At 40.7% G+C, this 288,358-nt stretch overlaps 4 protein-coding genes, 2 long non-coding RNA genes and 1 pseudogene across 7 annotated transcripts; 4 read left to right on the top strand and 3 right to left on the bottom strand.

Moving 5' to 3' along the window:
• The first annotated feature begins 59,019 nt into the window (after positions 1–59,019).
• RAB9B (RAB9B, member RAS oncogene family) lies at positions 59,020–69,335 on the top strand. Its single transcript, XM_055120861.1, has 3 exons — positions 59,020–59,304; positions 59,794–59,884; positions 65,328–69,335. Exon 3 carries the CDS (start codon positions 65,370–65,372, stop codon positions 65,973–65,975), a length of 606 nt encoding a protein of 201 aa, XP_054976836.1. The 5' UTR covers positions 59,020–59,304; positions 59,794–59,884; positions 65,328–65,369; the 3' UTR covers positions 65,976–69,335.
• Positions 69,336–115,180: 45,845 nt separating this feature from the next.
• Positions 115,181–132,535, bottom strand: PLP1 (proteolipid protein 1). Of its 2 annotated transcripts, none has more exons than XM_004606323.2 (7): positions 132,382–132,535; positions 123,335–123,521; positions 121,954–122,215; positions 120,708–120,876; positions 119,973–120,046; positions 119,135–119,200; positions 115,181–117,323 (listed from the first exon to the last, which is right to left on the bottom strand). In XM_004606323.2, exons 1-7 carry the CDS (start codon positions 132,383–132,385, stop codon positions 117,252–117,254), a joined length of 834 nt encoding a protein of 277 aa, XP_004606380.1. In that variant the 5' UTR covers positions 132,386–132,535; the 3' UTR covers positions 115,181–117,251. The 2 variants fall into 2 exon arrangements, with proteins under 2 accessions (XP_004606380.1, XP_054976833.1); XM_055120858.1 differs by having other exon boundaries at positions 122,059–122,215; positions 132,382–132,516.
• Positions 132,536–140,527: 7,992 nt separating this feature from the next.
• On the bottom strand, positions 140,528–218,324 carry LOC129399701 (uncharacterized). Its single transcript, XR_008627280.1, has 6 exons — positions 218,202–218,324; positions 216,939–217,060; positions 172,211–172,322; positions 154,577–154,699; positions 153,722–153,816; positions 140,528–140,635 (listed from the first exon to the last, which is right to left on the bottom strand). It is a non-coding gene; the product is annotated as an uncharacterized LOC129399701 (long non-coding RNA).
• LOC129400293 (U2 spliceosomal RNA) lies at positions 155,894–156,031 on the top strand (annotated as a pseudogene).
• On the top strand, positions 207,451–230,789 carry LOC101543886 (glycine receptor subunit alpha-4). The gene is made up of 9 exons (XM_004606324.2): positions 207,451–207,846; positions 211,604–211,734; positions 212,202–212,269; positions 212,838–213,061; positions 213,194–213,276; positions 214,930–215,070; positions 218,192–218,406; positions 225,203–225,352; positions 229,115–230,789. The coding sequence occupies exons 1-9, from the start codon at positions 207,557–207,559 to the stop codon at positions 229,403–229,405; spliced, it is 1,593 nt and encodes a 530-aa protein (XP_004606381.2). The 5' UTR covers positions 207,451–207,556; the 3' UTR covers positions 229,406–230,789.
• Positions 225,797–246,161, bottom strand: LOC129399702 (uncharacterized). The gene is made up of 5 exons (XR_008627281.1): positions 246,076–246,161; positions 241,815–241,868; positions 230,847–231,023; positions 227,531–227,731; positions 225,797–225,924 (listed from the first exon to the last, which is right to left on the bottom strand). It is a non-coding gene; the product is annotated as an uncharacterized LOC129399702 (long non-coding RNA).
• Positions 246,162–249,573: 3,412 nt separating this feature from the next.
• MORF4L2 (mortality factor 4 like 2) lies at positions 249,574–258,282 on the top strand. The gene is made up of 4 exons (XM_004606325.2): positions 249,574–249,699; positions 251,080–251,166; positions 256,125–256,224; positions 256,737–258,282. The coding sequence occupies exon 4, from the start codon at positions 256,761–256,763 to the stop codon at positions 257,628–257,630; it is 870 nt and encodes a 289-aa protein (XP_004606382.1). The 5' UTR covers positions 249,574–249,699; positions 251,080–251,166; positions 256,125–256,224; positions 256,737–256,760; the 3' UTR covers positions 257,631–258,282.
• The last annotated feature ends 30,076 nt before the right edge of the window (positions 258,283–288,358 follow it).

Below are 288,358 nucleotides of genomic sequence, written 5' to 3'. Positions count from 1 at the left end.
GATTCTCAAAAAACTAGAGGTTGAGCTCCCATTTGACCCAGCAATACCACTGCTGGGAATATATCCCAGAAAAGCCAAAAAGTATAGTCGAAATGACATCTGTACTTATATGTTCATCGCAACACTGTTTACAATAGCCAGAATCTGGAAAAAACCCGAGTGCCCTAGAACAGATGACTGGTTGAAGAAACTCTGGTACATCTATACAATGGAATACTATGCAGCTGTTAGAAAGAATGAGGTCATGAAGTTTGCATATAAGTGGATCAGCATGGAAAGTATTATGCTAAGTGAAATGAGCCAGAAAGAGAGAGACAGACATAGGAAGATTGCACTCATCTGTGGACTATAGAATAACAGACTATAAGACTAACACCCACTGAAATAATAGTAGAAATAAGGACCAGGAGGTTGTCTCCATGGCTTGGAGGCTGGTCTCTCATTATGGGCAACTCAGAGAAGGGAACACCAAGTAAAATGTGATTGGAGGTCATGTGGGGGAAAGATGATGCGGGCCCAATATAGGCTAGAGACTGAACACAATGGCCACTCAACACCTTTATTGCAAACCACAACACCTAATCAGAAAGAGAGAACAAAAGGGAATACCCTGCCATAGTGGCAGTGTGGGGTGGGGGGAGACGGGACTGGGAAGGGGGGAGAGGGATGTTGGGTTTACTTTTGGTGGAGAATGGGCACTGGTGAAGGGATGGGTTATCAAACTTTGTAGGGGAGAAACATGAGCACAAAAATGTATAAATCTGTAACTGTACCCTCACGTTGACTCACTAATTAAAAATAAACTATTAAATTAAAAAAAAGAATAACAATCACTTATGTAAAAGTCTGGCTTTGGCCAATGATAATGACTGATTATCAGTTCACTATTATAAGAAATATACAAAAAAGGAAATGTTCTCATACTACGAATATGATCTATCTACACATTAATCTAATTTTCCTTCTCCTCAGTCCCTTGGCAATGAATGATTTTGATAGGCTTTCCCCCTTTACCAGAAAGTCAGACAGTTAAAATAGGACAGCTTGTAGTCTTTGATATCAGATTCTGTCATTCACCAATATGCATCTAGGGTTTCTTTATATTTCTTATAACTTGGTATCTCATTTTAATAAAAATGTCTGGTATATTGATAAAAAAATGTGCCTTTTGTTTTTGACACATCTACATTATTCTGTGTATTACCTTTTTCTATGTATTTTCTGGGTATTTTTGAAGGTTTTCTTTATTTTGTTTTGGTTTTTGATTGGGGTATACCTTGCAGTGCTCAATGCTTACTCCTTGTTTTGTGCTCAGGGATCACTTTTGGGGGTTCTTGTGGGACCATATGAGTTGCTGGAGGTCAAACTAAGGTTGGCCACATGCATGGCAAACACCTTATCCCCTAGACTATGTCTCAGGCCATGTGTTTGCTCTTCTTTCTCTTATTCTCCTTCACTAGTCTTTAAAAACTATCTTTGCTATAGTATATGAGTTCTATTTTTATTTCCTTATTTGTTTATTTCAAATTTTGTTTTGGGATTACCACATGGCTTAGATCTAAGACTCTGATCTTATAGCCTATTTTAAACAAGTTGCTCTTCTAAGAGTCACCATTATTACTCTCATCTTCCTCTACATAATATGTTTTGATGACTTGATGCTACTAAGTGGGTTTTCATTTCATTTAATAAAAGTTCCTTTAATATTTCTTATAAGGACAGTTTAGTAAAAATAACTTAATAAAACTAAAGAAGAGAACTGTTTGTCTCTCATTTAAATCTGACTGATAAGTTGGCTGGTTAGAGTATTTTTTATTAGTGAGTCATCATGAACGTACAGTAACAGATTTACACATTTTCATACTTGTGTTTCCCTCATACAATGTTCGAGCACTTCCTCCTCCACCAGTGTCCATTCTCCACCACCAGTGAACCCGGTATCCCTCCCACCTCCCAATCCTATCCCCCCTCTCCCCGCCCCCCCACCTTTGTGGCAGGGCATTCCCTTTTGTTCTCTCTCTCTCTCTCTCTCCTTCTGGGTGTTGTGGTCCGCAGTAGGGGTATTGAGTGGCCATTGTGTTAAATCTATAGTCTACTTTCAGCACGCATCTCCCCTCCCGAGCGAGTCTTCCAACCAGTCTTCCAACCAGAGCTTACTTTATGTTCCCTTCTCTATCTTAACTGCCCAGCAAGTGAAGCCAGCTTCCAAGCCATGGAGCCAACCTCCTGGTACTTATTTCTACTATTCTTGGATATTAGTCTCTAATCTGTTATTTTATATTCCACAGATAAGCGCAATCTTTCTATGTCTGTCTCTCTCTTTCTGACTCATTTTGCTTAGCATGATACTTTCCATGTAGATCCACTTACATGCAAAATTCATTACTTCATCTTTTCTAACAGCTGCATAGTATTCCATTGTGTAGATGTACCAAAGTTTCTTTAACCAGTCATCTGTTCTCAGGCATTCGGGTTTTTTTCCAGATTCTGGCTATTGTAAACAGTGCTGCGATGAACATATAAGTGCAAATGTCATTTTGACTATACTATTTGCTTCTCCGGGATATATTCCCAGAAATGGTATTGCTGGGTCGAATGGGAGCTCAATTTCTAATTTTTTGAAAAGCATCCACATTGTTTTCCAGAAGGGCTGAACAAGTTGGCATTACCACCAACAGTGTAGAAGGGTCCCTTTCTCCCCACATCCACTCCAACGGCTGGTGCTTTTCTTTTTTTGAATGTGTGCCATTCTCTATGGTGTGAGGTGGTATCTCATAGTTGTTTTGATCTGAAACTCCCTGGTGATTAGTGATGAAGAGCAGTTTTTCATGTGCCTTTTGGCTATTTGTATTTCTTCCTTGAGAAAGTTTCTGTTCATATTTCACCCCATTTTCTGATGGGGTTGGATGTTTTCTTCTTGTAGAGTTCAATCAGTGCTTTATATACCCTTGATATCAACCCCTTATCGGATGGGTATTGGGTGAATATCCTTTCCCATTCTGCAGATTGTCTTTGTATCCTGGTCACTGTATCTTTTGTGATGCAGAAGCTTCTTAGTTTAATATAGTTTCCATTTGGTTGATCAGTTGCGTGACATCTTTGAAGATACCGTTGGCTTCAATATTGTGGAGGATTTTGCTGAATTTGTCTTCAATGTACCTTATGGATTGTGTTCTGATGTTGAGGTCTTTAATCCATTTAGATCTGACTTTTGTGCTTGGTGTCAGGTCGAGATCTAAGCCCATTCTTTTCAATGTGGTTGTCCAGTTGTGCCAGCACCATTTGTTAAAGAAGCTTTCCTTGCTCCACTTCACATTTCTTGCTCCCATATCAAATATTAGATGGTCATGCATTTGGGGTTTTGTGTAGGGAGATTTCACCCTGTTCCATTGGTCTATGGCTCCTGCCTTCGTTCCAGTACCATGCTGTTTTAATTGTTACCTCTTTGCAGTAAAGTTTAAGGTTGGGGAGGGTGATGCCTCCCATCATTTTTTTCCCAATAATTGTTTTAGCTATCCGTGGGCGTTTGTTGTTCCATATGAATTTCAGGATAGCTTGATCCGTTTCTTTGAATAATTTCACGGAATATTTATAGGGATCGCATTGAATCTGTATAGTGTTTTGGGGAATATTGCCATTTTGACAATGTTGATACTCCCTATCCATGAGCAGGGGATATGATTCCATTTCCTCATGTCCTCTTTTATTTCATGGAGTAGCGATTTATAGTTTTCTTTGTAGAGGTCCTTTACTTCCTTGGTTAAGCTGATTCCAAGGTACTTGATATTCTGTGGCATGGTTGTGAATGGGATTGCTTTTTTCATGTCCCTTTCCTTTGACTCATTGTTTGCATATAGGAAAGCCATGGATTTTTGGGTATTGCTTTTATAGCCTGCGACTTTAATGTACAAGCCTATTGTTTCTAAGAGTTTCTTAGTAGAGCTTTTAGGCTTCTCTAGATATATTATCATATGGTCTGTGAATAGCGAGAGTTGATTTCTTCCTTTCCTATCTGGATGCTCTTAATGTCTTTTTCTTGCCTAACAGCTATTGCAAGTACTTCCAGTACTATGATGAATAGAAGTGGTGAGAGTGGGCATCCTTGTCTTGTCCCTGATCTTAGAGGAAAGGCCCTTAGTTTTTCCCAGTTGAGGATAATGCTTGCCGTGGGTTTATGGTAGATGGCTTTGACTATCTTGAGGAAAGTTTTTCCAAAACCCATTTTGGTGAGAGTTTTCATCAAGAATGGATGTTGGATCTTGTCAAATGCTTTCTCTGCATATGATCATATGGTTTTTATCTTTATTTTTGTTGATATGATGGATTATGTTGATTGATTTCCGAATGTTAAACCATCCTTGCATCCCTGGGATGAATCCCACTTAGTCATGGTGTATGATCTTTTTGATGAGTTGTTGGATTCTATTTGCTAATATTTTGTTGAGGATCTTTGCATCGGTGTTCATCAGGGATTTTGGTCTGTAATTTTCTTTGTTAGTGGTGTCTTTGTTTGCTTTTGGTATTAGGGAGATGTGTGCCTCATAGAAACTGTTTGGGAGAGTTCCTGTTTTCTCAATTTCCTGGAACACCTTGAGGAGAGCTGGCAGCAGGGCCTCTTTAAATGTTTGGAAGAATTCGCCAGTGAATACATCTGGACGTGGGCTTTTGTTTTTGGAGAGTTTGATTACAGTTTCAATTTCCTTGATATTAATGGGTCTATTAAACTATTCCAGGTCTTCTTGGTTCAGTCTTGGGACATTGTAGGAATCAAGGAATTCATACGTTTCTTTTAGGTTCTCTTGTTTTGTGGCGTATAGACCTTCAAAGTAGTCTCTGATGATCTTTTCAATCTCATTAATTTTTGTTATGATGTCCCCCTTTTTATTTCTGATTCGGTTTATTAGGGTTCTCTCTCTCTTTTTTGTGAGTCTTGCTAGCGGTTTATCAATCTTATTTATTTTCTCAAAGAACCAGATCTTTGTTTCATTGATCTTTCGGATTGTTTTTTTGGTTTCCATGTCATTAATTTCTGCTCTAATTTTATTATTTCTTTCCTTTGGTCTGGTTTGGGTTCCTTTTCTGGTCCTTTTCTAAGGCCTTGAGTCGTGAAGTCAAGCTATCTATATGGGCCCTTTCTTCCTTCCTGTGGAATGCTTGGAGAGCTATAAATTTTCCCTTTAACATGGCTTTAGCTGCGTTCCATATGTTTTGGTAGCTTGTGTCTTCATTCTCATTTGTTTCTAAGTACCTTTTGATTTTTTCCTTGCTTTCCTTCCTGACCCACTCATTGTTCAACATTGAGTTGTTTAATTTCCAGGTGTTTGATTTGATTCTCCATGTCTGTGTATGGTTAGCTTCTATCTTCAGCGCATCGTGGTCTGAAAAGATGATTGATATAATTTCCATTTTTCCAATTCTATTGAGATATGTTCTGGGGCCCAGTACATGTTCTATTTTGGAAAATGTTCCATGTGCACTGGAAAAGAATGTGTATTCTTTCTTTTTGGGGTGTAAAGTCCTGTATAGGTCTATTAGGCCTCCCTCTTCAATTTCTTCTTTCAGAGTCAGTGTTTCCTTGCTGAGTTTTGTTCTTGTCGATCTATCCAGAGGTGATAAGGCAGTATTAAAGTCTCCGACTACTATTGTGCTGTTAGTGATGTCCTCCTTAAAGTCTGTTAGGAGTTGTTTTAAATATTTAGCCGATCATTCATTAGGTACATATACGTTTAAGTGTGTGATTTCCTCCTGTTGTACATATCCCTTGAAAAATAGAAAATGACCTTTGCTATCCTTTCTAATCTTTTTCAACCTGAAATCTATGTTGTTGGATACTAGGATGGCCACTCCAGCTTTTTTAAGGGAGTTGTTTGCTTGCAGGATTGTTTTCCATCCTTTGACTTTGAGTCTGTGTTTACTTTGATTGTTCAGGTATGTTTCTTGCAGGCAGCAGAAAGTTGGGTTTAATTTCCGGATCCATTTTGCCACTCTGTGTCTCTTGATCGGTGCATTTAGGCCATTGACATTGAGAGATATTATTGTCATGGGGTTTTGTGTCATCTTTCTGTGGGGTTTATTATTCTTATGGGGTTCCTCCTTGTCTTACAATAGCCCCTTTAGACCTTCTTTTAAGTTTGGTTTTGAATCTATGAAGTTCCTGAGCTGTTGTTTATCCGAGAAATAGTGTATGGTTCGTTCGAGTTTGAGTGAGAGTTTAGCCGGATAAAGTATTCTTGGTGAGGCGTTCATTTCATTGAGTATTTTCACTATGTCCCACTATTGTCTTCAGGCTCGGAGGGTTTCCTCTGACAGGTCTGCTGTAAATCTGAGGGGTGCTCCTTTGTATGTGATTTCCTTCTTTGACCTTGCTGCTTGCAGAATTGTGTCTCTATCCACAACATCTGTCATTCTGACTATAATATGCCTTGGAGTCTTTTTATTCACGTCTCTTTTTGCTGGTATTCTTCAGACTCTTTGGATCTGGATGCCTGCCTTTTCCAACTCTGGGAATTTCTTAGCAATGATGTCTTTGACTGTGTTTTTTTCACTGGGTTTTTTTCCTGTGCTTCTGGTACTCCAATGATTCTTATGTTATTCCTCTTGAAGTCATCCCCCAGGACTCTGATTCGCTCTTTAGCCATTTTGAGGTCTTTCGCCATTATTTGTTGTTGTCTATAAGCTTTCTGCAGCTCATCTTCAAGGTCACAGATTCTGTCTTCGGCCGTAGTCGTTCTACTGTTGAGGGCATCTACTGAGATTTTTAATTCATCTACCGATTCCTTTATTTGTGTGACTTCTGTTCATAGCTTTGAAATTTCTGCTCTCATTTCTTCCTGCATTTTTTGGTAGACTGTTCCAGTGCTTCATTCATATCCTCCCTTAATTTATTGGATGTCTGTTCCATGGTTGCTTGGAGTATGTCGACTCTCCTCAAGATTTCCTCTCTGAATTCTTTATCTGAGAGGTCGTAGATGTGAGTAGCCCCTGTTGAGGTTTCTAGAATCCTTTCTTCTCCCTCTCTTCGTGGAGGGGATTTTCGCTGCTTCTTCATATTGTTATGAAAGTATAGAGTTGGATCTTTGTAGTTGTCTATTCCTATTCCCTCTTGCTGTGGGAGGGGAGAGGCTCTGGTTGTGCTATTGTTGATGGTAGCCTTGTTCTTATTCTAGAGTTCTTCCTTATACTCAGGCGCCTTCCTGATTGATGTGGGGCTTCTAATGAAAGTTTAAGGCTATGTTCTCTTTACGAAGGTTTTGCCAAGTTTCTCTTATTCTGGTTAGAGTATTTTTAATTGGAGGCCCTTTCCTTTCAGCATTTTGAATTTATTATTCCATTGTTTCCCAAAGCAAATGTTCCATTTATATTCACATCCTTAGTGTTTTAGGGTTCTCATTTCTCCATAACATTGCCAGCACTATTATTTAAAAAATTTGAATCACAGTGAGATATAGATTTACAGGGATGTTCATGATTGAGTTTTAGTCACATAATGTTCCAACACCTATTCCTTCACCAGTGTACATTTCCCACTACCGAAGTCCCTATTTTCCCTCCTGCTGCCACCTGCCTTTGTGGCAGGTACTTTTCTTCTCTCTCTCTCTCTCTCTTTATCTCTCTTTCCTTTTGGTGCCAGCACTATTATTCTTTCTTTTATTTAACCATCCTGTGGGAAATGAAATTGTACCTTATTGAGCTTTTGATTTGCATTGTCCTGATGAATCATGAGGTTGAATACCTTTTTGTATGTTTATTATCCATTTATATAGCTTCATTAAAGAAATATCTATTCAGAGTCAGAAAGAGAGAGACAGACATAGAAAGATTGCACTCATCTATGGTATATAGAATAACAGAGTGGGAGACTAACACCCAAGAACTGTAGAAATAAGTACCAGGAGGTTGACTCCATGGCTTCGAGGCTGGCCTCACGTTCCGGGGAAAGGTCAACTCAGAGAAGCGATCACCAACTACATTGTAGTCGAAGGCCATGTGGGGGAAGGGAGTTGCGGGCTGAATGAGGGCTAGAGACTGAGCACAGCGGCCACTCAACACCTTTATTGCAAACCACAACAGCTAATTAGAGAGAGAAAACAGAAGGGAATGCCTTGCCACAGTGGCAGGGTGGGGTGGGGGGGAGATGGGATTGGGGAGGGTGGGAGGGACACTGGGTTTACGGGTGGTGGAGAATGGGCACTGGTGAAGGGATGGGTTCCCAAACTTTGTATGAGGGAAGTATAAGCACAAAAGTGTATAAATCTGTAACTGTACCCTCACGGTGATTCTCTAATTAAAAATAAATAAATTAAAAAAAATTAAAAAAAAGAAATATCTATTCAGATTACTTGATTTTTAAAATATTGATTAAATGACTTGATTTTGGTCATTTTATTGGGTGAGACAAAATATTGATAAGCCATTCATCTGAAAAAATACATAAAGCACTAAAAATTCAACAAGAATAAATAATTCCATCAAGAGTTGAGGGGAATATCTTAATAGATATTTCTACAAAGCATACTACAGATGCACAATAAGCACATAAAAAATCTCATTATCTTGGGGCTGGAGCAATAGCACAGCGGGTAGGGAATTTGCCTTGCACGCAGCTGACCCGGGTTCGATTCCCAGCATCCCATATGGCCCCTTGAGCATGGCCAGGGGTAATTTCTGAGTGCAGAGCCAGGAGTGACTCCTTAGCATCGCTGGGTGTGACCCAAAAAGCAAAAAAAAATCTCATTGTCTTCAGGAAAATGCAAACAATCAAAATGACAATAAAATATCACTTTACACCAGCGAGCATGACAATATCAAAAATAGTGAAAGCAATAAGTGTTGGAAGGAATATGGAGAAAAAAAGAACATTTATTGCTGATGAGGTAGTAAAACAGTATGGAGATGTAATATAATTAAAAATAAAACTTACATATGTCTCACTGATCCCCATCATTGGCATCTAAGCCAAGAACAGAAAAACATTCATTTGGAAAGACATACAGCACTGTAGCACTGTCGTCCCGTTGTTCTTCGATTTGCTCAAGTAGACACCCGTAATGTCTCCATTGTGAGACTTGTTGTTACTGGTTTTGACATATCAAATACGCCACAGGTAGCTTGCCAGGCTTTGCCTTGCGGGTGGAATACTCTTAGTAGCTTGCTGAGCTCTCCGAGAGGGACGGAGGAATCGAACCCGGGTTGCCCATGTACAAGGCAAACACCTTACCCACTATGCTATCGCTCCAGCCCTGGAAAGACATATACAAACCTACATTCATTGCAGCACTATTTACAATATTCAAGATATGCAAATAGCCCAAGTGCCCAAACACCAATGAACAGATAAAGAAGTTGTGGTACATATGAACAATGGACATCAGCTATAAGGAAAAAGAAATCTCAGCTTTAGCTGCAACATAGATGGGATTGGAGGAGATCAATGTTAAGTAAGTTTTTTTTAAAAAAATGATAATGTCATACCGTATAATCTTATTCATAGGTAGATTGAAAAAAGAAAAGTCCAGGAAATACAAAATATCTAATTTAGGATGTTGAACAGATAGTGGGCAGGGTGGGAGCTGGGAGAATAAGGCACTTTCCTTGCATGGCTGACCTGGGTTTCATATCTGGCTCCCCATATGATCCCCCAAGTCCCACCAGGAGTGATCTCTGAGCACAAAGCTCACAAAGCCTGGAGCAAACCCAGAACCCCACTGGAGTGGCCCAAAACCAAAAAAGTGTAATTCAGTGTTTTTACTATATTCACTGAATTGTACTACCACCATTACTATCTAATTTAAGACAGTTTTTACAACTTCAAAATAAAAGTCCATACTGTCATTCCTGATACCTTTTCCTTGCAGTTCTGGCAACAATTAGTTTACTTTTTGTGGTATATATGCCTCGGGCTGGAGAGATAGCACAGCGGGTAGGGCATTTGCCTTGCACGTGGCCAACCCAGGTTATATTCCTTCGTCCCCTCAGAGTGCCTGGCAAGCTAGGGAGACTATCCCGCCGACACGGCAGAGCCTGGCAAACTACCCCTGGCGTATTTGATATGCCAAAAACAGTAACAAGAAGTCTCACAATGGAGACGTTACTGGTACCCCCTCGAGAAAATCGAAGAATAATGGGATGACAGTGCTACAGTGCTACAGTGGTATATATGCCTTACAGATTTTTACTGCACATAGTGGGCTACTTCTCACTGCTGGCACTAAATCCCTTTATTACTTCAATAAAAGGGTAATTCAACTGAAATTTTTTTTTTGCTTTTTGGGTCACACCCGGCAATGCACAGGGGTTACCTCCTAGCTTTGCACTCAGGAATTACTCCTGGCAGTGCTCAGGGAACCATATGGGATGCTGGGAATCCAACCCGGGTCTGCCACGTGCAAGGCAAACGCCCTACCCGCTGTGCTATTACTCCATCCTCTCAACCGAAGTTTAATAATGTAAACTACAATCATGTAACCTACCCTGACCCAAAAGGGGGAAAAATCTTTCCTGAAGTAAATTTGTGCAAAGAGCAAGTGTTTGTTACTTGGAGAAGAAATGAAAATTGTATGTTTTTTTGCTGCCACCTGCTGTTGTAAATCCAGATAACAATTTAAAAGAAAGTACTTAGTACTGGCCCTTGGGGATTTGCTCTTCTTTCCTTCCTAGGTTAAGGTCTTTGCTGCAATTTCATATTTGTTGGAATTGGAGGTACTGGTGCAATACTTTATGTCACCCTTATGGCATCTTTCAATCCATATGTCAAGTGGGACAGAACGAATAGCCAAGATCAAGGGAAAAACTGGGTCCAAATGATCTATACAAGTTCTAGTCCATGAATATAGATTGCAGCAAATTGAAGAAAGAAATTCTATACTTCAAAATAATATGTGTCACTGTAAAGCTGCTTAAAATTCCAGACACAATTCCCAAAATTTTCCACTTTTCTAAGGAAAAATTTCCCCCTCCCTAAATACGTGAAATCATGTTGAAGCATGAATCTGGGATTCATATAATAAACAAACAAAAAACAAACAAATTTGGAAAAACACTTGGTAGAACTAGAAGTTAGTTGCCAGCATAAGCAAAAATATACTTGAGCAGGAACTATATGAACTGCTAGAAACAGTGCATAAAAGGTAGGAGGCACTCTATTATTAATGTTGTTAAAGACTAAGTATTGAATTAAAATGTTCAACTTTTAATTTTTCTTACAGTAATCAGTTACATGAACTGATATTACTTTATAATTGCACTTCACCCTAGATTTCATCAAATCCAAATTATTTATCTCAATTGTTAAAATTCTATCTGCAACAGCTAATTCAAAACCTAATTCAGCTTATCCCTAAATTTGCAGCCTCAGCGGTGATATAGCTCAGGTGATTACTGACTACATCTAAATGATGGGCTGTCATACTTTATTCTCCCACCAAATTAACTTTCTCATTCTTCGAACACTGTTGTTTATGTCTAGTTTCTGAAACAATAGTATCATTTTTTTTCTATTAGAATAACACAGTGAGTAGGGTGTTTGCCTTGCACGTGGATGACCCAGGATGGATTCCTCCTTCCCTCTCGGAGAGCCCAGCAAGCTACAGAGAGTATCCCATCTGCATGGCAGAGCCTGGCAAGCTACCCATGGCGTACTCGATATGCCAAAAACAGTAACAAGTCTCACAATGGAGACGTTACTGGTCCCTGCTCGAGCAAATCGATGAACAACGGGACGACAGTGCTACAGTGCTATAGTGCAGAATTAGTTTTTTTTTTTAATATTTTATTTTATTGAATCACCGTGACATATTTACAAGCTTTCGTGTTTGGGTTACAATCTCACAATGATCAAACACCCATCTCTCCATGAGTGCACATTCCCCACCACCAATATCCCGAGTATACCCCCCCTTTTCCCACCCTCCCCCTGCCTCCATGGCAGACAATACTCCCCATAATCTCTCTCTCCTTTTGGGCATTATGGCTTGCAACACAGACACGGAGAGGTCATCATGTTTGGTCCATTATCTACTTTCAGCATGCATCTCCCATGCCAACTGGTTCCTCCAGCCATCATTTTCTTAGTGATTCCTTCTTTATTCCATCTGCCTTCTCCCCTCCACTTATGAAGCAGGCTTCTAGCTATGGGGCAATCCTCCTGGCCCTTGTCCCTGGTAGGTGAATTAGAATTAGTTTCACTGGGGTTTGAGCGATAGCACAATGGGTCAGGTGTTTGCTTTGCATTCAGATGACCTAGGTTCGATCTCCAGCATACTATATGGTTCCCTGAGTACTGCAGGGAGTTACTGAATGCAAAGCCAGGAGTAACCCTTGAGCATCGCTGGGTATGGCCCAAAATGCAAAAAAAGAAGAAATAGTTTCACTTATTTATAATCCACATGCTATACAATTCACTGATTAAAAATGTATAATTCAGTGGTGTTTACATATCTAAAAAGTTATCTACAATTCCTACTATGTAGTTTTAGACCGTTTTATTATCTACAAAAGAAATTTAGTGCCAATTAGCAGTTTTATTTCGAGCTGCCAACCCCAGTCCTAGACAACCACTAATATACCTTCTGACTTTATAAACTTTCTTATTGTGGACATTTTAATAAATGGAATAATGTATTAAAAATTTGGCAGTAGTTTTTTCACCTCTGAGGAACTAGTGTCAAAAGAGAATATTTGTCCAATAAGATATTTGTATTTTTCCAAGATAATGAGGAAATCTAGATATTTATATGAGAACTCCTCCAATTTTTAACTGACACAATTTTTAATGTAAGTGCCATGCAGAATTCAGAGCAAACAAAAAGGTTTATAAGACCTGGCATTGTAACTTCTTTATCTCTTGTTAGAGTTCCAAAGTCTGTTTCTAGTAGTAGGTCAAGATAAGTGTAATTTTTAAAATTAAAGTTCAAGTGATATTAGTGGTGGCCTAGCATTTTCAGGCTCTCTGAATGCTCTTGGAAGATGAAAATCAAGACTTAGCTTAATCCCCATTTATGATTATGTTATGCTGGATGGAACAAATGCTCAGTTAAAACAGGATTAATGAACAGACTTACGCTTTGGCCCTGCCACTGAGTGTGGTCTTGGATGAACAATTTCTCTGCACTTCTTCAACTGTAACTATAAGTTATGAGCATCAGTTTTGTGAAAGTGATTATTTTCAGTTTTTCTATTTTTAACTGAATCACCATGAATTCTAAAATTCCAAAGACATTTATGATTGAGTTTCAGGCATACATTGTTTTGACACCAGTTCCTTCAGCAGTATCCACTACCCTCCACCAAAGCTCCCAGTTTTCCTAGTCTATCTTTGGGGCAGCATACTCTCCCCCTCCTCCATTGTCCTCTTGTTCCCTTCTCTAACTTACCTCCCCCCACCCCCGCCCCTGCTCCCTGCTAGCTGCTTTCCGCTGAAGACCAAGTCTCCTGCTCTTTGTTTGAAAACTATTTTTATACCAAAAAAAAGTTGTAAAAAGCTGGATAAAGGAATGCTTGAATTCTTGAGCAAGAAGTTCCTGAGCACAAACTGGGTTAGCCACAACAAATGTTTTCAGATTTAAGCAAAACCGTTGCCACACAATAAAAAGAACCCGACGACATGGGTATGGTGAAGGACACCACTGTGCTTTTAAAGGAGAATATAATGTAATCAGCACACGCTGATTTTCAATGATGAGCACCTGAAGCTCCGATGATGTTTTATTTTAATAAAATAAAGAGCCCTAATGAAAATTAAGCTCAGAACATCTTGACACAGACTGAAAATATGGAATGTGTCAGCTTGAACACCAATTAGAGAAAATTGGATAAGACTAAATCAACAGCTTTAGCCTCATTTACTATTCAAACCCTCTACCTAATTAACACTTAATGTTTTCAGTTTTTAAATGACAAAACTGTGGTGATTATGAGGGGAAAGCATTTAGGTGGAAATATTTGGGAGTTGCAATATTTTCCCCCAAATCACCTCACTATAACATCATCTCTAAGTAGAGACTTGTTCCCAGACCCCATCTCTTGTAATTTGATTCACCAGGTGACAGAAAATAGAATATATTTTATGTTTATATCACAAGTCTTCCAAGTGATTCAGATCATCAAAAAGTTCTGGGGAAATTCTAGAGAAAACTTATTTCATTACAGTTCCAGACCATTTCTAGTGAAAAAAAATTGAAGAAGTCACAAACTCTTAGAGCTTCCTCACTGATATAAAGAAATAAAATCCAAGCCATAGTACAGCAAGCAAGGCTCTTGCTTTGCACTTGGCCAAACTGGATTCAGTTGCTAATACCAAAAATTGTCCTCTCAGCACTGTCAGGGGTGATCTCTGAGTACAGAGCCAGCAGGAGTAATCTCTGAACACTGCCAGGTGTGGTCCCAAAGCAAACAAGAAAGTAGAATGCACATATTAAACTATTATTAACAGTATTGTAAATCACAACATCTCAAACAAGATGGGGGAGAAATCATGACTTTTAAACCACAGACATAGTAATTATTCTATAATAAAACAATTTTAAGAAGAAGAATTGCTATATATAGCTTAATTAATAATATTTAAGGTCATTTTTATGATCCAAAAATGCTCTGTTCATAAAGCATATACATTTGAATAAAACACTTGCATATGTGTTTTCCCATCCCTTTTATTCCTACAATTTCAGAATCCTTTGATCTCTAAAAATAAATATTTTGATAAGTTTTCACAATCTTAAAGGGCTCTATTTAGACTTTTTCAGGTACTACTACAAATTCAGTCTTAGATGCAAAATGACAAAATTGAAGATTATGACATTATTCATATAATATTAAACCTACGTCTTATTACTGAATGACGGGGCAAGAAGTACATTGTTAATTACATCAAATTATTTTTATTTTAATAGAGGACATGAGGAATTGGAAACATATACCCTGCTTATGGATAGGGAGAATCAACATTGTCAAAATGGCAATACTCCCCAAAGCATTATATAGATCCAATGCAATCCCTATAAAAAATACCCATGAAATTCTTCAAAGAAATGGATCAAGCAATCCTTAAATTCATATGGGACAACAAACGCCCACGGATAGCTAAAACAATACTTGGGAAAAAGATGATGGGATACATCACCCTCCCCAACCTTAAACTTTACTACAAAGTGGTAACAATTAAAACAGCATGGTACTGGAACAAAGGCAGAGCCACAGACCAGTGGAACCGGGTGGAATGTCCCTACACACAACCTCAAATATATGATAATTTAATCATTGATAAGGGAGCAAGAGATGTGAAGTGGAGCAAGGAAAGCCTCTTTAACAAATGGTGCTGGCATAACTGGACAACCACATGCAAAAGAATGGGCTTAGACCTTGACCTGACAACATGCACAAAAATCAGATCAAAATGGATTAAAGACCTCAACATCAGACAACAATCCATAAGGTATATCGAAGTCAAGGTCGGCAAAACCCTCCACTATATTGAAGCTACAAGTATCTTCAAAGATGACACACAACTGATCAACCAAGAGGAAATAGAGATAAACAAATGGGACTATATTAAACTAAGAAGTTTCTGAACCACAAAAGATACAGTGACCAGGATACAAAGAAAATTTTCAGAATGGGAAAGGATATTCACCCAATACCCATCTGATAAGGGGTTGATATCAAGGGTATATAAAGCACTGGTTGAACTCTACAAAAAGAAAACATCCAAACCCATCAGAAAATGGGGCGAGGAAATGAACAGAAACTTTTCTAAGGAAGAGATACGAATGGCCAAAAGGCACATGAAAAAATGCTCTGCATCACTAATCATCAGGGAGATGCAGATCAAAACAACTGTGAGATACCACCTCACACCGCAGAGAATGGCACACATCCAAAAGAACAAAAGCAACCGCTGTTGGAGAGGATGTGGGTAGAAAGGGACCCTTCTACACTGCTGGTGGGAATGCCGACTGGTTCAGCCCTTTTGGAAAACAATATGGACACTTTCCAAAAAATTAGAAATTGAGCTTCCATTTGATCCAGCAATACCACTTCTGAGAATATATCCCCGAGCAACAAAAAAAGTATAGTCGAAATGACATCTGCACTTATATGTTCATCACAGCACTGTTTACAATAGCCAGAATCTGGAAAAAACCTAAGTGCCCAAGAACAGATGACTGGTTAAAGAAACTTTGGTACATCTATGCAATGGAATACTTTGCAGCTGTTAGAAAAGATGAAGTCATGAACTTTGCATATAAGTGGATAAACATGGAAAGTATCATGCTAAGTGAAATGAGCCAGAAAGAGAGGGACAGACATAGAAAGATTGCACTCATCTATGGAATATAAAATAACAGAGTAGGAAACTAACACCCAAGAATAGTAGTATATCATACAAGGTGGTTGACTCCATGGCTTGGAAGCCGGCCTCACATGCTGGGGGAAAGGCAGCCCGGATAGAGGAGGGAATACCAAGTAAAATGTGGTTGGAGGACCCACTTGGGAAGGGAGATGCGTGCTGAAAGTAGACTAGAGACTGAACACTATGGCCACTCAATATCCCTATTGCAAACCACAACACCCAAAAGGAGAGAAAGAACAAAATGTAATACCCTACCACAGAGGCAGGGTTGGGGGGGGACGGGATTGGAGGGTGGGAGGGATAATGAGTTCATTGGTGGTGGAGAATGGACTCTGGTGGAGGGATGGGTTCTCGAACATTGTATGAGGGAAACACAAGCACAAAGATGGGTAAATTTTTAACTATTCTCATGGTGACTCACTAATTAAAAAAATAAATTAATTAAAAATAAATAAATTATTTATGTTTTTAATGTTACATCATGTGCAAGATTTTGTGGTCCTAGAATTATCAATATGTTAAAATAAATTTAAAGAATGTTCAAATCCTGTTTTGACATTTCTATCATTATTTACTTTTAATATATTAAGACACTCAGATACAACAGTGGTGGCTTTGAAATTTTTTATTTCTAAGAGTTCCTTTCTCTAATTATATACTGATACCATTCTATTATCTAAGGTTAACTATTCAGGCAGGCTCTTACCTTAATACTCCTAGTTCCTCTAGAACCTTTCTCCATTTATTGCAATGTTTTCTTCTCTTGAATATTACCTACATATTTCTCCCCCAGTGTTTTTTTTCACCAGTCTTATTTTTTGCTTTTTGGATCACACCTGGTGATGGACAGGGGTTACTCCTGGCTTTGAACTCAGTAATTACTTCTGGCGGTGCACAGTGGACCATATGGGATGCTGGGAATCCAACCCGTGTGCAAGGCAAACGCCCTACCCGCTGTGCTATTGCTCCAGCCCCTTCCCCAGTCTTTTTATTTTATTTTTTATTTTTTTATTTTTTTGCTTTTTGGGTCACAGCCGGCGATGCACAGGGGTTACTCCTGGCTCATGCACTCAGGAATTACTCCTGGCGGTGCTCAGGGGACCATATGGGATGCTGGGAATCGAACCCGGGTCGGCCGCGTGCAAGGCAAATGCCCTGCCCGCTGTGCTATTGCTCCAGCCCCTTCCCCAGTCTTTTTAAAGCATCATTTTTCTCCTCCATTTCCCAAGGTCTCAATCATAACCTAAAAGGTCATAAACTGAAGAGCTCAAAGGGACCAGGCAGCAAATATAAATTGCTTGCTTCTCTTTTGGGATTTATATTTGAATATCCTGCCGTCATTTAACATGTCTAAAAAGAAACTCATTGACTTTCCTATAAGAGGATATCCACTTTATTTTCTTTGCTGATGACATGATAATTCTGATCTATTAATATGTAATGAGTAAAGAGTTCTGACAGAATTGAGTTAGACTTTTTAAATAACTTGATGGTTGTAGTACTACATAGATCTACTTAGAATCCATTAGTAGGCAGTAAATAGCAAACAAATCAACATGGATATGGAGCAGAACATGACTAGGTATGATTTAAAGTACATTATATAAAGCTTTAAAAGTTACCACCAAGCTAAGGAAGGTTCAAATATGTTTAGTTTATTCATACCTTCAAGAAAATCACTAAGGAAATAGTTGATATTTTCTATGAACTGTGCTCTTTATTTGTTATATGTTTTAGTTTAATATTTTTTATTAGTGAATCACCATAAGGGTACAGTTACAGATTTACACATTTTCGTGCTTGTGTTTCTGTCATACAATGTTCGAGATCCCATCCCAACACCAGTATCCATTCTCCACCACCAATGAACCCAGTATCCCTCCCACCCCCAAGTCCCACCCCCCCACCCCACCCTGCCTCTGTAGCAGGGCATTCCCTTTTGTTCTCTCTCTCCTTTTGGGTGTTATGGTTTGAAATAGGGGATATTGAGTGGCTATTGTGTTCAATCTATAGTCTACTTTCAGCAATCATCTCCCTTCCCAAGTGGGTCCTCCAACCACATTTTACTTGGTATTCCCTTCTCTATCTGAGCTAACTTTCCCCCCAGCATGTGAGGTCGGCTTCCAAGCCATGGAGCAAACCTCCTGGTATTTATTTCTAATATTCTTGGATGTTATCTCCTATTTTTTGGGTTTTTTTTCTTTTTTGAGTCACACCCGGCAATGCTCAGGGGTTACTCCTGGCTCTGCACTCAGGAATTAGTCCTGGCGGTGTTCAGGGTACCATATGGGAAGCTGGATGTTGAACCCGGGTCAGCCGCATGCAAGGCAAATGCCCTACCCGCTGTGCTATCACTCCAGCTCTGGGTGTTAATCTCCTATTCTGTTATTTTATATTCCACAGATGAGTGCAACCTTTCTATGTCTGCCTCTCTCTTTCTGACTCATTTCACTTAGCATGATACTTTCTATGTTGATCCACTTATATGCAAAGTTCTTGACATCATCTTTTCCAACAGCTGAACTGTGCTCTTTAGATACATCATAATTTCATCAGTTTTGAGCTGCTGGATGGCTAGCTCCCAGAGAAGAACTCTTGAGTGATTCTTATCCTTTTTGGGGTCATGAATCTCTTTAAGAATCTGGTTAAATTTATAGTTTGCCCTGAAATATAACCTATTTGCATACTACCAAATAATTGTATACAATTTCAAAGATACTAAGAACCACCTGCTGCTATTCACAACCCCCCAGGCTAATAACCTCTGCCTTATATTTCCTTAGCTATATTGAGATATTCCAAGTCTCTCTAGGGATAAGTCAAGGAAAGAATATTCTTTGCTCAGCACATTGAATTTCCTCTTAGAGCTTTCTGTGTATTGGATATTCTCTCTTCCAATGGATTCCATTAGGTTATATTGACAAAATCTGTGAAAGAAAAAATCCTTCATGCTTGGACTTTTAGTGTTTGTGTTCAGCAAGTATATTTGTTTGGTGATTATTGTATTTAAGATATAAGGGTAAAAAGAGATATAAGGGTAGGAAAGAAAGAATCAGCAATAAAAAAGACAAATAAAAATGAAACTTTGTTGCTTGAATGGAATGCTGACATTAAACAAAGAAAATGGCTTAATAAAAATTATAGCTGTAAATATTAACGAAGATACTATCATGAAGCTGATACAGAGAGTTACAAGAAGTGTAAATTAAGGAAATTATTTCTGCTTAAACACAGTAATAAAAGACCTACAGAGAAAAAATATTCCATGCGGAAGTCTAAGGAATTTGTGTTGGGAAAAATTATTTTCTTTTCTTTCATTTATTTATTTAATTGAATCACCGTGAGATATTTTAAAAACTTTCATTTCTGTGTTATAATCACACAATGATCAAACACCCATCCCTCCACAGTGCACATTCCCCACCACCAATATCCCCAGTATAACCCCCTTTCCCACCCTCCCCCTGCCTCCATGACAGACAATATTCCCCATACTCTATCTAATTTTGGGCATTATAGTTTGTAATAAAGATGGGAAAATTAAAAAAAATATTGAATCACTGTGAGAACAGTTACCAAGCTTTCGGGTTTGGGACTGCACTCATTTGTGGAGTATAAAATAACATCACATGAGGCTGACACCCAAGGACAGTAGATACAAGGGCCAGGGGGATTGCCCCACAGCTGGAAGACTGCTTCATGAGCCGAGGGGAGAAGGCAGATGGAATAGAGGAAGGATCACTAAGAAAATAATGGTTGGAGGAATCAGTCGTTGTGGGAGATGCATGCTGAAAGTAGATAATGAACCGAACATGATGACCTCTCAGTGTCTGTGTTTCAAGCTATAATGCCCAAAAGTAGAGAGAGTACAGGGAATATTGATCGCTATAGAGACAAGGGGAGAGTGAGAAAGGGGGGTATACCCGGGAGATTGGTGGTGGGGAATGTGTACTGGTGGAGGGAAGGGTGTTTGATCATTGTGAGATTGTAACCCAAAGACGAAAGCTTGTAACTATCTCATGGTGATTCAATAAAATTTTAAAAATTTAAAAAAAATAAGCTTTTGGGTTTAAGTCTCAGTCATACAATGATCAAACACCCATCCTTTCATCAGTACACATGTTCCACCACCAAGAACCCCAGTATACTCCCCATCCCACCCTCCACCCTGTCTGTGTGGCAGATGATTTTCATTTTACTCTCTCTTTACTTTTATTGCATTCAATGTTTCAACAGAAAACCTGTAGGATAACATAGCCTCAGGTAGTTTAGGTTTATTGGGTTACTCCCATCACAGTGCTCCCATTCCTCTGTGTTTATTTGTAGCTTCTTTCTTAGTGTTCTGTTGACTTGTAAATATTGTTATTCTCTTCTCCTTGAGTCCTTTGCATAGTTTATTCAGAGCCATGTCCTTTTGTATGGACACAGGAAGACCTTGCAAATGCTTTTGTAACCTGGGAGTCATTTGACTCTACATGATATTTTCCTCCTGGGCATCTGTTCTCTCCACCTAAGCCTCAGCTGCCCTTACTTCCTAGCACCCCCCAAAACAGGGTCCCGACGAGGGATGGGACGAACCCACCGCAAGCGGTGAGTTGTGTGCTACCTTGGCATCGAGATGGGCCTGGCCAAAGTGCCTAATGCTTAACTATACGTTAAGAGCTTGATCATGGACAAATGCTGTCTTGATCCAAGCAGTAATAACTGGATTTGGACCTGCTAGGGATAGGAATGATTGATCTAGCCTGAGGGCTGTAGTCTGAGTCTGTGGCAAGATGTTGCCAGGAGTCCTGCCTTGCAAACCTCAATGTATCTCTTGCTATGTCCATACAAAAATAAGTAGTATTAAGATGTGAATAAGTTCTTGGACTAGGAAAAGGAGAAAAACCTTAAGAGGTATTTTGCGAACGGGATTTTTTTTTAATATCTCTTTCTTCTCTTTCATTATTTGTACATAAGAAAGCCATGGACTTTTGGGTGTCAATTTTTTAGCCTGCCATTTACTATATCGACTTATTGTTTCTAGGAGCTTTTCTGTAGAGTCTTTTTCTTTAAATTTTTATTTTATCACCATGTGGAAAGTTACAAAGTTTTCAGGTTTATGTCTCAGTTATACAATATTCAAAGACCATCCCTTCACCAGTGCCCATATTCCACCACTAAAATCCCCAGTATACCCTCCGCCCCCGCCCCCCACCCCCAACTGTATAACTGATGAATTTCACTTCATTTTCTCTTTACCTTGATTACGTTCCATATTTCAACACAAAACTCATTATTGTTGTGGGAGTTTCCCCCGCAAAAAGACAGCCCTACTAAGGAAGCATTTGATAATTAGTTTCCCATTAAAAGATTGTATGTTTTCAGTTTTTAGAAAAGGTCGCGCAGCCACGTTAGCGGCTGCGTGGTTCGGATGTGTCCCAGTCCCGCATCCCGGAGCCGTGTTAGTTGCTGCTCAGTGTCGCCAGGGCTCCATCTGGAGAAGGTGTGGTGGTTGCACCTCCTCCGTCCGGATCCCCAGTGTTGCTGGCCCCGATTCGGGTCCGGAGCATTCTCTGGCCGCATTGCTCACCAGAATGCCTGGCTGTTTCTCTCTCTGAAGAGTCTTTAGGGTTTTTCAAGTATAGTATCATATCTTCTGCAAATAGTGATAACTTGATCTCTTCTTTTCCTATCTGTATGCCCTTGATATCTTTTTCTTGTCTAACTGCTATGGCCAGGACTTCCAGTACTATATTGAACAAGAGTGGCGAAAGCGGGCAACCTTGCCTTGTGCCTGATCTTAGAGGGAAGGCTTTCAGTTTTTCCCCATTGAGAATGATACTTGCTGTGGGCTTTTGGTAGATGGCTTTGACTATATTGAGGAAAGTTCCTTCGATGCCCATTCTGCTGAGAGTTTTCATCATAAACGGGTGCTGAATCTTGTCAAATGCTTTCTCTGCACCTGTTGATAGGATCATATGGTTTTTATTATTTCTTTTATTAATATGACGAATTATATTGATTGACTTGCGAATGTTAAACCATCCTTGCATCCCTGGGATTAATCCTACTTTGTCATGGTGTATGATCTTTTTGATGAGTCGTTGGATTCTATTTGCTAATATTTTGTTGAGTATCTTTGCGTCTGTGTTCATCAGGGATATTGGTATGTAATACTCTTTCTTTGTGGTATCTTTGAGCCCACAGAATAGGAAAGAATATTTACCCAATACCCATCTGATAAGGGATTAATATCCAGGAAATAAAAGATACTTGTAGAATTGCATAAGAAAAAACATCCAACCCCATCAAAAAATGGGGAGAAGAAATGAACAGAAGTTTCCTCAAAAAAAGAAATACAAATGGCCGAAAGGCACATGAAAAAGTGCTCCACATCCCTAGTCATCATGGAGATACAAATCAAAACAACAATGAGATACCATCTCACACCACAGAGACTGGCACACATTCAAAAGAACAAAAGCAACCAGTGCTGGCGTGGATGTGGGGAAAAAGGGACGCTTCTTCATTATTGGTGGGAATGCCAACTGGTCCAGCCTTTCTGGAAAACAATATGGATAGTCCTTCAAAAACTAGAAATTGAGCTTCCATATGACCCCGCAATACCACTTCTAGGAATATATCCCAAGGATGCAAAAGAGCACAGTAGAAATGACATCTGTACCATTATGTTCATTGCAGCACTGTTCACAATAGCCAAAATCTGGAAACAACCTAAGTGCCCTAAAACAGATGACTGGTTAAAGAAACTTTGGAACATCTGCACAATGGAATACTATGCAGCTGTCAGGAGAGATGAAGTCATGAAATTTGCTTATAAATAGATAGACATGGAGAGTATCATGCTAAATGAAATGAGTCAGAAAGAGAGGGACAGACATAGAGGGACTGCACTCATTTGTGGAGTGTAGGGTAGCATCACATGAGGCTGACACCCAAGGACAGTAGATACGAGGGCCAGGGGGATTGCCCATAGCTGGAAGACTGCTTCATGAGTGGAGGGGAGAAGGCAGATGGAATAGAGAAGGGATCACTAAGAAAATGATGGCTGGAGGAACCAGTTAGAATGGGAGATGCATGCTGAAAGTAGATAATGGACCAAACATGATGACCTCTCAGTGTCTGTGTTGTAAGCTATAATACCCAAAAGTAGAGAGAGAGTATGGAGAATATTGTCTGCCATGGAGGCAGGGGGAGGATGGGAAAGGGGGGTATACTCGGGATATTGGTGGTGGGGAATGTGCACTGGTGAAGGGATAGGTGTTTGATCCTTGTGAGATTGTAACCCAAACATGAAAGCTTGTAACTATCTCACGGTGATTCAATAAAATTTAAATTTTTTAAAAAAATAATAAAATAATAATTTTTTAAAAAGAGGTATTTTGCCTGCTGGCAGTCAGGAGAGGCTTTAGAATGCCTGGCCCTCAGGAAGGGCTTTCTTATGTTGATTTTGCTACCTGGCTGTGTGTAGCCTAGGGGCAAGGGGGGAGAGAGAAAAAGAGGAGAGAGAGAGAGATGAGAAGGATAAGGTAGATCCAGAGAGGATGGGGCTAGGACTTCGGGAGATGAGAAAGATGGAAGATGGAATAAATGGCAACTGATCAATCAATCAGCTTGGCCCTCATATCCTCCTCTGTCTGCCCCATGGCCCGGTGTTGGGGCTGGACTGAGCTATCAGGGCGAGCCCATGTAAACTGTACTGTACTACGGACAGGAACATAGGGACCCATGAAAATGGGCGAGATTTCTCGTGGGTCCTGACTGGTTTGGATGAAGCTGAACATTTTCCCCCTTCAAGCTGCCTTCAGAAAAATAATTTCAGTATACTGAAAAGAGCAGTTTTCCTTCTCTCACAGAAGCCTGGCTGGTCTTTGACATGCAGATGGTGTTAGCCAGGCCTGCCCTTTGATATTGTAAATTGTAGGCTCTGGCCCAGCCTAGTCTTTGGGATGTAGATTTCAGGTACAGGGCCCAGCTTTGTCTTTGGGATGTAAATCCAAGTGCTTTTAGCCCAAGGAAGGTTTCAGTTTTGGTTTTGCATCTTCTTTCTGGAGGCCTAGATTACTGGCCTGCGGATACAAGGAAATAATGTTGCCTCAATGTTCTTCCTGTAACATCTTTTGATGCCTTTGGTGACGTCACTGTATTGCGCCCTTTAGGGGTACCATGATCAATAAAAGTAGGTCCAGGAGGCCCTCTGCCTTTGCTAAGAGCCAGAGAGAGCCTTAGTCCTCCAATCAATGCATTTCTTATCTCAGCGCCTCTGACCCAGGAACGTTCACGCAACAGCCCGGGCCGCTGCGGGGAGGGGGGCGGCCAACGGGAAGAGTCGCCCGGGCTCTTGCCCGGGTCGCCCCTTGGCAGATTAGTTTTTTACTTTCATCAGTGCACATGTTCCACCACAAAGAACCCCAGTATACTCCCCATCACACCCCTCACCCTGCCTGTGTGGCAGATGATTTTTCACTTTCCTCTCTCTTTACTTTGATTGCATTCAATGTTTCAACAGAAAACCCACTATTATTATTTGGAATTTCCCCCCAACAATTAGACCTGCCAAAAAGACATCATTTGATAAATTGTTTTCTATTGCTGATAATGAAGAGTATATGATGTTTTGGATTTCTGGTATTTTAGTAATTAAGTCCAGAGGGATTTCTGCCAGAAGCTGCTGCATTCCGAAATTGGTTTGTGTGCTTGTGGGATCATAGCTGTTCAGAATCAGAGGAGCTGTTAATGGACGGCCTCTTGGGGTCTTGTCTGGGTGGGGAGCAGCACCGGTTCCCCACCAGCAACCCATCCCGAGAATTCCCACATGCCCTGTCACTGCAAACTTGTACCTCCGTCCAGTAGGCTCTGAAAGATGGCAGTCACCATGCTGCCACCGTGGGAAAGGCCAAGGGACAAGGGGAAAATTCTTAATGGAAGGAAGAGCATAAACAATATACTTTGAATAGAAAATATCTTGCCTTATTTAAGTAAGTGAAAAATAACAGTATGTGTATGTCTGGAAGCAAATACATGAAGGGAAGACTGGCAAAAGAATAAGGTGGGAAAATAGGAAGAAAGAGGACCTATCAAGAAGGATATTTGAGGGGACTGGAGCAATAGCACAGTGAGTAGGGCATTTGCCTTGCACGCAGCCGACCCGGGTTGGATTCCCACCATCCCATATGGTCCCCTGTGCACTGCAAGGGGTGATTCCTGAGTGCAGAGCCAGGAGTAACCCCTGTGCATTACCAGGTGTAACCCAAAAAAAGCAAAAAAAAAAGAAGGATATTTGAACCCTCCATGACATTGACACTAAAGGCATCTTTAAGGATGAAACACCACTGATCTAGCAAGTTGAAACAAACATAAACAAATGGGACTACATTAAACTAAGATGTTTCTGCACCTCAAAAGATAGTGGCAAAAATGCAGAGATATTCAACTGAATGGGAAAAAATATTTACTAAATACCCATCAGATAAGGGGTTAATATCCAGGATATACAAGAACTAGTAGAACTGTACAAGAAAAAACCTCCAACTCCATAAAAAATGGGGAGAAAAAATGAAAAGAAACTTCCTCAAAAATACAAATAGACAAACGGCACATGAAAACTGCTCTACATAAGTAATCATCATGGAGATGCGAATCAAAACAATATTTGAGATACCATCTTAGACCACAGAGACTGGCACACATCAGAAAAATAACAAGGGCAGCCAGTGTTGGTGTGGATGTGGGGAGAAAGAGACTCGATTGTTGGTGGGAATGCCAACTGGTCCAGCCTTTTTGGAAAACTATATGGGCATTCCTTCAAAAATTATAAACTGAGCTTCCATATCACCCAGCGATACTGCTTCTGGGAATATATCCCGGGGTGCAAAAATGCACAGTAAAAATGACATATGCACCTGTATGTTCATTGCAGACTGTTCACAATAGCCAGACTCTGGAAACAACCCGAGTGCCTGAGAACAGACAACTGGTTAAAGAAACTTTGGCACATCTAAATAATGGAATACTATGCAGCTGTTAGGAAAGATGAAGTCGTGAGATTTGCTTATAAGTGGGTGGACATGGAGAGTATCTTGATGGTTGGAGGGATCGCTCAGTATGGGACACATGTGCTGAAAGTAGAAAAAGGATCAAACATGATGGCTCCTCAGTATCTGTGTTGCAAACTGTAATGCCCAAAATTAGAGAGAGATTAAAAAGGAAACTGTTTGCCATAGGGACATGGGATGGGGCCAGGGGGTGTGTGGTGGGAAGGATACTAGTGACATTGGTGGTGGAAAATGTACACTGGTGTAGGGATGGGTGTTTGATCATTGTAAGACTGAAATTCACTCATGAAAGCTTTGTAACTGTATCTCACGGTGATTCCATAAAAAACATTTCTCCTCTGAAGACCCTAGGTATCTCCTAATCACAAGTCACATCATTTCTTCCTTTAAGCAGACCAGGAAGAAATCATGGCTCCTTGTGACCTGTGTATATCAAACTAGTTCTTCTCAGACTTTAATGCAAATCACAATCAACTGCAAACCATGCCAATATATCAATTTCTGGACCTCATACCCAGATTTAAGTAGATCTAGAGTGGGAGCAGAGAGTTTGCACTTCAGTGTTTTCAGGTGAGGCAGATGCTGACACATTGAGGAATTATGCTTTGCAAACCACTGGCCAAGATTATATTTATAATTTTAAAATTATGAATTGTTAGTTCTAGCAACATAGTTCCAGACTCCTCTTGTTTTGTTTTGTATTCCCGTATTATTTCTCTAAAAGTTGTTTTATGTATTTTTCCACATCCTTATTGAGATACTGTGATTTATTCTACTGTTAATGATAGTTTTATGCACATGCTACTTCAATGCTACACCCCCCATGGAGTGCTCTTTTTCTTCCACCAAAGTCCCAAAGGTCCTACCATACAAATCCTCCCCTTCTCTACTTTGGAGTAGAATTAGGGAATGAGTGTGGAAAGGGTAAAGTTTATTTGCTTGAAATATATTACACGTTGAGTACCACAATCCACACCAATGTCATGTAATAAACAAGTTAAAAGCAGGTATGTGATATTTTCTAGGGTTAAATTCTGTTTGTTATCTGATACCCTATAAGTGAACAAGAAGTGTCCATAATTCCAAATGCTACAAATAACTATAAAATACGAATGCCTTTGAAGGCCACTGATTATACCATATAATATTGAAGCTTCTTTTTTTTTAAAAAAAGACATTGAGTTTTTCCATTAATGGATTCACCTGCAGTGCAGTGATTCATCTGAAGTACCATCAAGGTGTTTGCCAATAATCAGTGGTATTATATTAAATTTGACTTTTACTTTCAAAAATACTCATGTGGTATTTCTCATTATCTAGTCCTTGAAATACTTCAAAGCAATACATCATGATGTGAACTTTCCCTACAAAAGATAGTATGTAGTTAGATCTATTTCAAGACCTGATAATTTTCATAATTTTTTTTGCCCTTTAGTGAAAGTCATCAGAAAACAACTCTTCTTCCCTGATTTTTCTTTTGTTCATGAGGTTGTATAAGTTTTTCAGGGACAATGACTTTTTAAAAAATAAAAATAGTTTCTGAAATATTAATGTAATATATAAATTGTATGATTAATGCTTTTAAAAACGAACTTATATAATAATCTCATAATTATGTGAAGCAGTAACTTCTGCTCGCTATGTTCAAATTAAAATATGATGACTAACTAATGTTAGAAATATGCTTTTCATTTTTCAAAGTGATTCATGAACATTAGCTCATTTAGTTATTTCCAGAAACATAACTATGATGAGAGGATAGGTGATATTGCCATCTTGTTATAGATGAAGATATTGTGACAAATTTGTTAAATAATTTAGCAGGGGTAACATTGATCCTAGAAGAATCAGTCAGTACCAAGACACAGACATGCTAATAACTGGTCGCATGAGTACCCCATGATGTCAACTGTCCCTACTGAGTAGTGATAGAAACACATTATACACATAACTACTCTAGCTGTATATGAACATATACGTGTGTATATGTGTGCACACATGAATTATTCAGTATAACTTTCAATTTGCATCTTAATGCACTGTAAATTTTTGTTGATCTAGTATGAAGTATCTACACAGTTTTTTCTACTATAGAAATGAAATATGTGAGTTTATATTATTGTATGTAGTGATATTGTAAATTGAAGATATTTCCCTTGATGGGAGAATGAAAAGTTAGTTTTTCCCAGAAAATGTCAAATTTTACAAATAATTTACATATAAATCAAAGTATTGTTCTCTATTCAGAGTACAATACTTTGATTGATTAAACTGTTGTTGTTTAAGATAACAGTTGTGAGAAATCATCTCATAAATGCCCATAAATGCAAGCTCTAAGGTCTGAGTAGTATTCTGAGTAAAGCAAGCTTAGAACAAGATCACAAGAGCTCCAAAGATTCAGCCATGCAGGAAATATCCCGATAGGGGAAATTTAGATTTAGGCAGATATATGTTATTCTAGGGAGAGTTCAGCCTAAGGAAAAAAACACCTGCTAGGAAAAGCTCAGACTTAAGCAGGAAACATGCTGTTAAGGAGAGTTCAGGTCTAAGCATGAAACATCTTTGTAGGGAGAATAGAGGATAAGACTGACTTATGTTGGAGTCCCCACACACACAGCCTGACAGGGAGAGTCCTGCCAAGAAGAGTTAAAAATAAAAACAACCCAAAACCATAATATCAAGGTTATCGTTTCTTTATCCTGTGTTTCGCATGCCCACAGCTGTGCTAACAGTTTATCCTTTGTTCTATGTACTAGCATATTACAAATGGTGTTTGTGATGGAAAGGAGGGGGGAAATGGAGGTGTACTAATAAAATAACCAAGGAGCTCTTTGTTCGTGGGTGTTGAGTTTAACTTGCTGCTTGGACAAACAGTTTCCGTCTTATTCTCTGCAACTGACTCTACTGGACAGAGCCAAAGGTTCACCAGAGTTCAAAAAAATTTATTGTGATGATTTCCCACAGACTCACAATTTCACTTTGTTCTAATATCATGGATGTTGTTAATATCTCATAACAACATGTTATGAGATATTAACAACATCTCTTTATGTTATTTTTAAATTTATTTTTATTAAGGTAACACTGCTTTACAAGAATGCAAATCAAATAGTTGTATGTTCTAGAATCATAAGTTTACAATACCATGCCCATCACTGAAGTACCAATATTGCCTTCAGAACAATCCATTGGATCTTTTTCAGCTACCCACCTTTGGTAGTCTCAGTGCTTTGTTTATAGTCTAAGGGTTTCCTTTTACTGAACGTTATCTCTTCTAGCATATGAGTTAAATAATCTGGTATTCTTTCTTTTGCATCTGCTTATTTTTTCTGCATGATCACATACACTCCCACCCATGTTATTTCAAAAGTCTAGACTTCATATTTCCTTATAACTGAATAATATTCGATTGTATATGCATATACCCTACATATCTCCATTCCATTCATCTGCTGTTTAACATTTGGGGTTGTTTCTAGGTTCTGATTATTCCTTGTCCATAAGAATATATTCTTTCAAGTATCCTTTCAAATTAATATTTTTATTCTTTTGATAGATACCTAGGGTTATAATTACTGGGTCACATGGGAGTTATATATATTTTTGAGACAGCTCCATACTGTTTTCCATAGAGGTTGGACCAAATTTTATTGCTATGTTTAGGGGCCAGAGAGATAATATTGCTAGTAAAGCACTTCTCTTGCATGCAGCCTACATTGATTTGATCCCTGGAACAACATGAGGTTTCCTGGGCACTGGAAGGCATGAACTCTGAGCACAGAGGCAGGAGCAAGCCCTGAGTACCATCAGGTGTGGCAACTCCAAAATACAGTGCTATATTTATATTTTTAAAACATATTTTAGGATTTAACTTTTCAGAGTGGGCATGGTTGAGGTGCTCAGGGCTTATTCCTGGCTCTGTGCTTAGGGATCCAGGGGACCATATGGAGTACTAGAGATATAACCAAGATTGGCTGCATTCAAAGTAAACCCATTAATAACTGTACTGTCTCCCTGTTTTATTCTTTAAAACAGTTTTAGGCTTATTTAGAAACTGAAAGGATACAACAAAAGTGTGCATGACTTCCCCCATTATCAGCATCTCTCAGTGTATTATCAGTTTTTTGTTTGTATTGAGGTACAGAGTTTTACAATACTGCTAATCACACTTTTCATGTATACATCATTATAACAGGACACCCATCACCAGAGAGCCTACTTCTCTCCACCAGTATCACAATACCCATTTTTTTTGGTTTATTTTTTTATTAGTGAATCACAGTAAGGGTACAGTTACAGATTTACACATTTCCGTGCTTGTGTCTCCATCATACAATGTTCGAGAACCCATCCCTCCACCAGTGCCCATTCTCCACCACCGATGATCCCGGTATACCCCCATCCCTCAATCCCATCCACCCTCACACAGCTTCTGTGGCAGGGCATTCTGTTTTGTTCTCTCTCTCCTTTTGTTTGTTGAGGTTTGCAATAGGGGCATTGAGTGGCCATCGTGTTCAACCTATAGTCTACTTTCAGCACGCATCTCCCTTCCCAAGCGGGTCCTCCAACCACATTTTACTTGGTGTTCCCTTCTCTATCTGAGCTGCCCTTTTGCCCAGGATGTGAAGCCAGCTTCCAAGCCATGGAGCAAACCTCCTGGTACTTATTTCTACTATTCTTGGGTGTTAGTCCCCAATTCTATTATTTCATATTCGACAGATGAGCGTAATCTTTCTATGTCTGTTTCTATTTCTGACTCATTTCACTTAGCATAATACTTTCCATGTTGATTCACTTATACGCAAAGTTCATGACTTCATCTTTTCTAACAGCAGCATAGTATTCCATTGTATAGGTGTACCAAAGTTTCTTTAGCCAGTCATCTGTTCTTGGGCACTCGGGTTTTTTCCAGTTTCTGGCTATTGTAAACAGTGCTGCGATAAACAGGTACATGCAGATGTCATTTCGACCATACTTTTTTGTTTCTCTGGGATATATTCTCAGAAATGGTATTGCTGGATCAAATGGGAGCTCAGTTTCTAATTTTTAGAGAAGCATCCATATTGTTTACCAAAAGGCCTGAACAGGTCGCCATTCCCACCAGTAGTGTATAAGGGTCACTTTCTCCCCACATCCATGCCAACAGCGGTTGCTTTTGTGTTTTGGATGTGTGCCAGTCTCTGTGGTGTGAGGTGGTGTCTCATAGTTGTATTGATCTGCATCTTTTTGATGATTAGTGATGAAGAGCATTTTTTCATGTAACTTTTGGCCATTCATATTTCTTCCTTGAGAAAGTTTCTGTTCATTTCTTCGCCCCATTTTCTGATGGGGTTGGATGTTTTCTTCTTGTAGAGTTCAACCAGTGCCTTATATACCCTTGATATCAACCCCTTATTAGATGGGTATTGGGTGAATATCCTTTCCCATTCTGTAGATTGTCTTTGTATTCTAGTCACTGTATCTTTTGTGGTGCAGAAGCTTCTTAGTTTAATATAGTCCCATTTCTTTATCTCTGTTTCCATTCGGTTGATCAGTTGCGTGTCTTCTCTGAAGATACCTTTAGCTTCAATATCGTGGAGGGTTTTACCGACCTTGTCTTCAATGTACCTTATGGATTCTGGTCTGATGTTGAGGTCTTTAATCCATTTTTATCTGAGTTTTGTGCTTGTTGTCAGGTCAAGGTCTAAGCCCAGTCTTTTGCATGTGGTTGTCCAGTTATGCCAGTGTTGGATATCATTGGTTTGTCCTGCTCCCCTTGCCACTAGGAGCTTAGGTTTATCAGTCACACCCATCAAAGTGCTCCTGAGTCACTCCCATTCCTTTGTTTATCTGTAACCATTTCACCAGTATATCTGCTCTTCCCTTAATCTGACTGTTAATTGGTAAGGTCAGAACTTCCTAGGACACTGAATATTATAACATTGCCTTTCTCTCCTCTTTATGCCTTTTGAATAATTTACTTTAAAGCTATGTCTTTTTTGTATAGACACAAGAAGACAATATTATGTTTTTGTAACTTGGGACTTAATTGGCCTCAAATATTATTCCCTCCCGGGCATCTGCTTTCTCCACTTAAGCCTCAGCTGCCCTCAGTTCCTAGCACCCCAAAGTAGTGTCCCCGACGTGGGATGGGAAGGATCCAGGGCAAGCGGTGAGTTATGTGCTACCCTGGCATCGAGATGGGCCTGGCCAAATTGCCTAATTCTTAACTATAAGTTAAGAGCCTGATCATAGACAAATGCTGTCATGATCCAATAGTAATTATGAGACTAGGACCCTGCCAGGGATAGGAAAGACTGATCTGTCCTGAGCACTGTAGTCTGAGATTGAGATGGCCCCAGGAGAGCAATTCTATAAGCTTTAATGCATCTCTTATTGTGTCCATACAAAATGATTAATATTATGAATTCTTATATGTTTGCTGGCTGAGGAGAAGAGAAACACATTCATGGGACTCTGCCCTTGGGTGGATCCTCCTGCTGAAAGAGAATTAAGTCCTAGGAGAAGCATCCCCTGAGGGAAAAGAACCTTACCCTATTGCTAACCACACCTATATGTATGCCCCAACCCCCTCAATGCTGTGGAGATTTAACTAGGCTGTAAGAGTGGGTTGGGGGCCAGATCCACAGGGGCCAGATCCATCGGGGGCCAGATCCACGGGGGCCAGATCCACAGATCGAGAGAGAGAGAATGAAGTAGGATGGGGGAGAAAGAAGCGGGAGGAGAGTTCCAGAGGAGAGTGTATAGAGGGAAGATTGGAATAAACTGCGGTGAGACCAACCATCTTGGCTCCGTTCCGTTCCTTCACCTGCCTCGTCGTCCGCGCACCCTTTCTTTTTATTTTTATTTTTACACATGCCAGCACCATTTGTTAAGGAGGCTTTCCTTGCTCCACTTCACATTTACAAGGCCCATCCCAATTTCCTTTCCCACCATGTAAGCTCAGTTCTATACGTAAAATCTTCTGTTACAATTTAACTTTCATAATTAATGAATCTGTATTGACATATCATAATAACACAGTTTGTAGTTTACTTTAGATGTCACTCTTAGTATTATATATTCTATGGGCTTAAATAAAAACATAAAGGCATGTATCTATCACTACATCATTTCAAGTATTTTTGCTGCTTCTCTAAACTATGGAAACCATAATTTTTAAAATTTTCTCCATAGATTTGCATTTTTAAAGAATGTCAAATATTGGAATCAGATAAAATGAAGCCTTTTCAAATCAGTTTCTTTTGCTTATAATATGCATTTAAAATCTTGCATGTTTTTTCATGAACTTAAAACTAATTTATTTCTAACACTGAATAATTTCCATTGCTTTAATATATCATACCTTAAGTAAGCTTATTTTGGAGGTTTTTATATTAGTCAACTTAAGTTTTAAAACATAAATAGGCTTACCACATTCAACAGAGAAGAGGCCAGGCAGTCTGGTGAGCAACGCAGCTGGAGAAATGCTCCGGACTCGAAACCGGGCCAGCAACACAAGGGATCCAGATGGAGGAGGTACAGCTGGTACACCTTCTCCAGATGGAGCCCTGGCGACACTGAGCAGCAACTAACACGGCTCCAGGTTGTGGGACTGGAACACATCCGAACCGCGCAGCTGCTAACGTGGCCGCACGACCTTTTCTAAAAACTGAAAACATATAATCTTTTAATGGAAAACCAGTTATCAAATGCTTCCTTAGTAGGGCTGTCTTTCTTGGGGGGAAACTCCCACAACAATAGTGAGTTTTGTTTTGCAATATGGAACATAATCAAGGTAAAGAGAAAATGAAGTGAAATTCATCAGTTATACAATTGAGGGGGCGGGGGCGGGGGGTATACTGGGGATTTTGGTGGTGGAATATAGGCACTGGTGAAGGGATGGTGTTTGAATATTGTATAACTGAGACATAAACCTGAAAACTTTGTAACTTTCCACATGGTGATAAAATAAATATTAAAAAAAGATTAAACTGCAAAAAAACAATAAAATAAAATTAAAAATAATACATAATAGTCATGCTAACCCTCAAATGATGACTTACCCATTCTTTGCAGTATTGCTATTATGTGTAACAGATACAACACAATAGATCAGTAATGGTCTCAAAAGTGACATATTGCAAATTTTTAGATACTGAAAAGTGTTAGAAAATTCTTATTTTTCAAAAGAGTAATTCTTTTTTTTTTTAATTTATTTATTTTTAATTAGAGAATCACCGTGAGGGTACAGTTACAGATTTATACACTTTTGTGCTTATACTTCCCTCATACAAAGTTTGGGAACCCATCCCTTCACCAGTGCCCATTCTCCACCACCCGTAAACCCAGCGTCCCTCCCACCCTCCCCAATCCCATCTCCCCCCCACCCCACCCTGCCACTGTGGCAAGGCATTCCCTTCTGTTTTCTCTCTCTAATTAGCTGTTGTGGTTTGCAATAAAGGTGTTGAGTGGCCGCTGTGCTCAGTCCAAAAGAGTAATTCTTGATAACTTATTGAGGAATGACTTCTAAAAATGCTGAGCACTGTATTTGGTTTGGAATTCTCCTGTTAACCTGAATTCTTGCTGAACAGCAGCCTATTTTTAGAAACTGCTTAACCAGCACCAAATAAGAAACATGTAATAACATTTTTTACTTTTCTAAAATTAAAAATACTTCTGTATCTCATCCCGCTCTGAAATTACCTTCCCTCTTTGAAGTTAGAGCTAGTACTAAAGGTGGTGGGAATTAGAGGTTGCAGCTTTCTCCATTTTAAAGAAGCTATAGTCCTGAAATGTATACGGTGTAATAAGCCAGTTACTGGTGGCATCTGGAGCCACATGGCTGGGCTCAGACAGAGTGGTTTGTAGGCCCAGAACTCTGAGGGTTGGGAATCCAGGTAGGCCATGCCAATAGCAGCCAACATTCAAGAACTTGCTTAATCTCCCCCTATCCACGTACAGACTCATTGGATGTGGTGTCCTGATTCGTGGCTGCTAATGCGGCAGCGAGTTACTCGCCCCCTCCATATCCATATCCCCATATCCCATAAGAACCATAAATTATCTTCCTAGGTGGAACTTTCACTAGGACAGCCCGATCACCAAAAGCACATTAGGCCAATAATTCTTTAGCCCCAGTTCAATTAATATTCAACAAAAGCACAATAGTAGCAGTGTGCATGAAAGTCTAAACCGCACATATCACAATGCTAAAGCAATGCAGAAGTCCACCAAACTTAGTGAAAAATCTACCCCAGAAGACCCAACCAGTGATGAAGTGCTAGACAACCTCTCAAACAAGGAATTTAGAGGGTTGTTTAGGATGTATTATATACTATATTAAGTATATTAAATATATTAAATTTAATATATTATATATATTAAATGCTGAGGATGTTTAGGGAGCTAAAAGAAACAATGTAATGCCCCGCCGATATGATACAAGAGGATTTGAGAGCAGAAATGTGAAAAATGCAAACAAAATTACAAACAGAAATGACAGATCTGAAAAACCTAGTAGGTGAAGTGAAAAACTCAGTGGAAAGCCTCAGCAGCAGAGTAACAGCTGCTGAGAACAGAATCAACAAGCTCCAAGATGAAGTGCAGAGAATCTCTAACAACAGCAGAAAATATAAAAGAGTTTCAAAATGACCAACAGATGTCAAGAGAAAATCAAGATGAAACCAAGAGGAATAGCATAAGAATCATTGGAATCCCAGAGGGACAGGAAGAAAACCCTGACGAAGAAGAAACTGTCAAAGATATCATTGCTAAGACATACCCAGACCTGAAGAGCACAAGTGACCAGATTCAGGAGGCCCAAAGAGTACCAGCTAGAAGAAATCCAATATATATATATATATATATATATATATATATATATATATATATTCCAAGACATATCCAAGATCAAAGCAAGATCAAAGAAAGAAATTGCCTATAAAAGAGCGTCCTTAAGATTTACAGCCGAGGGGCTAGAGTGATAGCACAGAAAGTAGGGTGTTTGCCTTGCACTTGGTCAACCCAGATTTGATTCCCAGCATCCCATGAGCATGGCCAGGAGTAATTGCTGAGTGTATGAGCCAGGAGTAACCCCTGTGCATCGCCAGATGTGACCCAAAAACCAAAAAAAAAAATAATTTACAGACAATTTATCTGATGAAACCCTCAGGACCTGAAGACAGTGGTGCGACATAGTGAAACAAAACTCAATGAAATAAACACCTCACCAAAATCAAAATTACATTACCCTGCTAGACTTTCATTCATATCAGAAGTAACAGCACACAGTTTCACAGGCAAACACCAACTCAGGAACTTCATAGACTCAAAACCATGGTTACAAGAACAACTAAATGGGCTACTTTAAGACAAAACAAGCCCCTCAAATGCACCAAATGTTGACAGAAAGGTGGAACAAATATCCAGAACAATAATCTCTCTCAGCTGAAAGCACCAATTAAGACACAGAGTGGCAAAATGGATCAAAAAATTGAACCCAACATTCTGCTGCCTGCAAGAAATATATCTGAACAGTCAGAGCAAACACAGATTCAAAGTCAAAGGCTGGAAAACAATTATACAGGCAAACAACTCCCTCAAAAAAGCAGGGGTGGCCATTCTGGTATCAGACCACATTGATTTCTGACTGAAGAAGTCACAAGAGACAGTGAAGGTCATTTTGTATTGATGAAGGGATCTGTACATAAGGAAGAACTTACACTCCTACATGTATAAGCACCTAATGAGGGACAAGCAAAATACTTAAAACAACTACTCATAGACTTGAAGAAAGACATTGATAGCAACACAATACCAGTGGGAGATTTCAACACCGCTTTATCACTTCTCGATAGATCAACCAGACACAAACTTAGCAAGGGCATACTTTATCACAGGGAAGAACTGAAAGACAGGGTTTTAATAGATATATGCAGGACCTTTCCCCTCAAAAAGCTGAATACACATTCTTCTCAAGTGTGCACAGGACATTCTCCAAGATAGACCACATGCTGTGCCACAGAACATACCTCCATAAGATTAAGAAGATAGAGTTTGTATAAATGATCTTCTCAGGCCATGATGCGCTGAAAATATAAGTGAATCACACACACAAACAGAAAATCAATTAAAACACCTGGAAATTAAACAGCTCTCTATTGAACAACAAGTGACTTTGAAAGAAAATCAAGAGGAAATCAAAAGATTCTTGGAAATAAATGAAAATAAAGAAACGAGTTACCAGAACTTCTGAGACACCACGAAAGCTGTGTTAAGAGGAAAGTTTATAGCTCTACAAGTATTACTCAGGAAGGAAAAGCGAACCCATATACGTAACCTAACCTCACAGTTTAAGAGCCTGGAGAATGGCCAAAAAAATGAGCCCAACCCAGGCAGGAGGAAGGAAATAATAAAACTTAGAGCAGAAATTAACGAGATGGAAGCCCAAAGGCCAATGATACCAAGAGCTTGTTCTTTGAGAAAATAAGCAAGATCGATAAACCTCTAGCAAGACTCACACAGAAAGATAGAGAAAAAACCCTAATAAACTGAATCAGAAATGAAAAGGGGACATCACAACAGAAATTACAGAAATTTAAAGGACTCTCAGAGATTTCTTTGAGAATCTTTATTCCACGAAACAAGAAAACCTCGAGGAAATGGATAAATATTTGGATTCCTATAGCCTCCTGAGGCTGAACCAAGAAGACCTAGAGTACCTGAACAGACCTATCATCATCAAGGAAATTGAAACGGTAACAAAAACTCTCCCCAAAACAAAAGCTCTGGCTGAGATGGATTTACTAGTGAATTTTTCCAAATATTTAAAGAGGTTTTACTCCCAATATTTTTTAAGCTTTTGCAGGAAATGGAAGAATCAGGAACACTTACAGTTTCTAGGAAGCAAATATCACTCTGTACCAAAAGCAGAAAGAGATACCACAAAGAAAGAGAATTACAGGCTGATATCTTTGATGAACACAGACACAAAAATCCTCAACAAAATTCTAGCAAATAGAGTCCAACGACTCATCAAAAAGATAATACACCATGACCAAGTAGGGGGCTGAAGTGATAGCACAGCAATAGGGCATTAACCTTTCATGCGGCCGCCCCGTGTTCGATTCCTTCGCCCCCCCTCGGAGAGCCCGGCAATCTACCGAGAGTATTGCGCCCTCACAGTAGAGCCTGGCAGGCTACCCATGGAGTATTGGATATGCCAAAAACAGTAACAATAAGTCTCACAATAACAGACATTACTGTTGCCCGCTCGAACAAATTGAGCAACAGGATGACAGTGACAGTGACAGTGACCAAGTAGGATTCATCCCGGGGATGCAAGGATGATTTAACATTTACAAGTCAATCAATATAAACATCATATCCATAAAAGAAAAGATAAAACCATAAGATCATATCAATAGATGCAGAGAAAGCATTTGACAAGGTCCAGCACCCATTTATGATGAAAACTCTCAGAAAAATGGGGAATTGAAGAAACTTTCCTCAATATAGTCAAAGCCTTCTGCCACAAACCCATAGCAAGCATCATTCTCAATGGGGAGAAACCAAAAGCCTTCCCTCTAAGATCAGGGACAAAACAACTTTGCCCACATTCATCACTCTTATTCAATATAGTATTGGAAGTTTTGGCCATAGCATTTAGGCAAATAAAAGGTATCAAAGGCATACATGTAGGAAAGGAAGAGGTCAAGCTATCATTATTTGTGGAAGATATGATACTATATTTAGAAAATCCTAAAGACTCTGCAAAAAAATTCCTAGAAACAATAGGTTTGTATAGTAAAGTGGCAGGCTAAAAAATCAACACCCAAAAGTCCATGGTTTTCCTATATACAAATAATGAAAGAGAAGAAAAAGATACTAAAAAACAATACTTCACAATAGTACCTCGGAACATCAGCTACCTCGGAATCAGCTTAACTAAAGAGCTAAAGGACCTACACGAGGAAAATTACAAAACACTACTTCAAAAATAAAAAAGAGGACACTAGGAAATAGAGACACATCCCCTGCTAATGGATAGAGAGGATTAACATGATCAAAGTGGCAATACTCCTCAAAGCACTATACAGATTTAGTGCGGTCCCTATCAGGATACCCATGATATTTTTCAAATAAATAGACAAAGCACTCCTGAAATTAATATGGAACAATAAATCCCCAAGAATAGCTAAAGCAATCCTTGGGGAAAAGAAGATGGGTGGCATCACCTTTCCCAACTTTGAACTGCATTACAAAGCAGTAGTAATTAAAGCAGCATGGTATTGGACTAGAAACACACCCACAGACCAATGGAACAGAGTTGAATATTCTGTTACATACTCTCAAATATATGATCACTTAATCTTTAATAAAGGATCAAGAAATGTGAAGTGGAACAAGGAAAGCCTCTTCTACATGTGATGCTGGGAAAACTGGACAGCTACCTGTAAAATATGAACTCTGACCTCTAAACGCTGGGCACAAAAATTAGATCAAAGTGGATTAAAGACCTCAATTTCAGACCTGAATCCATAAGGTACATGGAGAAAAATATAGGCAGAACTCTCCATGATATTGAAGCTAAAAGCATCTTTAAGGATGAAATACCACTGACAAAGCAAGTGGAAACAAACATAAACAAATGGGACTACATTAAACTAAGAAGCTTCTGCACCTCAAAAATAAAACTGACCACAATAGAGACCCCACAGAATGGGAAAGAATAGTTACCCAGTGCCCGTTAGATAAGAGGCTAATACCCATGATGTACAAGACATTAGTAGAATTGTACAAGAAAAATTTCCCCAACCCCATAAAAAATGGGGAGAAGAAATGAACAGAAGTTTTCTCAAAAAGAAATACAAATGGCCAAAAGGCACATAAAAATGCTCTAAATTGGTAATTATCAGGGAGATGCAAATCAAAACATCAATCAGATATCATCTCACACCACAGAGACTGTGTAATCACAAAAAAAGAAAATGATCCTGGGGATCTGCTGCTGCTGGACATGTGTGTTCGGTAGCCCTGAGCCGCCTCCCCACCTCCCCAGGGCTCCCCAGCAGAGACACAGAGAGACGGGGAGATGGGGAGGCTGGGTTCCACAGTCAGATGGTGAAAATGACCCATTTAATGCAGAGTTGCTAGCATACTTATAGAACATCTGAAGGGGGTTCGAGGTAAGGACCGGTGTGATTGGTCATTTACATAGACAAACATTTGGCAGAGTAAATTCTTTTAGGGAGATCAACTCAAGGAGACATTCTGTGTCCCAGGACAACTACATTGCTCTTATGTTTCCCTCTAATTGTATAAGTTATCGATACCAGCAATTGTTTGGATAAACACAGTAAGAGACAAAGATCCCAACACTTAGTTCTCTGGGCTGAGAGCAAACTAGGCTTTTACTGTAAATCCCAGACTAAGTCCTCAGATCAGTTCAGCTAGTCCTTCCCCAGGGGGGTCCTATCTCTAAGGTTGTAACAGTTTGCATGAAAACCATGCATTTATTCTTTCTAGAATGTCTCATTTTGCCGCCGGGTAGTTTTGCCACTCACCCCAGGTCCATCCCAGTCCCACGGACCTCCCCTTTGGGATGTTAGGAACTACAGAAACTGAAGCCTGAGTCAAGTAGTTATGACCAAGTGATTATGCCCAGGAGCAGATATATTTCAGAGTCAATGAACTCCCAAATATTTGGAGCATAACATTAATGGTCTTTCTGTGTTTAATCAAAGAACATTGCTCTATGGTAACGTATAAAAAGGCTATAAAGGAAACAGAAAAGCAAGTACAAGTATACAGCACTTCAAATACAAAGCAGTATCAATACAAGTTCAGAATTACCAGAAAGTTTTGTTTTACAAGCAATCGAGTTTAACATGGGGAACTGTGACAATGAGAGGTAAAATACAAGGGAAAGATTACAGATAAACTGTAAAAACTAACTTTTACAGATAAACTTTTAGCTTGCTAGCAAGGGTAATTTAAATTCCTCTAGAAGGAGGAAAAGAGACAATACACTGATAGAGCCTAAAGCACTTGGGGTTAATATCCAACACAAAGGGAAGGTTGAAGATAGACTTTGGCTAAATTAAGGATGTTAGCAAGGGCATGGTAAACTTCTCTAGGAGGAGGAAAAGGGCAATTCACTGATAAAGACTAAAGCACTTAGGGTTGATATCCAACAAGAGACTGCAAGCATTCAAAAGAACAAAAGCAACAAGTATTGGCATGGATGTGGGGAGAAAGGGACACTCTTTCACTGTTGGTGGAAATGCCAACTGGTCTAGCCTTTCTGGAAAACAATATGGGAATTCCTTCAAAAACTAGAAATTAAGATTCCATATGACCCAGCAATGCCACTTCTGGGAATATATCCTGAGGTTGCAAAAATGCACAGTAGAAATGACAACTGCACCTGTATGTTCACTGCAGCACTGTTCAGAATAGCCCGAATCTGGAAAAAACGTGAGTGCCCGAGAACAGATGACTGGTTAAAGAAGCTTTGGTACATCTACACAATGGAATACTATGCAACTGTTAGGAAAGATGAAGTCATGAAATGTGGTTATAAGTGGTTGGTCATGGAACCTATTATGCTAAGTGAAATGAGTCAGAAAGGGGTGGGGAAAGACATAGAATGACTGCATTCATTTGTAGAATATAAAATAACATAATATGAGACTGACTCCCAAGGACAGTAGAAACAAGGGCCAGAAATATTGCTCCATTACTGGAATCCTGTCTCATGAGCTGGTGGAGAAGACAGCTGGGATATAGAAGGGGCAAACACTAAGTCAATTATGGTTGGAGGGATCACTCAGGATGGGAGATGTGTGCTGAAAGTACATAAAGGACCAAATGTGATAGCTTCTCAGTATCTATATTGCAAACCATAATGCCCAAAAGTTGAGAGAGAGTATAGGGAAATTGTCTGTCATGGAGGCAGGGGGAGAGTTGGAAAGGGAGAGTAAACTGGGGACATTGATGGTGTAGAATGTGCACTGGTGGAGGGGTGGGTGTTCGATCATTGTATGACTGAAACTCAAACATGAAAGCTTTGTGACTGCATCTCACAGAGATCCAATAAAAATGTTTGGCTTTTCTCCCCAATAAATAAATAAATACACCAGTTACTTCAATACCAAAAGCTGAATTCTGCAGTCACTTTGAGGACCAGAAGCTCTCACTCTTAAACAAAGAAATACTTCTAGTTTTTTTTTTCTGTTAACTTTTTTTTTTTAATTTATTTATTTTTAATTAGAGAATCACCGTGAGGGTACAGTTACAGATTTATACACTTTTGTGCTTATACTTCCCTCATACAAAGTTTGGAACCCATCCCTTCACCAGTGCCCATTCTCCACCACCCGTAAACCCAGTGTCCCTCCCACCCTCCCCAATCCCATCTCCCCCCCACCCCACCCTGCCACTGTGGCAAGGCATTCCCTTCTGTTTTCTCTCTCTAATTAGCTGTTGTGGTTTGCAATAAAGGTGTTGAGTGGCCGCTGTGCTCAGTCTCTAGCCCTCATTCAGCCCGCAGCTCCCTTCCCCCACATGGCCTTCGACTACAATGTAGTTGGTGATCGTTTCTCTGAGTTGCCCTTTCCCCGGAACGTGAGGCCAGCCTCGAAGCCATGGAGTCAACCTCCTGGTACTTATTTCTACAGTTCTTGGGTGTTAGTCTCCCACTCTGTTATTCTATATACCATAGATGAGTGCAATCTTTCTATGTCTGTCTCTCTCTTTCTGACTCATTTCACTCAGCATGAAACTTTTCATGCCCATCCACTTGACAACAAAATTCTTGACCTCCTTTTTTCTAACAGCTGCATAGTATTCCATTGTATAGATGTACCAAAGTTTCCTCAACCAGTCATCCGTTCTGGGGCATTCGGGTTTTTTCCAGATTCTGGCTATTGTAAACAGTGCTGCGATGAACATACATGTGCAGATGTTGTTTCGATTGGAAATACTTCTAGTTTTGAACACAGCTCATTTTTTGAACACAGATTATTCCAGCCAATTCTCAGCGACCTTATTTCCACATAATGAGAAAAATTAAGTGTTCTTCTTATGAGTTCATTTTAATTGGTTCATTTCACACTCTACAACATTTGCCACATCTAAAATTCTGGCTGAATCTTTCCCATATGGGAGATGACTTTGGAATAAGCAAAAGATAGCTCCAGGGATTTTTAAAAAGCTTTAAGAGCCTTGTTATTTCTGTCAGCAGGTGGCTAGGGTCCATCAGATCCTTAAGAGGGAATGGGATTCACTCTGGACCATTCTCCCACCACTATTCATAGTTTAGAGATGACAAACCTTCAACCATTGAAGCTGTTCTGACTGTGTTAGTCTTGTTATTGGGTTGCACTGATAGGACACATACTCACCTAGAGCTCATCCCTTCTAACAAAAACATGTGAGTACTGTGAGGACATGACTAAGTCCAAACTATCTGGGTTTAATTCCCAACTACATCTCTTACTAACTACGCTACTTAGGATTAGGTATTTCTCTCTGTGCTTTATCTACAAAAAGCAATAATAATAGTGCATGTCGCTACAGACACCCTTTCAAATAATCTCGTTCAATTAAGAGTTAATATTTGTAAAATCCCTCAAACAGTTCCAGAAACAGAATAAATTCAAAATAAATGTCATTCTTAAGTATCTACTATTTCCCAGGTGCTGAGACATACTCTTTCTGTCAGGGAGTGTTCCAAATTCTCCTGAGGCCTCCAAGACCAGGAGAAGACAAAAATTTAAGACAGCTCAGCTTTCCTCATGGGACCCAACCTAAAATAACTTAACTTAGAGATTTGTCCATCAAGTAGTCAGAGTGAAGAGTGAGAGGTTGGAGGAAACAGGGGGTCATTTGGGGAGGGATAGGTTTACAGGGTTGTGAGATTAGAGGTGAGAATACTGTATGCTGTACAGTGAGAACACCGTACTGTAGACAACTTTGTAAATCATGGAGTTTAAATAAAAATATTGTTTTTTGAGCAGGAGCCTGAGTCAGCTATATGACTTGGGGTTCCAGCGAGTGCTTGCAGCCATGGATCCAGACTGTGAACTAAGCTTTTGCCCCACGCCGGCTAACGGAGGAAATATCCTTCTTCCTTGGTTTCTCTTCCCTCCGGGAGGAGGAGGTGTGGTGTCCGCCATTTTATGGGACTTTTAAGCAGGTATGAACTTGGTGGCTCGGAAAAAAAAATGTGCTTTGAACTTGAAACAGCGGGACACCTGGGCAGTCTCGGGCCGGGCCGGTGCCGGCTCCAGGTCCGCGGAGATTCGACCAGGGTGGCCATGCCTTTGCACAGTCACTTGGCTGCTGAACGAGCAGGAGCCAGAGCCAGCTATATGACTTGGGTTCCAGTGAGTGCTTGCAGCCATGGATCCAGACTGTGAACTAAGCTTTTGCCCCATGCTGCTCCAGGAAGGGAAATGATTCAATTTCCAGCTTAAATCTCCCTGGACTTAATTACTAAAATACAGAAATCCTAAACCTCTTTATATCTCTTCATTCTCATCAGTGGAAAACTAATTATCAAATATTTCCCTGTCAATAGGGCCGTATTCTTGGGGGATAAATTCCAACAAGAATAGTGAGTTCTGTGTTGAAACTCCAACAACAATAGTGAGTTTTGTGTTGAAATATGGAATGTAATCAAGGTAAAGAGAAAAGGAAGTGAAATTTATCAGTTAAGCAGGGGAGGGTGGTTGGGGGGTGGGGGGTGGGATGTATACTGTTTTTTTTTGGTGGTGGAATATGGGCACTGGTGAAAGGACGGGTGTTTGAGCATTGTATAACTGAGACATAAGCCTGAGAACTTTGTAACTTTCCACATGGTGATTCAATAAAAAAATAATAAAATAAAATAAAATAAAATTTAAAAAATATATTGTTTTTGCTTTTTGGGTCACACCCAGCGATGCTCAGGGTTTACTCCTGGCTTTGCACTCAGAAATCACTCCTGGTGGTGCTCAGGGGACCATATGGGATGCTGGGAATCAAACTCGGGTCGGTCACGTGCAAGGCAAATGCCCTACCCGCTGTGCTATCGCTCCAGCCCCTAAATAAAAATAATTTTAACTCCACATATGAGTGCGATCTTTCTATGTCTGTCTCTTTCTTTCTGACTCATTTCACTCAACATGATACCAAAAGTAGACTATAGACCGAACATGATGGCCACTCAATACTTCAGTTGCTAACTACAACACCCAACAGGAGAGAGAACAAAAGGGAATGCTCTGCCACAGAGGCAGGGTGGGGTGGTGGGGGTTAGGGTGCGGTTGTGGGAGGAATACTGGAAACATTGGTGGGGGAGAATGGGCACTGATGGAGGGATGTAAACCAAATGCAAACATGAAAGTTCATGGGGCTGGAGAGATAGCACAGCGGGTAGGGCGTTTGCCTTGCACGCGGCCGACCCGGGTTCAAATCCCAGCATCCCATATGGTCCCCTGAGCACAGCCAGGGGTAATTCCTGAGTGCAGAGCCAGGAGTAACCCCTGTGCATCGCCAGGTGTGACCCAAAAAGCCAAAAAAAAAACATGAAAGTTCATAAGTTTGTAACTGTACCTCATGGTGATTCATTAATAAAAAAAGAGAAAAAATAATTTTAACTCAGGTTTACAGAGATCAATCAGAAACAACTCATGGACCTGGATCAAAACTAGCATAATATGAGTGAGAATATGACTTTGTCATTCTTGTCTTGTTTGTATTGGGAGGCCTATGTTTTGAAAGATGGCAGGAGGAGGTCACGAGAAATATTTCAATATCTGGAGAAGATTTGGCAGGTGAAAAATATTTTGTATCATCAAGGAGTTATTGAGGTTCTGTTCTTCCACACCCATCTCAATTCTTATTTCTGCTTGAGAGTGTCTGATGGTTATAGAGGAAACTAGCCCAATATATGTGTGAGTAAGTGGATATATGATACAGGAAAAGCTTGGTGGTTTCCAGGATACCAGGTAATGTCAGCATGTCTGGACCCTTAGCTGTAAGAGTTTGGAATTTTTCATGGAGTCAGGATTCATACCAACTTTAGGGAGTTGCCTGAGAAACAGAAAATATTTGTCCTGCTAAGAACTTTAGCCTTGGCTTGCAAAATGCTGCTAGATACTCCAGACAACAGATTCCTGTCACATATGTATTTGCATAGTAAGTTTCTCTTCGTGGTTTCATCAAATACATCTGAGTCCACCTCACCTGATTCTTGCTAATCCCCTTATGCTCCATTCCCTCTCAACTACCCATCTTTTCCCAGTGTGTGTCCAGGAAGAGAGGGAATCTGTCCCTAGGAAGTCTTTCATTTTGGACATTGTGGTTTGCAATACAGGTACTGAAAGGTAATCACATATACCCTTTTATCTACTTTCAGCACTCAGTTCTTGTCCATACTGATCATTTCCAACTATTATTGTCTTAGTGGTCCCTTCTCTATCCTATGTGTCCTCTCCAGTTGTGGCAAACTTCCTAGAATGGACCAGTCATCCTGCCCCTTGTTTCTAGTCTTTATTTTAAAAGAGTTATTTTATTCCCAACCACCGAAGTTTTTATATTGCATTTTAAAGAGTTGTCACTTTGATTAAATAATTAGGTGTCATCTCTTTGAACATCAATTTATTTTTGATATGTCAACAGAAGACAGGATCCTAGCAAGAAATGCAAACAAAAACAGCTATGAGTAACATCTCACACCAGATAAAAAGTCATATATCAAAAATACAAAATAACAAGTGTTGGAGGGAATGTGGTTAAAAAGGAATCTTCATCCAACTGTTGGTAGGAATGTTGTCTTATTCCGCCTCATGGAAATCAGTTTGAAGATTTCTCAAAGAAGTAACACACATATAATTTGTGTATTTCTCAGAGATTCTACATTTTAACATATATCCCCTAAATACAAAATACTTTATTTAAAAAGATAAATGTGTATTTAAGCTCACATTAGCACCTACTACAATAGCCAGGACATGGAAGAACAACAGCAGATGAATGCATAAAATTATTATATATATTCTTGAAATGTTTATATATACCAAATCACTTTATCCATGCCATCTTTATATACAAAGGAATATTGCACTGATCTAAAAAAAGATAAAATCATTCAATTCACTGCAGTATAGATGAAACTGAAGGATATAATGCTGAGAAAAGTAAACCAGAGGAAGAATAAATGCTGGATTATTTCACTCATATGCAGAATATAGTGAGAAAAGCAAAGGAAAAGACAGTATTGAACGATGACAACCCTTTTACCTCGAATTAAAATACTGATTACTAAGTGCTGGAGGAGATCATGACTGGACTAGCAGTGACATAGGAACAGTGGTGGAGGGTTGTGAATAGTTTTATGATGGTGGGTGCAGTAACTATACATCAATAACATATACTTTTGCACTAACATGGCTATAGCTATAATAAAATATATTTTTATAAAGAGATTCCAGGGTCAATAAAGTGGATAAAGTAGCCCAGTCAGACCCCCGTTGGGCTCTCTAACTCCATAAAAAAATCAAATCACAGAAATTATGGCATAATTCTATGTGCAGTCCCACAGAGAAAATGAACAGAAGTAACCAGAAAATAAAACATAGGAGAACTTCCTCACCTCAGTGAGACAAGAAGTTTCGGACATATTAGGAGTTTGATCCAGGGTACAGGGATTGTGGAGGTGTGACTCAGAAGCAGCAGAGACATAGAAAACTGTCAAGAGAAGGAACTGGGAAGGGCATGAAATCCTATTACCCAAACTTCTTCATCTGCAACCTGACAAAATATGATCAGGAGACTTGACCTGAACAAGGTCCTCAGGATGGCAGTTAAAATAGGCACACACTACAGTACAAGGCAGGGAAAGAACCATCTCTAAGCCAAGAGCAGAACATGGAAGCAGACAACCTTTTTCCTCTGGTAAAGATAAAAGTGGGTCCCCTTCCCAAATTGCATCTGACTGGTAGAAAACGTAAGAGCAGAGTTAGCAGAGTTTTCCCTAAAACATTAAGAAACCATGTTTCCATTCATGGTTACCATACTTATGGATTGTGGCATCAAAGTTATAAGATACCAAGAACTTTGAACACAAGAATAAGAAAGGATTGGTCTGGACTACAAATCCTCAGCAGAAGTCTGAAACAACACAAACTCAGCTCCATAAATTATATGTGGAATTGCAAATGTAAACCCTTGATTGATACCCAGGCCTGCACAAAACCAGACCTTCACCTCTAATCCTCACAGTGCACCAGACACAATGAAGCACAAGAGTCCACCTACATTAATAGACAAAGACAAATGCACACAAATTTCCCCAAGAACACAAAAGTTCTCTAAATTCTCAGATGAAATTTCAAAGTGACAGCAATAAGGATGCTCACCCAACTGAATGAAGATAAAACTACAATCAGAAGTTACTGAATTGAAGAGAAAGATAGGTGAAAAATACAACAAAAACATAATAGATGGGCTCAGGAGAATTATAAAAGCTGTGGAACAAAAAGAGTTTTCATGACAATGAGATGCACAAAATCATAAATAAATAACAGAATACTGAAAAATAATTAAGGAAAATGAAGAAAACATCAGGGACCTATGAGACAGTTTCAAGAAAATCAACATCTGAGAAATTCTGAAAGGAGTTATGAAAAGAGAAGAAAGAAAATATGAGAGGGAATTATTTGTTAAATAAACTATACCTGAAAACTTTTCTAGTATAAGGATGAAGTTACATACTCAAAACCAAGACACTCAAAAAAGATACAAACAAAATTAATACAAATGTCACTCCAAGACACTTTGTAATTAAAATGACAATAGACAAAGATAAACATAGAATCCCAAGAGTACCATCATCAGAGATGAAACTTATATATAAGGTTCACAGCAGATCAAATGAACTCTATGGCTTAGAAAGGAATGCCATGACATAGCAATCACAATTAATGAAACAGGTATCCAAAAAAGAATACTCTATCTACAGAGGTTATCATCCAAATTCAAGGGATTGACACAAAGCTTTATGTACAAACAATAGCTAAAATATTCAATGGCCATTATTAATTCAGCTCTACAAAAAGTACTAAATGATCTCCTATTAAAAGCAAAGAATGCAGTATGACTAAAACTATAAAATTGGGGGAAGAGAAAACAAATATGGAATCTTCTACAATGCACTTGCTTTGAACTCAAGTGGGGATAGACTTATAATTTCAAAGCTAAATTATGTGATAATCTCAAGGCAAATATATTTAAAGGATATAACCAATAAGAGGCCATTGGAACCTAGCAACTACATAAAAAAAGTAAATATCAAAGTAGAGGGGAAGAATAAAATTAAGGCTTGAAATGCAAAGACAAAATTCATAATCACCCAGGATCCGTATAAAAGGTGTTAACCTCATTTGTTTTAATAATCTCACTTAATATCAATGGCCAGAAATTACCAATAAAAAAACAAATAGAGACTGGATGGATCAAAAACACTGATCCCAGGGCTGGAGAGATAATACACGGGTTAATGTACTTTCCTTGCATGTGACATATCCCAGCTGAATACCAAGGACTGTGTATAGTCTGTGAACATCTCCAGGTATGACTCCTGAGCACAGAACCAGAAGTATCTTCCTAACAGTAGATATAACTTAAAAAACATAGAAAAATAGAAAACTGATTCTCTTCATTTTTATTTTATTCTGAAAGAAGAAGAAATGTGTTACATTCCATCATAAATAAATTTGTAACTTTATAATTCAAGTGATTCAATTAAAAAAAGGCATAAAAATGGAAAACTGAACCCGACCTTCTGCTGTTTAAAAGAGACACACCTGAACTGTCGTAATAAAAACAAACTCAAAGTAAAAGTCTGGCAAATTATTTTAGCCAAATAGTAGCCTAAAATAATAGCCATACTTAGGTTGAAAAAATAGTTTTTGATTTAAAAAATCACTGTCACTCTCACCCCGTTGCTCATTGATTTGTTCAAGCAAGCAACAGTAATGTCTGTCATTGTGAGACTTATTGTTACTGGTTTTAGCATATCAATGCGCCATGGGTAGCTTGCCAGACTCTGCCGCTTGGGCGCGATACTCTCGGTAGCTTGTTGGGCTCTTCAATAGGGGCAAAGGAATCGAACATGGGTCGGCTGCGTGCAAGGCAAATGCCCTACCGCTGTGCTATCGCTCAAAAAAGTTGAGTATTATATTGATAATCAATGAATCTATATTCATTAATATATATGAGTCAAATGAAGAGACATCAAAACATATACAGCAACCTCTTACATAACTCAGTGAAATTATTAACAACAAACACAATAATAGAACAATATATTTTTATTTCCCCATGAGATTCACAATTACAAAGTTGTTCATGATTGGGTTTCCATCTTACAATGTCGAAAAATAATTTAATATCAAACTCTCACCATTGATCAACCAGAAAAAAGTCAGTAGAAAATATTGGCTTTAAAAGAAGAGATGGAAGAACTGGGCATGGCAGAAAAGTATATGACTCGTCAATCACAAAAATCTGGGCACACCTATATTCTTTCTCAGAGCATATAAGACATTCTCCAGGATAAACAACATGTTGTGACATAAAACACATAAAGATGAAAATTATATTAAGCATCTTTTCACATCAAAATGCTCTGACAGTGGAAATAAATCACAAATGGACATTTGGGAAAAATTCAAGCACTTGGGAACTAAACAGCATACTAATAAACAAATATTAAATCAAGAGGAAATCAAGGAAGAAATAGATTCCTGGAAACAAAGAACAAAGACACAAACTCCTAGGACAAATGAAACACAAAGAAAGATTTTATAAAAAAGTTAATGACAATGCAATATTCATCAGGAAACAAGAATAAGATCAAGTAAATCTCAAAAAAATAGAAAAACATCAAAGGAAACCTAAAATAAATATTTAAAAGGAAAATAATTTAAAAAACCTAGATTGGAGATCAAAGATATAGAAATAAATCCAAAGATCAATGAACTCAAGAGCTCCATTTTTCCAAACAATAGACAAGATTGACAAAATTTTAGTTATACTTAGAAATAAAATGAAAATGATTGATTAGATAGGAAATGAAAGGGAAGACGTTACGACAGATAACACAAATACAAAGATTATACAATAATACCGTGAACACCTTTATGCCATAAAATTGGAGGACTCAGAACAAACAGACCAATCTTTTTTAAAAAAAATTGTATTGAATCACCGTGAAATAGTTACAAGCTTTCATGTTTGGGTTACAATCACACAATGATCAAACACCCATCCCTCCACCAGGGCACATTCCCCACCACCAATATCCCCAGTATACTCTCTCCTTTCCCACACTCCCCCTGCCTCCATGGCAGACAATATTCCCCATACTCTCTCTCTACTTTGGGGCATTATGGCTTGCAACACAGACACTGAGAGGTCATCATGTTTGGTCCATTATCTACTTTCTCCCATCTCCCATGGCACACATCTCCCATCCCTACTGGTTCCTCCAGCCATCATTTTCTTAGTGATCCCTTCTCTGTTACATCTGCCTTCTCCCCTCCACTCATGAAGCAGGCTTTCAGCTATGGGGCAATCCTCCTGACCCTTATATCTACTGTCCTTGGGTGTCAGCCTCATATTATGTTATTCTATACATCACAAATGAGTGCAGTCCTTCTATGTCTGTCCCTATCTTTCTGACTCATTTCACTTAGCATGATACTCTCCATGTCTATCCATTTATAAGCAAATTTCATGACTTCATCTCTCCTAACAGCTGCATAGTATTCCATTGTGTAGATGTACCAAAGTTTCTTTAACCAGTCATCTGTTCTAGGGCACTTGGGTTGTTTCCAGATTTTGGCTATTATACAGTGCTGCAATGAGCAAATAGGTACAGATGTCATTTCTACAGAGCTTTTTTGCATCCTCTGGATATATTCCCAGTAGTTGTATTGCGGGGTCATATGGAACCTCCATTTCTAGTTTTTGAAGGACTGTCCATATTGTTTTCCAGAAAGGCTGGACCAGTCTGCATTCCCAACAAAAGTGAAAGAGCATCCCTTTTCCCCACATCCACACCAGCACTGGTTGCTTTTGTTCTTTTGTATGTGTGCCAGTCTCTGTATCACAGTTATTTTGATTAGGGTTTTCTTTGAGAATGGATGTTGGATATTATTAAAGCCTTTTCTATATGAGTAATATGAATCATATTTGGTTTTCATCTTTTATTTTACTGATGTACTGTATTACATTGATTGATTTGTATATGTTAAACCACGTTTGTATGCTTATCATGAGTAACATTTGATCATGGTGTATGATTTTTTATATGTTGCTGAATTTGGTTCGCTAAAATGTTATGAGGATTTTTGTGTCAATGAACATCAGAGAAATTGGTATAAAATTTCCTTTTCGAGTATTATCTCCATCTGCTTTTGTATAGTACAACATTGATTTCACAGACACTATTAGGATTGATTCATTTTTCTTTATTTTTTGAAGAGCTGAAGAGTAATGATAGTAAATTTTCTTTGAAGCTTTGTTAGAACTTACCAGTGAAATCATCTGATTCAGGGCTTTCGTTCTTGGGGAGTTTCTTAACTACTGTTTTAATGTCCTTGCTTGTGATTAGCCTGTTTTGATTTTCTTTTTCTTTCTCAGTCAGTTTTGGTAGATTGCATCATTCTAAAAATATGTCCATTTCTGGGGCTGGAGCGATAGCACAGAGGGTAGGGCATTTGCCTTGCACGCGGCTGACCTGGGTTCAAATCCCAGCATCCCATATGGTCCCCTGAACACCGCCAGGAGTAATTCCTGAGTGCAGAGCCAGGAGTAGCCTCTGTGCATCGCCGGGTGTGACCCAAAAAGCAAAAATAAATAAACAAAAATATGTCCATTTCATAGGTTCTACAACCAAACAGCATAAAGCTGTTCATAATAAACTCTCATGATATCTTAAATTTCTGAGAGTTGTGTTATAATTTACCCTGTTTCATTTCTGATCTGATTTATTTGGGCATTTTCTCAGTTTTTTCCTCATGAGTCTAACCAAAGGTTTGTCTATCTTGTTTATTCTTTGAAGAACCAGTTTTTGGGTTCATTAACTCTTTGTATTGCTGTCTTAATTTCTATATTATTGATTTCTGCTCCAGTTTTATTATTTCATTCCTTCTGCTAGTTTTCAGATTAATTTGTGGTTCTTCTCCAGATATTTAATGTGCATGCTTAAGTTGTTGATATTTTTCTTCTTTACTAATGTGGGCCTTTAATAGCTATGAATTTTCTCCTTTGTATAACTTTTACTGTACCTCATATACTCTGATAGTTTTTCCTTCAGTTTCATTAATTTCAAGGAATATTTTAGCTTTTATTTGATTTATTCTTTTACTTATTTGTTATTTGCAGCATGATACTCAGCCTCCAGATGTAGGAGTTTTACCATATCTTCTTTTTATGGTTAATTTCTGTCTTGAAATTTCTATCTTTGGTCTGATAGAAAACTTGGTGTGCCCTTCCTTTTTATTAATAAATTTATGAATATTTAAGTTTTTCCCTAGTATGGGATCTCTCCTGGAGTATGTTTTATGTGTCGTAGTGAAGAATATGTATTTGACGTTATAAGGATGGAAGGCACTATGTAAATCAAGTAATCTCAGGTTTTATTAATCGTCATCTAAAACTCTTGTATTCTATCCAATATTCTCTATGGTTTATCTATTTAGTGGCAGAAGCAGAGTGTTGAAATATCTTGCTGCTGCTGTGTTTCCAGCAATATGTTTCTTTAGGTCAGTGAGCAGAAGCTTTGTGAACTTTGTTGATCTTTCACTTGGTACATGGATATTGATAAGAGTTAATACTTCTTGGTCTATTGCCCCTTTTGCCAATAAGTAGTGTCCATCTCTGTCTCTAATTATTTTTATATATTATTTTGTCTGATATAAGCACGGTTCTACTAGCTTTGTTTTTCATCTATCATTGTCTTGTATGATTGTTTTCCATCCTTTTGCTCTGAGCCTGTATTTATCCTGTGAATTTAGGTGTGTTTTCTATAAGCAGAAAATTGATGGATTTTGTTTCCGGATTCATCATCCAACAACTCCATATGTTTTGATGGGAGAATGTACTTCATTAACATTCAGAGAGATTACTGATATAAATGGTTGTGTTGCATTTTTCAGTTCATTGTTTATGGAATTGGTGATTTATTACCATTTTGTAGGTGGCCTTCAGTAATTCTTAAAAGATTTCATTATAGAAAACTTCTCCAGCTCTTATTTGTCTGAGAATGTTATTTTACCCTCAACTCTGAATGACAAGTTTGCAGGATCATGGACTCTGAAAACCATTTATATCTTTCATTAGGAAATTATATTTAGAATCTCAGTCTGCAAATGACAATTATATGAGGCACTCAGATTTTTCAGTGCTTTTAAGGGTTTTCAATAAACAGAACTTGAAAATACATACTTTTGAAAGATTCCTTTAAAAAATTTTATTAAAGCACCGTGGTTTATAAAATTATTCATAGTTGAGTTTTAGACATACATTGTTCCAATCCCACTATCAGTTCAACTTCCCTTCACCAAACACAAGCTCTGAATAAAAAATTAATACAAAAATAATACTTTTAATAAATGCATGATATTCAAAGATTTTTCCTTCAGATTGTGTAAAAACATGCAAAGTAATCTATTTTACAAAATTATCCACAAATTAAGTAATAACAATATTGAGTCATCAGAATTAATATTTTTAATTGAATCAGCATGAGATACACAGTTACAAAGCTGTTCATGGTTGAGTTTTAGTCATACAATGTTTCAATACCCATCACTCCACCAGTGTACATTCCCCACCACCAATATACCCAGTTTTCCTCTTGCCACCATTTCCCCAGCCTGCCTTTATGGCAGGCACTTTCCTTCTCTCTCTCTCTCTCTCTCTCTCTCTCTCTCTCTCTCTCTCTCTCTCTCTCTATCTCTCTATCTATCTCTCTCTCTCTGCATTATGTTTTGCAATGCAATACTGAGGGGTTATCCTCCTGGTTGTTCCTTTACCTATTTTCAGCACGAAGAAAGGTGTTTCTTTCCAGAATGTTTCTTCTGAACAACTATAATCAAACTATTGATGTATTTTTACTGAGTTCCATTTTCCACATATCTACAAATATTTTCTGAATAAAACTGAGATGATCTCTCAAGTAAACTACAAATGTAGAGACAATAGAACAAAATTTTGTAACTCAGTATTTTCTGGAAAATGAGAAATTGACAGTTGCCATATAAATAATCTAGAACAAGATGGCAAAGACATTGCCTCATCCATGGTAGTCATCACTAACTCCTTACTAGTATCTGTATATGCCTTAGATTTCTTCATATCATAACTCCCCAGAGAGCTGCTACAAATCAATCTGAGCTGTCAAGCAAGTTGAAATCTATTGTCATTCATGTTTGAGGCAAATTAATGTCCTTATGTTATCACATTACAACTGTTTACAATTGATTAACATAGCAATTGCCAAACTGGATTCTGAGGTGTACTATTCTTATTAACAAGTGTTCAAACAAAGGGATTTGAGATTACAAAGTTTCAAGGAAATTTGTTTTTTAAAAAGACAATTTCTTGGGCCCGGGGATGGCTCAGGGTAGAGTACCTGCAGTGCATGAATAAAGCTGAACTTGTATTCTTGTCACCAGCCTACATGACAAATTCAAACCCAGCAGCAATGCCCTTGATATTCCCTGAGCTACAAGAAAATTCTGTGATCTCTAGTCCACACAACACTGTGAATGTGAGCACCATAACTAACTTGTTCAAATCCTGAGCATCATAGGAACAACAAATGGAGGGGAAAATGTGGAGGTGGTTACTTCACTGAAAGACTCCAAGAGATTTTTTAAAAAATTTTTTGTTTGAATGAAACAAAATTATTTATATTTTCTTTCTTTTTTAAAAAATTGTATTGAATCACTGTGAGATAGTTACAAGCTTTCATGTTTGGGTTACAATAACACAATGATCAAACACCCATCCCTCCACCAGTGCACATTCCCTATCACTAATATCCCGGGTATTACCCCCCCCTTTTCCACCCTCCCCCTGCCTTCATGGCAGACTATATTCCCCAGACTCTCTCTCTACTTTGGAGCATTATGGCATGCAACACAGACACTGAGAAGTCATCATGTTTAGTTCATTATCTACTTTCAGCACATATCTCCCATCCCGACTGATTCCTCCAGCCATCATCTCTTTAGTGATCGTTCTCTATTACATCTGCCTTCTCCCCTTCACTCATCAAGCAGGCTTCCAGCTATGTGGCAATACTCCTGGCCCTTGTATCTACTGTCCTGACTCCAAGAGCTTTTAATGTTGCCAAAAGCATTGGGGCTCTCCAGGAAAGGCAATAGTATGCATATTTATTGAGTAGTTATACCCCTCTTAAATATGCATACTATATATACCCCTCTTCCCCCTCAATGGTTCACTGTCTCATCGTGGTCGGGGGGGGGGGTGGCAATGGTATTAACTGGCAAAGAGTGAATCAACAGGCGCTGCCCAGAGATGCTGGCAGGTGCGTGTTTGTCAGCGTGAAACATTTTAATGAATATGTACTATTATCATTGTATCACTGTCATCCTGTTGTTCATTGATTTGTTTGAGCGGGTGCCAGTAAAGTCACCATTCATCCTAGCCCTGAGATTTTAGCAGCCTCTCTTTACTCGTCCTTCCCAACGGTGCCACATTGGAGGCTCTTTCAGGGTGAGGGGAATGAGACCAATCACTGTTACTGTTTTTGGCATATAAAATATGCCACTGGGAACTTGCCAGGCTCTGCCATGTGGGCAGGATACTCTCGGTAGCTTGCCAGATTCTCTGACAGTGAAAACTAGACAATAAAAGGTCACGCAGCCGCAAATGCCTATTATATAATGTACTAGTTGTACATTATATACATTATACATTGTATACATTATATAAATATATGTGCATATCTATATAGGATATAATCTATAAGTATATAAAACAGTATGTGTGTTAGAACCACAGCTGAAAAAAATGCAAATCCCAGTGAACACCACAAAGAAATATGTGCAAGCATCAAGGCTAAGAAATGTAATGCCTAGTAAACACTATGACCACAATGTATTTGAGCACCACAACTAGAGAGTACAAATGTGAGCATACGTGCAAGCACCACAACCCGATGTGTGACCCCTGTTGATAATCACAACTAAATTTGCAAGCACCGCAAATATCAATGTGTGTAACTCTTGGTCATCACACCAACAAGGAAGAGAAGAGATAGAAAATTGACTTTCGAGGACTGTGTGCATCTCTTCTTCAGCAGAAGAATGGGATTTTCCCCTATTTTTATTTAGGCATTGTGATTTACAGTACTGCTAATGATAGTTTAATGCATATATCATCCCATCAGCACATGCATATCAGAGTGCCTGCTTTCCTCCACAAGTGTCCCAAGGACCCCTCCCATCTGCTCCATCCCCCTAGGTAATATCTGAGATTATAGGTGGGAGACTTTAATGTTTGTATGGGGGCATCAAACAGGAGCAGAAGAGATTTAATTAGATACATTTATTTTATTTTTAAATGACAATAGTTATTGGTTATACGGTATTTATTCATATTCAACAAATATTTTCTGAGCATGCTCTATGTAACAAACATTAGTCTAGGCTCTGGGGATATAGTGGTGAACCTAAACCGTAAGAGTCCTGTACCTCATAAAGCAATAAAATTTAGTGGATGAGGACAGTAGTTAATCAAATAATCATGCATTCAAATATCTTGTTATAACTGGGTAAGTATTATGAACAAAAGGTACAGAAGACCACAAGTGAATAAACTGGGGGACTTTCTCTGTTCTTTGCATTACTGAGACAGGTTATCTTGAGGAAGTGACAATCTAGGGCTTGAAGGCTCAGTAGTGGATAGAGAGGGAAAGACAGCACATATTCACATGGCGAGTGAAGGGCAATGACACACAGGCACAGTTTCTCAGACCTTGCGGAAGCTTAAGAGATGCATCTGTCTGACCAACAGAATACAAGCTCAGTGACAACCAGCAGCACTATGCTACTCGCTTCCCAGGAGAGAGGCAGAAACTAGATGGACACACCAGGGGCACAGGGGCAACTAATATTCCTTTCTACCCCCGGCAACATTTCCAAACGCTTGCACTGCCGCTCTCTGCGTTTCTCTAGAACGGTAACCAGTAGAGGGTAAAGGGCAGTGTGTCTTCTACGCCAGAGAATCATTCCTTTTAGACTGTCAGGAAAATTTGCCGAGAGCGCCAGCGAGGGCACGTAGGGATGCGTTGTGTTCGTTGATGACCCTGAAATGAAAGAAGAATGTCTTGAACCGTGCCCTGTCCTCTAGGCAGAAGTAGAGAATGTGGAGGTCCGGTCCAGGAATTGGGTGGGACGGGGGCTGGCGGGGGAGGCGCCTCGTGGAAGGACAGTCTTTGTTCGCCCGGCGCTCTGTGCCCCCCTCTGGGAGCGAAGGGGGGGAGGCCCGGGGGGATCGGGCTTGCGCATCGGGCTGAGAAGAAGAGGGAGCAGGCCGGCGAGCGCTGTCCAGAGGGCGGGAGGCGGATACACCGGGTCCCCGACGCCGAGACACGGCCACGAGGAGGCGGCGCGGGCCCGCCCCTCTGCTAGCGGGCGCGGGCCCGAGACGCTGCGCGGCGGCGGGAGCGAGCGGCTGCTGACAGCCCGGGGAGGTCCAGGCGGCACTTGCTGCCCCGTGCGAAAGGAGGCGGCAGCAGGAGCGGCGACCGCGGGGCTGACCACCCAGACAGCGGACCCTGCAGAGCTGCGCTGCCCGCGGTGCTCGCCCGTCTCCCCCCCGCCGGGCAGGGTAAGGTGCTGGTGCGTGGGCAGGAAGGGCTAACGGCCCGCGCCCGGGAGGCCGGGGGAGGGGGCATCCGTGGGAAGGGGGGAACGGGGTGGCGATGACCCTCTGGGCATTGGTATGGGGGGGGGACAGGCCTGGACGCTGGGGGGAGTCGGAGTGGAGGGCGAGGTGACGGCGGAGGGGGCGTTGCTGAGTAATCCCCAGCAGCTGCCAAAGCTCCGTGGGGAGACGCAGGGCTCCGTGGGGAGCGGGTGTGACTCAGTGCGCATGCACCGTAGCCCACCCGGCTCTGAGCGCCCGAGCTGAGGTGACAGGACCTGGGGCTAAGGTAGTCGGTGTTACGCATGCCATCTCACTTTCTTGGTCCCCAAAGCCAGCCGTGCCCCTGTACTAGGGATGCCAGCTTTCCCGATCTCTCCGGGGAGTTTATTTTCTCTAGATTACGTGGCCTGCTTGATGATACACAAACCTTACCTGCCTGTTTGTCTCCAGGAAGCCTGGGAAGAAGTGGGCTGTTGGGCAGTCCCCGCTGGTTATCTAGTGCGCCTTCAGGCTCACAGCGCCAGAACTGTCTTTGTGACAGGTAGGAGGTGAAATTCTATATTAGATCCTTCGAGTTGCAATAGGATTAAATAAATATGGGCATGAGTATGGTGGTAGTGTTTCAGTGGCACGGCAACGGTGACTTTTGGACTCAGAGCATGGGTACAGCAGACAACTTGTTCAGTCTCCAGAATGAATGCAGTGTGTCAAAGGGCTCCCCTTTCTAAGAACCCACACACTCCTCGTGCATCAGGTTGTATCAGAAACAATCTACAGCATCTAAATTAGAGGGACCTGAAAAGTCAATGGTTTCTTACTTGGATTGATTTTCTACAGTTTATAGAAAATCCCACTCAGTTCTTCAGTGGGATTTTCTAAATATTGTGCCAGGGTTCAAAAATGAGTTGAATAACTCCAACAACAAGATGGGCTTTCCCCATAACTTCAGCTATGGTTCCTCCCGGGGCAGATTGTCATCGCTTCTCCTTCCCCTCTTGCTATTTCCCATCCTCTGCCCTGCAGTATATATCTATCAAAAGACGTGGTCCCAAACAGTCAACACTATGAATATTAGCATCCTTCTCTTCATGTTAATGGAGCTAACCTTGCCTATTTGCTTTTTTACACCTACTCCTACTTATTACTCTAAAATGTACTATTTTCAATACTCCTATTTCCTTTTTTGTTGCACTGCCTTCTCCCTCAACTCCAACCCCATCCTGAAACATCTTAAATTAAATACAATAATTGTAGTAAGTCTGTGTGGGTGTGGACATAACAGAGTCAAGATTTTAAGTATGTTGAAGAACAAAGGAAGGGAGGGAGCCTTGGCTATTTGAATTGTTAATTCACTTTGCTTCACAAGACGTGATCATTGTGGGGGTAGGGGAAGTGAATGAACTATCCTTAAAGAATATTTGTTAATCTACTTTAGAGGGTTGAGTAGGAAAGAGTAATTGTACCTTTAGGATATTTGAGCACATTAAGCCAGATCTTTCTATGAACAGACCCAAAATCAGAACAAAAGCATTTAATACAAATCCTGACCTATTGGGCATCCATAAAGGATATATATAAGAGATTTGATTTTCCCATGAAGTGTTTTTAGGGTATTCAAACAATTATTTGGACTACTCAGTGCTACTTTTTAATGGTTTGATATAAATCTGGCATATCCTAGGGAGAGAATCTTTGATTTTATTAATTACTGCACTATTAAAAGTATGTAGTAAAGGATGTCACACTCCTTTCCAAATGATGATGATGATAGTGGTGGTGGTGATGGGGATATCAACATCCACTAAAATAATAAAGGGAGATAATTGTTTTACTCTTGTGTTTTGGGGGAATGAAGCAATTTATATACACATATATATAATTCATGTGGGGGTAAAGGAAGCAAAACTTAAGTATTTTTATTGACTTTCAAGAGGTATAAATTCTGCTATATCCTATCTAGAAAGTGATCCATATAAATCCATAACTTCTGCTTCTTAGTCTTCTTATGAATAATAGTGCTTATGCATCTTCAATAACTGTGGCTCTATTGACCATCAATTAATAAACATTAATCTGTGAACCTAACTCACCAGTTCATTAATAATCAAATATGTATTGATCATTCAAATGGAGGACTCTGGTGCTGCATGCTGAAGGGGCTTCAAAGACATATATATATATATAGTTACAAGGATCTTACTATCCAGCAATTGAAATTTTGGTCATATAGGAAATACATACTTGCAAAAAAGGTTTGTCAACAAAACAAGACAGTATAATGGTATTATTTCAACTTATATCACTGTATCTTAAACTTTATGTCATTTGTAAAATCTTTGAAGGATACAGCCAGTCTTAAACCTGCATGCATTTCCAGCATGTCTACTCCAGAGTGAGCTCAAGTGATGAAGTCCTTCAGTAGGTTAGATGGAGAAAGAAAAGCCATAAGCAATAGATTAGATGCAGAGATGTGGTCCAAATTAGGTCTAATGGCAAAGGAGTAGAAAATGATGTTGCTACAAAAAATCTGAAGGAGTTAATGCACAGATAAGCTTAAACTTTATTCATTTCTACCTGTAGCAAACAAATGGGAATTAAAACAGCAAAGGAAAGTTAAAGGTCATTTCAAAAGGAAATAACACAGATTAGAGACTAAAATGTTTCCTCATGGGTTGTCACCATGGCTTGGAGGCTGTTCTCTCATTCTGGGCAACTCAGAGAAGGGAACACCAAGTAAAATGTGGTTGGAGGTCATGTGGGGGAAAGATGATGCGGGCCGAATATAGACTAGAGACTGAACACAATGGCCACTCAGCACCTTTGTTGCAAACCACAACACCTAATCAGAGAGAGAGTACAAAAGGGAATACCCTGCCATAGTGGCAGTGTGGGGTGGGGGACACGGGACTGGGGAGGGGGGGAGGGATGTTGGGTTTACTGGTGGTGGAGAATGGGCACTGGTGAAGGGATGGGTTATCATACTTTGTAAGGGAGAAACATGAGCACAAAAATGTATAAATCTGTAATTGTACCCTCACGTTGACTCACTAATTAAAAATAAACTATTAATTAAAAAAAACTATTAGAGCCCCATCAATGACAAGGGAAACATATATATGCAAACTTCTTTAGATGACTAATTTGATTTTTGTGTTTACTGCTAATGTATTATTAATCAACAGTTCATTATACTTTCAGATAACCTTAAAACAATAAAATAAAATGTTTCCTCATGGATCCATAGCATAATTCGACTGGAAGATCCCTAAGTGCTCTCCAGTGCTGAGATTCTGTTGTGTATACAGATGCACAGAATGTCACTCTTCTGTATGGAAGGCAAGAAAAAGAAGAATCCATTAGACAATCTCAGTTCCTTTCTGAAAAGGATCAATACTAAGCCAGAGGGCATCCACCAGTGAAAGAAAACAAGTAGAAAAGCAAAAAGAGCAAAAATCTCAAACCAAAATTTCAGTAAACACATAAATCTTTGAAAGCTTCCGAAGTTAATTATCCTTCCCCAAATTCTCTGAGTGATTTCATCTTAGAAGATATTGAAACAGAAAACATAGCCTTCCCATGTTCATAAATTTAATGTATGCCATAATAATGATGATGACATTTATCTTTTAGTTGCTGTCAGCTCAGTGCAATTGTTATAGAAACACATAGCTTTTCCTCTTTTTGTTCATGCTATCAGCATACATATCAGAAATCATGTGTGCACATAACAAAATAGGAAATACATAAGCAACTGCATCATTATCCCAGATAGCTACTAACACTTATTCATTGTTCCTGGAGCTGAATATTTGATTTACATATTTACTCAGTCCTTAAGCCATCATTTTACTTTATCCACATCTGGAAAAGTTGAGTTATTAAGTCATTTAATGATGTGAATTCATGGTACTTAGTTTATTTGGCATAGGACTTTAGTTCTATCAGTAAGGTGCCCACATGTTTACTTTTTCTTACTTTTCTTGAATGCTAAAGTTTTGCTCTGCGGAGGGCAGAAAAATAGTATAGGGGTTAAGACAATTGTGTTGCATGGTTATATGCAGCCAATTCAAGTTCTATTCCTAGCATCCTATATGGTCCCATGAGCACCTCCAGGAGTAACCCCTGAGGATTACTGGGTATTACCCCAAAGCAAAACATAAATTCTGCTCTATAAAATAATCTTACAGACCAAAGTATAAAAGTAAATGTGTTTCATCTCAATTTAAATACATGTTAATTACCTGTGCTACTTCCAAAGAGCAATTTGAAAGCAGGGGCAGGGGTGGGAGGGTAGACAAAAACCAGAACTTGAAACTTTAAAAAATTATTATAGTTTATGTGTATTAGTGTTACAATAATGCTCAAGTTTCTGGTATTAATGTATGAAGTTAATGCATTCTCCCACCCTCAAAATTTCCCAGAACCTCCACTCCATCCCTAAGTCACCTTCAGTCCAACATTCTCCCCCAGTTCCCAGTCATCGCTCATTATTTTTTGATTACCAATTATACTACTGCTAAGGAACCTTCTGTGTGTTGGAGACACTCCATTTATGTTATGTATTACTTCCCAGCAACCCCTTCACTTCTCCCAAATCTATCATTCACAGGTCTGTACATACATTTGAGTATACAAGATTATTATCTGTATCATTGATTTATTTCTCTACATGCCACAGATGAGTGAGATCATCTGTTTTTGTTCTACTGACTGGCTTATTTTGCTCAGCATGATACCTTCCAGTTTGATCCAAGTGGCCACAAACTGCCTGACTTCATTTTGGCCCGATGGCTGCACATTGTCCCACAAAGTCTTTATCCATTCACCTGTTGTTGGGTATTTGAGTTGTTTCTATATCCTAAATATTGTACTAAGAACTGCAATAAAAACAGGTGTGCGTATATCTTTTCAAACAAATGATTTTACATTTTGTATTCTAAGGTGGGATAGCTGGGTCAAATGGTACCTCCATTCTTACTTTTTGAAAACTTTCCATATGGTTTGCCTTATGGACCAGATGACATTCCCATCTCAGTGATTAAGGATTTCATTTATACCACAATTCCAACAATATTTGTGGCTTCCAGTTTATTTTATGTATGACATTCCTACTGCTGCAAATGAATGCCTCATTGTCATTTTGATTTGTATTTCCCTGATACAATATAGTTGTGTAGCAAATATTTGGTTTCTTATTTTATGATGCACTCTAGATAACCCATATATATGTTATGAAGATGACAAAAGAATACTGTATAATTATTAGCACTTTAGATTTAACAGTATGTTTTTGCTGGTGATACGATGGAGTCAGAACCTGAACGAAAAATTAGTAATCTATTTAATATATTCTTTCTGAATGATGCTTATTATAATGTTTCATCATCAGCTTAAGTGCCATTGTTTCATGAGGAAAAACTGTGGGAGATTCTTTACTTGTGATAATATCTGTATCCATGCAAGTATATGGGGCAAATGTGTGATAAAACTTTACCTTTTTCTTTCTCCCCAGTTCTAAGGTTCAATCCAATTCTAGGCCAAAACTCTAATGACAGAATAAAAATTGCAGCTTATCCAGCTTTCTCTCCATAACTCATAAGTCCATGATGAATAAACTTCAATCAAGTTTATACCATTTGCCTCTTGCTTGGAACTATCCAAATCAGAAGCTAGTATGAATGATATTCCTTTTCCAGACTCTCCTAAAATAGGATCAGAACCGAACCTAATTACAGCACCATATGCTATTCTCTTTATCTATGGCATTCAGCCATTTTCCTGATAGTCAAGAGACCTCTGAAAATCAAACCTGTTTTTCCTCTTAGGCAAAAAGTGTTATATTCCTTCTGCGGTAGTATTATCACTTAATGACCACGAATCAGAGAAAGTTACATTAGAATACCTTTTAATTATAACGTTTACTCTGAGGTTCATTTAAGTCTCCGATTTAACTGTTTTCTCTCTGACTTTTCTTTTATTTGCAGGTTCCCTTGGTTATAAACTCCTCCCCTCCTGGTGCTACAACAATGAGTGGGAAATCCCTGCTCTTAAAGGTCATTCTCTTAGGTGATGGTGGAGTTGGGAAAAGCTCACTTATGAATCGCTATGTAACCAATAAATTTGACTCCCAGGCTTTTCACACTATAGGGGTAGAGTTCTTAAACCGAGATCTGGAGGTAGATGGACGTTTTGTAACACTCCAGATCTGGGACACGGCCGGGCAGGAACGTTTCAAGAGCCTTCGGACACCTTTCTACAGGGGAGCAGACTGCTGCCTCTTGACCTTCAGTGTGGATGACCGACAGAGCTTTGAGAACCTTGGTAACTGGCAGAAAGAATTCATCTACTATGCAGATGTGAAAGACCCTGAGAACTTCCCTTTTGTAGTTCTTGGTAACAAGGTAGACAAGGAGGATAGGCAAGTAACTACTGAGGAGGCACAAGCCTGGTGCACGGAGAATGGGGACTACCCTTATCTAGAAACAAGTGCCAAAGATGATACTAATGTGACAGTGGCCTTTGAAGAAGCTGTCAGGCAGGTGCTGGCTGTAGAGGAACAACTGGAGCATTGCATGTTAGGTCACACTATTGATTTGAATAGTGGCTCCAAAGCAGGATCTTCATGCTGTTAAAAATAGAAAGCCTTTGAAAAATGTCTTCCAAATTGGTCAGTAGTATAAGAATAACCATGTCTCTCTAAGAATGTGTGTGCATACATGCACATACACAAAAGAGTAAGAGATAGGTTGAAGTTATGAATCAAATCCTTTCCAGTTGAAGTTGTAGGGTGATTTTTAAAAAAAGCTTTATCGAGTATATTTTGTGTGACTCCTGCTATTTCCTCCTTGTGTGTGTCAGGATGTTTCAGAAAGCTTTAGTCCTGAGTGATTTAAATATTTTTCAAATCACAGTTTAAACTTAGAACCCAGCCGCATGAAGGAGTTAAAGAGTGACAGCTATCCCTTAAAGTGTTTTATTTATCAACTAACAAATGTCCCCATCCACTCTTGCCAAGCAGATTCTGACATTTCTGCCAAAGGAATAAAGACTCTAAGGTGTATCACAGTACATAATAATTTAAACAAAGGTTTCTTTAAAAAAGACATTGTAATTATTAGGAATGCAAAAGTATAATAATGTACAGTACCTTGTTTAATTTCCTATGTATGGTTTGCTCCCTTCCGAGCTTTTCAGAAGCATACCACATTGAATAATGTCTTATTCAAAACATACAGTGATGACACTGGAAGTTGAATTTACTCCTTGTGTTTGATATGACAAGGTACTAATTGATTATGCTTAAATATGCCAACCACTTTTGCACATAAATGGTTGGTTTTGCTGCTTTTACTTCATAAGTCTACTTCTGCTGCATAGGGATATTGCTTCTCTGACAACCTCTTATCAATTTAGCAATGCTGCTTAGCATATGGCTTTGGATACAGTGCTCTTTTCTCATAGTTTTGATGACCCTTTGGTTCACCAGGCTGTGTTCCTAGAGAAGCTTTCATAATAGATCGGGGAATTGTGGGCTTTACTTATACGGTTCTTTAATTCAAATAGTGTAGAAGGAACAGATTTCTTATATGTTGAGGTGTGTGTTCAGATAGTCAAATACTATGCTGAAAGTGACAAGAGAGCAGACATTATAATTATAAGAAATTTATTCTTAGGCCAGATTAGTTGTCCAGCAGTTGAATGGACTGCCTTAATAGTGAACTGCCTTCCAGTTAATATATTCAGGAAGTTGCTGGATGACACCTGTTAAAATACCATAGGAAGAATTTCTGTACTGGATAGATTTTCAGTATAAATCCTACAAATCTATGAACTACAAACTACATCTCAATGTCATTTACAGTTAGACATATCTCAAAACAACAGCCTAAGACTATAGAAAGGACTTTAAAAATTCTCAAACTGTTCTGAGATCAACATTTAATAGCAATTACGGAGCACTCCCATTTGCTTTTGCAATAGGTGTGGGAAAATACTAAACTCTAAGTAATTATTACTTGCCCTGATACAAGAATCCTGAAGATATCATATTAAAATACAAATGCGATTAGCCAGATTTTGACTGCCAGCTATATACTATATTATGGATATGGAGTTTTGTTCCTATTGGTTTATCTGTTTGTCTTGCATAGCTTTTACTCTGTACTTTTAAAACATCTATGATAAAATTGTGACCCAAGGTGGGGAGGGACATTAAAAATGACACCCCTAAAGAGATCTCAGATAGGAAGGGGACAGGAACTTTCACAGGAATACAGCCTAGAAATCTCCATTGTAGCCACTTAATGGAATCAGCCTTATAAATGGGACTTTATGTGCTTTAAGAGCTCTGGGACTTTTGGGCCAAACAAGTGGAGTGCAGTATTTCAACCAGTCATGCTCAATATTTGCAATCTAAATATAGCCTTGACACCATTGACCAACTAACTTTGATGTCAGAAATCAAAGCCAGCCCAGGGACCCCACAGTTCTTAAGCTTTGGTCCCTATGCTGCCAATGCCTATAGCCAGCTGCACTTGGTTTCCAAGTTCTATGATCATTTTGCTACAGTTATGTTAGGGTGAAAATCTATATGTCAAAACTGTTAAATGCTAATTGTTTATAAGTGCATGAGACCTGGGGCCTTCTCTTTCTACTTGCACTCTGCTTATACTAGTTTCTATTTGTAGATCTCAGGCCTTCAAAACACTTTCATCCACTCACAAAAGTATTTGTCTATAGGATGGCATGTGGTCATTTGAGTAAAAAATTAATGATGTGAGTAGCTCATTCATAAACCTCCTGTCCATCCAAGACAAGTGTTAATTTTATTAATTGGTCAACTGAAGCCCCTTATGTGTCATACCAATTTTTTTCTGCCAACTCATAACAGTTTTCTTAATGGAATCACTTAATATTAAGTGACCAAACAATGACTTTTTGGTGAATTATATTCAGTGGGGTGCTGACATAGTTTGCATAAGATTAAAAAACACCAAAAGTTGAAATCTGTGAGTACCAGAAACTATGTATATAGGTTTAGAAATTGACTGTGAAATTGAAAATGTACAGTGCAATATTTTCAGTAGGTGTTTTTTAAATGAACACTTGATGTTTTAAAGAAGATATTTTTAATTGGAACTATGCTGTTTTTCCAGTGGTCCATTAAAGTATTTATTTAGTTTGTTTTTGTGTATTGGACATTCAGCGGACCTCAGATTTTGTTTGTCTTCAGTGGATTAATTTCAGGTTACTTTGTGCCTGCCTCAGCCATCTATATTTTACCCTGAGGTATTCCACAATCCTCTTGTTGCGGGTGCTGCTAAAAACTCAAAATTGTGTATCAGATATTTTATTTGAACTGTAAAAATCATCTGTGTCAAAGTGAATAAAATTGCATTTTGAATAATCAGTACACAATGATTGTGCTTCTATTTTAGGCAAAAATAGTAGTACACCTGACACACTGTACATATCAGTCAAGGCTCTCTTTCATGTAATCCTACATGTTGCCTCTGAATTATTTTGTTCACGTGATATTCCAAGCAGCCACTACCTAGTAATAAAAGGGATACACTTTTACTAATTGGGAGACAGAATCCAAAGATTAAGGTGGGGAGGTTCTTTATCACCAGCTTTTAGTGACCCCAAGTATTAAAGACTAGAACTTGGATCTTGAGTCTCCACTTGATTTTTATTATAATTTGATATAAATGTTAAATCGCGACAAAACACAAATATATTAATTTATGTTATCTTCTTTATTTTACTGTTTTCCGGATCTGAGAAAAACATAAAAATATAGAAAAACAATGGATATTTCTATTAAATATTTTGTTGTCTTGTTTCTCACATATTGGTATTTAAAGATATTTGCATTAGCAATGAATGGCTTGAATATTCATAGTGATGACTTTTAAAAAATGTTCTATTGATTGAGATTCTGTGGTTTACGATGTCATTAATTATGGTTTCTCATGTGCAGGGGGAAAATAGACATTTTTCAACATGGCTATTTCCTCATTTGGGGGTGATCATTTAAGTTATACTTTAGTTAAAGCACCTGATATCATTTTGGTTTGTCTATCATGCAGCTTTTAGGCTACAGAAAGGCAAATACTTATAAACATTTTTATTAAAAACTGCATATATTTATAAAATAATTCTAAACATATATTTTATTTGTCATTGGTTACAAAAACATTAGAATTTCAGTAGTTTTATAAGTCTCTACATACATTATACTACTGAAACCATCACTACCAAAGTTCCAGTGCCATTCCACAAAAAAAATACTTCTCTACCCATTCCTCCCAACCTTTCTCTTTTTCCCTTCAATAAACACAATAGTTTTCACCAAATCTCAGTTAACTTTTTATTATTATTTTGCTAGCTTATTTACCCTAGTTATTAATAGACCACATATGATTGAAAACATCTACTGAAAGTCTCTCATGTCCTTATTTTAACCTACTTACCTCAAATTCCACCCACGTTGTCAAAAAGGACAAGATTTTATATTTTTAATGACACAGTAGTATTACATGCAATGCATGTAACACTTGTTCTTTATTCAGTCATCTGTCAATGGGTATTTAAGCTGATTCAAAGTTTTAGCAATGAGAGGCTGGAGTGATAGTACAGAGGGGAGGGCGTTTGCCTTGCACACGGCTGACCTGGGTTCAATCCACGGCATCCCATATAGTCCCTCAAGCCCATTCAGGAGTAATTCCTGAGTGCAAAACCAGAAGTAACCCCTGAACATCGCTGGGTGTGACCCAAAAAGCTAAAAAAATATCAGAGTCTTAGCTATGGGTGAAGACAGTTAGATAGAAAGGGTTAGATACAGAATTATCTTTTTTTTTTTTTTTTTTGCTTTTTGGATCACACCCGGCGATGCACAGGGGTTACTCCTGGCTCTGCACTCAGGAATTATCCCTGGCGGTTCTCAGGGGACCATATGGGATGCTGGGAATCGAACCCGGGTCGGCCACGTGCAAGGCAAACGCCCTACCCGCTGTGCTATTGCTCCAGCCCCAGAATTATCTTTCATATGTGGGACTTGAAGATACACAATAAGGTAACAACAAAGGTGCAAAGGCAAAATCATGGGAAAACTGATCTACACAATTGAGGTAATGGGTGAGGGAGGAGATTTGGGGTTTGGGGGAAAAGCTAGGGATGGGTTGGAATTATATCCAGGAGAAACCATTAGTAATAGTATTGTGAAAAATATATAAAATATTTTGGGCTGGAGCGATAGCACAGTGGTAGGGCGTTCGCCTTTCACTCGGCCAACCTGTGTTCGATTCTTCCGCCCCTCTGGGAGAGCCCGGCAAGCTACCGAGAGTATCTCGCCCGCACGGCAGAGCCTGGCAAGCTAGCCGTGGCATATTCGATATGCCAAAAACAGTAACAATAAGTCTCACAATGCGAGATGTTACTGGTGCCCGCTCAAGCAAATTGATGAGCAACGGGATGACAGATTGAATGCTATTTGGTCTGATATAAAATATTTTAAAAGCCTCTGCTATTGAATAACAGTGCTATAAGTGTAGCAATGCAATTATTATTTTAGGTTAATGCAAAAACTAATATTTTGAAAGCATAAACCCCGCTTTCTATTTTTGATTTTTTAAAGAGATAAGTATATTTTTTAGCATTTTGTTTTGTTTGGCTTTTTTGGTCACACTTAGCAATGCTCAGGGGCTGCTTCTGAGCTACTCCTGAGGCTCTGCCCTCAGGAATCACTCCTGGCAGTGCTCAAGGGACCATATGGGATGCTGGTGATTGAACCCAGGTCAGCTGTGTGCAAGGCAAACATCCTCCTCAATATACAATTGTTCCAGCCCCTATTTTTGCTATTTTTCCATTTTATATACACCCTAGTGAGAAATATCTTTTGCTTGATGTTTTTTGTTTTGTTGGGGGTCACAACTATGGATGCTCAGGTGTTACTCCTGCTTCTACACTTGGGAATTACTCTTTGCAGTGCTCAGGTGACCACATGGGATGCTGGGAACTGAACTTGGGTCATCCCTGGCAAATGCCCTGTGCCCTGTAGTATCTTTCTGGCCCCTTGATGTCTTTTTAAAATTTTATTTTTATAAAGTTGTTATTAAGTGTAACAATAGCTTGTTACATTTAATATTCCAAGACCAATCCCACCACCATTACACGTACCCATGACCATATTTCAAACTCTGCCCCAAAAACAGGACCTAAATAATTTATTTTGTCTTACTTGTTATAAATAATCCACTAAAAATGATCCAAAAGTGTCCTTAGAGGAAAGTATGTGAAGATTGTTGTATTTAATCCTGGAGCCATTAAGCCCATCTCATATTAGAATGAGATGTCGCATTGCTGCAATTGCGGCAGCAAGCTCCAGTAATTCTAAAATTTTAAATATGGTTATACAGCTGAGGTCAATTTAATTTTTTAAACTGGGTGGTGACTTTGGGGTCCAGAGGCATCTCTGTTGGCCCTTGATGTCTTAACAGTACACATATTTCTTTGATTATTTTGCTTGAATTAATTGATTTTCATAGACACTGTGGGTTTTGTTTTGCTGGGCTTTTTTATTGGACACATCCAAAGGTGCTCAGGAACTACTCCCAGTTGGATGCTCACTGGTTGTTTTTGGCAGTGCCTGGGAAACCAGGGAGTGACAGGGATCCAACCCAGACCTCCTACATGCAAAGAATGTGCTATATATATATATATATATATATTGCTTTTTGGGTCATACCCAGCAATGCACTTCTAGCTCTGCACTCAGGAATTACTCCTGGCAGTGCTCAGGGGACCATATGGGATGCTGGGTATCGAATCTGGGTTGGCTGCTTGCAAGGCAAATGCCCTACCCACTATGCTATCCCCTAATACTGTTTTCTTTAAATAAGTTTTTTATTTTATTATTTTTATTAGTGAATCACCGCAAGAGTACAGTTACAGATTTACATATTTTTGTGCTTGTGTTTCAGTTATACTATGCTCGAGTACCCATCCCTCCACCAGTGCTCAATCTCCACCACCAGTGATGCCAGTATCCCTCCCACCTCCCCACTCCATCCCCCCCACCTCATCTCGACTCTGTGGCAGGGCATTCCCTTTTGTTCTCTCTCTCCTTTGGGGTGTTGTGGTTTGCAATAGAGGTATTGGGTGCCCATCGTGTTCAATCTATAGTCTACTTTTAGCATGCATCTCCTATCCGGAGTGGGTCCTACAGCCACATTTTACTTGGTGTTCCCTTCTCTATTTGAGCTGCCTATTCTCCCAGCATGTGAGGCCGACTTCCAAGCCATGGAGCAAACCTCCTGCTACTTATTTCTACTATTGTTGGGTGTTGTTTGCATCCAATTCTGTTATCCTCTATTCCACAGATGAGTGCAATCTTTCTATGTCTGTCTCTCTCTTTCTGACTCATTTCACTTAGTATGATACTTTCCATGTTGATCCACTTATATGCAAAGTTCATGACTTCATTTTTTCTAACAGCTACATAGTATTCCATTGCATAGATGTACCAAAGGTTCTTTAACCATCATCTGTTCTCGGACACTCGGGTTTTTTCCAGATTTTGGCTATTGTAGGCAGTGCTGCGATGAACATACAAGTGCAGATGTCATTTCGACTACACTTTTTGGCCTCTCCGGGATATATTCCCAGAAGTGGTAATACTGTTTTCTTAAAAGACCCTTTTACACCAGTAAAGAATTACAACTTGCTGAAGGCTCAGATGATGGCTTGCACTGTTTTTACCCTAAAATATTTTTATATTAAAAATCTACCTTTCAAGACATAAGATGTTGAACAGTTTATAAACTACAGTATCATATCATCATATTTTGTTGCTTTGGTTCAACAAAAAATTATGTTCCTCGCTTTATTGCAAAATTTACCTTACTATGATGATCTGGAAATAAACCTAAAATATCTCTGATATATTAGTTATGTAGATATTAGCCTATATAGATTCTAATTTTGTTAAAATTATTTGGCTGTGATTCTCACAGGAAGTAAGGGATGTGGAATAGATAGTTTCCCTTCAATTCTATAATTGAATTTTTAAAACACACTTGGAAGTTGAAGCATTGATTTGAGTAATTTTAGAATGATTGATAGGTGGGCATTTCAACTAGAATTGACTGAAGTAGTTTTAACTGCAATTTTATTTTTACCTCAATCATCCAGATAATCATTTCACTTTTTTCTATACTTTCTATGGACATACAGGATTCATTACAAAATAGTGTCTTCTTTGTATTTGATTTTGCGACACACCATTTGTTAAAATGTTCATACACAATTTTTATTCATACTGGTCTTTTTTCCCCTATGATTTTCTTGAGGTATAACAAATAAAAGGCATGGATTTAAGGTGTTCAACTTGATCATTTGATATCCCTATCTAGTGTGAAATTATCATGACAATAAAAATAATTAACACATCTATCAACTCATCAATAAAGCCATAAGTTTTCATTACCATATCTTTGGGAAGGAAAGAATAAATACATATGCTAAATATATCTTAATAATGAAGGTTTGGGACTTCAGAGATAGTAAAGTAGAGTAGGGCACTTGCCTTGCATGAGGACAACCTGAGTTTAATCCCCAACTCCCCACATGCCCACCCCACAGCCTGCCAGCAATGATCCTGGAGTGCAGATCCAGGAGGAAGCCCTGAGCACCTCTGAACGGACTGAGAGATTACTAAATATCCTCTTACTGATAAAATTTCAAAAATCAGTGAACAAGAATATTGCTAGTTGAGGCAATGATGTTTGTGTAAGATTTTTGAGGCACATGAAGGATTACTTAGTGTTTTCCCAGTGAGAAACTGAATCGTTACAGCTCAAGATGTGGATAAGTGTCACCTGTAGTCAAACAGGAACTGCTGCCGTATTCTGTATGTCTTCATACATTGCTTCATCAAGTCTTCTCCAAGGCAACAAAGAAATTTTTTATTCAGTTGTACTTAAGCGCCTTTTTAAATATGGGTTTTTTGAGTTGAGAATATGTGCGTTTTTAAGAATTGACCAATACCTTTCAAGCGCTGTTAATTATAGGTAGATGAGTCTTATTCTAGAGCTTGTGAATTTTAAACAGACATGCCAGGCTGTGCTTCTTGTATATAATTGACAAAATGAAATTGAGAAATGCTGCCTAATGAAAGGACTAGCTCTTAATACAACATTAACTATATTGATTGGAATTAAAATACCAATCATGCCTTTATTGATGCTTTTGTGAAGAAACAAAGACACGGATCTATCTCTTTTCTCTTTTATTGTTCTTGGCTGCCATGGACAGAGCATCTAAACAGAAACTACCTTAGGAACACCAGGAGCGTGCCCTGTAATATACTGCTCAGTATGGAGTATGCTGATAATGAACAAATGCTAGTAATCTGTAAGTTGCCATCTTCTCTTTGTTCCCAACTGAAGAACAGAAATCTCAGTAAACACTTTAAAAATTTGTCTTTCTTCTTTATAAAATTCATACACATCCATAGTAAAACTAAGAAATAAAAGAGGGCAAGGGAACTAATACAGTGGGAAAGTTACTTGCTTTACAAACAACTGACACAGGTTTGATCCTCGGCACCACATATGTCCCCTGAGCCCCACCAGGAGTGATTCAAAAGCCAAGAGCTAGTCTTGAGCACATCTGGGTAGGTGCCCAAAACCAAATACTTTTTTAAAAAAACAGAAAAGCAAAATAAAGAAGATAAGTTTTCAAAAAAATATAAAATAAAGAAGATAAGTTTTCTTCACTAAGATGTAACTTTCAGTGGCATTTTAATTTATTAATACAATAAAGAAAATTGATACCATTCTGCACATACTGTATAATATTTTCTTTTTTTCTTTTTTTGCCCAATGCTTTTCCTCTTTTTTAAAATTTTTTTAATAGTTTATTTTTAATTAGTGAATCAACGTGAGGGTACAGTTACAGATTTATACATTTTTGTGCTCATGTTTCCCCCATACAGAGTTCGATAACCCATCCCTTCACCAGTGCCCATTCCCCACCACCAGTAAACCCAGGGTCCCATATATGCTGAACTTTTCTCTGGGTAATATATTCTTCTAGGGATTAATATTTTATGTAATATTTTGTTAAAGGACCTTTATAATATACATGACTAAACATTGCTAGACATTTAAATTGTTTAACTCTATCCTTTTATAAAACAAATATCAATGAATATCCATACATGATAATAATCTTAACTTACATTTCTGTTTTCTAAATTAAAAATTTCTAAGTCAAAAAAAGCATGAACAAGTGGATAAAAAAGCTACAGTACATCTACACAATGGGATACTATGCAGCCGTTTAAAATGAAGTCATGAGATTTGCTGATACATGGAGAGTATCATGCTGAGTGAAATGAGTCAGAGGGAGAGGGACAGACATAGAAGGATCACATTCCTTTGCAAGATATAAATAGACAATGCCCAAAGACAATAGAAACCAAGCACAGGAATGCAGATCCTTAGTAAAAGTTAGCCACAATAAGGGGAGGAAGGTTAGGTCAGAAAAGGGACCACTATGACAATGATAATGCGAAGTGATTACTCTGGACAAGTATTAGGTGCTGAAAGGAGGTAATGTGATATGCATGATACTCTTTCAGTAACTGTATGGCAAACCACAGTGCCTAAAATGAATAAAGAAACAAGATAAGTGTCTGCCATAAAGGCAGACTCTGAGGTGGGAGGGAAACTAGGGGCATTGGTGGGTAGAAGTAGATCCTGGTGAAGGGATGGGTGCCGGGACATTGTACTACTAAACTCAATCATTAGCAACTTTGTAAGTATATCTCACAGTGATTCAATAAATTAAAAACAAAACAAAAAGTAAACAGCATGAATAGTTTCGTGGATCTTAATTTTTGTAGCATTTAATAACTCCCTAGGAAGCTAGCCAAATTCATTGACACTTAGAAAATAGGAGGGCTGTTTTTCCTAACACTAAATCATTCACTTAATGTTATATTCTAATTTAGCCACACTTTCCCAAAGTTATGAATAAAACATGATTTCTTGTTCTGGTTTCATATCTTAATTCTTTGAGAGAAATTTTATGTATTTATTGACAATATTTTTGTTACTTTTTTAATGTATCATTACAACATTATGATATTTAGCTTTTTGGGTTGACATTCTTTTTACTTTTAGAAACTGTTTTACACTATAGGTATTATTGTTATTTTTTGTTTGTTTTGGGGCCACGCCCAACGATGCTCAGGACTTACTCTTGGCTTTGTACTCTAGAATCACTCTAGGCCTTTTTTATCCACTGTACTATTTCTCTGACCCTGAGTATTAATATTAATATTTTTAATATATTTTTTACTCACCGTGAGACACGCAGTTACAAAGGTGTTCATGATTGTTTTCAGTCATAAAATGTTCCATTATTTGTCCCATCACTAGTGTGCATTTTTCCCACCACCAATATCCCCAGTTTCCCTCCTGTCCATCTCTCCCAGAAGTCTATATCTGTGAATTTTTTTATCATCTTCATAGTGCTGGTTTTCTATAATCCTCTCCTGTATCTCATTCATTTTAATTTTAAAGATATTTTTAAAATACTGGCAAATTGATTCACTAATAAAATTTTTTTAAAATACTGGCATATTGTTGAAAAGGTCATGTGGTTTTTCCATGTCTTTTAAGGTTTCGGGGGCACATGCTGCAATGCTCAGGGGTAACTCCTGGCTCTGTCTTCTGCAACTATTCCTGGTGAGCTCAGGGAACCATATGGGGTGCCAGGGACCAAACCCAGGTGTGTTGAGTGCAAGGCAAGCACCTTACTCTATACTATCTCTCCGACCCCTGAAAAGGTCATGTTCTAATGAATTTTAAAATTAAGGTGTGTAAAAGAGGGAAATGTCTACTTGATCTGTCCCTTTTTCCTGGCCACATTTGAGATTATTATTTTTGTTTAGAAAGGGTATTAGTCTAAACTTGCATCAACGTAACTTTTTGAATTGGCAGAGAGAAAATAATTTATTTTATATTTAACTTAATCATACAACTTCTTTATCTGTATGATATGAAAGAGCTGGTTTGAATTAGGTTTATTGCTTTCCGTGAACAGATTATTGTTTTGTAGGAATACAGGGCTGAGAACAATTCAGAGTTTGGCCACAAGAGGGCAGTAAAAACTAGCTCATGTTCTGCCATAGTCTAAACTGAGCTGAAGGGATCCTTGAAAAATTATCAGAAAAAATTTTTTTCTTTTGCATACGGGTTTTTTTTGAGGGGGAGGGGTGGAATTGGTGGAGGGAAGTGTATACTGGTGATAAAGATATTGCCGTTGAAATTTTCTATGCCTGAAACACAATCATGGTTACTCTCACTATGTAATCTCATGGTGACTAATTTTTTAAAAGGGAGAGAAAAGAAATCATCTAATTAAGCTACGCTTTCCTTTTTTTAATGCAGAAAAACTGAAATCTGAAAGGGTGAAATGTTAAGGATCACAGAGCTGATTATTTTAAGAGGTGAATTCTAAGCACTTTCCTGTTTAGCATACCTTGATTTTCCACACTGTGAGTTCAATTAATTAAAGCAAGCTAAAAACAGATCCTTTTTTTCTGATTTCAAAATAAATATTTTATTTTTGAAGTAATATTCAAAAAGTAACATTAAGAATTTTACAGTGTACAATTCACTAACCTTTAGTATATTCACAATATTGTAAACATGTATTTTAATCTCCTGAATTCAAGCACCAATCTTACCACTAAATGGGCTTGTAATGCAAGGATAATTATGTGACCTTGCTGAGATTTAGGTTCTTCACCTTGATTATGGAGAAAATATCTTTCCTAGCAGGTTTTTTATGCGGATTAGTATGCACAAGTATCTAGAAATAATCTGAAATAATTAATAACAAGTACTTAGCATTGTGCGTGGCAGAGAGCAGAAGAGAAATAATTTTTCCAAGATATTAATAAACCAATCCCTATATGCTATTATATATTTATTTATTTAACAGTAAGAATAAAAATGGATTTAAGGATTTTTAATTTTTAAATATTTTATACTATATTTTTATACTATAAAGTATGATATATTTTATATTATAAAATAGAACTGCCAAACAATCTACCAATTCAATGTAATTACTCTCAAAATACTAATGGCATTATTTGAAGAAATAAGACAATCTGTCCTAAAATTTATGCGGAATTTCAAAAAGCAAGCATAACTAGACAACTCAAAGCTTTCTGATGTGAAATTTATACAGAGTTACAGGAATCAAACAGTATTATTATAAAAAAAAGACCTAAAGCAAATGGAAAGAGTGCCCAGAAAGAAACCCTTGCAAATATGAGCAAATGATATTTGGCAAGGTAAGTGTTAAGCCTATTTAAAGGGGAAAGAATAGCCTTTTCATCAAAAGATGCTTGGAAAAATGGATTGCCACATGCAGAAGAATTAATATTTTAATTCTTAATATTTTAAAACTTTTAAAAATATATTAATATTTTTAATATGTAAAATATATTAAAATATTTTCTTTTTAATTAATATTTTAAAACTTAATATTTTAATATATTAAGTTTTCCAATCCATGGGATATGTTTCCATTTATGCTTTTCATTTCTTCCATCAATGTAATTTTATAATTTTCATTATATAATTGTTTCACCTTTTTGGTTAAGTTTATTCCTAAGTATTTTATCATTATATTATTTATAAGTGGAATTATTTTTGTAATTTTATTTCAGTTTATTCAGTGTTTAGCAATAAAAATTATTTTGCTATTTGATACATTGATGGATTAATTTAGTGGTTCTAAAAACTTTTTGTATGTAATAATTAGGGTTTTCTAGACACGTCTCCTAATGGATGTCGATTTATTTATTTATTTTGGTTTGGGAGGCCACACCTAGAAGTGCTCAGGATTTGTTCTTGGCTCTGTGCTCAGGGATCATTCCTGGTAAACTTGGGGGACCACATGGGATGCCAGCATGGAACTCAGGTTGTCTGCATGAGTCCTGCCTGCTCTATTATTGTCCTGGCCTCTGATAAGTTTATTTTTTCCTCTAGAATTTGGATACCTTTCATTTATAGTTTCCTTACTTAATTGCTCTGGTTAAAATTTTCACTGGACTGGAGCGATAGCACAGCAGGTAAGGCGTTTGCCTTGCACACAGCCAACCAGGGTTCGATTCTTCCATCCCTCTCTAAGAGCCAGGCAAGCTACCGAGAGTATCCTGTCCACACGACAGAGCCTGGCAAGATACCTGTGGCGTATTCGATATGCCAAAAATAGTAACAACAAGTCTCACAATGGAAACTTTACTGGTGCCCGCTTGAGCAAATCAATGAACAGTGCAGTGCTATTATAAAGTAGAACAAACAATGAGATTCATTACTTTTTCTTTGAATACTCAGTAAGTTAGTTTCTTACAATGTCTATGGTTATCATTAAAATTAATTCTCATAAATGACATCTGCATTTGTATGTTCACTGCAGCACTGTTTACGATAGCCAAAATCTGGAAAAAAAAAACCAGAGTGCCCAAAAACAGATGACTGGTTAAAGAAACTTTGCTACATCTGGGGCTGGAGAGATAGCACAGCGGGTAGGGCGTTTGCCTTGCACGCGGCCGACCCGGGTTCAAATCCCAGCACCCCATATGGTCCCCTGAGCACGGTCAGGGGTAATTCCTGAGTGCAGAGCCAGGAGTAACCCCTGTGCATCGCCAGGTGTGACCCAAAAAGCAAAAAAAAAAAAAAACTTTGCTACATCTACACAGTGGAATACTATGCAGCTGTTAAAAAAGATGAAGTCATGAAATTTTCAAATAAGTGGATCAACATGGAAAGTATCATGTTAAGTGAAATGAGTCAGAAAGAGAGAAACAGACATAGAAAGATTGCACTCATCTGTGGAATATAAAATAACAGAGTGGGAGACTAACACCCAAGAGTTGTAGAGATAAAGATCAGGAGGTCTGCCCCACAGCTTGGAAACTGGCCTCACATGCTGGGGCAAAAGGCAGCTCAGATAGAGAAGGAAACACCAAGTAGAGGATGTCGGGAAGATCCATTTGGGTTGGAAGATGTTAACTAAAAGTAGTCTATAGACCGAAAATGAAGGCCACTCAATACCTCTATTGCAAACTACAATACCCAAAGGGAGAGAGAACAAAAGGGAATGTCCTGCCGCAGGAGCAGAGTGGGGTGGTGGGGGATGGGGTGGGGGTGGTGAGAGGGATACTGAGATCATTGGTGGAGGTGAATGGGAAAGGGTGGAGGGATGGGTAAACGATCACTCTATGAGTGAAATGCAAACACAAAAGTTCATAAATTTGTAACTGTACATCACAGTGATTCTCTAATAAATTTTAAAAAAATTAATTCTCATAATAATGAAATGCCCATTAAGAAAAAAATCTCTGTGGTAGCGAAATCAGTGCTGGTACATTGTATGTCTAAACACTAACTATGAATAATTATACAGCAGGGTGCTTTATTATTTTTTTCTTTTTTATATATTTTAATTTATTTTTAAATTTATTTTTATTTATTTATTTTTGCTTTTTGGGTCACATCCGGCGATGCACAGGGGTTACTCCTGGCTCTTCATTCAGGAATTACTCCTGGTGGTGCTCGAGGCACCATCTGGGATGCTGGGAATCAAAACTGTGTCGGCCGTGAGCAAGGCAACCACCCTACCTGCTATGCTATTACTCCAGCCCCCATCATGGTGCTTTAATAAAATAAAATTTTAAATGAAATTTAAAATAAAATTAAAATAATCTGTAAGAATGTCAGATAAATCAGTTTTAACTTTTATAATTAAAGGAGGATTCTAGAACAAAACAATAAGTAATCATGCAGAGAGACTGTAACAACTCAGCTCAATTCACTATGTACAAACTTTTTCATTAAGACAGAGACCTATGAGAATATAGAGAATAAAACTACATATCAAAAAGTTCTTTTGTCTGAACTGCAGCTAAAAACAAAAGCTAACAACTGGCACATAGTTTTCAATTTCAAGAGAAATTTCCATAACTAGTCAATATTTTTTCTTATTGTATCTTTACAAAAAATAAATGAGAATGTGGGTCCAAGGAACAGGAATTTTTTGAGCATCCCTTCACATCCCTCTTTCTTTGTTCTGTTTATTAGGGACACTGAGACTAAAGTCACTTGAGTGATCTTTAAGCAGATGTTTGTTTTATTTTAGTTTAATTATTTGGGGGCATTTGGGTCGCATCCTGCAGGTGAGTAAGGACTATTCCTGGCTCAGGAATTACCTTTGGCAGTGCTCGTAGTGCTGTATGTGGTGCTAGGACTCGAACCAAGGTCAGCAGTGTGTGAGGCAACATCTTAACCTCCTATCCTATTTCTCTGGGAAGTCGACAAGACTCAACAGCATTTTTAGACAATAATTTTCATTTTTTATATATTATTGAATCACCGTGAGATAGTTACAATCTTTCATGTTTGGGTTACAATCACACAATGATCAAACACCCATCCCTCCACCAGTGCACATTCCCTACCACTAATATCCCGGGTATTACCCCTCCCTTTTCCACCCTCCTCCTGCTTCCATGGCAGACTATTTTCCCCAGACTCTCTCTTTACTTTGGAGCATTATGGCTTGCAACACAGACACTGAGAGGTCATCATGTTTGTTCATCATTTATTTTTGGCATGCATCTCCCATCCCAACTGGTTCCTCCAGCCATCATTTTCTTAGTGATCCCTTCTCTACTCCATCTGCCTTCTCTGCTCTGCTCATGAAGCAGGCTTCCAGCTATGGGGCAAGCCCTCTGGCCCTTATATCTACTGTCCTTGGGTGTCAGCCTCATGTGATGTTACTATGTCTGTCCCTCTCTTTCTGACTCATTTCACTTAGCATGATACTTCTCCATGTCTATCCATTTATAAGCAAATTTCATGACTTCATCTCTCCTAACAGCTACATAGTATTCCATTGTGTAGATGTACCAAATAAACAATATTTTTTCAATAAATTTTGTTCATTTAAGATGCCAAAAATTATCGGGCAGGCATACCTTCTCAGTTGTTCTTGGGGTTAATTTCTTCAGGGGAGCAAAAAGAAATGACTATGTCTAAGAAATTTTTTTCTCAAAAAAACATAAGAGCTGTTTCTATACAATTCTTCCTTCAATTATATAAAGCTTAACACTTCTCTGATTTGAATCTCACCTTTCCACAGTTTGCCTCTCTAGTTTCATTTCTTCTTCATTCCTCTTTCTTTTGCACCGTTCAAACTACATCACTGTCCAGCAGGCTCATCGATTTGCTCGAGCAGGCACCAGTAATGTCTCCATTTTTTTTGAGACTTGTTGTTACTATTTTTGAAATATTTAATATGCCATGGGTAGCTTGCCAGGCTCTGCCGTGCAGCCGAGATACTCTTGGTAGCTTGCAGAGCTCTCCAAGAGGGGTAAATGAATCGAACCTGGGTCTGCCTCATGCAAGGCAAACGCCCTGGCACTGTGCTATTGCTCCAGCCCCTCAAACTACATAAAATGAATAAACTTCAGGGATCTCACCTAAAGCCCGGTGATTACACTTATCATATCGTACTATATAATGTAAGTGTTGCTTGTGTTCTCACCATTACTTCCAGCACCAGCACCACCAATACTGCAACAAAATCATAATTAAATGAAATGAAAGATATATAAACTAGCATTGTGCACCTTAGCCTTGCACAATGTTGTTACAATTCTATCTCAATAAATCTGAGGAAAAATAGAGTAAAAGTCCTGACCTCAGACAGTTACACATTCTGAAAATAAAAGTACTGCGAAGCATTAGATTAATACTTTAAGGCCTGATATTCCAGTGTATTGTTGTGTGGTTTAAAAGCATTCGCTTAATTTCCTTAGCTTTATTATCTAAAAGGAGGGGATTGGAACACCCTGGAGTTAGTTTCCAAATTTGATCTAAAGTAGCATTCATATCACCATGCTTTTCATATCCCATCCTACAATTGTTTTTAATTCTTGATTTTTATTTTTTAAATATCTTTAAAAAAACCCAGAAAACATAGTAAAAGGGACTTCTGCGTCTATTAAACACTTCAGTTATTTGACAAGTTTGCCGAGACTATGTTGTGACATATTCTTTTAAAATACTTTTTATCCCTTCGCCCCTAAGTAACTTACTAAATATTCACAGAAAAATTAATGAATATCATTTTTTGTTCTACTTTATTTTATCAACACATGGTGATATGTGTGCTTTTATGGAGTTTATTAATCACAATAACAAGTTTATAATTAACATCATTTTGTTCAACATCATTTATTATAATGTTGATAAGAATTTAAAATATTAGTCTGATATTTCTGACATTGAACATGACTGAAATATATGCATTATAATGCAATGATATTAAAATTACAAATATATAAGAGAATGTAGATCATACGCGAATTAAAATAGAATGTACATGTTTGGCCCATTATCTACTTTCGGCACACATCTCCCATCCCGACTGATTCCTCCAGCCATCATTTTCTTAGTGATCCCTTCTCTACTCCATCTGCCTTCTCCCCTCCATTCATAAAGCAGGCTTCCAGCTATGGGGCAATCCTCCTGGCCCTTGTATCTATCTATTTTCCTTGGGTGTCAGCCTCATGTGATGTTATTCTATACTCCACAAATGAGTGCAGTCCTTCTATGATGACCTCTCAGAGTCTGTGTTGCAAGCCATAATGCCCAAAAGCAGAGAGAAAGTATGGGGAATATTGTCTTCCATAGAGGCGGGGGAGGGTGGGAAAGGGTGGGGGCGTATACCGGGGATATTGGTGGTGGGGAATGTGTACTCGTGGATGGATGGGTGTTTGATCATTGTGTGATTGTAACCCAAACATAAAGCTTGTAGCTATGTCATGGTGATTCAATAAAATAAAAAAGAGAATGTATAGAAAATTCAGATTTGTATTATAGAATAAACACCTCAATGTTTGGAAGACAGGAGAGGGTCGTGGAGGCAGTACCTGACCATTAATTATAACCATAAATATGCTAGCTAAGCCAAGGTATCTATATTGTATTGTGGAAATTCTTTTTTATTTCATTAAAGATCCATGATGTTCAAGGGTACTGATGATGGGTCTTGAGTGGGTGTGGGTGACTTGTCAGTGCAGCCCAGGTGCCTACATTTTATCAACATTTTTAGCAAACTGATACACATCATCTGAGGGATCAGCACTGAAATCTCTGTATCTCAGTCAGGGCTATTCTAACTACAAAAAGGCAATAAGCAACTAGACACTGAGCCTGACACCATCAAAACTCAAAGGTTTGTAATCACCCTGATCCAAGGACAGGTCCTCCTGTACACATCTTCCTTGTGCTCATGGCTTGACCAGCGCCTGCAGTTCTGTATTCCCAGGAACAACCAGGTTCTCAAGATTCTTTCCTGACCTCTTACTCCATCTTACGGAAGCCCACAAATCCTCCTGTGTGTTTGCTTCTGTTAAACATAGCAGTAATGATACACCATGTGCTTCTCCCCCTTAAAGAGGCAAACTGCATGGGATCCAGACCCTGGATGTTGTCTTGTTGCCAAAGAACTCACAACATACAGGGCAGAGCCAGGCACAACATATGGAGCAGCTAAATATTTCTAATGCATGCATAAATAGACATAGAGAGGCCATCTAAATGGATGGGACGCTTGGGCCAGCATTCAGCATGGCAATTCTCCCTGGAGCCAGTCCTTGCTGACCTGTGGGCAGGGTGACTTGCCTCATGCATGATGGCTTGAAAGGCAGCAAAAGAGGATCTGGGCCCCTTCTTTATAGGTTCTAGTGTCTTGGCAGAACCCTTGGTCATTCCTGAATTGAGAGCAAGACAGGCATTTTTGTGCTAGGAGGCCTGGGAGGGTCGCAGCTGCAGCGGGTGGGCTAGTAAACAGGAGGTTGCAGGGGAGACATGCCCTGAGCTTTCCTGCTTTTTTCCTCCCAGCCACAGGCAGAGACTGGTGGGCAGGAGGCCTCTAATGCCGAGAGCTTTGTTTCCATGGCAACATGTCCAAGGTTCTTGGAAAAATTAGAGAGCAACAAGCGCTTTGTCAGAAATCACATGCTCTGTGTATCCACCGCATCTATTCAGGGGTGACTCAGACAGTCTGCAAAGCCCAGGTGCTTATTGACAGAATGTCATGTTCCCTCTTGAATTAAAAGCCAGGTCTCAGGGAACGGAACACTGGGGCATGTGACAGACCAGAAAGTTTGCTGTGCAACAACAGAGCCATCTCCCAAGAAATCAGGTTCCATGGTGAGGGGCATTCACGGCAGCTTACGGAAAATTTCTGAAGGCTGCATGTTCCTTACTGTGGAGCTGAGTACAGTGCATGTCCCCATCGGTGTCCCTATTTTTGTCCCTGCTCTGTACTTTTGTAACTGTGATTGCTGTGACTGAAGATTGTTCCTACTTGGCTGCAGGGCACAGGTGATGGCATAGGGAATGGCATCTGGGGATGCAGCGTGCCTGGGCACGTGGTGCAGTGCTAGGGAAACAACTCTCAGCCTCGTGCTCACAAGACAGACCCTGCACCACTCAGCCATGCCCAGGACTCTATTCCAGAGGTGAAGACTGAGGCAAAATGAGTTTTCCGTTTCCCTACCTTGGGAGACACAGAAGTAGGCATCCTGGCTCCAGATCTCAGTAGGCTGCCCCATCCATGTTGCCTCCCTGTTCCAGGGAGTCCCACGTGCAGAGGAGCCAGGAGGGGTGTTCAGCGAGCTCATGCAGCTGGCTACTGCTGAGCCGGAACCAGAGAGGAGCTTGAGCTCTCTTCCCCACATTTCAGCCCTGCAGGTACCCAGGCCTGATGACTTCTCACAGCCCAAGGGTCAGCAGAGAGCTCTTCCCAAATCATGGCTGGGTTTCTGTTGACTGCCCAGGTCTGGAAGATTCTAAAGATGTGGAGCCTGTCAGGATCACGACTTGGGTGCTTATCCAAAACTTCTGAGCAGGATGCCAACCACACCCCACTCAGGCACCATGGTCCTCCTTCCCTGATGAGCCTCTGTCAGCCTGCTGTGCCCCTGGGTCTCAGGCACTCCCTCTTATGGTCCCCCTCAGAAGCTTCCAGGTCTGCCATTCTCCCTCTCCCTCCCTTGCTTCACTCTGCCAGCTTGGGGGTGGGGGCGGGGGGGGGGGAAGGGGGATTTGCTGGGGTGATAGGCCACTCCCACCAAGAGCTTTTAATGAGTGGTTCTGTCCTACCCAAGCTGTGGAGATGAATAATTCAGTGAAGGAAGGCCAGGAAATGTTTTCAGATGAGAGTCCCTTGACAGTGGGAGAAACAGAAGTGCTGCATCTTATTATGGAACAATAGGAAGTGGGATGACAGTGGGAGGAGAGGAGGAAGGCTACACAGGAGTCACTAATAGTGTTGGCCTTCAGTAATGAGATTTAAAGGAAACATTACTAGGGATCAGAAATGTCTTTTTTAAGTGTTATATAGTTATAATTAGGATTAATGTACTTAGTGACATGATAGGAAGATTGAGAGGTGGCTATTGCAATTGTTCAAGGTTCAATTCAGAAGAAAAAATATATTCTCCAGGACTAGAGGTAGTTTATGAAAAAGAGTCTAGGATGATACTTTTGTGGTTGACTACTAATCCTAGAGAAACATATGATTCATTATATCACATATGATTTAATAAATGATACATAAAGGGAAATATAAAATTTCTCTGTAAAATGGTGTGATTTAAATTCTCCTTGGAACATCACATAACAAATTTCAACTATAAGCTAGTTTAACCAGCTTGCATCTAGTGACGGTCTATATTCTGTGCATAGTAAAAAGATAAAGCCATAGGGAGGCTTGACTTTAAACTCTTTCTCCTGGTAACTTCACTGTTGTGGAATTTAATGAGTTATTCCACTGCTGTTAATTCATCCTAAAATTATACTAGGCTTCATTAGAGATATATCTCATTTTCTTTCATTTCTCCTTCCATTCCTCTCTTTTACTTCCTTTTCCCTCCTTCAAATAGTTATTTCCAGGTACTAGACTAGAGAGGAATTACTAATTCAGTCCATAAATGTGATAATATCTTACATTTCCCATCTCAACCCCTATGTTGTTGTACTCTTATTCTTTGCAATTCATTGAAGAAGACAACAATAACAAACTCTAACTATGTGTGGATGCATTTAGTCCTGCTTAATTGTATCGTATTAGGGACAATTTGTTTAGATCTTTTTTAAAATACTTCTTTTAATTGATTGATTTATAATAGTATTCTGTGATATTAGTATATTAGTAATTGATTGATTTATAATAGTATTCTGTGTCTTCCCCAGGGCCCCTCGGAGGGGATGGGCTCCAGCTTCCCTCACCACCCCAAGTAGAGCTCCCGGCGGCCAAAGACCACCGGAACCTAGCTGCAGCCATGCTGGAGGCTCCTCTCTACATGTTTGGACAGGCCTCATGCATGAAGGTACTGGCAGAGGAACCCAGGTGTGTGTAATCCCATCAACGGTCAACATCCAGAGACTTAAAAGCAAGCTCTCAGAAGCACGTGGCCTCAAGCAGCCGCGAGATATCTTTAGCCATCTTCTCCCTCTAGGAGAAACTGGCAGTCTTCTGAGAGTTTCCTGCCCCCATGGGACATCCTTGCAAGCTCCCCATGGTGTATTCATATGCAAAATCCAGTAACAAGCTGGATCTCATTCCCCTGAGAGGGGTCCTGAGCATGGCTGTGGCTAGGTTCCAGGGGTCTTAGGCCGCCAGGAGCTCTGCTCGGGACGGGGAGGGAAGCTGGAGCCCATCCCCTCAGAGAGGCCCCAGGGAAGACAGCCAGGCATGTGGGCAAGAGACTCTCTTTGTGATATATATTTATATATATAAACAAACATGTATGTACATATATATCATGACTTCTTGATTTATTCATCTGTAGTTAGTTATTTGGATGGCTCCCGTGTCTTGGCTATTATACTAAGAAATGCAATAAACATAGCTGTGCACATATCATTTCTCACTAATGTTTTTGCATTTTGGGGATAAATACCAAAAAGGGGTATTGTTGAATTGTATGGGAGTTCAATTCCTATTTTATGGAGAGTTCTCCATACTGCTTTTCATAAAGGCTGAACAAAATGACATTTACACCAACAGTGGATGAAAGTTCCTATATCAACACAATCGCACCAACACTGTTTCCAGACTTTTTGATAAGTGCCATCTCATTAGCATGATATAGCTGTTGAGATGCTTCTTATCACAATTTTGGTGTCACTTTTCATTCTTGTCTTTCACATATTTAATATGCAAGTGTTTTATAGCTTTAGCTAAGTCATTAACTAAAATTTTGAACAACTGCACATATATGCTACCCTAACACATGTGATGCTGCTGCACATATGATGCCCAAGCACATGTGTTACCCACATCTCACCTATTGATATTTGTACTTTCATACTTTGATGCTGGCCAGTGTACTGAAGCTGTCTCTGCATGTTTGGAGAAGGCTTCATTCTCTCTTAAGAATGTCGGTAACTTGAGGGACAGACATAGAAGAACTGCACTGCATTCATTTGTGGAGTATAGAATAACATCACTTGAGGCTGACACCCAAGGACAGTAGATTTGTGGAGTATAGAATAACATCACTTGTGGCTGACACCCAAGGACAGTAGATACAAGGGTCAGGATGATTGCCCCTTAGCTGGAAGCCTGCTTCATGAGCAAGGGAAGAAGGCAACTGGAATAGAGAAGGGATCACTAAGAAAATGATGGCTGGAGGAATCAGTCGGAATGGGAGATGTGTGCCGAAAGTAGATAATGGACCAAACATGATGACCTCAGTATCTGTGTTGCAAGCCATGATGCCCAAAAGTAGAGAGAGAGTATGGGGAATATTGTCTGCCATGGAGGCAGGGGGAAGGTGGGAAAGGGGGGTATACCGAGGATATTGGTGGTGGGGAATGTGCACAGATGGAGGGATGGGTGTTTGACCATTGTGTGATTGCAACTCTAACATGAAATCTTGTAACTATCTCACAGTGATTTAATAAATTTTTAAAAATAATTTTAAAAAGAATGTCGGTAACTTTCTCCCTCTCCTTCCTCTGACTTTGTAAATAAAACCTTTTTTTTACTATAAAAAAATTTGAACAGCAAGTTTTCAAGAACAGGGTCCTTTCAATTGATATAAACCAAATAATGACAACCTTTAAAGTACAATGATTCAAGTTACTGCAAACCCACGACCAATAATTGATCATTTCTGTTTGATAATTTCTCTATCTTAAGACTATCATGAAGGCACCTTAATACTATCATGAAGGCACCTGGTTTAATATCTTCCTAAAGTCTGATAAATTCCTTTTATCACTATGATATAAATGAGAAGTGAAGGATATTTAATTATCTCTCCCATACTCACATTTAATAACAGATTCCCAACATCCATCCCCCTAATCCTCCCAAAGTTAACAGAATTAAAAGGAGGGATGATTCAATAATAATCACTGGTGACTTTTACACAGATTTTCAATAACTGATAGAACAACCAGAAAGATTCTATTAGGAAATGCAAAACTTAAAGAGTACTTAAAAACAAACTAAAATGAAACTATACTTAATAGGCACCTAAACAAAGCTTCATCTAAAACCAGCAGAATTTATCCTATCCAAAACACAAGGGATATTCTCTAGGATATATTATTTGCTAAGACATAACACAAGTCATAATAAGTGGTTAAAATTGAAATTTTTCAAAAAATATTTCTTACCCTAGGGGCTGGAGCGATAGCACAGTGGGTAGGACATTTGCCTTGCACGCGGCTGACCCGGGTTCGATTCCCAGCATCCCATATGGTCCCCTGAGCACAGCCAGGGATAATTCCTGAGCACAGAGCCAGGAGTAACCCCTGTGCATAGCCGGGTGTGACCCAAAAAGCAATATATATATATATATATATATATATATATATATATATATATATATATTTCTTAACCTAGTAGGATGAAATTAAAAATCAGCCATGGAAGAAAATTTTTGAAACACCAACATGTGAAAGCACTCACCTGAATAAGCAATAATTATAAAGAAATTATAGTAAGAGTAGAAAATACTTTGGATGAATTAGAATGAAATCACAACATGCATACACTTAGGGATACATTGTAAGCAGTGCTTAAAAGGTAAATTTATAGTTATACACGCCTATTTTTTTTAGAAAATTCAATATCTTAGCTTTAACCTAAGAAAATAGAAAAAAGCACGACTTCTCCAGATGGAATCCCAGTGAACATGAGTCCGGTACGTGGCTACAGGACTATTCCTCCAAAGCACATGGTCGCTTATGCGGCCACACGACCTTTCCTGACATGCAAAATGAGCAATGGAAAATAAATGATCTAGCGTCTGCCCCTGCCCAAAACGAGAGAGATGAGAGAGTGGCGACACGCGCGGCTTCACAGGATGGGAGTGGAACCAGCCTCTCTTCCCGCACTCACAAGACCCCGAGTAGCCGCCCATGAAACGGCTCCTGGCTCAAACGGCCATCATCCCAGAGCGGCTTCTGGCAGAAATGCATCTGGACTGAACACTAAACTATGGCACTGTGCCATCCCGGGTGGGGAAAGGTGTTTGTCCCTTCTGCTTTTTCTCCCCAGAAGAGTGGTGGCTGACACCTTTTCAGAGCCTATTCGACAGCCAGCTATGAAACTGCAGCGATGTGACATGAGGGGCCTCACGGGATGGGGGTGGAACCGGCCCCTCTCCCCACCCTGACGAGGCCCTAAGTTGCCACCCATAAACGGCTCCTAGTTCCTGAATGGCTATGATCCCAGAGGCACACAAACCAATCTCGAAATCCATAGGCTTTTGGCATCTATGCATCTGGACTGAGCAGTAAACTATGGCGCCCAAATGTGAAAGCTTGTATCTATCTCACAGTGATTCAATAAAATTTTTAAAAAATTAAAAAAAAAACTACAGCACCATGCCATGCCAGGTGGGGAAAGGTCCTTGTCCCTTCCGCCAATCTCAGAACCCAGCGGCTTTTGGCAGAAATCCCTCCAGGCTTATTACTAAAATATCAAATATCCAAAATGCTCTTCATATCAACAATAGAAAACAAATTATCTAATGACGCCTTTTTGGCAGGTCTGAATATTGGGAAAAAATCCAAATAATAATGGTGGATTTTTTGTTGAAATATTGAATGTGATCAAAGCGAAGAGAGAGTAAGGTGGAAATCATCTGCCACATAGGTGGGGGGAAGGGTGGCATGGGGATTATTCTGGGGTCCTTGGTGGTGGAGGGTGTGCACTGATGAAGGGATGAGTGTTTGATCATTGTATGACCAAGACTTAGACTGGAAAGCTTTGTAACTGTTTTCACAGTGATTCAATAAAAAATGAATAAATAAAATAATAAATAAAAAAGAAAATAGAAAAAAGCAAACTAAAAACAAAACAGACAAAAAGAATGCAATAGCAGTGGATAGAGTGTAAATATATTAAGTAGTGAATAAAAAACTGTAAAGAGGGCCAGAGAGATAGGCACTTGCTTTGCATGCAGCCTATCCTGGTTAGCTTTCCACCACCACATATCTGTCCCTGAGCATAGAACCAGGAGTAAGCCCCCTTCATAGTTTTTTTTGTGTTTTTAAGCAGTGCAAAATGAAAGATTATTAATTATTATTTTAAATTTATTTTTATTGAGTCACCATGAGACACACAGGTAGAAAGCTGTTCATGATCGATTTTCAATCATACAATGTTCCAACACCCATCCCTCCACCAGTGTCCCTTGTCCCTTTCCCACCAATGACCCCAGTCTCCCTCCTGCCAGCCCCTCCCTCCCCTAGCCTGCCTCTATGGTGGGCCCTTTTCTTCTCTCTCTCTCTCTCTCTCTCTCTCTCTCTCTCTCTCTCTCTCTCTTCCTCCCTTTTTCTCTTTTTTGGGCATTATGGTTTGCGATACAGATACTGACAGGTTATCATGTTTGTGTTTACCTTCATAGATTTTTTTCAACAAAACCTATAAATAGGATCAAACCAAAAGTTATTTATTTGAAAAGATCAACAAAACTAGCTAAATTTTTCTTTTAATCCAGGAAAAAAGAAACAATATATTGTAATAAGAGTAAAAAGATAATTTTGCAGAAACTTTTTGGATTATAGAAGAAATAATAGTTGCACAGCACCAGCTTAGATAAATGGAGCTATTTCTACATAGATACACAATGCTAAAACTGATTCAAGATGAACTAATCTGAATAGTTTTATAACCGAAAAAAAGAGCGAATTATCAATTAGAAGCTGGACAAAGAGATATTCAGGACTAGATGGCTTCCTGAGAAATTCCACCAAACTTGTAAAAAGGGATGAATAGAAGTCTTTCACAAATTATCTCAAAAATGGAAGAGGGGAAATTTCTGAACTTACTCTATGAGACCAATATTATCACCCTTATACCAAAGGCAGATAAAGACATCATAAAAATACAGATCAGCAATTATTAAAATTAAAGAGTGAAACATCTACAAAATACTTATCAACAGAGTCAGCAAATTATAATAAGGAGCGTATACCATGATCAAGCAGGATTTATCCTGGGAAATAAAGACAGCTCAACATACTAAACTCAATAAAATACCCTTTACTTATATAGGCGGGCACCAGTAACATCTCTATCGTGAGACTTCTTGTTACTGTTTTTGGCATATGGAATACACCTTGGGTAGCTTGCCAGGTTCTGCCATATGGGTGGGATACTCTCAGTAGCTTGCCAGGATCTCTGAGAGGGACAGAGGAAACAAACCCGGCTCAGCCGCATGCAAGGCAAATGCCCTGAAAATCAATTTACTTATATAATAAAGGAAAATATATGACCATCTTGATAGATAACAACATAGAACATTCCTTTAGAAGAAAAACAACAAACTGGGAATAGAGGGGAACTTTCTGAAATTTATAAAAGGCATTTATGATTAGAACACTAGAAAATACCATAGATAGTGTAGAAAGACTTAAAAATTAGCCCTGTGATTAGGAATAAAACAATATATTCCCTCTTTCCCCTTATATTTAGTATTGTAATGGAAACTATAACTGGGGTAACTAGGGAAGAAAGACCAAAAGCATCCAAATTTAAAAGGGAGAAGTTAGATTAATTCTATATAGAGATAAAAATTATGTAGTGAAAATGTGAAGAAACGAATTAAAACCTATTATATCTGGTAAACAAAGTCAATAAAGTAAGGAAGGAGGGAAGGAAGGAAGGAAGAAAGGAAGGAAGGAAGGAAAGAAGGAAGAAAGGACAGAAAGAAAGAAAAAGAAAGAAAGAAAGAAAGAAAGAAAGAAAGAAAGAAAGAAAGAAAGAAAGAAAGAAAGAAAGAAAGAAAGAAAGAAAGAAAGAAAGAGAAAGAAAGAGAGAGAGAAAGAAAGAGAAAGAAAGAAAGAAAGAAAGAAAGAAAGAAAGAAAGAAAGAAAGAAAGAAAGAAAGAAAGAAAGAAAGAAAGAAAGAAAGAGAAAGAAAGAGAGAGAGAAAGAAAGAGAAGAAGAAAGAAAGAAAGAAAGAAAGAAAGAAAGAAAGAAAGAAAGAAAGAAAGAAAGAAAGAAAGAAAGAAAGAAAGAAAGAAAGAAAAGAAAGAAAGAGAAAGAGAAAGAGAGAGGGAGAGAGAGAAAGTGAGAGGGAGGGAGGGAGGAAGGAAGGAAGGAAGGAAGGAAGGAAGGAAGGAAGGAAGGAAGGAAGGAAGGAAGGAAGGAAGGAAGGAAGGAAGGAAGGAAGGAAGGAAGGAAGGAAAGAAGAAACCAACCAAGAAATTCCACTTCTAGGCAATATACTACATTAGGGAAGAGATTTCTAAGGTGTGAAACTTTACTCTAGGGAAAGAACAAGCAAGACATTGACCCAAACACCCAGCATCCAATTTTGCATCCTTATACATAAACACTGAAACAGAAGGCACAAAACTATAAGGAATAAACAGGGGTCAGAACTAGAGGTTGTCATCTTGGTAACTTTTCACAACCTTGCTAATAGCAATCCTGTTGAAGACAGTATTGGATTTAACTCTCCATAATAACAGACTCTGAGAGAAAAACCCACAGGAGATATTTACTTTCCCTACCAAATACCTGACCTATCTGTGGATTGAAAGACAATTATCAAGAGTGCTTACTCTTGTCAGGCAAACAGACGCAGTCCCTGCCAATCACATCTAAAGCTAGCAAAATGGCCACTCTCCTGACTGACACCTCAGACTCCTCTTAAATCCACCCCGGAGACAATTCCCCAGCTATCATCCAGGTCTGTGCAAAAACAGCTACCAGGCACTCACTTCTTCAACCCCTAGTTTCTGCCCAAGATCATTCAGACTAACAGGCAGGTGCCACCATGTTCTATTTCTTAAATTGAATCACTATGAATTACATGGTGACAGAGTTATTCTGGATTGAGTTTCAGTCATACAATATTCCAATACCAACCCATTCACCAGTGTCTACTTCCTTCCACCAATGCCCCCAGTTTACCTCCAGCCCCCAGCCTGCCTCTATAGCCCACACATTTTTGCTTTTTCTCTTTTCCTTTTAGGCACTGTATTATACAATACTGTTACTGTAGAGTATCACGCACTTCACTTTGCCTCCTTTCAGAATATAGTCTTCGTCCAGAATGACGACTTCCCTCTGTCATTGTCATAGCTGTCCCTTCCAGGACCAATTCACCCTTTTCCCATAGTGGCAAGCTCCCTATTCTCTTAATCTTGATCCGAAGGCCTGCTTGAACTGGGTACATACATACACCTGGCACTCAATTTCTAACTCCTGATCACCACCTAGGCCCACACAACTATAATGATTAGCTGGTGCCAGGAATTCACAATCACAAATGTCTGGTCACCACCAAGGCCTTCTTATTCTTGGAACTAAAGCTGGGCCAGGCACTTGTGATTACAAATTTCCCCAATTGCTTCCTAAGCACTGCTCTAACTCAGAGCAACAGCCAGAGACAAGCACCAGTGACAATGAATTTCTAGTCACAGTCCCGGCTTGTTCACACAAAGACTCACCAAGCTACCCATATCCTTGTGGAGATTCAAATATAATGGGAACATAGGGGTACTCAAACAGAAGCCACAGAACTGGAGAATTCAGTAGCTGAACTAAAAAAAAATAGGATAGAAGCAAGTGTACAATGACAGAAGCTGAATATCAAATTATTGAACTCAAAAATAAAGTAGTGTAAATCATTCCAAAAGACCCACAAAAGAAGAAAATTGAAAATAATAAATTTTTTTATTTAGTTTTATTTTATGGAGGCTTCACCCAGTTGGGCTCAGGAGATACTCCCAACTTGGGGCTCAAGTGTTCTTCCCAGCAATGCCTGGAAGAGCATGCAATGTTAGGGATAGAATCCAGATATCCCACATGCAAAGCTTGTGCTCCAGTGTATTGCACTATCCCATAGGCCCTTTGTATATAAATATAGATATTGATAACCAATAGCTATATGGTATAGTTTGGATAGTAACTGTTGCATCTTAAGGGTTTCAAAAGACAGAAGAGTTAAAGGTGTAGAATTCTTATTTGAAGAAATAATAGCCAACAATCTCTTCAACCTGACAAAGCAGTTAGATATGCAGATTTGTGGAGCACAAAAAGTTATAAATGAAATAAATGCAGAAAGATGCACAATATGACACATTGTGATTAAAATGGTAAATATTGGAGTGAAAAAGAAAACCCCTAAAGCTGCAAGAGCAAATCAGAGTTATATATATATATGGAAACCCCTCCTTAAGACTACCAGCATATTTCTTAGCAGAAACAATAGTTCAAAAGGAAGTATAGTGTGATGTATACAAAGTGCTAAATGGAAAAGACCTCCAACCAAGAATACCTTACTCATCTAGGTTACCACTAAAATTTGAAAGAAAAATAAAAGCTTTATGACAAATAAAAGTTAATGGAATTCATTACCAGTGTACCAGCTCTCCAAGAAATATTAATAAGGTCTTCAAAAAAAGAAATTCCACTTGGAAGTAGCAAGATATATCAAAAAGCTTAAAATGCACGAGCAGAGAGTAATAAGGACTATTTATTTCCAAGTTTATTGATACTTCCCTTGTCATCTCTATTATTTTAAGACTGGAGAAATTTTAAATTTCAGAGATATCTCTCAGTGCTAAATTTTTTCGCATAGTTTAGGCTGTTTTTAAATTGAATCACTGTGAGATACAGTTATAAAGCTTTCATGATTTTCAGTCATATAATGATCAAACACCCATCCCTCCACCAGTGTACATTTTCCACCACCAATGTACCAGTATCCCTTCTGCCTCCCACACCCCACACCCCTGTCTCTACTGTCCTTGTGTGTCAGTCTCATGTTATTTTATATTCCACAAATGAGTGCAGTCATTCTATGTCTGTCCCTCTCTTTCTGACTCATTTCACTTAGCATGATACAATCCATGATGTCCAATTTTAAGCAAATTTCATGACCTCATCTTTTCTAGGGCTGGAGCTATAGGACAGTGGGCAGGGCATTTGCCTTGCATGCGGCCAACCTGGGTTTGATTCCTCTGTCCCTTTCAGAGCCCAGCAAGCTATAGAGAGTATCTCGCCCGCATGGCAGAGCCTGGAAAGCTACCATAGCGTATTCGATATGCAAAGAACAGCAACAAGTCTCACAATGGAGACGTTACTGGTGCCTGCTAGAGCAAAATCGATGAGCAATGGGATGACAGTGATACAGTGATACAGTGATCTTTCCTAACAGCTGCATAGTATTCCATTGTGTTGATGTACCAAAGTTTCTTTAACCAGTCATCTGTTCTCAGGCACATGGGTTGTTTCCACATTCTGGCTATTGTGAACAGTGCTACAATGAACATACTGCTGCAGACGTCACATATCTACTGCACTTTTTTTCACCACCCGGGATATATTCCCAGAAGTGGTATTGCTGGGTCATATGGAAGCTCAATTTCTAGTTTTTTTAGGAACGCCCATATTGTTTTTCAGAAAGGCTCGACCAGTTGGTGTTGGATAACATTGACTTATCCTTGCTCGTCCCTCAGGGATCTTAAGTTTAGTTACTCCCACAACAGTGCTCCTAAGGCATACCCAATTCCATCAGCACGAATAATCCTATATTACTTTCTTCTTTCCTTTATGTCATTTTTCATGGTTTAGCAATGTCCTTTTTGTTTTTTGTTTTTTTTTGTTTTGTTTCTGGTTTTTTTTTTCTGCCTTTTGGGTCACATCCAACGATGCTCAGGGGTCATTCCTGGCTCTGTACTGAGGAATTACTCCTGGCCATGCTCAGGGGACCATATGGGATTCTGGGAATCGAACCCGGGTTGGCTGCATGCAAGGCAAACGCCCTACCCGCTGTGCTATCACTCCAGCCCCAGCAATGTCCTTTTTGTATATACACAGGAAGACAGTTTATGCTATGCTTTGTAACATGGGAGTTAGTTGACTCTGAAATAATATTTACTCCTGGGCATCTATCACGTTTACTTGACTTAAGCCACAGTTGTCTTTACTTCCTAACACCCGAGGAAGGAGGGTCTCAGCATGGATCCAGGACAAGCTGTAAGTTACTCTTGCATCAGAAATGAACAAGCTAAGTGCCATAGAAGTATAATAAGTGCATGGTCATGGGACAAACTCTGTCATGACCCAAAAGGAAGTAACAATAGAGAAGGGAACACCTAGTAGAGAATGTTGGGAGGACCCACTTGGGTTGAAATCTGCGTGCCAAAAGTAGACTATAGACCGAACATGAAGGCCACTCAATACCTCTATTCCAAACTACAACATCCAACAAGAGAGAGAACAAAAGGGAATGCCGGGTGGGGTGGTGGGTATTGGGGTGAGGGTGGTGGGAGTGATAATGAGAACATTGGTGGAGGAGAATGGGCACTGGTGGAGGGATGTAAATGAAATGCAAACATTTAAGTTAATAAGTTTGTAACTGTACCTCATGGTGATTCACTAATAAAAATTTTAAAAACTAATGACACTGCTGAGGTTAGGAAAGACTAACCTGTCATGAGGACTGTACTCTGGGATATATAGTGAGATGTCCCCAGGTAGAGCTAACCTTTAAGCTTAATATATCTCTTACTGTGTTCATATAAAATTATTAGAAATATCATAAAAAGTAAACTTACTATGATTGTTTAAATGGATTACTAGGTGAGGAAAGGAGAAAGCAGTACACCCTTAGATGGAATCCCACACTTGAGAAGATCCCTTAGTAATCTAGATTACTGAACTCTTTCATGAGATCTTGTCCTTGAGTTGATCTCCTAGAACTTCCCCTGAAGGAGTGGCTTTACATCTATTTGCTTTGCTTTTTCTGGGGGCAGGTGTCAACTCTGCAATGCTCAGAGGTTACTCCTGGTTCTGTACTCAGGAATTACTCCTGGGCTGGGCTCAGGGGGCCATATGGGATGCTGGGGATCGATCCCGGGTTGGCTGCGTGCAAACCAAATGCCCCACCAGCTGTGCTATCACTGTGCTATCACCCCTGTTTGCTTTTATGACAATGTCCATCCCCACCTTCGTGATTTATATATTACTATGACACAAGGGGAGAGAAGAAATATGGCTAGGGAAAAGGGAAGACTACAACTACTACTACGACTATGACAACTCTGGGGAAGAGAAGAGAGATTATTATGCTGCAAGGAACGAGGTCGAACTACGCTGGAGAGAAAGGAGAAATTAGTATGCTGTAAGGGGAGATCGAACTACATTGGGGAAGAGAAAGAAATAAATTGTCTACCAACCAGCTGTGGCCCTGTTTCTCTGTTCCCCGGTCCTTCATCTGTCCATTGCCAAGGACTGGTCAGGGGAATGGTTCCTGGCCATGGAACACTCGAGTCCCATGCACCCATACGTCTTTGAAACTCACAAGTTGGAATTCCCACCAACAATGATAGAGAGCTCCTTTATCCTCACATTTGGTCCATGTTCTAAAATTTGTATTAGATTTTTTAAAAAATATTTTATTTCTGTGCTGAGATTCCACAAATATTCATTTATTATTAGCATATTTTCATGCCATTATTGCCTTTATTTGTAATGAATGTTTTATATTATTTTGCTAAATTTAATATTTGGTGTGCTGGAGCGATAGCACAGGGGTTGGGTGTTCGCCTTTCATGCGGCAGACCCGTGTTCGATTCCTCTGCCCCTCTCGGAGAGCCGGCAAGCTACCGAGAGTATCAAGCTTGCGCGGCAGAGCCTGGCAAGCTACCCGTGCGTATTGGATATGCCAAAAACAGTAACAATAAGTCTCTCAATGAGAGACGTTACTGGTGCCCGCTCGAACTGGTGCCCGCTCGAACAATATTTGGTGGAAATCAGGGTTGGTCTACACTAATTGTTTTTTTTTTCTTTTGAGAAAGCATCATACTGTCCAAATTATTTTGGTGAAAACATTTGGGTTGTGTTCCAGGTATTTTATATATTCCAGTCTGTGTCTCTGTATTCTATTCTATTACTTTGAAAACTGTCACTTTTTGTTTCTTTATTTTCATATTTTAAATCAGTTGGACTCATACTGCAGGGTCTGCTTCTTGGGTAGCAGCTCAAATTTCTGCTGTTATTTATCCTTCATTAGGATTCGTCAACTATCTGTAAATTAGAGGTCAATAAGATATTTGAGAATATTTCAAATATATATGCAATATTCTGTAATTTTACAACCCACCCCTCTTTCTAACGCACTAGTGAAGTACTATCTTTTAATTTTTATTTGTCATAAACTCTCCTGGATTTTGAAGGACAGGACATGTCAAATCTACAATTGGAGTTTTAGCCATTCTCTGTGATGAATGTGTCCTGCCCTCAGGCCAAAAACTGAAAAATGGAAATCCTGGACCCTATCACTTTTCTGAATCTTGACATCTTTCCATAGTCTAACTATATTTCTGTAAACTCAAATAACTTCACTTAGTTGTAGGTTTTCTTTTCACTTAATATTTTGTGCATTTTATAGTTGTCTTGTAATGGTGCTAATATAGTTTGGATTTATTTCACTACAGAAGTGGCACTCTCAATTAAAATACAATTCCCTTAAAATAATATTTAAGGATTATCATAATTTGACTACTCTATCACTCAGATCACATCTTTTAAAAATTTTATTGAATTACTGTGAGGTAGTTACAAGCTTTCATGTTTAGGTTACAATCACACAATGATCAAACACCCATCCCTCCACCAGTGCACATTCCCCACCACCAATATCCCCGGTATACCCCCCGTTTCCCACCCTCCCCCTGCCTCCACAACAGATAATATTCCTCATACTCTCTCTCTTCTTTGGGGCATTATGGCTTGCAACACAGACACTGAAAGGTCATCATGTTTGGTCCATTATCTACTTTCAGCACACTGATCACATCTTGCTCAATTCTCTCATTTGCTCATAACTCAACAACCATATTGGAACTCCATAAACATTCCAAATCAGTTCTTTAGGAGATTGTTGTTAGCTTTTTTCTGCCTATTTGATCCTAACTCTTCATTTATATAGTTGTTTATTTTATCAAATTGTTATTTTATAATTCAAAAATATAAAATGTTGCAGTTTCTGTAGAAAATAATCTGACAGTCCTTCAAAAAGTTTAACATAGAATTACCATATGACTCAAAATTGTACTCGTAGGTGTATACAAATTTTAAGAATTTAAGAATTTTCAAGAGAATTGAAATGTACAGCTTCACAAAACCTTACACAAGAATGTTTATTGCTGTATTAATCACATTACCCCCAAAGTGAAAAAAATTTCAATTAATGAATAATTAGATGTGGCATACTGTTACAATGTCTTATTTGGCAATTATACTATTTAGTAATTGCAAGATGTATTATTAGCAATAAAAATAATAAATTATTTATATATGCTACAACATGGATAAGCCTCAAAAATAAAATTGAAGGAAAAGTAGTTGTAGAAGTCCATATTGTGTGATGCTATTTATATGAACTGCCTGGAATAGACAAATCCATAGAGATAAAAAGTAGATTCATGGATGCCTAAGGCTATGAATCTTAGGGGTGAGAAAATGGGAAGTGACCGCTAATGGATATTGGGTCTCTTTGGGGTATGATATGCTTCAAGATTGATTATAGTGATGGCTGCACCACTATATAAAATTCAAATCCATTGTAGGCCAGAGTGAGAGCTCAATGAACTGAAAGACCCCAGTTCAGTTCCCAACACATCTGGAGGACTCCAGTTCATTCCCTGAATACTAAGGTGAGAATAGGCCCTGAACACCTCCAGGTGTTGCCAAGGGAAAAACTCAAAATACCTAAAATTGATTGAATTAAACTGTGTATTTTAAGTGGGACAATATTTTGCGCATGTTTTGTTTAAAACGTTGTCTCCATTAACATTGTTCAAAAAGTAGGGATGAGAGAGCTGGCACAATAGTCTAGAACACATGGGTTGCATGCAGGAAGCCCAGGTTCCATCTGACATCACAAGATCCCCTGAGCATCACCAGAGCGAGCCCTGAGTATCTAGCCAGAAGTAGACCTGGAGCACTGCTAGTTATGTCTCCTACAGAAGAGGTAATCTGTCAGCACAATGATACCTTGGTGAGCTTATTTCACTTTTAACTGCAAATAAGAATCAAAGAATTTTCTAGTTGTCTCACATTAAAGCAAAGTTTACATTAGGGTTCATTTATACACAGTTACTTCCTGAATTTTAGTCTTCTTTACTCTTGAAATATAACAGAAACTCTGTACATTTCATCAGAAGAGGCATAACTATCCTCAAAAGCCAAATACTCCTTTTTCAGGCAACAATTTGTTTAATGTGAATCACCTGTGGCTAAAAATTGAATTGCTTATACTGTTTTTAGTAAATTTTTTCTTCTCAATTTATTATTATTGTAGTTTAGGTAACATGGCTATAAAATTAACACTTAGGGTTTTGATGTACAAAGTCACTGCATCTTCACCACCACCAAGGTGTCTAAGATCCTCACTACTGTCATTGTGCATATTTTTGTTATCATTCTAAGCAAGAACTCTCTCTTGCCCTGGCTGTCTGTTTTTCCTGCTTCTATGATCCCTGTTCCCATTTTCGTTTTATGCCTCAGGTACCATTATTATATTAAATATAGAGTTTTTAGCAGCTGGTATACCTATAAATGATGGGCTAGTATTTTATGTAGTATGTTTCTGAAGCTGTTTGTTTTTATTAAAGCTTGTTCTGAGTTTTGTGCCTACATAATTTGTACAGTGGCATTTATGCTGAGTGATTGTTCCTCACAGTGGGAACTAGATGTTCCAAGTTTTTGATTAGCCTGTTCTGGGTCTTAGCATTCTGTTCTCACTAATATAATTTTGTCTTCCTCCCAGGACAAACAGGACACGTTTGTTATATAAGATGTTTTTCTTAATTTTTAAAATCCTGCTTCCTATGATAGGAGAGTGGGAGGGCCACAGAGCAATGGTTATAAAAACTCTGGAATGAGACTACCTAGGTTTAAATATTGCTAGGGACCAGATGGGGGTTGTGGAGAATATAGGAAGTTGTAGGTCTAAGAGAAAAGTATCAGTTGTGCAAAATATAAGGGCTTTGGAGATCTACTTTACAACATAGGATCTATGAACAGCAATACTACATTATATACTTAGATTTTTACTTTAAAAGATTTTCCACTCAGATTGGTTACTTTCTACTTTAAACATATATATATGTGTGTGTGTATATATATACATATCCACGTATACATACATTTCCATGTATATATATATACATATATGCACACAAGGATCAACCTTTAACAACATGCTACTAATCTCTTATAGAAGAGCTTAGTGGCTCCTGGGTAAAATACAACAATCTTCACAGACTCCTCTAGGAAACCTTTTTTTGGATCATTTTAGCGTATTTTTCATAACAATACAAAAAATTATTTTGGTTGTTCTTTCGGGGTAGGGTTTAGGGTTCGGGATGGAAACATCCAAAGTATGGTGGTGGGAGGGCATAATGGTGGTGAAATTCATGCTTGAATATTAAATGTAATCAAATATTGTGAACTACTTTATAAAAATAAAATAAAAACAAAAACAAAAGAAAAAATAAAAGTCAATTATTAAAACCTTAAAAATAGATGATATTTTTTAAATTAGTTGCTATTTTTTAATTTTTGGTTTTGGGGCCACACATACAGTGTTGCTTAGGGGTTTTCCTGGATCTTCGCTAAGAAGTATTCCTGGCATATGGGATACCAAAGATCAAACCTTCACTAGTCTCGTGCAAGGTAAGTGCCCTACCTGCTGTCCTATCTCTCCAGACTCTATTTAAAGTTCTTATATAAACAAACCTGGAGGAACAAAGGAAAACTTTGGGAGAAGGTAGCTAAATTTGTTAGTGATAGTGACAACTTCATGATCTACTCGTTCCCAAGTGCATCAAATTATGTAAATATCTGAGTTTCTATATATAAATCATATATCGATGAAGTGACTTTTAAAGTCTTTGTTTCAGTGGTTGGAGAGATAGTACAATAGTTAAGGCATTTGCCTTGCACGTGGGCAACCCTCATTTGATCTCTGCACTAAATATAGTACCCTGAGCCCTGCCAGGAGTGATTCCTGAGCACATAGTTAGGAGTAATCCCTAAGCATTCACAACGGTGTGTGTGCCACTTATCAGCTTATAACTTCATTAAATATATTTAACTTTGGAATTCCTCAGTTTCTTCACTGGGGTTATGGACCACATCATGCCGTGCTCAGGGATTACTCCTGGCTCTGTGTTCAAGGACCACTCCTGCAAGGGATTTGGGGACCATATTGGATGGCAGGGATTGAACACATGGATGGCGAATGTGCAAGGAAAGCACCTACTTGTACTATTTCTCTGACCCCAGGTTTCTTCATTTTTTAAAATCAGAACGTGGATAATAACAGCACTTAACTTTGGATCATTTGGGGACTTGCATGAATTATTATCTGCAAATCACTAACACAGATACATAGAAATTATTTGTTTTTGTTATATTTTTTGTTGCAAATCATACTTCAGGGTACGTTGGTAAAGTGCCTTATACTTCAGATTATAAGAGGGCTATGAATCTGGGCTCAGAAGTGAACAAATCTAGACAGATTCAGGAAAGTTGGCAGTGGCAATGAGATATGTCACCAAGTAACTGGAACAATGTGCCAGCGGAACTGGTAGGAAGAAATACTAAATAGTAAGTTGAGTCATTACGAAGAGGGGACTGAAATAATAAAATGACTAGGATGGGGACATTACTCTGATAAATGGTGTACAGGTGAGTACTCAGGCTGTGAGAATGGGCCCAGGAACACTACAGAGGAGGAGCCATAACTGTCTATGTAGAGTCCACTACAGTAAATGCAGCTCTGTCGACTGGGCTGGGCATTTTAGTACACAGACCTGAGCAGATGCTACTGCTCAGGACCTGAAGTGCCAGGGGCCACGAGAGACACTCCTGTGGAGCTCAGGGAGGGGCCTCCAGAACGATACTTGGCTGTGCTGGGGGAGTGGTTATGCATTGCAGGAATTCTGACTCAGATTCCTGATTGCTGACCTAGCTTCCGGGCCCAGCAATGTTGTTTTAAAGCAACAATCCAAGTGGCCAACTATGGATGAATGGATCAAGAAGTTGTAGCATATGTACATATTGAAATACTGCAACTATGATATTTGCTGCTACATGTATGGAACTAGAGAACACGAGGTTGAGTGAAGTCACTCAGAAGGGAGAATGATAAAAAATACAGAATGATCTCTTTCATACGTGACCTTAAAGACAGAGAGCAAGGTAGCAGCAAAGATCCAAAGGCAACATAATGAAAGAACCAATATACACAATTGAGTTGTGGGGAGTGGGTTTGAGAGGGAGGGATAATTGGGTCCTTAAGGAGAGAGGTAGATACACTGATTATTGGTATGGTGTTGAAATTATGTGCATAAGAAAGCATTGACTAAGATTCTGTATTATTGTAAATCACAGAATCTCAATCCATAATTTTTAATATAGCAATAAGTCTCAGGTATTTTAGAATTGAAAACTACTTTTTTATTCATTTTTTCTTTGATTCTCTAATGTTTCTTTTACTTTGGTTTATGTGATTCCTTTAAACTAAAAGTTATGGCATAGGTCTTTAAAATTGAATGCATCAAACTTCATTTGTATAATTTGTTGATATTCTAAAAATATTAGCAGACACCGGGATGTGCAAAACAGTCCTGGGAATTTGGTCTTCATTTGGCTTTCATGGTAAGAGTAATCTGTAAAAGCTTCCTTTATCTGTGAAAGGAACAGCTTTGTGCATGAAGCCACTTTAATTCAAATTTATAGCTATATCTAGGAGTGTTTTCCAGACAGTATATCTTCTGAGGTGATATACTAAAATAAGCAAAGTGCCTAGAATTCTTACTATGGATGAAATAGCAAATATATTTGTCTTATTAAGAGAAGGTGCTAATTCGTCATACTTAAATCCAGATATTAAATCTATAATAAATTAACTTTAACTTTAGGGGTCACTCCTAGTGATGGTTGGGCACCACATAGTACTAGGAATCAAACTCACGTCTTGCACATGCTAGGCATATGTTCTACAACATGGGACAGTTCCCTTTTTCACACAACTGCATTTAAACATGCTGTTTTAAAGGTTTTTGAATTCCCAAATTTGTAGTTAGAACTGGGCAAAAGCAAATCTAGAACAGTTTGCTTTTTTCTCTTTTAATCCTGACCACCTTGCCAACCTCAACAGAAATGAGAGGGAAAGAAAAAAAAAACTTAACTAAGGAAAAGTTGTTTTGGAATGGCTTCAACAACTCAGAAATGGGTTAAATTACTAAAGTAATCCACAAAAGCTTTCCATACACAACAATACAGTAATCATAATGACAATCTGCCTTACTTAACCACTCAAAGTACAACTGTCTTTTACAAAATCTGCTATCTTCTCTGTAGCCTTAATATAATGAATGACAGCCTCAAAAATATGCCCATAGTAAATAGTCACTATTATGTACTACAGTTATGCAATACACTGTAAAAGAACGTTATTTGTATAAAAATTCCTTAATATAACTCAATGACATCACGAAACAGATTCAATAAAAACAATTCCATAGGGGCCAATATGAAATAATTTGACGACATCGACACCTTGTATTATGGCATAAATCCTGACGTGGTTTTAGCCTATATAGTGAATACAAAACCTTTTGCTCCTCTGCTTAGGGTTGAGTGGTGGGTAGAAAATGGAGTCACCACTACAAGTAGTCACCATGTCAATCTTAACACCGAGGACTGTTAGTATGTGTGGACTTCAAAAACAACCTTAGTATGTTACTGAATATTGATCATAATAAAAGTGATGGGAATATAGAGTTTATTGTACCTTTCTGCCTATATGTATATTTGAAAGTTGATATCAGAAAAAGATGTAAAAGATTGTTTTTGAACTGATAGATTGTAAATGTTTTCTCAGCCAAGTAGCCACTATAGTGATGGAGGCTTGAGATAACTTTTTCTTTCAAAAATATTAAAGTATTTGAAATATTTATGCAAAAAAGACATATATCTAATATTTACCCACAAATAATTAACATACACACATATATATGTATATATATGTGCACTCTGGATTTGGAGAAAGAAAAGGAAAAGGGAGGAAGAGGGTAAAAACAAATACAGCAAATAGCACTTCATTAATAAAATATATGCTGGGGTTCTTGTAACTCTTCTGTAAGGTTGAAATTATACCAAAACATGCTATTTACCTAAAATTAGCTATTTACCTAAAAGTTACCTAAAATTGCAAGATGTCATCTTCTATGTTCTTTATGATACCCCAAAGTACACACATTGATGATCATTTTATATAGAAAACAAAAAAGATGCTGACATAACTATCAAAGGCTATGCACTTGGTAAATTTATCCTCCCACAGACTATCAGGAAAACCCACAGTATTTTCTTTTAAAAACAAAAAAAAAATATATCGTAACTGACACTTAAGCCTGAAAGCTTTGTAACTTTCCACATGGGGATTCAATAATAAATAAATAAAATTTTAAAATAAAAAAACCAGAAAAATATTTTCATGCATAAATGGCATGGAATAATGGCTACCCAGTAGATCTCTACTTTGGGTTCTGTGCACTCTTTGCAACATGATCCAGAGTAGTTACATTAATGTAGAATCTTAAAATAAGATAGAAGCTGTTTTATTACTGATACAAAGACTGGTGATGGAATCCTCAATTTGTCAGGGAAAGATGCCTTTTGGGGTTGGGGGCAGATGGGCCACTCCTGGAAGTACTTAGAACTTACTTTTGGCTCTGTGCTCAGGGATGACTCCTACCGGTGCTTGAAGAGATCATTTATGGTGCCAGGGATCAAACCAAGGTTTGGCCACATGCAAGGAAAGTAGCTCACTCTCTTACTGTCCTCCTGGCCTCAAATGATGCCTTTTTGACAATGAGTAAAAATGTGTTTTTCAAAAGAAATATGCCATAGAGAGCTTCTATAAACATATTTATTTGGATATGTTTTCATCATCTTGTGCGTTTGTTGCTGAGAACTGTCACCCTTTTGATCAGTTGTTTAACAAATGTAAGAAGACTTTTTTGTTTGGGGCCCACATTGGGTGGTACTCAGGGGTTACTCCTGGCTCTGCACTAGGAATCTCTCCTGGTGGTGCTCCGGGGACCATATGGGATGCTGGGGATTGAACTCAGGTCAGCCCTGTGGAAGGCAAAAGCCCTGCACATTGTACTATTGCTCAGCCCCCACAAGAGGACATTTTAAACTTACCTAAAACGTTCTACTATAAGATTGAACTCTCATGAAAATATTTCAGTGTGCAAGAGTCTTTGATGTCAGAAAGAGTGAAAATTTGATTGTCAGATTCCAAAACAAAATTCGCGCAGCTTCAGGTTTGTGACTGGAAAGTCATTAGCAAGATTCATTGAACACAGCTCATCTGATACCATATCTGTTTAGATCTATGAGATTTGTGAGATCTTGTTCTCAACTTTTCAAGCCAATCCAAGTTAGTTTAAACCAAACTTAGTAATAGGATTAGTTATAGTACAGCACTTGCCCTGCACTTGGCCAACCTGGGTTCAATCCCCGGCATCACATATGGTCCACTGAAAACCACCAGGAGTAATCCCTGAGTGAACAACCAGAACTAAGCCCTGAGTACCAGATGATGCAGCCCCAAAACAAGACAAACGGCAAAAAATACCCTGAGTAGTTCAAAATGTTAAACCATGATTTCACATTGTTTTCTCAAAAATATTTGTTTCAAATATGAGATAAATTTATGTATATTGAAATAAGCATTTGTTTTAAAATATTTCATATTTTATTATGCTTACATTTTGTTTTGCATGCCTTATAAGGTAGACTTTAATAAGCAAGCACATGAATATAACAGTACTTTAGGCATAAGTCTATTATACATTAAACACAGAAAACTACTCAATTTAAATGTGTTCATAAACCATCCTGTAGTCCTGTTACAGTGTCTGAGAGCAGGACCTATGTTTCTGCACTTTTAACCAGCTCCCCAAGACATCAGTGCTGCTTGTCCTCAAATTACATTTTGAGCACCAAAGTCACAGGTAGGGACTGTGATTTCCAACAAGTTTTACAGCACAATCAAAACTGTTTGAGAATGACTGGAGAATGAATGGAACATGCTGCCTTCAGGTTATCCTCCATACTTGCTGCTTCTCTCAGTTGAACTTCTGGTAGAAACTGAGCCACAACGACTAAAGTTTTGCTCCCAACAAACACCTAGAGGTAGTTTACCTCTGAAATATCAGCAATCAGTCGAACTGGATTAGTCTTAATATCTTCAACTGAAAACATAGTAGAAACAAACAATAACAACAATTTCCCCTCACCCTACCCCCCAACACACAGTAAATACTCCTCAAACACCTGTCTTTGATAAATACACTTTACTGTGTGTCCTCAAAGATTAACTAGCAGCAGCATATATCACAAGGTATTTGCTCTAGGGAATTATTTATACTATCCACCAACAAGAAGTTGGGAAGATCTATTGAAAGTACCAGATTTGATTTTAGAAAAATGTATGAATAGGGTTTTGTTCTAGAAAAATAATAAGCCATTATTAGTTTTAAAAGACCATACCTTTCTTGTGATAAAGTTGTGGAGAGAGAGAGCGAGAGAGACAGAGAGAGAGAGAGAGAGAGAGAGAGAGAGAGAGAAGGAAAGTGCCTGTCATAGGGACAATAGGGACAGGCTGCTGGGGCAGGTGGCAGGAGGGAAACTGGTGACATTGGTGGTGAGAAATGTGCACTGGTGGAGGCAGGGGTGGTGGATCGTTGTATAACTGAAACCTCACCATGAACAGCTTTGTAACAGTGTATCGGGGCTGGAACAATAGCACAGAGGGTAGGGTGTTAGCCTTGCACGCGGCTGACCTGGGTTCGATTCCCAGCAATCATATGGTCCCCTGAGCACCGTCAGGGGTGATTCCTGAGTGCAGAGTCAGGAGTAACCCCTGTGCATCGCCAGGTGTGACCCAAAAAGAAAAAAACACAGTGTATCTCATGGTGATTCCATTAAAAATAAAAATAATAAAATAATCAGAATATAGAATATTTCTGTTAAGAGTATAATTTTTAATGTAGGCTGACAAAATATTTTAAATCAAATGAGATTATACCATCATACCATTTCATGGAAAAGAACTTTGATAGTGGAAGTCTTATATCTTATTTTAAATCACTCTACATGTTTGTTCATCTCAGAGTCTTTTCAAATGCCTTTCCAAATATCAGTTGACTAGTTTTAATACTGTAACATCAAAATACATTTTTGTGTATTTCTGTGTTTGAAAGATGAGAGCTTCACAGAGTATATGGAATATTAAAGAATATTTTTTAGCTCCAAGATCTGGCTTACTGTCCATGTTGGTGAATAAAAAGATATCAGGATATTTAATATTTTACAAACTCTAGCACATCTATCCTTTCTTTTTTAAAAAAATATTAGTGATTCACCGTGAGGTACAGTTACAAACTTATGAACTTTCCTGTTTACATTTCGTTTACATCCCTCCACCAGTGTCCATTCTCCTCCACCAATGTTCCCACTATCCCTCCCACCACCCCCAACCTAACCCCCACCACTCCACCCTGCTGCCTCTGCGGCAGGGCATTCCCTTTTGATCTCTCTCCTGTTGGATGTTGTAGTTTGCAATAGATGTATTGAGTGGCCATCATGTTTGGTCTATAGTCTACTTTTGGCACACAGCTTTCAACCCAAGTGGGTCCTCCCAACATTCTTTACTAGATGTTCCCTTCTCTATCTCAGCTGCCTTTTCTCCCAGCATGTGAGGCCTTTCTTTAGATGCAAACTTGCGTTCTTACATATTATTATTTTTTGCTTTTTGGGTAACACTCAGAGATGCTCAGGGGTTACTCCTGGCTCTGTGCTCAGGAATTACTCCTGGCAGTGCTTGGGGTACATATGGAATGCCAGGGATTGAACCTGGGTCAGCCACATGCAAGGCAAATGCCCGACCCACTGTACTATCGCTTTGGCCCCTTTTACATATTCTTTTTCACAATTCTTTTCCACAGGATTGCAAGAATTTTTTCAATTTTGTATTTCCTATCTTTTCTCTCACTGGATATTATTTTCATTCTTCCACATTTTCCCAAACTTTTGTCTTAATTGTGCTCTATGAGGACAAAGGTAATCTTTTCATTAGCTTTTATATAATTAGCAAGGGTTGTAACACTGGCATAATGAATTACACAAATATTCGTTGAATATTTAAATAAAATATGGTTTTATTTAATTTGCTTAATTTCATAATCTTGAAAATACTATTACTTTATCTCAATTTCCTTTCCTTTGAAATTAAGGAGGTAATTTAAGGAGTACCAGAGCAAGAATTCATGAACATCAAAATTTGCAGGACAACAAAATTTTGAAGATCTTGGTGGCTGATTTCAAAATAAGTGCACAATCAAGGAAGACTTCCCCAATTTATAGATACTAACTTGAATTCCTTCCGTGCTTATTAATGTAGAAAAGGCCAACTATTGATTTCTTATGTGTAATAATGAATGGCATCCATTTGTTACTTTTTATCAAACTGTTGTGGGTGACTTATGTGAAGTGCAAGGGAATCAGTAGCCTTGAGAAGGGAGTCTACTGCTTCCCTCTCTAAACCTCGGTCACCTGGGAAAGGTTGCTTGGAAAATCTAGGAGCAAGTCTGTGATGATCACCTGCACAGTCCAGACCTCTCGTTTTCACCAGCCTCACGTGGCAGTCATCAAACCACACCTGAGTCCCACTTGTTCTGCTCTGCATGGGAAACTATCACTGACACCCAATTTTGGGGGGAGCTGTGGAACTCAGATCAGAGTGAGAAATTGCTCTTTGCAAGAAAGGTAAGTCAGTATTACATTCTTCCCAGTGTTGCCAGGAACATCACCTTCCCTCACAGAAAAGAAATTCAGGAGAAGATGAATAGTGATGTTAAACAGTTTTTATTTAGAAATATGAGGACGGAAAGAGAGTGTAATGTGTTCAATAGAGTGTGGGTTTTTTCAAAGGAAACATATGAATGTACGTATCTCAGGTGGAGATGCAGGCCAACCCAATGGAGAAGCTCCCTGCCTGTCTTTACAAAGTTGGATTTAGAGGTTTTCTCAGAAACTGCCTCCAGGTGGGATTTTCTATGGGAGATAAGAATCTGTTGTTATGGCACTGTCAAGGCAAAGAGCTGGAAACTTTTGGTGGTCCACCTTCATGTATTTACCACAAGCCTTTGATGCTGCTGGAGCTTATTTCCAGAGGGGGTTCCAGAATTCTCTGGGCTTGTGCTGGCGCCAGCTAAAGTCTTATCAGACCTCAGTTCCGGTGTCTATAAAGTGGGTCTGACCATAATGCTTTTTGGATATTTTTGGGCCATAGACAAAGTAACTTTTTTTCATTCCAACTCGCTTTTATTACTTATGGAGTCGGACTCACGCTCACGGACCTATGGAGAACTCATTGCCAGGTGCTTCCTCCTCCACCCTCATCTGTCTGCCTCCTTCAAAACAATGTCAAAACAGATATATTGTGCTCAAAGGAAGAAAAGTCAAAGAGAGAAGTCCCTCGCATATATTACACTTCCTTGGCTTCTCAGATTTAGCCTGGGAAGAACGAAATGCCATACTGAATAGCCTGTGTTTATGTAAATCCTGATGCATGTGCCCTCTGACTCCCCAGATGATTGAGTGGGTGAAAGCATGCACATGCTTTGTGATAGTGTGTGCATACTGTTACATGTAAGGCAAGAAAGAGTGACAGAGAGAGCAAGTCACAAGTTGTTGAGGCTCTGAATTGAAGTTCTGTTTTTATCAGGGCTCTTAGCAAACCAAAGCCAGGAGAAGTCATGGCCCTTAACCACCACCTCTCCCACATACTGGGAGGGAATTCAGATGCCCACTGCAGTACACTGGCCAAATTGCTTCTTGAGTGTTTCTCCCTGTCTCTGCTCCACTCAGCTCTGAGGCATCTCTTTGCTTTGGTTGGAGCTGAGAGCCTTGAATGCAAAGTCAAATAGAATCACCTTTCTTTTGGGGAAAGGGGCTTGGGGCCACACCGGGCAATGCTCAGAGATTATTCCTGGCTCTGTGCTCAGGGATCACACCTGGCAGGGATTGGGGGACTATATGGAGTGCCTTGCAAATTCCAGCAAACCCACTGTACTCTGTCCCCCAACTCTTTATCACCTTTCTCCCCACACTGCTCCTAAGGTTTAGAAACAAAATGTGATGGATTCTCAATAAAAGTTTGTAGACTGAATTAACAAAATGAGAGGATGTTACTTGAGACAAAGCAGCTTCCATATCCTGCATAACTGCACTTGGTACTGACCCTGAAGATAGGAAAAGCAATAAAAGTGATGCTGTAAGAAAATGTTTCTTGTTTATACTGCTGCATCTTGATCTTTGGCTGATCTAAGCACAAAGAGATCTCTTTCATTTCAGAGAAAGGAGGTTTATGATGTGTGGGAGAGCGAAGAACAATGGCCACAATTGATAGACTGGAGTTGCTCTCAGTTCTTGAGAGCCTGGAAACTCCATCTATAGATAAGTCCCAGAGGACAGAGCCTAATAAGGGCAGAAAGAGAACACAGCTTTCTTGGGAACTGGCTTTCCATTCCTCTGAGGCAAAAATACATTCACTTTATAGCACCCTGAATCAATTCCCCAAAATATGGTGTAGTGTCTTTGTTGGTGGCTAAAAATAAGTTCTTGTTATATCTTTATTCTTTTTTGTCTTAAAGTCATCCAACCAGTCTCACTTGCAGAATATTAATTATGGTGAAACATAAATCATAGATTAAATTAGAAGTAGTTTTGAACAGAGTTCCTTGGTCTGAAGACTGACTTGCTACCCCCAGCTAAAGTCTCCTTTCTCTCTTTTCATGCTTCTTGCCAGCTGCAATTACAGGACAATAAATCTCTAGCAAATTTTAACTCAGCTTCTATAGGCTGGTCTTTAGAGTACTATCCTAGAGTAGCAATTTGTGTTTTGTGTGTTCCCCATCACAGCCCTGAGCTTACTCCTTGTTCTGATGCTCAAGAATTGTTCCTGACAGTGTTTGAGATTGTGTAAAATGCTTGAAATTGAACCAGAATCATCCTTGTACAAGGGAAGCACCTCAGCCATTGCACTTTCTCTCTGGTCTGTGATGGGGATTTTAATGTTTCATATCATGTGGGTTAGTGGACTAGTAATCCAGAGTAGTAGATGTGACTAATTTATTTTATTTTAGCTTTTCTAGATTTTATTGGTGTTTTTATCTTAATTTATTTTTAATTGAATCACAGTGAGATACATAGTTACAAAGTTGTTCATGATTGGGTTTCAGTCATATAATGTTTCAACACCAGCCTTTTCATTAGTGTACATTTCCCACCACCAACGTCTCCAGTTTCCCTCCCGCTACTCCCCTCCCTGCCTCTATGGCAGGCACTTTTCTTCTCTCTCTCTCCCACCCCACCACCCCTTTTGGGCATTATGATTTGACATACAGATACTGAAAGGTTATCATGTACATCCCTTTACCTACTTTCAACACTCAGTTCTTGTCTAGAGTGATGATTTCCAAGTACTATTGACATACTGTTCCCTTCTCTATCCTAACTGCCCTTCACCCCACACTAACACTTGTGGAAACTCCCAACCACTGACTTGTCACAGCAATTTTATATTGCCCTTACCAGATCTCTGACTGTCCACTACCTTTCATCTAGCACCTTCCAATAAAATTAAGAAGAAATATGCTTGTACGTAGCACTAAGGGCTCATATTATTAGAATATCCAAACAATTCCAAGTTCTTAATAAAAATAAAAACAACTTAATTTTAAATCCACGAGGACCATTGCTGTATTGAAGAAACAACCATATTTGATTCTGAATTAACACAACAATCTGAAACCCACTATGTATGAGAAAAGAATCCTTAAAACAGACAATAAATTGATATCAAGACCTGAGTTTTAGTCAAAACTCAAATTTATTGGTTTCCTTGGATGATCTGCTTAGCCTCTATTTATTACCATCTCCGGCTATAAAATAGAAATGATTTATCAGTTTAGTTCAGAGTATTGTTGTAAGAATGACCTGGAAAATCTGAAAAACAAATAAACTCCTTGAACAAAGCATAATAAAAGTACAGTTGAGTTTCAATTGTAGAGTTAGAAAGAAATCACTCGAAGGACACAATGTTTCATTGAGAACATTCTTAATTTTATTTTCTTTAATTTTATAAAATACATTTTGTAAGATAAGTTTCTAAAAGTTTATCCTTATATGTGTTAAAATTGAAATTCTATATCAGAAATGAAGGAAACACTTTCAGTTGATTAACTCTCTCCATGTGTGTATATGTGTGTATGTATGTTTGAGAGTTTTTCAGGGAAGGGTTGGTTATTTGTTATGTTATTAAACCAAAATAAAACATAAGGTGTGGATTATGTCACTTTCCTTGATCTTGATTGGTTTCTTACAGAATGTTTCCATCTCTCTCTAAGCAATTTGGAAGCTTATAATGTATACTGATGTGAAAACAAATATTAAGTGTATTTTTGTAAAAGTCTTGCATCTCCTCAAACACCATCAAAACTATTTTGGTGGGGTGTATGAAACACCTTTTAACAACAAAAGAACCAACTACAGTCATACTCATAAAATCTTTCCTTCAATAAAGACCAACTAATCTTTCATTTTTAACCCAAAGTTAGCAAGCACAGAAAGAGAAACCTGAAACTTATTTGCTATTCAGGCTTCAAATTTTCCCCATCTTATCACTTCTCTTCCTTTTGGCTGAGATAAAACTCTTCCTATCTTTCTTTTTCATGGATGCTTGCCAAATGAATAACTGGCAGCTAGTGAATGTGTTTCTGTAATCTATACCAGGAGAGAAGACCTGTCTGTTAAATTTGACTCTTTAACACATATCATTGTTTAATCAAATCATTTCCACTAGCTAAAATAACCAGCAGGCTGGTTATTCAAATTGAGATTCAAATTGACTAAATCTGTTACTGCAAAGGGCATAAACATTTATAGGTAGTCCAAATAGATCCATGGGACTAGTTAATTTTAAATGTCACTTCTTATGTCCAGTGCCCAGTTTTCACTTGTTAAAGAATCAGTGAAAAATTCTCCAGACCCTTCTGCTTCAACTGTAAACCAATAAGAAATAAACTGAAAAAATGTGAAATATGCCTCAATCTGAAACTAATCAAGATCTTCAAATCACCCACTGTGACCAAATGGATAATACCCCATGAAAAGAGCACCATTGTGAAGACATGACAGAGGCCAAGGTACACAGCTAATTAACAGGGAAAAAAGACACGAGAGTTATCTATCCTTTGTCTACCAGAGGGCAGGCTCACTTTACACCATTAGCCATTAGCAACTGCTGCTCCTTAGGCCAGTCATTTTTCAGATGAGCTAGAGTTTCTCTCTGTGCTCAGCTCCTTGGAAACCACAGGTTGTCATGGTAGCTGTTATCAAGGAGAAGAGAGTGAGAAGACACTGATGAAATCCTGTTTCTTTTCTCCAATGAGGTGTAAGGCCAAGTTCTGCCTTGTGTCTACACAGACACTACACTCCCTTATGCTATGAGTAAAATTCGCTGAGTTAAGACTTAAATTGTTCATTACCATTGGGGTCACTGCTCTCTCTCTCTATGTAAGTGAAAGATCCTTGCTTTGACCCCCTTCTCCCAGCTGCAATAGGTAGACTTGGGAACATACTCTTATTGTTTTGCTGGCATTCTTTTTTCCTTCTAAAGTGGTAATAGGGAGACAGGAGTGTGTTCTCTGTTTTGTATATCAAGGGAAATATATTTGGCCATTCTGGAAGGCAAGGGGTCCAGGCACGTCCTTCTTCTCTACCTGAGCATTTTCCTTTGCTTTGTTTCCATTAACGGAAGTGCCCGTTAAAGAGAAAAAGACACTTCCTTGTCCTCAAGAGATGCTTAAATATTAAATTAGAGCCTCCATTTCTTTGTGCCTTACAGTTGGGGAGTTACCATTTTAAAGCATTTCCCATTTCTAGCAGGAAACAGCTTTGAAGCAAAATGACTAAAAGAGGTACATAAGAGGGGAGGGTCCATGCTGAGACATTAATCACCTCAAGACTCTCCTTTCTTGTTACGATCATTGATCATTGAGTAGGAAGAGGGCCAGTCAGTGGCAAAGGCAAAGAGTTAACATGGGAGACTCAGCATTGTAGGATGTGTGGTTAGAGCCTCACTGTTAGAGAAGGGGAAAAGTCTACAGGAGATCAGAACTTGGTGCCTCTGCCCATGAGTTTAAGGACAGCAAAGTTGTAAGTGGCAGCAATCATAAAGGTGAGCTGTAGAAAGAGAAGAGAGAATATAAATGAGCAGAAAAAGGAATCTTTTTCTTCTCCAATCCTTTTGGGAATGAGAGAAGGTAGAAATCGATCATATTAAATAAGAGAACAACTTTTTCTCTTCAAAAATGCAACAAATCCTAGGCTTTGACCTTATTTTTATTTTTATTTTTTTATATTTTAATGAGGCACCATGATGTACAAAGTTGTTCATAATAGTTTTAGATATACAATGTTCCAGCACTAGTCCCACCCACCACCATCAGTGTGATGTTCCCTCCACAACTATCCTCAGATTCCTTCCTTCCCCTCAACCCAAGCCTGCCTTATTAACTGGCACTTTTTAACGGGAACTTTCTGTAACATTTCCTTCCAATGTTTCAGGCCCAGAAAACCAAATTGATAAGAATTTTCCCAGCACATGTGCTATGCCTGTCTATGACATTTAATCAGTGAAATGAACGTAATAGTGGACTCTATGGCTGGAGCTATAGTACAGTGGGTAGAGCGCTTTCCTTGCACACAGCCAATTTGGTTTCAATCCCTGGTTCCACATATGGTCCCCCAAGCTTTTCCAGCAGTGATTCTTGAGTGCAGAACCAGGAGTAAACCCTGAACACTACCAGATGTGGCCCCCAAAACAAATAAAATAATAATTATACAGACTTTGCATCATATACACAAGTCTGAGTGACCTGAAGTCACAGGATATTTGTTACAGAAACAGTTACACTTTGAAAACAATCCTCCTGTGCTTAATACATCAATTTATTTTACAAGATGAAGAACAACTTTATAAAAACCTCAGCAGTACTGACAAGGAGTTTTAAGAGCTTAATATTGCCCTTTGACTACTTACACAGTGACTCCAAATAAACCACTTTACCATTCAATGTACTGGGTTTTTAATATGAACAATGACCACATTGTTCACCACAATGACACTGGTCTACAACACCATCAACAGTAGTTGTGACAGAGAATCAAATAATAGTAATAATTCTAATAATGATAGGAGGCTTTGAAATCCTTCTAGTATTTTAAGGATAGTAACTAAATCTTTTGGAGAGTGCCCAAGATGGAATCATGTTTACAGTGTATAGAATTTTTAGCTAAAGAAATTTCATATGACTTTATATACATTTTTTGTTTTTGTTTGGTTTGGTGTATATTTTGCACTATCAGGGGTCAAACGCAGGGCCTCACACATGTGAGGCAGGTGTTCCACCACTGAACCACATTCCTGGCCCCATGTTTCGATGTAGGGACTAAATGACTGATCAGACCAGAATATGTTAGAGAATTAACTATAACCTATTACTTAGATGAACTTGCAAATATTACATGCTTCATCGATGCAAAAATATTATCATCCTAGGCCACCTTAAATATCTTACCTATTCTTTTCTCACATAACCTTTTTTTTTTGCTTTTTGGGTCACACTCGGCAATGCACAGGGGTTACTCCTGGATCATGCACTCAGGAATTACTCCTGGTGGTGTGGTGGTGCTCGGGGGACCATATAGGATGCTGGGAATCGAAGCCGGGTCAACTGCATGCAAGGCAAATGCCTTACCCGTTGTGCTATCACTCCAGTCCCTCATATAACCATTCCTGTTCAAAATTTCTGATTTTGTTTTGCCTAGTAAACCCAAGTATAAATGCATAGCTTCTACGCTTTGCTGTTTCTTCCCAGTAGCCTCTATCCAGAATTTCAAGATTATAAATGTCTCTTTCTTCCTTTCAGCATAGCTATACCCAGGCAATCCCAGGATCTTTTATTTTCCAAAATTATCCAAAGACAACTCACCAGGGAAACCAGTGTGGCTGCAGCCCCCACAAATGCAGCAATAAACAGGTGGAAGGTCATTTGGAACTGAAAGAAAATATGAAAAAGGAGAATTGTTTCTTCCTATAGCAATAACATGTTCTGCTGTAGATCATGGTGGTGACTATCTGAATTTGTTCCATGTGTTGATTCTTCCTCTCTAATTAAATTGTTGTTTCTCTGAGTGTAGTCATAACCCTCTTTCAATGTTCACCATCAGGCCCTAAAACACTCATAACAGAATTCTCAGAACATACTATTATTATCCCACATAATATACTGGTTCCTTATAATTATGTCCAGGATCCTCAAATTTTAAGTCACTATTTTACCTCCAAATACATACTTCCTACTCAGAACTTACTTTTATGCCACTACCTCATTTACATGTAATATCTATTCTCAAAAGAGAATTTTACTATTTTCAAATGTATTTTTTAAAAACTTCTCAGTGATTGAAAGTGCTTTGTAAAACTGATAGCTTCTTCTATGTACAACCCTTTTCCTTGGTATTTTAAAACTAAGATAGTAATAATTTTATTTTGGGGAATTAACCATTAAACTTTACTGAAAGCCACAAATTTCTCATTTAAGGAAGGAAGTCTTAGAACTGAAGACCATCTATGTAGCTCTGAGGAAAATAAATATTATATCATCTATGCTCACTGGTTCATAATACTCAGCCAATGTTTTGTAAAAGGTTATTTGTTAACTCACAACCCGGTAAGGAGAAACTGCAACTTTGAAAACAGAAGGCAATAAGTAGGAATTGGCATGGGTCTAACCATTACATTGTAAAGTAACCCCAAATCCCACTCACCTCAGCTGTTTTGCAGATGGACAGAAGGTTGGAGCCACACACTTTGCCAGGGAAAGCATTCCATGGGAGAACACCTAAATAAGATACACAAGTTAACTAGGGCAAGCTTCATGAAGTCGTGTGACTACATGAAGACTCTCCTTCAGAGTCATCTTACATTTTAATCATACTGGCTAAAATGCTGGGACCTAAAAATGACTGGAATCCTCTTTTCTAAATATTTACCCCAAAATATTTATTTGGAGGGGCTGGAGAGATAGCACAGCGGGTAGGGCGTTTGCCTTGCACGCGGCCGACCCGGGTTCAAATCCCAGCATCCCATATGGTCCCCTGAGCATGGCCAGGGGTAATTCCTGAGTGCAGAGCCAGGAGTAACCCCTGTGCATCGCCAGGTGTGACCCAAAAAGCAAAAAAAAAAAAAATATTTATTTGGTACTGAAAATTTGTGAGATCTTAGGCTTGTTATATATGTGCTCCTTCTAGGCTAGGAACAACAAACAACTAGAATAAAGTGAAGCTGTGAGCATCCAAGAAAACTTCCATCACTTCTATTATGTTCCCTTCCAAGAAAAAAAGATCCCTCTATTTTCAATGGATATAGATTAACAAAGTGAGATTCCAGCATTCACAATCCTAGGTTCTTTCCATATTTACTTACCACCCTCCTCTCTCTAAATGAAGAACTGAATATGTTTCTATAGGTTAAGGAAATCAAGGTTCTAATCCCTAACTCACCATACATTCTGGCATCAGCACAGAGATTGCTTATACTGGTAGAGATCTTGCTGGGGGTGGCAATAGATTGGCAGGTGGTCCAGGTGTTGAAGTAAATGTACACAGGCACAGCAGAACAGGCAAACACCAGGAGCCACACAACGGTCAGGGCATAAGTGATGCCCACAAACTAAAACAATTGACATGAGGTGATTAGATATCAGCATTAGCCTGAAGATATTAAAACACAAACTGAGAGATCCTGGAGTGGCATGTATCAGACATGAAACCAGATTCCAGGGATCTCTGTCAAATGAAATTAGTAAATAGGACCCCTTTGCCAAATGTAACTGGCAGTTTCTACTAGAGAACTGGCCCCAAATATGACAGAGGATGGGGAGAGGGAAGGCTGGAGTGAGGAGGATCCCTGGGTTAGAGAGGCTTCAGGAGATTTGGGGGAGGGGCCGATAAGGTGTAAAGAAATCAGAACAGATCTTGAAAGAAAGTAGTGCTATTTCTTGCCTAAAGCTGAGCTTAGAAATTATTCTTTATCACATTAGTTTTGGTCCCTAGTCATTGGAGAAAGCCAATAGGAGATTTAGATTCCAGATCCAAAAACCTTTCTAAGCCAACTGCTGACCACAGAAGACATCACCACACCCACACATTTCAGCCTCCAAAAGATCTTTAATTCTTGAGACTGAGACTGAAAACCAATTTAGGCCTCACTAGAAGCTTGGATAATCCTCAGAAAAAAATGAAGTACTAAATATGCAGATTCATACTTTTCCCCTCAGGGAACTTCAAGAGTGTAGAATTCCAGAATGTTGTGAATTCTGCCTCTGAGTCAATTTTTAAAATTTCTGTGATCCACCCTCTCTCACAGATCGGGTACATTCATCTCAATTCCATGAGTAGCATTTTAGGTTCTCGGGCTGTCAGATCTATTCTTTTAGTGTTATCCGATAGAAGGGATGTAAAGGCATACCACCAGATGGCTTAGAAATAGTCTGATTTACAAAGCATATCACAAAACTCATGCTTTCCATTTTGAGATCTAATTTTCTAGGGAACATTTGAAAGGCGATGGTAAGCCAGCTGAGCACCACGTTCTTCCTGATCTTCTCGTTCAGCTGTAGCCATCACTTCCTCACTCAAAAGCTAGGCCCCTAGAGGAGGACCCAGCCTTGTGTGTGGGTGAGGCCACAACTCACGCCCAATTGTCCCCCACCCCTTGTTATTGCCACAAAATCCTGAGGATGATCACCTTGTCGGGATGTCCTAGCCATTTTCCCAAACAATGACACACCCGCTCCAAAGAATGAGCTTGATGTTGGCCTCTGGAACCCCTCCCCTTCTGGCCCCCTGTTACCGTTGCACTCAGGCCCTTGCCGCAGATGGTGGTCTTGTAGTCGCCAAAGATCTGCCTGACTGCGCCGGTGGTGTAGAAACCCTCAGCCAGCAGGAGGGCCCCATAAAGGAAGAAGAAAGAGGCAGTTCCATAGATGACATACTGGAAGCCATGGATCCTGCATTAACAGAAAAACAAGAGAGACAAGAAAATCTTGTTAGTTGAGAGCCTGGTTCCTTTCCTGCACAAGTGAGGAGGACACTTAGGTGGGCACTAAACAATGTTAGGGCTCCTTCATAGGGACCACTAGACTCCCTCTACTTGGTTGCTCTTCTATATTGAAATAAGGAAGATGTAAATGTGTGGCTGAAAGCACATGCTCTTCCACCTACAGCTAGCTAGCCCTGTGACCTGAATCACTGAGACCTTTTCTCCTGGGTCTGAACCTTAGAATATTCTCCCTCAGAGGAGAAGGGATAATAAAGAGTGAAGCTAGATGCGGAGAAACAGGAGCCTAATCTAATCTAGGAAAAGGGATGGTGGTGCTTAGTAAACACTCAGGCAGACTTTAGAGCAGGGTTTCTCAAACTTTGTCTAACTGTGGCCCCATTTCAAAAGTTTTTCCCTCAATCCTACCAGTTGGCCCTCAATTTACATAATTTTCACTTGTGGTCCCCTTGAAATATCCTGGGGGTCCATACAGAACCATGTGGGTCCTGGTTGAGAAGTGCTGCTCTAGTTGTGTGTCAAACCAAGAGCAGTAGCCCCTCTTGGTCCAATCATTGTGACTCACCTGAGTTCTCTATACAAAAAGCACTTCAGAAAGTCCAATTCATGCTAGCCTTACCTAGCAGAAACTAGAACATGTGGAAGAAAGCAAGATAGATGGGATGGAGGTAAGCAATAATGACAGATATACTTTTAAAAAATTTGGGCTGGAGTAATAGCATAGCGGATAGGGCGTTTGTCTTGCACTCAGCCAACCCGGGTTTGATTCCCAGCATCCCATATGATCCCCCAAGCACCGCCAGGAGAAATTCCTGAGTGCAGAACCAGGAGTAACCCCTGAGCATCGCTGGGTGTGACCCAAAAAAGCAAAAAAAAATGATATTTCCCCTCCTCGCTTATTTAGAACTTTGGATGAGGCATGTGTGGGGTCTGTGTAACAAAGAAAACTCTAGAATCCTCTTAGTATCCACACTAATAACCTGCTAGTTACTTCAGTTCTAATCCATTGTGTCTGCAGGATGAAGATAAGGAAAAAAGAAATGGATCTGTGCAAAGAACAGGTACTTACACATTGATGAGATACTCATACTCCTGGTAGTTTTTGGAGAAATAAGTCTCAATTAGCTTTTCTGTGCCGGTGAGTGCTTCGTGTCCACAGCCACAGAACAGTGCCACCCCAAAGAAACACAATCCAGTGGCCACCAGGGAAGCAAAGGGGGCCCCTACCAGACATCTTGCACAGCATTCTAACAAGCCTGAGGAAAAAGGAGGGGAAGTATTCAGGAATGTATAATAAATTGGTAGCTTTTTCCATTCATATCTCTCCATGCAAGTACAAAGACCAAAAGTAGGGGGGCATAGAGCTTTAAGTTGTTGTAATGTGAGAGTGACACAAAGAAAAATCAAGGATTGGAGTTTGATCCCCCAAACCACCTGGTCCCCTGAACACTGCCAAAAGCAAGCTCAAATGAAGTCGGAAGTGATTCTTGAGCATCACTGAGTGTTACCTAAAGAATAAAAGAAAAACAGGTGCTTTGTTCCATTTTAAAAAATAAATCCTTATCTTTCATTCCCAGAATTCATTTTTAATAATCAGCAATTCAATAGCAAACTAGAGAGATTATGCAATTGATCTCTTCTTCCATGTCATTCTGATTAGTTTTCATCACTCATCAACTATTTATGGAGGTACTCACTATGTACCCATCATTGTGCTAGGTGTTTTGTGGGCTATGAAAACATGACATACATAAGCTTTGCCATATGGTAGTCTTTAATTTATTGAGAACAATGAACTAAGTACAGGAAATATTTTCAATAATTCCAAACAGCCAAATAAGTGAGAAAGAGAGAAAGAACTTAGAGTTCCAGAAAAGTATGAGTGTAGGTCAGAGATTCTGGCATTATTATACAGGGCCCAGAAAAGTATTCTGGTGGGGTAAACTTTGGAAATTGCATGTTCCTGGATATTTCTAGATATTATGTATATTTGTTACACAGAATGCTTGATTCATCTTAGTCTAAATATGTGGGGAACAGTCTAAAGGGAAGGAGGAAACTGGTAGAGGACACAAGATGGCAATTGGAAGATTACTATTATTATTCAAGCTAACAAAAATGCAGGCTTAATGATTTGGGGACACTTTACAAGGCTGATTTGTTCACTTATACTGAAGCTTGGCCAATGTCCCCACCCCAACCACAGTCCTAAATTGAGTTTCTGTCCAAACACAAAGAGACTTTATACAAAGTGAGCAAACATCTTTCTGGTGTGACTAAAACAAGCCAGGGCTTCTGAACACAGGTGTCCGAACATGCTAAAAGTCCCTGATAAGCCCACACCTGGTACCCCAGGACCCATCCCAGTGTTACTGAAAAACGGGAAAGGAATATAATAACTCACAGGCTATGTAAGCAGTTGTATCCCAAGTGTCAGTACCACACTCTAGATCCTCACATGAAGTGAAACTTAATAAATGTCATCTAGATAGATGATTGATTAGGTGGGAAAGGCTCTCTGTAGCCACTTGACCAGATCCCCAAAAAGTGGAAGCAATGAAATTATTAAGCTCCTCAGAAAATATTTCCGTCCCCTCCCTCCTTCTCTCCCTCCCTCCCTTTCCTCCCTCCCTCCTTTTCCTTCCCCCTCCCTCCCCCTCCCTCCTTCCCTCCCCCTCCCTCCCCCTTCCTCCCTTCCTTCTTCCTTCCTTCCTCCCAACCTTCCTTTTTCCCTCCTTCCCTCCCCCTCCCTCCCCCCTCCCTTCCTCCTTCCTTCCTTCCTCCCAACCTTCCTTTCTCCCTCCCTCCCTCCCCCTCCCTCCCTTCCTCCTTCCTTCCTTCCTCCCAAACTTCCTTTCTGCCTTCCTTCCTTCCTTCCTTCCTTCCTTCCTTCCTTCCTTCCTTCCTTCCTTCCTTCCTTCCTTCCTTCCTTCCTTCCTTCCTTCCTTCCTGTCTTGCTATGTGTATGGTTGTGTATGTTTACACTATTTGATTATATTTATATATCATATAGAATATGCATGTATCTATAACTAAACATGCAAACAATCAGCACAAATCTGTTGAGGAACTGCTATTTTGACTAAACATATTGTGAATCCCAGTAGAAAAAAATGAATTGTATTAAAATTTTTATTTGGATTTTTATTCCAAGTTTATTCATTTGTCTACAGCAGGCACCATGGAATAGGGGAGTACTTTGCTGGATCCTCTTAAATCTAGTAGAGGTTCTTTTCATCCCTGAGCTAAACTGTAGATTGAACACGTTAAATTTTATGGCTGAATTGCATCAAAGTGAACATATTTTGAATGGCCAAATTATTTCTATTGTGGAAAAATCAGGTGGCATTTACCTCTGTTTTCAGAGCACAAAATAAATAAGTTATTTTAAATCAGCAACCCCCAAATGGCAGCCCTTCCTTGGTCCTCAGATGCTTTTAATTTTGGTTTTTGGGTGACACCTGACTGTGCTCAGGCCTCACTCCTGCCTTTGAGTTCATGGATCACTCAGGGAATCATATGTGGTGCCAGAGGTCGAAATCGAGTTAGGCTTTTGCAAGGCAAGTGCTCTACCTGCTGTGTCCTATCATTCCAACCAAAAGAATCTTGTATGCCTCTGCAGAAGAGAGGTCCAGAGCCTCAAGACAAATGAAATATATAAAATTTACAACACAAATTTCTTTCGTTATCTGGAAATGGATGTACTGCTGCTTAAAACTGCCGTTGTAACTGTAGATAGTTTACGCAGCATGAAATGTGCAAGAGTACTTGATAAGAGTGTCTTATCAAGGACCAGAGAAATAGTGCAGAGATTAAGGTACTGCCTTCTGTGTGGTTGACAACACACCGTCCCCTGAGCACATGTGGGAGCAACCCCAAGCAAAGATCAGGGAGCGCCCCTGAAACTCCACTGGGTGTGGCCCACCCCCCTTACCACACATACACACATATACACACACACATTGTGCCTCATCAGAGCTGGCCTACGGCGCATGCATATGATAGCATGTGTGCTTTTATGAGTTTATGCCTGTGTGCATGCAGATGTGTACATGTCTGCACGTATACACTAGAAAGAGAAACACAGCAGCTGAAATGCTTGTTCTCAGAAAACATTCCAAAATGTAGGTTCCATCTTTTACAACAGATTAAAATGCTAAATGAATCCCGTGAATCAAAAAATGGAGTTCGGAAATAAACAGTGCTGCCATTTTCTCTGTCTATCCAACTCCTCCCCACTCCCAAACTCTTACTCTTGTTGTAAAAAAGATCTCTGAAGCTTGAGATGGGGGAGGAAAAGGTCAGTGACCCCGCTGTTCCATCTCTCCATATCACAGGGTCAGGGCTTGGACAGAGCCCTCCATAGCTCCCTGGGACAAAGAAGCCTTGTTTTCCCCCTGAGATTTCAGGAGCCTCATTAGTATTCTGCAGGAGTTCACAGGCCTGGGGGTGTGGAGGGGGTCAGACCCATGGAACAATGGAACAACTGTTTGTTTAGTCCAGAGTAAGGAGAGCCATCTATTTTTGCAAGTGACTGTCCTTGGCCAACTCACACACCCCAGTCTTTTCACTCTGAGAGGGGCTAAATGATGGTGCAGGTGTGAACAGAGATGGAGGAACTAGGACTCTTGCTAATCAAACAGAGAATTCCTTTTTCTATTTTATTAGCACTCAAGACAAGAGACAAGAAGGATATAGACAATCTCTAATGTTAAACTACAAATATGGGATAAATATACATAAATCGTAACATTACCGGGCTACAAATAGTTCATCAATATCAATACAAGTATCAGATATCTACCTCTTTACAATAAAAAGTGAGGTGTTTGGGGCTGGAGCAATAGCACAGCGGGTAAGGCATTTGCCTTCCACACAGCCAACCCGGGTTCGATTCCCAGCATCCCATACCTCAGCATCCCTTAGCATTCCCAGCATCCCTGAGCACTGCCAGGAGTAATTCCTGAGTGCAGAGCCAGGAGTAACCCCTGTGCATCGCCAGGTGTGACCCAAAAAGCAAAAAAAAAAAAGTGAGGTGTTTGTTCTGGATGTATTTATGTTAAGCAGAAATGAGTAATTTGTCCGTGCCAAAACACAACAACAATTTTTGGATTGCAACTGGGAAAAACTAAGAACATGCAAGAAAATTGCTCTTCATAAAAGTAGCTGATAAAGCATTTTCAGAAAGGTTTCTTAAGTTCAATTTCATTTTTCACAGCCCAAGAAGTGTTCTTAGAAATGTGCGATGAGTAGCGTAAAGCCACATGCCCTCCATTTTCTTTATCGTTGATCACTTTATGATCAACAGGGTTTTAGTTGATTCAGGAAGCTGTGAAAGATTCTGGAGAAGTTCCTTGGCTCTCCCAAGATATAGTCTCACATTTCCCAACCAACCAAGTATAGGCATAAAATGATAGAATTTGCATAGAATTACTAAATCGCAATATTACCCACAACAACTCAATTGAACTAAATCACCTGGCTATATAATAAAAGGTAAAAGAAAATAATGGCCCTCCCTAGTGTTTTCCATTTATTTTTATTTATTATGTTAAGTTTGTAAATTATTACAATAACAGTAACTTAAACCCTATGTCAAATAAAAGGGTTCAGTCCCTTTTATTAAAAAATAGGTTCAGTTCCTTCTATCCAAGACCTTTCGGTATTGTCATGGAAAACAATCTCATGTTTTTGATTCAAAGATCAAAGCTACCAATAAGATAGTGTTGAAATACATGATCTAGATTTATCTGAAATCTCCTAAAACTAGTGTGATCTATCACTGAAAAAACTTCAAACTGTTCTTACTACTGCTCTTCAGAAGAGTCTAACAAAGATCAACAAGAACACTGCAATGCTTATCCAGATCCTTGTCCATCCAAGGACTATGTTGATACTGATACTTACTGTCTCTTTAAGCAGGAGCCAAGAGCTCCCTAGCCCTCCTTTCCCATGCCCTGAGCATGCCTCAAGGACCAGTTACATGATGAAAATTCACTGAGAATCTGGAAGCTCATCAAAGAGAGAAAAGGAAAGGCTTTCACCATGGAACGGGATGGCAGAAAAAGACCAATTGTGCCTTGTACAATTCCCTGCCTGTCCCTTAAATCCAAATGACAAAAGGAGAGATAGAAGAACCCTATACAATAAAGCTAAATAACAGGCAGGCTCATTGAGTGAAAAAAAATGGCCTCATCTCCCTAAATATCTAATCTGCACTAGTCTTACCCTCCTCCCAGAACCCACCCATTAACCTCACTCCATGAACAGAGGCCTCCTTGATCAGGGCCTACAGCAGTTGACAGGGCCAAGACACTACAGCAGCCGTGACTGGTACTGGGGATGGATGGAGATTGGTGGGTTGGGCTTAGGAGTAAAACAACAGTCATCAGGAGGTGCCAGATACAAAGACATTTGCTTCTAGCCTTACCCTTGTCAGACAAAGATAATCTTGTCTTTTCTACATGAAATCAGCATTTATACCACAATTTAGTGCTGGACGGCACCCTACTACCACTGGAGAGTGGGACTCATCCTACCAGACAGTAATCAGTGGACAGAGTTAAATAATAAGGAATCTAATCCTCTTCTTTAGATAGGTATTATTATTACCTTGACAACGGCAGCTGGACCACATTGCTTACAATATTCCCCACTTCCGCAAAGTGCACGCACAAACTTAGGAGCGTGCACACACACAGAGATGCGTGTGCATGTATGCATGTGTCAATTCCCAAACACTGGGGCAATGGAATAGAATTTGAAGTCTGATTGTTAAACTCTCTATCCCTAACACACTGTTTTTGCCTTGCCCATTTACCAGGGTTTTAGAAAAGTATCTGGTACTAAGCTAAGCTAAGGGATAAGTTTCCATACTTATTCCTTAGGTCAGTTTAGCTTCAAATTTCTCTTTTCTCCTTGTTTGCAATGTAAAATTTATCCCAGAAACAGTGTTCTCTTCCTTGGCATGTTACTGCTTCTTTTCCAAAGCTCTGTTCAATGAGAGTTCTGAGGCCAGTGCAGAGCAGAGAGATCATTCTTGGAATCAACTTTTAATAGCCAGGGAAGAATTAATCAATATTATCATGTTTTTTATATGTAAGTTTGGCACTCCGCAGGGCCTCAGCGTAGGAAAGGAATGGAAAAGTTGTATGGATTTACTTGCTATAGCTGATGTGACTCTTCCTGATCACATCATTGCCCTCAGAGGATTTTATCTAGACCTGGAGGTCTCTGGGCAAGGAGGGAATTTATACTGTTGTTTTTATTATTTCAGGACCAGAAAGTATACCCTGCAGATGACTTTCAAGGCTTAAAGATAATACACAAGAAGGCAACAAGGGAAAAAGATGTTACTTTTGGGGTTCTGCATTAATGGGTTTGTAGACTATGTCCCTCTCTATTCCATCTCCCCTTGGGTCTTGTTTCTATATGAATAGCTTTGAGAAAGTAGTTCCTGCTGTCAGGTTGTTAAACAAAAACCTGCAAAGCTAGGGTCAATGGAGAGTCCTTGAAGCCAAGCAGACCTTTCCATCCATCTTCCTGGTTTGTCAAGAGTTCCTCTGGCTCTACAGTGTTAAGGTAAGTAATAGGCTGGATAAGACTGATCCTGATCATTTTAGTTGGTATCTCTGGGACAAAAAGTGAATGAGCTGACTTGGAACTGATTACTTTCTAGGTCCTGAGATACCTATAGCATTCTTGCCATCGTGGTGACATTCAGTTATTCCTCTTGCATTTTGTAAAAAGAAAAATGGACCCCAACTCTGTCTCCACACCTTTTTTTTGCCTGAGCTAAATCTACTTAGTCTGAGCCAGACAAAACTCTGCACTCCGCAAATAGCCACCTTCGGAGGAAAACATCAGAGTCTGGTTACCAAGGTAACAGCCATTATTCTCAAACAACAGGCTTACAGGAGCCAGTGTTTTGCTGTTCGATAATGTCATTGTGCTTCTGAGCAGAGAATAATCAGTTACTGCTCTTTGGCTCTTTTCTGGCTCCATTGTTATCCCAAAGATTCACTTGGAACATCTCCTCCCAAGTCAAGATAAGGATTAATTAGCTATTATTTCCTACATAATTTTTTGTGCGGATACTACTGAATTCAATGTTTTTCTTCTTTTTCAATCTTTGGTAATTCTATATGATTGAGATAGTTAGTATCCTATTCCTGGAGGTGATTTAGCAAAAGCTGTAGGAGTGTTTAATTATCTATTGTATAAGAGAATCACTATGCTTTGAGAATAGGTTTCAAAAGTTTTTTACAATCCCAGATTTTGTGATGTAGTTTGGATACTACAATTTTAAACAGCAACACACTCCAAAAGTTCAATTTCTTATTAGAAACTGCCTATCATTTGCAAAGCATTTGTGATACTATAAACTGAATAACCGAAAAGGCAATAACTACTCCATCATGTGCACTGGTCCAAATATCACCCACTCCCAGGATCTGGAATCCAGTATCCGACTTCAACTATGCCCTTATCTGTGGCAATCTCCCTTGAAGAAAACTACCCTGGCTCCATAATAAAAAAGCACCCTGTTGTCATCGTTTTTTCTCCTGTGTTTTCCACCAGACTTTTGTCCCCTATAGGAATAGTATTCAGCTTCCTCTGTTTCCTCTCCCCTGTTTTTAAATCACAATATACTAAGACAACTTGCTGTGATTTTAGGTAGGGTACCTGGTGTCACTTAAGGTGTAACTGAGTTACTTCAACCAATAATTCTCACCTGGTCTGACCCAAACACAGAAAGTCAACACACCACTAAAAAAACGTTAGCCTGCCATGCGTTGTTACATAATAATCAGTATTATCATGATTTATAAGTGATATGATATAGAACTTGCCCATTTCCAAAGGACCTGCACATAACTATTACTTGATTCTTACAACCCTAAAAGTACACAAAGCAGTTATTGTTAGTCTCACTTTTCAGACTATGAAGTTAAGATTCACAGTCATAAGTCAAGGGCATGAAGTTCCTAAATCTAGAATTCAAACCTAACTCTGAAGACTAAATCCAGTGCTCTGAATTATCCTACCTGAATACAAATTTCAAATATCTCTCAATGTTTTGGGAGAAAACAACCTAAAGGTTTACACATATTCAGTGTAATTGAAAACCTATGTCCATGGATGTTGTTGGCATATTCTGGATATTATACTTCATGGTTAATGTACAGATCAATTCATTTTCATTTCATATGATGCATTCAAGCCTTATTTTGCTTTAACAAATATGAATGAAGTCTACATGTCTCTGTGAGATCCTGTAAAGGTGAAGATCCTTATGCTTCTACATCCTTTCCTCTGGATACACATCAGCAGAGACTAGAACTTTGTAGTATCTTTCTTTCATCATGGAACCTGGAAAATCCCTGGAACTCAAGTAAGTAAGCAAAAGATCTAAGGTCCTAATAACCTTTTTGCCTTGTATGGTATTTAGAATTTAAGCCATGCCCTCAGGAAGGCAAAGTCTCTAATATCCCCTAGATATGGTTTACACACACATATACACATGTGTTCAAGAGTGCAAAACACAGACATGCAAATACAAAGACAAACACTTGCACAAATCTGTTCCCCAGGCTAAACCCATTAAAGTTTTTTTTCTCATTTTCTAACACTGAAATTGACTCCCTCATTCATGTCCAAATCTATGTCCACCTTGCCCAATTACCCAATTTCCTACTGATGCAAAACATGGTCCAAATGTATCAAACACGCAGTCATTTTTGCAGTACTCTGTCACTTACAGCAGAACCAGGAATGTCAGATGACCTGGCCATTAGTGGGCATGGGAACCAGGAAAAAGCAGAAAGTAGAGAGAAGAAAGCGGGTAGGAGGACACATGGCCGTACGCAACCTGCTGGGCACTCTCACCAAGGTCTGTGGGACTCCATGTGCTGCTGGAATTCTTTGGCAATAAAACGTTATTTTCAGTACACCAGAGAAGGAGTTAATATACTTGACCACTAAAGAATTAAAAAGAAAATAAGTTCCAAATACAACCCTTTATAACATTGGAGACACCAGATCCCAAAGTTGGAAATGCTCTTATAAATTACAGTGCTTGGTAGAATATTCCATGCTTAAGTTTTTGAAACTCACCCATGTCTTTGGGACTCTGATTCCAATTGTAGTCGGCTGGCTAGTCTGCTTTGCGGCTGGCTTGGTTCAGCTGGAAGGATCCTGGTCTCTCCAGTTCCTTTACTTTTTCTCTCTGAGTATCTTTGTCCTCTTCTCCTGTAATGAAAAGGGCTTTCTGATTGACAGCCAATCCCCTTAAAGGGACAGGGCTGCTTTCCTCCTCCTCTCCTTCTTCTCTCCTCCTCTTCTCCTCCCCTTGTCCCCACCTCCTCAGGGATACACCCTTCTCTATGGGCTCCATCTTCTCTTTCTTCTTCAAATGCCAATTGTTTCAATTTGCTCTCTTTCCCCTTTCCCCTTACTCTTGCCTGTGTATAATTTTACTTCGCTATAAAGACATTTGAAAATGTGGCTCCGGGTGGATACAAGAAGAGGTTCTGGAAGCTTCCAATTGAACCTTTGGGTCTACGTGGTGTGCAATGGAATGTGACAGCACAAGTGTCAGAAGTCCTGAAAGTGGAAGCCCTGGTGAGGGAGTCAGGGTCAAAAACCTAGATGCTATCCTCCAGAGTCCTTCCAACTTTGCCTCACCTCCACCCCTCGCTTCTAGCTGCCCTTGACTATGTCTACTTCCCCCACCACATAATTCTTTGACATATAATCACTCCTTCAGTCACCGAGTGCTAGAAGCATAGTAAAGAATAAAACATTATCTTTTAAATCAGTTTCTTCCAAATCCTTCTTGATTTCAATTGAGTAAAGACAAAATGCTGCTGTGGACTCCACAGCTTGTGACCAAGCTGGCAGAGACTATAATTACAATCATGTTCTAGAGAGGACAGTAACTGTGTATGGCCATATCATCCTAAACGCGCCCAATCTCGTCTGCTCTCAGAATCTAAATAGGATAGCAGAGACCCAAGAAGAGACAAAAGCTGTGAAAGTTCAAGGGAAAGGCTAAAGAAAAAGTCAAAGGTAACGATATGTGTTATTTCTATGAAGGGCAATTCAAACTGAGACAAGACTAAAACGTGACTTAAGTACCAGGTAATCAATATCCCTATTCCGAGAATGTAGTTTTTTTTATCAAAGAGCTGAAGTTAGGCTGTGAGATGTAAGGAGTAGGTTGTGGTGAAGGAATAGGAACAAGAGAGGTTGGATAGAAAAGGAAATGAAATATTGTCTGTGCCTCAGTAAAAGAAACACTAAGAAAGAATGGCCAAGTAGTAAAAAATCAAAGGACTTCTCTTATTAATAAGAGCTGCTTTTAAAGAAAGACTGTAGGGGTATTTTAACAGCCAGTGCTGGATGGGATTAGTGTGTTAAGATTTTCTAGATGTGGGTCTTAATCAGAGTCTGTCTGGGTGTCTTGTTAGTGTTCTCAGAAACCTCAGAAACACAACTCTCTCGACCTTGAGGCACGCATTCTCTCAGGGGTGTCCTATATAAAGAAATTAGTTGGCATATAATTTTAAAAGTGCATGCTAAAAGACTCTATGGAGAGACAGTAGGGCACTCCGGACATTTTTCTGTTTTTCACGGGGGGGGGGGGCGGTGGTGGTAAGAAAGGAGAGGAAGTACAGCCTAGAATCTTCCTGTGGGAGAAGAGAGGTATGACTGTGTCTTACAGTTTTCTTTTTTGGGTTGTGACCTTATATAGATTTCTATCTTGATCTTTTCTCTTAGAAAATAGATGAGTCTTATGAAAATGTTTCTTTGGGTCCACCAGGATCTTGAATCATTTAGTGTCTGAGTCCTAGAACATTCGTTATTATACCAGCATTAAAAAGACATAATCACAGTAAATGTCATCTCTTTGGAAGAATGGTATACAGTGCCTTTTAAGAATAGGACTGACTGATGGTAGATAGTTCCAGGATCCCTGACTTCATCTGCTCTGCTCTTCAGTCATAGACCCTGCCTGCTGAGGAAGCTAAGTTGTAGGAATGTGTCAACAATTATCTTCAGGGTCTTTATTGTCAGAATAGAGCTGGAGGAAGAGAGAACCCGGAGCAAGAAGTTACCACCTATGTGCTCCACACTCGGCAGAAGTAACTGAGTGAGATTTTTCAGGATTCTAATTAAAGATAAGAAAGCGATGGTTTTAGCTCAAATAGATGATATAGGATAGGTCTGCACACAGGAGACATCACCAAGTCTCACAAATCTTCACTGGGATTCTCCTCAAGAACTCTTGGAACTGCTAGTCTACTTGGAAGAAAATATGTGCCCCTAACAAATTCTCAGACACAAATATATCAGCCACACCCCCCAATCGCACATTTCTGCCCTTCCTCTTCAATGACTCATTTTGTTCTCTTTCCAAATCTCAATCATTCCTAGTTTGTTTTCTCTGTCTCTGTTTCCCTCTGCATGTCTATCTTTTTTCGCTCTCCACACTCCTTTATGGAGCATGTCCTCCTGTCTTCACCATGTACTTATGACCAGAGTTTCATGCTCATCATTCCCAGTGCCTGAAGGTTCCTAGCTCTTCGGAATCTCGTGTTACACTCTTCCTCAGCACCCATTCACTGCCACAATGCAGAGTGCTCCCCCACAGGACTCCATAGCAGTCGTGCTTTCCAGATCCTCAGGGAATATCTGTATCCACCTTTCCTTAACTATTTCTATGACTGTGCTTTCAAAGGTTCTGCTGAGTAACCTTGGCAAAATTTTCCCCAGAGTTCAGCTGGATCCCCGCAGTGCCCAGAGATTCCTCAAGAGGGCACCACCAGCTTTCTCAGTGGCTGCATACTGCCTGCACAGGGTGCCTGTGGGAACAATGCTGGATTGTGCAAAACTCGTAAACAGTTTGCTTCATGCAATGCTGATGGCACCTCTGAGGACTGGGACCCCAGCTAGCTTTGGTTCTGTAGATTTCTTATAAATAACTCCCAGATGCTTAAATATTACCACCACTCCGTTGTCTGATCCACAGTACCAAATTTTTGAACGGCCACTGGACACAAGATACTGATAGACTGAACTCTGAAACTCAGGCAGTTCCAGTTATTGTCTCCCATAAAATTAGATGATAGTGCTACTGTCCAGTCTGGCTTTTCACTGCTCTGTACCCACATAGAAGATTGTAAAAGAAAAGTAATGAGGCATGGTGCTAGTTAAAGTTTGAGGTCACCTGCCAGTATTTGGACTTCTGGAGTTAAGACAAGTGACTTTCTACAGCTTTCTAACCCTGGAATATAAGACTGACCACTGAAAGCAAGCAACATACTATGACCTATCTACTTGCAGCTCAAACATCCCACACCCATGCCAATTGTTTTGGCCATATCTGCCCCAAGGAACTGAGAGCTGAGGGCCAGAGATTCAAGCAATTTGAGCTATAGTGGAGCAAAGGGGGATGTAGTGGGGGCGTGAAGAAAGTTCTTTCTCTCCTGAAGATTCAAGAAACAGTAAGAGGATAGGAGTGGTAGGAGATGAGTGAGATGGGCACTTGCAAGGAGAATATGCCCATGACTTGGTGATAGAATCAAGGTTAGACTGGCAGCCAAAATAATCAGATGAATAAACTCAGGAAAATGCCTCCTAGGAAGCACCAAATAGCTACAGAGAAATATAGAGAAATCAGCTGTGCACACAATCCAATCCGCCCACATGGACGCTCGGCCAACATTGATGTCTCTCTGTAGAGAGGATCCTGATACAATATCTGAACACAGAAGAAAGATATATATCCTTTTCTGTCTAATGCTCATGTTACTCCTGAGGGTCAATATTATTTTTTCCATTTTCCTGATAGCGTACAAAGAGAACGTTCCTAATGCCACCCAGAAGGCAAGGGGCAGAGCTATCTCTAGAGAATGACTTTCTCAAGTTTCTAATTATTTGGAAACTCATAGGAAGATTATTCCGCTCCAAAAAGAATACTTAACAAGATCCTTTAGCCTGAGTAAGAATAGCCAGGGGGAGACTGCTGAAACAAGGCTTAGGCAGCTGTGGCCTAAATCTGCAGCTCTCTGTCCTTCTCAGACCAAGCAGGACGATCAAGTTGGAAATTCATGGCAGGGCAAGTTGTTGTAATTTATAGATCAGTGGGCTTCAAAACAGTCAAAATGATTAAATGAAACTAAGTACTTCTTATAATTGTTAGGTAGTAGCATGGAAATTCTGTTTTTTAAATGTCTTAAGGGTGGGACGGTGGTGGGACTAGGTGTTTATGGTGCAAAGGGCTGATGAGCAGCTTTGCATGAGTGAGTGCCAGCACCATATGTGGGAGTCCCAACATCCCAGCTCCTGCCAGGAGCACTGCCAGGAACAATCCCTGAGCCCCAAGAACTACTCTGAGTGTAGCCTCTGTGCACCACCATGTGTGACCCCCAAACAAGCAAACAAAAAAACATCTTTATCAGTCTAAGGGCATAACTCCCAGACTAGAGGCCATGTTTTGCAAACATGTATCCTTGGCACATGGTCCCTCAAAACAAGTCTGATTAGTTACAGAGAAAGTTATAAAGTGAAATATTAAAGATGTGTTTTATTTTTCCTTACCTACAAACTTATAGTAACAAAATTAGATGAATTAACATTGGCCAAATGTTGAAACTATTGAAACTGGATGATGTGCAAGTGGACGTTAATTATATTTTTTTCTGTTTTGTAGATGGTTAAACTTGATATGAAAAAGGAGGAGCTATTAATATTAATAGTTAAGCTAACCCTGAGATTGCTGCAGTTGGAAATCTGCCTTATAAGCAGGGGGAGAAGGCAGCAGGGATAGAGAAGGTATCACTAAGTCAATGATAGTTGGCGGGATCGCTCGGGATAGGAGATATGTGCTGAAAGGTCCAAGCATGATAGCCTCTCTGTATCTGTATTGCAAACCATAATGCCCCAAAGCAGGGCGAGAGTAAGAAGGAAACTGTCTGCCATACAGGCAGGGGATAGGGTGGGATGGGGCAGGGGAGAGGGATACTGGGGACATTGGTGATGTAAAATGTGCACTGGTGGAGAGATGGTGTACAATCATTGTGTGACTGAAACTCAAACATGAAAGCTTTGTTAGTGTAGCTCATGGTGATTCAATAAAAAATCTGAGCTGGGAAGAAATTTTCTAAGAGAAGTTTCAGTATTTCTGGGAGAGTGCATAAAACCTGGTAAAAGTAGCTGTTTGAGAGAAAGGACTGATGGGACACGGTGCATGAGGGAGGCATTTCACTCTATGCCCTTTAGTATGATCAGAGGCCTTTCAAATCCTTTGTCCAGAACTGTCTTTGCAGAGACATGATTCTACCCCTTCAAAGATAATAACTAGTCAGATATATAGTACTGGGGTTAAGGCACTGGCCGTTATTCAGAAGAACAAAAGCAACCAGTGCTGGCATGGATGCGCACAAAAAGGGAGGCTATTTCACTGTTGGTGGGAATGTCGAAGGTACAGCCTTTTAGGAAAACAATATGGGTATTCCTTGAAAAACTAGAAATTGAGCTTCCATATGACCCTGCAATACCACTTCTGGGAATATATCCTGAGGGTGCAAAAAAAAGCACAGTAGAAATGACATCTGCACCTGTATGTTCATTGCAGCATTGTTCACAAAAGCCAGAATCTATAAAACAACCCGAGTGCCAGAGAGCAGACATCTGGTTAAAGAAACTTTGGTACATCTACACAATGAAATACTATGTAGCAATTAGGAGAGATGATGTCATGAAATTTGTTTATAAGTCAATGGACATGGAAGGCATCATGCTAAGTGAAATGAGTCAGAAAGAGAGGGACAGACATAGAAGGACTGCACTCATTTGTGGAATATAAAATAACATTAATATGAGACTGACACCCAAGGACAGTAGACATAAGGGCCACGAATATTGCCCCATAGTTGGAAGCATGTCTCGTGAGCTGGGGGAGAAGGCAGCTGGGATAGAGAAGGAATCACTAAGACAATGATGGAGGAATGTTGGGGACGGGCCTAGGCACCCCCTGCCTCTGTCCCTGTAAACAGGGACTGGGTGAGGTGGGGGCCTAGGCACTCCCTACCTTAGTTCCTGTAAACGGGAATGAGTGTAGAGAAACGTGGCATGAGGGCGAGTCATCCCCTGACAGCCGACCTTGACAGGCGACAGGCGGCCGAGGGGCCACCATGCTCTGGTGGCCAGCCTGGAAAGGGGGTCGAAGGGCCACCATGCTCTGGCGACCTGCCTCGAGAGAAAAGTTGAAGGGCCACCATGCTCTGCAGCTGGACTCGAGAGGAGGCTGAAGGGAGGATTGGCTCGCGTCTGCCATGGCCATGCTCAAGGCCACATCTGCTTTCCCATGTTTCTCAAGGCTGAGAGAAGGAACTGAAAAACAAGTAAGACTGGCAAAAATAAAGTTGCCTGCACCGCTTGATTAATAATGTTTATGCCACTTATGTAACCTGCTGATCGTTGCTAAAATAAGACTATACAAACCCGCTTGGATTTCAATAAACTTGCTGTATGTCATATATTGCATGCAGTCCTCCCTAGCCCACTCAACTCTCATTCCCTCTCTCCGGCTGAGGTTCAAGTTGGCTGCTCGGGCCGCGGCAGAGGAATCATTTGGGATGGGAGATGTGTGCTGAAAGATGATAAGGGACCAAATGTGATAACTTCTCAGTATCTGTATTGCAGAAAATAATGCCCAAAAGTAGAGAGAGAGTATGGGGGAAATTGTCTGCCATGGAGGCAGGAGGTGGGTTGGAAAGGAGGGGTATACCAGGGACATTGGTGATGGAGAATGTGCACTGGTGGAGGGATGGGTGTTCGATCATTGTATGACTGAAACTCAAACATGAAAGCTTTGTAACTACATCTCACAGTGATTCAACTAAAAAGGCACTGGCCATTCATGTAGTTCACCAGGGTTCAATTTCTGGAGACCCCAATGGTCTCCTCAGCACCACTAGAAGTGATCCCTGAAAAAGAGGGAGGAATAACACCTGAAAACAGATCAGTGTACTCTAAAAACAAAAAGGGAAAAAGTGGAGAAACGTGTAAACACCATGTGAGTAGGAAGTCCCCAGCTCACTCTCACCACCTGTGTTTGGTGATCTCACGCCACTTCCCCACCACAGATGGCCGATGCCATGGCAGGAGGAAATGAGGGCCACGCTGGTTGGTGATCAGTTGCTGCTTATTCCGTTCTCCCCACACACCTGTTCCAATCTCCCTAAACTCCCCATTCTAGTCTCACACTGTCCCTCATTTCCATTTCCTCCTGTCTCCCTCACTAGTCTCTGCACTCTGACTTGCTGCCTTGGTCTCTCTCTAGTCTCTCACCAACTCTCCCACCTTGGCAGTAGCAACACACCCTGGTCCACATAGCACAATCAACATATGAAAGCACTCCACTCAAGGACGAAATACCACCTAGGGTGTGTTTCTCCTCTCCTTAGTCCAATAATCATTTAATTAACATCTTCATTAACATCTTAACTCTACTTCTTAATATTAGTTCTTTTTATGGACACAGTAAGAGATACATTAAGTTTGTAGGGTGGCCTTCCTGGGGACATCGCTATAGATCTCAGACTATAGTGCTCAGGGAGATTAATCTTTCCTAACATTAGCAGGACCCTAATCTAAGTGTTACTTTTTGGGTGACAGAATTTGTCCATGACCATGTTCTTAACTTATAGTTAAGTATTATGGCACTTTGGCCTGGCCCATTTCAATGCCAGGGTAGCTCACTGCTTGCCCTTGGTCCATCCAGTAGCTTGTTGGGACCCTGCTTTTGGGGTGCTAGGAAGTAAGGGCAACTGAGACTTAAGTCGAGAGAACAGATGCCCAGGAGTGAATATCATTTGGAGTCAATAAACTCCCAAGATACAAAAGCATAGCATTAACTGTCTTCCTGCTTCTATCCAAAGGGGACATTGCTCTGAATTAACTATGTAAAGGACTTAGGGAGAAGAGAAAAGCAATATTTATAAGTTATCAGAGTCTGAGTAGGGCATACAGGTGATTGACCGGTTGGGGAGGCAGAGCACAAAGAACGAGGTTGCAAATAAACACAGAGGAATGGGAGCACTGTGATGGGAGTAACCCAATAAACCTAAGCTCCCTGTGGCAAGGCAGAAAGGACAAACCAATGTTATCCTACAGATGAAGATACTAATAGTAATAACAATAAAGTTTACTGTTCGTTTTGGAGAAGTCAGGTGAAGTGTTTCAGCTCTGGCTGCTTGGATAGGGTGCGGTTAATATCTCAATCAAGAGCCAGGATCCTATGGAGCAAGCTATCTGCCATCTTGGCTAGGGAATCTTCTCTGAGAATCTGCCAGCAGTTGGCCTGGTAAAAAGAGAAGAGGAGCCTCGATATTTCCTGCTGAGAGTTGCAGTCAGGTGAGTACAGACCTGGATGTCGGCACTTAGAGCAAATGTGGCACCCAGGGAGATGGCCTGTTTGAGGTTTGCCCTCCCCCTTCTCCAGAAGGCCCAGGCAGCTGTTCTCCCCATCAGCATGGGCTCCTCCTGCGCCAAAGTAGGATGGGGTAGGCACAGGGCTTTACAGGGACTCCTTTTCTCCAACCATTCCTCCCCCAGCCAGAGGTCCTCAAACCTCTTCAGCCTCCTGCCTCCTGTTAAAAAACAACAACAAAATCAACCACAAAATAAAAAACCCTAGAACTCTGTACCCCTCCACAGAAATTTTCTATCTTTTTTTTGCTTTTTAGGTCATACCTGGCAATGCACAGGGGTTACTCCTGGCTCATGCACTCAGGAATTACTCCTGGCAGTGCTCGGGGGACCATATGGGATGCTGGGAATCGAACCCGGGTCAGCCGCGTGCAAGGCAAATGCCCTACCCACTGTGCTATTGCTCCAGACCCCAGAAATTTACTATCTTTAAGCAAACAAAAAACACTCCCAGTTGTATTTGAGGCTACTGCAGGCCCCATGGATCATTCCAGTTCCCAGCCCCAGGGCCCACTATGGTTAATGCTGCCTTACACACTCCATCATTTCCATTGCTGTAGGATTTTCTCTATGACAGCTGGGAGTGCATGAGAGGCCCTGGGTCCTACAGCTGAGGCTGGGGGCAGATTCCATGAAGCTTCTGCCTTGCCCAGTCCCCAAAGCAGGGACAGGTTGATGCACATACCCCATTCCAGACTGCTCCTTCCTAAGCTTTGGCATTCTGTCACTTGGAGGAAAATTGATTCTTTTATAAAGCACAATTAGTTCCCAAGCCACAAAAACTAAGAAGTAATTTCCCCAGCAGACCCTCCAAAGAGGATTTGCAGGCTCCCTAGGTTATCCTTGAGAATCCGTCAAAATTTCTAAAGCACTGCAATTATTTCCACAGGCTGAATTTAGCAGTTAGGTCTTGGAAGGGTTTCAAGTAGCAGAGTGGCAGCAATGCCCCTTAGCCTCTGCTTCCTAAACACAGTGGAAACTTTCAGAAAGAAGCCATTTCTACTGTGGTGTCCTTTATCCCCTAGTCATTTGGCTGCTCTTGGCCACAGAAAGTTCATTCAACTCTGTCTGTAAGATACCCCCACACTAAGAAGCTGGCCTTAGAGGAGTCATTGATCTTAAACTCTAAGCATAATGAGCGAATATAGTTCCCCATTTTGTCCTCAACTTTCCTCAAAAAGGGAAACAAGGAAGTGGCTAGTGGGTGCTAGAATAAAACTGTCCTAGCAAGATTCGGGGTGTAGAGAATGGTACAGGGGCTCAGCACCTGGCTTGCAAGCATATGGTCATGAGTTCAAGTCCCTGGTGTTCCACATGTACCGAGTGTGGTCCAGACAGCTCTACCATTTAAGCCTAATAGCTTTGATCTGTGAACCCTGATGCCACAAGCAATTTCTTGCCACACCATAGCCAAGTGTATGCAAGCACTGCAAAAAAAAGGAGTGTGAGTCCCATTAAGTACTGCAACAAAAATATGTGCAAGCATTATAATCAGGAAGTACAAATTCTGGCAATCATGTGTGAGCACTTCAGTGGCCCTCAATAAGTACCAAACCTTGTCTGCTTCTGCTAAAATCATGAGCCTCGGAAAGTACATTCAAGCACTGCAATTAGAGCAGTGCAAATATTAATAACCATCAATGCTGAGGGTTATGGGAGAACAGAAATCTGATGTGTGATTTCCCAGTGAGGAGCACAGTCAGGATTGTGTGCCAACCCTAGTCCCCACGACAACATAATAATAATAAAGGTTTTAAAAACTGGATTTGGAGAGAGGGGTTAATCCTGGTTTTCTTGGGAGTAGCCATCCTCTCTCTCTGCTGATAACTAAGCAAGAAGGAAAACATTGATATTGCATCATGAAGGATTTAAGCTAGTTATCAAATGGGCCTCTAAGACGATAATGCCATTCTGTGAGCAGAAGAGCATTTTGATTAAGTACATAGTATCTGGGGTTCTACGATGTAGCTCACTGGTAGAGTGCCTGCCTCCATGTGTAAGATCTTCTGTTCATCCCCCAAATTGTTTAATGCAATCCCTGGTGTTGCTTTTAGGAACCCTAGCACCTTAAGTGCACTGCAACCAGATGTGCAAACTGAAAATATCTCAAAATCAAAAAAGAAAAGGAAGGGGAAGGAAAAATAAAAGAACACAAACTTTTATATCAGGCATACAGGCTAGAATACAAGTTCTACTAAATAGCAGGTCTGTGATTTTGGGCAATCCAACCTCTCCAAGTCTACCTTCTTATTCCTAGAAAAGATACAGCAATAATTACCTCATGTGGTAACTTAGAAGATAATATGAGGTAAAGAACAAAAAATTTATTATAGTGCCTATACTAATAACCACTCCAGAGCTGGAGTGATAGCAGAGCAGGTAGGGTGTTTGCCTTGCACGGAGCCAACCCGGGTTCGATTCCTCCGCCCCTCTTGGAGAGCCCGGCAAGCTACAAAATTATCTAGCCAACACGGCAGAGCCTGGCAGCTACCTGTGGCATATTCAATATGCTAAAAACAGTAACAACAAGTCTCACAATGGAGATGTTACTGGTGTCCACTCGAGCCAATCGATGAGAAATGAATGGGATGACAGTGACAGTGACAGCCTATACTAAGCAAGATTATTAACAATAACAACAACAACAATAATAATAATGTGAGATGAGAGTATTTTTGAACATGCTTAATAATATTTAATGAATATTGGCTGTATCTTTGCATCTCTATACCCAACATCATTCAGATCCAAGATACTTCCATATTTCCCCATATCAGTCCATCCTTAAAATGGAACTGAAGAAATATGTTTAGAACTATTGAGACTCACCTATAAATTTATTGTTTTCCAACATCGCTAACTTCTCTGGATAGTCTGCTCTCTAAGATAATTGTCCCAGTTTCCAAGAACTGGGAACTTCAGTTGGAGCTGTCTCAGGAAAACCAGAACAAGTTGGGGGTTGTGGGATGATTCAGTAGCAAAAACACCTGCCTTAAAAATGTGAGGTCTTCAAAATACAGAAAGAGCCCACAGAATGGGAAAGAATATTTACCCAATACTCATCTGATAAGGGATTAATATCCAGGATATATAAGATACTTGTAGAATTGTATAAGAAAAAAACCTCCAATCCTATCAAAACATGGGGAGAAGAAATGAACAGAAGTTTCGTCAAAAATGAAATACAAATGGCCAAAAGGCACATGAAAAAATGCTCCACATCACTAGTCATCAGGGAGATGCAAATCAAAACAACAATGAGATATTATCTACACCACAGATACTGGCACACATTCAAAAGAACAAAAGCAACCAGTGCTGGCGTGGATGTGGGGAGAAAGGGATGCTCCTTCACTGTTGGTGGGAATGCCAACCGGTCCAGCATTTCTGGAAAACAATATGGACAGTCCTTCAAAAACTAGAAATTGAGCTTCCATATGACCCTGCAATACCACTTCTGGGAATATATCCCGAGGATGCAAAAGAGCACAGTATAAATGACATCTGTACTTATATGTTCACTGAAGCACTGTTCACAATAGCCAAAATCTGGAAACAACCTGATTGCCCTAAAAGAGATGACTGGTTAAAGAAACTTTGGTACATCCACACAATGGAATACTAGGTAGCTGTTAGGAGAGATGAAGTCATGAAATTTGCTTGAAGATGAAGTCATGGATAAACATGGAAAGTATCATGCTAAGTGATATGAGTCATAAAGAGAGGGACAGACATAGAGGGACCCCACTCATTTGTGGAGTGAAGGGTAGCATCACATGAGGTTGAACCCATGGAAGGTAGATACAAGGGCTAGGGGGATTGCCCCATAGCTAGAAGACTGCTTCATGAGCCGAGGGGAGAAGGCAGATGGAATAGAGAAGGGATCACTTAGAAAATGATGGCTAGAGGAACCAGTTGCAATGGGAGATGCATCCCGAAAGTAGATAATGGACCAAACATGATGACCTCAGAGTGTCTGTGTTGCAAACTATAAAGCCCAAAAGTAGAGAGAGAGTATGGGGAATATTGTCTGCGTAGAGGCAGGGGGAGGGTGGGAAAGGGAGGGTATACTCGGGATATTGGTGGTGGGGAATGTGCACTGGTGGAGGGATGGGTGTTTGATCATTGTGAGATTGTAACCCAAACATGAAAGCTTGTAAATATCTCACGGTGATTCAATAAAATTAAAAAAAAATTTTAAAAAGTGAGGTCTTGAATTTGATCCCCAGTGATGCATAGTTCTGGCGGCTCTGCTTTTAGGGACCCCCAGAATGTGGGATCTTTGGGGCATCACAGTCAACATTGTGCTAGCACCATGCAAAGAGATGGCTACTCCCAGCAAACTATGTGACCACCACAACCAAAACTGTATGTAATCCCTGGTCATTGCAACAACAAAGAGAAGAGGTGGTGGGGGTGGGGTGGGATTGGTGATGTGGTGTAGGGTAGAAAGAAATAAGGAAAACCAGGAAAGTTGGTCAAACTACATAAGCCCTGCATTTCATACAATTTTCTTAAGAGCTGCCCCAAAGAACAGGTGGTAGTTTCTCCAGGCTGAAGCCACTTAAGTAAACTTCCCAAAGTCCCCATTTCTCCACTCTCTCTCATACTTTCTGAAGATAAGTAGGTTTCCTAGATAAAATACACGATGCCAAATTAAATATGAATTCCATATAAATGAATACTTATTTAGGATCAAAACGTCCCAAATATTTTATGAGACACAGTTCTACTAAGAACAATTCATTTTTATGAAAGTAAGACTTAAGAGGGTACCCTGTGTTTTATTAGCTGATTCTGGAAACCCTATAAGCAAGGACAGTATTCGGTGGCAAGTTAGGATGGATTCTAGCAAGGGGGTCAGAAGAGCTGCTAGGAAAGACTCAATCAAGAAATCGTGATTCCCTGTAACTGTATCACTGTCATCCCGTTGTTCATTGATGTGCTCAAGCGGGCACAAGCAACATCTCCATTTGTCCTAGCCCTGCGATTTTAGCAGCCTATCTTTACTTGTCCTTACCAAAGGTGCCGCATTGGAGGCTCTTTCAGGGTCAGGGGAATGAGACCCATCATTGTTACTGTTTTTGGCATATCAAATGTCACAGGGAGCTTGCTAGGCTCTACCGTTCGGGTAGGGTATCAATGACCTTGAATATGAGCAATTGAGGATGACTTTATTGAGACATATGTAAGATATAAAGACACAAAGCAATGTTTCAAAGTCAAATGGAAACAAACACCTTAGGCTCTGACTGCAAAACTTAGGTCAGTAAAGCAGGGGTGAAGTGGGTTCAAAGGATGGAGGAGGTAGGAGCTGATATTGGTTTTTTGGTTTTGGGCATAACATACATTTGAAGAAGTGTGAAAATTTCCCCATAAAATATGTATATCTTGTAAACCAAAGTACCTTAATAAAAATAATTAAAATTAGGCGATGGATTGATAGTATAACAGGTAGGACGCTTGACTTGCATCCCATGTGGTTCCCTGAGCACCGCCAGGAGTAATTTCTGAGTGCAAAGCCACAAGTAACCCCTGAGCACACCAGGTGTGGCACCACAAAAAAAAATTAAAATTAAATTACAAAAGGAAAACTTAAGTCAACTTTTTCTATAAGAAAATTTTATTAATTCATCTTATTTTATTACCTGTAAATCATATGGGCTGTCCTTTGCATGTAAGTTCCCCTTTTTGATCTTGCTGCCTTTATGGTCCTGTCTATATGTTTGGATTTTATCATTTTGAGTACAACGTGTCTTGTAGTTTTCCTAGTTGAGTCTTTTTCCCCCACTGGGACCCTTCAGACCTCTTGAATGTCGGTGCCTGCATTCCTCAATTACGGAAATTTATATTATTTTTTTAACCATTGTTACTTCATCACTTTTGCCTTCCTGTTCTTCAGGGATTCTGCTTATTCTTATTGTTCCTTTTGAACTAATTCTATAGTTCTCTGGTATTCTGTCGACTGCCTTTCAGACTATTTTCCACCTTCTGCTATTTCCTAGTGGTTCCTTCCTTCTCATCTTGGAGCTCCTTGATCTTTTACTCAGCTACTGTTATTCTGCTATTCAGAGTTTCTATTGAGATTTTTTAATACCACCTACCACACTCTTCATTTCTGTCCTTTCTGATCATAGCATTTTTTTTCATTTGGACTTATATTTGTTGTGCTTTGCTGACTCCCTGGGCCATTGCTCAAGCTCACTGGACATCCTCATTAAGAGCTGTTGCTATTGTTTCAGTGGTATTGTTTTCACTCATTGAACTAGGTGGACTTCTACATGTTTTCCCCCATTGGTTTTCTAGTACTTGTGCTATGCTAGGGGTGATTCTTCGTGGTTAGCCCCACTGGAGGATACTGAGGGATTAGGCTGGGGATTGCCCTTTTACTTCTCTACCTGTCTTCCCTGAATGACAGGAAGTGTAACTGTGAGCAGCGTGTAATTTCTTTGAGTAGATCTTCAGGAGCTATGGTGTGGGCCCTTAATATGGCATAGTTCATGTGTGGAGGGTGCTAGGACCTAGCCAGAAGAGAGGGGCTGTACTTTTTGAGAGTGATATCTGCCAGAGGTAAACCTCATCTGAGATGGCATATCAGCAAGCATTAGGTCAGAAACTGTCAATATGAGCCAACATTAACTATCTTAATGTTGCCTCTCCTAAATGGAAATAACAAAAGTGTAAAGATGACTTTTATTTCTAAATTATTCTTGTCTTTCCTAAAACAGTTACATCATATGAAAACATAAACTCAAAATATACTTGTCCCCCTACATTCATAGGAAAATTAAAAACAAATGCCAAAACAGATTCAACCTAACTGCCTATCAACAGAAGACTAAGTAAAGATCCTATGATGTATTCATGCAAATGGAGTACTACTCTGCATTTTGAAAGATGAAATCACAATGTTGATGACAGGAAGGATATATCTTGAGGTCATTATGGCAAATGAAAAAGATAAGGAAGTAAAAGACAATTATTGATGGCTTTACTCCTATGTGGAACACAATAACTGAACTAGCAAATGAACTGGCAGTAAGCTACAAAAACTAACCCTTAGACTCAATGAAAACTCTAGTGCTTGCCAGAGAGATGGGGGAAAGGTGTATAGAATGACACAGAGGTCTTCAGAATGATGGGATGTCACTGCAACTTTGGTAGTGTGAGTGGTAACAATTACATATATATAGAGGTGAAAATCTGAAACCCTGAAATTCCATCACTGTATCACTGTCACTATCACTGTCATTCTGCTGCTTGATGATTGCTCAAGTGGGCACCAGTAATATCTCCATTCGTCCCTGTCACATGTTAGTGTAGCCCAATGGCGTCTGCTCGCTCCAGGAACATGAAGAGCACGTTACTGTTACTGTTTTTGGCATATCGAATACATCACGGGTAGCTTTCCAGGCTCTGCCATGTGGGCGGGATATCCTCAGTAGTTTGCCAGGCTCCCTGAGAAGTATGGAAAATGAGTAGGGAGTGTCTTATGATGTGTTGCGCAACCGCATTTGTGGCCATGTGGTCTAGGAATATGTTCACTCATGCGTGAGGCTCAGACCGAGTGGGTGGGAAGCGGCCTGGAGTGTGGTGGCAGTTGGGTTATGGTGGTCGGCTGTTGGAGCTGGGTCCCTTGGGGTGGGGAGGGCTCTCACCCACTCCCCTCTGGGGCGCCCCAAGTGAAAACAGCCTGGTGCAGAGTCCGATGGCATGGTTATGGGGGCCTCATTAAATTCCATAATATTATAAAATAGCCAATTAACTAATGTCATACACAAAATTTAACTCCAAATGTATTAAAGACTTCAATGGGATACCTGAACCTATAAAACATATAGAAGAAAAAGGAGGTGCTTATAACGTTTTGAGAAAAGCAACAGAGGGTGTAGAGGGTACTAATTTAATCACACATGTATAGTCAAAGGCATGTTGATTATTTGAGACTTTTATTAGATGTATCATGTAAAATACAGCTCCTTACCTAAGAGAACATGCAAAAGCTCCTATTACCTTAGTTGTACACTGCTATCATATTCAGTGGATCAGTATTCTGTGCAAACTCTTACTGACCAAAAAAATGTTCTTCATTTTCAGATAGTTTTGGTCTGATCACCTAGGAAATATTGTTTCTCCCCTCACATTAATTGCTATAAATCTCAAAATCCAGTAAGGTTTCTAAATTTATTTGAAGAAGAAACAACTTACACTTAATCACATCTGTTAGAGAATTCTTCACATCCTACAGAAACTTTCAAAGGAACTTTTGCTTGGTCTGCAAAAATGTTTAACTTGACTCCAAAAAATATGTTTTTATAGAAGGACACAAAGCAGGCCATTGTTCTCAATACCATCTGTCCCCTCTTATGGTACTGTTTCATGGGTGGACATCAGTTATCACACTAATTCTTACTACTCAGAATTATTTTTAGAGACCAAGAAATTTAAAAATACCATTCCCCTAGGGACGTTTTCCTAAAAATAATTTTTAAATTACCTCCAAAACTACCTACTATTTCAAAATTTAGTGATAAGCAAGCTACAATGAAGAACTCCCAGAGGAGATAACTGACTGCCTTTTCATATATACTCTTCAACCTGATACCCATCTTAAAAATGAAACCGTTGGCAAAGACAATAAAAAATGACTTTCTGGCTCTATAAAAATGTCATGGACAGGGGCTGGAGTGATTGCACAGTGGGTAGGGCGTTTGCCTTGCATGTGGCCGACCCGGGTTCAAATCCCAGCCAGGAGTAACCCCTGTGCATCGCTGGGTGTGACCCAAAAAGCCAAAAAAAAATGTCACGGACAACATAATCTATAGTCCTAATGCCCCAAAACCTAGTCCAAATTTGGTAGCCAGGGCAGTTATTAACAATCATGTTATTCCTGACTCCTTTATAACTAGTCAAGAATTTTTTGCTATAGCAAATTCTTTTTGGTATGCCTGTTCACTATGAGGCAAGTAAAATACATGGGGAAAAGTCACTTGTTTCCTGGACTAAATTTTTTTCTGACAATTACATATGGCTGATAATCCTATCTAGAATTTCAAATACTACTGCACATCATTGTCACATCAAAGGACTCTACTACTAAACTTGGAACATGATGAGCAGAACAGACTACAGACTCAAATCTCAAAACAAAATTCTGCATTATAAAACTCCTGGCATTAGTGAAAGACTAGATATTATTGAGCAAGATACTGACACTTTATTTGATCTGTTCTTGCCTATAATGGAAGAATTAAGAAGGAAATAATCAGAGCCTGACACTGAGGATCTGCCTAGTATTATCATGAGTAGTCTCACAGAGAATCAAATTCGAATTCTGTGGCCATGAATATTTAAGACAAAAAGTTATCAAATCATACCCCAAAGTCCATGACGTTCCTATATACATATATACAAAAGAAAGAGATAATAGAAAAACAATCCTGTTCACAATCGTGCCTCAGAAAATCAAGTACCTTGGAATAAGCTTAACTAAAAAGGTGAAGAACCTATACAAAGAAAACTACAAAACTATACTTCAAGCAATAAAAGAGGACACAGAAAATGGAGACACATCCCCCACTCATGGATCAGGAGGATTAACATTGACAAAATGACAATAATGCCCAAAGTATTATACAGATTCAATGCAATTCCTATAAGGATATACATGACATTGTTCAAAGAAATAGATTAAACACTCTCATTTATTGAAGGTGGGAATTCCAAGTGGTCCAGACTTTTTGGAAAACAATGAGCATCCTAAAAAAACCTAGAAATTGAGCTTCCATATGACCTAGCAATACCACTATGGGAATATACCCTGGGGGCCCAGAAACAGACAGCAGAAATGCAACCTGTACTTCAATGTTCATTGCAGCACTATTCACAATAGCCAGAATATGGAAGCAACCCAAGTGCCCGAGAACAGATAACTGGTTAAAGAAACTCTGGCAAATCTACACAATGGAATACTATGCAGCTATTAGGAAAAATAAAGTCATGAAATTGCTTATAAGTGACTGGATATGAAGAGTTAACATGCTGAGTGAAATGATTCAGAAAGAGAAGAACAGATATAGAATTATTGGACTCATATGTGGGATACAAAAAGCCTAGTATGAGACTAATACCCAAGGACAGTAGAAACAAGGGCCAGGAGGATTGGTCCACAGTTTGAAGCCTGCCTCAAATGCTGGATGGAGAAGGCAGTTGGGATAGAGAAGGGACCACTATGACAATGATGATTGGAAATGATAAATCTGGAGAAGAACTGTGCACTGAAAATAGATAAAGGAACAAACAATAACCTCTCAGAACCTGTATTGCAAACCATAATGCAAAAAAAGGAAAGAGAGAGAGAAAGAGAGTGAGGGAAAAAGATGAAAAGTGCCTGCCAGAGAGGCAGTATGATGGTGGTGGGGGTGGCAGGAGGGAAACTGAAGACACTGGTGGTGGAAAATGTACACTAGTAAAGGGGACAGGTGTTGGAACATTATATAACTGAAACCAAATCATGGACAGTTTTTTAATTCTATCTCAGTTATTCAATACATAATAATAATTATAAATTTATAAGATCTGTGTAATAAGTTCAGAATGCAGACCAAATAAGAACATTTTTGGACTGGAGCAATAGGACAGCGGGTAGGGCATTTGCCTTGTATGCGGCCAACCCGGGTTTGAATCCTCCATCTGGCAAGCTACCGAGAGTATCCTGACTGCACGGCAGAGCCTGGCAAGCTACCCATGGCATATTCGATATGCCAAAAACAGTAACAACAGTCTCACAGTAACAACATCCCGCTCGAGCAAATCAATGAACAATGGTATGACAGTGCTACAGTGCTACCCAATGTGGATGAGTTCCATCCACTTAGGAGCTCCATCTTTTCCCTTCCAAATGATGCTGGAATAATCTAGAGGGAGCTATAAGAACCTCAAATGCAGCTAAGAGGGCATTTTGTGTTTGTTTGAAGGTAGATTTCCTGGGGACCACTGACAAATATTTTTTTTCTGAAAGGGAGTCAGAGGCCAAATAAGCTTGGGAATCTCAGGATTCTAAGTTATGTTAATGACCAAAATTTCACCTTTTCTTGCTAATATAAGTGGCTGCAGCTTCTTAAATCATCTTTTTCTTTGGTATAATTTCACCTTTTTGGTTAAGGTTTATTTTGATATCCAATTATAGAATTAATCCCACTTCCTGACAACTTCCAAACTAGAGTAAAGCTCAATTTCCTTAAACCCTTCCCCAAATTACTAAGACAAGCCCAAATCCTGAGCACCCCAGATTCTTCATGGTGTGCAACATTATCAGACTTTTATTCCATGAGGAGCAACTTGTTGCATCATTGCCATTTTGGAAATAATGAAACTGAGACACTGAGAACTTAAATAACTTTCCAAAGACTATCAAGCAAGTTAGCACAGAAACCTACATAAGTACAAAAAACTTACTCTTTGTAGTATCACTTGCTTATTTGTCTATTTCACCTCACCAGGCACCCCAGGCAGTGGGGCTATCAGGATCTCCTGTGTGCATATGGCAACCAAGATTAAACTCATGGTCTAATGCTTTTCCTAGACAATTATTTTGTTGTTTTGAATCCACACCTGGTGGTGCTCAGGGCTTACACCAGGCTCTGTGCTCAAGAATCACTTCTGGCATTAGTCAGAGGCCCATAGCTGGTACCAGGGACCAAACCTGAGTCAGCCACATGCAGGACAAGTTCTTGATGCACTTGAAAGAAAGATATCTTTCCAGAATCCTAGATATTTTAAAAGTCACTGAGACATATTCCTGGTCCCCAACTGTTAGAGTTCTTAAAGGGAGATTCCATTAGGTACCAGCAATTCTGTCTCCTTTTTTTTTGTTTTGGGGCCACACCTGGTGATGCTCAGGGCTTACTCCTGGCTCCAAGCCCAGGGATCACTCCTGGGGTACCATAGAGCATGCCAGGGATCAAACCTGAATTAGCTGTGTGCAAAGCAAATGACCTACCTACTGTATTGTCTCTCTGGCCACAGATTTCTGAAAATTCTTATAAGAAAAACTCTATTTTCCAACAGGTTGCATCTTAAGTTTTAGTTAGGCCCTCTATGCTTATCCTCTGTCACTTCTGAGTTATCATTAATAATGCAGATCGTTGTTGATCTCAATAAAGTATGTGTATCTCTGTGTGTTTGTGTCTGTTATGGATATGTAGGTTGTGATATGTCTCCTCACTTTTCCTAGGGTATGCCTGTGGGCAGAGTCTCCTGCCCCTGCGCCTGGCTGTCTTCACCAGGGCCCCTCAGAGGGAGATGGGTTCAGTTTCTCTCCCCGCCCCGAGCAGAGCCCCAGCAGCCGAAGACCTCCAGAACTCAGCCACAGCCATGCTCACGGCCACTCTCCACATGCTCGGATAAGACTCATACATAAAGGAACTGGCAGAGGAACCCAGTTGTGCAGGACCCGAGGCTGAGATCTCCAAGACTGCTCAGATCAGGACTGGGCCTCCTCCACCCAGATCCTACATTTTCCAGTAGCTAGGCAGCCACAACCACAAACTGCCCTGGTGCTATGTAATCCCATCAATTGCCAAGATCCAGACACTATAAAACAAAGCTCCCAGAAGTGCGTGGCCACACTCGTGGCTGTGTGATCTCTTATTGTCTAGTTCCCCCTCTCGGAGTATTCAGCAAGCTACCGAGAATATCCTGCCCAGAGGGCAGAGCCAGGAAAGCTCCCCATGACATATTTGATATGCCAAAAACAGTAACAATGACGGGTCTCATTCCTCTGACCCTGAAATAGCCTCCAATGCAGCACCTTTGGAAAGGACGAGCAGAGAGGCTGCTAAAATCTCAGGGCTAGGATGAATGGAGACATTAATGGCACCCGCTCATGCAAACTGATGAACAATGGGATGATAGTGATAGTGATACAGTGATGCCCGTGGTTATTCAAATTACTCACCTATATCTTCAGAGCACAGTCAGCAGTCTTTCTTCAGATGGCCTCTAGGCTAAGGAACTCATAGATAGATTGAGCCAGTCTATTTAGCACAGCGACTGAAAGACAGAACAAAATGAGGAGGCAGTACAGTCAGTAATATTTCTAACTGTTTAGTGCTGATATCCCTAAATGGGCAACCAGCCACACAGTGAGGAGGAAATGGGTTCATCCAGCTGTTTATCCCCTTCCTACTCGCCTTGTGCTGGGCACTAGGGAATTCAGAAAGTATATAAAATATGGCTTCTGCCCTGGGGAGGAGCCTCCCAAACTAAGGCTGCCTCCTACCTCCACTTAGCTACTTTTCTGGTACTATGTGCTGAGCTACTAGAGAAAACACTCTGAGGGAGAGGGCTGTGTTGGCTGATATAGGCAAGAGTCATAGCTGTAAGAACCCTTGATGAAGTAATCATTTATTGATATAGGCAAATATGCTCCAAGATAATTATCCATCAAGACTCAATATGAGGCCAGAGAGATAGTACAATGGGCAGGGTGTTTGTCTTACCTGGTCTCACATACAGTCTTCCCATATGGTCCCTGGCTTCCCATTTGGTCTCCTGAGCACTGCCAGGAGTAATTCCTGCATGCAGAGCCAGGAGTAACCTCTGAACATTGCTGGGTGTGGCCCAAAAAAACCCAAAAATAAAAAACCTGAAAAGGTCAAGGGGTTATGAGGAGAGAGATAGAAAGGAAGATAAAGAAAAGAATTCCAGAATTTGGGGGGTGCAGGGTGCAGGAGAGTTTTAGGGATAGTGATCTAAAATCAGGGAACAGGGCAGTTTGCCTGAAGGTTGCCAGCTGCTTAAAGGTACTTACCTGGGTTATAATTTCACTTAGGGTGGCTTGGTAAGTAGATAGCAGGTGGTGGCTTCCATAAAGAGTAGAGCTGAAGCTTTCAGCGACCTCTGCTTTTGGGCATAACTGGATTACCTCCCTGGGCTAGCAGAAAACAGAGAAATATGGAGATGGGATCAAGGAGGAGGGTCTTGAGCTGGAAGAAGGATCAGCAGTGAACAAGCTATTTTAGTATTTTAGATACAATAGCTCCTTCCTGTGAACTAACTTGGGGCTGAGACAATGGCTACTTATGAACTTGCAAGACTAGATCCAGGCCTTCCCACAAAAGTACTGTGTCTTCACAGTGGGAAGAGGGCCATCCATGAACCATAAAACCACGGGTTAAGGTGGGGAGTGATCGGAGGGAAACTGGGGACACTAGTGCTGGGAAATGCACACCGGTGGAGGGGTGGGTGTTGGAATACTGTATGACTGAAACCTAATAATAAATAGCTTTGTAAGGGTCTCACAGTGATTCAATTTAAAAGATCTATTAAAAATAATAAAATGTTATTGCTCATGTATGAAACAACAAAAGCCAAAAAACCCTCCATAGGCTATAGATCCTTTCCTCATAAAACTCTAGCTTAGTATGATGCCTTTTTCATCAGTGGCCTTCATTAGATATCCAGAGGATATTTTCCAATCTCTGTGAATATATTTAAGAAAGAAATAGAATTATCAGAATCGGTCATGACATTATTGAGCTCTGATCCTTCAAGCTTTGATCTGGAAGATTTAAGTGGATGGCTGATTTGTTCTATCAGGATTTCCATTCTGTTTATTCATTATACAGATGAGCAAAAATTGTACAGTCCAGTTTCTGCTTATCTTCTTGGAAAACCCCAGATTCAACAAAGACACAATGCCTTTTCCTCTATCTCCAGAATTTTAGTTGGGACAGGTTGGCATTTCTCTTCTCTTCATTCTTCTGTTAAATAGATGATAATGAATAGAAAATACTGTCTCACTAATATCAAATGGAAACATCTCTTAAGCACTAACAAACTTAGAGTTCCTCTCTGGAGGGGAATTTCTCAAAGAAGATTTTAGTATGCTACTTACTGGTGTATATGTAAAAAAAGAGTGTTATGCATAGCAACAAAGGTCCTGATGGAACTGATCCATACAGCTGAAATGGAAGGACTTGGGAGGGAGAGGTCTTTGGGTTTTTGGGAGAGGGAGGTGGAAATACTGGTGATGGATGTACTGTTGTGACCATGTGTATGAGAAACATTACTAGTAGCATTATTAATCACAGAATCCAATATTTTTTTCAAAAAATAATTAAAATTTATCACTTCTCGGCCTTTTGGCTAAGATCAAGTGCAAAAAATAATTAAAATTTAAAAATAAAATTAGGATAAAATGTTCTTGGGGAAACCTGGTTTAACCAAAGTTAAAAATACAGTTTATTTCTACTTTGAGACATTCACAATTTCTAATATGCTAACATGCATTATGGCCTCTTAAAGATTGAGAGATTTCATGGCCAGGGAAAACAGGGGTTAGCAGGACTGGTCAATGGTTGGAACTAACCATTGTGTGCTAGTTGTGTGGAGCTGTGTGGAGCTGAGGGTAGGTAAGATAGAGAAGAAACCGCTATAACAGTAATAGCTATGAATGATCATGCTGGACAAGATCTAAAGTTTAAAAGTAGGTAAGAGATATTCTTGATAACCTTCCAATATCAAAATTGCAAATCACAATGCAGGAGGAGGAGGAGGAGGAGGAGGAAGAAGAAGAAGGAGGAGGAGGAGGAGGAGGATTAGGAGGAGGAGGAGGAGGAGGATTAGGAGGAGGAGGAGGATTAGGAGGAGGAGGAGGAGGAGGAGGAGGAGGAGGAGGAGGAGGAGGAGGAGGAGGAGGAGGAGGAGGAGGAGGAGGAGGAGGAGGAGGAGGAGGAGGAGGAGGAGGAGGAGGAGGAGGAGGAGGAGGAGGAGGAGGAGGAGGAGGAGGAGGAGGAGGAGGAGGAGGAGGAGGAGGAGGAGGAGGAGGAGGAGGAGGAGGAGGAGGAGGAGGAGAAGAAGAAGAAGAAGAAGAAGAAGAAGAAGAAGAAGAAGAAGAAGAAGAAGAAGAAGAAGAAGAAGAAGAAGAAGAAGAAGAAGAAGAAGAAGAAGAGGAGCAGGAGGAGCAGGAGGAGCAGGGAGAGGAGGAGGAGAAAGGGGGAGGAGCACCTGCCAGCAGGTAGGGCGTGGTGGGTGATGAGAAGAAAACAAGGTTTTTGTAACAAGGTTTGTAAGTTTCAAAAGAGAAAGAAGGTGTGGGACCGCGTGCAACTCAAACGTTCACTGTCCGAGAACTGCCTCCCAAGGCTGGACGATGGGTGAGGGACCAGGGGAACAGAGAAACAGGAAATGGACCCCAGACTGGTTGTTATAGGTTTATTTCTCTCTCCTGCTCAGTGTAGTCCGATCTCTCCCTTACGGCACAGTCGTAGTCATCATTTTGGTCATAGTCCCAATCATCAGAGTTCCATCATCCTAGTCTCCTCATGGACCTAGAAAGTCCTCTCCTTCCAGTTATTGTCATCATCCGGTTCTTGTTCTAGTCCCAAAGTCTCCAAAGTCTCAGTTCTCCTCCTCGTCTTCCATGTCTTGTCGTCGACCTTCAAGTCCTCAACATCTAGTCCTCAGCATCTAGTTCTGACTTTCATGTTCCCAACATCTAGTCTTCAACATCTTCAGCATCTCCTTCCCAGAGTCTAGTCTTCACTTACTCCTTCTCAGCATCTCCTCCCCAGAGTCCAGACCCCTCTTACCCCTTACAGCATAGTTATATAGAAATCATGAAGGATGGGGATACAAAGGTTGGGTTGAACATTATCATACCAATAAAGGGAGGTAAAGCCTCTCCTTCAGGAGATCAACTCAAGGACAAAATCTCATCTGAGGGTTCAGCTTTCCAGATTAGGAGATCTGCACAAGGGCGGGATTCCATACAGGGTGTATTGCTTCCTCCTTTCCTCAGCTAGTAATCCATTTAAACAGTTATAGTATATTTATTTTTTATAATATTTCTAGCAATGTCATTTTGTATGAACACAGTAAGAGATACATTATGCTTAAAGGTTGGCTCTTCCTGGGGACGTCTCACTACATATTCCAGACCACTTTCCTCAGGTCAGATTAGTCTTTCCTAACCTCAGCAGGGTTCTCATTCAGTTATTTCTTTTGGGGGTCATGACAGAGTTTGTCGATGACCATGCTCTTAACTTATAGTTAAGTATTATGGCGTTTGGCCTGGCCCATTTCGATGCCATGGTAGCTCACAGCTTGCCCTGGGTCTATCCAGTCCCTAATTGGGACCCTGCTTTTGGAATGCTAGGAACTGAGGCTTAAGTCAAGTAAATATGGATGCCCAGGATTAAATATGATTTTGGAGTCAATTAACTCCCATGTTACATAGCATAGCATCAACTGTCTTCCTGTGTCTATACAAAAAGGACATTGCTAAATGAAGCAAAATAGGATTATTAGTGCCTGATGGAATTGGGTGTGCCTTAATTGCACTGCTGTGGAAGTGGCTCAATAAACCTTATGCTCCCTGCAGGAGGAGCAAGGACAACCCAATGTTATCCAAAAAAGGTTGTTACAGGGCTGTTAATCTACCTTTTAGATGTGAGCAGAAGTGATATGTGCTGCATTCAGCCTGTGACAATGGCTGTGCTGGAGCATGAGTAATAATGCAGCTGTTAGTGTGGTTGCCCTGCATGCAGCTGACTCAGGTTTGGTCCCCAGCAACCACATGGTCCCTTGAGTCTGACAAGAGTGATCCCTGAGCTCAGAGTCAGGAGTAAACCCTGAGCACAGCTGGGTTAGGCAAAACAAGAAAAAGAAGGCCTGGCTCACTTTTATCATCTGTTGGCAGAATGTGGAGGAGCCAGAAAAAACTCTAGGGACATGCAGGTGGCAAGTCACATTGTGAATTATGCTTGGGTTCTTGGATAGTTTTGTCCTCAAAGTCCCCGAGCCCAGCCCACACTCTTTTCTAGCAGCAACGTAGATAAAAATAATGACTGTAAAAGGCGAAAGATTTATGTTATCTGAAGAGAAATGCTGAAAAGGAGAGAGAGAGAGAGAGAGAGAGAGAGAGAGAGAGAGAGAGAAGGAAAGTACCTGACATAGAGGCAGGCTTGGGGACGGAGGGGGGCGGGAGGGAAACTGGGGTCACTGGTGGTGGGAAACGTACACTGGTGGAGGGATGGGTGTTGGAATATAGTATGACTGAAACCTGATCATGAACAGCTTTGTGTATCTCACGATGACTCAATAAAAAAAGACTGGTAGTATCAAGTTACTGATATTTGGGTGCTATGTGTCAAAATATTTATACTAATACTGTCCTGATTTATACATTCAAAAATTATTTTTTCCATAAGGAAGTAAAAGACAATTTCTTAATGTTTAAATTCTTATGTAAAATATACTGAAATAAAACAAACTGTCTTAAAATCAACAAAACTGCTGTGGATGCGGCTTGGTGGCAGCACACTTGCCAGGAAAGAAGGATGGGAGGGATGAAATGCAACATAACTCCTGGGTCTCTAGAGATAGCTCAGTGATAGTGTCTGCCCTATAAACAAGAGATTGGTGAGGTCTGAGTTCAATCCCTGGCACCTGCACATATACTTAAGCATGATTAACTGCTGTTTGGGATCCCTGCAGACACAACAAAGTGTTTGATTTTTGGCACACCACAAGCAAGTATGCTTAACACCCAGTCATCACAAACAGCAAAGGAGAAAGGAGGGGGATATGTAAATAAGCAAAAACTGTAGTGCTGAATAAAATTCCAAAAGCAAAAAACCACTTACTCCTAGATTTAGTGAAAACTATGGTACTACCCAGAGGAAAGAGGTGGAGTGGTAGGAGGAATGGGTAAAGGAGTCTTGGTGGTGGTGTGGCACTGGGACTCTGTGATGGGACAGGTGACAACTGTACAAGTGTGACCTTAACTCCTTAAAATTCCATAATATTTGTGAACTGATAATTAGGCAAGAAAAAAACAGAATTATGCTGGGCTGAAGAGATAGTTCAGCAGGTAAGGTGCTTGCCTCGCATGTGGCTGATCCAGATTTGATCCCTGGCATCCCCTATGGTCCCCTGAGCACTGCAGGACTGATTTCTAAGTGCAGAGCCAGTCAGCATGGCAGGTGTGTCCTCCAAATGTAAACCAAACCAAACAGAATTGTGGGGAAAAGGCAGATAAATGCAGAGCCAGGACTAAGCCCTGAGCATGGCTGGGTGTGGCCTCCAAACAAAAACCAAACCAAAAAGGGCATTCCCTTTTTGGACAACAAAAAGAACTGCGAGCCATAGGCAGGGAACATAAATTACTTTCTTCTAGAATCTTTCCCGGGAAAATGATTGTAAGTAGGTAATACTAAGGAATATCTATGTAGTTAATACTGAGGACTATCTGTGAGGAATATAATGAGCACTAGCTTCAAAGACAGTCAGAAAAACAAGTTTGCTGACAAGAAAATTCTGGCTCAAAGTAATCCTTGGTTTGTGGTAATACGTGACTGGCCATTCCAAGCAGTTATCCAGAAAATTGAAATCATAGACACACCGTCTCAGGGCAGAAAAAATGCTTCTTGCATCCTGTCTAGCTTCCAGAGTGTGGAATACCCCACACTCTGCCCCACCTTACAAAAAGAGAGAATAATGAAACTCTCAGCTTTTTATTTATTTAGATTTTGGAACCACAAGTCTTACTCCTGGCTCTGTGCTCAGTGATCACTCTTGGTTGAAAATTCTTATTCACTTAAGGTTAATCAACTCCTGAGGTAGTTTTAGTAGGGTAGTATTGGTCAGTGGGGAGCATCTTTTTGCAAGGAGCAGAGGGGACTTTTCTTGACTATTTCAGGTCAAGATATTCTTCCTGGCATCATTTGTTATTTTTGCTTTTCTATGAGGCTCAGAGCCTACCTCAAATGTAGAACACTCTGTCCTCTATACGGACTATTGGGCTGTAAGCCCTCAAGAAATCAGTACTGGAACAATACCAGGCAGTACTTCCTAGAGGTCTTCAGGCCATCAGGGTTGATTTTACTTGCTGAATGAACCAGTGATATTAGGAGAGAAATATTTATTTATTTGTTTATTTATAATATTTTATTAGTGAATCACCATGAGGTACAATTACAGACTTACAAACTTTCGTGCTTGCGTTTCAGTCATACAATGATTGAGTATCCATCCCTCCACCAGTGCCTATTTTCCACCACCAATGGTCCCAGCATCCCTCCCACCACCCCCACCCTGTCCCCTCCATCCCACTCTGCCTCTGTGGCAGGGCATTCCTTTTTGTTCTCTCCTTCCTTTTGGGTGTTGTAGTTTGTTCTCTAGGAGAGAAAAATTTAGGAAGAATCATGATGCTGGATAGTTCCAGTGGCAGATAAAAATGCCTAGCATATTCTAGGTGCTGAGTTTGACCCATAGCACTGCATGTTCTTTCCCCCACTCCTATCAGAACCTCTAAGAGTAACTCTGGGGGCCTTAAGAACTACTGGGTGTGACCCCTATTAAAATGCACAGATATGCACACATGCACAATATGGATCTTAGAAGGAACCAAGGACTCTCATCAAGGCAGGCATCTAAAAGGAATTCCATGCATGTTGGGACCGGAAAACAAATGCCCCTATATCTGTCTCGTAGGAGGCAGATTAAAAAGGACAGCACCGGGACCAGAGAAATAGCACACCAGTCGCTTGCTGGTGTTTGACCAAACTAGGTTCAATCCCCTGACCTGCTTATGGTCATCTGAGCCCCACCAGGACTGAGTCCTGAGCACAGAGCCAGTAGTAAGTCCTGAGCAATGCCAGGAATAACCCCCAAACTAAGAAAAGAACAGTAACAGATGTTTCATGGAGTGAAGAAGGGGAAAGGCAACACATTTCCAAAAGGGCAGAAAACTCCAGCATTGGAAGAATGTGGCTGGCCATGTTGCATGGCTTCATGATCTACCTCATACTGCCTTGAGTGTAGGTGGAGGACAGGAAAGGGAAAATAATCACAATTAATAATTACTAGGTGGAAATATATTGAGCACCATTCAAACTACTTTATTAACAATGTGCTGAATTCACAAAATATCCTTGTCAGCAAGTTATTATCCCCATTTTATAGGTAAGGCAACTAAGGCACAGAGTACTTACATAGTTGAGAGTATAAAATCCAAGGCATGGTATCTAGATAATCTGCTTCTAAGACCTATGTTAACTCAGGAGGCATCCTACCTACAATAGTATGCTCATGTCTAGGGAAGCCCCCTCTCCAGCTCTCCACTTCCCAGTTCAGACCTTCTCTCCTCAGATCAAGTTCCCTACAAGTTCCCTACAAATTGGGAGCTTCATCTGTCATAGTTAAGCCCCGGTCCACTGTGGCTTTGGGGTACAGAGCAAGGAGGCTCTCCTAGGAATCAGAGGGTGTCCAGAAAAGTAAAGGAGGGAGGGTAGTGAAATTATATGTCTGAGGAGGAAGACAACAAACTAAATGGATAGTAGGATACAATCCTCCTCCCTGAGCAATTCAACTCTCCCTCAACCCCGGCCACAATCCACACACACTCATGCACATTCTTCTGTGCTCATTTATTCCAGCAGAAACACAGTGAAGAGAACCAGAGAAGAGAATGCTTGTCAGTGAAGTTCTTGGCAAATGTGCCCTCCAGTTCTGTTTTGGAAAGAAGTCCGAGCATTGGGGGACAGATGAACTACTCAACTGCTAGGGCTCTGAGAGAACCCCCATTGAGGGCAGATGCTAAGATATTCTGCAAGTCTGATATATTCTGTAAAAGAAATTACAGCAAACTTCTTGGACTCCCAATAAAGTCCTATACATCCATTCTGGAACCTTCCGATGGCAGACTTAATAGGTATAGCCAAAGGGAGACTGCTGATTTACTCTTGGCATTTCAAGACCTCCTCTATCTCAGTCAGTGGGCTACCTGAAGACTCAGGCTCAGGCTTTGACTCACCTGAATAAAAGTACATTCCTTAGGATTGAGGCCTCAATTCACAATAATAAGCTTTATAAACATAAAACAAAGCCCTCATACCTCATTTCTTTTCTTACAGTGCACAGACATGCTGTGTGTGTATTAGATCCTATCCACCTCACATCATCAGACACATCTGCAACTGCCAGTTACTTTTCTACTCTTACTCTTCTCCTGCACTTACAAGGCATATGATCTCATACATACTCAGATAACTCCATTTATTAATTTACAGAATGCAGGTGATCTTGCCTTGTGTATTTCTCATAGCCTTTGAGACTCTAATGAAAGGAACTTCCTAATGTTCTTGGAAAGTACAAAGAGTTCTGCATGTTGGTCTTACCCACAGGCTTTAAGTGGTTCATCGACCTGATTGTTCCCTTCAAGTCCTGAGCAAAGTATTTTTCACACGCATAGCAAATACCTAATAAAAGCAGTGCTTCATGACTTCCAGATATGACAAGGAAATATTTTGGCCCTGGAAATGATAGTCAAGTTTCTGTTACTGTGAGCTTCTTCACAGTCTACACCCTGGTACCAGGACATTCCCAGGTCTCCAACAGCAGCATTGGGTGAAAACAAGTGAAACCAGTTTTATTCATTTTTAGAGGGTCCAGAGTGAACAGGGGTGTGTTGGGCTCTACAGAGATTAGGTCAGGTATAGTCTCTCTACTTCCTGTCGTACTGTTTCATGCTTATCCATAGGAGATAAGATGATTACAACAATATATTGTAATAAAAGTTATGCATCTCTCACCGTATCTTACTATACATAATATTTTCAGACTATGTTGACCATGGCTAACTAGAATCAAGGAAAGTGAAAGCATAGAGAAGGGAGGACTACTGCAATGACATAGAAGTAGTGGGGGGCAATACCCGAAACCAACACTGTGGAGGAAGAGATGGAGGGCAGAGAGCCCAGTACATAGACCAGTGTTGACTCTATCCCCGCTCCTCCAATCAGGAGGAATGACTTAATATTTCACAGCTCCTAATCCATTTCATCTTCCCAGCAATCCCAGGAGTGAGGCAGGACAAGTGATATTGCATTTTGGTGATATGTGTGTGAGGGGAGGGACTGGAGCGATAGCACAGTGGGTAGGGCGTTTTGCCTTGCACGCGGCCGACCCAGATTCAACTCCTCTGTCCCTCTCAGAGAGCCTGGCAAGCTACCGAGAGTATCCCACCCACATGGCAGAGCCTGGCAAGCTACCTGTGGCATATTCGATATGCCAAAAGCAGTAACAACAAGTCTCACAATGAAGACGTTACTGGTGCCTGCTCCAGCAAATTGATGAACAATGGGACAATAGTGCTACAGTGGTACAGTGTGAAGGGAGGGAGCACACCTAGCAGTGCTCAGGGAACTATCAATTTGGTATTTGGTGGGACAGTATACTGATCCCACCAGGAGGGGCTGGGTTGGTGCCAGGGATTGAATCCAGGCCTCCCACAAGCAAATCCTACGCTCCTGCCTTTTGAGTGATCTCTTAAGCTGTGTTTTATTTATTTATTTAATAGACAATTCTAATTTAGGTTAATACAATACTGTTAAAGTTTATGCTATCGATTGATAAAATTAATGCACGGCCCCAGCACCAATGTGTAAATGACATACCACCACCAATCAGATCACTACATTTCATACCAGAGAAAACTAGGCCAAGAGAGTTTTGCTTTAACAGCCACAAACATTTATGACACCACCTGCATTATAACCCCAGCTAGAGTCAGACCTATCCCCGGTTTTTAATGTTAACTCCACAAATTACTGTTCATAAGAAATTAGAAAAGTTATTTCTCCTTTTCTGCCCTCAAATTTCTCAGCTAGGGACTGGGGAATAATAATAGCACTGACCTTGGAAGTGCCAGCATAATGATAATGCTTAGTAAGGCTTCCTTTCTCTCCACCCCCAAGCCCCTTCCCTCCATAACCACCACCACCACCACTGCCCCCCCACCCCCACTCACTGCCTCTTTCTGCAAAAGGAGTCCAGTGGGAGAAGTGGGAGGATCAGCTAAGAACAAAAGCTGAGAAACTGAGCTTTGGAACACTCTGGGCCAGCAGTGTTCCCCCATCACCTGGCGCCAGCCCCTCCTTCTCCCTCCCTCCTCCCAAGGACACTGAACTAAAGAGTACTCAGAGTAGACTGGTGCGCCCCACGCCATTTGTGTTCCTGGGCAGGCAGCCTGCAGAATCTTTAAATACAAATTAAAAAGAAAGAAATCAGCAAATCTTGATTGTCTGACCTTGGAAGCGAAGAGACAGACAGGTAACAGATGTAGAAGAAGGAGCCAGGAGGACTGAGGACTCCACAGCTTAGGGGTGAGGGAGAAGGTAGAGGCTAAAATAAAATGAAAGTGAAAAAAGAAGTGTTCATAAATACGAATGCCCACCATGTGGCTAAATCTCTTTCCCCACAGAAAGCCAGTTTAACAGCTTCGTGGCCCAGTAGGACCTGACACCCATCTCCGTCAATACCACCCAAAGCAAAGTCACTGTCAAGTCCTGAAACTGATCCTGTGGGAATCCCAGCAATCATGAGCTGCGTTCACATGCCACTGGGGTGGGGGATATGATAAGCAACTGCTCTTTCCAGTATTCCTTCTCCTTTAAACTACCATATAAACTTGTCAGTTACTTTCTCATCTATACCATTAGCCTGATTCTTAGAACACTGGCCTGCTTCTGTTTCTTCTGTCTTGGGTTCTCTAAAAATATATGATTCCTCAGCTACAAAATAGGCCATAACCAAACTGGAGACTTGAGATATTGCTGTCTGATTGCTTCCATTATCATGATACAAATCTCACAAATCGCTCTCCCTAAACAAGGCCCTTGGGAGCAAGGCTTTTCCCATTGCATCTCTTCATCTTTGGCAGCAGCTCCCCAGAGACTACTATCTGCAGAATTGTCCCTATTAAAGCTGAGCTAGGTTTGGCCAAACTAACCAGCCTTCAGCAAAACTCAAGGCAGAGGTAAGTACAAAATAGGCTTTTCCAAGGACTTCCCTGCTAAGGACCCTGCAACCCAGCTTGTAGGCTACATCTCTTAAACTAAACAACAACCCTACTTGGGGGTTTATTTAATTTGTCCCTGTGCAGAGAAGGACATACCCCTGAGCCAGCCAGTTGTCAGGAGTCTTGGCTCTCAAGTTCTTAAGCTATGGAACGAGCCCATTTCTCAGAGCAACCAGGAGCTCCAGCCAAATACAGTAATTCCCTCAGTCAAGAGGACAGGGAAAGTTTCTCTTTACCCTTAGTAAACAGAAAATCCAGTCCCCCCATATCTAGGGCTGCCATGTTGACAAATCTACTTATTGGGTTCCTTTGGCTAAGTTCTCAGTAAAAAGATGGTGGAACTGGGGATGTGAGGAACAAAAAGAATTCAGACCCCAATGAGAAATATTTAGGATATGGAGACCTTTTGCCTCCTCTAGCCTCTAACAAGGTGCCCTCATTTAATTTTCAATGTCCTCCAACAGGGGCACCTCCTCCAGGTGCACAAATTGGCATCCAGGGACAAATTCAAATGCCCAGGTGTTTGGTGTTGGGCTCTTAGTAGTTCCCACTTGCTGACACTTTTCTCTCAGGGAAGAAAGAAGATGAATCAGGAAAAAGGGAACTCAAATTTGCTGAGCAAGTACTGGTTGCCAGACACTGTCTTGGGCATTTTCTTATATCTTCTCCCATTTCTGCCCCCATGTTGGGGGGGGGGGATGGAGAAGGGGCAGTGGTTATAGCTCAGGTTCAAAGAATGGCATTAACTGGAATTCTGTTAGAAATTACACTAACATTAGTTTATATATGACTGTCCGGCTTTGTTTTCTTTTGTCTAATTTATTCCCTCTTTATGGTCTTTCTAATCCTTTCTTTTCATGAATCAAGACAACTATAGAAACACATTATGTTGATATCTATGTGCGCAGCATGTTAAATTCACCTACTGTATGGAATTTCATTATTTCCATATTTTGCATTTTACTTACCCATCCCCTTCTTAATGGACATTTAGGTTGTTTCCAATTACTACATTTCTTGAGGGAGATGTACTTTGAAGTAGAATTTTTATAACCTAGACTCAACATATGTACAAACTCAAATTCTGTATTTCCAGATTCCTTTCCAAAGTGACTATCTATTTACATAACTATTAGGAGTAGTAATTAGGAGTAGTATGTGAGGATCTGTTTCCCTACATCATTAGCAACTTTTGCTGTCACTGTCACTGTCATCCCGTTGCTCATCGAGCGGGCACCAGTAACGTTTCTCATTGTGAGACTTATTGTTACTGTTTTTGGCATATCAAATACGCCATGGGTAGCTTGCCAGGCTGTGCCGTGCGGGTGCGATACTCTCGGTAGCTTGCCGGGCTCTCCGAGAGGGGCGGAGGAATCAAACACGGGTAGGTCACATGAAAGGCGAATGCCCTACCGCTGTGCTATCGCTCCAGCCCTAGCAAATTTTGCTATAACTTAAAATTTGTAAATGTTTTGTCAGGCTTATGGGTATAAAGGAGTATATTTTTGATATTTTAATTTGCCTTTCCTTAATAATAATGGATTCCACGGGATTCTCCGGGACTAGATTCCATGGGATGTCAAAAAAACGTGTGGCCGCCCACCAACGAGATGGTCAGACTTCTTCATCAAAACCCTGAATGAACGATTTGAGGCTCTTCCTGATCCTGGAGCGAGCAGATATCATTGGGCTACACTAGCATGCACGAATCATGAAATCCCCGTTAATCGTCGATTTCTCGAGCGGGCTCAGTAACCTCTCCATTCGTCCTTTCCCTGAGATCTTAGAAGTCTTTCTCGACTCGGCCCTCTCAACGATGTCGCACTGGAGACTCTTTCAGGGTCAGGGGAATGAGATCCAGCTTGTTACTGGATTTAGCATATGAATACACCATGGGAAGCTTGCAAGGCTGTCCCATGTGGGCAGGAAACTCTCAGAAGCTTGCCAGTTTCTCCCAGAGGGAGAAGTAGGCTACATGATATCATCTGGGAGCTTGCTTTTTAGTCTCTGGGTGCTGACCGTTGATGGAATTACACACACCTGGGTTCCTCTGCCGATACCTTCATGCGTGAGGCCTGTCCGAACACTAGCATGCAACAGGGACAAATGGAGACGTTACTGGCGTCCGCTTGAGCAAACCGAAGATCAATGAGATGATAAGTAATAAGTGATAAATGATAATAATAATGAGGTTGAATGTCTCTTTAAATGATTATTATCTACTTATTATTTGAGAGTTCCTTCTTTAACTTGGTAATTCATACTTTGCTGTATTCTCTATAAAATTTCCCTTCTCTTTCTTGTTCTACATATTTTGGATTTTAATTTTTTTGTTTGTTTTTGGGTCATACTGGCAGTGCTCAGGGCTTACTCCTGATTCTGTACTTAGGGCCCTCTTCTGGCAGAGCTGAGTAGACCATATGTGGTATGGGGATGGAAACAAGGTCACCTTCATGCAAGACAAGCACCCTTCCTGCTCTACTATTCCTCTGGCCCAATTTTAATCTTTTATGCTCATATATAATAAACATAATTTCTCTGAATTTGTCCCACTTTGTCCAATTTGCCCATTGTATCCCCTGTAAAATAGAAATTGTTATTTTTAATGGTATTTAAGAAAATCCATCCACTTTTTCTTTAGGATTTGTATTCACATTTTATTTAAGAGAAACTTTCTACCTCTGTGCTGCAAAGATATTCTATATTTTAACAGCTGTGGAGTTTATCAGTTATGTTTAAGTCTTCAATACTTCCAGAGTGTATATGGCATGAGATAAACATTTGATATCTTTTCTAGGTAATAGGCCAGATTTTTATCACCAACTATATGATGCTAATTTTACATAGCTTTTATCTTTCCCAAGGCTCTTAGTTCTTCAACAGTAAGTCAAGATCCATTGGCTGAGTTCCCATAGCATTCCATATCCTTGGGGATGCAGTGTAGTGAAATTTATGATATAAGACCTGTCCTCAGAAACATGCAATCAGCCTCAGAGAATGAAATGTGGAAGTGAGGACTTGAGAGCATATACAAAACAAATGTCAATGAGTATAAATGAAGACCTTAGAGATGTGAAAAATCATATTGCGGGGGGGGGTAAAAAAAGGATTAAGCTTCCAATTTCCAGGTCAGGATGGCTAAAGATGTAACACTTAGCTTTCCAAAATTGACCTTCCAAGCATCTATATTGCACAGTACATGCCAATTACTCTCAGGAGGGCAGCCTGCATTTAATGTAGCCTAAGCCAGTGACTGATTTTATTCTTACTAATCTGTCTTAGTGGCTGGAGACTTGGGGAGCGAGGGGTTGGTGAGAGGGGAGAATGCTGAAAGTGGTGTGGGGGTAAGGTGGAGAGTAAAAAACACAAATCACCAAAACTAAGACATAAAAAGCTCAAGCTCCTAGTTCCTGAATCCTCTTAGGACCTTCTCACCATAGCAACCAGGCCTCTTCAGCCTGCAATCCAGTTCCTAGTGAAAGGTAAAGGCTGCCTGCTATGCCTGGGATAATTTCAATACTGAGCAAATTAATCTGCTTCTGGGAATATGTGGAAATTGAAGGAAGGAGTGGTAGAGAGAGGAAAGATAACAACTGAGGTGAGAAATAAGGCAGCATCTCTAAGGAACTTTCCTGAGGTGGGAATGATACACAATGCCCAATGCCATTTTCAATGAACTCTCAAAGCCTTGGTGACAGCCAGCCCTCCCTATTTTCTTCCTCATGCACAGCATACTAGCATCTGAAATTTTGGATTCCATCAGTGTGGGGGTTACCAGTGGTTCATTGCAACCCAAAGTAATTTTTTTTCCTTCTCTGGTAAAAAGCTGGAGGAAAAGACTGAAAGTAAAAATCAACAGCGTACCAACTTTTGCCTCACCAAGAAGGGAGCTAGTGAGAAGATACACAAAGTATATTCCTAATGGAGCTTCTCGGCAATTCAACAACTTTGACCTTCAACCATACCTAGTTAGGCCTGCTTGCCATAGATTCCATTTGGTTCTGTCAAGGGTATTGAGCTCCATTAATGATCAATCAACTATCAATGGTGGGCAGTTCTTTAAGCATATCATAGGCCATCTATCTCTTACTGATAACTTTTGCAACTATAATTTCTACGATACTGACGTGAGGACTGGGTGTAGGACTGGTGCATATTTGCAGACATACATAATGAGCTGTACATTGATTTAGAAAATCAGACCTTAAAACTAGTCTTCAGGCAGTCTACACAGTCCTCACTCCATAGCAGTGTGGATGAATTCTTAGATCCTTTCCTTAGGGCTTTTTACAACAGGAAAGTGGAAGAAGTCAAGCAGGGAGGAAGATCTTAGAAGAGGCCCTGGAAAATTTGCTCAGGATCATAGGTAGGGAAATGGTAGTGATTCAATTAGTTTTCTTAGTGAATATAGTTTCTTTTATTGCAAAGAGAACAGCTGGATAATTCCTCTTGTACCGGATACTGTTTGAGCACTCTCCCCTATTCCCTTAGTGAGTACCTGAATCTCAGATCATAAAAAAGTCATCCCCTCTTAAGTCTCATCCTTTTAGAGCTTATAAGAGAGTCATTAATTTCCAAGCCAGGTGGAGTCTTGCTTTTACTCACGTATTCACTCACCAAACAACCTCTGGTGAGAACTGCAATCAAATAATGTACAAGCACCACAAGTAAAATGGGTGACCTCCAGTTATTGCAATAAAAACAATTGGAACAAAGAAAAACAAATTTAAATTTAGAAATTATTTTAGAAAAGGTATCATATACACATTCCAGTTTAAACCTTATGATAGCAGTGAAAGATAGAAACAATTATTCCATTGCATTGCATTCCAGAGACAAAAATAACGAGACTAAAGAACATTATTTTACTTTCCCAAACTCACCTGGTACTAAATGGCAGTGCCTGCTACCAAAACCAGGTTTACTGTAATCCAGATACATCCTTGTATTTCTGTTAATTGTATGTTAGCATGAAAGTGGATTTTCCAGCCTGGTAGGTTCTTGAGAATTATATGAAAAATTTTGCATGGGGCTGGACAGATAATACAGTGGGTAGGGCGTTTGCCTTGCATGCGGCCAACTCAAGTTCGATTCCCAGCATCCCATGTGGTCCCCTGAGCACCGCCAGGGGTAACCCCTGTGCATCGCCAGGTGTGACCCAAAAAGAAAAAAAAAAAGAAAAAGAAAGAAAAAGTAAAATTTTTGCATGCAAAACTTGGAAGATTTAAAGGTAGCTTATTGTGTTGATATACTAGATAGGTCCAGGTCACTACCCAGATGTCCAGGCCTCTCCTTTCCCCATGAAGGACGTCACAAGTACTGTTCCTAATAACGCCTGGTCCCATAAAGGATTTCTCTGTCTGGACCTACAGTTCATTCATTTTCTGTGAATAATAGCCAGGTTCTCTCCTGTGCCACTCTATCCCATTTACATCTTCCTGATTCTTGGCTATAACCATATGTGCATGGGTGGATTCATATGCCCTGAATCCATCGCTGGGCCTCCCACCCGTATACCCGCATTTCCTGTCATCCTGTCCTGGCTTTCCTTGTATCTGTCCATGGCTACATATGTATTGGTGAGATACCTGTGCTCAGCATCTTAGCATCCAAGCCCTACCTGAACCTGAATTTTCCCAGGCATCCAAGCCCTGCCTTAACCTGGTGGCTATGTATTATTCCATCCTGTAGATGTACCATAGTTTCTTTAATGAGTCTTCTGTTCTCGGGCACTCAGGTTGTTTCCAGATTCTGAATATTGTGACTAGCGCTACAATGAACATAGACATGCAGAAGGCTTTTCTGCAGTGTGTTTTTGGCCCTCCAGGGTATATTCCCAGAAGGGTATTACTGGGTTGAGATTCCATAATCCCATTTTCTAGCTATTTGAGGAATGCCCGTTATTTTCCAAAAAGGCTGAACCAGTCGGCATTCCCATCAACAACGAAGGAGAATCCATTTCTTCCCACATCTGCTCCAGCACTAGTTGTTGTTTTTTATTAATGTGTGCCAATCACTGTGGTGTGAGATGATATTTCATTGTTGTTTTGATTTGCATCTCCCTGATGACTAGCAATATAGAGCATTTTTTTCATGTGCCTGTTTGGCCATTTGAATTTCTTCTTTAAGGAAGTTTCTGTTCATTTCATCTCTTCATCTTTTGATGAGGTTGCAAGTTTTTGTTTCTTGTTGCATGTTTTTTTCTTGTAAAGTTCTATCAGTGCCTTATGTATCTTGGATATTAACCCGTTATCAGAAAATGGGTAGGCAGTTTTCCCAATCTGTGGGCTGTCTGGATTCTGACCAGAATTTCTTTTGAGATGCAGAAGCTTCTTACTTTAATGTAGCCACATTTATTTATCTTTGCTTCCACTTGCTTAGTCAGTGGTATTTTATCTTTGAAGAATCTTTTAGCTTCAGCATCATGGAGTGTTCTGCCTAAGATTTCCTCCATATGCCTTTTGGATTCAGGTCTGATACTGAGGTCTTCAATTCATTTTGATCAGACTTTTGTGTCTGGAATTAGAAAGAGGTCTGAGTGGGGTTGGAGCAATGGTACAGCAGATAGGGCATTTGACTTACACGCGGCCGACCTGGGTTCGATTCCCAGCATCCCATGTAGTCCTCCGAACACTGCCAGGAGTAATTCCTGAGGCAAAGCCAGGAATAACCCCTCTAAATCGCCTAGTCTGACCTAAAAATAAAAAAGAAAAAGAAAGAGGTCTGAGTTCATTATTCTAAGCCTGTAGCTGCCCAGTTTCTCCAGTACCACTTGTTGAAGAGGCTTTCCTTGCTCCACTTCATATTTCTTGCTGCTTTATCAAAGATTAAATGATCATATATTTGAGGGTCAGTGTCAGGATATTCAACTCTGTTCCACTGATTTGCAGATCTGTCTTTAATCCAATACCGTGATGTTTTTAGTATTAATTTTTTAATTTTTTATTTTATAAAGTACTTCACAATATTTGATTACATTTAATATTCAAACACCAACTCTACCACCATAAACCTTCCCAAAACCATATTTCGGGTGATCACATCCCATACCTCAATCCCTGCAAAGCAGAACCAAAATAATATAATACTTTCCTCTAAGGTTGGTTGCCTCACCTTTGAATCCCATCAAATGTGGTACAGTACTCTTGGAATATGGGTAGGGTGTGTCCTGTGAATTGTTGCATGGCCACAAATGCAACCGTGCAGTCCAAGAAAAGATTCACTCATGGGTGAGGCTCGGTCTGAGTGTGTGGAGAGTGGCCATAAACATGGCGGTGGTTGAGTTCTGGATGTTTTCGGCTGTCAGGGCTGGGTCCCTTGGGATGGAGAGGACTCTCACCTGCCCCCCTCTGGGGTGCCCCAAGTGAAAAAACCTGGTGCAGGGTCCAGCGGCATGGGTATGGCGAGTGTCACGTTATGCTTCCTTCTGGGAGAGGACATGTGATCTGGATAGTGGACGATGACGAGATTATCTGGCGCCAGGGAGAGGCAGCTTATGGGCATGACTGCTGAATAGCCAGAAATGGGGGGGATATGGGCAGAGGATCTCTGTTCCCTGTCGCGTTGTACCCAGAGTTCTCAGTCACAAAGTCCCGCATAATTGGGTTTTCTGGGGGTTCACTTGTGGGCGAGGCTTGGCCTGAGCACGCTGAAAGCAGCCATGAGCAGGGCGGCAGTTCAGTTGTGGAGATTTTCAACTGCTGCGGCTGGGTTCCTTGGGAGAGGAGTGCTCTCACTTGCCCCTCTGGGCTGCCCTGAGTGAAACAGCCTAGCTGGGGTCCGGCGGCATAATACCATACTGCTTTAATTACTACAACTTTGTAGTACAGTTTGAAGTTGGGGAAGGTGATGCCACCCATCTTCTTTTTCCCCAAGGATTGCTTTGACTTTGTGGGGCTTATTGTTCCACATAAATTTCAGGAGTGTTTTATCTATTTCTTTGAAGATTGTCATGGGTATTATCATAGGGACTGCACTGAATCTGTATAATGTTTTGGGGAATACTGCCATTTGACACTGTTAATCCTACCAATATATGAGGAGGGGATGTGTCTCCATTTTCTCACAGTAATAAACTCTTATGTAGCTAGAAAGCCCCACAGGGGCAGCTTTGGAAAAACCCTATAAAAGCCAAGTTGAACAAAGGAAGTGTGTGAATATGCTGCCTGAGCCCAAGTGCTGCTTTTGTCCACATATTGTGGACACGTGCACTTGGTGCCTGAGCACATGTTGCTGACATCTCCCTTCTTGAGATGTGTACTTTGATATATTCATATGTAATGCTATAATGTATGCAGGGTGCATATGCTGCCATATCCCATGTGCTGCTTGTGTCTACACACTATTGTGGTGCCCAAGCATGTGTCACCTGCATCTCCCTCTCTTGAGAGGTGTACTTTCATATCTAATGCTAGGGTGTATGAGAGTGCACATATGCTGCCTAAACCTATGTTTATGTCCATGTGACCAAGCACATGTGGTGCCCAAGAACAATTTTGGCCCACATATTCCTTCTTGAGATGTGTACTGGGGCTCTCTCTGCCTTTCGAGAAGCCTGTGTGTTCTCTCTTTCCTCTATACTCTCTCTCCTTTCTCTCTCCCTCTTCTCTCTCTATCTCTCTCTCTACTTCCCCTTCCTCAAAGCCTCTAAATAAAATCTGTTTGGATGCTCAACTAATCCTGAAAATCTTTTCTGTGAGGAAGCAAGGAACTGAAAGACCTGGGTACCTGGGTACGTCCTAGGACTGGCTATTTCATCAGTCCTGGCTTTCCAACTGGTTCTGGGGTGACAGACATGAATCTGGAGAGGAAAAAGTGGCCCTCTCTCTTCTCAGCTTCACAGAAGCCACCTGAAGAGGGCCCACTGATTTGTACTTACAGGTTTTAATTTCCAAAATGCCCCATGTATTGGGGCTTCCTATGAAGTTAAGAACCTTTTGCTATCTGTACCTATATGTTCATTGCAGCACTGTTTAAAATAGCCAAAATCTGGAAACAACCCAAGTGCCCTAGAAGAGATGACTGGTTAAAGATACTTTGGTATATCTACTGTAATGGAATACTATGTAGCTGTTAGGAGAGATGAAGTCAGGAAATTTGCTTATAAATGGATAGACATGGAGAGTATCATGCTAAGTGAAATGAGTCAGAAAGTGAGGGACAGACATAGAAGGACTGCACTCATTTGTGGAGTATAGAATAACATCACATAAAGCTGACACCCAAGGACAGTAGATACAAGGGCCAGGAGGACTGCCCCATAGCTGGAAGACTGCTTCATGAGCGGAGGGGAGAAGGCAGATGGAACAGAGAAGGGATCACTAAGAAAAATGATGGCTGGAGGAATCAGTTGGGATGGGAGATGTGTGCCGAAAGTAGATAATGGACCAAACATGATGACCTCTCAGTGTCTGTGTTTCAAGCCATGATGCCCAAAAGTAGATAGAGCATAGGGGGAATATTATCTGCCATAGAGAGGGGAAGGGTGGGAAAAGGGGAGTATACTAGGGATATTGGTGGTGGGGAATGTGCACTGGTGAAGGGATGGGTGTTTGATCACTGTGTGATTGTAACCCAAACAAGAAAGCTTGTAACTATCTCACAGTGATTCAATAAAATTTTTAAAAAAGGGGAAAAAGAATATTTTGCTAAAGTGTCATCAAGGAGAAGAGCTTTGAACTTTTAGTAGTCTACTTTCATATTCTTATTACAGCTTTTGTTTCGGTTGGAGCTTCTCCCCTCAGAAGTTCGGTTTTTGGGATGCTGCCAGCCTTCACTTCTGGCTTCAGACAAAGTAACATCTTTAATCCACATTATCAGGAACTCCCTTCTCTGTCATATTTAACTGTTTGATGGTCTGTCTCACTTATACTGATAAAACTTTTACAGTTTACAAACAGGAAACACTTTTATTATTTTCACTGTAAACATAAGAGCAAAACCTATCTTATAGATAAAGACACCAAGGCTAAATACACATTGCTTAAAGTCACACAGCCAAGAGGAAGCAGATCTCAAACTAAACTACACCTTTGTTTTGGGGGGACATTTTTGGCTTTGCTTGTTTTGTTTTGGGGCCACACATAACAGAGATGGGGCTACTCCTGAGAGCATGTTTAGAGGTCACTCCCTGCAGTGCTTTGAAAATCCCACACTGGTCCTGGGATCAAATCCACATCTCTAGGACTGAGGCATACCTTCAGTCTGTTCATCTCCCCTTCCAAATATAACTCATTTTTGATTCTAAAATTCCAGTACACTGGAAAATAGGTCTTTTTGGCAACTGAATAGTTGAAAACATAATTTTCCCAACCTATGGTCTGTCTTTGTATCTTTATCACTATTTCTTATGATGTGCAGAAGCATCTTAGTTTAATGAAATCCCGTTTATCTTTACTTCCACTTGCTTGGTGAGTGGGGTTTCATCTTTTAAGATGCCTTTAACGCCAATATTATGGATGGTTCTACCCACAGTTTTACTCCTTGTACCTTACATGTCTGATATGGAGGTCTTTAATATATTTTGATATGACTTTTATATCTGCCATTAGAATGAGTCTGAGTTAATTTAATTTTTTTGCATGTAAATTCCCAGTTTTCCCAGCACCGCTGGCTGAAGAGGTTTTTCTTGCTCCACTTTATATTTCTTGCTACTTCATCAAAGGCTAGGTGACCATATATTTGAGGGTCAGTGTCAGGATATTCAACTCTGTTCCATTGATCTACAGGTCTGTACTAATTCCAATACCATGCTGTTTTAATTACTGCTGATTTGTAGTACAATTTGAAGTTGAGGAAGGTGATACCTCCTATCTTCTTTTTTCCCAAAGACTGCTTTAGCTATTCTTGGGGGTTTATTGTTCCATATGAATTTCAGGAGTGTTTTATCTATTTTGGTGAAAAATATGATTATCCTTAGAGACTGGCACACATCAAAAAGAATAAGAGCAATCAGTGCTGGTGTAGATGCGGGGAAACGGGGATTCTTCTTCATTGTTGGTGGGAATTCCAACTAGTCCAGCCTTTTTGAAAAACAACATGGGGATTCCTCACAAAGCTAGAAATTGAGCTTCCAGAGAACCCAGCAATACCACTTCTGGGAAAATACCCCTGGGGCCCAAAAACACACAGCAGAAATGCCATCTGCACTTCCATGTTTATTGCAGCACTATTCACAATAGCCAGAATCTGAAAACAACCCAAGTGCTTGAGAACAGACGACTGTTTAAAGAGACAACGGTACATCTACAAAATGGAATACTATGCACCTTTTAGGAAAATGAAGTCATGAAATTCGCTTATGAATAGATGGAAACGGAAAGTACCATACTTAGTGAAATGAGTAAGAAGGAAAGACAGACATAAAATTATTGCACTCATTTGTGGGATGTAAATAAAACCATATGAGACTAATATCCAAGGACAGTAGAAACAAAGGTCAGGAGGAATTGTGCATAGTGTCCTCATTCTTGTTTCTATGAATCTTTTCATTACTTCTTTGATGTCCTCTCTGATCCACTGCTTGTTCAGAAATAAGCTATATAATTCCGAAGTGTTTGAGATCTTTCTCCATTTCTGTTTGTGATTAATTTCCACTTTCAGTGCATCATGGTGTGAGGTGATAGTTGATATGATTTCTATGCTCTTGACTTTGTGGTGGTATGTTTTGTGTCCCAGCATGTGATCTATTTTGGAGAATGCCCCATGGCTTTGGAGAAGAATGTACATATATATATATATATATATATATATATATATATATATATATATATATATTGAATCACCATGTGGAAAGTTACAAAGCATTCAGGCTTAAGTCTCAGTTATAAAATGGTCGAACACCCATCCCCTCACCAGTGCACATATTCCACCACCAAGAACCCAAGTATACCACCCCTCCCACCCCCACACCCCTGCCTGCGTAGCTGATAATTTTCACTTTACTTTCTCTATACTTTGATTACATTCAATATTTCCACAAAAAAAACTCATTATTATTATTTGGAGTTCCCCCCCCCCAAAATCAGACCTGCTGAAAAGGAAGCATTTGATAATTTGTTTCCTATTGCTGAGAATGAAGAGATAGGTCATGCAGCCATAGTGGCCATGCGGTTTTCGATTTCTGTATTTTAGTATTTTAGTAACTAAATCCAGGGAAATCTCTGCCAGAAATTGCATCATTGCAAGCTTGTACCTCTCTTTAGTGGTTCTTATAAGATGGCGGTCGCCACGCCTTTCCCCCCAGAAAGGAAAAGCGGAGAGAGAAAAACCTTTCCCCTCCTGGGGCGGCATGGGGCCGTGGCTTAGTTCAAAGTCTAGAGACATTTCTGCAAGAAGCTGCTGGTACCATAAGTAGTTTAGCTGGCCTCCGGGATCATGGTCATCCAGCAATGGAGAGGCCACACACGTGTGGCCACACAGTTCACATCTCAGCGGAGAGCGAAGAATGTATATTTGGCCTTTTGGGACTACACACACACACACACACACACACACACACACACACACATTAATCCACTCTCTTCCATTACTTCCTTCAAAGAAATTATTTCCTCCTGTACAAAGAAAATTTCAATGAAAGTAAAGTGAAATTTACCAGTTACACATGTGGGGTGGGGGGCTGGGGAGGTGGGAGGAAGGGGGGAGGTATATTGTGATTCTTGGTGGTGGAATATGTGCACTGGTGAAGGGATGGGTGTTTGAGCATTGTATAACTGAGACTTTAACCTGAAAGCTTTGTAACTTTCCACATGGTGAATTAATAAAAGAATTTAAAAAAAAAGAAAATTTCAAAATACTCCTTCAAGAAATAAAAGGGGACATGCAGAAATGAAAACATGCGCTGCTCATGGGCTGGGAGAATTAACACTGTCAAAATGGCAATACTCTCCAAAGCATTATACAGATTAAATGTGATCTCTATATGACATTTTTCAAAGAAATTTATCAAACACTCTTGAAACTCATATGGAACAATAAGACCCCAAGAAAGCTAAAGCAAATCTTGAGGGGGAAAAATGGGAGGTGCCACCTTCCATAACCTCAAACTATACTACAAAGCAGTAATAATTAAAACAGCATGGTACTGGAATAAAGACGGATCTGCAAACTAATGAAATACGGTTGAATATCCTTACATGTTCAAATATATGATAATCTAATTTTGATAAGGGAGCAGGAAATATAATGTGGAGCAAGGAAATCCTCTTTATCAAATGGTACTCGTAAAACTGGACAGCTACCTGTAAAAACATGGGCTCAGACCTCAACTTAACAGGATACACAAAAGTCAGATCAAAATGGCTTCAAGACCTCAATATCAGACAAGAATCCATAAGGTACATTGAAGAAAAGGTTGGCAAAACCCTCCATGATAGTGAAGCTAAAGTTATCTTCAAAGATGAAATGCAACTGACTAAGCAAGTATAAGCAAAGATAAACAAGTGGGACTATCTTAAACTAAGAAATTTCTGCACTTCAAAAGAAACAGTGACCAACTGATACAAAGCCAACAAAATGGGAAAGGATATTCACCTAATACCCTTCTGATAAGGGATTCATATCAAAGACATACAAGGCACTGGCTGAACTCTACAAGAAAAAAACACATCCAATTCCACAAGAAAATGGGGCAATGAAATGAACAGAAACTTTATCAAAGAAGAAATTCAAATGGCCAAAAGGCACATGAAAAAATGCTCTTCATCACAAATCATCAGGGAGATACATATCAAAACAAGAATGAGATATCATCTCACACCACAGAGACTGGCACACATCCAAAAGAACAAAAGCAACCAGAGTTGGTACAGATGTGGGGAGAAAGGGACTCTCCTATACTGTTGGTGGGAATGCCAACTGGTCCAGCCTTCTTGAAAAACAATATGGACATTTCTCAAAATACTAGAAATTTAGGTCCTATTTGACCCAGTAATACTATTTCTGGGAATATTCCCTGGCAGTCCAAAAACATATAGCAGAAACACCATCTGAAGTCCTATGTTCACTGCAGCACTATACACCATAGGCAGAATCTGGAAACAACCTGAGTGCCCAAGAACAGGCAAATGGATAAAGAAACTATGGCACATCTACACAATGGAATACTATGCAGCTGTCAGGAGAAATGAAGTCATGACATTTGCCTATAAATGTACAGACATGGAGAGTAGCATGCAGAGTGAAATGAGTCAGAATGAAAGGGACAGCTATAGAATAACTGCATTTATTTGTGGTATATAAAAATGTTTATTAGAAGACTAATATCCATGGCTAGGGAAAACAGGGGTTAGGAGAACTGTTCAGTGGTTGGAACTAACCACAAGTTTGTGGGGGGGGGGGTTGAGGGTAGGTAAGATAGAGAAGAGACCAGTATGACAATAATAGCTATGAATGATCATGTTGGACAAAATATGAGGGTTAAAAAGTAGGTAAGGGATATTATTGATAACCTTCCAGTATCAATATTGCAAACTACTATGCCCAAAAGGAGAGAGAGAGAGAGAAAGAGAGAGAGAGAGGAAGAGAGAGAGATAAAAGGCACCTGATAAAAGAACAAAAGCAACCGCTGTTGGAGAGGATGTGGGGAGAAAGGGACCCTTCTTCACTGCTGGTGGGAATGCCGACTGGTTCAGCCCTTCTGGAAAACAATTTGGACGACTCTCAAAAAATTAGATATTGAATTCCCATTTGACCCAGCAATACCACTGCTGGGAATATATCCCAGAGAGGCAAAAAAGTACAATCGAAACAACATCTGCACATGTATGTTCATCGCAGCACTGTTTACAATAGCCAGAATCTGGAAAAAACCCGAATGCCCCAGAACGGATGACTGGTTGAGGAAACTTTGGTACATCTATACAATGGAATACTATGCAGCTGTTAGAAAAAAGGAGGTCAAGAATTTTGTAGTCAAGTGGATGGGCATGAAAAGTTTCATGCTGAGTGAAATGAGTCAGAAAGAGAGAGACAGACATAGAAAGATTGCACTCATCTATGGTATATAGAATAACAGAGTGGGAGACTAACACCCAAGAACTGTAGAAATAAGTACCAGGAGGTTGACTCCATGGCTTCGAGGCTGGCCTCACGTTCCGGGGAAAGGTCAACTCAGAGAAGCGATCACCAACTACATTGTAGTCGAAGGCCATGTGGGGGAAGGGAGTTGCGGGCTGAATGAGGGCTAGAGACTGAGCACAGCGGCCACTCAACACCTTTATTGCAAACCACAACAGCTAATTAGAGAGAGAAAACAGAAGGGAATGCCTTGCCACAGTGGCAGGGTGGGGTGGGGGGGAGATGGGATTGGGGAGGGTGGGAGGGACACTGGGTTTACGGGTGGTGGAGAATGGGCACTGGTGAAGGGATGGGTTCCCAAACTTTGTATGAGGGAAGTATAAGCACAAAAGTGTATAAATCTGTAACTGTACCCTCACGGTGATTCTCTAATTAAAAATAAATAAATTTAAAAAAAAGGCACCTGATATAGAGGCAGGCTGGGGATGGGGGTGGGAGATGATGGAAAGGAACCTGGGGACACTGGTGCTCAGACATGTACACTGGTGGAGAGATGAGTGTTGGAATACAGTATAACTGAAATCCAATCATCAACAGCCTTGCAATGGTCTATCTCACAGTGATTCAATTAAAAAGTTAAAAAAAAGAAAGTATTTTCTTGCTGAGCTTTAGTCTAGTTGATCTATCAAGAGGTGCCAAAGTGGCAATATCACTCCTGGTAATATACCCTACTATCCCAGAAACATAATGCAGTGAAGCTGTCTGCACTCCTATGCTCAGTGAAGCACTGAGTCCGAATCCAGAAATAATTTAAGTGCCTGAAAACAGATGAGGGGATAAAGAAAATGTGGTACATCTAGAAAATAAAATATTACCAGTTGTTTGGATAAATAAAGTCATGAAATTTGCTTATACATAGATGGACATGAAGAGCATCATACTGAGTGAAATGAATCAGAGGAAGAAGGATATAGAATGATTTCACCCATTTGTGGGATATATAAAAACATAGTATGTGAATAATACCCAAAGACAATAAAAACAAGGTCCAGGATCAATGGTCCATGGTAGAAAGCATGCCATAATAAAGAGGAAGGAGGAGTACAGTTAGGAGAGAGAAAGGAGCACTGTGACAACGAGAGTTTGAAATGATCACTCTGGACACAAACTGAGTGCTAAAGAGGTAAAGTGATATGCATGATATGCACAATACCCTTTCATCAACAATGTTGCAAACCTCAGTGTCTAAGAGAGAGAGTCTGAAGTAGAGGCAAACTGGTGGTAGGGAGGGAAACGGGGAACATTGGTGACAGAGGTGGGAAATGTGCACTGGTGAAAGGATCTGTGTTGGAACACTGTATGATTAAATCTCAGTCACAAACAACTTTGTAACTGCGTATTTCACAGTGATTCAAGAAAATAATTTTTAAAAGCACTGGAAAACATGCTTTGTATCAACTGATCACAACTTTCAATTCAGACTAGGAGAATGAAGGACCCTGAGCTAAATTCCAAATTACCAACTGTAAAGAACAAGTTGACATCATATAGTTGCTGTTAGAAGTGGAATTTTGTCACCTTGTAAAAAATCTTTTGAGAGCTTCTCCTCAAATTTGCTAATTAAGACTCCAGTTTGCTATCCCCCAAATTAGGAGGGTGATGTGCTTGTGCACTGATGCAGCACAAGCTGGCTAGAGCTTCTGGTTAGGGTTCCTTTACCCCGGTACCTACATGAAAGCCAGGAATGCATGTTAGTCCTTCCTTCCATCTGTCTTTTCTCTCCTGAAAGTCCTTAATCGCTTTTAAAGTCCAATGAATAAATAAAACAGCAGCCACCCCAAGAGATTACAACACTGCTCTCTGAAGTAAGCCTTGGTCAGTTAAAAAAAAGGATCATTACTTAAAGGGGCAAAAGTCAGCAGATTCAGGGATTTGCCCCAGACTAAGGCAGCTTACTTCGTAAGTAATAAAGAGGCTTGGGAAAGGATGGGAGTGTTTGATAGGAGATTTTTTTGTAGGGCCAAAAAGAAAACTCAAAGGGACAGGGCTAATGCCTGGCCCTCACAAAGTAATAAATTCAATCCCTGTTACAATATGACCTGCCAAACACAGCCTGGCATAAATTTTGTAGCTCAAAGTTTAAATAAGGTGGCTCTAGCTACCCCCAGAAACCACTGGGAACAAGCAGTAGCACACTGAAACTCAAGTGTTTGGTTCACATAGCTGGGCTGAGTATCATGAGTAGCCCCATGTCTCTGAGCACTGCTTGTGAAACTGGAAAATACGTTAAAATATTTTTAAATTAAACATTAAAAATAATCACCCTTGACCCCATATTTTAAACAGAGAAAGAACAGGAAAGAAATCAAGAGGGGAGAAGACAAGAAAGAGAAATAATGGGCAAAGAGGGACAGGGCTTCAGTTATACTGGCAATGAGAGTGTTGTAGCTCCATATCCCAAAAAACACACAGCAACACTGAAAACATGAGATCTAGGCCTGCCAAGGTGGCAAGGGTGGGAGTAGGGAAACAAGCTGGGTGGAGAGGGGAATGGAGTATAGGGACATTAGAGGGGAGAAGTTGACACTGGTGATGGGATTGGTATTGAAACATTATATACCTAAAAATCAATTATTAATAACTGTATAAATCATGGTTCTTTAATTTGAAAAATTATTGAAACTTTAAAAAATAAATAGAAAGTCCTGTGCAACCTTCCTCCTCTCCTTGCACAGTCACCCCACTTCCCATTCTTCCATAAAAAGATGCAGTACTTCCTTGTCTCTCCCACTGCCAGGGGACTCTCATCTGAAAACGTTTCCTGGCCTTCCTTCACTGAATTATTCATCCCACAGTTTGGGCAGGACAGAACCACTCATCAAAAGCTCTTGGTGGGAGTGGCCTATCACCCCAGCAAACCACCCCCATCAAGCTGGTAAAGTAAGGGAGGGAAAGGGAGAATGGCAGAGCTGGAAGCTTCCCAGGGGGACCATAAGAGGGAGTGCCTGAGACCCAGGGGCACAGAGGGCTGACAGAGGCTCATCAGAGAAGGAGGACCATGGTGCCTGAGTGGGGTGTGGTTGGCATCTTGCTCAGAAGCTTTGGATAAACACCCAAGTCATGATCCTGACACGCTCCACATCTTTAGAATCTTCCAGACCTGGGCAGTCAAAGGAAACCCAGCCATGGGTTGGGGAGAGCTCTCTGCTGACCCTTGGGCTGTGAGAAGTCATCAGGCCTGGGTACCTGCAGGGCAGAAATGTGGGGAAGAGAGCTCAAGCTCCTCTCTGCTTCCGGCTCACCAGTAGCCAGCTGCATGAGCTCGCTGAACACCCCTCCTGGCTCCTCTGCACGTGGGACTCCCTGGAACAGGGAGCCAACATGGATGGGGTCCCCTAATGAGATCTGGAGCCAGCCTGCCTACTTTTGTGTCTCCCAAGATAGGAAAGTGGAAAACCCATTTTGCCTCAGTCTTTGCCTCTGGAATACGGTCCTGGGCATGGCTGAATGGTGCAGGGTCCGTCTTGTGAGCACGAGGCTGAGAGTTGGTTCCCTAGCACTGCACCACGTGCCCAAGCACGCTGCATCCCCAGATGCCATCCCCTATGCCATCACCTGTGCCCTGCAGCCAAGTAGGAGCAACCTTTAGTCACAACAACCACAGTGACAAAAGGACAGAGCAGGGACAAAAAAATAAGGACACCGACAGGGACATCCTCTGCACTCAGCTCCACAGAAGGCTGACAGGATCTCTGCAGTGAGGAGCATGCAGCCTTCAGAAATTTTCCGTAAGCTGCCGTGAGTGCCCCTCACCATGGAACCTGATTTCTCGGAAGATGGCTCTGTTGTTGCACAGCAAACTTTCTGGTCTGTCACATGCCCCAGTGTTCCGTTCCCTGAGACCTGGCTTTTAATTCAAGAGGGAACATGACATTCTGTCAATAAGCACCTGGGCTTTGCAGACTGTCTGAGTCACCCCTGAATAGATGATACACAGAGCACATGATTTTCTGATAAATTGCGGTTTGCCATGCTGGAAAATCAGAACCTTGGACATGTTGCCATGGAAACAAAGCTCCAGGCTTTAGAGGCCTCCTGCCCAGACCCACTTCCGTGGCTGGGAGAGAGAGCAGCAAGGCCAGTGCCTTCTCCTCCTCCAACCTCCAGGTACCAGCCCCCGTGCTGGAAATGTGACCTTCCCAGGCCTCTTAGCACAAAAGTGCCTGCCTTGCTCTCAATTCAGGAATGACCTAGGCTTCTTCCGAGACACTAGAACCTATGAAGAAGGGGCCCAGACACTTTTTTGCTGCCTTTCAAGCCATTAAGGGTGTGGCCAGTCTCCCTGCCCCCAGAGCAGTAATGTTTGCCTCCATGGGAGATTGCCACACTCCATGCTGACCCCAGGTTCTCATCTATGTATATTCATTCATGAATTCATTCAAAAGTATATAGCTGCCCCATATCCTGTGCCTAGCCCTACCCTATGTGCTGTGGATTACTTGGCAATGAGACAACATCCAGGCCTGGATCTGTGTAGCTTACTATCTCATGGGAGAGGCATTTACGAAGGACCATACCCAGTGTATCGTTACTATTGTGTTCAACAGAAGCAAATACAAAGCAGGATTTGTGGGCTCCTGTTAAATGGTGAACGAGGTCAGGGAAGAATGTGGAGGACATGGTTGGTCCTGATACCATGGAAAAGCAGGCCAAGAAGACAGTGGAGATGCAAATACACAGTGGACTGCTCCTGTCCATGGACCAGGGTGATTACAAATGCTTCTACTTCAGTGGTATCATGCTCTATATTCTGGTTGACTCGGATTCTCCTTGTCAGACAAGCTCTGACTGAGAGTTTGAGTTTTAAGTGCTGATCCATCAGACAATGTGCATCAGAGTTCACTAGAAATGTTGATAAAATATAGCTGCCTGATCATGCGTCCTTCTCCTCCCCAGAGTTTTATTCAGCAGGTTACGGTGGGCCTTGGACTTTATGAGTGTTGTTTTTATCTTTGGAGCTACCATATTCCTTTTCTCGGAGTCTCCTTAAAGTGTACTTGACAGTTTTGTGCTCTGAAAAGCTCCTCAATTTTGGCAAAGCTCAATGACTGGTTTTCATAGATTTTTAGAGATATGCTTTTTTTTTGAAAAGAGATAAGTTACTAAAAGTCACCCTGAACCCACACAGAAAGTGTTTTCTACTTATCAAACTTGCTTTCTCACTCATCTAAAAAGAGGTTAGCCAAATAGATCTCCCTCCAATACCCAGGATGCACTCTCTCCTCTTTCTTTTAGGGACAGGTATCAGATGAAAAACAATCTAGAGTCAAAACCACAAGAAATGGTGTAGAGAATATGGAGTGACAGGAATCCTTGCACTACATTAGTGGCAATGGCAATTGTTTCAGCCTTTATGTTAAACCTTGTGGATAATCCTCAAAAATTTTAATGGAGAAACTTGCTATTGTTCAGTATTGAGTACCTAAAATATTTTTTAAATATTAGATGAAAGTGATGCTAATATTCATCATAGCATTATCCATGATTCCATGAGTTTAGAAGTAACCTTAGTGCCCATCAGCAAACAACTGCATATACGGTTTCACATATTTGAAGAATATGCACTGTAGCACTGTCGTCCCATTGTTCATGGATTTTTCGAGCGGGCACCAGTAACGACTCCATTGTGAGATTTGTTGTTACTGTTTTTAGCATATCGAATATGCCACGGGTAGCTTGCCAGGCTCTACCATGTGGGCAGGATATTCTCAGTAGCTTGCCAGGCTCTCCAAGAGGGATGGAGGAATCAAACCCGGGTTGGCCACATGCAAGGCAAACACCCTACCTGCTGTGCTATCACTCCAGTCCTTGAAGAATATAAAGAAACAAAACACCGTTGCAGAAAATATATTTTAAAAAAGCACCACTGGAACAGACCCCAGAACAATATATAGGGAATACCCCTAATTACCACCAAGAATGATCCAACAGCTGCCAAAAAAAAATTATTCTCCTCTCAGGTCTCGGTATTCCAGGGGTTACTTCAGCTTTAACGTCTATATTCTGATATATGGGAAAACAGCAGTGTTTTCTCAATTGGTGATTGCCATTTGGCTGGAAATAGAGACTGATTATGGACATAACCTATTTTATCAGAAAGATGATAACAGGTCATTGTGATTAATATTTGTCTTATGTGAACCAAAATAAATATTTTCTCTATATACATGTACATATGTGTGAATAGCAGATGGGTTTACATATACATATAAATAAAATTTATATATGATGCTAAGGTATATATGAAGAATCTGCATAAAACCATAAATATAGTAATTTTTATTGCTTTTTTGGGTCAAACCCAATGATGCACAGGGGTTACTCCTGGCTCTGCACTCAGGAATTACTCCTGGCAGTGCTCAGGGGACCATATGGGGTACTGGGGATTGAACTCGGGTTGGTCGCGTGCAAGGCAAATGCCCTACCCGCTCTGCCATCACTCTAGCCCCAAATATGGCAATTTATTATTAGATTGTCACTGTTAATGACACTCAAACATTCACTTCTTCCTATATGCTATTTCTGTTGTCATGCTAGTTTGACTGAATTATATTTTCCTTTTTAGCAATAGCACAGTGGTTGGGCGTTCGCCTTTCACGCAGCCAACCCAAGTTTGATTCCTCCACCCCTCTCAGAGAGCCCAGCAAGCTACCGAGAGTATCGAACCCACACAGCAGAGCCTGGCATGCTACCCATGTGTATTGAATATGCCAAAAACAGTAACAATAAGTCCCTCAATGAGAGACATTACTGGTGTCTGCTCGAACAAATCGATGAGCAACGAGATGACAGTGAATTAACAGGTATAGTTTAGATACAGTTCCAGAAAACCATCTAGTTGAATATATTAAAAAGGAGCTTGATTTTAATATAAACATGCTTATTTCTTGTTAATATTGTGAAAATATAAAACTAATAGTGGTAAGGGGCTGGAGTGATAGTACAGTGGGTAAGGTAGATAGTACACTTTGTATGCAAGTGACCTGGGTTCAATCCCATATGGTCTCCCGAGCACTGCCAGGAGTAATTCCTGAGTGCAGAGCCAGGAATAACCCCTAAGCATTGCTCGGGTGTGACCAAAAAGACAAACAACAACAAAAAAAGAAAAGTTAAAAATAATAATATTGATAATAATAATAATTAGTAAGGAGAATACAGAGCTGTTGTAAAAAACTGTGTACAGTGAAATCCAGGACTGACATACTTAAAAAATTCTGTATTCTGTACAACAAACTACTAAGGAATATTAAAGCAGGTGAAGAGCTGGACAAAAATAAAACACAAAGAATTTGCTGTTATGATCTCTATGAAATTCACTTTGTACAGGTTTTGAATAAGAACACCAACACTTTGGAAGTTAGACATCATGTTATCTCAATACAAATAGGGAAAAATATTTCTACTCCTAAAATTTGTATTTTAAAACTGAAAAATTACTATTCTGTTTGTATTTACAGATACTGATTTAAAAAGATAAATACATGAAACATAATATAATGCAACAAAATATGTTTTATATATTTTTAAAATAAACAAAAATAAACAAAGCAAAGGAAAAAACTTAACACTCTGACAACAGACGGTGATTACCACGGAGGAAAGGATGTGTGTAAAAGATAAAGAGATTATTTAGTGGCAGTGTTGAATAGTAAATAAAATTTAGCAGTGTTGTTCGGAAAATGGCGGTGGTGGCATCATCCACGTGGCGAGAGCCACCCCCTAAGACTTCCACCCAGAGGTAGGAACTTTGCAATGTTGTGGCTCATAGGCGATCATGGGAAGGGGGCGGTACCAGCATGCCCTCAGCCCAGATAAGATCCGGAGCTGCTGCTCTTGAAACAGACCCTCTGCTCCCAAAGACTATTATCCAAGAGGTCTTTTAACCTATTTTGGCACCCAGAGTGGCTTCTTACAGAAATGAATCACTGGGAACTGAACTAAAATATCAGAAATCCAATGAAAAGAAATTATTAAATGATGCCTTTTCAGCAAGCATGATTGTTGGGGGAAAATTCCAAACAATAATAGCGAGTTCTCTATTGAAATATTGAATGTATTCAAAGTATAGAGAATAAAATGAAGATCATTAGCTTCTTAGGTGGTGGCCGGGTGAGAGGGGGGTATATTGGGGTTCTTGGTGGTGGAACATGTGCACTGGTGAAGGGATAGAGGTTCAATGACTGAGACTTGAACCTGAAAGCTTTGTATGTTTTTTTCACGGTGATTCAATATAATAAAATAAAATTTAAATAAATAAATAAATAAAATTTAGCAGTGTGCATGGTTTGATGTATACAACTGCCAAGGTGAAATAATGTACAACTGAAACCTATTTAGTGTTGCAAGCCAATATTACCTCAATTGAAATAAATAATTTAAAGTGTTAAAAACTATGAGATCTTATACACATATACACACATATTCATATATATTTACAATATGATGGAATACTGAGCTGTAAAAAATGTGAAATCCTAACTTTTGCAATGACATGAATTGACCTAAAGAATATTACCTAAGTGAAATAAACCAGATGAAAAAAAGACAAAGACTACGATTTGACTCATAGATAAAGAAACAAAACTAATGAAAACACAATACAAAATAAAAACAAACTTTTAGACTCTAAGAACAAAATATTGGCTACCTGAAGGAAATGAGGAAGGGGACAGAAGAAGTTAACTGTATAAGAAAGTATGGTAGAGAGCTGGAGTGAGCACCGCCAGGAGTAATTCCTAAGTGCAGAGCCAGGATTAACCCCTGTGCATAGCCGGGTGTGACCCCCCCCCCAAAAAATAAGAAAGTATGGTAGATAGATTTTTGGTGCTGAACATATACCAATGTTGATATATAATGCTGTATCACTGTAACTTATATAATGTTATAAACCACCATCACTTCAATACATTTTGTACTGAAAAAAAAGGAGCCATGATAATAAGATAGCAGTTCCCCACAGCAAATCCAAAATGCTGGAGATAGAAGTGCCAAGGCTTCTCTGACTTAGATGAAGAGCAGTTTATAAGTATCAGTTGCTGGAGTCACCGAGTAAGAGAAAAATCACCACAGCAACCAGCCTCCAAAGACCTCTAGCACCTGTTCCTTTCTTTCTACAAAGGTTTCCCCAACAGGAATATTTCTTATTTTTCTTTTCAGTAAAATGTTATTTCCCCTCATTCGTGCTTAACATGCCGGTAGCAGTTTCATTTCTCAGCTCTCTAGACCTCTGTCTCTCCCAAATCTTTTCTCCAGTGTCTTCCAATCATTTCTTTTTTCTCCACTATTGTCAGTTCCCATAATTTCCTCTACCCCAACACCCAGGAATATTCCTAAGCATCTTTCTTCTCCCAGGAACCATCTCCAGGAGATTGCTAAATCAGAATGTTTTATCTGCTGCAGTTCAAACAGCATAGTAAGTGTTGGTCTTTGTTCCTTGTGATGGTTAGATGGTATCACTGCCAAGGTAACACATCTTCTATTCTGATTCCTCAGCTAGGGGACATGGTGTAGTGTAAAACCTCTCAGTGAGTACAAAGAGGATTAAGATTCAAGCCTAAGGAAAAAAATAATAATTTACTGAGAGCTAACTCTGTACCTGGCCCAATGCTAGAGCTATATGTCTAAACTTAACATTTAATCTTCATATTCATCTTCACAACATCCCTTGTGACAGGTCTTAACATTACCTCACATAACAGATAGGGAAAATAGTGCCTTAGATAAATTAAGCCTCTATTTTTAGGAAGTCCTAAAACTCGTTTTGGGGTACAGGGGACACTTGTGAAATACCCGTTGGTGCTCAAGGCTTACTCCTGCACTCAGGTATCACTCCCAGTATACTTAGAGTGCAGAGTCTGAACCCTAGTCAGACATATGCAAGGGAACACCGTACCCACTGTACCATTGCTCCAGCCCCACAACTCTTAAGTTATTGATAGTGTAAATATTTAAATACAGGTAGGCTAGCACAAGAGCCTACCCATTATAGACCTTCAGAAGAGGTTTTTTTGTCAATTAGAAAAGTTTTAGGGGAAAGGATCCTGTTTTGAGCCAGTGAATGAGAATGGAGTCCATGATGTAGGATACATTGAGATTGTCCTTTTAGCCTTGCTGCAGGGAATTTAGTTTACCTCAAAGCAATGTCCTTTCTGTATGGACAGAGGAAGACAGTTAATATTATGCTTTGTAACTTGGGAGCTGATTGACTCCAATAATATTTACTCCTGGGCATCTGCTTTCTCGACTCAGTTGCCCTTAGTTCCTAGCACCCCAAAAGCAAGGTCCCGACAAGGGACGGAATGGACCAAGGGCAAGCTGTGAGCTACACTAGCATCAAAATAGGCCAGGACAAAGTGCCACAATACTCAACTATAAGTTGAGAACACGGTCATAGACAAATGCTGTCATGATCCAAAAGTAATGTTCAACCTACCTTTGTGTCACCACCCTATGTAATTGCTATATAAACTAAGACTGTTAGAGGAGAAGGGGCAGAGGCAAGACAGAAGCAGAGGTAAGACAAGGAGAAGAGACAGAAGCAGAGACAGAGACAGGTCGGAAGAGACAAGAGGAGAGACTGCAGAGACAGAGACAGAGAGACAGATAGAAGAGAGCACAGTGGCATACACAGAAGCAGAGCACAAGGAGGAGCCATACCGATCCGGTCCATACACAGCGGCTTGAGAGCACCAAAGGCAAGCGGCGAGAGAGAGCCCGCCAACAACACAACACACATCACCCCCTCCCGTGCACTTTTGTATTTTTTACACATGATAAGCCTTTAATAAGCATTATTTGGAGGGAGTCTGGGAAATTAAAAGGTTCTTTCTGCTTAAGTCCATGGGAACAACAGAGCAGAAAAATGACTAAGAGGAGTTATGGAGATTTTCTCTGAGCTCTTTTTAAACATTTAGAGCACACACCCATTCCATCTTTTATTCAATTAACATACATTTAGCAAGTATTTGTGAACTAAGCTCTGCTCATCTCATCCATTGGCATCTGTATTGCTGTGGAACAACTAAAGCGTGTCAGTAGAACTTTTTTGAAGCCCAGCCCTCCACTTGCCATCTCTGTGCCTATTTCTGGGGATTCTAACAACACTTGTGAGTTAACAAAAACTATGAAATATTTATAGAACAAAAACTTGTGAGTTAACAAAAAATATAGAAATATTTAATATGCCTGATGAGAGTAATCAAATTTGTAGAGACACAATCAATTCTTTATGGAAAGTTCCACCAAAACAGAGTATACATTGAATTATCCCAGAAATAGGCTGGACCTGATGGTTCAGGGCCCTTAACAATTCCCTGAGGCATGTAGAATCTCAAAATCAACCAAAATGTACTCAAAACATGTAGCTATTTCATTCCTGAAGCAAGTACCTTCACTTTCAGATGACTTAATTCTTGTGGTTGAAGAAGAGAACCAGCCTGCTAGAGAACACAACATCAGATTCTGAGGCCAATCTTCCATGCTGATGAGGTATTTGGATACAAAGAAGACTCTGCTGAGGTGACATTATTTTTATCATTATCATTTTTATAGTAGGACAGTGAGTGCTCAGGGTTGCAAGGGAGGTTGGTTCCCCAGAACCAGAACTAAAGAAATTATCCCTTTTTGGAGGTCTGGAGGAGATAGTCTAAGAAAATTCACCAATTTGTTTCTTCTCTTCTCTCATTTCTTTCTTTAGCTGTTTTTGTAAGTACAGTGAATTACTGAGTAAAAAGTGAGGAAAGCAACTTATGTGTGCATAATTTAGGTGACTTGCGGTTTAATATAAAGGGACTCCCTTGGCCCTACTGCTGATCCCTTACTGCATAGTGGCAAGTCAGAAAGGCCAGAATTTCTATGCCTGTAACTCTACTTGGAAGAGGTCATAGCTACCTGGTACAGTGCTACCCAGTTGGTGTGGGAGCACTGCTTGTGGAGAGGGGCACAAGGGAAGTATCAAGTCCAACAAAGCAGAGGACTGACTTGGGCTTTTGGTGAATACAGAAATGTAATTGGAAGCAACTGGCTTAGGATCCAAAGTTTATGAGATCTAATCCAAGCTCTGTACAGAATAACTGGATCTCCCTGTGCATGTTTTTTCACCATTTCTTTCTTTTTAATTTTCATTTTTCATTTAAAAAATTTTTAAATAAAAAAATTTTATTTTATCATTTGTGGAATATAAAAATATAATATGAGACTAATACCCAAAGACAGTAGAAACAAGGGCAAGGAGGATTAGTCTATGGATGGAAGCCTGCCTCAAGTGATGGGGGAGAAGGCAATTAGGATAGAGAAGGGACGACTATGACAAAAATAATTGGAAATGATCACTGAATAGAAACGGTGCAGTCAAAGTAGGTAAAGGAACAAACATGATAACCTCTCAGTGTCTGTGTTGCAGACCATAGTGCCCAGAAGGTGAGGGAGAGAGAAAGCAGAAGGGAGGGAGGGACGGAGGGAGGGAGAGGGAGAGAGAGAGGAGAGAGATAGAGATAGAGAGGACCACAGAGTCATAGAGGCAGGCTGGGGGAGGGGGGTGGCGGCAGGGAATCTGGGGTCATTAGTGATGGGAAATGGTCACTGGTGGAGGGGTGGGTGTTGGATCATTGTATGACTGAAACCTGATCATGAACAGCTTTGTAACTGTGTATCTCATGATGCTTTTGCACCATTTCTGTCCTTTCTTTGGCCCTCACAAATAGGACTGGTTCTGCTAATATCCTGCTCTAGCTAATATTTTATAATTTGGTAGGTTTTGCATGAGATTTTAGGGGTGTATTCTTGGTCTTCTTCATATAACCCATGCAGGAATCTCCCACGAAAGTTAAGTTTTTCCCTCATTCCTCACCAAAGCAATAAGTTTCACGCAACAATTAGAAACCACTGGCACTTCTAGATCACCAATGAGGTAGCAGGTTCAGGCAAGCCTCAGCACAAAGACATTAGAGGGAACTTGGGGGTCAATTGCATTTCCCTTCTATCTCAGGTCAGACACAGAGAAGGTTGAAGAGGATGAACACCAGGGAGGCAGGGAGCAGTGGACCCAAGCAGAACTGAATAAAACCCCTTAGGAAAAAAATTATTCATTGTGTTTATTTCATCCGTGAGTTGTCAAGTGGCTGAAAGGATCTTTATAAAGATTATGACAACTTTACCAGTAAGTAAAACTAAGCTATTTTTGGTTTGGGGCCATACCAGGTTATGCTCAGGACTTACTCCTGACTCTGCATTCAGGGATCACTCCTGGCAGGGCTTAGAGGACCATATAGGATACAGTGGATTGAACCCAGGTATGCACATGCAAGACAAGTACACATATTAGTATCTTTCTGTTCTCCACGAGAAAAAAATTTATTTGGAAGGATACACATGATTGTGACTGGCTGTCCACTGACTCTTAATGCTTTAAAGACCTAATAAGTTCTTACTTGATTAAGCTGCCAAAGAATAGGTCTGCTTAGCAATGTCTCCTGATTTTAGACCAATTTTACTGATTTGGGGAGGAAAAGGTCAATTCAATCGTCAAAGTCTAAGGCTTAGAAGATGGGAAAATTGAAATTTCTCCCTACAAAAGTTTCCAGGGATTGAGGCACTAGCGAGCTAGCACAGTGGGTAGAGTGTTTGTCTTGCACATGGCTGACCTGGGTTTTATCTCCAGCATCTTATATAGTGAGAGTCAGGAGTTATTCCTGAGCATCACCAGGTGTAGTCCAAAACACAAAACAAAAAAATCTCCCTCCTTTTGATCACTCTCTACATAACTCTGAAGTTAGGGAGAGGTGCATGGCAAAATCAAGTCCCATGGATGCCAAGAATACAGTTTAGTGGTTGAATGCCTGTCTTGCATGTGTGAGGCTCTAGATTTTATCCCCAGCACCTCAATAATAATGTTTTATTCCTTTAAAATTATCAAAGGTGCCATAGCCATATTATAGTGAGCAAGGTGCTTGCTTTGCATGCGCCAACTTGGGTTCCAGCCCGGGCATCCCATATGGTCCCCCAACCATTGCTGGGAGTGATCCCTGAGTTAGAGTCAAAGGTATGCCCTGAGAACTCCTGAATGTGATCCTCCTCTGTAGGATAACATAGCCTCAGATAGTTTAGGTTTATTGGCTTACTCCCATCACAGTGCTCTCATTCCTCTGTGCTTATTTGTAGCTTCTTTCTTAGTGTTCTGTTGACTTGTAAATATTGTTTTTCTCTTCTCCTTGAGTCCTTTGCATAGTTTATTCAGAGCAATGTCCTTTTTGTACGGACACAGGAAGACTTAGAAAGTGCTATGCTTTTGTAACCTTATGTCATTTGACTCTACATGATATTTTCCTCCTGGGCATCTATTCTCTCAACCTACGCCTCAGGTGCCCTTACTTCCTAGCACCCCCAAAATCAGGGTCCCGACGAGGGACGAGATGGACCCAGGGCAAGCGGTAAGTTGTGTGCTACCCTGGCATCGAGATGGGCCTGGCCAAAGTGCCTAATGCTTAACTATAAGTTAAGAGGTTGATCATGGACAAATGTTGTCATGATCCAAACAGTGATAACTAGATTTGGACCCTGCTAGGGTGAGGAATGATTAATCTGGCCTGAGTGCTGTAGTTGAGTCTGGCAAGATGTTGCCAGGAGAGCTGCCTTGCAAGCCTCAATGTATCTCTTGCTATATCCATACAAAAATAACTAGAAATAACTAGGATTAAGATGTTAATGAGTCTTTGGACTAAGGAAAGGAGAAAAACACCTTAAGAGTCAGGAAGGGCTTTGGAATGCCCAGCCCTCAGGAAGGGCTTCTTATGATGATTTTAATACCTGGCTGTGTGTAGCCTAGGGGCAAGGGGAGAGAGAAAGAGGGAGGAGAGAGACAGGAGAGGCCAGATCCACAGATCCAGAGAGAGATCCAGAGCCGGGAGAGAAGCAGAGCTAGAGAACAAAATAAACTGATCGAAATAAACTGATCAAGCAACTAGTTTGGCCTTCTTCCGTCACCTGCCCTTGACCGACAGCCACACACAGTGGTTCCAGAGCACCAAACACGCGCGGTGAGACAGAGCCTCCTGGAGAGCCCTAAAGTGCACACACCCCTTGGCGTGCCTTAGTTTTTTACACTCCTCCTCAAAAATTTTTTAAAATAGAGCCCAGGGATGGCTGAGTGATAATAAAACACTTGACTATGTAAGTGTGAGTCCATGATTTGGATCCCTGCTACTACTTACATGCTCTAAATATAGATCTGACACTTCTAATGTTTGAGACCCCCAGCAACCACAAGTCATTTCAGATCTTCAATACAATCAGATGTGCATAAGCACTACAGCTAAATTGTGCAACTCCTGGATAGTACTCCAATTGAAAGATGTGTGGGCATCATAGCCGGGGCTGTGTGTGACTCCAGGCATCACAACAGTGAAGAATGGAAGTAGTACAGATCATCTTTTAATAAAAATAGAAATACCATATGTTCTACAGTATCATTCAGTCATTTCTCTAAACAATGTAGAAACAATAAACTGAAAAGATATTCACATCTCTACCCTCATAACAGCATTATTCATAATAACCCAAACACAATCTAAATGTCCATCAGCAAATGACTAGTTAAAGCAGCTGTGGTATATGTACTCAATGGAACACTACTCTGCCATTACAAAAAAAATGAAATCATGCCACTTGGGACAAAATGGACAAGCCTTGAGATGATTATGCTAATAAATAAATGATGAAGTGAGAGAGTAATATCAGGTGGCTTCACTCATCTACAAAATATAAATAAGTCAAACAAACAAGCTGGCAAAAAATAATAATGCTGGGCCAGAGAGACAGTATGGCAGAGAGGGTGCTTGCTTTGCATGCAGCTATACCAGGTTTGATCCCCAGAATTCTCTGAGCCCTCTCAGAAGTGATTTCTGAGCATAAAACCAAGAGTAAGGGACCACACTTTGAGCACAGCCATGTATGGCCCCCAAATAAAAAAAAGGTAATTCTAACTACTAAGTTCAGTGGAAACTATAGTGGTTATCAAAGGTAAAAGTGTATGAGCAGAAAGACCAGAGGTCTTTTTGGTCATGGAGGAATGGCACTGAAACCTTGATAATCAATGTCAGATAAAAAGATAAACATTGAAAGGGAAAAATTAAGTTCCATGATATAGTTTCTCATTCTTCTAATGAAGAAGTTACCCTGATTCTCACTGGTATCTGTTGACTTCAGTTTATCTCTGAAAGATGGTGGAGAACAGTGAAGCCAGACACTGAACAGGGAATTGGACATGAGACAGACATCTAAAATTGCTGGAAGCTAAGGACAAGAAGAAGCCTCATGCGACTACCTCCCTCTGTCAAGGAACTGTGTAAACTCCTTTGCTTGGGGATTCTACTTTAAGGGATGTTCGTGGGCTCTCCGGGCAGCTTTCTCTTGCTGCCCACATTTGGTGCTCGGGAGCCGCTTCCCCACCTGGGATGGCTGTTGACCTGGACGGATGAAGGAAGAATGAGGGCTAAGCTGGTTGCTGCTTAGTTGCCATTTATTCAATCTCTCGTCTCTCCCAGCTCTCTCCAACCCTCTCTCTAACTTGCTCTACAACTCTCTCTGTGACTCCTTTCCAATCTCCCCAGCCACTCTTACTCTCACTCTTAGACTTCTCTCTACCTCGCAACCTTCTCCTCTAATTCTGTTTCTTCTTCTCTCCGTCTTTCTTTTCCCCATCTCTGTCTCTGTCTCTTCCTCAATCTTTCTTGAACTCTCTGTCTCACTCAATCTACTCCTCCTCTGTCTCTGTGTCTCACTTCCGTCTAACTCCTCCAATCTACTTGTCCCTCTGTAACCCTGCAATTCTTTCTTCCTTCTGCTCTCTCTCTCTCTCTCTCTCCCCCCCCCGCAACTGCTCTTTTTCTTCTCTTTCCATGCCTCCCCAACCATGCCTCCCCATGGGAAGCACAATCAAAATGTTTTTCCAGTCTTTCGGACCACCTAAAGCCCATAAGGGTAAAACAGCCCTTAAGGTGTGATTCTCCTCTCCGACCTGCAACTTGATTAACATCTTTAATTCTCCTTCCTAATATTTAGCATTCTGTATAGACACAGTAATAGACACTTTTAGGCTTGTAGGGCGACTCTCTTGGGGAAATTTCACCACAGACCCAGACTAGAGTGCTCAGGCCAGATTAATTATTCCTAACCCCAGCAGGGTCCAAATCTAGTTATTACTTTTTGGATCATGACAGAATTTGTCCATGACCAAGCTCTTAACTTATAGTTAAGCATTGTGGCACTTCGGCCAGGACCATTTCGATGCCAGGGTAGCTAGCTCACCATTTGCCCTGGGTCCATCCAGTCCGTCATCGGGACCCTGCTTTTAGGGATCTAGGAAGTAAGGGCAACTGAGGCTTAAGTCGAGAGAGCAGATGTCCAGGAAATAATATTATCTGGAGTCAATCAACTTCCTAGCCACAGGCTTGTCTTTTTAACTATCTTCCTGTATCCATACAAAAAAAGCAATTGCTCTGAAGTAACTAACCATGCAAAAGATAGTAAGAAGAGAAAGACAATATTTACAAGTCAGAGTCTGATCAGGAGACAAAGGTATTGACAGGTTGAGGAAGCAATCAACAAACACAAGCTCCCAGCAGTGAGGGAGGAAGAGCAAACCAATGTTATCCTACAGCCTCATATTATCTCTGACTCAGTCTATCTTATTGTTTAGCTTGAGTTTCACCAACTTGTAAACATAATATACATATGTTTAGTGGAAGTGTAAGCAAAATGACAGGAGAGCTGCAGGAAATGAAACAGAGAACATGGAGGTAAACAGTATTGGAGGGCTCTTCACTTTCCTGTCTGTAAATTGGATGTAGGGATGACCAATAATAACATCAGAATGAAACTATGAGTTTAAGTAAACTGAGGGGCCAGGGAGATGAATCAAAAAACTGTAAGCATAAGCCTTGCATGCAAGAACCCCAAATCTCAATATGTAATCCCTGAATAGCACCAGGAGCTACTTCCAAGCACTTCCAAGCCAGCAGTACCCTCCAAGCATCACTGGGTGTGACTCCTCTCCATGAAAGACACGGAAATGTGCCTAACAACTGTTATGAACTCTACCAACTTGGAATAAAAATCATCATTACTCCTGAGAATGTGGAAGCACTTGAATGCCAGGAACTTCTCACAGGAGCTAGAACTCAGTTCTCGTCTCCACAAGAAAGACTAGAAAATAGCTTCTGCTTTCTTTTGTTTGTTTGTTTGTTTGTGGACGACACCAATGGTGCTCAGGGCTTACTTCTGGCTCTGTGCTAAGGAACTAGAGGTACTTAGGGGAACCATATACAGTGCCAGGGATCAAATTGGATTTGGCTGCATGCAAGGCAAACACCTTAATATCTGTACTATCTGTCCAGCCCATAGGCGCATCCACTTGGTGTATGGGTATGAGGAATATATTTTGTTGTCATTAGAGTCTATGGTGCACTCATTCTACACTAGGATTCAATCAATGCAATTAACAGGAATTAAGGCTTCACAGCTACTGGACTTCTTAGTACTTAGAATTTCTCTAAGATTTGGTCTTTGCTCTAAGACATACCTCTTTAGTTTTTTCTGGGAATCTTCTGCTTCTGGCTACTTGATGTTGACTGGAATCTTTGCAGACTTTTTCCCAGATTCTGAGCCATTAAAATATATATCTCCAATGAGCAGAGATGTAGTTCCATAGCTGGAGCACATAATTTTCCTGCAGGAGCCCTGGGTGGTTCAATCCCTGGTACCAAACAGTCCTGATCGATACTGGGTATGGGTCTCAAACACACACACACACACACACACACACACACACACACACACACACACAAAGCTAATTAACAAACAGAAGAACTACTTTGAATTCTCTCCCTCTATTAGCTCAGACTAGCTGAACTCCCCCTCTTCCCCCACCCCCACCACTGCCGCCACACTTCCAGTTTTGTCCTGGGGCTTCTGTGAAATGAAAAACAGGCTCATCCTTACTCAGTAATCCTTCTAATTTGCCCTTTCTGCTGCATTCTACCATTTCACAGAGCTGGTTCTATACAGGGAAAATAATTTGCTCTCTCAAGTGCCTTTGCTTAAGGTGATACAAACTGAGCAGAAGTCCCTGGCTCTGTGCCAACTGCTTGCCTGAAAATGTCAAGACCTCAGCAACCTATTTGCCGCTCCTGAAACTGGACCGTAATTGAGGCTAGTTTACTGGGTTTGCAGTTGTGAAACAGCACCTGCCTTTGACTCAGCAGTAGGTGCATGCTGTGGGAAGTAAGGGGATTATGGACCACATGGGAATTAATGCATGGCAGAAAGGCTATATGAAGGTTACAGAAAGAAAGTTACAATGGACAGAAAAGAGAAGTCAGAGTTCTTAAGGTAACTCCTGGTGTCTGACGATGATGTTGCTGACAGTGCAAGAGTGGGTGGCAGCAAAAGCTGGGGCATATGGCATGCTGAGGTTGGAATGTTATGTCTTCTGATTAGCACCTCTGGTGATTCTTTTGGATTATCTGTCATTGATTGGGATCTGTTACCTCAGGCTATATGCAGCATAACTTCAAGATACAATTGAACTTCCCCTGTACAAAGAGAGGTGGTTCAATTTGTCAGTTTACCTAAGGATTCCAATTATTCAGTGTAAGTGACTGTAGCTAAAGAGGCTTCATTAATACAGTATGTGTAGCAGCTACTGCCACAAATCACAAAACAAGATTCACCTGTATTCAAGATGAAAAAGATCCTGGATTGCACCCAACTTCATTGTCACAGTCGCACTATTAGATAATAATTGTCATGGGCATCCTCTTCAGACTATCGAGGAGAATTCTGTGTGTCTATTTGTAAGCACACACATGTATGTCAGAGTGAAGAGTCAGATAGTAAATACTTGGCAGAGAGCAAAAATTAAGATACTGAATATCATATCAGATGTTAGGCTTCTAATTCTTGCCATATAACATTTGCTTATTTAAGTATATGGCTGGCATTATCAATACTAATTCAGATATCTACAGAATCCTCTTAGCTTCCTTAATTTGGTGTCCAATAGCCTATTGCATCAAACAGGCAGGAAGACAAACAATCAGGGAGGGAAAAATAAAGAGACTATTAGAAAACACCCCAGCAAGAGTACGGAAAGAACTATTAATTCCTCTCTCTTAGTGAGAAAGGCACTTAGTCACAATCAGAGACAATTCTGCATGTACCGCCATAGACAAACTTGGGTCTCAGACACGTGTGTTGTTTAAGGGTTGCATTTCTGAAGATAAGCTTCTCAAGAGGGTCTAACACATGATGTGACCTGTGTGATGTGACTATCAGACAGACTTTGTGATGTATGGAAAAGCACCTTATTCCTGCTGCAGAAAATAGTCTCTCCTCTATGGCATGTAACAAATGTCCTACTCAAATGCTATGAGAAAACACTCAGGCCCCAGAACGCTGCCTTGAACCTTTTTTGTTATTTTTATTACCCTATTTTTATATTCCGATTAGAATGTAAGCCACATAAAGGCATTATTTAGTCTGCCTTATCTGTTAGATCTCCACACCTAGAATATCTGGCATATAAATTATACTGAATGCATGCATGAATTAGTGGAACTGTGATCATCTATTCCACATTAACTATTTGTTCTTCTTTCCAAGTTCTGTTCCTATTATGTTATACAAGGGCATCATACCTTACATGGCATGGATCATTATAACACCATAAATAAATGAAATAGAAAAGTTTTTCAATTTTTATACCTACAAATCAGCATCTGTCTACACACCAGTCGTCAGACTGGTGGTTAATAACCACAGCTATAGACTTGTGGTTTTCAACCCTTTTATGCTTGAGGACTGGCACTGATCCATAGACTAGTGATCAAAAACTACTGAAATAAGATATCCATGAGTATGATCAGAAACAAAAACTAATTTTCTTTTGAGGAGAGTGCGACAAGATCCTATCATTCCTGAAAAATAATATTTTAGCATTATGAGAGCTAAGAAAATGTAAAGTCAATGTAAACTTGGACAATGTAATTAAACTACATCCTTTACCTAGTGAACTGCTCTTAGATGACAGATGGGATGGATAATGATTCAGAGTCTAGCCAGGGATAAATGGTGCATACCTGGATACTAGTCAATATATCTTCCCTGGCTGGAGCCCCACCCTTCTTCTGTCCAAGGGATACTGAACAGAGCCCAACAACTCAGACAGGACCATTGCTCACTGTTACTATGCTGGTGCTGATACAAAATTTGTCTTTGAGGACCTGGAGAAAACTATTTTTACTGCATATTTTATTGAATCACCATGAGATACAGTTACAAAGCTTTCATGTTTGAGTTTCCGTCATATAATGATCGAATATCCATCCCTCCACCAGTGCACATATTCTACCACCAATGTCCCTAGTATCCCCCCACATCCCAACCCTGCCCCTGTCTCTATGGCAGACAATTTCCCCCATACTCTCTCTCTACTTTGGGGCCTTATGGTTAGCAATACAGAAACTGAGAGGCTATCACATTTGGTCCTTTATCTACTTTCAGCATACATCTCCCATTCCGAACTATCTCTCCAGCCATCATTGACTCCCTTCTCTATTCCAGCTGACTTATTATGAGGGTGCAAAAAAGCACAGTAGAAATGACATCTGCACCTGTATGTTCATTGCAGCACTGTTCACAATAGCCAGAATCTGGAAACAACCCGAGTGCTCGAGAACAGACAACTGGTTAAAGAAACTTTGGTACATCTACACAATAGAATACTATGCAGCTGTTAGGAAAGAGAAAAATTATTAACCTTGTCATAGTCCTCCTACAAGCTCAGGTTTCCCCCTTTCCATTCCCTCTGATGATGCACTGACTGGGAGGTGGGGGGCAGGGGTGACATACATACTTGGTTGTGGTGCCAACACATTTGGTGCTTGCTAAAGGTGTCAGGGTTGCACCCCTTTAGTTGAAGAGCTGGTGCATAGCAGGCTTGTGATGTGATTAAAAATTGTTTGTGGTGCCAAGTATCACAGAGATGATGGTTCCTTGGCACAGACAAAGAGCAGCCAGTATCACACTTTGCACATGTAGTGACACTGGCATTCAAAATCATGGGCTCACTTTGCAAGGCAAGTACTTTAGCCAATGAGCTGTCTTGCATATGCCAGAATCTCGGACTTTGTCTGCAAAATTCATTGCTGAAATAGTCCATAAAAAGAAGGTTGTCTATTCTTTGTAACATCAGATTTAAACCAGTCAGTCCCCAAAAGACTTAAGAGAGCACTGAACATGTCTAAAGCATCTGCCATTTTACTCTTCTTTCTTCCAGTTATGTCAAAGTCTCTGAACCTACCACCACCACTTTCTTCAGTCAGAACACTGTCTCCCTGAGCTTTAAAGCCAAAAGGGCTTCTACCCAGAAAAGCAGTGCTCCACTGTTACCAGACGGGGAGCCCCCAATTTCAAGAAAACTGACATATCCTTGGAGGCTGAAAATAAGCCTGAAAATGAAAACTCACACACAGCAAAAGATGCAGCCTTGCCCCTTAGAGACCCAACTGAAACATCCTGATCCATATCAGCAGATTTTTAAGAGTTATCTGTCTGTCTTCTATTTAATCCCCATTTCCTTACCCCACTGCATCTGCAAATCAGCTCTGAAAATTTATTCAGCTTGAGGGAGGGGGGCGGGAAACCTGCCTTTTAATATACTCCACTTTCTGCTTCAATAATTAGTATTTTAAATAAAAGGAAACTGGATACAGGAGGGTATGCCAAGTGAATCTAAAATTTTTCCCCTAAAACATATAGCTAGTTCCCAGACCAGTGTTGAAGCCAATCACAAAACTGGAAAAGAGTACAGTACAGTTTGGAACAAAAGAAAGTTAAAGAAAGGAAGAGAATAAGGTTATGGAGTAAAGCTAGGTACATCTTCCCAGACCGGAAATCACTAAGGTCCTCTTCTTCTGTTGCCCCAGTAATACTCAAATGGGTGTTTCCCATGCTGGTGGTCAACTCCTAGGAATAGTTTCCACAATTCATTGCCTTCCTTTACTCCCTTCTATTCCCATAGGCTTTATTAGCACCACCCTAGAAATATCAGACCCTTGTCTCATCCCTAATCAACATTTGGTCACTGCTATAGGATCACATAGAAAAAGTTCTATTCAGAGATATATTACAGGGGATAAGACGCTTGTTTTGTATATAGCCAACCCAGATTCTAGTCCTGGTACCACATATAGTACCCTAATATCGCCAGGAGTTAAGTCTGAGGATAGAGATAAGATTAGTACTGTCAAGGTGTGGCCTAAACACCCCAGAAAGAGATATTTCCTCCTAGCAAGCTCTCTCTACATGGGGATATCATGGGGTACACAAGAGGTGAGACTGGGACAATGGATCAGTCTCTAGTGACCTATGCTCTGAATTAGCCAAGAATTCCAATGACTGAGTGTGAGGTCACTGGAGGAATAAAAGCCACTTCCTCCTTTCTCCTTACTACTACTATTACCTCATACCAGCCCATTTCCATATGATAAACTTATCATTTCGATGTGACAAAGAGATGCAGAGGCGCAGTACTTAGAGAGATGTTTCTGGGTACTCAGAACACATCTCTTAACAAATACACACTGATATGCCATAGTGTGAGGGGAGCCATTGGGCTTTTGGTGGATTTTGTATCTTCACACTTAGGCAATTCAAATTAAAGTCTGGTAGAAGGCAAGTAAATGGGCTATTGTAATGAAGTGATAGTGTTCTGAGGGAGAATGGCAGAGTCCCCATGGGTATACAATGGAGGATCTCCTAAGCCAGACTAAAGGTAGGCAAGGGTGGCAAATGGGAACAGTTCAAAAAGTCTCCCTTGAAAACAACCTGAGTGCCCGAGAACAGATGACTGGTTAAAGAAACTTTAGTAGATCTACACAGTATTAGGAAAGATAAGTCATGAAATTTGTTTATAAGTGGATGGACATGGAGAGTATCATGCTAAGTGAAATGAGTCAGAAAGAGAGGAACACAGAATGACTGCTGCACTCATTTGTTTAATATAAAGTAACAATATGAGAATAACACCCAAGGCAATAGGGGCAAGGGCCAGGAAGATTACTCCACAGTTGGAATCCTGCCTCATGAGCTGGAGGAGAAGGCAGCTGGAATAGAGAAGTGATCACTAAGTCAATGAAGGTTGGCAGAATCGCTTGGGATGGGAGATGTGTGCTGAAAGTAGATAAAGTACCAAACATAATGGCTGCTCAGTATCTGTATTGCAAATCAAAATGCCCCAAAACTGAGAGACAGTAAGAGGGAAATTGTCTACCACTGAGGCAGGGGGAGGGGTAGATGGCCATTGGTGATGGAAAATGTACTCTGGTGAAGGGATGGATGTTCGATCATTGTATGACTGAAACTCAAACATGAAAGCTTTGAAACTGTATCTCATGATGATTCAATAAAAAAACACAAAGGGCTGGAGCAATAGCACAGCGGGTAGGGCGTTTACCTTGCATGCAGCTGACCCGGGTTCGATTCCCAGCATCACATATGGTCCAACAAGCACCACAAGGAGTAATTCTTGAGTGCAGAGCCAGGAGTAACCCCTGTACATCGCTGGGTGTGACTCCCTGCCCCCCAAAAAAGAAATTACCCCTTAAAAAACCATAAAAAGTCTCCCTTGGAAAGTGATAACAAAACAGTCCAAAGCATAAGTAGGAGCAGAAGGAAGAGCACCTCAGTAGAGGGAACACATGTGAAACTGCCTGGAGGCCGGCAGGCCAAGTGACTCTAACTGTGGGACAAGCAGCCTGGCTACATCATACCATACCTCTAAATTCAGTTTAAGAGTAGGAAGGAACACTCAAGGCAGGGAAAATGACCTAGTCAGTTCAGTTCGGGCTGAGAGAGAGTTCAACAGAGCGGGTGTATGAACCACATCCTAAATACCTACTTAGCGGGTAGTTCTGCCCTGAGAAGAGCCTGGTCCCTAACCATGGATTAGAGACTATTATGCTCACAAGAAATAAGGAGAGAGTAAGCAGAGGGAAAAGGCTATAAAACATGTCTTTAGGGTAATACATATTTTGTAATTAGTGACCATGTAAGAGTTGTCTGAGGCTTGGAATGTTCATAGTCCAATTCCAATCTTCCCCATAAATGTTGCAGTGTGTATTCTTTTTTTGATTTTTTTTTATTTTTGGGTCACATCAAGTGATGCTCAGGGGTTACTCCTGGCTCTGCACTCAGTAATTACTCCTTGCGGTGCTTGGGGGACCATATGGGATGCTGGGAATCGAACCTAGGTTGGCAGCGTGAAAGGCAAATACCCTACCTGCTGCGCTATCACTCCAGCCCCCAGTGTGTATTCTTTAAAAGTAACTTTCCCTTTCAGCTGTTCAGTGGTTTTTGAAGTTCTATTCTTCAATATGGCATAGTGAAAAAAGGAGACTAGCAAAAACCCAGTCCAGCAGTGTCTTATTGTTAATCCAGGTATCCAACTGGGTACCTTAAAAGAGCTTGTAGTTCCCATCAACACCCTCTGGCCAGGCAAAGGACTGTGTAACTCTGGAACAAACCCCAAGTGTCATTGACCCTCCACACAGGACACATCAGAAACACAACAGAGTTACTATTAGAACTTCCATTGAAGAAGCAACCTTTGGCATCTCCTTACCACAATTCAGGAGAGTGAGAAAATGAAGACAAGAGAGGTGAGTCCCCCAACTGAGACTGGGGGAGGACTCTGGAGAGAGGAGGCTGCCTCCAGAAACAAACTTCAGTGGAAAGATAAGGAGTTGAAAGGAATGGAGACAGAGGAGAAAGGACAGGAGACACGGGAAGGGAGAGAGAACAAATAGAGAGGGAGGCTGAGAGGGAGGGGTCAGATGAAGGAAAGCTTCAGGAAGAAAGAAAAAGAGAGAGGGAAAATAAAAAGACGGGGCACTGCTCGGTGTACTGCAGGGACAGTGTGGGGTAGGGTCCAATAGGGGGAGTGGGACTGCCAATGGGCCTGGACACTGAAAGCTAATACATAGGGACAAGGGAGGGAAGCAGCCCATCCTTTTTGTCTTCCTCGTTCATTCAGGGTTTTTGGTGACTAGGAAGGACTTGGTCCCCTGGCCTCCTCTGGAGCTTGCAAAGGCTGCTCTGTTCCTGTGTGCCAGGTGTGCCTGCCCTGCCACAAACAGCTGTCCCTTCCCTAGTCCATCTGGGAACAGTGTGGGTAAAGGGGGCACCTGAGACTTAGAGTAGGTAGACCAAGCTCACTGCCTGCCCTCAGCCTTTTCCATCCCCAATCCCAGACCAGAAAGAAGCTGCCAGCTTGAGACTATCCCGTAGCTCTGCCTAAACCTTGTCAGATCTTCCCCGCTCTGATCAAAATCCTTTAGATTTCAGAGTTCAACCTCAGCTTGGTTACAGGCTAAAAGGGAAGCCAAGGGGGAGGGGGGTGCAGGGCAGCCTGCAAGTGACAGATAGGTAGAAACTGGACCGGGTGCTTGGGCCCACCATGTCAAGCTGCAGGGGCTTCAGCCCAAGCTCCTGCTGCACACCGTACACAGACAGATATGCTCTGAACCCCACTTCAACTGCAAGGGACTGTGCCTTTAAATTGCTGCTTTCAGAGGGTGCATCTGGGGGGAGGTGGAAGGGAGGGAAACATCTTCCTACCAGTCTCCCTCCTCCCTCCCTTCCAAGACTCTCTAGGGTTTGGCGAGTGATTGCTGCCCAAAGAGAATCTTTTTTTAGCTCCTGCAAGCAAGTCGAAGCCCCCCAGAGTCCAAGGCAAGCCCACACAGGAGCCGGAGCTGAACAAGAGGCGAACAGGAGCCAGAGCCCGTAGGGCTATCTATGTCGTATCATTTTCAGGAGAAGAGTTCTGGCCCCGAACGGGTGACACGGGGCAGGAAGAGAAGCAGGAGAGGAGAGAGCACACAACTCCTCACCCAGCCCTCTGCCTCACTGAGAGCAGCCCCAGTTGAAGGCAGACTCCATCCGCGGGGCATCTCACCCCGGATATCTCCTCACCTTGACAGCCAGACTGAGAAAGGGCGCCAGGGTCCCTACGGAATGACAACTCTCCTTTCTGCCACCCTCGCCTTTCTTCTCCTCTGGACTCTGCCAGGGCAGGTCCTCCTCAGGTGAGCAGACTTGGGGTGCGGTGGTGGTGCATGCAGACACTAGCAGGGGCAGCAATGGGGGTGCTGGCATTGTTTCCCTCTAAGGTTGCAAAAAAGCCTATGAAGAGTTCCCTACTTACCTAGGGGGTAAGACACACCCTACCCCCAACTGGAGCCCTGGGGCCTTTCCAAAGTGAGAGGAAGGGGAATTTTCTACATGGGTGGGAGCTGTGTGGCATCTCGGGAGCTGCATCCCTGAAAGGAGTCTACTGTGTGCCCTGCCATTCAACTTAATCTTCATACCCACTGGAGCACACCCCACGCAGATGCCTAAAACTCACACCTGACACCTATATGTCACACACCTACCCCAGCGACTGCAAGAGACAGAGGTTTTCCCCCAAACCACATGCGATCAGGGTGGGTTTAAGGAACTTTGGCTCTCTGCTACTGACCTGCTTGACACAGCTGCTTGTCTCTCCTGGAGGGGCACTGAGTGACAGTCATTTGCTCAACTTGGGGGGCAAGACATGTCTTGAGGTCCCTAGAAATTTCCCTTCCACCATTCCTAGTTTCTCATGAGATCAGAATCCAGCTAGATGGACAGGGCGAGCTGAGAAGGAATGATGATAATGGCTTGGGATGAACTGATAGTAAGAGTGACTCCCAACACAGGCAGTTTGGGCGAGTGTAAATCTCTTTACTCCTCCTAATACAAGGAGCACACCAGGAGTACTTCTTCTAAGAGGCCTAAAGAGTGAATCACAGTCCAAACTGAACTGGCAGCTGAGCTACCTAATGAAAGGAAGGGTGCAGGCTGAAGGGAGTCCTCCATCTGAGACTGGGGGAGGACTATGGAGAGAGGAGGCTGCCTCCAGAAACAAACTTCAGTGGAAGCATTCCCACTGGTGTTTGGAGGACAGCATGGCCACAAGACCAAGCTCCTTCACTGTACACGTGGAAACAGAGACCCCGAAGGCAGGAAGGAGACCCCTGCCCAAGGTCATTCAGATACAACATCCGAGTTCTCCATCCACCTCCACTCAGTATCTGAACTTGGGGATGAGACCGTCAACTCTGGAAACTTCTGGGCCATATTTTGGGTGTGTTTGCTGCAATGAAAGGGGAAATCAGGGGTTACATACTCTTCTCTCAGTGCCACAGAGAAGGGGGCCCTATATGAGGGTGGATTTTGCAGGGCTTGAAACCCAAGATGTCTGAGTCCATAGCCTGTCCCAGAGTCCTGCAGAAAATATGACCTGAGAGTGGGCTTGGGGATTGTGGCAAAGATGAGGCTATACCATGGACAGAGCCACAGTGCCTCCCAGTAGAGGCAGATGGCAGGTGGCCAACAGCACCATGTAGCAAGGGCAGTCTGTGGGAAATCGCTCTTCCACTTGCTCCAGACCCTCAAGTTTGAACAGACTGCTTAGGCCACATGATCCGGCAACCACTGCTAAGGGCCAGTGTAGCCTCTGGTGCCAGGGCAAGGGCTTCCTCCTGCTGAAACATTAAGAGGGCAGGACTCTCGCACGTAGGATGAGGCTGCCACTGACTTTGTTCCACTTTTTCTCCCTGGCATCCCACCCAGAACAACTTGCATCACCCAGTTTTGCACTTGCAGGGTAGCTCCCAAGCAGGGCTTAGGAGGCCCAGGGAACACACCCGGCAATACTCAGGCCAATGCTTGGGCCTGGCAATACTGAGGGAAAACAGGGTAGTCTCAGAGATGTTTGAGTCACCACTTAGTGGTATGGTACTGGGACACAGGAGTCAGGAGCCACACTTCGTGGTACTGGGGTGCCATGAAGTGCTAGGGTTTGAATGATGGTTTTAGCACATTCCAAGCATGTACCCCTCATCACTGCAGTCCCTTTCACCCACCAGCCCTGAAACACGCGATTTTCAAGTCGGCAACTCTTTGTTAAAATCTTGGTGTTTCATTTACTAGATCTCAGTCTCCTCATTTGTATAATGGGGTTAGCTGAGCAAGTTGTGTGAAACCAAGTTAGCTAAGGTAAGGAAAGTATTGCACACAATGCCTTAGTTGTCTATTGTTTTGTTGGCTGATGGCTGGTGGAGGGATCTACTGGAAAAGAGAGGTTAGCTAGGAAAACTGACCAAAATGTTTTGCATGTGGTAGCACTGGGTGCATGTGAGAGCCCTGACAATGCAGATTATGCAATTTTTGACCTTCTTACTAGCAAGAACTACCCACAAACAGTCAGGAGTAACCTATGAGAACCACTGGGTGTGGACCAAAACAAAACAACAAAAAGTAGGGCTTCACTCATTGAGAATTCGACCAGAATGGTATCAGCTATTACCTCCCAGTACGACAGTACAGAAAGAGGGCAGTAAAGAAGCTAGCTCAAGCATCTTGCATGGTGGCAATGGCAGGTTGGAACTAGAGACACAAGACCCAACCAGGAGTTCGGCTTGAATTTGTCTTTTTATTTTTATTGAATCACTGTGAGATAGTTACAAGCTTTCATGTTTGGGTTACAATCTCACAATGATCAAACACCCATCCTTCCACCAGTGCACATTCCCCACCACCAATATCCCGGGTATAGACCCCCTTTCCCACCCTTCCCCTGCCTCTATGGCAGACAATATTCCCTATACCCTCTCTCTACTTTTGGGCATCATGGCTTGCAACACAGACACTGAGAGGTCATCATGTTTGGTCCATTATCTACTTTCGGCAAGCATCTCCCATCCCAACTGGTTCCTCCAGTCATCATTTTCTTAGTGACCCCTTCTCTTTTCTATCTGCCTTCTCCCCTCGGCTCATGAAGCAGTCTTCCAGCTATGGGGCAATCTCCTGCCCCTTGTCTCTACTGTCCTTGGGTGTCAGCCTCATGTGATGTTATTGAATTTAAGTATTAAGCCTCACCTCTGTCCAGCTCTTAGTCCCTTGTGCGTCTGCTGACTGATAAGCAAATAAACAGACTTGGAGAATGGACTTCTTTACTCTTAGAGGAAACCTCGTCAGGGGTTGCTGGTCTTTATATACTCTGCCCTTTTCTCAAAGTCCAAATATTAGGGGCAAAAGGATTCAAGTTGAACTTCTCGTCATGGCCATCATACTGGGAGGCTTTACATGTTCCTATAGCCCAGTTTCCTCCACCCTTTTTGCCAAAGTAAGTTCATCAGCCTTCAGCTGCCATGGCTCTGAACAGAGGACCAGCTCCAGACATTTCTTCCTGCTGCCACAGTTGCCAGAAGCCAAGTATCTTTTTTCAGAAGCTGGCTCATAGATCCTTAGCTGACAAGCATGGAAGCTACACAACTAAAACCAATCCTCAGGATGACAAGCTGTCCTTGAGCCCTTTCCATACTTCGGGAGGCCAGAATGGCAAAACCAGTGAGTTGCGACTTTTCCTTGCATGCTTTCAAAGCACCTTCAGAAGGAGAACACTGACTGGAGTCCCAGCTTTGGGTTGGAGTGCTGACTGTATTACTTTGCTAGCTCTGAAACTTTTGGGAGCCACTTCAGTAGAAACCACTCTTCTACAAAAATGGAAATAATGGCCCACCTCCTGAGAATTGTGAAGGTAAAAACACTTTGCTAGGACTAACTGCTGGGCTGCCATGTTGCCTTATGGTTGTTTTTGTTCTCCTCATTTTGCAAACAGGCACCCAGAGACCCATCTTTTTCTGTCCTCCTGTCTGATGGAAAATGTAACCAGAAGTGTGGGGGGAAGGGAAGGAGAGGTTCTATGATAAATGCAGAAGGCAACTGGCCTCAGATTTCTTCATCTCTCCTCTTCAGGGTGGCCTTGGCAAAAGAGGAAGTCAAATCTGGGACCACAGGTTCCCAGTCCATGTCCCCCTCTGATTTCCTAGATAAGCTTATGGGGCGAACATCTGGATATGATGCCAGGATTCGACCCAATTTTAAAGGTAAGAAACATGCATCCTAAAAAAGATATCCCCCTGGGGGGCTGGAATGATAGCACAGTGGGTAAGGCGTTTGCCTTGCACGCAGGCGACCCGGGTTCGATTCCCAGCATCCCATATGGTCCTCTGGCACCGCCAGGAGTAATTCCTGAGTGCAGAGCCAGGAGTGACCCCTGTGCACCTCCGGGTGTGACCCAAAAAGCAAAAAAAAAAAAAGATATCCCCCTCCCCATTCCTTCAGAGGATACACTACTGAGTCAGTTCCCATCATTTGCCCAAAGAAAAGGAGACTGGAGGAATAGGATAGTCTCACAACTAAGAAAATGTCTCCCCTTCCTATTGCTCATGGATCAGTGTAACTCGTCCTGTCCTCTCCCAGCAATGTCCTGGCCTCAAGCTCAGGGAGAAATCCTAGAACCTACTCCTATGTAGAATGCCCTGCCAAGAAGGCTGTGCTTTGGTACTCTTAGGTCCACCTGTGAACGTGACCTGCAACATCTTCATCAATAGTTTCGGCTCTGTCACCGAGACTACCATGGTAAGATGGCTCCTTATTTCCTATTTCCCTTCTAGCATGAATGGGAGAAGCTCACTGGCAAGCCTTGTATCCCTCTGCAGTTCTCTGTCAGTTTTGTGGTCATGGCTAAAACCATGGGATGTCTTAAGTTGGTCATTGGGGTGAATGGGTGCAGAACACAGGCTTTGGAATCAGTAAAGCCTGCGTTTCCATCCACATCAAATAGTTGAGTAAAGTGCATCAGGTTACTTAAATCTCTGCTTCAAGTTGCCTCATCTACAAAACAGGGGTCATCGTAATGACTCCCTTCTCACTGGGTTGGTGTGAGATTGAAAGATTCATTATGGTGAAAATTTTAAGTAAGATAATTCATGGAAAGAAGACACTTAACAGAGAGACTGGCACACAATAGGTGCTTAGTAAGTACCCATTGCCATATCCTCCCCAAAGTAGACTCCTTTTCCACTAGAAAATGCCTAATGCCTCTGAAAAGTGCTCCAGGTATTTCCATAGCACTCCTGCTTTGTAGGTTTGCCATGTCCCTTTCTGGGCATTGTCTCTCAAAGGCTTATCTTTATAACCCCCCCAGGACTACCGGGTCAACGTCTTCTTGCGTCAGCAGTGGAATGACCCCCGCTTGGCCTACCAGGAATATCCTGATGACTCACTAGACCTTGATCCTTCTATGCTGGACTCTATCTGGAAGCCAGACTTGTTCTTTGCTAATGAGAAAGGGGCCAACTTCCATGAGGTGACCACAGACAACAAGTTACTGCGCATATTTAAGAACGGGAATGTGCTCTACAGCATCAGGTGCACCTGCTGGTTAGCCAGAAGGATCTGGGTCCGGGAAGCCCGATGGAGGTTGAAGGGTGGGAAGAGGGTCTCCTGTGCTGTGGTGGATCCTTTAAGCCAATATTACTTCTTTCTTACTGTCCGTGTTAGGCTGACCCTCATTTTGTCTTGCCCAATGGACCTCAAGAACTTCCCCATGGACATCCAGACATGCACAATGCAGCTGGAGAGTTGTAAGTGTTATTAAAGTCACTGAGTAAGGCGTGGGACACAAGCCAGTGACCCCTACCTACAGGATATTCCAACCAATAGAGGGGAGGGACTTCTCTAAGCATGCACAGTCAGAAGCCTAGATGTCAAGACTTGTTAATACCCCAACCCACTATGTTGTCCCGTCCCTACACTATTTGCTACCTGGTTGTTCCACAGGGCTAGAGAATGGGAAAATACCAGCATTACATACAAATGTGCCTACACTGATTGGTGTGGGTTTGAAGGATAATTTAAGGGACACCTCCTCTACCCAAAGATGTTTCTTCTCACAGTGGCTGAAGTTGTTGTCTCTTTACTCCCTCTGAGTTAAGACAAATGCCTGCAAATGTGCTAGAGTTGGCATGGAGGGTTTACTCTTCAAATCCCTATTCCTCATGAGTGCAGATGACTTTTGTAAGGAAGATGATGACAACATTTGTAGATAAAGGACTGTTCGGGATAGGTCAGTCATAGGCTACAATATAGCATGGGTACAACCTACAGAGACTGCTCATTTTGATAAGGCCAAACCATCAGTTCTGTCAGGCATTCCCAAACTGATTCGGCCTACTGCACCCTTTTCAGAAAAAAATATCACTCAGTGTCCAGCCACTTTCTTTAAGTGAACAGAGTGCCGCCTAATTGCTCTTGAAGTTACTAACACCACCTGGATTAGTACAGTACCCCTCAGGGTGGTGACATAACCCACTGACATGCCTTTTTTTTACCACCTCCTGAGTGAGGTAAGACTTTGAGACCAGGAGACATCCACGTAGTTCTCAGAGAAAAGGACTTGTCAAGCTTTACCCAGCATTCAGTAAATGATGGATATGATGTGTCCTGTGTGGTCAGCTCTTTAGAATCCATATACCACTTTCATAACCCAGGCCCTGACTAGATTCCCGTTACCTTTCACAACTCTGAAAAGTAGGTGAAACATTCTGCAAAAGGGAAAGAGACCTGCCCAAAGTCACATAGATACTCTTGGTTAACATCTGTGAGCTTCATTGTTTCCGCTCCCATTTTTAATCATTGTGTGATTATGGTCATGTATGCGGTAGAAGCCTTTATGAACTGCTGGCAATCTGAGAGCAACTTGGTAAATTTAGAAATTAGCTCTCAATTTGTCCCAGTTGAGGGGCCCTATCAGAAGCTGTTGTGTGCACATTGTTCCAGACATTACATAAACAGCTTTCTCCTCTCTGGAAGGAGGTGACAGGAGCCCTGGCATTGAGGCTAGCTCAGTTCAAAACATGTGGCCAGTACACATGCTTTACTCCTCTGGGATTGAGACATGGCAGGAGGATCGCAGAATGGTTTCTTGACATCTTTCCAACCATTCTGCCCTGCTTTCTAGGTCTACCTATGAATCTCTATTAAGACCTTTTTAAAGCTTAGGAGCTAGACAATAGAGGAGTCTGGAATCTTTCTGATTATCCTAACCCATTTAGGATAGGCCCTGGAGAGAATTAACCAAGTGCCTCTTCAGAAAGGTTTCCCTTCTAAAATGAGCACGAAGTTCCTAAAACCCAAGCCTAATACCTCACCTTTTTTCCCCTGCCAGTTCCAACTCTCATTCTACCCTCACCCAATGCCCACACTCGGTAGCTCTCTGTTATCTTTGTGCCTTTCAGTTGGTTACACCATGAACGACCTTGTTTTTGAGTGGCTAGAAGATGCTCCTGCTGTCCAGGTGGCTGAGGGCCTCACTCTGCCCCAGTTTATCTTGCGAGAGGAGAAAGATCTAGACTACTGTACCAAGCACTACAATACAGGTAAAACCCCAAGATTTTTAATGGCTCTAGCCAAAGGAGGGTCTCTGGATGACAGGAATGTGGGCAAGGCATCCAGAATCTGCTGAAGGTCCAATCTGTGTTAGACATGGTTCCATGTGCTTCAGATGCCATATCTCACTATGCTAGGGATGACACCAGCCATTTATTTCGGAAAACTGAGGTCCTGTGAAGTTAAATCAATTTTCCAGTCACACACTAGAAAATGGCTGATTTAGAATTCAAGTATAAATCTGCCTAAATGCACAGCCTAAACTCTAGTCCCTATTACAAGCCGTGAAGCAAGCAGAAATGTGCCAATGCATGGCAAGACCTTTCCTAAGAAATCTACATCTAGAAGGGAAATCTACATCTGAGAGTTGTCGATGGTTGCACTGGGCCAGGAGGGAGCACATCAGGGCACTGGTTAGCTTACCCCTCATACCACTGCCACCACTGCCCTACTCCTACTTCCATGACTGGCTTGTTTTCCCAGATGTGAAAATATGGGCCTCCCTAAAGGGCAGAGAGGCTACTTTTTCAGACTGAGCACCTGAAATCTGCCACATCCCTAAAAGCGGCTGTTTCCTCTCCCCTGACAATTTGGCTGTAAAGAGGTATGATTCTGACAGGAGGAGGGAGACTGATTTCCTTCCACAGTGTGCTTATATGCTATGGGTGCCATCCAATGAATATATGTGCTCACACATATGGGTTAATGTGGGATGAGGAATAGACCACTGGATTTAGAAAATGCCAGTGAGTAGGGAAATTGTTCTAACCTATTTGGGAGAAAAAAGCTGGCAATTGTATATAGGTCAGTGGTTTTCAAACTTTGGTATACATTATATTCCCCTTGGGAGTCTATTAAAATATTGATTCCTGAGCTCCAACTCTCAGAGGTTTGGGTTGTATGTACTTGGAATAATACCCCAAAATCTTCGTTTAAACAAAATGATCATTCTTATACAGATGCTTCAGAAGACATATTTTGAGGAACTTTAGTCTCGAGGATATATTTTCCCTACTAGGAATTTCACTTTTTGGAAGGGAAATTATAAGGAACTATTTCAAAATAATATTGACTTTATATCCCATGAGACCACACGGTTCACCATTTATACCAGCAACCACTTGGAAGTATTCTGAATATACAACAATAGGGTAGAAAATAACAAAACTAAATGGTACATCTGCTTGATGGAATATTAGTCAGACATTTACAAGAATGCTTACGAAATGTTTATATCAACATGGGGAATTATAAATGGGAAAGGCTGAGATTCAAAGTTGTGGTAAGAAAGAAACAAAACCAACTGTGTTTAAAAATTCTGGACAGAAACAGCACTACATGTTTCTAAAGTAGTATGATAGAACAAGAATTTGGGATTTCTAAATCTACCATTTACTATCTCTTCAAGCTTCTTTATCCGTATGAGCAAAATGAGAAATAATTATATCTTCCCCCAAAAGCTACTATGAAACTTAAATAAGATAAATCACATAAAGTAAGCAGCATTTAAAAGAAACTGGTAAGTCTGAGTTTATGAATATTACACACTTGTTTGGTATTTTTCACTGTACTAAGCAAGCATATATTTTTAACTTACCACAAAGTCACTATTACCTTCTGGAAAAAAAAGGAATGAAGGAAAGAAAACATAAAAATAGAGGCCAAAGAGATAATACAGTGAGTAAGACACTGGCCTTGCACACCACTGACCCAGATTTGATCCCCAGTATCCCATATAGTCTGCCAAGAAGCACCAGAAGTGACCCCTAAGTGAAGAGCAAGGAGTAAGCCCTGAGCAGCCCCAGGCATGGCTCAAAAAAAAAAAACAATAAAAAATGGATACCTAACAAAGACATACCAAGAAGACCAGGGTGGGGTGAGGTGAGATGGATCCAGGGAACAGTAGGAGATCACAGCATCATACAGCATATTGAATCATACAGCATACTGAAGCCATCAGCCATTGCTAAAATAACTAGCCTGAAAAAAACAAATAGGCTTAGTAAGTGCAAATCTATACCTGAATATTGTAACAATACACACATCCTGATTTTTACTTTGGTTATCCTAACCCTCAGAGCTTCAGGGAAAAGCTCTGAGTTGGTGTTTTCTTTGCATTGGGGAATAGAAAACAGGGTAATGTAAAAATGGCTGGCTTAAGAGGCAGAACATTGGTACGTGTATCTAGGGCCAATACAATTGTTTGGCGGTTGGAGTGTGGGAATAGAATGGTGCTTCCTGATTCTCTATGAAAACGCAGTGCTCTCACTGTCCACAAAACTGGTCTCTGTTGGATATTGTTTACAGATGTTTGCTATCCAGCAATTCTCACTTGCTTAAGACACAGGGAGTATTTATTTCAGTGAATTGTTGTTTCAGAGGGCTTCAAGGGTAACAGTAAGCTCAAGCAAGGCTGCTAAGATTTGAGTCAGTCTAAGTTCATTGCTTTGTTAACAATGATAATAATAGTACCAGCTACCTATGTGCTCAACACCTCAAACGCATGATCTCATTCAATTCCTACAATAGCGCATTGATGGAGTCCATATTATTATTCTGTTCTTCAGGCAAGAAAAGTGAAGCTCAAAAAGTTTGGGCTTTTTCCCTCAGGACAGAGTAAGTGGAAAGTTCAGGATTCAAACCCAGGCAGTCAGGATCTTGAGTCCTCTTAATCCACTTGTGCTGTCCTGTGAAAGAATTCATACTGGAAACCCAAGTATTGGGAACAAGAGATCAAGTCTTTGAAGGTTTGCTGACAGCTTCCTCAGAACCTATGTCGGTTATTCCTTGGGGCCTATTAATTAACCTAACACTATTTTTGTAATTGATTTTTCACTGATTGACAGTATACATGGGAGCTTTTCAATCTTTGTTTATTTGTTTTGTGTTTGGTTTTGTTCTGGTATGAGGAATTGAACCCAGAGTCTCACAAAGCAAGGTGAGTGCTCTACCACGTAGTCACACCCCAGGCTTTGGAGTCATTTTGAAATACTTATTCACTGGCCCAGCTGAGGTGCCCAAAAGCTGACCCAGAGAGGTGGGACTGAAGCCTCTCAAATGGAATGGCAAACTGTGGACCCAGAGTTTGATACTTCCTCTCTTTCTTTGTAGGAAAATTTACCTGCATTGAGGTAAAGTTTCATCTGGAACGTCAGATGGGCTACTATCTGATTCAGATGTATATTCCCAGTCTACTCATCGTCATCTTGTCCTGGGTCTCCTTCTGGATCAACATGGATGCTGCACCCGCCCGTGTTGGCCTAGGCATCACCACAGTTCTCACCATGACAACTCAAAGCTCTGGTTCTCGGGCCTCTTTGCCTAAGGTGAAGAGATGTAGAAGGGAATTTATTTTCCATAGTGTTTCCTATTTCCCATTCATATTCTGCTCCTCCCCTTCTCACTGTTTTTCTTTGATTTAGGTAGAAAGATCAATTGAGCAAGAATAGGTTGTTTGTATTCTCTTCCCCCAATAGACTGCTAATAACACTGTAATAATGCAGAACCTAGGGCATGGATCCTATTTGGCCAAGGAAGGAAAAACGAAAATGCCTGACTAATTTGACTTTCATTACGAAATACTAGCAAGTCCAAGATCAAAAAGTCCATTGAAAAGTAGAAAATAGAAAAGTAGAAAAAGTAAGAAAAGTAGAAATGCCCGTTAGCAAGTAAAAAATCCCTCTCCATCATGGTACATCTAGGGAAAAATAAGCCCAGAGAGTGGATGACCTCATCTATATCATGCCCTATAGACATAATCAAAGAATTACAGCGGTTTTTAAACTATGTCAGAAGTCAGATACTAACACATAGAGCTCTAGAGTCACTGTTCACTCTTTTGCGGTGAGAAAATTTTGAGGTAACAAATAATAGAGTCAATGCAATCCAGTGATTGCCTGGAGCCTGACAGTAGTTAGATTATGCAGAGATTTGTGCTGATGAGACTGGGGCCAGATTCTCTGAGGGTCCCTCCTGGCCAGCAGGTAGGACCCTTTGTGGGGCTGAGGAGGGGACGCAGCCAAATGAACAGACGCAGAGACAGAAAGCAACAAGAAAGAGGAGAGAGAGAGTGAGAGAGAGAGGAGAGAGAGAGGGAGAGAGAGGGAGAGAGAGAGAGGGAGAGAGAGAAGGAGAGAGAGGAGATAGAAGGAGAGAGAGGAGAGAGAAGGAGAGAGAGAGAGGGAGAGACAGGGAGAGAGAGAGAACTTTATTCACTGGCAGCTACAGCATTTATACTTGCTTGCTGGGAGGCAGGCAATGGTATGGTATGTGTGCCCGGACCCCGTACAAGCAGTAGTTAATCACAGATTGTGACATGTTCATCTATCGTGACAGGCACGGGTATCGGCTAGTGGAATGGTAAGGTCAGTAACGGCAACCTTGTTACAGAAATTTTAATTAGGCCCCTGTTTGAGAAGTGCCAGGCTCTGCCTTACTTGAAGATAAGAGCCAGGATTGAAATATGGCTTCCTACAATTCTCCCTGCCCCATACCTTCATGTAGGAAACCAGAGGTCACCTCAGAGTTCTGATAGCAAGGTTCTAAGAGAATAGGGGGTCAAACACATTCACTCCCTAAAACATTTATTGGGCATGTAGTATGTACTAGGTACTATATTGGGCCATGGAGAAAAATGGAAATCAGAAGCAGCACATTTCCTTATAGATAATACAGTGAATATTTGTCTCTTGCTCTGATTTGATAGGAATTAGACTCTCTATAAATGATCTCCCAGATCTTACTACTAAGATGTTTACTGGAGACTTAAACAGAGGTTAACATGGGGATTCATAGTGAATTTACAAATTTGGTATATGGAAGAGCACAGGACTTAAGGATAGTATTAGGCAGATTTTGGTTCTTAAATCCCAGTCGTGGCATTTACTAATGGAGACTATAGGTACTTGGAGATACTTAGAGTAAATTCCTGGCCGATAACCTGGGACTAAGAACACTGCTTTTCTCATATTGTAAGAGCAGAAGATAAAAAAAAAGATAATATATTGACACAGAAAAGGATTTGGTGCTTAATGGTTACTTAAAAAGTATTAGCTATTTCTATAGTAATTAAGAGCCATGATAAATAAAATATATTTCTATTATTTTAGGGATTCTGGGAAACCCTTGAGGTAATGCAAAGTCCTATAGGTATATATACAGTGACATAGTTCAGAATAGACTCAGGTGTGCCAGGGGAAGCTGACATAGATATTGCCTATAACTGTGTTCCCTAAACAAGGATACTGAAGAGCCTCTGAAAAACCAACTGGGTTTAAGCGAAAGGTATAGGACCGGGCAGAGAGTTATTATGGCCATGTAGTAATATTGTTCTGTATGAGGAAAAGAGATAAAAGTAGTTCAGACCTAAGAATCCTGTTCCAGTTAACTGACAGTGCCACACAGTGGGGTTCTTCTTGAGGCTAGAGCAATAGTACATCAGGTATGGTGCTTCCCTTGCATGCTGCTGACTCAGGTTCAATCCCACATACCACATATGGTCCCAGACTCCCTACCAGGAGAGAACCCTGAGTCTAGAGCCAACATTAAGCCCTAGCACCATCGGGTAGGACCCAAACACCAAAAATAAAAGGGAGAATTTTCTCTAACTCACAAGGTGGTACATACTGTCTTTATACTTGTCAAAAACACTTCCTTTTCCACCACTCCACTGTGAGTCAGCATAATCCATCTGCTCTGAGGAATTACTTGCATATTTGGAGAAAAATGGACTTTGTTGGAGGATTGGAGTATTGTAGTATATTGTGCCATTATACTACATTAGCTTTTGGTGGCTTAGCTAACCATAAACAAAATACATAGACAGCCAACTGAACTGAAGACCCTCAGTGGTTAGCCCCACAGAGAAAGCAACTGACTCAGGGAACTTATAATGACTCTTGAAATCATGAACCATATATTTGATAGGGGGCCCAGGGAAAAAGGTAGGACCAGGTCAGGGGCTTCTAAAAACCACACCAATCCCATCTACCAATATAACTATAGATAAGGTCAAGATGAGAGAAGCAGAGACTCACATTGTAAGGGTGTGAGCTTGGGGTGGTCCATTTTATGTTCTCAGGATATCATTTCCTTTTTGCCTTTATGAGGGACCTCAGGAGCAGTGATTACTGTCTCTTTGCCAGGCTCTTAATCCACACCGCTATAAGTGGACTAGTGTGGAACAAAAGGAAAAAAATAGAAATTTCTACCAGAGATGATCAGGAAAAAACTAAAATTGCAGCAGAGAGAGAGGAGTCAGTTCTCTCATGATCCCATAACTAAATGACAGAGCTCTTGGAGTGGGAGAGGCAATGAAGGCAAAGAGAATAAGTAGAAAAACCACAGGAGCCAAATATATATTTAGACCATTTATCCATTTATTCAGTCAAAAAATATTTGCTGGAGTTAGTAGGGAAATAATTCAAGTAGTATAACCCTATTAAATTCTCAGCACTGCAGTTTAGTGGCCTCCAAACATTGCTAGGAAGGAGCACTAAACGACTCGGCAGAGAATAACTTGGGTTAGTCCCTAGAAAAATATTTGGTATGCCCCAGGAGTTCATATACACCTGGGAGATAGAACAGTGAACAAAATACACACTGAGGACAGGACAGTGAACACAACATGATTGAAAGTACTGCCACCAAAGAGGCACAAATTATTGAAGGTAATGACCAGGTATGCTTAATGAATGACAAGATTTAAGTAATCTGAACACATATATCAGGGACAACCAACTTGGATAATTAGGAAAGGCATCCCAGATGAGGTTGTATCTAAAGTGAATGTTTAAGTGAAAGTATCAAAGTAAAGGAGACAGAGGCAGATTGTGTCCTTGAGAAACTACCAAAATAGTCACCATTATAAAGTCAGATACTGCAAAGGGTGGGCTAAAGCTAAGAAAAGTAGGCAGGATCTAGATGAAATGCTACGTGGAACAGTAACTGTATCATAAGGACAACAGAGCTACTTGGAGGTTTTAACTAATGGAATCATAAGATTAGATTTACATTTGGAGGGTCACACCTGGCAGTACTCCGGGAACCATGTGGTGCCAAAGACTGAACCAGGGTTGGCTGCATGCCAGGCAAGTTTCTTAACCATTGTACTATCTCTGTGGCCCTAGATTTACATTTAAAATACAAAACATTAGAGGCTGGAATGGCAGTACAGTGGTAGGGCACCTGTCTTGTATTCAGCTAACCTGGGTTCTATAGCCAGCACCCCATATGTTTCCCCAAGCCCACCAGGAATGATGCGAAGTGCAGAACCATGAGTAAGCAGCCCTAGCCAAGTTTAAGCCCTGAGCACTGCCTGCTATGGCCCCCCAAAAACAAAACAAATGAAAAACAATGACTCCTGTTTGGTCATAAGTGTAGATGCAAGAGACCATTGAGGAAGTAGCTGCAGTCCTTCAGATGACCTGAGATAGTTAGTGGATGAATTCCAGAGACACTTATGGTCCGTTACTGACATTTGTCATTAACAAAATCTTCCTTGTCTCTTTGTCATCCTTTTCTTTTGATGATTCCAAGACCTTCATGGACCTCCCTTGCCACTCCCTCACTATAATTTCTTAATTGAAATATTTATTATATTATTTTATATGCCTGGTGGTGCTATGGGGTCATGCAGTGTGATAACTTGAACTCAGAGCCTCACACATGCTAGGTATGTATTCTACTTGGGCCATGGCCCATCATTATTAATTTACGTAGTAACTAAACTACTTGACATTCCTATAGGCACAGTGAGACTGGGAGATAATTAAGTAGAACATTCTCTTAGAAGTTCGGGAAATGGAAAGACAAGGATGCTTAATCAGGGTTTTCTGGAAACATACCACTATTCCACCTCTGTGGAATTGTCCGAGAAGTTATAAGACAGCTTCTTAACCTTAGCATTGCTTCTATTTAGGACCATATAATTCTTTGGAGTGTGACGATGCGTGTGCACATGTGTGTATGTGTCAGTGATTAGCAGCATCCCACAAGATTCCAGTAGCTTCTACCACCAACCAAAATTATGAAACTAAACATTCCTGGTTAAGAACTGTTGAAGTGCTTGGGGCTGGAGCGATAGCACAGCAGGTAGGGCATTTGCCTTGCACGCGGCCGACCCGAGTTCGAATCCCAGCATCCCATATGGTCCCCTGAGCACCACCAGGGGTAATTCCTGAGTGCAGAGCCAGGAGTAACCCCTGTGCATTGCCAGGTGTGACCCAAAAAGAAAAAAAAAGAAAAAAAAGAACTGTTGAAGTGGAAGTTTTTCAGTGAAACCTAAAATTGACATCAACTTCACTTCCCAATTAGAGCAGAAGGCAATGAACTAATTTGCCTACCATGAATCCTACTGCTGCTGAGGAGCCACAGAGGGTGAGCTGAGTAGCTTAAAACTATGTAGTGAGCAAATCTGGTTGTCAGGTAACTTCATAAACCTGAGTTCTGTCTTACTTCCTAGTCTCACTCAGCTTTTAACACTGCTCCAAGAGATGTGTTCAAGATCCATAAAGGGAAATGGGAGAACAGTACTTGAAGGTCGCTATGGCAGGCAGTAAGAGCAGAATGTAAAGGACTGAAGACATGTCAACAGGACCTTGGAGTTAGAGAAGAGTCTGTAGTCAGAATGGGTGCTATTCTTTCGGGCTCTTTGCCCTGTTATGCTCATCAGTGTGAGTAATGAGTCTCCAACAGACCATGAGCTCAGTTCCTCAGCAGTGCCTCTTATGAAGAGAAGCAGAAAATATCATAGGGTCAAATAAGAATTGGGGCGGAGGAAGCAAAGGAAGAAACCCCTAGTCTGATACTGACTGCAGTCTAGGTCAGTGGCAATGCAACTCAGTTAAAGTCCCAAACCTCAAGTCTTAGTGCTACCTTGTGACTGGATAAAGCATTTTCTCCAAGGCCACAAGTGTCCTCATTCATCTTCCAAGGAAATAATGAACCCTGCCCAATTACCATCAGGTCTGTGAGGTTCCTAGAAGATAACTGAGGGCAAACAACCCCAGTATTCAGGTTCCTTGCTGTGTACTGAAATGAATGAGCCAGAAAAAGAGGGGCTGGAGATATAGCACAGAGAGTAGAGTGTTTGCTTTCCACATGTTTGTTCTAGGTTTGATCCCAGGCATCCCTGAATCCTCCAGGAGTGATCCCTGCACACAGAGCTGGGAGTAAGCCCTGAACACTGCCAGATGTGCCTTCTTCCCTTGACCTCCCCCCAAAAAACACAAGAAAAGAATGAAAGGAAGAAGCAGCAGGAGTAGAAACAAAAGTACAAAAAGAATAAAGGAAAATCTCACAATGGTATACTATGCTACTGTTAGAAAAGATGAAGTCATGACCTTTGCATATAAAGTGGATCAACATGGAAAGTATCATGCTAAGTGAAATGAGTCAAAAAGAGAGACAGACATAGAAAGATTGCACTCTGTGAAATATAAATAACAGGATGGGAGATGGGCACCCAAGAATAGTAGAGATAAGTAACAGTAGGTTGAATCCACAGCTTGGAAGCTGGTCTCACACGCTGGAGGAAGAGGCAGCTCAGATAGAGAAAGGAACACCAGGTAAAGTATGGTTAAAGGACCCTCTGGGGATGAAAGAAGCATGCTGAACGTAGACTATAGACCAAGCACGATGGCCACTCAATGCCTCTATTGCAAACCACAACACCCAAAAGGAGTGAGATAACAAAAGGGAATGCCCTGCCACAGAGGTGGGGTGGGATGGGGGGATGGGATAGGAGGGTGGGAGGGATACTGGGATCATCGGTGGTAGAGAATGGGCACTGGTGGAGGGATGGGTACTCGAGTATTGTATGACCGAAATACGAGCACAAAAAGTTGTAAGTCTGTAAATAAATTAATTAATTGAAAAAAGAATAAAGGAAGAACGTAAAAGAAGCATAGGGAGGAAAGGTAGTGATGGGTAGACAGAGCAGAGAGGTGAAGGATGATGGGTAGCCCTATCTCTTTGACATGGACTATCAGACAATGGAAGGCTTCTTTAAAACTGAGAAGAAATTCAGGATCAAATTGAACAACAGTAGGCAATTGATACGGGTTGGCAACCCACTAGATATATCATGGCCAAGAAAATCGAATGATGTGTCGGATATTGCAGGTGTCCTATGTGAAGGCGATAGACATCTGGATGGCTGTGTGCCTGCTCTTTGTATTTGCTGCCCTACTGGAATATGCTGCTGTCAATTTTGTCTCCCGTCAGCACAAAGAATTTATGAGACTTCGAAGAAGGCAAAGGCGCCAACGCATGGTGAGTCTAACTACAGAGTGGACATCTTCCTTGCTCTGTGCAAATTCTTCCCTGTCACATCTTCCACAGAGATCCCACCCCCCACTCTCTGTCACATAGGGCTGCAAGGATTAGAAATGCAATTAAGAACTCTGGTTTCTAGTTACAAATAAGCTAATTAGTCTTCAATTCCATGTCTTTAACAATAGGACAAAAATTCTTGTCATGAAAGCTAATAGAGTGGTAGAGTGCCTGGCACATGTATCACTGGGAAAAAATGTTAGTGTTAGAACCTTATCAAATAACTTGGTAAAAGACTGCCTTGAGAATTAGTAATGATTGCTCCTGATACTCCTCTCACCTCCAGTTTTCCATAAATTAATTGGTGGTTAAGAATTCGAGTCATATGCTTTGCTATATAAGGGCTTCCTTAGCTAAACTAAGTTGGGATTGAAAAACTACTACTTGCCTCTTATGGCTGCTGGATTTCTTCTCCTTGATCTTCATTGGGTATATCAGGGTCATTGGTGTGAGCTATTCTTCTCCCTCACTCTTGCTTGTTAACTCAGATTTTTCCATGGTAGAGTGATCACCTGGACAAACAGAGTAAGAAAAAATCTTGTTGTCATAACAACAGAGGCTTATTTTCCCAGAAAATAGAGGCTAGTATGTTGTCATGACAACAGAGGTCTCAGACACTCTCAACCAGAAAAAGTGCTCAATTACAAATAAAATCTTTGCCGAGCTACATAATTTCTTTCACTGTGCAAAGGTTTTTAAATTTAATGCAGTCCCATTTGTTTATTTTGGATTACGTTGTCTTTGCTTCTGTGGCTAGCTATCTTGTTGAAGATTCCTCTGAGGTCAATTTCCTGAAGAACTCTGCTGTTTTCTTTAATGTATTTTATGGATTCTGGTTTAATCTTGAAATCTTTAATACACTATGAGTTTTTTGGTGAAGGGTGTTGTGTACAGGTCTAATTTCATTTTTCACATGTGGCTATCCAGTTTTTCCATCACCATTTTTCAAAGAAATATTCTTTGCTCCACTTTATATGTTTAACTCCTTTTTCATAGATTAGCTGGCCATAAATCTGAGATTGAAATATTGATTGATTGATATGGGCACTAAGAAACAAGAAAGAAAAGTTGAAAGAGTTTAGAGAGGATTTCTTTTTTTTTTACTTTAACAATTTCTTATACAATTGGAGGAAATAACAGCCTCACTATATTTGTGGAGACTAAGGACAAAGACATCATAAATATTATGCATGTTTCCCTAACTCACAATATCAGAATATTTACCAGTGAATTAATACATTTGGGCTCTGGTCTTGCTATTATTAATATATACAACTGAATTGAGCTGGAGGAGCAATAATAAGGTGGGTAGGGCGTTCGCCTTGCATGCGGCCGACCCGGGTTTGATTCCTCCGCCCCTCTCGGAGAACCTGGCAAGCTACTGAGAGTAACTCGCCCACGCGGCAGAGCCTGGCAAACTACCTGTGCTGTATTCAATATGCCAAAAACAGTAACAAGTCTCACAATGGAGACGTTACTGGTGCCCGCCGGAGCAAATCGATGAGCAATGGGATGACAGTGACAGTGACAACTGAATTCAGAATTTTGTAACCCAGATTAATATTTAGAAAGACTTATCATATACCAGGTTAAATTTGAAATTAATAGTAAAAGAGGTAACCCTGATAAAGAAAATGTTACTTTTATTATATCATTCATTTATTTTCAAATTTTTAATTTAATCACTCTGAGAAAGACTTTACAAAGGTGATCATGATTAGATTTCAATCATACAATATTCCAACACCCATCCCTCCACCAGTGTACATTTCCCAGCACCAGTCTCCCCAGGTTCTCTCCCATCACCCCTCGCCTGGTTTTCCTCCCTCCCTATTTCTCTTTCTCCCTCCCTCCCTCCCTCCTTTTCTCCCTCTCTCTCTCAGAGGCTTTCTAAGCAAGTTGAAATCAGGGCTGGGTATGAACCATGAGTGAAGGTTTGATTTTTGCTGATAAAGTCACATAAAGGCAATGGAGACTCCCCATTCCTTCACAAAATATACTCAGTTTTGCCCATTGCACTGATAATAACTCCCACAACATAGCCATTTGACTTGCTTCCTAGCCCAAGTGACATTAAGATTGCTCAAAAGGCCATTATATTTATGGCCCAACACTCACCTCTCCTCAGGTAAGGGCTGGTTTTAACCTCAGGTGATTTCTTAAGATCACTGAATCTTTTACTTCTGTAAACTTCAGTACTTTTAAGAATTGTAATTATCAGGAGCTCCAGGTTCAATCACCCCAGCATTGCCTGGTCCCAATCTGGGCACTGCATGGTTACATACCCAGGGGTTATCCCCAAGCACCACCAGGGGTGATCTAAAAAACAAACAATAAAGAAAAAACTTAAACCATCAATAAAGGAAGTATTTCTAGGTTCTGATGTATATTTACTTGTCCTCTACCTAATGTCCAAGCAAATGAGACATCATTTCTGATGACAGTGTATCCTTTAGAAGTAGAAGAAACTGGCTTGTATATACAAAGTGGGGTGGGGGCTATTGATCACTTTGATTCTCTCTCACTCTCATACACGCCATTTTTATATAAAGCCTCCTATATTTCACATATAAACAAATATATTTGTACATATATACACTTCTGGTTCTAAACTGTGATACAACTATTTAAGACTGCCTGCTGGCTAGTGGATATACAAACTTTCTGTAGTCTGCTACATTAATTATGGTTCACACAGATGGAAAGTGTATTGGGTAATACGAGTTTCCCTCTATCCACTGATCCCTGTATGGAAATCTGCAGATCTACAGAGAAGCATATGTATCTACAACATAATAATCAGCCTTATTCTGATTACAATAGTCCATGACACTACGTTTTTTTAAAGACTTTTGTAATTTTCAACTGAGTTAAGACAATCATTTTTTTATCTTTTGGGGTGGGGGCCTCTCATGCAATGCTTGGGGGATCAAGGTTACTCCCAGCATTAGTTGGCCAATGCAAATAGACTGTTAAGCACTTGGGCCTGGTGTTGCTTAAAGCCACCAAGGGGTATACACAGCAAAGCTAGAGGAGACATTCAATACCAGAGGTCAAACTGACTTGAGCTTCTTGAGCCTAGATAAATAAATGTTTAAGATACTATGCCAAAGGCCAAAATGAAAGTACAGCAGGTAATGTGCTTGCTATGTACATGGCCAACCAAGGTTGGCTCTCTGGAACCACATATGGTACCCCAAGCACCACCAGGAATGATCCCTGAGCAGAGAGCCAGAAGTTAAGCCCTGTGCACCATAGGGTGTGGCCTCCCCAAAACCAACAATGATGCTATGCAAATTATAATTCAATTTTACATATTTTAGAAGTTATTAAATCAATTTTATAAAGTCTAAATATCTGTGTTGTGCTTTCTAAATGGTATATTTTCCTTTACTGTTTTATTTCCAGTCAGAGACTATTTGACATTGTAAAGTCCTTCTCATAGCAAGTGACACTTCATTGGAGTTTAGATGATTCTAAACAATGTTATGCATTTCAAAAAGGCAGCTTAGAACCTATCTGCAAATGCAATCATAACATATACACAGCATGTATAGCATCTATCTTGTGAGCAATTTCATGACTATATAAAAGCTTGCAATTGGCCTCTGTACCCAACCATCATATCTGCACAGCATCACCAATGAGATATTTGTGTGGCCTGGTTTCTATCTCTCTGCCTTTTCTTCCATGTAATTTCAGGAGGAAGATATCATCCGAGAAAGTCACTTCTATTTCCGAGGCTACGGTCTGGGTCACTGCCTGCAGGCAAGGGATGGGGGTCCAATGGAAGGACCTGGCATTTATAGCCCCCAAGTTCCAGCTCCTCTTCTAAGGGAGGGAGAAACTATGCAGAAGTTCTTCGTGGACCGAGCCAAGAGAATTGATACAGTCTCTCGAGCTGTCTTCCCTTTCACTTTCCTCGTCTTCAACATCTTCTACTGGGTTGTCTATAAAGTGTTGCGATCAGAAGATATCCATCAGGCACTATGAATAGAATAGGGGGCTATGGAGTCCCCTCCAGAAGCTGTTGGATTCCTGCTTCTTCCTGGGTGGGCATTCCCTCTCTGTTAGATTTCATAGGGGGCCTTATACATTTCTTCCTAATCAGAACTTCCATGGCCAATCCTAAAGCTATGCTGGTCTACCCTGCAAGGTGCCAATGATGGCTATACTTAGATCGTTTATCTTCCCTAAACTAGGTTTTCTCTACACTGTCCTATTTCATACAAGGAAGATTTGAACATTTTCCTGGGTCAGGATGACCTTCTTTCCTTGCAGGAGCCTATCTGTTCTTCAGTTTTCTAGTGAATAATATTCAAACTAGTATTATGAGATTCATGCATTTCTTATCTTATTTGTACCACCAGTCCTTACCCTGCCATCTCACACTCAGAGCCTGGCCTTTATTCTCTGCCACTCCTATTAGGGAATCAAATATGGAATCTTTCACATCCAGAAGGGCTGTCCTATGTGACCCAGTCAGGATTACTTAACTGAGTAATGAAGTCAAGATGACAGCAAGACTGAAACAGTTATGGGCTTCACTGGGGTAGGACACTAATATATGACCCAACAAGAGGGTTTTAAGTCTCCTAGAAAGCTTAACATTGTCAGAATGGGATAAAGAATTCTGAATTATCAGAAACACCACTTTTTCAGATTCACCTGAACTTCCTTGTCTTGGAAAATTTAATTTATTCACTAATTCAGTATAGTGGCAGGGTATGTTTGACAGATGGGCAATGATAAATGCTCAATTAAAAACTTACTTGATGATGCTAGAAAATATTCAAGAACAGTGAGGTCCATGTAGTAGGACCCAGGAGGAGTAGAAGGACCCAGAGTAGAATGCACAAACTACCCTTAAAATCTTTTGTTGGCTGCAACTGTATGTTGCTTCTTTTCCTCCAATTTCTTTATTTCCCATAACACTTTGTTTCTGACTCATTCCTTTATCTCCTTTTGGAGTTCAAATAACACTGACAAGCAACCTTGTCCATAATTACAGAGATTTCAGGATTACTAGAGAGGAACTAGGTATACATTCTGAACAAACACCAACTTGATGAATCTCAAACTAGTTATGTAAGTTAGAGAGCTCTAAGCCAAAACTGTTCCGTTCTCACTCCATTATAAGGTAGCATTCAGGTGGAACATGAGAAGTCTGAGTCTAGCACACAGCGTCCTTTGAAATGACCCTCTGGTGACAAATTTTAAAAGGTAAGAGTAAAAGATTAAAGAAAAAGGCAGGAAAACTGCAAGAAGACAAAGGTAATCTAATAATCACAGACATCTTTCCCCACCTCATCCTTCCTCTTCCCTCCGTTTTTTTCTCCCTGGCTGTCTTCTTCCCTCCCTCTCTCATCATCCCTTACTAAAAATGATGCAAAATTTGAAAGTTTATAAATTCAATAACCAATGAAATTCTTACAGTCAAACCAAGAACTCGGATTTCTTTTCCTGTTTTCCTACTGAGCTTGTTTGCTCTTTCCTGTTCATGAATATACTTCTCTTGATTTACGGAAAGCATTTTGGGCTGAGCGTAGTAGCTGGACCAGAAATCATTACTGATGATATTCATTACAACTATGGTGACAAGATGATTCAACTGTAAAGAAAAGGGTTAAGAATAGAGATTGAATTTATAGGGCAGAGTCTCTGTTTTCCTATTTCTTCCTAGGTAATGTCAATCAATGAGAGGACAGAAGCAATACCCTTTTGAAAGGAGCAGAGAGTATCTCTTTGATACTCTCCATGGTGGGGCTGGGGGTGTCAGGCTGCTGCAGCCCGAAGGCGGGAATAGTGGAGCAGGCTGGGGGGTGAAGGGGGGGCGGACTATGGAGATGAGCTTATTACACAGAGCTTTACTTGTTAGAGATCTTGTCCAGATGGGCCAACTGCACAAATCTGCCCTGTTGGAGCGCTCAAGAACAATGCCCTGGAGACAGCTACAGCACTGAGCAATAGATCTGCCCAACTGGAACTAAGCTCAGGGTATCAGCTGGTGCTAGAAGCCAATGCAGCCAAAGTACCAACTAACATAATAGCCCAAAGAAGTTCAAAAGCTACTCAGATGCAATGCCAGGTGGAAGATACTGTCAGTTTATAAGGGAGGCACATTGTGTTAGCATCAGGTACAAATGGCTTTCATTTTCCCCACCTTTCTCCCCTTTCTCTCCCTCCCTCCCTCCCTCCCTCCCACCCCCCCTCTCTCTCTCTCTCTCTCTTCCTCTCTCTTTTTCACACATATACACATAAAGGTAGGGGCACTGAAGTATCTGACACCTATCAATACATTTAGTCATGAAATTCTTGAACTTGAGCCCTTGTTATCACAATAAATGTCAAGAGGTGATACGAGAGACTCATTTACCCTCATTCCATTTACCCTCATTCGTATAGACACACACACACTATCTGCTTGGATCACACATATGAAGTGATTTTGAGTTTAAAACAGTATATTTTTGAAGAGGAAAAACTTCCTACAGAAGTATGCTGACCGCTTTTATTAGTTCATTGTTTTTTAATTGAATCACCATGAGATAGTTACAAACCTTTCATGATCAAGTTTCAGTCATACAATGTCTCAACACCCATCCCTCCACCAGTGAACATTTCCCACCACCACTATCCCCCTAACTCATTGTTAATATACAATTTAAAATATTTTCCTAGCTTTTATTTCCAGTCTTTATTCACATCTTGTTAATATATAAGCGCCCCCATCATCTTTTCAATTTGCTCTGCTTTTCAGAAAATCAGTGGTCTATATTCCTCTATCCCCACAATCTACAAGTACAGCCTCTTGCTCTCCCAGAATTCACAATCAAATATAAAGAACTTTAGATGTGGAAGAAAAGTAGTGAACACAATTTCTTTCTTTCACTTTCTCCCATAACCTTTCTCCCCACCTCTCACAAAAGAATCGATACTTTTCTAACTGAAATATTGACTCTGAAGTTATTTTTCTTTTCACTCAGACATGCAATTATCCCAACCTTGCTCAGAATTTATTATCTCCTGTGAATCTTTAGATGTGCTCCACATACTTTTCTTCATTCTCAATTTACTATTAGTGGTGTTATAATTATTATTATTTCATCATTTCTGACTGGAAAACAACCTTAAATTCAAAGTCATTTTCTAATCATTAAAGATATTTCTAAATTGCTCTGCTAATGAAAGACAAATTAGCCAAACGTGAAAGTCATGAGGATTAAGATTATAAATCATTAGCATACCAGGGAGTATCAGTACTGACTCAATGGTGAAAATGTAGAGTAAGCAATCTACATTGAGTAGAAACTACATATTTTCAGTATACAGAACTTTTGGTATACAGCAATACCACTTGGTATGTATATATAGGATGAAAGCATGACTTTCTGCCTGGTTTATTATATACTACATTTCTATTCTCTTTCTATTAATTATCACAAAACAGACCCTCAGGTCTCATAAATCAAATAGAATTCTCTGTCTCTGTCTCTGTCTCTCTCACACACACACCCCTTTGAGTATGATATAACCAAACTTAAGAATGGTGTTTCTCATCCTTTTTTCCACTGTGACACCTTTTTTGACCTTGTTTCTTTCCGGAGCCCTTCCCCTGTCCTAGACATTGACCTCCTAGGAATATTATAAGAGCCCTCAAAGGGCCATATGCCCCCCTGAGAAACATTGGTTAAGAAGACATTTAAACCTTTTAACTGCATAATTAAATAAAGAATTATAATGATCTGGGGCTGGAGAGATAGTAAAGTGGGTACGATTTTTGCCTTGCATGCAGCCAAGCTGACCTAAGACTCACCAGAAGTAATCCCTGAGAACAGAACCAGGAGTAAGCCCTGAACACCACCAGGTGTGGCCCCCAAAACAAACAAAAGATAAAAAGATTATTAAACATTAATAATATTCTAAATACGAAGATTTGTATTGAGTTATCTTTCCCATCACACCAAATGAAAACGGTAGTGACAAGATAGTCAAGAGTAAGCATCTGCTTCTCCCTGCTACATACTGTTCCTGCTTGAGTTAGAAACCCTGAAGATATTAGAGCAATTGGTCCATCTTCCCAGCTTCACACTCCTTGCTCCATCTTTCTTCACATCAAAGATAAAATTTACAGTTTAGAAAATTAGACTGATAACAACAGAACTGCTTGTTGACAAATCTTGGACCATAAGAAGGCAGGCCACCTAAGCCAAGGGCTTTCTTGACCGTTGAACTTCTCTCCATAGAATGAAGTCTTCTATCATGAAGCTGCCTTCAAAAGTCACATGAGAATGCAGTAACTGCTACCCTGACAGAATAGCTGTTTTTCTGTCTCTGCTTTCACTAGGAGACTCTTTACAAATATCCTGTCTGCAGTACTGGGTACATCACCAAGGAAGTACATGCTCTCATCATGAACACCCTGGAGTAAGGGCAATTTTTATTATGACTTAAATTCAGGGAATGCTCTGACTTACAGAGTTGGATCTGGACAAATCTGCACATATTCTCTATTTTAATAGATTCCATTCATGACACTGTAGCAATTACCAGCATGGCTTTGGTACCAGATGGAGCCTGGGTTTGCATTACAATTCATCACTCATTAGATATGGGTTCTTGGACAAATGACTTCACCTCCCCCAGTTTCCTCTTCTAAAAGGCCATTTGAAGGCTCTAAAAGATTCAGCACACAACAATTGTGTGGCTTTGTACAAATCATTAAACCTTTCTGTGATTCGATTATTCTTATCTGTTAACTGAAGGCAAAAAACAATACCTATCTCACAGGGCTGTTGTAGAAATTAAAAATGAAACAGTGTAGGTAATGTGTTCAGCTCAGTGCTTGGCACATAGTAAATGCTTGGTAAAGATCAGTCATTACATGATAAGGCTGTATCATAAAAGTCTTTCTTCTATATTTGTAAAATGTCTTGTAATTGTTAACACTTCAGATTTACATTTTAAGTGTCTCATCTTGTTGATTCCACATGCACCAAGAGTCATGTTAAATTATTTTTCATATATTTTCATTCTCTCCACTATTACTGAGTTCTTTCCACTGTCATATAACATGCTTACAAAGTCTGTAGCCATAACAAATAGCTTTCTCTGATTCGCGGAGTATTTTTACTTTCAGCTGATACTTTCAATTCATAGTATTTTTTTTTAGTTAGGGGAGTTAAGTATAAAGTTTATGACTGCTTTAAAACATTTGAATACCAGGGCAAGAATGATAGTACCAGCAGGTGGGGTACTTGCTTTCCATGTGGCCGACCCAGTTCAATACCCCGCACCATATCTAGCTGAGCCCTCAAACCCTGCCAGTGCAGAGCTATGAGTAAGTCCTGAGCACAGCCAGGTATACTATACCTTCAAAAGGCTCAAAAATCAAAAGTTACCACCTGAAACTTCGAGAGAGAGTCCATTCTACAAGTACTGCAACTGTATTTTAAAAGTATTTTTATAGGAGCCACTCTTAGTGGTACTCTGCCTGACAGTTCAGTGCACTGGCCCAGTGATTGTGATGCTTGGAAGGGCACAAAGGTGACACTCCCAGAAGCCCTGATGTGGGAGGAAATAAAGTACTGGGCATCAATTCTGGGTACTATAAACATTCCAAGCATGTATTCCACTGCCTTGAACTATATTCTGGCTCACCACAACAGCATTAGTTGGATAATAATCAGAAGTTCATTAGCATTTAAGAACAGGTCAAAATTAAGGGCATTCATAACAAAGGAATCTAACATCTTTTTGATTAAACTTCAAATGACCAACCTACAGCAGTTCTAAAACACCACATTTACCCCTCCTCTTGTACCTACTAACAATAATGACTTGCTAGCTGCTCTCAGTCTTTTTTTTTTTTTTGCTTTTTGGGTCACACCTGGCGATGCACAGGAGTTACTCCGACTTTGCACTCAGGAATTACTCCCGGTGGTGCTCGGGGGACCTTATGGAATGCTAGCAATCGAACTCGGGTTGGCCACATGCAAGGGAAATGCCCTACCCGCTGTACTAACACTCCAGCCCCTGCTCTCAGTCTTCATACTCCTCAATTTAATCCCCATTTCAAGAAGTGAAAATCATTGTTATAAAGACAGCTCTGACCACAAAAAGAACAAGAATTGATCTTTGATTACAGTACCATACTTGCTATCTTTATTGTATTTAACATTATCCTTACAGAAAAAGAATGACTTTTAATAAAACTATTCTCTTCTGGGATATCCTAAAAGTCTCAACGGATCACAATGTCTTATAATAATAGAACCTGGTATGACAGAGCCAGAAGGGCATTGCCAGATCACTTGGTCTTTTCTGTTTATCAGACAACACTGAGAACCTGAGGGCCTGACTGGTTCACCAGTGTAACCCCTAAGTTTTTTTCAACTGAGTTGAAGCTGTGAAGGGAAATATTAGAAGAGAAAGTGAAGAACTAGAGTATGTCACTATCTATTAGATCCAGAGGCCCAAACTTCTGTCATATTAATCTGTTTGCTGGCTGATACCAATATTAGTTGTCCAATTCCCTTAGAGAAAAAAGCACAAATGTTGGCAATGGTTATGATAAAATTATGGATGTCAAATGGTTGTGCCAAGTTCCAAGCTCTACAAATTCAAGGTGTCCCTTTCCAGCGTTTCTTTTGAAATAACTTATTAAACTCTTGGTCTTATACTTCGTTCAGTCTTTCCCTAATATAAATATTACCTATTGTCAATATTTGGCCTAAGCTTCAGGCTGATACTTTAAGGAAAGAGACATTGTGGTTTCTCATTAATTTATTGAGCCTTTTAAGAAACATACTCCATTGATTTTGGCAAAGACTAATTCTGTCCCACCTATTAAAATTTCAAACTCCAGTTGTATGAACCCTCTTTATCCAAGGTCATCTAACAGAGAAAATCAATTATGGAAATTAATATCATTTGTGTCTATTTGCTACTTATAATTTTTTCTCCCTGATAACTTGGTGGTGGATTCTTATTTAGAGTAAAAGTTTTGCTGGGAATCTAGCTCACATCAGAGTACAAGCTTTGCATGTATGAGGCACTGGATTCAATCCCATGTGTGTGCCTGAACACTCATACACACATACAAAGAGAAAATGATAGTAGGAAGAGTTAAATTAATGAACACAGCTTCAAAGCATCACTTATAACATTCAAACAAGAGATAACCAGTTAGAATCTTAACTAACACACGCTATTTGTTTTTTCTCTTTACATCTGCTTTGAGGGAAGACACAGGGTGTACTGCCTCTCTGACATCCCCATTTGCTCACTTCCTGTTCCTAGTAATTATCTGGGAACTGAATCAAAGCTAAGAAGAATCAACCCTGGCATTAATATCTACTGCAGGAGCAAGCTTTCTTTAGCAAGCTTTCTTGGAGCTATATTCTTAGTTCAATGAGTATTCTCAGTACTCAAGGGTACAGTGCAACTCATTTTTTAATTGGGAATTTTAACTCCTTTTTCTTTGTAATTGCTTGTGTTCCTCCACTCTTTCATTCAAGGTGTGCACCTTGAATGCCTAGGAGGCCCAGACCTGTAATGTTAACCAGTGATTACTGCTTGAATGCCTTTCAAAAATGTCCTTCACAAAGTGATTTCTCGTGCTCATAAAAGTGAAAATATACTGAAGTTTTGCATAAGCATCCATTTTTAGTATCTTATCAAGTCTCCAGTTTTACAGAAGACTTAGCCTTGAGAATCAGGTCCTTTGTAGGCTCTCAGCTGCCCTTAAAACCCTACCTTTTTCAGCTCAGGTGAGACAAACTCCTTCACTAGGAATTTGAAGTTATCAAGTGATTAAGCACGAGTTCCCTTAATTATAAACTCCATTAAGGCATGGAAAAGGACTTCATCTGTAGTTCAGAGCACACTGTTTGAAACATGAGGGCAGTTAACAAACATCAACCAAGTATCAAATGCACATATGAAAATAAGTGCATTTAACTCTACTGTCAATTCTCTCTAGCTGGGAGGACCAACGAGTAAACTGTGCAGTGTTTTGGCAGCTATGCAATGGATATAAGACCACATGATAACAGAGAGGCTAGGGTTTGGGTAGGCTGAGACTGGGTTTCAATATATTGAACTGCTATTTTTTCGGTTAGTATTCTCTTATGATTTCTTCCTTTAATAAATAAAAAAAAACTTTCAAAAGTTTCCCTTAGCTTACAGATTCAGTAACAATCTCTTCAGGTTAGCTTCCACATACATTAACAATATTGGCTCATCTCCCTTGGATTTGTTCATAAGAATTTGGGCGAGAAAGATAGTGAAGGTGTGAAAGCACTTACTTGCCTTACATGCAGTCAAGCCTAATTTGATCCCTGACACCACATGGTCTCTTGAGCACTGCTGCGAATGACACCTGAACAGAAAGCCAGGAGTAAGCCCTAAGCACAGCTGGGTGTAAACAAAAACAAACAAAAATCCTGGAGTACCAACTACAATATACCAAGCACTGAATATGGGTACAGGTACTAGTAAAGAAGAAACATAGTCCCTCCTCTCAGAAGGCTTATATTCTCTTGGGGAAACAACTCGGATTAAGTTATTGGAGAATTATAACATGAAAAAAATGTGTGGGCTGGAGATGTGATCAACTGGTAGAGCACATAACCTTGCATGTACTCTGGGTTCAATACTTGGAACCACATGGTCCCCCAAATACTACCAAGGGGTTGCCTAAAGCTGCAAGCATCACTAAGTATTCCCCCCACAGTGAAAAAGGACGAGCCATTATGAGAATGAAACTGGAGGGTATTCATGCTAAGAGAAGACAATGAACATAAGAGGGGAAAATATAGGACAATCTCTCAAATGTGGAATATAAAGAACTATAGTAAAAGAATAATAAATGGTCAAAGGCAAGAGAATCTGAAAACTGACCTACAGAACTGAGTTGTGTTTTTTTGGGGGGGAGGTAGGTCAAACTGGCGATGCTCAATAGTTACTCCTGGCTCTACATTCAGGAATAACTCCTGCCGATGCTTGGGGGACCATATGGAATGCCAGAAAATAGAAATACATTGGAAATTAAAATAAATGAGTTTAACTTATCATAGTATTGGTAGTAATTAGGAGAAGTGGTGTAATGGAAGGATTTATGGAGACATATTTACATATATGACCCAAGAGCTTGAGAAACAGCGCAAAGGGTTGAGATACATGCCTGATATGCAGAGTCTCGGGTAAGATTCCTGGCAACACAGAGTCGTCCTGGTATCATTGAGAGCAGCCTTGGTGACCCCAGCCACCAGATAGAAAGTTGAAGAGTCTCCAGCTTTGCTTTATGTAAATAGTCCTTATTTTTTGCTAATGCTTTTATCATAACCTGCAATACTGAGTGTGTTACTTCACTTAAACTATGTCTGTCATTCTCAAGACATCTAAAATTTCATCTTCTCTGATCATAGTCAGATACAGCTTCTCTTGCTTCTAAACTTCTATTCCATGCTTGTCAAACAGCATTTAAAGATGCATTGCTTACCCTTAAAATATAATGTAAACTTTTAATAAAAATAGATTTGCTATGTAGAAATTTTATATTCCCCAAATTCCTATAAGCTTCTTGAATTTATGAACTCTTTTATTTCTTTGGCATCACCAGTGTGTCTAACACAGTGATAGACACATTAGTTACTCACTGAATAATTTTTTTACTTTGGAGGGCCATACCTGGCAGTGCTGAGGGCTTATTCCTGATTCTGTGCTCAAAAATCACTACTGGAGGGGTTCAGAGGACCACATGAGGTGTTGAGCATCAAACCTGGGTCATCCGGTACAAGGCAACTGCCCACCCACTGTACTATATTTGCAATCCCTCACTGAATCAATTAAAGGAACAGGTGTTGGAACATTGGAATACTGAAACCCAATCATGAACAACTTTCTAACTATGTATTTCATGCTGATTTAATAAAAATAAATGGAATCATACAGTATGAAATAAACACATGAACACCAAAAGCCATAAGTCCTTTAGTGACTTACTATTTTCTCTGAAACTGACAAGGGTCCTGCTTTCCTTATAAGACATTTACTATTGATTGGTATCCAAAGACCTGTGAGTTGAAATTGACAGCTTCTCCTCATTGGTCACTGCTTCTCCCCCCTTTCCAATACTTCCCTCCCATGATCACCACCACCACCATCACCTTCTATTGTTTCTTCTTTCTTCTGGTTGTCAGCCAGCATGAGAAAATGGTCTAGCTGTCCTCAGAGACTTACACCAGCCTGGACTGCTCTGCAGTGCCATGAAGGGCCAGGGCTTTTGTTTACAGCTGGGACCATGGTGAGGCGGTGAGCACAGCTGACAGCCCTGCTCTGGTGCAAACATCAATCTTCCTCTGTCCTCTCAGCCAAGCTTCACAGACCAGCTCTATTGAAAGCAAGCTGCACCTGCCTGGGTCTCACTGACACCCTTCCCACGATTCTGGCCTAAAAGCAGCCTGGTGAATCTTGCCTTTGTACCTTTTACAAACGGTCCTGGCTTTCTTCTCTGTACTCATTTCTAATCACGTTACCTCAACCTTAGAACCTTAAAAGATGTCCTCATAGGTCCCATACCTCAAAGAATGCCCCATCTCTCTAAACAAAGCTTATTCCCAGTTTAGCAATATTCTCATGACCTCATTAGCAAAATAAAATTGCAACAGAAACGCATAATGCTACAGTTTTCAATGTACACTTCATGGAATCTTCCTGAGCGGGACACTCAGGTTTTTGGTGCTTCAACTACAGTATGCATGCAATCTGTGCCTTCAAACCAGTTTTCTACTGTTTTAAAACTTGCAAGTTAGGTGGGACCCGAAACCATCAAAACATCCTCTGAGATTCCAAGTGAAGGTCTCTGCCACAAACAGTCTGTATCTATCTGCTCTTTCCTTAGGAGCTTTGTTCTAGCATCCACCTAGTGTGAGAAGGAAGCTGTGTCATGCCATTCACTGTCTCTTGCTCCCCAATTCCCTTTGCCTATGTTTCTGTCTGGTAGCAAAAACAGTTCTCATTAATTAGCTGAGGCCTGTTTTCCTAGAGTTCAACTTTCCTTTCACTCCAAAATGTTTGAGGGACGTGATAAACTTATTTCACTAACAGTGGTTTATTATAGTAACACTTACTCAGAAGTAACCACAGACAGTGAATTCTTCTTCTAGGACGCCTTATCGTAATTTATGACAGAGAGAAGGTTTTTTAAATCTAAAATAACATACCTCATATTCTTAACACCTTACATCCCTATAAAAGGGGTTTACTTTCATTCGACTCCTTGGTTAGCAAGTATTCTTCTAAAGAGAAACCCACGTGTTTTTTCCCAGAAATCAATGAAGCAGATGTCAATTTTTTAATTTCTAAAAAAAAATGTTTTATGGAAAAATTCATAATACACAAAAGTAGAAATAGTGTAGTGAACCCCCAGTTATCATTAAAGTTTCCAATATTTTTGATACGTTTTAAGCACTAATGGTTTGTCCTTTTTAATAATATGACAGCTAGTTATTTTAATAGATACACCTTGTGTTATTTCCAGTGAAATGGGTACTGTGGATGTAGGGTGTAAGCCTAAAAACTAGGGAAAAAAGCAATAGTATAGTATAGTGGGGCATTTGCCTTGCAAGTGCATGCACAAGTGCATGCATAAGAGCATGCACACGTGCGCGCGCGCACACGTACACACACACACATCTCTGGAAAACTAGCTCAAGGAATCCTCCTGAGATAATGACCATACCAAATTAAGTTTATGTTTAAAAAAACACATATTTATGTAATTGTACACTTAACTATTGCGTAGGAAGAAGAAACCAAGGGATTTTGTGCAAGTCTGACATCCTAATATCACCCAAACACTATTAATTAAATTAGGTTATAAATGACTTGAAGGGATCCCTTTGCCCAAATAGATAGGTCAAATAGTGTGGGAGGGGTCAGAGTGACAGTATAGAAGGTACTGAACACAGCTGACCTGGTGTTGGACCACTGTAAAACTAAAACTCAATACCTCAATCATGAATAACTTTGTAATTCACACTGGTTTTATATATATATATGTACATATATAAACATATAAATAAATATATATATTTTTTCAGTGTCCCATTCGGGGTGGACACTTCTCTGCAATTAGGCTGCCCCCAGGTGGCACATGTTTCTAATTAGAATGAAAGCACTACATGAGAAAATGGCGGTCTTGAAAATTTGTTGTAGTCACTGGGGATTTTGTGAAGGCTGAGACCACAAACGATCTTTCCCAGGCCTTGGTCTTAAGCCTAAAGGTACACTGACCTAAGCTCTTTCCCTCCCATTAAATACAGATGATGAGGACAGTGGTTCAGTTGTGAATTCTAAAGGAAGATGAGTAACTCACATTTTCTGAAGTTTTACTTACAGGCATTTATCTGCTGAAGCCATATCCCAATAAGTGGAAGAAAGCAGCATGCACCTAGGAATCAGATAATAAGTCTAAACCTTTGTTCCACCAACTTGCAGTGAATCTTTAACTTCTCTGAATTCAATATGGATTCACTAAGACTACAGATTCATAAGCTTTACACTGTGCGACTTGTCACATAGAAAATATTGAATTCCCCAGTCTTTTACTGCTACTACTTGGATTTCAAAATAAATTCACTTTATTTATACTCTTAGCTGTAAAGTCGCACTCTGTATAGACAGACAGGTACGGGTTTACTAGATATAACACTCGAGTGAGAGTTAAGAGATGTGTATCCCAAAGCCATGCACATCCAGTTACAGTAACCTGGGTGTTATTTTCCTTTCCTGATCCCACCAATGAAACAGAACACTGTCAGCTATGAGGCTGAAAGAGCAAAGGAAATCAGTGTCCTTGGTCACCTGTTATGAAATACACATTTTACATACATTATATACTCTAAATTAGCACTGCCAAATAAAACTTTGATGATGATGGCTTCTTTACCTGTTAGTACCTAATATGGTATCAATACTAGCCATAAGTAGCTATTGAGTTGAGCCCTTGAAGTGTGGTTAGGGCAGCTGAAAAACTGGATTTCTAAACATTTCTCTTGTGAGGCAATGGCCACCCAAGCGGTGTTCAGAGGGATTGGGTAATGCTCAGCCAAACAACTGGACTGGCAGATCAATGCTTAGACCTGAGAATTTGTGCTGCTTATGTCCTGTGGTGCCAGGTACCACCAAGGCCACCTCAGCAGTTCTGGGGTACCTCCAGGGATACACCAAAGCTGGGATGCCATATGGTGCTGAGAATTAAACCCAGGTCAGACACATGCTAAACAAGTGCCCTGACTGTTGTACTACCTCCCAGCCTGATTTTTAAAATCTTAATTAATTTTAATCCAACTGCCCAAATGCCTCATGGCTACATTACTTACTGTACACCTCTAAAATTCTGAAGCAGAAATATTTTTCTTATCTAATATACGGTGAAACTGAGGCTCAGAAAAAATATTTTCACCTTGTTGAAAGTCAAATAAATAATAATTAACTAAACTAGATTCAAAACCCAGCAGTAGAAAGCTTAGCAGGGTACTAGGATCAGATAAACCAGCAATTACTCCCCACAGCTTTACCACTTATAAGTTGTACAACCAAAGAAAACTAATTATACTCACTTTAATTCAACTATAAAATTGCAATAGGTCCCTAATTTTCAGGACTATATAGGAGAGATTTTGATATAAACTAAAAAAGATAACTACAGAGCAAAGAGAGCACTTGGGAAATATAAAAGAAAGCAGGGAAACACTTATGAGCCTTTAAGTAATGTCTTATTACAGAATGGAAATGAAAAAGGGTATGAAATCATCAAAGTATTTCAATTTCTTTGGTTTGCTTTCCTTCCCTTTATTGATCCACTTAATCAAGTACAAAAAAGGTATCTGCAATTTATAGGCTCAGAAAGACAAGCTATGTGGTTAAAGAGAGTACTGTCCAGGGCTTAGCTTCAAGTTCAAATCCTAGCCCCTATGCTCATTGTTGGCACTAGGTAAATAATTTTGTATTGCTACACTGTAGCTCTTAATCTATAAATCAGGATTGATAATATGGAGGGTGTAAAAAACTAAAGCACGCCGAGGGGCATGTGCACTCTCGGGCTCTCCAGGCAGCTCTGTCTCACCACCCGCATCCGGTGCTCTGGAACCGCAGTGTGTGGACTGGATCAGGACGGCCGGTGGTCAAGGAAAGGCGAAGGAAGAACGAGGACCAAGCTGGTTGCTGATTAGTAACCGTTTATTCAATCTTCCATCTTTCTCATCTCCCGCACTCCCAGCTCCGTCCCCTCTCTGGATCAACTCCAGCCTCTCCATCTCTCTCCTCCCTTTTTCCTCTCTCACCCTTGCCCCTAGGTTACACCCAGCCAGGTAGCAAAATCAACATAATAAAGCCCTTCCAGAGGGCTGTCAGGTTTAAAGGGAACACAACCTAGGGGTGTTCCAAAGCCCTTCCAGACTGCCAGTAGGCAAAATACCTCTTAAGGGTTTTTTTCTCCTCTCCTCATTCCAAACACTCATTAACATCTTAATACTAGTTATTTTTCATGGACATAGCAAGAGATACATTGAGGTTTGCAAGGCAGCTCTCCTGACAACATCTTGCCACAGACTCAGACCACAGCACTCAGGCCAGATTAATCACTCCTAACCCTAGCAGGGTCCAAATCTAGTTATCACTGTTTGGATCATGACAACATTTGTCCATGGTCAAGCTCTAAACTTATAGTTAAGCATTAGGCACTTTGGCCAGGCCCATCTCGATGCCAGGGTAGCACACAACTCACCACTTGCCCTGGGTCCGTCTCGTCGGGACCCTGCTTTTGGGGGTGCTAGGAAGGGCAGCTGAGGCTTAGGTTGAGAGAACAGATGCCCTGGAGGAAAATATCATGTAGAGTCAAATGACTCCCAGGTTACAAAAGCATAGCACTTTCTAAGTCTTCCTGTGTCCGTACAAAAAGGACATGGCTCTGAATAAACTATGCAAAGGACTCAAGGAGAAGAGAAAAACATTATTTACAAGTCAACAGAACACTAAGAAAGAAGCTACAAATAAACAAAGAGGAATGTGGAGCACTGTGACGGGAGTAACCCAATAAACCTAAACTACCTAAGGCTATGTTATCCTACAGGAGGGTATCTTAATAAAACATATAAATTTTTGTTACATTTTATGTCACACTGATGCCTACTTATTAAATTATGTCAAAAAACAGAATGAGTTGGAGTCATGAAAATAATTGTTTTAAAATAAATTTATTACTAAATGTTTACTTGTATACCTAGTTTATACACCCAGGTCACGTAAAATTCTCTGGCAAAAGGTGTCTCCAGTGGTAAATGTTTAAGAAGTTCTGCTCTAGTGAGTGTGTAAAAATAAGTACTGCATGTTGTGTTTTGCCAATTTGTCAGCATGGCACTGGGTTTGTTCTCTACGATGTTTATCCTCTAAGCAGCAGTAGGTTACAGGGACAATGTGAATGTCTTGCAAAGTTATATCAAAAGCAGAACTCTGGAACTCTTTGACAAACCAATAAGAATTCTCTGAAAAGGAGATTAATTTTGGTTTGATTTATGCTACGTCATATTTGGGGAACAGGACATGCACACAGATAGTTCTGGCATGCCTGTTGTGGAAGTAAAGTTGGGAACCAGGTTTTGAGGTGGGGTAGGAATATAAGAATACCCACCCTGAGTGTGTGCGGAAGTACAGAGAGTAACCTCTGGAGGAGGCTGGTCAGGAATGGCTAGCCCATGACATCCTGGAAAGGCACATGTGACAGGCTTTACAGAATTTTGGGTTTCTGTTAAGGGTAATAAAAGAACCTTAGACCATTTTTTCTATGCACTAACAATAAATATAGAATTGGAGAAAGAATTAGTGGCCAGAGTGCCACTAACATTGTAGAGAAAGATTAGGTGCTTTTTCCCAAGGGTGGGGGAACTGAATCTAGTCCAGTTAAGGGAACAGCCCAGGAGAGATTCTTGGGGAATGGAGTTGGTTTGTCCCATGGTACCTAGAATGACAGAATGGAAGTAAACACAATGTAGACAGCATGACAATCAGGACAAGGCATCTCCAGATCCAGATTGTTAGCAGACTGAAATAAACTTGTTATTAGAGGCATCACCACTGAAAGGTTCAGTGAAGCCACTCAAGGGTCAAAGTTCCCATATGACATCTGGGTCAAAGTGTTGGCTTACTCCTTGGGTACAACAGGTACCAAGCCCAGCTGACTAACCAATTTGTCAATTTCTAGGAGATTCTCACCATCTCAGGAGTTCCAGGAGTTAAGTACAGTGAGAGGACCAGACAGGAGTATGGCCACAGACGAGGAAGACAAGCAATAACATATATGGTTTAGCCTGACAAGGCTCATGGCTCCACATAATGGAAGCCCATTTAACCTTAGGAAAGTCCCATACTCTATCAGATTGTACTCTGTGAAGAGAAAGCTGAGAACCTCTCAGATTCGCTGGAAAGTAATCCCAGTCAGAGGTCTACAACTGCCTTTCAGATCAAACATCAAAGGATAGAAGTTGGTTTTGTTAGGGTCACACACACCCAGAGGTGTTCAGAGGTTACTCCTGGCAGCGCTCAGGGTACCATATGTGGCGTCACAGATTGAACCAGGGTGTGATAGGCAAGCATCTTACCTCAAGTGACAGAATTGGAAAAAGGAGATGTTTCCTAGATGGTCCACCAAGCATCATGAGCTGAGGGTTTTGCTGGTGTCTCAGAGGGCAAAAGGATTTCAAAAGGCTAAGATAGAAGAATAGGGAAAAAGTTATTAGTGCACTGCAAGAGAGCTGCACAAAAGACTGAAGAGAGCAGTGCGCATTGGGGATAGAAACAGGTGACATTCGATGCCTTAGAGGGGGTAGGAACAGGTGACATTCGATGCCTTGGAGCAGCAGAGAGAGGCTACTAGCAGGCAGTGATGATTTTTGCAGCATGTTTTCATAATAGGTAGTATTCATCCCTAACAGAGGTAACAGGGTTGTTTCAGGGACAGGACCAGAGAAAAAAATATCTTAAGCTTGGCAGGAGATGCTTTTCACTGGTGGAGATGTTTTTCACAAACACCTTGAGCTCTTGATCAGCCAGTCTACACAATTGTGCTCAAAATACTACTTTGCAGCCCCAAGCACTGAATTTCTGTCCCACTCCCCTCCAAAATTTTAATTTCAATGTACACTGGAATCATCAGATAACTACACCTCACTACTAGAATTTTTTACTCATTTGAAGTGGAACCTGAAGATCCAAATTTCTGACATTTTCTCAAGTACTATAACTATTGCTATGTCTAACAGACACTTTGAGACCACTGCCCTAAATCCTGCCCCTCTACCTGTGCTGTGGGTATGACTGGTAACAGGAAGAGGTATGATTTTTGGCATTTTATTCTCATGCATTAGGACCTGTCTAATAAGGATTCTATGAAGAATAAAAGTATATTTATCTGAAGGCTATGACACAACACCTTTAAATTTTGAAAGCATCCAATATTTTAGAAAGGATTTAGAATATTTTAAAGGAAGCATTTCTAAAATATTTTATCCCTTCTAAATGATTTTTCCTAAAATCATACTTTCTAAAATTAGAAATATTGGGGCTGGAGCGATAGCACAGCAGGTAGGGTGTTTGCCTTGCACACAGCCGACCCGGGTTCGATCCCTGGCATCCCATATGGCCCCCAACACTGCCAGGAGTAATTCCTGACTGCAAAGCCAGGAGTAACCCCTGAACATCGCTGGGTGTGACCCCAAAAGCAAAAATAAGTAAATTAATTAATTAAATAAAATTAGAAATATTTTAGAATCATTTCTTTGATCCTCAGTTGGATCAAAGAAAATAACTCGACCAGATTCAGAGGTAGGGTTTTTAATTAAGACTCAGACTCCAAAGAGTAAGAATTTTGCAGTACCACTACAGAAAACAGGATGCAAACACAAATCCAATAAAATTTCAAAAGGGTAGGATCAGCTTTCGAAATCAGTATTGAGTAAAAATAGTGTCCAGCTCTATCTCCATTTAATTTCTTTTCTTTTTAATTTTATGTTATTGAATCACCGTGAGATACTTACAAGCTTTCATGTTTGGGTTACAGTCTCACAATGATCAAATAATTTCTTCAGATTAAATGCTATCTGGCCTGAAACTCAACTATGAATAACTTTGCAAATCATAGGGCCTTAAAAAATTTAAAAGCAAAAGCAAAGTATAGATTCAAATTAAAACAAAAGCCAGTATCCAAGCTCTTATCTTTGCTTACTGACTAGCTGCCTGTAGGTGGAGGAGGTCATGAGCACTTGAAAAGATGTAGACAAATAGTAAGGAACTTGATCACTATCAAATCCAGGAGTTGCTTGTGAATTCTGATGCCAAAAACAATTTTTTAAAGGCAAGGAAGAAAAGAGCAATAGAGGGGATTTTTTTAAAAGAAAAGCAATAAGGAAAAATATTTGGATATAGGGAGATAGTCCCCATCTGACAGGGTTAGTCGCATTATTTTGATTTTCTCTACCAATAAAAGTTATAAATGATCATGATCTATTATTTTTAAAATTCAGCAAATCATAAAGAGGTAGGGGTCCAGAATCCAATTAATTCCAGGGGCCCAAACCCCCATACTTTGATGGATTTTGGCGGCATCTAGTGGCAGAGATATAAACCACACGCACAGAACTTTCTAGAAAATTAACTGCGTATTTGCCTGAGGAGCACTGCGTACTTGCTTTAGGAGTACTTTGGGCAAAAAGGTGAATCCCTAGAGGAAGGACTATAGATATTCCCAGCAGAAAGTTAAGAGTGTGCCAGGAGAAGTGCTAGCCACAGAGGGGAGAAGGGCGGGGAACAATTGCGGGAGATGGATACCAAGGGTTTTTGTTTTTTTTTTTTTCCGCAGAAGGCTTAGCTTTTTTTTTCCTTTTTTTTTTTTTTTTTTTTTGCTTTTTGGGTGACACCTGGCGATGCACAGGGGTTACTCCTGGCTCTGCACTCAGGAATTACCCCTGGCCGTGCTCAGGGGACCATATGGGATGCTGGGATTTGAACCCGGGTCGGCCGCGTACAAGGCAAACGCCCTCCCCGCTGTGCTATTGCTCCAGCCCCAAGGATTAGCTTTTAACCACTGTGGGGTTAAGAGCAGGATTTTGGCACCGACAGAAATACAAAAAAAGAGTATTCTGGAGTCTCGAATGAAATCTGCTGAGGAGACTGAAATCCTATCAGAGAGACGCTATTTGTTATGACCACTTCCACTGCTTTTCCTTCGATTTAAAACGATTTTTTCAAAGCAGGAAAGATTGCGTCTATAAAAACACAAATCCGCCTTTAGCCGCCTCCCCCCTCCAGCTTCCGCCCGCGCCGCCCTTCCCCCCCGCGTCCGGGACGCTGACGCACACGCGCACTGCGCGCGCTTCCCAACACACCGGGCCCGACGCTAGAGGCGCCTGCCTACGCACAACCTCCATCTTCCGCGCCACGAGGAGCCGCGCGGGAGGGCCTCGCCACGCCAAGCCCCCCCAAACACGCCAGGCACGGACACCCGCGCCCCCAGATCCCATCCATGCACCATCCACCGTTTCTCCTCGCAGCACAATGCAAACCGCCACCTGCCTTTTTTCGGGGGTGGGGGAGGAAAGCGTTCGCAGCCCAAGTGCGCAATCGGCTTGGGGGCGTGGCCCCCTGTTTGACCTCGCGCTTCCCCACTCGCGGGAACCTTAGCTCATTTCCGCCCATCCTGTTTCCGCAGGCCACGTAGACACTTCCTTTCCCAGTGGAAAAAAAACCCATAATGCCTCCCTGCAGGGGGAAAAAAAAAAACCCTTCTAGTCAGGGGAACTCTGGGTCGTGAAAACTAGACACGTGAACACCCTGCCCTATAGACTTATGACCCAACGGCTGTCGCGCCTTCGGAGGGCGGGCCAAGCACCTAAGAGGACAGACGCGATTGGCCAGTGCCGCCACTGAAGGAGAAAGCTGATTGGCTGCCTACCCAGCCTGGGCCGAGAAGAAGCAGGTTGCTAGCACCCGCCTTTACTGCGGCGTAGCGTCATCTCTGACGTGTGTCGCTTGTCCAATCATTTGGTAATGGAACATTCTAAACCTTAGGTAAGACGATTCTGATTGGCTAAGGGGCATAATCCCGCCTCCCAGGTGACGTGTCTGCCTATGGATATCAGTTGCCAGAGAAACCTGGCTTTACTATGGCGGTTGGAGGGACGGCAGTGAACACACGTCGGCCGCTGGGAAGAACTGGATTCTCGTTTCAGGTTTCGGGGTGGGGGTGGGGAGAAAGGGTTGGCGATTTCCTCCTCTCGTCGTGTTTCTGGGCAATTTTAATTCACATCTCTAGAGTCTGGCAAGGCTTGATTGAAATCGGTGTTCGCCAACGCCCAGCTTGGGCTGGCTCCTGTTCTTTCTGTGTCTCGGTTTCCATGTTTGTAAAATGGTGATAATAATAGTATCTACCTCGGAGACGTGTGCTTCAAAGGCGTGTGCTGTATATTATTAGTGCGTATGAGGCTCTCGAGGCGAATCCTGGTTCCCAAAGATACTCGCTCTTGTCGGGGGGTGGGGGTGGGGGGCGGGGGAAAACGGCGTTAGAGAATCGAGAGAAAATTAAAATTATGCTGATGCTTCGTTACGGTGCTTTCCCTGCCTCACAACTTTACGAGAAGAAATTGGGGGCTATAAGGAAGGCGTCTTAAGTCTTCACCGATGAAATAATTCGTTTAGAAATTTACGCAAAATCGCGGTGATTTGGAATTTTCCATATTGAAAAGTTTAAAAAGAGGGGGGTATTGAGAACGAGAGCGAGCTGGAGATGAACCACACGCGATGAGTACTAGGCCGTGTTTCGATCCTAAAGCATGAACGCCGACAAAAAAAAAATATGGTGCAAGATGCATCGGGGAATTTTGAAAACGGAATATGTTTTTTTTAGAAGGAATTGTCGTGGAGTTTTTCTTTGACGTAGTATTGGTACTGTGGTTTGTAATTCTCATTTTGTGGCGACGTATGTGAAATTATTTAGAAATTGAATCAAAATACATGGGATTGACTTCAAAATTCGGTTTTAAGTAGGATTTGCGTCTAGATAATTTCAGCGGTGAGAAATGGGGAGGGGTAGCTAGATGAAACAGAATTGGTCCTAAATTAATAATCACTAACGCTGAGATAGAGGCATATGTATGCCTTACATTATTGTGTTTTTTGGTATTTAATAAATAAATTTCATACAATAAATTCCAAATTTCCCGTTATAAAATGCAGAAAATCAGTTATTGCGTGATCTTAAATCGGGAGTGGGGGGGCAGTGGGTGGGGTTACAGATGAAACAAGATGGCCTTCAGTTGGTAATTGTTGAAGCTAGATGATGGATTCGTGTAGGTGTATTATTTCCTCTGCATTTTTATTTATTTAAAATTACTCACAAAAAGTAAAAAGATTACTTTGTCAAAAATTAGGATACATTTTCAAAGGAGTGCTTTGAAAATGTACGAAAAATGAGAAATAGAAAAAAGAACACTTGTACATTATTTATCAGCTTTGCTGTCCTTTGTGCTTGATAAAATGCCTTGGTTAAGGGAGGAGAAAAAACATCTCATATCTTTTTGTATCCTTTCCTTTCTCCTTGTATGACCTTCTAGGCTATCAGAAAAGCTCAGTTTGTTGTGTGCTAAGGATCAGAACATCTGATCCTGATTGCAGAACCATCTCTGGTTACAGAAATTTTGGTAAGTTTCTCCTTTCTCCTGGCCTAAGTTTTCAAGGTAATTCCACATAACCTAATCCTCCAAATTCTGTTTTGGAGATAATATTGTGTCCATCGGGCAAAATACTCTTTTTTTTTAAAAAAAAGCAAAAAATAACAGAAAAAGATGCTTCCAGTATAGAAAATGACTGATAAGGAATTATTAAATATGATGTTCCTGGAGCAAAAAGATACTACAGTTGGTCTCATAATTACCACACATACAATCCATACACGTTTTTTCTTTGTAAAATATATGTAGTATTTTTAGTGGTTAAGAGTAGATACCGAATTTAAATGCTATCTGCCATTTACTGGTCAAAACTCTTAAACCATTTTGACACTAAATTTTCTAGTATATAAAATAAATATAGTAATCTCCATTTTTTAGAATTTAAAAGAAGAGCTAGGAATGTGAAGTGCTAGGACTGTACTTGGCACATGTAACTGTTTAATAATAATTATGGCTCTATTATTCCTTCTGGTACAGCCTGTTTTACACATACTTCTAAATGCAATAGATTTCTCTTTGGAATTGTAAAAATGTTAATGCTGTTGGTTTTTCTTCTGGTTTTTTCAGAAGCAGCAGTTACTACTGGAACTGATTTTGAAATTAGTTATGACTTCTAGCTTATTCTAAAAAAGGTTTTGCATATATTGATTATATAAGGGGATTTCCAGGAGCTATGATTTTCAGCTAGAGAATTGTCGTAATCAGTCTACTAACAGCTTTTGTAACAAAACTCATCCTTTGACTCACAAATTTTCTGTTAAATATAAAGTCCTCTGGGATCCAGGGGAATTGATATAAATATAACTGCTATGTATATTTAAATGTTTATTCCAGCAAGCTGTAGATGTTATTTATATTCACTTTTGACACAAAAGATGTTAACATTTGGATTCTTCAGGCCTGAATGACCCCATCACTCAAGATGAAGAAGATTTTGTAACAGTTTGGTTTTCTTGGGAAGTCACTGCATGTTCTGAATTATTTTTCCCCAATAGAAAGCCAGTTTGCAAAAGAAGGGCACTTCCTTTATGCAAGAGTTTAAGAGGGCATTTAGGAACAAAAACCCTTTTATGGGAGGACATTTGGTGAATGATAAAGGGAAGGAAATGAGGGCTCTTGGGCTGAAAGAAGACCAGTATGACCTGGAGGGAAATCTTAAGGAAAGGGGCATTACCTTAGGCCTCTGCAGTGGTCAGAACCTAGAAACAGAAAAACTGGTCTGACAGGTACGCCTACTCAGTATATGATACACAGTGATAATTAAGTTCTCATACATGTGAGATCTATGAATATGAATAGGTCAGAAAAGCAACCTGAATCTTAAATAAATGTAATTTAATATAACTTTTTTAGTCACATGGTTTAAGGCACTTGCCCTGCAAGTGGCCAGCCTTGCTTCTATACCCAACATCACGTAGTCCAAATCAGAGCTGCCAGTCTCCCCTAACACACTGCCGGTTATGGCCCAAAAACCTTAAAACTTTCATCGCATAATTGATACTGAATATATTTTCCTTGCAATGTAAATTTTAAGTAATACAGATTAGCCTCAGGTTTCCTTTAACACCCGCAAATCTCTTGCTATTCCAAAAATTAACCACTATTATTGAACCTATTGAGAGCTCTAAATATGTGTCTGTCTACAAAATGTATATAGGTAAATAGTTAATATTATGGGGTTTTTTTATTGAGATCCTAAGGGTTTTTTATACTGATGTCACCTAAAAACTATTGTTTTCCAACCTGTTATTTAAAATATCTTGTTCATTCACACCATCATTTGCTTCCTTTTATGGTAGCATTCCTTTAGCATGTGAAAGCTCATATTGTGGATATATCATACTTAATTTTGCAAAATCGTTGATAGATCCTTGAGCCTGGTGGCTTTATTCAAGTAATGCTGCATCAAACATCCTTGGATCCCACTTAGATCATATCGCCTGTAAACAGTGATACCTCTAAAAATTGAATAATCATAGTTCTTTGGGAGGAAAGTACTTTAACAGACCCATATACCTAATTAAGATAAGACAGGTTAAGGTTAACAATGTTATAGAAGAGCAGGCATTTCAGATCAGTGGTGGGAAAGGTAAGCTATTCAATATTTACTGTTAGGAGAAATTAATTGTTGGAGGTAACAATATAATACCAAGATGTACGGGTGATTTGCAAACTTTTTCTCTAGACATGACAGTTCAAAAAGAAAATGGACACAATATGTTTGTAACGGGAAAGTACACATTAATGTGATATATTTACACACAAAAACTGACAATTTGGAATGAAAATTCAGCATAGGAAAGTGCTTACTATTTGCAATAAATAGTTTAGGGGAAAAGCGATAGAATCCATAAGAAAAACAGGACTAGTATAAATAATAAAGTTTTTAAGAATACGAGATAAGCAGATGTTTAAAGATGTTTAAGCTAATGTTGAAGGCTGAATGAAATTGTTTTCCCAGGAGTACAAATTAAATGGGTTCTTCACTAATTGAATTTGCCTGTATTATCAAAATTGTAATTAAGTTAAATTTCTTTGACATTACTTGAGAATATATTCTTCAGATTAGATACATATATGATTATATGTAAGTCATATAAAGTATTCAGTATATGGGACTGGTTCAATTTTGGTATATACCAGTAATCAAAAGAAGATATGTTCAGACTCGAGAGCCTTCCATGATAAAGAGAAAACACAGAGCTGCAGGTATCTTAAGTTTGCTAACACACTAGTGAAATTTATGCTACATATTCACATTAGAATTATACACATATTTCGTTTGTGTGAATGTACATAACATTTTAAAGCATGCATACTCGATCTGGAATTGAGGCAGGGGTGTGAGGTATTCAGCAATGTTTATGTCTTGGATTTGGGATGTTTGGTTTATTTAATTTAGGTGGGGTTGGACTACACCAGGTGGGGGGAGCAGCCTGGTCGGAGATCAAACCTCAGTGCCTCCAGATTTGAAGTATGTGCTCCAGCCCTTTGAATTGACTTCGTACCCTCAAGAATGTTTACATCTTGGAGCCAGAGAAATAGTACAGCAGATAAGGCACTTGCCTTCCATTTGGCCAGTACAGGTTTAGTCCCTAGCACCATTTATGGTGGTATTCTGAGCACAGCCAGGTGTGACATAAATCGTTTTTATTTGAGTATTTCTAGGTACATAAAGGAAATAATAATGGTGCCACAAAATTATTTAGGAGAAAATATATAGTATATAGCTTAAGGGAAATAGCTCAAATGGTTAGAGCACAAACTGTATGTTGGAGGCCTGCATTTAAACAACAAATCCATTAAAAATATCTTGGAGCCCGAGAGGTAGGTTATGCCACTTACTGCATGCAGCAGGCTCTGGTTCATTCCTTGGTAAAACCAGGCATAAACCCTGAACACCAACAAGTGCGGCCCCAAAACCAAATAATACATGTTTTATCATTAAAACTTGAATAGGACTTAACAGGGCTAGGAAACAGCCTAGCATTTGGGTGTGGTTTGGCACTGCAAGGGGCTAAGCTGTTCCACATCCTCACATTGAACCATCAACACCTCCCGAGTGCTGCTTTGGAGGCTCTTCCCCTCAAAAAAGCCAAAAAGCCAATATGAGAAGCTCAACACTGATGTAGATCTTTGAAAAATGTGTCATAGGACTGGAGTAGTAGAACAGGTAGGGCATTTGCCTTGCATAGGCTAACCTGGGATTGATCCTCAGTACCCCATACAGTGGGTGTGGCTCAAAAGTACATTTTAAGTGTCACTAATAATTTGAGTGGACAGACACAGAATATATTTTAAATTATATAAAATACATTTTATATCACTGTCATCCCGTTGCTCATCGACTTGCTTGAGCGGGCACCAGTAACATTTTCATTGTAAGACCTGTTACTGTTTTTGACATATCGAATATGCCACGGGTAGCTTGCCAGGCTCTCCGAGAGGGGCGGAGGAATCAAACCCAGGTCAGCTGCGTGCAAGGCAAACACCCTACCTGCTGTACTATCGCTGCAGCCCACATTTTATATGAAATGGAAACATTTTTAATAAATTTTAAATGTTACTAATTTGTGGGGACTGGAGTAATAGGTGTGGTAAGTCACGTTGCTCATCAATTTGCTGGAGCAGGCACCAGTAACATCTCCATTGTGAGGCTTGTTACTGTTTTTGGCATATTGAATACACCACGGGTATACATGTAATAAATGATACAACTTTGGAAGGAAGTAATTTTGCTAAACAAATTTCTAGACCTGCTTAGTCTCCTGAAAAACTATGAAGACATTTTCATTTTTGAGTGAAAGTTAAGATTAGCATGATCTCAATTCACAGTGGGCTTTTACACTGGAATTAAAGATAGGAAATTATGGTGTGCTTGTAAATGTGTTTTCCCGGAGTGGCTTACTCTAAAGCTTATAGAAGCTTCCTAATTTGTGCCTCCATTTTCTCCCTGCGTTGACTCACTTCCCTGCTTTGATGGGCCTATCCTATATGCGTCAGGGCCGTAAGTGCTGCTACAAAAGATGGAAGATAGGGCTAATACAGGTCCTGGGGTAAATGGAAACTAAAGGCAGAGTTGCATGAGCAAAATTAACACATGAAACAGTTAATAAAACAATCTCTGGGCACTAGTGTCAGTTTTATTAGAAATGGGAGACATGGAATAGTTTGTTGAGATTGAATGATGAAATTGGGGGCTCTGTCTTTATGGTATTGAGATGAAGAAACCTGATAGGGGCAGAGTAGATAATACTAAGCCAGTAAACAGTGTTCGAGCCTGAAATTCAATATGGAAACTGGTTGGATGTTTAACAAAATTCAACATAAAAGTTGCTTATATATTTAAATTATCTTATTAATTGTGCTTAAATTATTTATTTTATTTCATTAAAGTTTATCATTGCCGATACCTGCTTTACTTCTAGGTTTTCTCTCCCACCTCATCCTCCTAGAACATCTGGGAAAGACCTGTAGGACCCCATCTGCGAAAACTAGGAGTTCTTGGAAGGGAAAGAAAATAATTATGTAAGTTAAAGGAATTATCTAATCTGTCAAATTATGTTCATCTTTGTAGCCTCTCTGCTGCATCTTACAGTGCCCGCTACTATCTCATAAGATTCCTGGCTCTAACTTCTCACCCTATCTAATTCTACTCCTCTTGATTACGTCCTCTCCCTCGTGAACCTTTACTGATCTTTTTACTTAAGTCCAATTAATCTTTCTTACTTGATCTTACCAGTTTTATGTTCAAAGGGTCTGGATATCAACTTCAGTACTTTATAGTTTATCTAAATTATACATTTTTGAGTGATATTAAAAACTAATTTGTGGACAGGTGTGAGGATAGATGGTGGAGAGAAAGCAATGGGAAGTGTGTGGATGAAAGGGGGGAGTAGAAAGTCACAGATTATCCTTAGATAGGATTTAAATTCAGATTCCAAGAGAGTGGCATAAGGTTTTCTTTGGTAGACCTTAAAGAAATGTGTGTTAAAGACCACCAAAGAAAGCAACCAAGTAAAATACTTTATGTATTACAGTGGTTGGAATAAAAACAGGGTTGAATGAGTTCCAGAAAGCAGGGTTCTCAGCCTCGTGGACAACAATCTGCAGAAGAAGACAACTTTAAAAAGCCAACTAGAAGCAACATGCAGAGAAGTAAGATGAGAGGGGCCTCCTCTGGAAAGAAGACAGCTGGCCAACAGCCGAAGAACCTTGATCCAGCTCTCCCAGGCAGATGGGGAGGTCGCTCTGCAGAGAACCCCCCTTCGGGATCGGTGAGGAAGACCAGGAAGAACAAGCAGAAGGCTCCTGGAAACGGAGGGGAAGGTGGCAGTACCAGCGAAGCACCTCAGCCCCCTCGGAAGAAGAGGGCACGGGCTGACCCCACTGTTGAGAGCGAGGAAGTATTCAAGAACCGAGTGGAAGTTAAAGTGAAGATTCCTGAAGAATTGAAGCCATGGCTTGTTGAGGACTGGGACTTGATTACTAGGCAGAAGCAGCTGTTCCAACTCCCTGCTAAGAAAAATGTGGATGCTATCCTGGAAGAGTACGCAGATTGCAAGCGTTCACAGGGCAATGTTGATAATAAAGAATATGCTGTTAACGAAGTTGTGGGAGGGATAAAAGAGTATTTCAATGTGATGTTGGGCACTCAGCTGCTCTACAAATTTGAGAGGCCCCAGTATGCTGAAATTCTCTTGGCTCATCCTGATGCTCCTATGTCCCAGATTTATGGAGCACCTCACCTGCTGAGATTGTTTGTGAGAATTGGAGCAATGCTGGCGTATACGCCCCTTGATGAGAAGAGCCTTGCATTACTGTTGGGCTATTTGCATGATTTCTTAAAGTATCTGTCCAAGAATGCTGGGTCTCTGTTTACTGCCAGTGATTACAAGGTGGCTTCTGCTGAGTACCACCGCAGAGCCCTGTGAGGGTCTACTGACCACTCACCATTACGTCTGGTATCTGTAAACACTCTTGTTCCTAGTCTTTTTCTTGTATAATTGATGTCCTTTGAAATCGTTAATGTATAACAGGGCTTATGTTTCAGTTTTTCTGTTTTGTTTAAAACAGAAAATAAGAAGAGTGCAAATTCCTTTCTCATTTCAAATTTGCTACCAGTGTACGCAGTAATTAGACAAAGAAACATTCAGTAGAACATTGTATTGCCTAGTAAACAACATTGCTTGAGTGCTGGTGGTTCTATCCCTTTGACACTACACAGTTTTCTAATATGTGTTAATGCTACTACGTGACAAAATGCCCTGATTCCTAGTGCCAAAGGTTCAAGTTAATGTATATACCTGAAAACCCATGCATTTGTGCTCTTTTTTTTTATGGTGCTTGAAGTAAAACAGCCCATCCTCTGCAAATTCATCTTTGTTGTTCTTTAGGCATTCTATCTTTGCTCAAGTTGTTAAAGGATGGTGATTTGTTTCTTGGTTTTTGTATTTGAGTCTAATGCACGTTCTAATATGATAGAGGCAATGCATTATTGTGTAGCCACGGTTTTCTGGAGAAGTTGATATTTTAGGAATTGTATTTCAGATCTTAAATAAAATTTGTTTCTAAATTTCAAAGCAAGTAACTTGCAGTGTGCCTTTAATTTTTACTGAGACTGAGAAGTCTGAGTTCAGAAATAATTGATGTGGTATCAAAGAAAACTTCTGATACCCTGCTGAAGGAATTCCTTGAGTTTTTTCCTATTCCGGGGAAAGTAATCCTGGGAGATCAAAATCTAGCACCTCACATATACAAGGCAAGTGTTCTACCACTCAGCTCCCATCTCTATTTAAACACTTGGTGGCAGCCAGGTGTGAGCCTTCTGGCCTACTGTTTCTCCATTTCTCCTCCTCTGCTTCTCAGGGTAGGATTGCTTCCTGTTGCTTATAAGAAACACCTTTGTTCCAGATGCACCTTTCCTCTGCGAGTTCAGTTTATTTAGTGGGTGAATACTTGCACTCTCCCATGTACTTACACAGATCTTTATTCTTCCACCAGAAGACATGGACTACACATTCAATCAGAAGTTCTTACTCATTTGGTGCCAACAGTGGAAGCATACCCTAGTTCCAGCACTCATTATGTTCCTTCTATTTTTATAATTCCCCCATAACATTGGGAGGTCTAGATTGCGGATTTGTGCAGGAGAGGGATGGTATTGGAAGCCTGAGGTTAAAAGTTCATCTTATATGTAAATTTCCCAGTGAAACCCAAGTTCCATTTTTTTTAACAGTTAACTTTGATAGTTGGGGCTACACCCAGTGGTGCTGAGGTCTTATTACTGCCTCTGTAGTCAGGGATCACTTCTGGTGTTCCTCGGGACCACATGTGCTATCAATCAAATCTTGGCCATGTGCCTGGCAAATACCCTACCTGCTGTACTATCTGACCCAAGAAGTGTTTTTAAGTGTAGAAATTATTTTTCATTTCTTTAGAGGAAATAGATGTTCTCTAGTTGCTACACTTTGGAAAGTACAAAAGAAATAAGTAAATTATATATATAAGTATATAAGGGGGCTGGAGCAATAGCACAGTGGGTAGGGCATTTGCTTTGTGTGTGGCCGAGCCGGGTTCAGTTCCTCCGTCCCTCTCGGAGAGCCTGGCAAGCTACTTGTGGTGTATTCAATATGCCAAAAACGGTAACAACAAGTCTCACAATGGAGACGTTACTGGTGCCCGCTCCTGCAAATCAATGAACAGCGGGACAACAGTGCTGTATAATTGTATGTAGACCATTTGGGATACTGACAAGTATATGGGACTCAAAATAGATAATGAGAATAACTTCATTTTAAAGTGTCACATTGTCATCAGAGTACTTAGCATATAATACTTTGCTAGGGTTGCCAATTCAGTACCATAGACTGGGTGTCTTAAGCAACAGAAATTTATCTTTTATCAATAGTTCCTGAGGTTAGATAGCTGAAATGAAAATGTCAGGGTTACTGTCACTGACGTCATGTGATGTGGGGAGTGAGTATCACCTTGCAGGACTCAGGGCTTACTCCTGGCTCTGCTCCCAGTTGAGGATCACTCATGGCAGTGTTCAGGGGATAATATATGCTGTCATGGACTGAATCCCTGGGCTGGCAGTGTGGAAGGCAAGTCCTGTGACTTCATATAGTCTCTTCTACATGTGTGCTAAATTTCTCCTTAGGACGCTAGTCATACTGGACTAGCAATCATGACCTGATTTAAACATAATTAGCTCTAAATATTGTCTCCAATAGTTACATTCCAAGGTACTGGGATTTCATCTAATGGATTTGGAGGTAAAAAAAGAGGGGGAGGGTAACAGCAGGATGAGGGGAGGGAGTGGGAGGAGAGAAGATGGAGGGGTGTGATAGAATGGTAGGAGGGAAGAGTATAGAGGTGGGGGGAACTGATTATTGGAAAATAATATTGGAAATTGATTACGGTAAAGAGCTACTAATCGCTTAATGCAGCTATAATCTTAAGGACAGTTGATAAAGTTTATTATAGGCTGGAGGACACAGAAAGGAAAAATGGATCAAGGCAAATGAATTTTCTGACACATGAAATAACCATGGTTCATATTTTCCCATATATTTTAGGATTATTGTGTCCTGTGGGGCCAAGAACCTGCCGAGCTAGGTGACTTCTGGACTCAACCACTCAGAGGACAGCTCTGAAGTAGTTCATGATACTCAGAAAACATTCAATAAGGGTTTGTTTTCCTTTATGATTTAAACTTTGAATAGGAGACCTAGGAAATAGATGGATCTTAGCTTGCATGCTTGATTGTGTAACCGCATTTTAAAATTGCCTTTACATGAACAAAAATATAACCTGAGATCCAATGATAGCATGTTGGCAGAATAGTAGCTTCAGTTATTACAAGTCCCCATCTCACTTAGATGTACAGACATCCTATGGCCTAAACCAGCATAAGTGCCAGAGAAGATCATAGTTGTCATCAGAGGTCTTAGCCACACTAATCAAGGATGAGATGCTCACTTAATTAAGATCTTTTTATAATTTTTTTTATTTAGACATGATGATTTACGGAGTTATTCATAGTTGAGTTTTTGGAATATGTTCTAGTACCAGTCCTACCACCAGTGACAACTTCTATTCACTAGTGTCACCAGGTTCCCTCTCACCTCCACCCCACTAGCCTGTTTCTGACAGGCTCAGTTTTTAATTTGGTTGTGTGGTTTGGATCTTCTGTTTTCATTGTTACTTACTCTGATTTGGATATATTGCTATACCACTGTTACAGTTAATTCCAGCCCCTCATACCCTGTCATTTCCCATCCACCTCTCACAATCTTGAGGTCCTTTGTCCCTGTTACTTCCATCCAGTCATCTGAGTCAGAGACCAGCAGCACTGTCTGGCTTCCCTGAACCCACATAGTGTCTCTTTTGGGATATGACAGTATTCATGTCTGCTACTAAAAGGACCCACAAAATGTGACGTTTGTTTTCTTGCTCCGACCAAATGTCTTTCATTCCCACCAAGGGACATCTGGTGTTCGACCCTGTTAGTTTTAGTGCCTGGGATCAAACCCAGGGCCACAGATACAAAGCATGTGCTTTACCAGAGACCACCCCCAGCCTCCATCTAGCTTGGTTTTTGTCAAGGAATACAATTTTCTTCAAAATATAAAAGCCTCTGGATTCAAAATGATACTACAGCAGATGGCAGGGCACTTACCTTGCATGCTGCCAACCTGAGTTCATTCGCCTGCACACCATATGGTCCCCCAATCCCTTCCAGGAATTATCCTTGAGCAGAGAACCAGGAGTAAGCCCTGAGCATAACTGGATGTGGCCCAGAACAACAAAAGAAAGCACATGGGTTAAAGCAAGTTCTTCTTGCTTAATATATCTGTCTCCCTCTTGGATCTTTCTCTATAAGAACTGGTATGAGAGGGTCTGGAGCGATAGCATAGCGGGTAGGGCATTTTCCTTCAGGTGGCCAAACCGGGTTCAATTCCCAGCATCCCATATGGTCCCCTGAGCACAGCTAGGGGTAATTCCTGAGTGCAGAGCCAGGAGTGACCCCTGAGCATCGCTGGGTATGACCCAAAAAGCAAAAAAAAAACCTGGTATGAGGAAACTTAAAGAACACAATACATATGTCAATATCTCAGTGACTTGATAATTCGGTATTTTTTAGCTCATAGGTTGTTTCTTTTAATTCTAGGTAATTTCTTTATTTTAAAACATCTTGGGGGCTGGAGTGATAGTACAGCGGGTAGGGCGTGTGCCTTGCACATAGCCAACCTGGGTTCGCTCCCCGGCATCCCATATCGTCCCCTGAGCATTGCTGGGTCTGACCCAAAAAGCAATAAATAAATAAATAAATAAATAAAGCAAGCAGGCAAGCAAGCAAGCACCGTGAGGACTGGAGCAATAGTACAGAGGGTAGGGCAATTGCCTGGCTTACAGCCAACCCAGCTTCAATCCCCAGCTTCCCATATGATCTCCGAGCACCACCCGGAATAATTCCTGAGTGCTAAACTAGGAGAATTACCGGGTGTGGTTCCCAGCATGTTCTGAATTAGCTCACAGCAAGCACAAATCACCTAAAAAGTAAAATAGGTATCCTTTTAAAGGTTTATCTTGCCAAAGACAGATCTGGTACAGAATCAGTATTCAAAGATAATATTCTCTCCTGAAAAGTATGGGTTGAAAGGGTAAAAAATGGATTTGTAAAAATATGGGTCTCAACCTAAAGTCCCTAGATTCTTGAGAGACTTTTAAAAGACTTGTAAGAATTGAAAAGCTCTTTCTCAAATTTCCTCTTCTTTCTTTTTATACCTAATTCATTGTAAAGTACCTAGAATCAATGAGCCATTTAAAAGTGTATTCTGACTGTAAACTATAGTAATGGTAAATAATTTGCTTGCTTGCAAAAATTACATATATTTTAATACGTGATAATGAAAATCTGCAGAGGGCGAAGGATGGAAGTTGGAGTTGGTTTAGGTTTTGTTTAGAAAATAAAAGATTAGATGAAAATCTAGAAAAATCTTAAAGTCAGGAAAGTAGCTCAGTCGTAGAGTGCATGCTTCACATATATGAGGCCCTCTGTTTGGTCACCAGCAATGCATGTTTACACACAGAAAAATCTGAAGCACTAAGGATTAAAAATACAATGTAAGTGTTGGGAATGTGGTTCAGTAATAGAGTGTATGCCTCACCTGTCTGAGCTTAAGGCACTGCACAAAATAAAACTAGAACACAAATTTAAAAGAAAACTCCATTGATTCAGCAGAAAACAAGAAGGGATGGGGGAGGATGCAAAGAAAAACATGGTAAATACAATACACAGTATAAAAGATGGTATGTCAATAGTAGTGAAAGTAGATTATACTTTTATTTAAAAAACCCTTAGGGACAATTCAGTTTCATGCATTTTCTCTTTTTAATTTTTATAAGTAGTGCAGAACATTTGATTATATTTAGTAGTCGAACAGCAGTCCCACCACCATATTTTGGATATTTTTTAAAAAATTTTTATTAGTGTATCACCATGGGGGTACTCTTACAGACTTAAACTTTTGTGTGTGCGTTTCAGTCATACAATAGTCGAGTACCCATCCCTCCACCAGTGCCCACTTTGCACCACCAATGGTCCCTGCATCCCTCCCACCACCCCCACCCCGTTACCCCCCTACACACACCCCACCTCTGAAGCAGGGCATTCCCTTTTGCTCTCTCTCTCCTTTTGGGTGTTGTGGTTTGGATATTTTCATCCAAAACCCCAACCCCTGCCCCAAAGCAAAACCAAAATACTTCATTTTGTATTGTTTGTTATAAATAAACTGCTGAAAATGCTCCAAAAAACTTTCCTTAGAGGAGAGTGTGTGAAGACTGTTCTATTTCACCCAGGGTCCATTAGGTCCTTTTATAAGAGATTACTAATGTTAAGGGTTGAGCCTTGGGTGCATATATGTATTATACACACATATGTAAAAATACATAGTTTTATGCTTTTTCACAGAGATGCTCTTAACATCCAGACAAGTTGGAAATGAAAGGTTGAAAAGAGACTAGGCAAATACTAAGCAAAAGAAAGCCAACATAGCAATATTCAAGAACATTAGTATTCATCCACAGAAGCATGACATATCAAATACCATACATACTACCAGATACAGCTATTATATTCAACTTGAACTGCTAGTGAGATAAAATCAAAGTGCAACTTTATTTTTGTCTAATTAAGCTTTCACCCAAGTCACCTGGCTTTGCTACTAGCTAGAATCCTGCAGTCATCTTATTACTATTTGGGCATTTTTGTTTTGTTTTTGGCCATACTTGTGGTACTTGAGCTGCCATATATGATGCTCCATGGTAAGGATGTTGGTTCCAGGGGTTTTGGTGTACCTGCTGTGTCAGGGATCGAATCCAGGGCTCTCACATGCAAAGCATATGCTTCAACCCTTTAAGCCATCTCCCACGCCCCTGCAGTAACTTTAATTTTGGTCATAGGGCCATACCCAATGATGCTCAAAGGCCATGGTGCTCAGAGGGTTCTACCTGCAGTGCTCAGGGCACCATGCCATTCTGATTCTTGAACCCAGGCCTTTAGCATGTAAAGCAGCATACACATTAGCCCTTTGAGCTATCTCTTTGATTCATAGAGTCACATTTAAGTCACCAGCAGATGCCATAGTCATAGTTCAGTGGGAGAATGCATGCTTGACACGAGACTCTGGATTTGATTCCTCACCACCATAAAAAATCTCATGCAGCCTCTATTTGGTGATTGGATGCTCCAATTTGAAATAAGAAGGGAATCTCAGAACTCAATTTTGATTTAAGCCCCCCCCCCCCGCAACCATCACCTCTTCATGTGGGCCTCCAGTTTGAAAAGGGATGTGCTAGACTTCTCTTATCTCATCCTCTCCAACTTGCTCATGTTCCATCCGAAACAGTTCAGTTGGCTGGAGACCACTGGTAGTACTCAGGGATCTATGTGGTACCAGGAACTGAACTTGGGGCTTCTATAGTTTACTCCAGTCCTTTTAGCTATCTCCCTGGACTCCAAGATTTGGGTTGTTTTGTTTTTTTTTCATTAACTTTAGGCTACATGGTTTACAGTAGTGTTCATGATTTTTGCCACCACCACTACCTAATTCCCCACAGCCCTCCATTTCTCTTACCCTGAGTACTTTCTGAACTACTGAATTCCTTTCCCCTTCCCACTTATATGTGTTATAGTGCCAATGATGGATCTCAAGGCCACACACATTGAAGGCAAGTACTCTACTACTCAGCTACATCCCCAGCCCCATACATGCTAATTCAGGGAAGGCAGGATCAGCCTCCCAAATGGTACTCTAGGAGGTCCAGGATCCCCACCAGTGAATCTCAGCTAACTACGCCAGCAATTCAATACAAGAGCCCAGTGATGTGGTGCTGCTCGACCCTGCAGTGTGGGAGATACTTAGGCCTCCATAATAGTCCTGGGTACCTACAGGGTCATACCCAGTAATGATCAGGGGAATCACACGGTGCCTGAAATTGAACTTAGGTTGAGCACATGCTGAGCATGTACCTTAACCGTACTACTTCCTGGACCCTCAATTTGCTAATTTGACTCCAGTTCTGCCTGGGGTTGGAAAAATAGTATAAGCAGAAAATACCTGGCTGATCACATGGTAAGTTGGCTTTATGCTCTCTGAGTCTAGTTTAAAGCTCCCTCATCTGTATCTTCCCTGCTACAGCACATGTCCATAGGCAAATGTTCTACTACTGTTTCCACTTTAGTTCTGAGTTTTCTGTTCAGTTCATATCGTTTCTATGGTAGAATCCGTAAGCATTCCCAAAGAGTTCTTTTTGGCAGGCCCCTTAATACTCAGCTGCCGCGGCCCGCACAGCCAACTTGAACCTTGGCCGGAGAGAGGGAATGAGAGTTGAGTGGGCTAGGGAGGACTGCATGCAATATGCGGCATACAGCAAGTTTATTGAAATCCAAGCAGGTTTACATAGTCTTCCTTTTGCAATAATCAGCAGGTTACATAAGTGGCATAAACATTATTAAGTGGTGAGAGCATCATTATTTTTGCCAGTCTTACTTGTTTTTCGGTTCCTTCTCTCACCCTTGAGAAACATGGGAAAGCAGATGTGGCCTTGAGCATGGCCATGGCAGATGCGAGCCAATCCTCCCTTCAGCCTCCTCTGAGTCCAGCTGCCAGAGCATGGTGGCCCTTCGACCCCCTTTCTAGGCTGGCTGCCAGAGCATGGTGGCCCTTTGGCCACCTGTCAAGGTCGGCTGTCGGGATGATTCGCCCTCATGCCACGTTTCTCCATACTCATTCCTGTTTACAGGAACTAAGGTAGGGAGTGCCTAGGCCCCCTCCTCACCCAGTCCCTGTTTGTTTACAGGGACAGAGGCAGAGGATGCCCAGGCCCGTCCCCAACACTCAGCAGGTTATCTCTCCTGTACTACATGTCAACACATTTCTGGTATACAAACCATTTCATATATATATATATACATATATATATATATATATACAACACACATACATACATATACACACATCTATTGGACCCAATAAATTGGGAATGCAGACATCCCAATACAGCCACCTCTACTTTGTTGCCACCATTTTCTAATCCACACAATTTCTCCCACTAGAGTCATATCCTATGACACTAACTCCAAACTACAGGGTCTTCTTAACAGCTTCAGTTGGTCTGGTTAAAACCTTGAGTTGCAGGGGAAAGCACATCAACTCTACCTTTTTTCAAAGCCCATTCCAAAGAATTATTATCCTCATTTTTCCTATATCCTCTCTCTCAATCCTTTTAATCCTTCTAAGTTTTAAAATTGTTGTGCTAATTTCTTTGGAAACCTTGCTTTAGATGATCAGATCTTGGTATATGAAAGGAAGCTTCTAATTCAATATCCTGTCGTGCAATTATTTTTGGCTTTTTGGGTCATAGCCAGAGATGCACAGGGGTTCCTCCTGGCCTTCACTCAGGAATTACTCCTGGTGGTGCTCTGGGGACCATATGGGATGCTGGGAATCTAATCTGGGTCGGCCACGTGCAAGGCAAATGCTCTACCCGTTGTACTATCGCTCCAGTTCCCCTGTTGCGCAATTTTAAATGAACTAACACCCAATCCTGAAAGATCACTAGCTACAGTTTAAAAAAAAAAAGGTAGAGCAAGGGCTTTGTATTGTGAGAAGCCTAGTTTAAAATACAAACTCTTAACTTTCTAGATGCAGTGTCATAGAAAATACCAATTAATCTTGGAGTTGTTTCATTTTCCTTCAAGAATAATGATGCTACTTCTCATAGGTATATTCCTGTTTGATTATTATAGGGAGCAAAGAGAACCAACCCAAATCACCTAACACAGCATCTGCACTGCATCCTTCCCACCTATATTTTAATCTTCCTTGAAAAACACATTTGGTGAACTCTACCGTAAAGAGCATATGCAAGTGTAACAAAGAGTAACAGATATTCAGTGCCAATTCTGTATTACAGATAAGCTAGGGATGAGAGTTTTCTTAATGTTTTGAGCACATGTTTTTTTTTCTCAATATGTGCTAGCTCGTCCATCCTCCCAACAGCAACAATAGCACGTGACTTCTCACCTTCTCTCCCTACTACACCCACTTCGTCAGCAGATTACTATGATTATCTTTTGAGGGTTCTTCCAAGCACTGTTCAGGGGACCTGGAATCACCCCCTGCAATACTCAGCCGAGGGGGCTGGATAGTTCCATGTCTGAGCTGGCAGTGTAATTCTACTGGAGTCAGGGCCACCCTGGCTGAATGTGTACTTTGGTGTCTTTTTTGCAGGGAGGGCTCATACCTGGTGATGCTCAGTGGTTATTCCTGGCTCTGCACTCAGGAATTACTCCTGGCAGTGCTCAGGGGACCATATGGGATGCCAGGGAATGAACCTTGGTCGAGCACATGCAAGGCAAACGCCCTACCTGCTCTGCTATCACTCTGGCTTGAGCACATGTTTTGTATGTTGAAGATCTTGGTTCCATCCCACATATGGTCCTTAAGTACCCAGGAGTTACCTTCACTACAGTACCAGGCCAGGAATAGCTCCAGAGCAATGCGAAACAAACAAAAAAGATGAAATTATCAATCTGTGCCGATCGACATAGAACAGGAAAAGGTTGTAAGGTTGTATTTTATTGTACTATTCATATGGAGTTTACTCACCCATTAGTACTGAAAGTAAGGGACACAATCATAAGACCTTTTAATTAGTACATGTTTTCCTGACCCTTAACTTTAGGTTCTAGGTTGAAAATAAATCAGTCAAACCACGGAGATAGTACAGGGACAGGGGTTCATTCCTTGGATGCATGGGACCCCAGTTTGATCCCCAGCATTACATGGTCCCCTGAGTATCACCTGGTAATAGCTTTGAAGGCCCTCAGGCACTGTCAGGTGTGGCCTTAGTGGTCCCCAGCACCGTGGGACTCGACAGCACCATGACCTCATACCTTAGCATTGAACCATCTACCCAGTTGGATGAGAGTTTCTAGGAGTGACCCTGGCTGCCTCTTGAGTATGGTCTGTAAAGTACCCCCAAATCAATGAAGCATTATGTACTTAGAGCTTTAAGTAAGTGGTCTGAATAGTTAACCTCACTAAAAGGGAAAATAGTATGATTATTCCCTTTTAAGAATAGGGGTACAGGGGCTGGAGTGATAGAACAGCGGGTAGGGCATTTGCCTTGCACGCGGCCGACCCAGGTTCAATCCGCAGCATCCCATATGGTCCCCTGAGCACTACCAGGGGTAATTCCTGAGTGCAGAGCCAGGAGTAACCCCTGTGCATCTCCAGGTGTGACCTAAAAAGCAAAAAAAAATAGGGGTACAGGGGCTGTAGTAATTGTACAGACGTTGGCCCTGCATGCAGCAGACATAGATTTGGAACCCAGCACCCCATGTGGTCCCCGAGCCTCACTAGTTGCAATTTCTGAGTAAGTAGCTATGAGTAAGCCCTGAGAAACCCTGCATTGGCCCTAGAACCATAAAAGGCAAATATGAAAAAGGGTACAGAGGCCAAGGTTACAGAGCTGAAAGTAGTAAGCCTGAGCTGTAAACCCAGTTAGTCAAATTCTCAACTACTTTACTATCCTACTTCCCTAAAAAAGTGCATTATTGAGAAGTGTGAAACTTGAAATTTCATTTATGAAAGCATCCTAACCCTTCATTGGCTCACGCCCTCCTAGAAGCAGCATCAAGACAGAATTGGACATGCAAGAGAGTTGTTGGGAAAACACCTATGAAAGATGAAGGAGGAAGAGTGGGTGATGGGGAGAGCCTTCAGAGTGTGAAGCACATTTCATGCATGTTAAAGAGACACAGCTAATAGGGATCAATGGGGGAGTACCAGAGAAGATTGAAGTCAAGCAGGGCTGGGAGGTGATAGCTCAAAGAATGGGAGTACTTGCCTGGTGTGCTTAAGATCCACGGTTCAATCTCAAGCAGTGCATGGCTTCTTAAACATTTCAGGGTGGTCTTGGTGGCCCATGGCCCAAATGGACCCACGTGGCCAAGTTCAGTTACTGAACCATCAGACCCAAAGAGTCAGGCTGAGTATCACTGCTAGTGGCCTATGTACCCAATGAGTACTGCATGGTAACCCTCCCCTGGTATTCAGCAAATTAGGCAACCAGCTGTGCCCAGTCATGGTCTGGAGCATCTCAGGGGCAAAATGTCTTAGCATAAATGTCAGGGAAAATCTAAAGATTCTTAGGAGGTACATGTGTTGCCGAACTCCATCACCCCAACAAACCCCAGTAAGCTGAATCTGATCCTTTTGTGATGTTTACCAGAGGGACTCCCAATCTTCATCACTGTCTCCTAGGAACCAAGGACCCAGGGCACTCTACTAGTAAATGGCTCCCCGAGGGTCCTGGACTCTCAGTGCTCTCCACACTGGGACTCACCAGGTAAATTTCTTCTTGGACATGTGCTTGGAATACCAGATTCCTGTCTGATTAAAAGGGAGTGAAGGGGCTGGAGAGATAGCACAGCGGGTAGGGCATTTGCCTTGCACGCGGCCGACCCGGGTTCAAATCCCAGCATCCCATATGGTCCCCTGAGCATGGCCAGGGGTAATTCCTGAGTGCAGAGCCAGGAGTGACCCCTGTGCATCGCCGGGTGTGACCCAAAAAGCAAAAAAATAATAATAATAAAAAAAATAAAAGGGAGTGAAGGGAGCAGAGAGCCAGGCTCTGAATGTTGCTGACGCTCTACTTGATTCTGCCTTCCAAGGCATCTTCACACCCATTTACAACTCAGCTGCTCTCCTGGCACCCACGTCATGGACTGATCCCACAGTGCACTGAGGTGTTCAGGCAGAAGGTCAAATCCCTTTCTCACCTAAGATGTAGAACCAAGCTGCTTTACCTGGACACTCCTGTGCTCCTGGGTTTGGGCTGACAGAGACATCAGAAGCACTTCACCAGACATAAAGAGATAAAGTTGCCACGGAACCATCAGAACAGGCTGGGAGCGGTCTCCATGGTGTTTCCAGTTCGGGAGTCTGAACACGTTGTGTCAAAAAGGCATGATGAAGCAGTTAACTGTGGTTTAACTCCTTTTGGGGGTGGGGAGAATACTTCAGTGGACTTTGAGAGAAGGGCCAACCGCCTCTTCAGCTCCAACAACTCCCACTCAGGCCCAGGTCAGACATATACTTATCCAAACTCCCCCAACCAAGCTTTCTAAGGTAGGAACCCTTAGGACTTTATCTCCTGGTTTACAAAAGGTTCCCTACCCCAAGAGAGAAAGGGGAAAGGTGGGCAGGGCCAAGAAAGGGCTATGACCTTCGATGTGAGTAACTGGTTTCTCTAGGGATGTGTTCAGGACAGTCCAGCATTCAGCCCAGGAGGATTGCTGCCTGCTGCATTGCCAGCGCAGAAGACAGTCAGACCACCATGGAGAGGAGTGTGGCTGGGGGAAGCCCTTTCATATCCTATCTGAGCATAACCTCTGTGAAAACCAGAAGGATGGATTAATTTGTCTTATAAAACTGGCACAGTGAGTCCCTGGCCCTATGTCTTATCTCAAAGGGAATCATCTGATGTGCATCCATCAGGTTCTTTCAACTTTAAAGAAAGTGCTGGAGATACAAAGGTCCCCTAAAATGGCATCACAGAAAAGGGAAAAAAAAACAAGAACACATTTATTCATTGTTTTGCTTCATAGAAATTAATTTTCTGATACTATGCTTAACTTTCTACATTAGGGGACAATGAGGGTAGGGAGGTTTGAGCTATACCTGGCAGTGCTCAGGACTTAGTCCCGGCTCTGTGCTCAAGGAACACTCCTGGGAAAGGGGACTCAAGTAACCATATGCATCTGGGTATTGAACCCCATGTTGACTGCAAGCAAGGCAAGCACTTTCATCACTATACCATCACTCTGACCCAAACCTTTTGTTTCAGTGCTTGGAGAAAACATTCTCCTCTTGAATTATTTCTTTTCCTTTTATTTTTGTGGGGGGGTCACACCTGGCAATGCACAGGAGTTACTCCTGGCTCTGCACCCAGGAATCACCCCCGGCAGTGCTCAGAGGACCATATGGAATGCTGGGAATCGAACCCGGGTCGGCTGTGTGCAAGGCAAACGCCCTACCCGCTGTACTATTGCTCCAGCCCCTTGAATTTTTTTGTTTTGTTTTCTGGCTACATCTGGAGGTCCTCAGAGCTTTCTCCTGGCTGACTCTATGTTCAGAGGTCACTCCTGGAGATGCTCAGGGATCAAAACAGGAATGTCCTTAAGCAAGTCATGCATTCACCTTAATCCCTCTACTATCTTGCTGACCCTGATTGCTTGAATTCTTTCTTTAACTTTCTTATTGAATCACTGTGAGATAGACCCTTACATAAATGTTCCTGATTGGATTTCAGTCATACAGTTTGAATTCTTTATGAATATTTGATTAACTGTTTTCACCTAACTTGGATCAGTGTTTCTCAACCATTTTCCAACTGTGGCCTCCTTTCAACCTTGTTTCCTTCCTGTGCCCCTTCTGTCTTACTGGATGGCACTCTGGTTTCATGCTGTGGCTCTCCATTTAAATGATTTTCACCTGCAGGCCATATGGTCCTTGGTAGAGAAACACTAATTTACAGTATACACACAGATTATGGTAACCACTGGTCCCTGCCCTTTGTTGTTGGGTGAGGTCATGTGACTTGTTTAGAACAGCTAGCTGTGAATAGACATGATTTCTACTACTTCTAAAGTGACTTGAATAGTGGGTGAAAGACGGCTGAAGAGATAGTCCAGGTAGTAAGGTGTGACCCCCAGTACTGCATGTGGTCCCTCAGGCATTGCCAGGAGTGACCCCTGAGCACAGAAGCACGAGTGATCCTTGAGCAAAGATCCAAGAGTAAACCCTGAGCATCACTGTGTGACCCCAAATAAAAGGGAAAGAGAGAAAAAAAAATAAAAAGAAGTCCAAGTGAAAGATCTCCATGACCCTTTCCTCTGTCACAGGGACCAAAGATCTTCCAGGCTGTGGAACCTGTTAAGCCAGCATCCCTGTCCTCCTGTCTTGTAGCAACACATATTGGGCATTTTCTTATGTGGTAGAAATAAGACATTGCTATGCTGAGCTAAGTGTGGCCACAGCTCTCCACGTGTAGAGAGCGAAAAGTTCACCAGTGCAATTTGTTAGTATGCATATTGATGTCAAAGCCGTATTGGGAGAACTGACATGGATTAGTAATGATCTAGCTACTCAATTTCCAGATGAACAAACCTTTTTGACCTTTATACTTTAAAATATATTTATACTTATAATAATAGTATTCATTACCCAGATAATACATCTTCTATTTAGGACAAAAACAACAAAAAGATAAAAACAAAAAAGGGAAGAGTGAAATACAGGCCTATGCTGTTTTGTCAAGAATTGGGTCCTGCTCGCTTGCTCTAACTCTGCCTCGCTCTCTAGCTTGCTCTCTCGCGGGCACTCTCCCTCTCCCAAGCTCGCTTGCTCTTTTTCACTCTCTGGTTCTGGAGAGGCGTCCCTGTGGCATGGGCCGGGGGCTGCGAGCACCAGCCCTGTGCAGGGATCTGTGCTAGCGTCTTTGCCCGTTTTCCCCTGAGCCACGGTGGCCGCCTCGGCACCAGGAAGCTGGCCTGCAGCCAGGTTCCCACCCACTCCCCAGCATTCCCCACTGCCCACCATTTTCTGATTCAAAATGGATAGAGGGCGTGGCCGTGGCGAGCTCTGCAATGCAGAACCTCCCTCCGGCCGCGCCGCGCAGCCCGTTGATTTCCCTTTGCTGCGGTCAGTAGGTGTCTCCCGCTGTGTCACGCTGACAGGAAGGGATCACGGACATTTCCCCCACCGCCCCGCCCCTCCCCCGCCAGCCAGCGCCCAGCCTGCCTCCTGAGCCTTAAGGAGCTGCCGTGCAAATCCCACCCTGGCCCGCCCACCTGGTCTCCCTACTTCAAGCTCACCTTTTTTTTTTTTTTTTGGTCCCCACATGAACAGAAGCAGGGGCAGCTCTGCAGAGAGCAGGTCTCATCCTCCTGACTCATCCCCGGTATCCCAGTCAACGTGACTAATCTTCTCAGCCTTTGGCAGGAATTGGAAAAATATATATGCCCTCCCTGGAATTTCTGTCTGCCTTTCTCTGAGTCAGGGGGAGGATCAGCTCCTTGGGGTTAATGGCCCATCTCTCACTTCCTTGCTCTCCTGTAGGGGTCTCTCCTCTGCCAAGACCCTGAGGGCTCCTATTCTCGAATCAGTCTTACCCAAGCACTGAAAACATGGGGCTTGGGAAAAGAGGCAGGGAGTGTGATGTTTTCACTAATTCTTCATCATATTTATCGGTTTTGTTTCTTAGGATTATTATTACAATCAGCCCATATCCTGTTTCTTATTAAAAAATATAAAGAGCCAACACTGACCTTTGGAAAGCAGGAAGTGGATTCAAGGGTCTTTATGGGGGGATGGGGAGCTGATAAACAATCTAGCCACCTGTTTTTGCTGCTCATTGAAATGTGAATTTAGATTCTCTCTGCAGCCACTTTTTAAAAAATAAGTTTGAAATGTATAGAGCAACTGCAGAGTCCTGGTGGCAAAAGGACTGGCTGATGGGGAGGAATGGGTCTCATGAAATCAGATTCTGAGGTTTTATAATCCATTCCAAGGACAACTTGCAGGAACTTCAGGAGACAGTGTTCTCAAAATTAATTCAGCTGTAACAGTTGCTCCGTTTTCCAGTTCTGTAGCAATCTGCATACCTGTTAGTTCTTTTCCAGTCGTAAACAAAAATTTTCTTCTACTTCTTACTGCCCCAGATTCAGATCTCATTTATGGAAAAATTTGTAAGTTATAAGGGGGATTAAATTCCGAATGTATTTATAATGAGAAATCACAGATAATCAGAAATGTTCAGTTGCCGAATTATAAAACACCCAGTTTTCAGACAAATGGCCATATTTTACTACCAGCCCCTTCATTGTTGCCATTGCCAAGGGTCATACAAATGCCCCACTGTTGTGCTAGCACTTTTACTTGTACACACTGCCGGTGGGGGGGGAGGGTTCGCAAAAGTCAAGTTGTACTCACATACTCAGCCAAGATGCCTGCTGAGGGCTGTACTTCTTTAGTTGTAGTACTTACATACATGCTTACAGAGGGTCCCATTTTCCTTGTTCTTTTTTTTTTTGGGTTTTGGGTCACACCCGGCAATGTACAGGGGTTACGCCTGGTTCATGCACTCAGGAATTACTCCTGGCGGTGTTCAGGGGACCATACAGGATGCTGGGAATCGAATCCAGGTCAGCCACGTACAAGGCAAACACCCTACCCGCTGTGCTATCACTCTAGCCCCCATTTTGCTTGTTCTTAAGCACATTGTAGTTGTAGTGGGACTCACTGCAGCACTCACACATACTGGCCAGGTCTTACCCTTTTGGGCTGTATGATGCTCACACAGTTGTGTTCACAAGGGGCTGCACCTCCTCATTGTGGTGCTTAGACATACCTGAGAGGCAGCCATCAAGCACTTGTAATTTTTAGGGATCACAGATAGGGAAGCTGCCAGGCTTAAACAGCTGGACTGTCAGAACATATTACCTCTCAGCATATGTAGTAACACCAGGGATTTGAACTCATGGCTTTATTGCAAGGCAGGCAGCATAAGCCACAGAACTTTTCCTTTGGGGTCACAAATGACACCTTTGTTTGCTTTGGGGGCTATATCTGGCAGTCTCCATGTCCCCAATATCCATGTGATATTGGGTATAAACCTAGACCTCCAGTATGCAAAGTTGAGCCCATTGATCTATCTCTCCAGACCCCCCCAATAACATTTTTATTAGTTCCCTGATAATTTTTCTCTACAATTTTTTACTTTGCTACTGACTGAATGTGACATTTAAAAATATTATTCCTCGAGAAAAATGTAAAGATAGTTTTATTGATTCTTGGCATAGTTACCCGGGATTTTAAAAAACTTTTTGGGGGGCAGGTGCCTCTAAAGAGGTCTTAGGGAGACCAAGAGCCCCTCTTGGCTATATTTGTCCAACTGGGTTAGTAGTTCAATGCAAAGGTATGATACTGCTCCAGCCTTCTCGTGCTGGAATTAATCAGGGCCATCACCGCAGTTCCCGGGATCCAACGCAGGTTGGGTACACGTACCCTAACCCCTGTACTCTTTCCAGTCACTTAAACAATTTTTTCTTAAAAGTTTCAGCGTTTACAAACTATCATTGGTGATGCTATTGCATTATCCTAAAATGAATAACTCAGGCCTGGTACTCAGCCTTTATAAAAGGCTGTAGCACTGTAGCACTGTCGTCCATCGATTTGCTCAAGCGGGCACCAGTAACGCTCATTGTGAGATGTGTTGTTACTGTTTTTGGCATATTGAATATGCCACCGGGGGCTTGCCAGGCTCTGCTGTGCAGGCGGGATACTCTCTGTAGCTTGCCGGGCTCTCCGAGAGGGACAGAGGAATCAAACTCACATCAGCTGCGTGCAAGGCAAATGCCCTACCCACTGTGCTATCACTCCAGTCCAACATTTAAACACGCGCCAAATATAGTTTTAGCTCTCAGAATCCATCCTAGCCCATGGCTATTTGCTATTATTAAAAGCACTGAGCTAACCATGTGGGGTATTTTCAAAGTAAAACATTAGAGAACAAAAGAAAGATTTTTTTTCTTTTTAGGTCACACCCCGAGATGTACAGGGGTTACTCCTGCCTCTTCACTCAGGAATGACCCCTGGTGGTGCTCAGGGGACCATATGGGACTCTGGGGATCGAACCCGGGTCAACCGTGTGCAAGGCAAATGCCCTACCTGCTGTGCTGTCGCTCCAGCCCGAAGAAAGTATGTTTTGCATCCACCTTCTCGGATGCTTTTTCCATGATCTAGGAGCGCCGTGTGTCACCTTCCAGAGCTTTTCTGAATATACTATATGGTTCTGCTTTAGTGAAAACTGCTCCCAGAAAACATGAGTTCAGTACAACAAAAGCCTGGAGCAGAAACTGAAGGATCAGAGATCTGGCAGGACAGCCAGGCAGGCCAGGGGGAAGGCTGGCAGCCCTTGGCAACTGCTATCATGACAAAAACTTCTAAGAGTGTGACTTTCTCTGGGGGATCTGAGGAAGGTCAGGGGTTGTTTTCTGGTTCAAGAATTCCTGTTCCCACTCAGAATGATTTTTCTCATATGTAGAATATAAAGAAACTCCATAGGGGAATATTAAATGCCCAAAGGCAATAGAAATAAATGAAATGCAGGAGAACTGGTCTTCAGTAGAAAACTTTGCCACTGGGGTGGGGGTGGAGTATAAGCTAGGGAAAGGAATACTTGGACAATGTGGGAGGGGAGCAGTGCCGGCCACAGAGGTAGGCTGGTGGGTGGGAAGGAAACTGGGGACATTGGTGGAGGGTAGGGGACACTGGTGAAAGGATTGGTGTTGGAACATTGTACACATGAAACTCAATCATGTGTTATCTTTGTAATTCATGGTGGTTCAATTAAACATTTAAAATTCCGATTCCCAGGGTTGGAGCAATAGCACAGCGGGTAGGGCCTTTTTTGCCTTGCATGCGGCCGACCCGGGTTCGATTCCCAGCATCCCATATGGTCCCCCGAGTACCACCAGGAGTAATTCCTGAGTGCATGAGCCAGGAGTAACCCTGTGCACCGCCGGGTGTGACCCAAAAGGCAAAAAAAAAATTCTGATTCCCTCGTGAGGTTGCCCCTTCTGTGGCAGGAACAGGGCACCTTTACCTTTGAACTGCTGCTCTCCATTTATAGGCGCTTCCAATCTGCAGTTGGGAAGTTTTGTCCTTTCCAGCCCAGCTATTCCTTCTGATGCTGCTGCACATGCATTCTTTGTTTCCTCAGAGCACCAGTGGCACTACTTTGCTTTCAGGTTTTGTTCTTGTGGACTTCAGCAGGCCGTGACCAGCCCGTGACTCTCTGGCTATTCTCCCCCTCACACTTCCCAAGAGAGAAAAGCAATTACAGGAGCATTCAAACGTACACACATGCACACACATACACACACAACTATTTTCCCTACACACTGTACCCAGAGGGAAAAGGAACCCAGGAAATGTGGGGTAGCAACTCAGGAGCTGGCCCACAAACAAGGGACAGGACAGGCAGGTGAGGCATTGCCAACCCTGGGCCCAAGCAGGACTCCTAGTCACTCACTCGCAGGAAGTCTCAGAAGCATGAATGCATTCAAGCCCTCTGGATGCTCCTGTTTGTGTCCCCCTGCATCCCCTAAATGTTGGAGAGAGGGTGTAGCAGAGCAGTGGCTGAAGTCCCTTCTGGCTCCAGGATGCTCTAGTCCATACTTCCTGCAGGGAGAGGAGATGCTCCCTCTGGGAACACTGTTTGGCCTGAGCAGGGCCTCCTGGGCTGGCTCTGCTACCTTTCCCAGAATCCAGACAAGCTCACAGGCCAGAACCTAGAACTCCTCCTAGGCGCTCCCTCCCTGACACTCACAGCCTTCCTCTTGGCACCTGGGACTGTCCAAAGGCCCAGAAAAGCACCACTCTGCTACTAGGCGACAGAGTTTGGGACAAAGGAGAGAGTCACAGTGTCTGCTGGCTCAACAAACATTTAGTGTGCTCTCCTCTGTTTTGTATCTACTCATGATCATGGCACTGATGTCCCAAAGAATCTCACAGCAGAGTCAGTGTTAACACAGAATTCTTGATTTGCTGTAATAATATATGTGTTGCCTGGTAACTTAAGAACACCAGGGAAGCACACATTTCTTGATTTTCTCTTGTGACTTCAGGGGAATTTTCTAAAAGTAGTGATACCTTAGTTGAAATGTAATCACTCCAAAGGATTTTTGATTAACAGAGGAGGGGGGGCAAATTAACAGAAGGAACAGCAGAAGAAGTAATAAAGGAGAGACATGGAAACCTGGCCTCAAAGGCCTAACTGAGCCTACTGAGAACTAAGTCTAACAAGTCTAACAGTCTAACATGAATTAAGTTCATTAAACAAGAATTAAGTCTAACAGTCTAACAAGAATTAAAATAACAAATAGCCATTACAGAGTTCATTTTGTCAGTGTGTCTTAAATGTAGGCCTTGCCACCACAATTCTTCTAGTCACTAATTCTAGTGAAATGCTAAACATACACATAGGGAAGAATGCACAAAAGGCCACTTTAGTGGGTTTTCATGGAAAAAATCACTGAAAACCACTTAAACCTCTATTATTAAGAAGTAAACTGTGATATGTTTGTACTGTGAAATACACGAGCGTTCATATAAATTTACAATCCAGTGCATGTGTTTATCAATCAGTTAACTGAATTCTGACACCAAGCTAATGTCAGATCCCAAATGTTAAGGGTACAGTTCCATATGACTACATTTCTTCCCTCCAATTCAGATGCTAACCTCTAAGGGCAAGATCTCAGCTATGCTTTTGACCCACTGGTTACAAATAAGATGTTCCCTCTCTTCATCTTAATGTTGAAATTAAAAGACTCCACACAAACGGAGAGAAACATTTACTGATACTTACCAGTTTATTATGAAGGATACAGATAAAAACTAGATGAAGAGGAAGAATGGGTGAGGACTAGAAGGTCCAATACACAGGAACTTCTGTCCCTATGAAACTGTGATGCACCAACCTTTCAGTATGTTAAGAAGTTTTGTTAAGAATGTAATAAAGGAAAGGTGTTGGAGAGATAGTACAGGGGTAGGGTGCTTGCAGTAGATCTGGGTTCAATCCTTGACAACCCATACACCGCCAGAAATAATTCCCTGAGCATCACCAGGTATGGCCCCCAAACAAAAACAATATATATGAGAAAGTAAATGTCCTGGTACCTTTCTAGTTTTGGGGCTCAGATATCCCCTGTAATAAAAGACAGATTGGAGGCTGGATGATGGTACAGCAGGTAGGGCATTTGCCTTGCACATGGCCAACCCGGATTCAATTCTCAGAATCCCATATGGTCCCCCGAGCACCGCCAGGAGTAATTCCTGAGTGAAGAGCCAGGACTAACCTCTGAGCATCGCTGGTGTGACCCAAAAAGAAAAATAAAAATAAATTCCATGTGCTGACCACGGATCAAAGTTTCTAAGGCTCTGTTGAACCACAGAACCCAGAACCACAGCCAGAGTATGATATCTGGGTCACCACAGCCAGGTGTGTGCAGGCATAACAAAAGTTTGACCAACACCTCAGCTAATGATGTGCAAGCATTAAGGCCAGCAGCTTTATCTTTAGTGAGCATGTGTGCAAGCACCAATTGGTTTCAGGCAAGCATGACAAGCAACATGTATGAGAGTGCAGTTAAAGTGTGACCCACCCAGACAATCACTCTGGCTGAGGGTGCAAGCACCACAATATGCAATATCTGGTAAGCCATGTAAGTGAGAAGTACAAAGTACAACCAAGCATTTGTGTGATCCCTTATTATGGTAGCTAAACTAAAGGGCAGGCAACAAGAGAAGGTGTAAAATAATCTTTACCCCTAAGATATATTTTGAAGTGGCAAATTTCTCTGCCTTTGTATAGCTTTTATGGATTTTAATCTGCGTCTTCTCTTTCCAGAGGTCAGTGGGTGGATTCAAAGATTCATTGGGTGGGTCTTGACCTTGTTTTAGTCATTGGCTTATTGGGCCTATAATATTTTGGAAGTTTAGGGGTTTAGTTTGACATCTCTATATGTGTATAACTGTCACTACTCGCAGCACCATTCCTCCATTCCTCTTCCTATCCTCCTGAAAACCACCATTGTTTTCACTGAGTTAAGGGATTAGTCTGTTAGTTTTTTCAGTTTGCTTTAGTAATTTACATTTCTGTTAGTGTACATATCTGGTGATTTCTTTTACTTACAGACTTACTCTCCTTGGGAACCATTCATTTGTCCCAAGGGCATAATGTAATCTAATGTCAGGATAATGTTATTCCGAGCATAAATATCACTATCTCTTTATCCAGTCATCTATTGATAGACATTTAGGTTGATTCCATGCTTTGGTTATTGTGAATAAAAAATAGGATACAAATATCCTTTCAGACTATTATTTTTATATAGAATAAATTCCCAGCTGTGGCATTTCTGGATCACGTGGAATTTCCATTTTTATTTTTAAAAATAGTTCCCGTGTGTGTGGGGGGAGAGAGACAAGAGGGAAACTGAGGACATTGGTGGTGGTAAATGTACACTGGTGAAGGGACAGCTGTTGGAACATTATGTGACTGAAACCCAGTCATGAACAACTTTGTAACTGTGTATCTCACTTTCAATAAAAAATAATTTCTGTAAAAAAATAATAATCCCCATGCTATTTTCTATAGAGGCTGCACGAGTTTATATTCCTACTAGGCCTTTCTTTTGACAAGCTCATTTCTAAAGTTATCTTGGGGGCTGCAGCAATAGCACAGCAGGTAGGGCGTTTGCCTTGCACACTGCCAACCCAGGTTCAATTCCCAGCATCCCATATGGTCCCCTGAGCACCGCCAGGGGTAATTCCTGAGTGCAGAGCCAGGAGTGACTCCTGTGCATCGCCAGCTGTGACCCAAAAAGCAAAAATAAAAACAAACAAACAAAAAAGTTATCTTGGAGTACACCTTATTAAGATCACCTTATAATAGTTGGAAGCCTGCCTCACGAGTGGGCGGGGAGAGGACAGCTGGAATAGAGAAGGGATCACTAAGAAAATGATGGTTGGAGGAATTGGTTAGGATGGGAGATGTGTACCGAAAGTAGATAAGGGTCAAAACATGATAACCTCTCAGTATCTGCATTGCAAACCATGATGCCCAAAAGTAGAGAGAGAGTATGGGGAATATTGTCTGCCATGGAGGCAGTGGGAGGGTGGGAAATGTGGGGGTATACCGGGGATATTGGTGGTGGGGAATATGCTCTGGTGGAGAGATGAGTGTTTGATCATTGTGTGATTGTAAGTCAGACCTGAAGGCTTGTAACTGTATCTCATGGTGAATCAATACTTTTTTTTTAAATCACCTAGTACGAAGAGGATTCAACTAACGGAAAGGGTCGCCTTATTTTTATTTTTATTTTTTTTATTTTTTTTTATAATTTATTTATTTTTAATTAGAGAATCACCGTGAGGGTACAGTTACAGATTTATACACTTTTGTGCTTATACTTCCCTCATACAAAGTTCGGGAACCCATCCCTTCACCAGTGCCCATTCTCCTCCACCCGTAAACCCGGCGTCCCTCCTACCCTCCCCACTCCCATCTCCCCCCCACCCCACCCTGCCTTATTTTTATTTTTAAAACAATTATGGGGGGCATTTCCAAGCAGTTTCAGGGAACCCTGGGGATACTCCAGACAATATTTGACCCAACTGTGTGTGCACCTACACAGTGCTTAGGAGCCATATGGCTGAGCCATATGTTTCTTGGGGTACCATGTGGTCCTGCAGACTGGACTCAGGGCCTCTGCATGCAAGACATATGCTCCAGCCCTTTGAACTATCTTCTGGCCCATTGAATGGAGGACCTTATGAATAACAAAGGAACAGAAGACACAGCATTGCAGCAGAGGAGAGGGCTTAATGGGTTGGAGCATGTACTTTGTGTCTGGGAGACCTGGCTTCAGTTCTCGGCACAGCACGGTCCCATAAGTACTGCCAAGTGTGCCACCCTCAAAGACATAGCAATCACCCTGGAAACTTCTAGGATTTGAGGAATTTTGTTCCAGGAACCAGGCCCGAGACCAAATATATTTCATATTATAATAGGTAGAAGTAAATGTGGATACATTTTAAAACATAATGCATTTTAACTGAATAAAAATAACATTTGAATGAAATATAGAGCATAATGCCTTTTATGTAAAATCACTTAGATTTTATGAATATGAGATTTGTATTTCTTCTCATGTGACTAACTTCTTCATGTATTTTATTCATTAAGTTGATATATATTTTTTAAAGATCTAGATCTGTAATATGTTTTAAGTATTCCATCCAAGTTTCCTGCATATAATTTAAAATTCTTTGAGTTTTTTCACTTTAATTATCTTGAAATTACTTACAACTTATTAATTTTTATGTTTGCAAAAGCATTCTTGAAGTAATAAAATCAATCACAAAAGTAGGGCATGAGAGCAGGAAGTGTTCACAACTTTTCTGACACCTAAGAGATTAATGCCTCTAAATATGGAATGTGATTCCCAGTCTTAGAATTCCCAAAATCTCCTCTTAGAATTTGAATCACTATTTATAAATAAGCTATGCATAATGGTTAAGGGGACCTGACTTCAGAATCAGACAAATTTGACTTCAATCCAGTTCCTCCACTTAATTGGATATGTCACCCCATGCAAGTCATCTAAAATAAGGTAATACTGCCTACTTTATAGAGTTATAAGGAAAAAAGAAGATCCCAAATATGTCGTACCTAGCCAACAATCATTGTTGATCATTTTGAATTTATTTCCCTAACTCCAGGCAAAGCTGATTCTTGGGGTTTTTTTTGTACTTTTAAGCACTGTCGATTTGTATAGCCTTTAGACATGGGTCCAAGATCAAAGAGAACAATTTTACCTTTACTATACATGTTAGCATCAAGGGTTTGTATTGAGAATTCTCATATGATTTCATAACACATGTACAAAGAAAAATGAAGAAATAAATGTCTGCTATACATTGAGGCCATAAAGATATTGCAGTTGACAGAGCACTTGCCTTGCATGCGACCAATCCAGGTTTTATCCCTAGTACCTCATATGGTCCCCTGAACCCTACCAGAAGTGATTGCTGAACACAGAGCCAGGAGTAAGCACTGAGCATTGTAAGGTTTAGCCATAAAACCTAAATAAATAGCTTCTATATAAAATATACTATAATTATATAAATGAATATATCAAGACATAAATTAATATTTCAAGTTATATTGAATGCTTAAGATAACATATATCCTTTAAACAAGCAAATTGACATTGTGTAAGGAGCTATATACATACAAAATGTAAATACTTACAGATCAAAATTAATTACTCTTCTGGGCAGAAGAGCTATAGGTAACATATTTTATACATTTCTACAGTTGCAGATATTTTGAGGTAGATGCATTTAACTTCTACAACTAGAAAAAAGCTTAAAATATAAGACCATTCAGTTAGCTTTCCATGATGAAAAAAATATATTTAGGGTTAGCCAGCTGGACTATTTCAGTGATTCCAATTTTGTTGGCAGTGTCCAAGGACTCACAGGCTGGAGCCAGCTGGACACAGGCCTTCTTCTCTACTTCAGTTCTAATCAGGGTATTGGCCTTAGCCACATCAATGTCATCGAGTTCCTTCACAGCTTAATCTGGTGCTTGTTGGCCTTGATACCCACAATGAGCACAAGTATTCTGTTATCTTCTATCTTCAAGGCTGACTCAGTGGTCAGAGGGAACTTGATGATGGCATAATGGTCAAGCTTGTTTCTCCTGGGAACACTCTTCCAAGGATAAAGCTGCCTTCTCAACTGCAGCATTTTGGGTCTTTGGAAGATAGATGACGTGTGGATTTTTTTTCTTTTTGTGGCTGTGGGCGCCTTTCAGAACTGCGCTTTCTTTTTAGTTTTATTGAAATCTCCATAAGATAGTTACAAGCTTTCATGTTTAGGTTACAATCTCACAATGATCAAACACCCATCCCTCCACCAGTGCACATTCCCCACACCTGTATCCCGGGGATACCTCCCCTTTCCCACGCTCCCCCTGACTCCATGACAGACAATATTCCCCATACTCTCTCTCTCTTTCAACTTTTGGGCATTATGGCTTGCAACACAGACACTGAGAATTCATCATGTTTGTTCCATTATCTACTTTCGGCACACATCTCCCATCCCAACTGGTTCCTCTAGCCATCATTTTCTTAGTGATCCCTTCTCTATTCCAGCTGCCTTCACCCCTCTGCTCATGAAGCAAGCTTCCAGCTATGGGGCAATCCCCCTGTCCCTTGTATCTACCGTCCATTGGTGTCAGCCTCATGTGATGCTACCCTACACTCCACAAATGAGTGCAGTCCCTCTATGTCTGTCCCTCTCTTTCTGTCTCATTTCACTTAGCATGATACTCTCCATGTCTATCCATTTATAAACAAATTTCATGACTTATCTCTCCTAACAGCTGCATAGTATTTATTCCGTTGTGTAGATGTACCAAACATCTTTAACTAGTCATCTGATTTAGGGCACTCGGGTTGTTTCCAGATTTTGGCTATTGTGAAAAGTGCTGCAATGAATATATAGGTACACATGTCATTTCTACTGTGCTGCTTTGCATCCTTAGGATATAGTCCCAGAAGTGGTATTGTGGGGTCATATGGAACCTCAATTTCTAGTTTTTGAAGGACTGTCCATATTTGTTTCCAGAAAGGCTGGACCAGTCGGTATTCCCACTAACAGTGAAAGAGCATCCCTTTTCCCCCACATTCACACCAGCACTGGTTCCTTTTGTTCTTTTGAATATGTGCCAGTCTCTGTGGTGTGAGATGATATCACATTGTTGTTTTGATTTGCATCACCTTGATGACTAGCAATGTGGAGCATTTTATCATGTGCCTTTTGGCCATTTATATTTCTTTTTTGAGAACATTTATGTTCATTTCTTCTCCCCATTTTTTGATGGGTTGGAGGTTTTTTTTCTACTTGTGTCTTGTATATCCTGGATATTAATCCCTTATCAGATGGGTATTGGGTAAATATTCTTTCCCATTCTGTGGGCTCTTTTTGTATTTTGGTCACTGTTTCTTTTGAAGTGCAGAAGCTTCTTAGTTGATGTAGTCCCATTTGTTTATATTTGCTTCCACTTCATGGTCAGTGCTGTTTCGTCCTTAAAGATGCTTTTAGCTTCAATGTCATGGAGAGTTCTGCCTACAATTTCTTCTATGTACCTTATAGATTCATGTCTGGTATTGATGTCTTTAATCCACTTTGGTCTGACTTTTGTGCCTGGCATTAGACAGAGATCAGAGTTCACTTTTTTGCAGGTAGCTACCCAGTTTTCCCAGCACCACTTATTGAAGAGGCTTTCCTTGTTCCACTTTGCATTTCTTGCTCCTTTTTCAAAGATTAAGTGGCCATATATTTGGGGGTCTGTGACAGGATATTCAACTCTGTTCCATTGGTCTGCAGGTCTGTTTTTATCACCATACCATGGTGTTTTAATTTCTACTGCTTTGTAGTAGAGTTTGAAGTTGGGGAAGATGATGCCACCCACCTTCTTTTTTCCAAGGATTGCTTTAGCTATTCTTGGATGTTTATTGTTCCATATGAATTTCAGGAGTGTTTTGTCTATTTCTTTGAAAAAATGTCATGGGTATCCTGATAGGGACCACATTAAATTTGTATAGTGCTTTGGGCAGTACTGCCATTTTGATAATGTTAATTCTCCCTATCCATGAGCAGGGGATATGTCTCCATTTCCTAGTGTCCTCTTTTATTTCTTAAAATAGCATTTTGTAATTTTCCTTGTATAGGTCCTTCACCTCTTTGGTTATGCTGATTCCAAGGTACTTGATTTTCTGAGGTACTATTGTGAACAGGATTGTTTTTTAATGTCTCTTTCTTCTCCTTCATTATTTGTATATAAGAAAGCCATGGAATTTTGGGTGTTGATTTTGTAGCCTGCCACTTTACTATATCGACCTCTTGTTTCTAGGAACTTTTCTGTAGAGTCTTTAGGGTTTTCCAAGTATAGTGTCATATCCATATCATCTGAAAATAGTGATTACTTGACCTCTTCCTTTCCTATCTGTATGCCCTTGATATATTTTTCTTGTCTGATATGGCCAGGACTTCCAGTACTATATTGAATAGGAGTGGCGAAAGCGAGCAACCTTGCCTTGTGCCCAATCTTAGAAGGAAGGCTTTTAAATTTTCCCCATTGAGAATGGTACTTGCTGACAGAACTGATTTCTTGGTCTTTAAAATTTCTCTTCTTTCTTGGCGTCTGGCACCATTTTTGTAAAAAGCATTCAGTTATCTTTTAAAATTTTAATGCTGCTGCTAAGTGAAATGAGTCGGAAAGAGAGGGACAGACATAGAGGGACTGCACTCATTTTTGGAGTATAGAATGACATCACATGAGGCTGACACACAAGGACAGTAGATACAAAGGCCAGGGGGATTGCCCCATAACTGGAAAACTGCTTCATGAGCGGAGGGGAGAAGGAAGATGCAATAGAGAAGGGATCACTAAGAAAATGATGGCTGGAGGAACCAGTTGGGATGGGAGATGCATGCCGAAAGTCGATAAGGGACCAAACATGATGACCTCTCAGTGACTGTGTTGCAAGCCATAATGCCCAAAAGTAGAGAGAGAGTATGGGGAATATTGTCTGCCATAGAGGCAAGGGGAGGGTGAGAAAGGGGGGTATACCTGGGATATTGGTGGTGGGGAATGTGCACTGGTGGAGGGATGGGTGTTTGATCATTGTGAGATTGTAACCTAAACATGAGAGCTTGTAACTATCTCACGGTATTCAATAAAATTTTTATAAAATTTAATGTTGCTTTGTTTTAGAGGCCATACCTTGTGGTTCTCAGCTGCACGCAAAGAATGTGCTCCAGTTCATTGAGGTATCACTGCACTTCAGACCGTTCAGTTTAAACACATATGTACTTTTTCTTGACTTAAGACAGAAAAATCATAACTGAATGTTTATTCTAGTGCCACATAATTTTTCAGGAAGACCAATACTATTTTGATCCAGTGTGAGTCAGGGTTGAGGCACTATCGTTCCCATTATTAGTAGTCTCATCCAGTTCCAAAGTATTCTTCCTAAAATGTGTTCAAATAGGAGCACGATTTCTAATTTTTTGAGAATCATCCATATTGTTTTTTAAAAGGGCTGAGCCAGTCGCATTCCCACTAGCAATGAAGAAGAGTCCCTTTCTCCCCACATCCGCACCAACACCAGTTGCTTTTGTTCTTTTGGATGTGAGCCAGTCTCTGTGGTGTGAAATGATGTCTCATTGTTGTTTTAATCTGTATCTCCCTATGATTAGTGATGTAGAGCATTTTCTCATGTGTCTTTTAGCCATTCAGATTTCTTCTTCGAGAAAATTTCTGTTCATTTCCACCCCCCATTTTCTGATATATCCTGGAGAGGCAAAAAGGTATAGTAGAAATGACATCTGCATTTGTATGTGCATTGCAGCACTGTTTACAATAGCCAAAATCTGGAAAAAACCGGAGTGCCCAAAGACAGATGACTGGTTAAAGAAACTTTGTACATCTACACAATGGAATACTATGCAGCTGTTAGAAAAGATGTCACTGTCATCATCACTGTCACTGTCATCCCATTTCTCATCAGTTTGTTCGAGCGGGCACCAGTAATGTCTCTCATTGAGAGATTATTGTTACTGTTTTTGGCATATCGTATATGCACAGGTAGCTTGCCAGGCTCTGCCGCGTGGGCTTGATACACTCGGTAGCTTGCTGGGCTCTAATTAAACTGATTACAAAAGATGAAGTCATGAAATTTGCATATAAGTGGATCAACATGTAAAGCATGTTAAGTAAAATGAGTCAGAAAGAGAGAGACAGACATAGAAAGATCACACTCATCTGTGGAATATAAAATAACAGAATGGGAGACTAACACCCAAGAGTAATAGAGATAAAGACCAGGACATCTGCCCCACAGCTTGGAAACTGGCCTCACATGCTCGGGGAAAAGGCAGTTGAGATAGAGAAGGGAACACCAAGTAGAGGATGTTGGGAGGATCCACTTGGGTTGAAAAATGGATGACGAAAGTAGACTATAGACCGAACATGATGGCCACTCAATACCTCTATTGCAAACTACAACACCCAAAATGAGAGAACAAAAGGGAATGCTCTGCCACAGAGGCAGGGTGGGGTCGTGGGGGATGGGGTTGAGGTGGTGGGAGGGATACTGGGAACATTGGTGAAGGAGAATGGGCACTGGCGGAAGGATGGATAAGCAATCACTGTATGACTGAAATGCAAACACAAAAGTTCATAAGTTTGTAACTACCTCACGGTGATTCACTAATAAAATTTTTTTTAAATGTGTTCAAAATAGAGTTCTAGTTTTGGTCACAAGATGGCGCACTTCTAGCTTCTAGTATTCTTCAAAACTACTATTGTCAAAGGTTTACATTTTTATTAATTTTTTATTTTTTATAATTTATTTACTTTTTAATTGGTGAGTCACAGT

This window comes from Sorex araneus, chromosome X, assembly GCF_027595985.1.
Source record: "Sorex araneus isolate mSorAra2 chromosome X, mSorAra2.pri, whole genome shotgun sequence".
Taxonomy (NCBI): Eukaryota; Metazoa; Chordata; class Mammalia; order Eulipotyphla; family Soricidae; genus Sorex; species Sorex araneus.
This window is presented reverse-complemented; position numbering and strand designations above follow the sequence as displayed.

Excerpts from the sequence above, each read along its gene's own strand:
- RAB9B (XM_055120861.1), top strand. The coding sequence starts at position 65,370 with ATGAGTGGGAAATCCCTGCTCTTAAAGGTCATTCTCTTAGGTGATGGT.
- PLP1 (XM_004606323.2), bottom strand. Across the intron at positions 119,201-119,972 it reads CCATCTGCAAAACAGCTGAG|TTCCAAATGACCTTCCACCT; the intron begins GTGAGTGGGATT and ends ATTTTCTTTCAG. Across the intron at positions 117,324-119,134 it reads CAGCCACACTGGTTTCCCTG|CTCACCTTTATGATTGCTGC; the intron begins GTGAGTTGTCTT and ends CTCTTTCTACAG.
- LOC101543886 (XM_004606324.2), top strand. The coding sequence starts at position 207,557 with ATGTCGTATCATTTTCAGGAGAAGAGTTCTGGCCCCGAACGGGTGACA. Across the intron at positions 212,270-212,837 it reads CTGTCACCGAGACTACCATG|GACTACCGGGTCAACGTCTT; the intron begins GTAAGATGGCTC and ends TAACCCCCCCAG. Across the intron at positions 218,407-225,202 it reads CTCGGGCCTCTTTGCCTAAG|GTGTCCTATGTGAAGGCGAT; the intron begins GTGAAGAGATGT and ends CGGATATTGCAG.
- MORF4L2 (XM_004606325.2), top strand. The coding sequence starts at position 256,761 with ATGAGTTCCAGAAAGCAGGGTTCTCAGCCTCGTGGACAACAATCTGCA.